General features: G+C 42.2%; 7 protein-coding genes and 4 non-coding genes across 24 annotated transcripts; 2 read left to right on the top strand and 9 right to left on the bottom strand.

Annotated features, from left to right (window-relative positions):
- Positions 1-17,417: 17,417 nt before the first annotated feature.
- On the bottom strand, positions 17,418-42,158 carry Map7d1 (MAP7 domain containing 1). 8 transcript variants are annotated; one of them, XM_071617682.1, is made up of 18 exons: positions 41,825-42,158; positions 35,017-35,099; positions 27,416-27,766; positions 27,163-27,231; positions 26,491-26,654; positions 25,772-25,886; positions 24,251-24,361; positions 22,704-23,089; positions 22,457-22,602; positions 20,191-20,513; positions 19,604-19,781; positions 19,381-19,519; positions 19,198-19,302; positions 18,896-18,949; positions 18,680-18,725; positions 18,489-18,579; positions 18,182-18,375; positions 17,418-18,012 (listed from the first exon to the last, which is right to left on the bottom strand). In XM_071617682.1, the coding sequence occupies exons 3-18, from the start codon at positions 27,762-27,764 to the stop codon at positions 18,002-18,004; spliced, it is 2,481 nt and encodes an 826-aa protein (XP_071473783.1). In that variant the 5' UTR covers positions 27,765-27,766; positions 35,017-35,099; positions 41,825-42,158; the 3' UTR covers positions 17,418-18,001. The 8 variants fall into 8 exon arrangements, with proteins under 8 accessions (XP_071473783.1, XP_071473784.1, XP_027792992.2 ...); XM_071617683.1 differs by lacking the exon at positions 35,017-35,099 and having other exon boundaries at positions 22,457-22,596; positions 22,704-22,870; positions 22,967-23,089; positions 41,825-42,155; XM_027937191.2 differs by lacking the exon at positions 35,017-35,099 and having other exon boundaries at positions 22,704-22,870; positions 22,967-23,089; positions 41,825-42,153.
- Positions 42,159-49,030: 6,872 nt separating this feature from the next.
- Trappc3 (trafficking protein particle complex subunit 3) lies at positions 49,031-61,470 on the top strand. The gene is made up of 5 exons (XM_027937489.2): positions 49,031-49,199; positions 58,045-58,142; positions 58,383-58,482; positions 60,077-60,259; positions 60,710-61,470. Exons 1-5 carry the CDS (start codon positions 49,158-49,160, stop codon positions 60,827-60,829), a joined length of 543 nt encoding a protein of 180 aa, XP_027793290.1. The 5' UTR covers positions 49,031-49,157; the 3' UTR covers positions 60,830-61,470.
- A 30,424-nt stretch (positions 61,471-91,894) lies between these two features.
- Positions 91,895-94,596, top strand: Col8a2 (collagen type VIII alpha 2 chain). The gene is made up of 2 exons (XM_027937711.2): positions 91,895-92,084; positions 92,678-94,596. The coding sequence occupies exons 1-2, from the start codon at positions 91,895-91,897 to the stop codon at positions 94,594-94,596; spliced, it is 2,109 nt and encodes a 702-aa protein (XP_027793512.1).
- A 3,325-nt stretch (positions 94,597-97,921) lies between these two features.
- Adprs (ADP-ribosylserine hydrolase) lies at positions 97,922-103,198 on the bottom strand. The gene is made up of 6 exons (XM_027937374.2): positions 102,953-103,198; positions 100,496-100,592; positions 100,034-100,241; positions 99,771-99,955; positions 99,373-99,473; positions 97,922-98,734 (listed from the first exon to the last, which is right to left on the bottom strand). The coding sequence occupies exons 1-6, from the start codon at positions 103,173-103,175 to the stop codon at positions 98,442-98,444; spliced, it is 1,107 nt and encodes a 368-aa protein (XP_027793175.2). The 5' UTR covers positions 103,176-103,198; the 3' UTR covers positions 97,922-98,441.
- A 1,109-nt stretch (positions 103,199-104,307) lies between these two features.
- Positions 104,308-107,771, bottom strand: Tekt2 (tektin 2). The gene is made up of 9 exons (XM_027937680.2): positions 107,616-107,771; positions 107,283-107,408; positions 106,879-107,084; positions 105,681-105,824; positions 105,484-105,598; positions 105,201-105,308; positions 104,930-105,073; positions 104,693-104,772; positions 104,308-104,529 (listed from the first exon to the last, which is right to left on the bottom strand). The coding sequence occupies exons 1-9, from the start codon at positions 107,769-107,771 to the stop codon at positions 104,316-104,318; spliced, it is 1,293 nt and encodes a 430-aa protein (XP_027793481.2). The 3' UTR covers positions 104,308-104,315.
- A 10,561-nt stretch (positions 107,772-118,332) lies between these two features.
- On the bottom strand, positions 118,333-232,838 carry LOC114094375 (protein argonaute-3). 5 transcript variants are annotated; one of them, XM_027937513.2, is made up of 20 exons: positions 232,541-232,838; positions 220,586-220,757; positions 200,414-200,534; positions 196,318-196,526; positions 195,185-195,321; positions 164,789-164,923; positions 160,015-160,102; positions 159,749-159,896; positions 159,231-159,350; positions 155,693-155,815; positions 155,226-155,359; positions 152,369-152,553; positions 146,539-146,698; positions 145,438-145,528; positions 141,914-142,108; positions 141,457-141,591; positions 137,608-137,709; positions 132,138-132,337; positions 131,369-131,523; positions 118,333-128,940 (listed from the first exon to the last, which is right to left on the bottom strand). In XM_027937513.2, exons 1-19 carry the CDS (start codon positions 232,557-232,559, stop codon positions 131,415-131,417), a joined length of 2,583 nt encoding a protein of 860 aa, XP_027793314.1. In that variant the 5' UTR covers positions 232,560-232,838; the 3' UTR covers positions 118,333-128,940; positions 131,369-131,414. The 5 variants fall into 5 exon arrangements, with proteins under 5 accessions (XP_027793314.1, XP_071473778.1, XP_071473779.1 ...); XM_071617677.1 differs by having other exon boundaries at positions 118,333-131,523; XM_071617678.1 differs by lacking the exon at positions 232,541-232,838 and adding an exon at positions 207,518-207,582 and having other exon boundaries at positions 118,333-131,523; positions 220,586-220,676.
- On the bottom strand, positions 161,118-161,244 carry LOC114094582 (small nucleolar RNA SNORA40). Its single transcript, XR_003583087.1, has one exon. It is a non-coding gene; the product is annotated as a small nucleolar RNA SNORA40 (small nucleolar RNA).
- Trnaa-agc (transfer RNA alanine (anticodon AGC)) lies at positions 174,888-174,962 on the bottom strand. Its single transcript has one exon. It is a non-coding gene; the product is annotated as a tRNA-Ala (tRNA).
- Positions 218,905-219,011, bottom strand: LOC114094540 (U6 spliceosomal RNA). The gene has a single exon (XR_003583052.1). It is a non-coding gene; the product is annotated as a U6 spliceosomal RNA (small nuclear RNA).
- A 1,156-nt stretch (positions 232,839-233,994) lies between the features above and the next one.
- On the bottom strand, positions 233,995-234,066 carry Trnaa-agc (transfer RNA alanine (anticodon AGC)). The gene has a single exon. It is a non-coding gene; the product is annotated as a tRNA-Ala (tRNA).
- An 8,647-nt stretch (positions 234,067-242,713) lies between these two features.
- LOC114094460 (protein argonaute-1) lies at positions 242,714-276,555 on the bottom strand. 3 transcript variants are annotated; one of them, XM_071617675.1, is made up of 19 exons: positions 276,334-276,555; positions 270,981-271,164; positions 268,602-268,722; positions 267,993-268,174; positions 267,469-267,605; positions 267,106-267,240; positions 266,881-266,968; positions 266,079-266,226; positions 260,036-260,155; positions 259,540-259,671; positions 259,282-259,415; positions 254,836-255,020; positions 249,754-249,913; positions 249,481-249,571; positions 248,317-248,511; positions 246,287-246,421; positions 245,571-245,672; positions 244,916-245,115; positions 242,714-244,669 (listed from the first exon to the last, which is right to left on the bottom strand). In XM_071617675.1, exons 1-19 carry the CDS (start codon positions 276,356-276,358, stop codon positions 244,561-244,563), a joined length of 2,583 nt encoding a protein of 860 aa, XP_071473776.1. In that variant the 5' UTR covers positions 276,359-276,555; the 3' UTR covers positions 242,714-244,560. The 3 variants fall into 3 exon arrangements, with proteins under 3 accessions (XP_071473776.1, XP_027793437.1, XP_071473777.1); XM_027937636.2 differs by having other exon boundaries at positions 259,549-259,671; positions 276,334-276,554; XM_071617676.1 differs by lacking the exons at positions 268,602-268,722; positions 270,981-271,164; positions 276,334-276,555 and having other exon boundaries at positions 259,549-259,671; positions 267,469-267,687; positions 267,993-268,051.
- Between the last annotated feature and the right edge of the window lie 11,803 nt (positions 276,556-288,358).

The following is a 288,358-nucleotide window of genomic DNA, read 5'->3' as shown; positions in this document are numbered from 1 at the left end:
AAAAAACCTATAGAGTGGGGGGCGGGGGTTGTGGCTCAGCAGTGGAGAACTCACCTAGCACGTGCGAAGCCCTGAGTTTGATCCTCAGTACCACATAAAAATGAATAAATAAATAAAACAAAGGTAAAAAAGTAACCTATAGAGTGAAATTGTATTGAGTGATTTGAGTGAATAAAGCATTGAAGACAGCAGAAATGTGTGAACATTCTTTATTTCGCTCCCTTGACTGCATAAGTCGCACCTTTTGCCCACTGCAACACATCCCCAGCCCTTTTGCCTCAAATTTGTGATCCTGCTACCTCAGCCTCCCAAGTAGTAGCTGGGATAACATGCATGTACCACAGCTCTCTGCTAGGAGAGTACTTCTTAAAAAAAAAAAAAAATGGGAGCTGGAGATGTGGCTCAAGTGGTAGCACGCTCACCTGGCATGCGTGCGGCCCAGGTTCGATCCTCAGCACTACATACAAAAAATAAAGATGTTGTGTTCGCCAATAAATAAATAAAAATAGGGCTGGGGATGTGGCTCAAGCGGTGGCGCGCTCGCCTGGCATGCGTGCGGCCCGGGTTCGATCCTCAGCACCACATACAAACAAAGATGTTGTGTCCACCGAAATCTAAAGAATAAATATTTTAAAAATTCTCTCTCTCTCCCTTTCTCTCTCTCTCTCTCTCTTTTAAAAAAATAAATAAATGAATAAAAATATTTTTAAAAAATTCTCTAAAAAAAATGATTTTTTTCTTTGTGCTTCTCAAATTATGCTAGGAGAACAGGCTGTTTTTTTTTTTTTTTTTTTTTTCCCCCCTCAAAAACTGGATTGAACCCAAGAGCATTCTACCACTGAATTATATCACCAATCCTTTTTACAGGGTCTTACTAAATTGCCCAGGCTGGTCTCAAATTAGCGATCCTCCTGCTTGGCCTCCCAAGTCCTTAGGAATACAGGCGTGTGCCACAGCTCCTAGCTTTGTGTTTGTTTTTAATTTCTAATTCATCACAGAGTCTTTAATAAAATGCAATAAAAAATGTTTTACTAGGGGGCTGAGGTTGTAGCACAGTGGTAGAGCACTTGCGTAGCACATGTGAGGCACTGGATTCTATCCTCAGACCACATAAAATTAAATAAAATAAAAGTATTGTATGTCCATCTACAACTAAAAATATTTTTTAAAATGGTTTACTAGGAAAGTGAAATTTAAAAAGACAGATGAAGCACAATTTTTGTTATTAGATTCAAAAGTCATGAAGTTACTACGCCTCATTGCCATCAATGACTTCTTTTTCTTTTCTTTTCTTTTTTTTATTTTTTTGATACCAGGGATTGAACCCAGAAGTGCCTTATCACTGAGCTACATCCCAGACTTTTTTTTTTTTTTTTTTAATCAGGGTCTCGTTAAGTTGCTAAGACTGGTCTTGAACTTGCGATCCTCCTGCCTCAGCCTCCAGAGTCACTGGCATTACACATGTATACCATCATGCCCAGCATCACTGATATTTTTAAACACTCTCAATTCATTAGGGATCATATTGACATTAACCTTATGGACCACACTCTTACACTACTATAGTATATACTTCCAGGCCCCATGCCTGCTCACTTCTGTCTTTACCCTCACCCCTACCTAAGGAAAGCAGGATGTGGTATTAACTACCTGTTAATACTATTTCCCACCCTGGATGTCCCCTGGCAGTGAGACATCCCCCTTCAAGGTGGCAGTGACACTTCTTGGACTCTAACTTGATAGTTCTGGGTCCCTGCAAAATTAATTATTCCCAAGTAACATAAATGTCAGTTTTCAGAGCCTCAAGGCCCGGCTTGAACTCTAGAAGCTGCCTTTCCCACCTACCAACCTTTCATCGGAAGCAGGAGCCTGGACCGCACTGATCCATCTCCCCCGAGCTAACAGGGGCTTCATTCCACACTGGAACATTTATTTTTAGTCTTGCTAAGGTTAGGATATAGTTTGAGTGTGTCCTCCAAAGGTTATGGACTGGAAGCTTGGGCCTCAGTTGTGGTGTTGAGGTGGTATAACCTTAAGGACGTTGGGCTAGAGGTGGGACCTGGGAATGTGACTCAGTGTTAGAGTGATGGCCTAGCATGCAGGAGGCCCGAGTTCAATCTTCTGCACACACACACAAAAGGTGGAGGAGCTAGTGGAAGTCGGTTATATCATTAGCAGTACCATTCTCAGAGGAATTCCTGAGGAACCCCAGTTAGCTCCTGTGAGAGTTGGTTGTTATAAAAAGAATAAACCTGGCCCTGAATCCCCTTTGTTTCCTGTTTTTTTCTTCTCCTACTCCCACCATGATGCCATGTCAGCCCTCACCTTCAGAGACCAAACTGATAAAGCTGCATAATCCTGGACTTTCAATCTCCAAAACTGTGAGCTAAAATAAACCTCTTTTCTTTGTACAATCTTAGTTCAGGTGATTTGTTACAGCACCAAAAAAATGGACTAATACAACTCCTATAACCTGCTTCATTGAAATGGATTTAAAAAAATTTTTGGTTTAATTCAGTATTTCTCAACTGGGAGAAATTTTATTCCCCAGAGGATATTTGGCTATGTCTGGAGATATTTCTGGTTGTCACAACCTACCCCCCATGGATGTACTACTGACGTCTAGAGGGTAGAGACCAGGGATGCTGCTAAACATCCTACAGTGCACACACAGCACAGCCACTTACAACAAAGGATAATCCTGCTCAAAATATCGATAGTACCAAGATTAAGAAACTCTTTATCTTGCTTAGAGAGAAGTTCAGTCTTCAGGCTGTGAGCTTTAAAATATTCTTATGTAAAATCAACGAACACAAGTGGGTATTTCATAGTTCTTCAATAAATTCCTACTTTCTCTCCTTCCCCCAACTCCTGTATGGGGAAGTGGTAGAGGCTGTGGTGGGGAAAGGTTGCAGAGATAGATTGGGGTCAGGTGAGCATCAGAGACGGGGTTACATAGCACAAAGAACACAGGCTTTGGTGTCAGCCAAAGGTGTGCATCAATCAGTCTGGCAGATTCTGGCCTTGACTAATTCCTTAGCTATGTGCTTGTCCTGAGTGAAGGAGGACCACAACATCTCCACTCCAGGTATTCAGCTACTCCTATTACTTCATCCTGAGGCCCTAGGGAGTCACGGGTGGAAGTTAGGTGGGCAGGGGAGACTGAGTGGTCACTTTCACAGCTTGATGGGGAGAATACTTACTCTACCAGTGCCTATGTTTAATTTCCCTCCAAGTAGGCCAGGAAGTCTTTCATGATGTCTAGCCAGAATCTCTCCTTATATAGCCTCGCTCTCCTTTTGAGTAGTTCAGATGCTCAGCTAGTCTTTGCCGCCACACTGGTCTGACTATGTAGCAGAGAAACAGATCAAAGTGGTAATTTGCATTTTGGCCCCCTTGCTGTGGGCATGTTTCCTCCTTCCTGCCTGGGGGTGGGGACTGAAGCTGTTAAAGGCTTCAGAAGTTTCCCAGCCAAAAGCAGAGTTGCCAGGCACCAAAAGACATCCCCCAGCCAGGGCTTTTGTTTACTAAGGCCTGGCTCCAGGAGAACTGGGTTACTCCAGATCTCAGGGTTCCCAGCTCAGGAGGGGCAGAAGTAAGCCCATCAGAGAAGGTCTGACAAATTCTCTGAAGCCTGGATAAACCAACACAGGTCTAGCTGTCTGCTGCTGTTTTTTCCTTTCCTTGAGTAATAGAGACTTTGCATGCCTCCATTTCAGATCTCCCAGGACCTCTGATAGGCCTGCAGCATTGCTGTTTGTGGGAGAGATGGGGCTGTGAGCACTAAGAGTGGTTACCTTGGAAGTCAGAGCAAAAGACTGGCCATGCCTAGCAGATCCAGGAGAACACAGTTGACTGAGGATCAGAGTCCTCCTCTAAGTGGTCAAGGCTGGGTAAACCCCCTGAAATTATATGCAGGGTTCAGAGGAGCAGGACATTATTTTAAAATTTACAAATTTATAATAAAAGGGGGCTGGGGATGTGACTCAAGCAGTAGTGCGCTTGCCTGGCATGCGTGCGGCTCGGGTTCGATCCTCAACACCACATACAAACAAACATGTTGTGTCCGCCGAGAACTAAAAAATAAATATTAAAAAAAAATTATAATAAAAGTACATCCAAAAGTAATAACACTCAGCCATGCACAGTGACACAACGTCTGTAATCCCAGTGATTTGGGAGGCTGAGGCAGGAGGATCTCAAGTTCAAAGTCAACCTCAGCAACTTTGTGTGGCCCTAAATTAAAAAATACAAAAAAAGGCTGGGGATGTGGCTCAGTGATTGAGTGCCCCTGGCTTTAATCCCTGATACCAAAAAAAAAAAAAAAAAAAAAAAAGTAATAACACTCAAAGTGCATCACCTGCTAGTTATTTTACTATTATCTGTGTTCTTGAGGTTGTTCACATCTGGATGGTGGAAATGCTGTTTGCAATTGGCCATAGTGGGAGTATTCACTCCATGGGAAATCTGCAAATGCTACAAATCACATTGCTCCCTAATGAACCCAGACAGACAAGTTGTTGGTAAACATCTACCAGAGGTTTCCAAAATATGGCTGTGATTGAATTTCCCATCAGCCAATCTGGCAGGGATTTTGAAGCAAATCATCCAATTCAAGAAATAACTACATGGAACACTCTTACATATTTATGGAATAAAATACACACATGCTACAGGGTTGTCCACACATACTTGAGGGCTTGTCTCTCTCTCCTCCCCCTCAAAGCTCCCCCTCATACATCCCCAAATATATCTGTGATGCTTTCTGGGTAGTATAGGAACAGAAGCCCATGAGGGCAGGGACCTCATTCTCTACTCAAGCCCTGACTTCAGCAGCCCCTCAGATCCCTTTTCAGTCTTGGCAGCTCTCCAAGTTTGGGTTTAGTTTCCCTGTTAGGGCAGTGGAAGCCATCCTAGGTGGAGGGCTGATGGGAGAACTGATCACACACCAGGGGTTCTCTCTTGTCAAGAATATGAATGTGGGCTGGGGCTGGGGCTCAGTTGCAGAGCACTTGCCTTGCACATGTGAGGCACTAGGTTCCATCCTCAGCATCACATAAAAAAAAATAAATAAACAAAATAAAGACATTGTGTCCATGTATAACTTAAAAAATTAGGAAAAAAAAGAAAAAGAAAGAATATGAATCTGCAGGACGTGGTGACTGATGCACACCTATAATCCCAGGGGCTTGGGAGGCTGACGCAGGAGGATCAAAACCAGTCTCAGCAAAAGCGAAGTGCTAAGCAACTCAGTGAGACCCTGTCTCTAAATATATATATATAATAGGGCTGGGGATGTGGCTCAGAGGTCGAGTGCCCCTGAATTCAATCCCTGGTACAAAAAAAAAAAAAAAAAAAAAAAGAATATGAATTTATCTGGAGGACAGGGGAGGTTTAAACCAGGGACAATTTCTCCCAGGGAATATCTGGGAATGTCTGGAGACAATTTTGGTGTCACAGTAGCAGGGGGTGGAAGGGCACACCATGTGCATCTGGTGGGTAGAAGCCAAGGATGCTGCTAAATATATATACAACGCACAGCACAGCTCCTCCACATCTGGGAATTATCCTGCCCAATATGTCACTAGTGTGGAGCTGAGAAACCCTGGGACAGGATCGCAGTGGGGAGAAACTCAGATATGGCAAAAGGTTGTTTCCTTTGTACTTAGTGACCTCTTCCTCCCCAGCGACCCCCAGATCTCCTCAGGGGCCTTCAATCCCTGCTCTGCTTCTTTGGTGCTTTCTGTTTACCTCTCTGTTTATCTTGTGGTCTCTGCTTCTCACTCTGAGTCCTGACGACATCTGCTCTGGCAGGATCCTCCTGTTCTGAGACAAGCCTTTGACCTGCATACTCCTCACCCACACTAATCGCTTCAGCTACCTCAGCCTGGGGGTAGGGCCAGAAGGCAGGCAGAGTGGGTAGCTGCAAATACAGGGTCCTACTAGGTCTCCACTTTCCCTGACCCACCTTGTCTTGGTTACCTAGTCCTCTTGTCTGCCTCGGAGAGGGCGGGAGCTCCAGCCATTCTCCTTCTCTTGTTCCAGGACCTGAAACCAAATTGGCTCGCTCAAGTGGCCTTGCCTTCCCCAGAGACCCCTCCCTCCCTGCCCATCCCCAGCTCCTTAAATTTCTCCTCTGTGCCAATCCAACAGCTGTTACCAAACAACTGGGGGCTGGGCAGTTGCTTACTTCCTCCACACTGTGGGCAGCAGATGACACCAGGCTTATGATGGCAGCTGAGCCTAGTATCCACTGCCTGGACACCAGGACCTCTGGCCTCTGTCCTGGTCCTGGTTGTCAGGATCCAGAGTACAGTGCCCAGAGCCTGGACCTGGTTTCAAGTGTTGAAACTTATCACTCGGTGTCCAGATTAATTATCAGTGCCTGTCACTAGGGCCCAGTCCTCAGAGCTGCCTACCCTGTCTTTCCCAACTACCTTACCTGGCAGCCCCAAGGGGCTCAGGCAGCTGTGTGCCAGGCCTGTGGGGTCTGTGGGCAAACACTATGCAAGGCCAGGGAGCAGTCTGCAAAAAAGATTGGTGGCTGGTCTGGGGTTGTGGCTTAACAGTAGAACACTCGCCTAGAGTGTCCAAGGCCCTGGGTTCGATCCTCAGCACCACATAACAATAAATTAATAAAGGTATTGTGTCCAACTACGACTAAAAAATAAATATTAAAAAAAAAGACTGGTGGCAATTTTTTTTTTGCAGGGGAGTGGGTACCCAGGATTGAACTCGGGGCACTCAACCACTGAGCCACATCCCCAGCCCTATTTTGTATTTTATTTTTAGAGACAGGGTCTCACTGAATTGCTTAGCATCTTGCTCTGTTGAGGCTGGCTTTGAACTTGTGATCCTCCTATCTCATCCTCCTGAGCTGCTGGGATTATAAGTATGGGCCATCGTGCCACAACTGGTGGCAATTTTTAAAAACAACCTGGAGGGTTGAGTGTGGTGGCAAGTGCCTATTATTCCAGCAGGTCCAGAGACTGGGACAGGAGGATTTCCAAGTTCAAAGCCAGTCTCAGAAATTTAGCAAGTCCCTAAGCAACTCAGAAAGACCCTGTCTCTAAGTAAAATATAAAAACAGGCTGGGTATGTGACTCAGTGGTTAAGCTCCCCTGGGTCCAACCTCTGTTACCAAGAAAATAAATAAATAAATAGATAGATAGATAGATAGATAAATAAAGAAATAAAACAATCTGGAGAGACTTTTTTTTTTTTTTCTGCCGGGGATCTATGCCAGGACACAAGCTCTGTTACTAAACTACACCCCCAGTCCCCTGAGGAATTTAAGGTTAAAAACTGGTGAAGAGGGCTGGTGCTATAGCTCAGCAGCAGAGCGCTTGCCTAGCACGTGTGAGGCACTGGGTTTGATCCTCATTTAATTATTAAAATAATTTAAAATTATTTTAAATAATTAAAATAAAAGTATTGTGTCCAACTACAACTAAAAAAAAAGTCAAAACAAGGAAAAAGAAACTTAAAAACAAAACCCAATGACAACTAAAAAAATATATAATTTTTTTTGTTTGTGGTGCTGGGGATTGAACCCAGGGCCTTGTGCATGTGAGGCAAGCATTCTACCAACTAAGCTATATCCCCAGCCTTAAAAAATATTTTTGAAAAATAAAAAGGAAAAGGAAAAGGAAAGGATGTAGCTCAGTGGTAAAGCAGCCCTGAGTTCAATTTCTAGTACCAAAAAAAAAAAAAAAAAAAGAAGCATGCAAATGAAATATCTCTTCCACCCTGTCTCTTGGCTGCCCAGTTCCCATCCTTAGTTCTCAGTGTTTTTTCCCACATACATTTTATTTTTTGCAGTGCCAAAAATTTAACCCAGAGTCATTTTCTTACTGTAGCTTCATAGCCACTTTCCTGCCTCCGGTCTTGACCACCTGCCTCCACATCATGGCTGCCTCACCTCTCATCTGTTACTTCTCCATCTGGAGAAGTTTTCTGTGGGCTGAAGAGGGAACCAGCTCTCTAGCTTATCAGGACACACGATACTTGGTGCAGCATTCCTGCCTCGCTTCTAGGACACATGGCAACATCCCTGCCTGCCTCACGATGCACTGCTGAAACACTCCTGGCCTATTGTCTCCCTGACTCTCCCAACTGTTCTGGCTTCCGTGGTCTTGCTCACATCGCTCTCTGTCCATCATTTGACACACACACAGCATTTACTACGAGCCAGGCCCTGGGCTAGGAAGGACACAGGGCTGAGCAAGACTGAAGCATTTCTGCTCTTAGGACTCACATTCTGGCAGAGGAGCATTTAATAGGCGAAGAATCATTTCCAAGTGTTTGTTGTTGGGGTACATTCAGAACACTAGGGGCAGAAGGGCCTCCTGGAAGAATACTTAACTGAATAGTCAGTCACTAGTCAACTGCAGGCGGGCAGGCAAGGGAGAGAGTCCCAGGCACAGGCACAACGTGGGCAGAGGCCCTGATACTTGGAGAGGAATCTCCAGTCCAGGGTGAAGAGAACACAGAGAAGGGCAGAGTGTGAGAGCCCCGAGGTGAGGAGGCCTCAGGAAGCTGCTCTCCAGACTGAGCCTTTTATTCTGAGAAAGGCTGCAAGGAATTTAAGCAGCACGTCTCCTGGGCACACTGTGGCTTTGCTACAGCAACTGAATTGGAAGATACCTTGCCACTCTTATGGGATGGCAGAAATGATGGTAGCCTGGATTAGGGTTCAGGCACTGGGGATAGAGTCCAAGACAAGGTGAGGCAGAAGGGAGGGTGACTTCCCCAGGGTCTGGCTTGCGGGGCTGGTGGCTTCCAGTGATGTTTTTTGAAAGGGAATCTGAATTCAGATTCAAACTTGCTGAGTTGGGGGTGCCTGCAAGACATCTGAGCTAAGACACCCAGCAGACCCCTGGTTACCAGCTATCAACCTCGGGAAAGTCATCTGGCCCGGACACTCTTATTGGGGAGCCATTGGCACAGAGATGACAATGGAAGGGCTGTGGAGCCCTTATTGAGCATTTACAAAGCATGGACACTTTCCTAGGTTCCTGCATACAGTAACTTACTGATGCCTCCCAATGACCCTGTGAGGTGTATGCCTTTGCTCTTGCGCCTTTACATATGAAGAAACAAAAAGTTCCATACTGCAACCAAGTATCACTCAGTGCCTGGGCCCAGGCTCTACCCCAGCAGTCCAGCTCCAAGATCCACACTTTATTAATTATTATTATTATTATGTTTAATGGTACTGGAGATTGAACCCAGGGCACTGCACATGCTAGGCAATCTCTCTACCACTGAGCTACAACCCCAGTCCAGGTTCCATGTGCTTTTCCACACCACACAGTGTCACCAAGGAAGTTAAGCCCAGGAACAGGTGAGAGCAACTCCAGAACCATGAGAAGATCAGATAGCCAACACCAGCATCTGCAGCCAAGGTCACCAGTTGGTGGTTCAGGGGCAGAATCCTGCTATTGGACAAGTTTTCTCTGAACTGCTTAGTTTTGGTTCTTTATTTATTTATTTGGTACTGGGGATTGAACCCAAGGGCATTTATCCACTGAGCCAAATCTCCAGCCCTTTTTTGTATTATTTTTTATAATAATACAAATTATAGGGTCTCATTAAATTGCTCAGGACCTCACTAAGTTGCTGAGTCTGGCTTTGAACCTGTGATCCTTCTGCTTCAGCCTCCTGAGCTGATTACAGGTATGCACCCCCATACCTGGCAGATGTGATTCTTTTCTTTTTTTTTTTTTTTTAAATAATGTGTTTTAGTTGTAGATGGACACAACACCTTTATTTATCCATTTTATATGGTGCTGAGACTTGAATCCAGTGCCCCACACATGCCAGGCAAGGACTCCACCACTGAGCCACAGCCACAGCCTAGCTGTGATTCTTTAAACAAATTGTCATGTAAAAATTAACTTGGAATGCATCAAAAATCAAAACATAGGAGCTACAACTATAAAACCCTTAGAAGAAAACATGGGGAAAATTTCAAAATTGATTTCTTGGATATTGAAAAAAAAAAAAAAAGCCAGACAATAAAAAGAAAAAAGAAAAAAATGAGGTACGGTGAATTTCATCAGAATTACACTTTTATTTACTTTTTATTTTTTTAAATATTCTCTCTGATGTGTGGAGGCTAACAACAAGGGAGGGTGAGGAGGGTGAGGAGGGATGAATAGTTTTTCTTTTCTTATTTATTTTTTAGTTTTCGGCGGACACACATCTTTGTTTGTATGTGGTGCTGAGGATGGAACCCGGGCAGCATGCATGCCAGGCGAGCGCGCTACCACTTGAGCCACATCCCCAGCCCCAGAATTAAACTTTTTATGCATCGAAGGACATCAACAAAGAGAAAAGGTGACCTACAGACTGTTAGAAAACGTTTTTGCTTTTGTTTTTATCTTTTGTGGCACTGAGGATTGAGGGTGCTCTACCACTGAGCTACGTCCCTAGCCCTTTTATTTTTCATTTTTTATTTTGGGACAGGGTCTCGATATGTTACCCAGGCTGGCCTCAAACTTTTGATCCACTTGCCTCAGCCTCCCAAGTTTCTGAGATTACAATCCTACACCAGCACACCTGGCAGGAAATATTTTTAAATCATGTATCCCCAAAAGACTAATATCCAGACTATTTAAAGAACTATTAAAATTCAACAACAAAAAATTCTGTAGCTGGGCATGGTGGCACATGCTCGTAAACCTAGCAATTTGGGAGGCTGAGGCAAGAGGAAAGCAAGTTCAAGGACAGCCTCAGCAACTTAGCAAGACCCTATCTCAAAATAAAAATAAAAGGGGCTAGGGATATAGCTTAGTGGTAGAACACTTGTCTACTATGTGCAAGGCTCTGGGTTCAATACCCAGTACTGCCAAATACAAACAAACAACAACCCCTCAACAACAAAAGAACAACCCAATTTTAAAAAGGTCAAAAGACTTGAATAGACTCTAAAGAAGATATACAAATGACTCACAAGCACAAAAGAATATGCTCAATGTCACTGAATGCAAATCATAACCACAATAAAAAATAATACTGGGCTGGGGTTGTGGCTCAAAAGAAAAGCACTAGCCTAGCATGTGTGAGGCACTAGGTTCAATCCTCAGCACCACATAAAAATAAAATAAAGGTATTGTGTCCACCTACAACTAAAAAATAAGTATTAAAAAAAACACAATAAGATATGTCTTACTGCCCATTAGAATGCCTATAGTTATTTTTAAAAAGTGGTTTCAAGGATATGGATAAATTGGAACCCTTATGCATTGCTGGTGGGAAGGTAAAATGGCAGAGCTGCTATGGAAAACAGTATGGCAGTTCCTCAATAAATTAAAAATAGAATTACCATATGATCCGGTAATTCCACTTTTGGATGAATGCCCAAAAGAATTGAAAATAAGGACTTGAACAGATATTTGCACACCCATGTTCACAGCGGCATTATTCACTGTCACTCAAAATGGAAACAGTCCAAATGTTCACCAATAGAGGGATGAATCAGCAAAATGTGGTTTATATACATATACCTTAAACAGGAAGGGAATCTTGACACATGCAACAACATGGATTAACCTGGAGAAAATACACTACGTGAAATAAGCCAGTCACAAAAGGACAAATACTATATGATTGCACTTATATGATATACCAAATTAGTAGTCAAATTTATAGACACACAAAAAAAATAGAATGATAGGTAATAGGGGCCAGAAGGAGGAAGAAAGGAAGAGTCATTTTTTAATGGGGACAGAATTTCAGTAAGAGAAGATGGAAAAATTCTGGAAAGTAGTAATGATGCACAACAGTGTGAACATACTTAATACCAAGGAACAGTAAACTTAAAATGATAACAATTGTAAAGTTTAGGTTATGTTTATGGTTTTACTTTTCTTTCTTTTTAATATATATGTGCTGGGGATCCAACCCAGAGCCCTAGAGAAGCATTTTACCATTGAAATACACTCCCAGCCATTTGTGTATATTTTATCACCAGAATAGCAATTGAAAAAAAAATAAAGCCGGCTGTGGTGGTTCACATCTGTAATCCCAGTGATTGAGTGGGCTGAGGCAGGAGGATTGCAGTTTAAAGCTAGGCTCAGCAATTTAGTGAGACCCTGTCTTAAAATAAAAAGGACTAAGGATAGAGCACCTCTGGGTTTAATCCCCAATATAAATAAACAGAAAAAAAAAAAACCTCAACAGTAACTAGAGTCATTAGAGTCATTATTTAGAACCTAAATGCATAAAATATTTCTTTCAGGAAGAATTGTTTTTAAACTGAGGCAAGCATAAAGCAATTAATCCAAGCAAACTGACCTTTTTTTTTTTTTCAAAATTTTTTTTTTAGTTGTTGATAGATTTTTATTTTACTTATTTATACACGGTTCTGTATAAATACCAGTACCTCACACATGACAGGCAAGTGCACTACTGCTGAGCCACAGTCTCAGCCCCACAAACTGACTTTTAGTTGTTTTTATTTGGGTTCTTAAATTCTACAGATGATGTACTTTTTTTGCATACCTGGGGTAGAGGTTGCCCATTCCCCTACCCATGGGAGGCCACTTCCAGCAATACTGGAGATCCAATTACACTTGGCAACTGTGGACCGGAACTCAGTGATGCAGACTCCTCCTTGGAAGCTATTCAAGTTCTCAACCCTTAATCCAAAGAACCTGCTCAGGTATTACCTCCTATAGAAAACCTCTCCTGACATATCCTCTCTCCCTTGACTCTGGATCAAATATTTCTCCTTTATATTGGTAGAACACCCTGTGCCTACTTCTGTCATTGACCTCCCACATTCTATTACAATTATATGTCTCCTTCCACTTCTGAAAGCCAGGACCTGGTCTAACTGATTAATTAGTACTCAATGTTCTGGCCATATCAGAAACACACACACACACACACACACACACACACACACACACACACACACGAGTTGTTCCAAAGTGAAGTGGTTTGGCGAATTAGATGGTGATACAAAGGAGGTGTTGTTGAGCTGCCCCTCAGGGTAGGAAGAGGCCTTGCAAACAACAACAAGACTTTTATTATTTTTTTCCCTGTTTCAGTTCAAGGAATGTCTCACCCCTATCACAAGCCCTAATTTCCGGGTGAGGAAACTGAAGCTCACAGAGGTCAGAGGAACTGTCTACAGCTCTAGGACAAGTCACTGGCCCAACCAGAGGGACAGGAGGCATTTCCTGACCTCTAGGTCAGGGCCCAGGCCGCTAGCCCTGTGTCTGGTCCACTGCGGTCTCCGCAGCTACCTCCTCTCCATCTTGACACTGCGCTCATTTAACCACTAGGTGGAGCCAGATGCCCGCTCAAGGGGCGGCTGGGCACACTTAGGGGTTGCAGCGAAAGTTCCTTTGAGAGGGGCCCACTGGGACTGGAGGGCCACAGGCCCCCGGAACTGGGGAGTCTGGTACAGAAAGGGTGCGTGTGTGTTGGGGGTGGTTAGAAAGCCGGAGTTCAGGAACACTGGCGGCAGGGATGGAGGGAGGAGCCGCTCCAGGGTGTTTTCTTCGCTGCTTCCAGCGCTGCCTTGTCTGGCCGTGTTGGGGGAAAGGGCAGTGCTGGGGGAAGGGAGGCTCTCCCGAGGGGCGGCCCGGGCCTCCACCTCCCTTCTCAGACTCAGTCAGGGCCCGGAGCAGACAGTACAGTCCTAGTCACAGGCAAGGAAACCAGGAAATCAGACCCGGAGACCAGCTTCCCTGCAGCCTGCCCCCGTTCCTCCAAAGCCAGCCGTGCCTCAGGACTTCCCGGAATCCCATTCTCCAAGTCCTAGCCCTTCAGATAGAAGTTCTAGCATTGCCTTTTTCAGAGACAGCCTGGTTCACCTCCTGACTAGGTCAGATCCTTTATTATTTGCTTTCCTAACACCGCATACTTTTTCAGTATTCTCAGATTGTCATAGTTGTAATTCTACATTTGTTTCTGTTTTGTTTTGATGCTAGGCAAATACCCTATACACTGCCTGTCCTGTTCTATTTACATTTTTGTATTGAAGATTGAACCCAGGAATGGTGTACCATAGAGTTACATCCCTAGTCGTCTTTTTCTGTTTTTGATATACGGTCTTACTAAGTTGCCGAGGCTGGCCTCCAACTTGTGATTCTCCTGCCTCAGCCTCCTGAGTTGCTGGGATTACAGGTACCTACCACCACTCCTGGATCTGTACCTTTTCTGGTGTGTGTGTGATGCTGGAGATTGAACCCAGGGCCTTATGCATGCTAGGCAAACACTCTACCAACTGAGCTATATACCTAGCCCAGATCTGGATCTTTTAAAAAACATTATTTATTACTAGAGTTCCATGAGGGTAAAGGCCATGTCAAGTTTTGCTCACTTAAAAAAGATGTACAGGGGCTGGGGTGGTGGCTCAGTGGTGGAGCACTTGTCTAGCATGCATGAGGCACTGGGTTGATTCTCAGCACCACATATAAATAAATAAATGATCCATCGACAAAAACAAACAAACAAACAAACAAACAAACAATTTCCAGAGCTGGGGATGTAGTTCAGTGGTAAAGCACTTGCCTAGCATGCACAAGGTCCTGGGTTCCATTCTCAGAAACACACACACACACACACACACACACACACACAAATGATAATAATAGAATAAAATTCCAGCAGTGCAAGGCCCTCCTGAGTTCAATTTCCAGTACCACACACACAAAAAAGTAATAATAAATAAATAAATTCAAAAAATCTCTAGTACCTTCATACCTGGCATAGAAGGTACTGAACAAATGTTTCTTGAATGACTAAGTAAATCTTATCTGGAACTCAGCAATCACTTCTTGCCTTCCAATTTTCATCAAGTCTCTACCCATGAGTTTCCCACTCAGATGGCACAGTGGTCTAGTGGAATTGCCAATCTGATCATGTTACTCTACCCCTTCAATAACCTCAGAGGCTTCCCAGGGCCCCGGGAATAAAACCCAAGCTTCTGACTATGGCCTTACAAGGCCTGGCAGGATCTGGCTCACCTCATGCCAAGCTCCACCTCAAGGGACCTTTTTATTTATTTATTTGTACTGCTGGGGATCACATGCTGGGTGAGCTCTGCCATTGAGCTACATCCCCAGCCCTTAGTGGATTTTCTTTTTTCTTTTTTTTTTTTTAGATGTTGATGAACCTTTATTTTATTCATTTATTTATTTATATGCAGTGCTGAGAATCGGACCCAGTGCCTCACACATGCTAGGTAAGCGTTCTGCCACTGAGCCACAACCCAGCCCCCTGAATGGACCTTTCTTAATTCAACAAATATTGAGTAACCTATTCTACAGGCACTCAGGACTCCGGTAAGCAAAAACAGACCCCTTCAGATTTGCTCACAGTTCTGTGGATATTCAAACACAGCCCTTTCCCACACAGCCTCCTTCCTTGCCTAGAAAGTGCTTATCCTTCTTCTTTCTCTACTTTCCTGACATTGTCCAGTCAGCATTTGCTCACTCCTAGGCTTCAGCCCAAACTCCATTTATTCGGAGATACCTTATGCTACCCTGAGCTTGGGTTCGACCCCTGCTCTATTCGCTTTTTGTTCCACGTTGATAGTCTTAGTTGCACTTAAAATGTAAGTAATGTGATGTAGCATGTTTTCTATTTTCACGTTTGTTTGTGTGATTCTTTGGTTAATATCCGTCTTCCCCACTGGGAAGCTCAGGAGCTCTGGACCTGGTTTGTGCTCACTGTCAGAGCCCTCTGGTGCTTAGTAGGTGCTCCACAGGCAATTTATTGATTGAATAAATGAGTAAATGATTCCCCAAGAGTGTTCAGAGGGTGTTGCTCTTCAGGGAAATCTTGGAGTCTCTGCCCTAGAGCAAACAGGAGCTGGGGGTGGGAGGGGTGTGCAAAGAGCTCCACCAAGGAGAGGGCCCAGAGCATCTGTTCCCTTCCTGCACTTGTCATCTCCCTGGTTCCTATGACTTGGCCCCTGACCACCTTCCCAGCCCCATCTAGCTACTCTCCCCACTGTTTCTGTTGCCCCTACAACCCTGCTTCTCCCCAGGGTGTGTGTGTGTGTGTGTGTGTGTGTGTGTGCGCGCGCGCGCGCGCCACATGCTCTCCTCCCCTGTGACTCTCCTTGCTTCTTTTCACATGGCTGGCTTCCCCTCAAGTTTAAGTATTTGTTTATTGTCCCTGTATAAGTTAGAAGCTTTGGGGCACAGGGAACAAAAAACCAATTTGCAGTGACTAAACAGTCAGGGAAGGAGTTGGCTAATTCAGTGATGCTCAAGGTCAGAGGTTCTCATCTGGCTGCTCTGCCATCCTTGATGTTGGCTTTGTCCTTAGGTTAATTAGCAGGAGGATGCAGAATTTCAAGCAGCCTATTGGGACTTCATATCATACAAGCAGGGTTTTCTCCTCATAATGTATATTAACTATTGCACTGTGACAAATTATCACAAAACTTAACAGTTTAAAACATTTATTATCTCACAGTTTCTGGGAAGTAGAACTGGTTGGTTCTAGCTCAGGGTCTCTCATGAGGTGACAGTCAAGCTGTTGGCCAGGACTGATGTCATCTGAAGGCTGGCCTAGGCTGGAAGATCTGCTTCCAAGCTTATTCACATGGTTGCTGGCAGAAGGCTTTGGTTTCTTGATATGTGGGCCTCTCTACAAGATTGCTCAGGACTGCAGCTGCCTTCCCCAGGGTGAGTGACCCAAGAGAGAGAGAGCAACCACAACAGGCTTCAGTATCTTTCACAGATTGGTCTCAGAGTGACACACCATTGCTTGTGCAGTATTCTACTGGTATTTTGGCCCCACCCTGGTACAATGTGGTACAACAAAAGGATGTGAATACCAGGAGACATTGGGAGATCATCTTAGAGGGTGGCTGCTACATTGTGGTTCCTTTCAAGTGAGAGAGCCTTTTCCAGAAGCCCCCAAGTGGATTCTCTTCACATTTGTTGGCTGGAATTGTTCATGCCTAATCAATAGCTCACAAGGGACTTGGGGCCATCACTTTTGGCTCACCACAATCATGACTGATCTCTGGGGCGTGGATCTGCTAAAGCACAGGGTGGGGTCTAGGAGGAAGATGGGTACCTCAACAAATCAGGATTGTGTGGAATGAGGAAGGGGTGACGGCAATGGATGTCGAGTAGGTGGCCCACAATGCCTATGGTGCTTACCGTTAGACTGTAACACACAGGACAGAGGTTACATCTTTTCCTACTACTGCATCTACATTGTGTAGCCTAGGCCTGATGCAGGGTAGATGTGAAAATATTTGTTGAAAGAATGGATAAATGAATGAATTCATGAGCCGACTGAAAGATCATAGAGCAGGGGGTCTAGGATTCGTACCGGCAGGTAGGGAGAGGTATCCCTAGGCCCTAGGCCCCTTCATTTCTTAGAACTCAGGAATCCACCTACTCCCACCCTCACCGCCAGCTCCAAAGATAGACAGGTTTGGCAGAATTATTCTCACTTTATTTCTGGAGAAGTTTGATCAGATGCAATAACACTGATTCCAGGCGAGGGTGGGGGAATGGGTTCCCCTGAAGCAACCAGTATCCTGTGGCCCAAGGTGTCCCCCCATTCCCAGGCCTGGGTTCTCCCTCAGTTACAGTTAAATAGAGAGAGGAAGATCTCCCCAGGGAGCATTGGAAGGAGGGTTTGCCTCCTGCACCTGCCCCCTCCACACAGAGGCATCTGAGCACAAGCTATTTACAGTATTCACATCCACTGTACCCCACCAAACCAAGGCAAATACTACAGATGGCCCTGCCCCAGGGGGGAGGCCAGAGAGGCTGTGAGTGTATGTGTGTGTATGGGGGGTGTCTGCGCGTGTGAGCACACGAATGCACTGAGGGGCAGGGTCTGGCTCCAGCCAAAGAGACATCAGTCTATAAGGTGCAGATTAACAACAGAGAGGACCCACCCCCAGGGGCCCAGGCCACTTCCATCTGTGTTCTGTCTCTTTCTCCTCCAGACATCCTGGTAGATGACGCAGAGGAGCCCTCACAGCCATGTCTGGATCCAAGGCAACCCCTTAAAGGACTTCTAGGGGAAAGGAGGAAGGGTAGAGTCAGGGAAAGCTTGCCTCTTGGGGTCTTCAGGGAGCAGCAGGGAGAGCCTCTTGCAAAGTTCTAAGAAGAGAAGGCAGGGCTGGGGGATCTGGAGAGGGATGCTGGGAGGGTTGGATCTGGGTCCAGGAGCCAGGGGTCCCTACCTGTGACCTGTGGAGGCTGCACCACAGCTTTCTTGAGGAAGGCTTCTGCTTCTGCAAAGGGCAGGATTGCCTCTGGTGTTCGACCCAGACTCTTGTCCCCAGAAGGTCCCTTGGGGGAGAAGCCATTCTCTTGGTGTGCTGGAAGAGGCTGCAGGCCATTTACCAGGGACCCAGGTAGCTCCTTGCTTGGCAGGCTGTGAATGAGGGGGCCCCAGTTAGCACCTTGCCTCCCAGTCCCCAGGCCACCCCCCAGGTCCAGCCTAAGGCTGCCTTCCTGCTCAGGGTCCCTAGGGCTGGGAGCTAGTACCTCCACTGTGGCTCCTGGGGAGCTGGCTCCTCTTTCTGCACAGCTTCCTTCTGCAACCCTGAGGGTCGAGCCTCTACAACTTTCACAGAATCTATGTCAGGGAAGGAATGGTCATTGGCCAGTGGCTGGCAAGTGACGCTGGAGGTTGGGGATAGCAAAAGGGATGGAGATAAGGGGGACAGGGGCTTTACCTGGGTCAGAATTGTTGGCTTTTGCCTCCTTTCTGTCCTGTTTCTGCTTTGAGGAGGAACAGCAGTCAGATCCAAGGGCTATCTGGACCCATCTGACTGTGGTCCTCAAGTCTTCCCATCTGGGCCTCCCCCACAGCCTCCCTCCTTCTGTGGATGCCTTTCACATCCTCCTCCCCTCCTCTCCCCAATCCCTGCTCCCAACCCAGGAATCCTGACCTTGGTTTCAGCAACTTCTGACTTCCGAGTCCTCTTCATTATCTCCTCCAGACGCTGTTTGGAGGCCCCAAACAGTTAGGCCCAAGCCCCGGCCTTATCCTAAACCTCGCACCAACCACCCCCAGCTCATAACAACCCTTTTCAAGCCAGGAATCAGAACTGGCCCCAAGTCCTCATCCCACCCTCTACAAACTCTGGGCTGGGCTCTCTGGTTGCATTCAATTAGCACCACCCAACCCAGATGCAGACCACGCCCAGTACATAGACCACGCCCACGTGAGCCCCAAGGGCTCCCCACACACCTTTCTGCGCTCTTGCCTCTCCTGTTCCTCTCGCTGGAAGTGCTTTTCCCGCTCCAGACGCTGCCTTTCTGCTTCTTCCCGGGACCGGGCTTCGGCCTCCTCTTTCTGCCAAAGACTCCAGTGAGCTTTGGGCACCTGGCTCCTGCCCTCCTCCCTCCCAGGCCTTCCTGCCAGCTGGGGCACCTGCTTCTGCAGCCGCTCTTGCTCCTCCTGCTCCGCCTGCGCCTTCTCTCGGGCCTCCTGCTCCTCCCGCCTCTGGGCCTCGGCCTCTCGCTGTGCCCGGGCCTCGGCCTCCCGCGCCAGCTGCTCCTCCCTCATTCTTCTGAAGGACAGGGAAAATGAGGCTCAGTCTGAGCCTCTTCTCCAGGCCACACAGGGCCCCCTCAGTCCCCGAGGGCACACTCACTTGTCCCTTTCTGCCTGCAGCTTCCGTTCTTGTTCCTCGCGCTCCCGCTGCTCCCGGGCCTGGCGCCTTTTCTCAGCCAGGAGTCGAGTGGCTTCTTCTCGGTCTGTGGTGCCAGCCATGGGTTTGCTAGGGGTCACTGGGGGAGCCGGCGCTGGGGGTGAGGTCAGGACAGCAGTACCTGGAGGGAAGCCAAGACCAGGGAGTCAGCACACATCTGTACAGGCTCCTCTGCCACCCCAGCTTACCCCTGCTTCCTGGACCTCAAAGTAACCCACCCACTGAACTGCTACCATCCACACTGAGTAGCCTGTGTTCTGAGGGCTGAACCTGCTGGGGGCAGTAAATATTTATTTTTTTAGTTTTTTAGGTGGCTACAGTATCTTTAGTTTTTATTTTTATGTGGTGCTGAGGATGGAACCCAGTTTCCCACTTGTGCCAGGCCAGCGCTGTATCACTTGAGTCACAACCCCAGCTCAGCCCCTCTTCTTGTACCAGTCCCCAGGCATCTCTGGTGGCCCACCCCCCTGACCACCTCCCATGCAGGCAAAGCTGGCTTCCCTGGCTTTCCACTTTCTCTTCATGCCCACCTGCAGGGATCTCTGCTGTGGGTTGCTCCTTCTGGGGCTGGGCAGGGGTGGGCGAGGGCACAGGTGAGGGTGCTGGTGAGGCTGGAGCTGCTGGCTCCTTCTCATCACTTGCCCTGCTCTTGCTCTGGTTCTTGTCCTCTGGCCCTGCTGTGCTGGGGCTCTCCTTTGCCTCCTCCTTCCTCCGAACCCTCCCCTTAGGTGATGCGGTGATGCCTCTGGGGGACGGTGGTTTCGGGGGCAGAGTGTGTCCTGGCCCTGGGCTGGGGCAGGGGGAGGCAGGCCTGTGCCAGGAGGGAGAGGATGGCCGGGCCTTGGACTTGGAGCTGAGAGAAAAGATGAGGGTTAGAACTGGAGGGCAGAGAGTGTTCAAGCATGCACACCACTCTGAGCGTCACTTCCTCATGGAAATGTCCCTCCCCGAGGCTAGGTCAGCACTCCCCACCTATTTGCTCTTACAATACTATATCATTTCCTCTTAGTGCATACTCTCCAGTTTGTAACTGCATATCATTTGTGAGATTTCTTTCTTTCTTTCGTTACTGCAGAGTGAACCCAGGGGTACAAAACCACTGAGCTACATCCAGCCCTTTTTATATTTTATTTAGGAACAGGGCCTCGCTAAATTGCTTAGGGCCTCACTAAATTGCTGAGGCTGGAGATCCTCCTGCGTCAGCCTCCCAAGCCACTGGGATTACAGGCCTGTGATACTGCCTTGACTTGTGAGATTTTTTTGATTTATGCCTGTACTCTTGTGTGTATACACACACACACACACACACATATATATATATAATCTGTAGATGGACACGATAACTTTATTTTGTTTATTTATTTTTATGTGGTGCTGAGGATGGAACCCAGTGCCTCATAGGTGCTAGGCAAGTGTTGTACCACAGAGCCACAACCCCAGCCCTAGCCTCTACTCTCTTTTTTTTAATATTTATTTTTACGTTTTAGGTGGACACAATATCTTTATTTTACATTTATGTGGTGCTGAGGAAAGAACTCAGTGCCTCATGCATGATAGGCAAGCACTCTACCACTGAGCCTCAACCCCAGCCCCCTTAGCCTGTACTCTTTAAAAAAAAAAAAAATTTGTAGTTGTAGATGGACAGCATGCCTTTATTTTATTTGCTTTTTTTCTTGTATGTGGTGCTAATAATTGAACCCAGTGCCTCATGCATGCTAGGTAAGCATTCTGACACTGAGCCCCAGCCCCACCCCAACCCCTCTAGCCTGTACTCTTTTTTTTTTTTTTTTGGTACTGGGGATTGAACTCAGGGCACTCCACCACTGAGCTACATCCCCAGCCTTATTTTGAGTTTTATTTAGAGACAGGGTCTCACTGAGTTGCTTAGTACCTCACCACTGCCGAGGCTTGCTTTGAACTCTGATCCTCCTGCTTCAGCCTCCCTAGCCTCTGGGATTACAGGGGTGCACCACCATGCCTGGCTAGCCTGTACTCTTTTTTTTTTTTTTTTAAGTTGTAGATCAAATAACCTTTGTTCTATTTTATTTATTTATTTTTTAATGTGGTTCCAGGTTTCGAACCCACCCAGTGCCTCACGCATACTAGGCAAGCACTCTACCACTGAGCCACAACCCCAGCCCCTAGCCTGTACTCTCAATGAGAGCAAAAACTAAACCTGACTTAGCTCATCAAAGTGCTTACCATAGTGTCAGGCAATGTTTTAAGTACTGAGGTGCTTCAGTAATCAAAACATGAAAGAGGTCAGGCACGTGTCCCACGACTCAATCCCAGGGGCTAGGGAGGCTGAGGCAGGAGGATTAGAGTTCAAAGCCAGCCTCAGCAAAAGTGAGGCACTAAGCAATTTACTGAGACCCTGTCTCTAAATAAAATACCAAATAGGGCTGGGGATGGGGCTCAGTGTTCGAGCTCAAACCCAGGTACCAAAAAAAAAAAAAAAAAAAAAAAAAAAAAAAAGAAAAGAAAAGAAAGAAATAAAGAGGGAGAGAAAGGAAGGAAAAGGAGAGAAAAGAGAAAAAGGGAAAGGAGAAAATACAAACTTGCCCTGAAGGGGCTGGGGTGTGGCTCAGCAGTAAAGCAAATAAACAAAATAAAGATACTGAGTCCATGTACAACTAAAAAATATTTTTTTAAAAAGGTATTGTGTTATGTACAACTAAAAAAAAAAAGCCCTCAAGAAACTTTCATTCTAGAGTGCCTGCCCAGCAAGTATTTGTGAATGAATGCGTGTATGCATGGCCTGGGGTGGTGCAGGGCCCGCCCACCACTTGCACCCACCTGAGCTCAGAGGTGGTGCCAGCAGAGAGACGTGGCCGCACAGTTGCAGGTAGCGACTGGCGCTTTTTGAGGCTGCGCTCCCGGGCCAGGGCACTCTTTTCCTTCTCGTTTTCCCTCTCCTTGTCCTTCTTCTCCTTTTTCTGCACCTGGCAGGAAGGGTAGGAGAGAGCGGAGAAGGGGTGCTGAGGTCAGTGCCACTCGTGCTCCTGGGTACAGGCAGCTTGTTCCCACCTGCGCTGCCACTCACCGGAGAGGCCTCCGGCCGACGGCGAACCAGAGCGGGGCTGCCCCCGGCGCTGGGCTTGCGCCGCTCTCCGCGCTCCCCGGCCGGGGTGCAGCGGTGCACGCTCCGGGGGGCGCTGCACGGCGGTGTCAGGGGGCTGGCGGAGGCCGAGCGCGGGCAAACGGGCACGGCTGCGGAGGTATGAGTGCGGTCGGGGTGCGGCCCAGGCGCGAGGCGGGCCCCTGCCCGGCCCCTCGTGGGGTGTCTCCCAGAGCCGCTGCCCCTACCCTGGTCACGGCCGTTGCGGGGCAAAGTGACCGCACTGCGACTCCGAGCCAGGAAAGAGAGGGTGGGCGTCATCAGACGATCCACTATGCTGCTCTCCCATGCACTCAGCTGCAGGCTGCGATCTGGGGGGAGAACACCGGAGAAGCAGGTCACTGCAGGCGGAGGTATAGGAGGGGACAGGTACTGTCCTCAAGATGAGCCCAAGGATTCTCATCCAGAATGAATCTCCTGTTGAGTCACACGGGGCCACACTTGTCCTTCCTGAGATCTGGACCTCCACTGCCTACCCAGACAAGAAAACACTTCCCCGGGTAACACCCTGCATGGCTTCAGGATTCTGCCTACCACTGTCCCCAGATGAAGTGGCTCGGAACTGTGAGCATAAGAAGCAGCCCTGCAGGATTGGTGGAAGACCCAATCCACCTCTTCCATGTCCCTCTGTAGGGTCCTGCCTCTTCTGCTCTCAGAGTACTGGTCTGGGGCAGGCATGAGCCTGTGCATTTGGGACAGCGAGGATCCTTGGTTCCTCTGATCCAGTCTCTAGAAGTCCTGTGCCAGGGTGAGGCTGCTAGGGGGCCTGGCTGCCCTAGGCCACCCTGCTCTGTCTCCTCAGCTGCTGGGTTATTTTTGAGCGTCAGTCAGGTGGGGTTGGTGCAGCAGCTGATTTGGTTGCTAGGCAACAAAGCAACCAAATAAAAGCTAAAGAAACTTATAAATAACTCCTACCATGGCTCCTTTCATATGTAAGCACCAGGGCATGGTGGGAATGCAGGGACTGTGCCACCCTGGTTAGCCACAGCTCTGGAACTAGCCAAGGTCTCGGCTGGGGCTCTGAAGGCAGAGTGGGGCAGGGTTGTATGGACCTCCAGGGTGGAGCCAGAATGACCCCCACACAGCACCCAGGCCAATCTGACACATGGGGGTAAGGCCATCTGTCTCGGGTTGGCCCAGGCCAGCTGGCTGTGGTTGGGGATAAGGCTGCCAGGCTATTCCCACTCTCAGCCACCACCCCAACTTGCTCTTGAGGCTCCTGCCAGGATTTCTGCCCTGTGGGCCATTGTCCTTTGTCTCCGTTCTCCTCTCCTGCAGGGCACAACTCTGTCCTCAGGGTCCAGACCCAAATGCCGGCTCCCCAGAAGGGCATAACACCCTGGTTGGGATCAAATGGGGATGGGGACCTGGAGTCTGTGAGGGCTCCAGGGACTGATGTTCTGGCTGGCTCTGGAGGACGCCTGGTAGGGCTACAAGGGGCTCTAGAGGGGGAAGGCTGGGCCTTCTCTTACTTCTACTGGGGGAGTTCCAGAGCGTGGCAGAGGACTTTGAGAGCCGCTTGTTGATTATAGAGTCCACGTGTTTGGGCAGGTTTACTGCCGACACGGAGCACCTGCTCCCACCTGGAGGGGAAAAGACACGGCATTAGGGCCGGGCCAGACAGGAGCCAGGGGGGGCACTGAGGCCTTCCATGCAGGATGCTCCGAGGGCAGGGTGGGAGAGGGAGGAGTGGGCAGGCTAGGATGGGGAGGAGGAGGCAGATTTGGCCCTGGGAGGCGGAGGATGAGGGGTACGTGATCAGAGACAACTTGGGTTGGGGGAGCCGACAGAGAATGAGCAGAGGGAGGAAATGGTGTGACTCTAGAAAAACTACAGCCTTCCTGGCCAGACCAAAGGAAGCCATTCCCTAGGCTGGGTGCTGCAACCCCTCCCCACAACCACCCAGCATTGGCACTTGCTGACACTGCCCAGCCAAGGCACTATGGATACAACACCCACATACTGGGACAATGCAGACGTTCCTGAACAGAAGAACCCACACACAATCACTAGCACAAATTCACATATTCATCCAGACACACAAAGACAAAGACATGCAGACACAGGCATATAGAGTGGTAGGTACTTATGCATATGCACATGTGTGTGCAGACATGCACAGACAGAAACACAAATAGCAGACAATGTGTCAGACCCAGATGCACACAAAGCATGAATACACTGAAGCAACCTGACCATGGCTGATATTTATAACAGCTAGCATTCATGGATGCTTACCATGTGCCAGGCACTGTGCTGGGCACCACACACCTGTTACCTCACTTGATTCTCCAAACATCTACCTACAATCTCGGAGGCAAGTAGTATTGTTATCCCCATTTCATGATGAAGAAAGTGAGATGTCGAGAAGTTAAAGGTCACAGCACAAGTGTCAGAGCTGGAGCCCCAGTCTGTCTGACTTAGGAGCCCTCACTGAGGTACACAAGGCCACAAATACACCATTGCAAACACGTCAAGCTACACAAAACAGATCCATGAGCACATACGCTAGAAGGTAAGAGCTAGAAATACTGAATTTTGCCATTGCATAAAGACATCCAAACACAGTGGTACATACATGCTGGCAAAGAATCAGACCAAAATCTATGATGAGTCTACATGAAGAGAACTCAAAGATAAAAATCTACCTTCCAAGAGAGGGGGTGACAGTTTTCTTTAAATATCCAGTGTCTGCAGGGCATTAAAATCCTCTTTTATGTATCATCAACTAATAGTAATTGACAGGAGGAAAGAAGACTACTCCTAAAATGACAGAGGTTTGAAGAGCAAACCAAATGGAGAGAATCCATCTCTGATTTGATACTGGAAGGGACGATTCAGTTTACAGACCACTCCAGAAGACACAAGTCACGAGAAGCCAGACACACCTGGTGCAGGGAGCCACCACCTCCTTATATGGAAGTTGGCCCCTTCCCCACTTTGCCAGGCCTCAGCCTCGCCCACCCACCCATCAGCCCTTCCAGGCCACTCACTGGTCTTATGTCCTGGGGAGCTGTGGTGCAGGGCCCCTGCCCAGGACCAGCGCTGCTGCCGGATTTCAGCCCACGTCTTCTTCACTGACCGCTGGATGGCTGCTTCATAGCGCTCCTGGAGAGAAGTCTGGGCTCAGAATCATCTACTACATCTAAGAGAAAGCCTTATTTCTCCTGTGACAGTGCCTCCCCCTACCCAAGCTTTTCCTGACTCATTGCAGGTAACCAGGGTTACTGAATCCTTGCTGTGATTAAGGATATGTGCAATAGATCCCTTTGGACTTCTTGGAGAGTTTTTCACTGTGCCTGAGTCATTTCCTGGGTGTTCTGAGCTGTTTCTCTGAGGATGGGGTGGGACTCTCCCTGCCTAGAACTCCTAGGCAGAGCTATGTCCCACTGGCAGGGAGGGTCCTGACCTTGGGGATGTTTCCTCTTTAGCCTGAGGCCACCTGGCAGGGTCAGGCATCTACCCATGTAGCAGTGCTAGGCACATACACACAACCTATGCAACACACACACACACACACACACACACACACACACACGGGCACAGTCACAGGGACCCCACAGTGGCATGTAGGGGAGCAAAGGTGGCCCAGGGTCACAGATGGGACCAGTGGAGACATGAATACCCATGTGCATACAACTTCCAGTACAAAGACATGCAGGCCCCAGCGTGCAGAGCTGTGCAGGCCCAGTACCAACCAGCACCTATGCACCTTGTTTTTCTCCAGCTTCTGCCGCTGTCGCTCCTCCAGGGCAGCTCGGCGTTGCTCAGCTTTAAGTCGCTGTTCCTCCAACCGCCGACGGCGCTCCTGGAGCTGCTTCTCCCGCAGGGCCTTGGCCTTCTCCTCCTTCTCCAGCCACACTGCCTTCTTGGCCGCTGCGTGGGGGGGGCGGGGGGAAGGAGCCAGGCGTGTGAGGGGTTCTGCAGCAGGTCTGGGCCAGACACCTCCCTGAGACCCTAGCCCAGGTAGTCTGTCTCCTGCCTGCCTAGGTGGAGCCTCCACTCCCAGACCCCCTCTCACATTGAAGGGCTTCCTGAAGACAGGCTTCACAGGAGGCCTATTTCTCCAGCATTGGCCTCCGGTTTCTCGGGACTGAAGGAGAAAGGGGCTCTTCAATGCAAGATCCCCATCTGACTTGACTGGACAGATATCCATGTATTGTGGTTAAGAGCGTGGATCTGGGTTGCGATGAGGCCTCTGGGTTTGAATCTCAGCTACTATACTAGCTGTGACTTCATCTCTCTGAGCCTCAAAATGGGCGGAGAGGGTTAAAGGAGACATGCAGAGTGCACATGAAGCGTTCCAGCAGCAGCAGCAGCATCATTCACAGGATGCTGAAGGTGATGATGACCGTGAAGGGGACCACGACGCCTCCACACTCACCCAGGTACTTGGCCCGCTCTTCTCGCCGCTCCTTTGCCAGCTTGTGTCTCTCTCCCGACTTCTTTACATCTTAGAAGGAACATGAGCTGGTCGAAATGTCTCCCCAAGGAGCAGTCAGCCTGGGGATCCCTCTGCCCTGCCCCTCTCCCCCTTCATCTTCTCTAGGGAAAAGGGGGTTCCCTCAGGCAGCACTGCCCAGTGCTAGAACATGAGCCAAGGGGTTTGGACCCAAGACCAGGGACTTCACACATACCTTGCTTGGTGGGGGGGCTGTCGGAGGCTGGCACTGCAGTTGGGGATGGCTGGCTGCTCCTTCGAGAAGGCCTGGCATCCTGTGGGCCTGTGGCTGGTGGGGTGGGTCCCCTGCTTTTTGCTTCTGAAGAAGGGAATTCTTCTTGCAGGGGGGCTGGCCTAGGCATCACCTGCCCTGGTGGACTCTCTGGTCCCACTGGGAGCTGTTTAGGGCTAGAGGCATTCTTCATGGCAGGAGGGGTGTCCGGGGGAGTGTCTGGGACCAGGGCTGACATTGGTGGTGGCGGTGGTGGGGGTGAAGGGTCTCCTTCTGGAGAAGGTCTTGGCTCTGGGGGGATTCTGGCTATCATAGCTGAAAGACCAACACAAGAGAGGAGTGAGGGTCAGATTGTATATCTGGACCATTGGTTCAATACAGAGCTATCTCCCTTGCCCAGTGGACTTATTCATTTGTTGGGTCCAGTGTGGACCAGACATTAATGACATAATGGTGGAGAAACAGCAGAATCTCCGACTTTGAGGAGCGTGCCCTTCGGCAGGGCAAATAAATAGCAAGGTGGTTCCAGGAGAGGGTAAGCACCACATCCTGAGCAGCACTGCAGAGATGGTGGACCTGCATTTGGAGGGCTTCCTGAAGAAGCAGCAGCCAAGCTGAGATCACTAGGATGAGTCGGAGTTGGCAAAGCAAGGAGAAGAGGGTTCTGGCAGAGAACAACATGTGCACGGGCGGAAAGGAGGAGGGTGTGTTGGAAAAACTGAGAAAAAGTTTGAAGCCCTTGTTCATGCACCAAATGGTAATGACTGTTTTTCATGTCTTCAACCTCACCCTTCCACTCTACCTCTGGACCTCAGTGCCCAGGCCAAGGTCTGGTTCATAGAGGGTATCTGTGCAGGACACACGGGATTGACTAGGAGGAAGAACAGAAGCATGGGCACAAGTAGGATGCCTGTGTTGCTGGAGTCCCCAGTGCAGCGGACAACCAGCTCCATCTACATCTATTTTGCAGTCTTTCTTTTTTTTCCCCAGCCGCCCTCAGTTTCTTCTTTTAAGACATGAATATTTCATGAACCTTATACAAGACACCAAAGTGCCCAGTAAGGAAGACAAACAATTTGGCAAATATGCATGTACATATGTGTACACGTGCATGCCAAGGGGCAGCGGAAAGACAAGCTGCAGTCAGGCAGCTGAGGGCCCAGTTCTGATTTCACCACCTCAGACAGGGAGGAAAGTCCTACCTCTCCACAGGCAACCTTGGACAAGCCACTCAACCTCTCTGAATCTGTTTTCATATCTAAACAGGTATAAAGAGCCCAAGCTAGTGGGGATGGCAGTAGAGTACTTAGCACAATGCCTGTGTCAGTAATAATACTACACTCCCTTTTCCTGTGGGTCTTGTGATGCCTCCAGGACTCTCAAAGAGTATTCTCTGGCCTGGTATTGTGGTGCATATCTTTAATTCCAGCCACTAGGGATGCTGAGGCAGGAGGATTGCAAGTTCAAGGCCAGCCTCAGAATCTTAGTGAGACCCTCATCAACTCAGTAAGACCCTACCTCAAAATTTAAAAACAAAAAAGGACAGGCCAGGCACAGTGGCGCACGCTGTAATCCCAGTGGCTTGGGAAACTGAAACAGGAGGATCGCGAGTTCAAAGCCATATTCAGCAAAAGCGAGGAGCTAAGCAATTCAGTGAGACCCTATCCCTAAGTAAAATACAAAATAGGGCTGAGGAGGGACTGGAGTTGTGGCTCAGGGGCAGAGCGCTTGCCTAGCATGAGTGAGGCACTGGGTTCGATCCCTGGCACCACATATAAAATAAAAACAAATAAAGATATTGTGTCCATCTACAACAACAACAACAAAAACAAAACAAAACAAAAATAGGGCCAAGGATGTGGCTCAGTGGCCAAGTGCCCCTGAGTCCAATCTCTGGTACCCCCCCCCCCAATAATTCAAAAAGGGCTGGGGATGTAACTTAGTGGTAAAGTGCCCCTGGGTTCAGTCCCTAGTACAAAAAAAGAAAGAAAAAAAAGAAATCCTCTGCACGCCTATAATCCCAGCAACTTGGGCAGAAGGATCACAAGTTCTGGGCCAGCCTCTGCAACTTCTCAAAATAAAAACACAGAAGGGCTGAGGGTGCAGCTCAGTGGCAGAGTGCTTGCCTAGCATGGGTAAAGCCCTGAGTTCCATCCCCTGTACTAAAAAACAAAAGTATCCTGTGCATATTGAGCCCCGATGCCATCTGCTGCTGTCCTGTGGGGACACAACCACCAACCCGAGAGAGCAGGACAGTGTCTGTGTGAAGGTGCATCTAGGGAAGCATGTTTTGCTTTTACTGAGGGCCTGGCCCACTACACTAGGGCCCTGTTCTGGGAATTCGGACCCTCTGTGTGTGAGATAAACTCCCATTCCTGGGAGTTCAATGGTGACTAAAGATGTCTTTGGAGTCAAGATGCCTTTCTCAGGGAGGTGGGAATCTAAGGGTTGTTTTGGTCTCTGAAGCTAGACTATTCGAATATGAATTCTGGTTCCCCACTGTGTGACCTTGGGCCAGTGACAGACCCTCTCTGTGCCACAACGCCTGTCCTATGAAATGCAGACATTACCTACCTCACAGTATTGTGATGAGTGTCACTCACTAACCATTAACAGTACTATATTCATCAAGAGCTTCCTATGTGTGTGCAGTGCTTTTTACACAAACTTGTTTTAATCCTCAGGAAACATCTCTTTCATACTGAAGAGGAAAGTAAAGCACAGAGAGGTTAGGTAGAGTAATTTGAGGTCACAAAGCTGGTAAATGAAGAGGCCTAGACTTGAACCCAGCATCCATCACCAGAACCCACACCCTTAGGCAGGGGACCTTCTTGAGTCTGTCTCAGGCTTATGCTCATTCCTTCCCTTCCAGCTTCCTGTGCTCCAAGTAAGAGCCCCAGCTGAGGCCCTGTCTCCCAGTGATCCCTCCAACTCTGCCAGACCCCTTAGGCCCTATGACAGGCCACCCGGCTGTCCCTATACCAGCTGGAGACAGAAGCCTGGTCACTGCCAACCTGTTTCCCAGCCAGTTGCAAACTCTTTAACGCCAAAGGGCAACAAAACTAGTGGCAACCACTCAGTGAGTAGTAAGCACCCTGCCACACAGCCACTTTGAGAGGCAGACTCTTACCCCATCATACAGTGAGGCAACCAAGGCACCCCACTAGCTGATTCGCCCAGGGTCATAAAACTGGTATGTGGCAGAATAAGGATTTGAACCCAGGACTGTCTGGGGCCAAAGTCTGGGTGTGTGAGTATCAAGCTTAAAGGCTGAGGGCGAGGCCTGTGTATTGCCCTTCTCCAAGCACCTGTGCGTGCTGCAGGTGTTGCAAGGAAAACTGGTAGGCGTTGTTGTCTACACCTAGGAAACTCACACCCACCACCCAGGCAAGAAGTGAATCCCCAAGTAGGTCCAGATGAGTCCTGTGCAGGGAGGCTGGGAGGAGCTCAGCCTATAGCAAAGGACGTGCCCTGGGCGTGGAAAGGTCTTAGGCTGCAGACTCAGACATGCCTGAGTAGATCCCGGCTCTATGTGGGACCCTGGGCAAACTCAGAACCTGTGCAAACCTCAGTTTCCTCACCGAGTTGTTGGTACAGATGTGAGAGGGTATGTCACCTCTGGTCCCTGGCAGGGACTCATTAAGCAGTACCAGGCCAGAAGAATCTGTCTATTTCTGAGCTCTACCAAAGAACCCACTCTGTCCAGCCTTCACTCCACACCACTAAGTCCACGAGCCCTTTTCCACCCTTGTCCTGTCAGCTGCATTGGACAGGTGGACCCTTCACTGCTCCTTCAAGCACCTGCCTCAGTTGGCTTTGGAGACCAGAGATCCCTGTTTCCTTCTGCCTTGCTGCCTGGGACTTCTGCTCTCTCTGCTGACCCCTCCCTAACTTCCTAACCTCTCCAGCTGCCTGCCCCAGGGCTCAGCTGCACATGGAACTCACCTCTTCTCTGTCCCCACGTTCTCCCCTGGTGATCTCATCCAGACTCAGGGCTTTAAATACCATCCCTCTGCTGACGACAACCAAATTTGTTTCTCCAGCCCAGACCTCTCCCTTCAGGACCAGTTTCGCTCATGCAACTCCTACTTGACACCCCTGGATGCCCCAAATTTAACACATCCAAACTCAGGCTCCTCTTCCCCCCAACCCTGCGCCTCCCCCAGTTTTCCCCTGCTCAGTTAATGGCAGCTTCATCCTTCAGCTCCTCAGGCCGCTGAGTCGTTTCAGACTCTTTTCTTACATCATACTCCATGTCTAATTTCTCAGCAAATTCTTTTGGCTTTCTCTTCAAAGTATATCCCAGATCCAATCAGTTCTATCTCCACTTCTATCACCTCGACTTGAGCTACTATCATTTCTTACAATACTCTTTGCTCCCATTCTTTTCACAACATGGCAGCCAGAGTGATTTTGTTTAAAAATAAGTCAGATCATGTCACTCCCAGACAAAATCCTCCCCAACCTCCCCATCTTGTGGGGAGGGAAACCCATAGTCATCACCATGGCCTCTGAGACTCAGGGGATCCTCCCTCCATCTGGAGCCTGCGGCCTCTTGGACCTCATCTCCTCCTCCCTCCTCCACCTGCTCAGTCTCTCCAGCTCTTACTGTGTCCTCTCTGCTGGGAAGTCACTGCCCCCATATCCTGCTGACCTCATTCCCTCACCTTCTTCAGATCTTCATTCCAATATCTTTTTCCACAAAGCCTTCTCTGACTCCTTATTTAAAACTAGGAAGCCAGGCTCATTGGTGCACACCTGTAATCCCAGTGGCTCAGGAAGCTGAGGCAGGAGGATCTCAAGTTCAAAGCCAACCTCAGCAAAAGCAAAGCACTAAGCAACTGTAAATAAAATACAAAATAGGGCTGGGGGTGTGGCTCAGTGCCCCTGAGTTCAATTCCCGGCACTCGCCCCCCAATAAATAAGTAAAACTATGAACTACAGCTGGGCATGGTGGCTCATACCTGTCATCCCTGTGACTGGGGAAGCTGAAGTAGGAGGATCAGAATGTTTGAGGCCAGCCTCAGCAACTTAGCGAGGACCGAGGCAACTTAACAAGACTGTCTCAAACGAAAAAAAAAAAAAAAAAATCATGTAGCTCAGTGGTAAGCACTCCAAGGTTCAATCCCCAGTACCAAAAGAAAGAAAAACAACAAAAAACTATGAACTGCAGTGAAAGTCTCCATCTCCTTCTCAACTGTCTATTTTTTTTTTACTCCATTTTTCTCTATAATCTCAACCACCATTACTACTTTTTTTTTCTTTCTTTTTTAGAAATGGGTTCTAGCTATGTTGCCCAGCCTGGTCTCTAACTCATGGGCTCAAGCAAGCCTCTCACATCAGCTTCCCGAGCAGCTGGACTAGGGGTGCACAGCCCCACGCCTGGCTGCTAACCCCATTTGAACACTCTCCAACTGCTGTACTATAATCTTCATGAGGGCACAAAGTTTCACCTATTTTGTTAAGTGCTCTAACTCTAAGGCCAACAGAGCCTAGCACATAGCTCTTCCACAAATAATCGGGGAATGAAGAAATTGAAAACCCCACCCTGGAGGGAGCATCGTCATCCTTCTTACTTGGAGGACTGCAAAGTCCTGTTCTACCGCACCTACTGCTGCTCTCTCCTAAGCAACCAGAGTGATCTTTTCTTTCCTTCTTATTTTATTTATTTTTGTTCTGCTTAATGAATCCAAGGCCGTGTTACCACTTTACATCACCATTCCTTTTTTTATTTTGAGACAGGATCTTGTTAATTCTGAGGCTGACCTTGAACTTGAGATCCTCCAGACTCAGCCTCCTGAGTTGCTGGTATCAGCATCAGGCCACAGTAAGTTTTTCTAAAGCAGATCTGAATAGGTTATTCTTCACCACTTGAGACCTCTCAGTCAGTGCCTTCCCATTGTTCTGGAGATAAAGGCAAAATGCTTCAATCGGATCTACAAGCCTGGCACAGTTCTGAAGTCCCTGTTCCCTGCCACCATACATCTTAAATCTCTTCTACCCTTCTCTTCTTTCTTGCTCTCTGAACTCCAGCCACACTGACCTTTTCTTTAACTCTGATAATCATCCAAGCTCCTTCCTTGTCACAGGGCCTTTGCACATGCTCTTTCCCCTTCTTCTTCTTCTTCTTTTTTTTTTTTTTGTTAACTCCTACTTAACCCTTCAGATCTTTGTTTAGTCATCATTTCCCTGGTGAGGCCACAAAAGGATAAATCTCTGACTAGGATAAATGCCTCCACTGTACACATCTGTGGCTTCATGTGCCTTTATCTGGAGCACTGTCTCTGTCAGCCCCCTCCAAGTCTGTGAGGAAGGGCTAGGCCACCTCTGCTTTGCTCACTGCTGCATGCCCGGCAGCTCCCATTGTACCAGGTCCACAGAAACAGTGGGAAATGCTGCTCTGCCGTGAGGCAGCCCTGGCCTAACGCAGGCGCATATGAAGGGAAAGTTTCACTTTAAAGAAGAGTAGGTCCATGCAGCAATTTACTGCAAAAAGAACAAACACTCGAAGGGAAGCAGAACAACCCCATCTCAACAGAGTCTGGGCCGCTTCCTGGACTAAAGTACTCAGGTAGAAGTTAACAAAAATAATACTGAGTGTTTCCTCCAGAACTGAACAAGAAAAACTTCTCAGGAGGCAAACAGGGCATTTGGAACTCCTCTTGTGACCTGGCAGACTGTTGACCCTGAATACAAATGTTTCCTCAGAATGATGCCAACTCTCATGAAATGTCATTGGGACAGTGTTATCGCAAACAAATTGTATTAAACCAAGTTAACTCCTTGGTTAATTATCTATAAGGTTTGTTGAGTCCTTTCTCATTATTCACATTTTCCTTCATCAGATGTGACCCTTCACTGAACATGTTGGTGCACATCTTTAATACCAGAGAATCCGGAGGCTGAGGCAGAAGGATTGCTAGTTCAAGGCCAGCCTCAGCAATTTAGCAATTTAGTGAGACTAAATTGTGGCTCAGTGGCAGAACACTTGCCTAGTGTGAGGCACTGGGTTCGATCCTCAGCACCACATAAAAATAAATAAAATAAAGGTATTGTATTCATCTACAACTAAAAAATATTAAAAAAAAAAAAAAAAAAAGAACTGGAGATGTACTTCAGTGGTAAAACACTCCTGGGTTCAATCCCCAGTACCAAAAAGAAAAGAAATGTGTCCTTTGGCTACTTAATTTTTATCTTATTTTTGGTCTATGCCAGATTTTGAGGTTTTAAGCACTGTCAGTTTTATTCTGCTACGTTGATATCCACCAGAAGTATTTGCTGAGAACTGGATAAGAGACAGATAGTTTGTATTTATTTCTTGGCACAAAGAGCATTAGCAGGGCAAAGGTGCAGGATCTGGTTGCAATTGTGGGGTCAAAAGGTCCTGGGTTGGGGCTGGGGCTGTAGCTCAGTGGTAGAGTACTCCCCTGGCACGAGTGAGGCACTGGGTTTGATCCTCAGCACCACATAAAAATAAATAGTTCATCTACAACTAAAAATTATTATTATCATTTTTTAAAAAGGTCCTGTCTTGCTGGGGCGCAATAGCACATGGCCGTACTCACAGCAACTCGGGAGGCTGAGGCAGGAGTTCAAAGCCAGCCTTAGCAATTTAGTGAGGCTTTAGCAACTCAGCGAGACCTTGTCTCTAAAAAAAAAAAAATATATATATATATATATATATATATATATATATATATATATATATATAGTAAATATATATTATAATAAATAATAAAAAATAAATAATATATATATAAAATGCCTCTCTCTAAATAAAATATTTATATGTGGCTCAGTGGTTAAGTGCCCCTGGATTGAATCCCTGGTACCAAAAAAAAGTCCTATCTTCCCCAAAGAGACTGCATTTGGGGTCTGCAGAAAGATTGGGGCCAAGTCCTGGGGAGTGCCGTGACATGTCTTGGGTACTAGCTCACCACACCACCCTCTGGAGCTGAAGTCCCTTCCTCCTGCCTTCCCTCACCCTACCCCATCAACTCCTGCTGGGCCAAACAGTTGCATTTATTTTTTCTTTTGGTCCTGGGGATTGAACCCTGGAGAACTTTACCACTGAGCCACATCCCCAGCCCTTTCTATTTTTCATTTTGACACAGGTTCTCACTAAATTGCTGAGGCTGGCATGATCCTCATGCCTCAGCCTCCCAAATCGTTGGGACTAAAGGGATGTGCTGCCCTGCCTTACCCAATCTTGTCACAGCACTGATAACTCAATCTCCCTTCCTCTTCCCCCATCAGTGTGAGATCCAGAGAAGAGATTGCGACTTGATCCTTTTCCAACCCCAGAGCCTCATACAGGAACTGCCTGGCACAGAGTAGGAGCTTGTGTCTGCTAATGAATACTTGGATGGATGAATAAATGGATGGATGGGTGGGTGGATGGATAGGTGGGTGGATGGATAGGTAGATGGGTGGGTGGGGGGTGGGTGGGAAGGTGGATGGGTGGAGGTGCTGTGAAAGGCCGTCTAGACAGTGCAATCAGGTCCCAAGTTGCTCCAGGCCTAAATGTCTCTCTAAACCCTAAATGTCAAGGTCATATCAGCATCTTGTGCATACCCTGACAGGTACTGCTCCTAAATCCAGGAAGAGAAATAAACTAATTTGGGGGAGGTGCTGGGGATTGAACTCAGGGGGCTTTACCACTGAGCTACATGCCATCCTGTTTTGAATTTTGAGGCAGGCTCTTGCTGAGTTGCTGAGAGTCTCATTAAGTGGCTGAGGCTGACTTTGAACTCCTTCTTCTGCCTCAGCTTCTAGTGGCTGGGATTACAAGCATTCGCCACTGTGCCCCACAAAACAAACTAATTTATTAAAGTCCCATCACAGGCACTTTCCCTGTCTCAGTCAAGTCTTATGACAAGCCCAAAGGGAAAGTACCACGAATGGCCCCTGTTTTACAGGTGAGAAAACTGTTACTCAGACAGGTTATAAGTGGATTGTTCATGTCGGAGTCAGAGGTAGGATTGGAACCCAGCTTTGTCTGATGACAAAACCCTTATGTCACGCTGTTTCTGGTATATGGTCACATCACCCCTCCCCGAGGCACTGCCTGTTCCCTAAAGAAGGAAGTGACTTGTCGACTCCCAGGGAGGTTCCCCCCACAAAAGCAAAGGGTGCAGGGTGCAGGTGGGGCAGAGAGGCACTGAGCTCAGAGCACAAGAATGCAGGGAAGGCAGGCTCTTGCCCAGGCTGGCCACCAGGAGACAAGGAGGGAGGTACCTGGACAGCGAGGAGCAGAGGGGGTCCAGACAACACACCAGGAGGAGAACACATAGGAGGTGGAGGCATGAGACAAGTGAGACCTCTAACAGAGCCCTCCTGGCTCCTGAAGTGACAACACCAGACCAGACAAATGAAGACAGAGAAGCAGGCAGAGGGCAAAGACACATGGCAAGATGGACAAGGACACACCAGAGACGGGAGAGGCACCAACAGCATACCTGGTTACACAGTGGACATATGTCCTGCTTTCTCTCACAACACACAGGGACACACACACATCCTGAGACAGACAGACAGACATACACAGAGCCAGGTACCCCCTCTGAGCACAAGGGAAACCTAGAGACACATATATGCACAGATACTCCATGTCCCCTATATATTTATCCAGCCTCATCCTGGTCACTTCTGCCCTCCCTTTCACCTGGGCCTGGGGAAAGTCTGACTGGCGACAGGGATGTTGGGCTTGTGTCAGGCCCAGCAAACTGCACTGAGCTCGTTAGTTCATTCCGTCTTCAGCCTAATAAGGCAGATATTATCAACACCCCACTTTACACATCAGGAAACAGATTCAGCAAGATTATAACACATGCTTAAGCCATGCAGCTTGGTGGGTAGCAAAGGGGTCTGGAAGCCATTGCGGTGACAGTCTCTACCCCTCAGTCTGCTATCCAATGGGGCAGCTTCCTGGGTTTCCCTGCCTTCTGGAGATGTCTGGGCTAGAAGAATGAGGGATGGGTAGGAAGGACAAAGCTGGGGAAGCCTAAATGTGGGACTGGGACAGGGAGACTCTAAGGGGCAGCATCACTCCTGGCCTGGAGTGACTGGGAGGGTACAGCCTGCCCCAGCAGTTGGGCTATAGGGCACCAGGGCCAGGCAGAGGCTTCTGTGGATGAGAAAGCCCAATAAAGCCAGGAGCCCTACAGACACCGCAGATCTGAAGGAGCTCTCTGGCCCAGCTGGCGGCCATTGTTCCAGCCTCCAATCAGGAGCACCCACTTCCTGTTATTTTAGGCGGCAGGAAATGACCCCATCCCGCAGCCTGGGCTCCACCAAGTCCCTCCCTGAGCCTGAGCAGGGAAACCCAGGCACAGGCCCAGAGGCAGAGGGCAGGGTCCAGCCCTAGGCCAAGATCTGGGGATGGCCCATGAGCTAGATTGTCACTGCCACTAGGGCTGTGACTGCCTTCTGGTCCAACTTACTCAGACTCCAACTAAGTAGGATTCACAGGGAACTCAGAGGCTGTGCTAGCTCTACCTCTGCCCGCCAGAGAAAAGATCAGGCAGTCCCCAAGACCAAGACGCCCTCAGAAGACCAGTTATGGAAGAGAAATGGGCTAGACCCTGTCACTGGCCAGCTTGGCAATGATAAATCAGTATAGAGGTTTGGTGCACAGACTGAGTTCAAATTCTGCCTCTGTCAGTTCCTGTGTGACTGGAAGCAAGTAACTTTACCTCTCTGGGTCTATAAAATGGGAATAATATCAGTTCTACTCATGGGATTGTCATGTGAAATAATGAGAAAAAAAATGAGACAATGCACATAATGTGATGAGCATTATGCCAGGCACAGTGAAGGCCCTTAACAAATAGGAGTGGGAGACAATAGAGGGGAGATAACTTGGATTATCAGGGAGACTATGTCACATCTTCTCCTACAATTGGTGAGGAGCACTGAGGGAGGGCAGCAAAACTGATCCCCACCCCCTTACCAGGCTCTCTGCTCCCCTCAGGGCAGAGCTGCAGCTGAGAGGTGATGGAGGAAACACTGGAGGCTGTGCCCTGGGGTGCCAGGCAGAGCAACCACCAGCCAACAAAGCTGCATTATCTGAGCCCGGCTCTTTGGCTCTCTCCCTGGCCCCAAGGCCCAGCAGGGACCCAAGGACATGGTTTCCAGCTGCTTTCCTCCAGGCTTGGTCAGACCTGAGACCTGCCTAATAGCCTTCAAATGCCACCACTATAGTGTGGTTTTTAGCCTCCAGCTCCTTCCCTCACCTCTGCCCCACCAAGAGCAGCTGCCCATCTTGGGGAGGAGAGCCAAGCTGACTTAGCACCCCTCCTCCTCATTTGCATACGCATGACTGCACATTAGGGGTTCATCAGAGGCCTCAGGACTCACTAGCCCAAGGAGGGACAGTGGGAGGTGCCAGTCAGGCTAGCTGATGTATGTATGATTGGCCCCTTGTGCCAATCCCAGCTTCTACTCGTCCTTTCAGGTCCACATCAAATACCTCCTCCTCCACGAAGCCTTCCACAAGCACAGCACACTGTCCACTGTATCACCACTACACATGACTTCCCTCCAGGTGAACATCCCCTGCTTTCCCCTCTACACCAGGCTAGGAACGTCCCCCCATTTCGGCTGAGCCCGGGGTAGGGACTCTGTTCTCTATGTCAGCCAAGCCAATACCAAGCTGCACAGTGGCACGTCAGCACAGTGCAGGATGTCTGCACCTCTTGGGGCTCTTCTCCTACTCCTATTGTCACATGTCTGTGTAGCACTCCCCTCCCCTGGCTCTCTGACCTCTTTGCCTCCTGAAGTTCTAATTCATCACATATTCTCCTCCTCGGGCCTCTAGATGAATTAGAAATAATACCAACAAAAATCAAAGTGCTGGCATTTATTGAGAACTAATTCCACGCAAGGGCCTAGACTAAGAATTTGAAGTATTCATTTCACTTAATGATCCTAATGTCTTTATGAGATCATTTCTAACATTGTTCTCATTTTATCAATGGGAAAACTTGAGACAGGCTAAGCAACTTACCGGAAGTCACCCAGTAGTGTTATGAGGTGGAATTTAAATTGTTTGATTCCAGAGTCTACACTCTGAAACCAACTACCTCCCAATTCCCACCCCCACCTCCCCCATATTTCATCCCTCCCTCCTGGCACCAGTTCCAATGAGCCTAACCACAATAATGGTAATAACACTGTATTGTGTGTGTCTGGTGTCTGCGTGCCAGGTTCCTTCAGGTTCATCATCTCTAACTCTCACACCCCACATGGTTGATAACACGACCCCATTTTCCAGGGGCAGAGACTGTGGCTCCAGGGGGTAATCACTTGCTCTAGTCCAGTAGTCAGTAACCATCTAACTGGGATTTCCACCCAGGTTTTCTAACCCAAAAGCAGGAGCCATACTTTCCCCTGTCCTGTGCTGCCTGCTGTTAGTGCTCCCTGTGCAAGTGCACATGGGGGCAAGGGGCCTGTCACGTGCACTCAGAGCTTCAGGCCCACGTCTCAGACTCTCCCAGGGCACATGCTATGGGCATGACATTTACTCCCAGGAAGCCCTGTCTCACTGGGACTCCTGTCACCTTCAGCTTCTCTCTGTGTAGGGACTAGCCACCATCCTGACTCAAGTTCTCATATAATTCCGTTTAGACCCTTGCGTAAACAAGAGTTTCCCAATCCAGGACCCTGTAGGCAGCTCCCTGCCCTCACTTATGACCCTGATTCAGCTCAGAATCCCATCATATCCTCACATTCAGTCTATACCCCCACCCAAGTGTCCTAGTTATAATCTAGCACCTCTCTAGCCCTTTAGGTCACCACTCCATCCACTCCATGTATACTGCAGTGCCAGGGGACTCTTAGGTACAGAGGGTCTGTAAGCAGATGAATGGACCAGGCAGGGCCTCCCTGGGTATCCCCTCCCAGGATCAGAAGAGTCAAAACAGATGTAGACACCCTTGTTTCCAGCAGTCTGTACATCTCCTAAAATCCACCAGTTTGACAGTAGCCTCCTCTCCTTAGCCTCCTAACTCCCACACCTACGGGGTCCATTCCACACATCAAAGCTGGCATGGGGAGGAGCCCACCCACAGCCAAGCAGCCCCACCTTGTCCCAGGCTCTCTCCGCACCCACAGACACTGTTTCATCCAGGTCCCATGCCCCAGGGGGCAGGGAGGTGACTGGGATTAGGCTTAGGACTCCATGGAGGTGTGGGGACAAGGCCACCTCCCCCCTGAGTCAGTGGGAACAAAACTTGGGTCCTCAGTAATCATGCTCTTCCCTCCCCTTCCAGGAAGAAAGAGAAAAAGCCCTCCCTCCACCACCAGGCCAACCAGAAACCAGTCCCCACCCCCTCATCAGCTGCTCCTAGATCGAATGGGATTTGCAGAAGTCCTGGGCAATGGTGGTTGGTGGGGTGTCCGGTGGGTAAGGGAGCTTTGGTTGTCTGGAGCCTGGAGAGTGTGAGTGTGCGTGTATGTGTGTGTTCTGTAAATAAGCGGGGAGGTATCCAAAAGCTCAGGCTGAAGAATGATGTGGCAGGTCCGGGGAATCCAGACCAGGAACCTTCACTTCATTCTGCAATGCGAGACTCAGGCCCACAGTCGCGGGGCACGAGGGCGGGCAGGACAAGCAGATTTACTTATGTCCCCCTCCTTCCCAAATCAGGCTGGGTGGGCTCCGGAGTAGGCCTGGCTGCTGGGGAGGCGGCCCACTCCCCAGCTCCCGCCCTCGCCCCAAACAATGCCGCCTCCCCCTCCCCCCTCGCCTTTATCCGGCGGGTTACTTGGCAGCCGCCACTAGAGACCTCCCCCTCTTCGGCCCTCCCCTCCAGGCCGGCTCGCAGCAGCAACAGGCCCTTTGCGCGGCAGCTGGACGGATGGGGTGGGGGAGAGGTCTGGCCAGGGCCTGGGAGTGGAGGGACTAGGACCTAGGCTTCGGTATGCAGGGCGCCAGGCCTGAGAATCTGGACCTCCAACACACATTCAGGCTAGGGACACACGTGTCCACACGGGATGGAGAGAGGGACAGATGCCCCAGCTCAGTTAGAAGACGATCTTCTGGGCCTGGGGTGGATGGAGAAGAGGGATGGGGGCAGGGAAGGCGAGATGGCACTGGGCTGCGGTGGAAGGGTCATTCCAAAACTCCCGAGCTGTTCCCTGTGGATCCCGCCTCCCAGTGTGTCCTGGCACCCGGGGTGGGGGAGGGGGCAGCTGTCAGAAGATGCGTCGGTGGCCCCGAGCCCCGGCCACCACCGCAGCCTTTATTTTTAAACTTCCAAGTGGTCAGAGGGCGCGGCGGGGGAGGGGTACCCGCCCAGCAGCCGGCCTCATCCTCGGCCTCCAGGCGGCCCTGGACCTCCCTCCCACCTCGCCTCTGTGTGGCTCCCGGCATACCTGGGGGTGCACCGGGACCCGGCTCCGCGTGCGGGCCGCTCTCCATGGCTGCGGCGTCACTGGGGGTCTTGGGGTCTCAGCGGCGGCGACGGCGGCGGCCCGAAGCCAGGACAGGGGTCCCGCGGAGCATCACGCCGGGCCCGCCAGGCGGGCAACGACTCGGAGGCGGCGACGCTCCAGGAAAGTCGAGGCTGGTGGCCTGCGAGGTTCGGGGTCGCCGGCCGCCCACTGTCTGTGGGTTCCGGCCGAGATCCTGCTCTGTGCCCGGCGCTGGCCCAGTCCCGGCCACGGCCCAACCCTATTGTACCGCCCGGGCTGGGCCTGGCCTCTTCTGCTGGAGCGTACCAAATGCAATGCAGGGAGAGACGTCCCTGAAGAGTCTGGGGACAGAGCCACCACAGGCCCACCCTGCCCGCCCCGCCCCGCCCTGGGTCGCGGCGCTCAAAACCTCGGGACCTCCATTCCGTGACCAACGCAGAGGGGGCGCCGCAGCTTTGGGAGGACGCCGGCCGAGCTGCCTCCCCCTGCGGTCCCGCGTTGGTACGCGCCACCGCGCGAGAAGTCTATGTAGGGAGCGCTCGGGTGACTCACCCGCCACTGGGACCCGAGGAGTGGGGAGTGGGGCTGGGAACTCGCAATCCTACGCTGGATTCTGGGGGCTATGGCTTGGGGTTGAGTGGGCAGCATCGAGTCTAAATTCTTTTCCAAACCCACCTCAATCTAAATTCATCCGGGAGACGTCGGGTGGCTTGAAGGCAGGTAGCAAAGAAAGCTCTCAAGGGTTACGCTTTCTCTTTTCTGGTGATGGCTGGGATGGGGAGAGACCTGGGCGCCTTGCTGCCGCCCTTCCTCCTACATCCTAGGGTTGGTGTCTTCCCGGTTCCTCTGGGGTAATTACAGCCCTGGACGGCTGCTTTATCCAGGTCTCTAATCTGCTGGGTCGTTTCTGCTCCTAACTGGGTGGTCCTGGCCCTGAACCTCCCCCACCCTAACCAGAAGATACCCCACCCCCACCCCAGTTCCCAGGATTTCTCCCCTTGGGCTTATTGATGAGGAAGTGGTGAATCCCTCCTGACACCCCTCCTCAAGGTAGGTCTGCTTCCCAGGCCTCTGGAGTGAGCTCCCCAATCCCCTTGTCCATGCCAGAGGTGAGGGCCTCAAGCCAAATTAGGCCCAGACTGGGACAGTGTGGGGAGCTTGCTGAGAAGGTGGATCGATGATGGTGCCGCTGCAGGGATTGACTGAAGGGAGGAAGGAGGAGGGGCAGCTGGACTCTGCCCACCCTGTCCCTGCCCTTTGTCCTAACCTCCAGAAGGTCACTTCTCTGGTTCTTCATTGTCCAGAGATTAGGCCCAGTGAGTTGTGGGCCCCCTTTCCGGCCAAATCCCCCACCTCTTTAAAAATCTTTTTTAATTGTAGATAGACACAATGCCTTGATTTTATTTATTTTTTTATGTGGTGCTGAGGATCCAACCCAGTACCTCACTTGTGCTACCGCAAGCGCTCTACTACTGAGCTACAACCTCTGCCCTCCAGGTCCCCTTCTTCTAAACAATTCCAGAGAGCAGCTATAAAGGGAGGGTGGGGAACAAAAGGACCAGAGTCTTAGGCAACCTGGGAGCTTCCTGTCCTGGAACATGGGAATAACTGGGGGCTTGGGGATGGAACGACATTAGAGAAAAATGATGATAGAAGGCCAGCAACAGAAGCTGGTAACCTTAAGCTAGTGATTTAACTTTTCTGAAATGCAACTTGCTCACCTATAAAATCAGGAAAATAATAGTGCCATGAAGTAGCATGGGATGGTTATAAAGATTAAATAAAGCAGCTGGGCGCGGTGGTGCATGCCTGAAATCCCAGCTACTCAGGAGGTAGAGGCAGGAGGATTCAGAGTTCCAAGCCAGCCTCAGCAAATTAGCGAAGCTCAGTGAAGCCCTAAGCAATTTAGTGAGAACTGTCTTTAAATAAAATACAAAATAGGGCTGGAGGATGTGGCTCAGTGGTTAAGTGCTCCTGGGTTCAATCCTCAGTACCAAAAAATAAAAATAAAAATTAAATAAGACAATTTATGAACTGCTTAGCATAGAGCCTGGCATATAGGAAGTGCTCAATAAACCCAGCAAGGTAGTACATGACTGTAATCTCAATGATGGGAGGTTGAGGCAGGAGTATCACAAGTTTGAGGCCAGCCTCAGCAATTTAGCAAGACCTTCAGCAACTTAGCGAGACCTTGTTTCAAAATAAAAAATAAAAATGACTGGGGATGTAGCTTAGTGGTAAGGTGCCCCTAGGTTCAATTCCCAATACCAAAATAAAAAGAAAGAAAAGGAAGTATTAATAAATATGATTATGATGACTTTGATGATGCAGGGGGCTTTGAAGGCAAAAATGGGAAACAGATCCCCTATCTTTTTGCTAGTTGTACCATCTGCAGGGTGAGGGGACTATTTGGATAATGGAATCCATGACTGTCCTTTGTGAGGTCAAAATCCTCAGGACCTGCATCTTTCAGGGCTGAACAAGCCACTCTGAGCCAGGCCATGGATAGACTCCAGAAAATTCAGGACAGAACCCAACAGGGGGAGTATCCTCTGGGGTGGTTCTTTCCCCACCTTTCACCCCTGGTCTTGAGGTTATTGCAGGACTACAGATAGATAGGTGGGCATGGGGAGACACCCACATTGGCTAAAGCTCAAGATAACAGGGAGCTCGGCTGGGGCTGTAGCTAAGTGGTAGAGTGCTTGTCTAGCATATGTGAGGCACTGGGTCCAATTCTCATCACTGCATATAAATAAAATAAAATAAAGGTCCACCAACAACTAAAAAAATTTAAAAAAAAAAAGGAATAGCAGGGGAAATGGTACTGAAGATGAAACACAAGCCAGGGATAGCCTATATAGGAGGGCTTAAATGCCACTAACTTGGAAACACAGATCCTGGGAGCTAATCAAGATCAAGCGATTCTTCAACAGAAGAAGGGCAAGCAGGCCTTAGAACTGGGGGAGCTCTGGGCTAGGTGTGGTGGCCCAAGCCTGTAATCCCAGCCCTAAGACAGGAGGATCGTGAGTTCAAAGCCAGCCTCAGCAACTCAGCAAGAACCTGTCTCTAAATAAAATATAAAAAAGGTCTGGGAATGTGGCTCAGTGATTAAGCAACCCTAAATTCAATCCCCAGTAATACAAAAGAAAAAAGAACTGGGGGAGCTCACTGAAAAGAGGTAGTATGTGGTATTATTAGCCTGTGTCAGTGGTTCTCAATCAAGGGTAACCACCCCCATGCAGGGGGACATTTGGCAATGTTTAAAGACTTTGTTTACATTCCCAAATCTTTTAAAGTTTTTTATTTTTGAGAGAGGGTCTTGCTAAATTGCTAAGGCTGGCTTTGAACTTGCAATCAGTCTCCCAAGTCATTGGGATTACAGGCATGCACCACCACACCCAGTTAAAGCCTTAAAGATGTTTGGATTGTCACACTGGGAGTGCTACTGTCATCTATGAGTGACAGCCAGGGGTGCTGCTTAGCATCCTACAACCCCAAAGGCCCATCCCCAACAATGAAGATTACCAAGGGCAAAATGCCAATGGTGCCGTTTTCATCAGCTTTTTTTTTTTTGAGAGAGAGAGAGAATTTTTTTAATATTTATTTTTCAGTTTTCGGTGGACACAACATCTTTATTTTATTTTTATGTGGTGCTGAGGATTGAACCCAGCCCCCAGCGCATACCAGGCGAGCGCATTACTGCTTGAGCCACATCCCCAGCCCCATCAGCTTTTTTTTTTTTTTTTGCTACTGTGGCTAAAAGAACAACTGACCAGAACAATTTTAAGAGAGGAAAAAGTTTATTTTGGGGCTCACAGTTTCAGAGGTCTCAGTCCATCGACCGCCAGCTCCATTTCTCAGGGCTTGAGGTGAGGCAGAACATCTCGGTGGAAGAGAGTGGTGAAGGGAAGCAGCTCACATGATGGTCAGAAAGCAGAGAGACTCCACTTGCCCAGATACAAAATATATACCCCAAGGCACGCCCCCAGGGACCCACCTCCTCCATCCACACCCTACCTGCTTTCAATTTTCACTCAGTTAATCCCATCAGGGGGATTAATTCACTGATTGGGTTAAGGCTGTCATGACCCAGTCATTTCTCCTCTAAGCCTTCTTGCATTTTCTCACACATGAGCTTTCAGGGGAACAACTTACATCCAAACCATAATAGGTGCCAAGGTTGACAAACCCTTCCCTCCCAGATTGAGATTCCTGCAGCCCCTCACAAGACACTGATGCAGGATATCTGCAGGGCATCTGGGAGTTAGGCAACTTGAGGGCCAGTCCTCTAGGCTAGCTCCGGAAGGCTTCCTGCACAACTGATGTACCCGCAGGCAGCCTGGGAGGATGGCTTAGGGGAAGCCAGGAGAGCAAGAATGCCCCTGATTTGATGTAATCACAGTAGACAGATGGTGTAGATGCCTTTCCTTTGTCTCCAGCAGATCCCCAGCAGGTCTCAGGCCCCAGCAACTGAGAGTTGAAGATGGATGTCATATGGTTGTCATCTCTGGGTTTGGGACTAGGTGACAGTAGTTGAGGGTTCCACTTGGTCCCACAAATGTTAGACATCCCAGAGAATGGGAAATGTGGTATCATGCAATATCAGGTGTTGAAACACCAACACTCACCCTGTCCTCTTCAGTGAGGAGCAGGGAACTCTGTTGCCTCTGCAGCCCAGGGCAGTCCCCTCTTCCTCCACAGAAACAGGCAGAGTTAATCTTATTACCAGGCTGGGCTGGGGCTGGGGGCAGATCCCTAAGTGAGGATCAGAAATAGGTCTCCTTCCTGATCCCCCTAGGGGGAGGGCAGCAGCAAGAATCTCTTATGTTTGGCAAGACAAAATCCAGGATGAACCTGATGGAGAGGTGAAGGAAATCACTGGGAGATTTTACTCACAGATATGAATCTCAGGCTGAGGCTCTGGATGCCACCTCCACACCCACAAAGTAGGAAGTGGGTGGGGCCATCTGGGGGACATCGGAAAGAACAGACATGAGATTTTCACTCCCACCCCACCCCACCCCCAAGGTGCTGCTGCAAGAAAGGGGTCTCTAATCCAAACTGGCTTTCTTGGAGAGCTTTAGCCTCTAGGGCTCACTGCTTGGGACTGGGGCTAGGGCAGTGGTGACACAAGCTGCATCCCTCCTTTTAGCTCTATGGGAGGGAAAATAACAGAGAAGGATTGAAGTGAGGAGGAACTCAGATTCAGAACTAAGTAGATTCAACTCTTTGTGAGGTGAGTCTTTGTCTAGAGCCCCTGATAGGGAAGGATAGCCGACCCTGCAGTGTTCTTTCCAGGTAGAAAGAGATGGGGGGGGGGAGCAGCTACCTGATGTTGCTAAATGTCCTGATCCCTAGAAGTGATGGGGAGGGATTGGAATTTGAAAATGAGAGCCCTCAGATCATCTGTATAAGGAATATTTTTCTTTTTTTCTTTTTGTGTTGGGAATTAAACCCAAGGTCTAGTGCTACACTCCCAAGGAGTTTTTAAGTTCCAATGTGAGCAAGGAGGAGACTCCATAGATCAATAGATGGTCCCCACCCCCACCCTTAATTCAGGACTGATGACACTTTGAGGATAGTCCCAAAGAGAAAGCAACCTCAAGAGGAATCACAGGCAGAGAAGGAGAATCTCAGAGTCTGGAGACAGGCTGGATGAGGCTCCACCTCCAGTCTCTCCACAACCGCCCTGCCTGACAGCAGGCTGGGTGGGGTCGGGTGGCTGGCCGTGACTGTGACTCAGGTTTCTGTGGGCAGCCAAGGCAGCCAGAAGGGAGGAGCCCAGACCGACAGACAGGCTGGCCAACTGCAGCTTTCACCTCAGCTGTCCTCTCTCTTGGGAATGTAGGAGGTTCTTCTCCAGCTATGCTGGCCTCTGTGGGGTAGCTGGCCCCTGCTTCCTCCACCCTCCTCAACCAACCTTCAGGTTGCTTCCCAAAGTCTTCAGCCTTTAGCCCTCTCCCCTAGAGGAATGACACGGAAGGAAGAGTCAGGGGTCACTGTCCCTAGGGAGGTCCCAGAATGTCTGTGCCACAGGGAGAAGGGTATAAAAATGATTGGTCTTGCACTCAGATGAAGGGACTGGGGAAATTCTGGGTCCCCCAGCCTGGCTGGCTGGTGTCTAAACAGACTGGTTGTCATGTGAAAGCTAGGGGTTAGAATACAGATGCTGCAGAGTCAGGTCATCAGGCTGAAGTGAGGAGAGGGTATTCAAGAGCCCCAGCCCAGTCAGAGTTAATGGCTAAGGAGGGATGGCTGGAGCTGAAACCAAAGACCTGTGGTCGGCAGCTGTAGGACTTCCCCTTGGTGGTGGATGAGGGTTCATCCAGCACATTTCCCAACAGTTGTCAGGCTGTGATTATAACTGGTGACTGGAAGGTAATATGTATTTACGTTGTATCTTTTGTATGCCCAGCGTTCTGCATATTCGCCTTGTTAAACTTCATAACTGACAGAGATCCAGGAACTGGCTTCAGATGGCGAACCTGGGATTAGAACTCAGGACTTACTGCCATCACAGCTGGTGATCTTTCTTTTATGGGAATCAGAGAGTGAAGCTCTTCTAGGGCAGGAAAGGGGAGAAGTTGACTTGAACTTTATCTAAAAGATTGGATATTCCATCGCGAGGCCAAAGGTGATAGGATGCGAGTCATGGCTGCGTATGGGAACAGATGGCAAGTGAAGAGAAAGCTACTAGTGAAATGCTTGACATGGAGTAGGTTGTCATTAAAAATCTGTATAATGAGGAAGTCAGATCTGTTTGTGAACCACAGCTAGTTTTCGGGGACATCCTAGGAGCTTCTGGAGCTGAGATGCAGCAACAGCGGAAGAAGCTAGTTCGAAAGAGGGACTTTCCAAGACCTAGCGCGGAGAGGAATTTGCAAAGCATCTCTGAGACCGGCGTGGGGGAGGGAAAGGGGAGGAAAGGGGACAGTGCACAGATGATACGCGATTACCGCAAGCGGCGGACGCCACCCAGCGGCCAGAATGCAGCCCTGGGGGCCATACTCAGCGAACCGGGAGCGCGGCATTCTGGGAGTTGTAGTTCGTGTGCGCAAGAGGCGTGGCTGCTGGCAGGACTGTCGGGTGCTGTAGTCCGACGTTTGTCGGGTGGAGTTACCCTCGTCGGTCGGACCACGACTCCCGTGGTGCCTTTTGGCAGGCCGCGCAGGCGCGGTGAGACGGATCCGTCAGTCCCAGAGTCCGAGAGGCCGCGACAGGGTCTATCAGCTTCTGGGGTCGCCGAGCGGGCTTGTGGCGCGGCTAGGCGACGCGGGGCGGGGCGGCCGGCACAATGTCGAGGCAGGCGAACCGTGGTACCGAAAGCAAGAAAATGGTAACTTTCTACCATTACCGCGCGTGACTCCGGCGGGCAGGGGAATGGAGGCGCACTGGGAAGGGGCCTGGCGCGAGTGCGGGTGCGGTGGGGAAAGACCTTCTGAGACCTGTGGGACTGGGAGACCGCCCGGTGGGTCAGTCCAGGGGCGTCCCGGGCTTGAGGCAGGTTGGAGAACCGCTGGAGTAGCTCGCGCGAGGAGACCGCTCCCCCGGGGCCTGAATGCCGCTGTGCGCTGAACCAACAACAGCGACGGCAGTAAATAGCAGTAACTACCACTGATTGGCCTCCTACGCGTGTTAGGCACAGGACCACCTGCTTGACGTACACCACCTCACTTGATCCGCAGAGTAACACTACTAGGGGGATAATGTTATGCCATTTTACAGCTCGGGGGTTATGTAACTTGCCCACATTTACACCCAAGAAGAGTTAGGATTTGAGCCCATGCCTATCTAATTCCAAAGCTAATGCTTCGGACTGCTAGGCCGTGTTCTCTCTCACACTGCTGTGGACATTGCGAGAAGTGCTTAGATGTTGGTCTTGTTAAAAAGGCACTTTCTATCCAGTAGAGTAAGAAGTGGGCCAGGGTAAGTAGTGAGTGGAGGGGCTGTATGACTGTGGGAAGGGCCTTGGTGGCTTCTTCCTTCTGGTCCTGGGAATAGCGAGACACCACATGGTCTCATAAAGTTGAGCTGGGTCTGGAGAGTAAGGTAGATCGCATTTTTCTCCAAGCTAAGGGGCCTTCCTGGTAAGTGTTCCTTTTCTGTGGCATATTCTTCTTTCAGAATTGCTTATGCCACAGTTTTGGGAATTTAAAACAGCATCTGGGCTGTGGGTGTAGCTCAGTGAGAGAATGTGTGTGCAGGAGGCCCTGGGTTCGCTCCCTAGTACCAAAACCAAAAAATAATTCAGTACTTGAGGATGCATGCTGGATAGGTGAGAGATTGTAGGTTGACACTCTACTCTGGATGGGATGATTAAAATCTTCCCACACCTTTCATCTTATACCAGCAACAGCCATCAAACATGGGCAGCAGGAGTCAGGAATGGTGACACACACCTGTAATCTCAGTATCTCAGGAAGCAGACACAGGAGAATCACAATTTGAAGTTAGCCTCAGCAACTTATTGAGCCCCTCTCTCAAAATAAAATAAATAAATAAATACATAAATAAGGGCAGGATATGTAGGTCAATGGTAGTGCATCTCTGGGTTCAATCTCAATCCCTCTCTTTTGAGATGCTGATGATAGCAATGTCTCTTCTCCCCAGATATATTTAATGTACAAATATACACAGGGGCTGGTGATGTAGCTCACTGGTAGAGTGCTTGCCTAGCAAGTTGGGTTTGATCCTCAGCCCCGAAAAAATAAAAACAAAAATCTGAAACATTTATTTATATTTTCTGGGGATTTTTTTTAACCCCTGAAAGTACTCCATGAATCACTGGTTAAGAATTTCTGTTTGCCAGGGTATGGTGGCACATTCTTGTAATCCCAGGGAGGGGCTTGGGAGGCTGAAACATTAGGATTGCAGGTTTGAAGCTAGCCTCAGCAACTTAGTGAGGCTATAAGCAATAGTGAGACCTTGTCTCAAAAAATAAAAAGGGCTGGGGATGTGGCTCAGTGGTTAAGCACCCCCTGGGTTCAATCCCTGGTACCAAAGAATTAAAAAAAAAAAAATAGAATCTGGGAGCTGGATATGTAGCTCAGCTGGATATGTAGCCTAGCAAGGCCCCAGGTTCAATCCCCAGCACTTAAAAAAAAGAGAGGGGCTGGGGTTGTGGCTCAGCGGTAGAGCACTTGCCTAGCATATACGAGGCCCTGGGTTCAATCCTCAGCACCACATAAAAATAAATAAATAAAATAAAGGTATTGTATCCAACTATAACCAAACAAAATATTTTTTAAAAAAAAGAGATAAAATGTCTGTTTTGGGGGAAACACCAAGAGTTTATTATAAGAATAGAATATTTTACTAGGAAATAGTATCAAGTAGAGGAAAAAGCATGGATATTGGTTGGAATTCTGGCTTACTGGATTGATTTCTCAGTTTCCTTACCTATGAAAATCCCAGGGGCTTGGGAGGCTACCTAAGATTAAATGAAATAGTGTAAAATTCAAGAAGTAATCCTAAATATTTGTTTCCTCCTTTTCCTATGATATGAGCAGAGAGACATTCCTTAATTTTCATATCTTGCTTTCATTTTTGTACACTTTTTCTCACCAGAAATAATTATTGAATATATCTTTAATATCATTTTAGCATAAATTTGTAGTTTCCACCTCCCCCAACTTAGTATTCTTCATTTCATGAAGTGAGGTAGTTGGAGAGGGGCAGCAGCATACTCCTCCCCTCAAGGCCCTTTCTACTCCTGTTTTTCTACCCAGACAAGTGCACCTTTCCCCACAGTAATTCAGCCCACTCCTCATTCCATTCACAGTTACCCCGATGTTATATCCTCAGAGAGGCCTTCCTGGGACACCTGGCTGGTTCTCTATCCTCTTTCTCTATGCTGGTTTTCTGCAAAGCACTATTTCATTTTAAATGATTTTTCACTGTAAGTTATGTATTTGCTTATTTATTGTCAGTCTCCTTCAGGAAATGTAAACTCCAGGAGGGCAGAGATTTGTTTTGTTCTGTGCTCCATTCCCAGCACCTAGAATGATGCCTTGTAGTAGGCAATCAATATTTATTTGCTGAATGAATGAATGAAATGAAGGCTTGAGTGTGTCCTCTCATTCAGTTCCTACTGGTGCCTACTCAGGACTTGTCACATGATTTTCTTTGTGGCCACCTGGTTTTGACATGCTCCTGTCTTCTCTGCCCTTTTAGTGGCTTTCTTCCCAATCAGCCCAGCCTTATGCTAATTACTGTTTTAACTTAAGTCTTCTGAGACCTAAATGGTTGGCATGCCCAAATAACTAGATCTCTACTTTTTTGTCTGTATTATCAGAAACAGTTCATTGTCCAGCAGACTTTACCTGATCCCCAACTATTTGTAAAGCCCTGTGCTGGGTGCTGTGGGAGATGTGGAGATAATGTCCTAGTCCATACCTTGAGAATCATGTACTCTACGAGGGAGACAGACGTGTACACAACACAGGGATATAGCACTGCCTGAAACTGATTCCTGGTTTCATCACTTATTTGCTTTGTGACTTTGGGCAAGTTTCTTTGTTGTTCTGAACATCAGCTTCACTATCTTTTTGTTTTGTTTTGTTTTTGTTTAAATAAAGAAGTTAATAATAGTACTTATTAATGTTATAGTGTTCTAAGGATTAATTGAGAGAATGTGTGTAAAGCTAGCACTGTAACAGTGACCTAGAACAAAGGTAACAATGTCATCTAGCATCCTTGTTAGTGAAGTTATTAGCCTTCATACTTTTATATAAGTGGTTGGCTCCAGTGTCTCTATTCTCCAGAGCTCAGGTGAGTGAGTGCAAAATTAACAGTACTTAGAGTCTCCAGGACTGGAGGCCAGAGAATAAGAGAGGGTTGGACCTAATCTTTTTTTTTTTTTTTTTTTTTGTAGCAGGGATTGAATTCAGGGGCACTCAACCACTGAACCACATCCCCAACCCTATTTTGTATTTTATTTAGAGACAGGCTCTCACTGAGTTGCTCAGCGCCTCACCATTGCTGAGGTTGGCTTTGAACTTGAGATCCTCCTGTCTCAGCCTCCTGAGCCTCTGGGATTACATGTATGCGCCACCGTGCCCAGCTGGACCTAATCTTTTTTACGGACCTCTGACCCCAGCTGCTCAAAGGGATTCACATTGGATTACCTGTTTTGACAAAAAATAGTTTGATTCTTGAGCCTTAACTCTAAATATCAGCCACCTTAAGGATATTGGATGTCTTTTGGGGGGCACTAACTACAAGGCCTTCTGAGAACTATCACATAGTGGCTCACCTTAGGGTAGGGCTTAGTTTTACTTACTCTCCTCAGGTTGTGACTGAAGACTTGGAGATCCTGTTGACTGCCGTAATTCCTGTTTTTTTTTTTTTTGGTCTGTGAAACATAACTTTAAGTCCATTATGTCATTAGATCCTCCAAACAACCCTATAACTGGCATGACAAGGTTTTTAGTGTTACTGTTTTTGTGAGAGGAGATTGAGGCTTACAAAGCAAAGTGATTGTGAGGTAGTAAGTCCAGACTTAGATCTTCCTAGTTTTCTTTGTGTTTTTTTTAATTGTTAGAAAGTTTCTTATATTGATTCACAATCTCTCTTCTTATTATTTGCTGTCCTGGAACATACTTCAGGGTGCTCTCTGGCACTGTACCACATAGAAAATAATAGTGTTGAGGAATATAACTCATAGAGCAATTACCTTGCATGCATAAGGCCCTGGGTTCAGTCCCCAGCACCACAAATAAATAAATAAATAAATAAAAATATAGCAGTGTGTTTTCTTGAGTACTTACTATGCAGCAGATACTCTGTGTACATTATCTCATTGAAATTGCACAGTTACCCTGAAGGACAGATAATTTTGGCATCATTTTACAGATGGGAAAAACTGACATTTGAAAAAAGCATTGGTTAGAAAAACAAACTTTTTACTATAAGAAGACATTTGAATGTCTGTTATTTAAGTGATCCTCTATAAAATTAGTACAACTAATATTGGTTCTGCTAGTTTGGGTCTCATAGTTATGAGGGTCAAGGAGATAAGAACTTCTGAAGACATTCTAAAAATTTAAGTGTTAATGATCATTGCTATTATTAAATATAATTCAAAGCCATCAAATTATAAGTGTTGCAGCAGAAGAGATTCATGTTTCTTTTTTCATATATATATATATATATATATATATAAAATATTTTTTAAGAATTCAACCTTTATTTTGTTTATTTGTTTTTATGTGGTGCTGAGGATGGAACCCAGAGCCTCACCCATGTTAGGCAAGCACTTTACCACTGAGCTACAACCCCAGCCCAGAGATTCATGTTTCTGTTGATGGAGGGGAATGTGGTACTTAAGTTCAGTGAAGAAATTGGACTAGTTGAATTAGCTGACCTTTATGGCCCTATGGGAACATTTGTTTTAAGGGTCATAAGGTCCCCAAACCTAGATCTTTAGACTCCATAGCTCCCCGTTTGTTCTCTGATTTCCTCTTTTTTCTCTTACTCATTTCTCTCTACTGACACTGTTACTCAAACACTCAGAACTGCCAGGCGTACTCCTATCTTGGGACATTTACACTTAACCACCTAATTTTTAAAAAAATATTTTTTTTAGTTGTAGATGGACACAATACCTTTATTTTATTTTTTATGTGGTGCCGAGAATCAAATCCAGTGCCTCACACTCTACCACTGAGCCACAACTCTGGCCCAACTACCTAATTTTTTTGGGGGGCGGGCCCTGGGGATTTAATTCAGGGGTGCTTTGCCACTGAGCTACATCCTCTGTCCTTTTTATTTTTATTTGCTTGAGACAGGGTCTCTCTTAAGTTGTTGAGGTCCTCATTAAGTTGCTGACGCTTGTCTCAAACTTTCAATCTTACTGCCTCAGCCTCCCAAGGCGTTGGGATTCCAGTTGTGCACTTCCGCTCCTGGCTCTGCCTAGAATTTTTTTCACCCAACTATCTTCATGAATTACCCATACCTCCTTTAGGTCTTTACATAAATGTCACCTTGGCAAAGCCTTCCCTGATTACTTATTAAAAACTAATACCTGCCGGGCACAGTGGTGCACGCCTTTAGTCCTAGAACCTCCAGAGGCTGAGGCAGGAGTATCACAAGTTCAAAGCCAGCTTTAGCAATTTAGCAAGGCCTTAAGCAACTTAGCAAAACTCTCTCTCAAAAAAAAAAAAAAAAAATTAACAGAACTGGGATGTGGCTCAGTGATTAAACGTCTCTGGGTTAAGTCTCTTGTACATAAAATAATTAAACAAGAGGGGGATAAGGAGGGCAGCAGAATACAACTGACACTAGGATTGCTGTATGTATACACATGGATGTATAACCAATGTGATCCTGCAATCTGTACACATGGAAAAATGAGAATTCATACCCTATTTGAATCAAATGTATGATATGTCAAGATCATTGTTTTGTCTTGAGCAACTAATAAAAAAATAATTAAACAAATAAAAACTAACATTCCCCAAGATAAATGAACATAAACACTCCCTAATCTACTTTAGTGCTTTATTTTTCTTCATAGCATTTATCACCATCTGTAAAATTATTTTTTTTAAATTTATTGTTGATGGATCTTTATTTTTTTAATTTATTTATATGCAGTTCTGAGAATCAAACCTAGTACCTCACACATGCTAGGCAAGCATTCTACCATAACCCCAGGCCAAAACCATATTATTTTATTATTTTATTTATTTGGCTATATTGTCTGGTATATAGTAAATGTTGAATGAATGATTTTCTTTCTATATCGTAACCCCCTCAGTATTTTAAAAATATGAAGACCTTTAAGTTATATATTTATGTTACTATTCCAAAAAGGCTTGATTCACAGTTGGAAGATGAGGCAGATTTGCAGACTGAGAGAGGGTGTGGAGAACCTGAGTCAGGGATCACAGATCCCAGGCATATTGATTTTGTCGCCATGGACAGATGTGTTCAGGACCCTGATTTTTCTTATCAGTAAATTGAGAGCAGCTGTATGTGTAAGGTGCTTGATATTATCATGATATGCATGTTACTTGGCATCATGGTGGGCTGAGGCTCTTGGAGTCGCCGTCCAAGGGCTTATTAATAATGAAAGGAAAGCTCTCCTGATTTAATGCAGTGGTGCCAATTCTCTAGACTGGTAACTGCTGGATGGTCTCCATCCATTCATGTCCAGGCCATTCTAGTGCCAAACTTAACTTTACTGAAAATTCATTCCCCTCCTTAATAGCTTCCCTTTAATTGCCATATTTGGTAAATAGTCTCTTGGAGACACCCTGATCTGACTGTTTTAGTTCAGTTCAAAGAGCTTCCAGATTGTGAAATTGATTTTCTTTGACTCTAGTGCTGTTAAGGCTTTTTTATTTTCTGTTTATTTTTGTTTCTGTTGAGGGAGGGACTTGTTAATATGGCAGCTTTAGGGGCTGGAGGTGTAGTTCAATGGTTAAGCTTTTACTTAGTATGCAGGAAGCCCTGAGTTCAATTCCTAGCACCCCTACGTGCGCACACACACACAGTGCAGTTGTGGGGAGCAGTGGATATAATGAAATTGGCTAGGAATTTTTGCCCCCCCCCCCCAATTATTTTTCTTAATAACTAGCTGTGTTTGACTTTGGGAAAATTAAATCATTCTGATCTCAGTGTCCTTTCTGAAGCAGGATTAAGTCCTACCCTTTCTGCTTTACTGAGTTGTCATTGGTTAGAAAATGAGATGAAGAAAAGGAGTGTGCAGGATGTAAGGAGAAGCATTCAAATCATTATCACTGGCAGACCCCGCCACCAGGCCATGGCGATGCAGTGAGGGGCATTGTGCTGCGAGAGCTGGGCCTAAGCATTTCTTGGACTTTCTTCCCCAGAAGACTTGAGGATAGAAAGGTTTTTGCCTCATCTCTGACCCAAGCCTCCCTGCCTGTTCCTTTCATTCTGTGGTCTTGGTATTTGCCATTCCTTTTACCTTTCACATCTCTCTGTTTCTTCTTAGGTAGGTGGCAGGATTCTTTTATTTATTTATTTGGTTTTAGGTGGACACAGTATCTTTATTTTTTATATTTTTTATTTTTACTTGGTACTGAGAATCAAACCATGCTAGGTGAGCACACTACCACTTGAGCCACATTCCCAGCCCCCTTTTATTTATTTTCTTTTGTAGTACTGGAGACTGAACCTAGGGACACTTTACCACTGAGCTACATCTTCAGTCCTATTTATTTTTTAATTTTTTAAAGTATTTTTTAGGTGGACACAGTATCTATATTTTATATTTATGTAGTGCTGAGGATCGAACCCAGTACCTCAAGCATGCTAGGTGAGCACTCTTCCACTGAGCCACAACCCCAGCCCTTATTTTTTAATTTTGAGACAGGGTCTCACTACATTGCTGAGAGTCTTGCTAATTTGACGAGGCTGGCCTCCCAAATATTTGAGGTTGCAAGCATGCCCATCATGCCTGACTAGAATTCTTCATTCGAGAAAGAGTTTCTATTACTTTAACTGAGGTTGTAATGGAAACCAGTTCAGGTGAGTATTGTGTTCAAGTGTACAGAAGATTGTATTTCTTTTAGACTTATCCCTTTTTTGGAAACATTCCAGCTGTGTATTAGGAGGAACATTATTTTTTCCTGTGCCGGTGACTTTGGAGAGGTGTTGTCTTAAGGGCAACGGGTTTCTTTAGGACTTCCTTCCTTCCCTGTGGACTGGCCGCTGGGTCCTTGTCTGCTCCTGGATGCAGCCTTGGGAGTGCAGCTTAACTCTAGCTTGGGGCATTCATTCTAAGGTTTGGGAAGGCATTCTTCAGAGCTGAGGCTAGTTTGTGAATGTCTTCTTCAGGTCTCTTTCACAGAATCTTAAGTGAGTGTGTCAGTTTCCACATTGGATTCTGGTGACCTGCGCTTAGGCTTAGCGGCTGTGGTAGAGACTTGGGTTGGCAGAAGCATCCCTTGGTGTGTTGAAAGAATGACTGCCCAGTATATGAGGTACCTTTTACATCTGTTTTGCAGTGGGTCTATCTTCAGCCTTGGTATATTGACCTTGGGTCCCAAATTCCCTGACCAGTCCACCACAGGGGATGAGGTTTTTTTCCCCACAGGCAACCATGTGATCTTCAATTGAATCCTGACAGTTGCATCGAGGCCGATCCAGATTCTCATCACACTGTCTCTTTTGTGCTGCTTGGTCCTGATTGCCTTTTGAATCTCTTTTAGAGTTCTGAGCTCTTCACCCTGACCTATGGGGCTCTTGTCACCCAGCTGTGCAAGGACTATGAAAATGATGAAGATGTGAATAAACAGTTGGACAAAATGTGAGTGAGCACCTTTGCAGGAGAGACAGAAATGGGGCTCCCCAGCACACTGAGTTTACATTATACTTAGAGCCATGAGCAGGGTCTTCTCTCTTGTAGCCAGCATCTGGGTTACAGTTTACACTGAGCTCATTTATTGGAATGTTTTGAGATTGTCCCCATTTCCCCTTTACCAATAATAGCCTATGTTCAGACATAAGACGTTTAGACCCATAATAGTCTCTTTAATTTCCTTCCCAGGGGCTATAACATTGGAGTTCGACTGATTGAAGATTTTTTGGCACGGTCAAATGTTGGGAGATGCCATGATTTTCGGGAAACTGCGGATGTCATTGCCAAGGTCGTTATCCTAGGCCACCTGTCCATGCTGAAAGATTGCGATTGGGAGGCACTGCTTACCATTTTCTCTGCCCCAGGCCCTTAATTTCCTAAAAGAAACCTTACTCATGGTTTGGGAAGAGCAGATTATTAAAAAACAGGAAGAGTAATTGGGATCGTTCCTGTGGATTAAAGCCCCACTGAAATTAAAGCCAGATGATCTCTGTGAAGTACAGCGGAGTAGCATGGAGGTTAAGAATATGGACTTTGGGCTGGGCGCTGTGGCGCATGCCTGTAATCCCAGCAAGTCGGAAAGTTGAGGCAGGATGCTTGCAAGTTCAAATGCACCCTCAGTAACTTAGCAAGACCCTCAGCAAGACTCTTATCTCTAAAGAAAATATTTAAAAGGGCTGGGGATGTGGCTCAGTAGTGGTTAAGCACCCCTGGGTTCAATCCCTAGTACAAAAAAAAAAAGAATATGGACTTTGGGCTTAGTACAGTAGTGTACAACTATAATCCCAGCAATTTATGAGACTGAGGCAAGAGGACTGCAACGTTGAGGCTAGTCTCAGCAACCTAGCAATACCATGTCTCAAAATAAAAAGGACTGGGGGGACAGGGCTGTGGTTTAGTGGTAGAGCGCTTGTCTAGCATGCGTGAAGTACTGGGTTCCACATAAAAATAAACAAATAAAGGTATTGTATCCAACTACAGCTTAAAAAAAAAGGATTGGGGATGTAGCTAAGAGATAGAGCACCCCAAGGTTCAATCCCCTGGTACCATCAAAACAAATAAATAAGTAAATAGGCAAAAACTATAAAAAGGGCTGGGGATGTTCCCGTGTTTATTATTTGTGGGTTCTTGTGTAAGTTGCTTTTAACATCTTTAATTACCAGTTATCTTTAAAATGAAAAGAGCTACCTCACATGATTGTTGTAAGAATTATGGACACAAGCATTCAGGTAAAATGAATGCACTTAGCATAGTGTTATGCTTACAGTAAATGTTTACTGTTATTAACATTAGTGCTATTATTAATATTATACTCTATATTATGGTATAATAAATGCTAGAGCTTCCACAGCTCTGTGATGTCAGGTACCTCAGAGAGGGTTCTTTGAATTGTAAGTTCTTTCAGTTGTAATTGGCCATACCCGAAATCTTCAAGAGAATTGACAGTAGAGAGAGCATTGCAATTAGGAAATGGGTAGAGAAGGAGATCTTGAAAGTAATTCTGTCCCGGTGACCTGTATTCACCTTCAAGGAAGTGGGTTCAGGTAGCACAGACAGAGGACAGGGAGTGGGATCAGCACCTCTCGGCACTCAGATGCTGGTTCAGGGTAGCTGCCCCTGTCAGAAGATTGTTTCTCCCTTCCACTGAGAAGCACAAATAGATGCTGAGTTGTTGCTTAATTGTATGATTGAAGGGATAGGGGTGTGGAATTTTGTGCGGATGTTTCTCCTTTTATTGCCCTGAATTCCTAAGGTGTCATCATCTTTCAGAGACCAGTTTTATTTCTGAGCTACTGTTTCTCTCCTTTGCAGGCCTGATGCCTTCACTGTTGTACAGTTTCTGCTGTCCTTCCCCATAGTGCTATTGTGTGTTCCCTGAACAGGTGGCGTTCAAGATGTACTTGGGCATCACTCCAAGCATCACTAATTGGAGTCCAGCTGGTGATGAATTCTCCCTCATTTTGGAAAATAACCCCTTGGTGGACTTTGTGGAACTTCCTGATAACCACTCGTCCCTTATTTATTCCAATCTCTTATGTGGGGTGCTGCGAGGAGCCTTGGAAATGGTGAGTTTCCAAGTTTACCTTCTGCAACACCTGCGATGCAATAGGATCTTGAATGAGAGAGAGAAAGAGAGAGAGAGAGAAGGGGCTTTGGCTCAACCCAGCCCTCTCTGCTTACAGTAGCCATGTTGCTGATACAGGATTCAAGATGGACATCTCTAGATGATGATGATCCTCCCTATGAGGCTGGGAACTGGTGCTGTCAGCCGCCTAGTCTAGGCATATCCTTTCCCAAATTGACTTACTTGGCCAGCCTCATTCCTGAGTTTCTCCTTATGGGTTAGGGCCACTGTCTTCTGCAGTGGAACACTAGACCTGGCCACCCTGACCTTGTAGAAAACCAGCCCTCCTTTTTGGACTGCTGTGGGTGTTGTCAGTTATAGCCCCATCCCCAGTGGTTCCCCAGAGTCTTTGGCTAGGTATCTGCTCCTTCATTTTCCCACTGTCCCCTAGGTCCAGATGGCTGTGGAGGCCAAGTTTGTCCAGGACACCCTGAAAGGAGACGGTGTGACAGAAATCCGGATGAGGTTCATCAGGCGGATCGAAGACAATCTCCCAGCTGGAGAAGAATGATCACTTTCAGGACTTGAGGGTAGCCAGCAGGAGCGTTTGTTGGAATAAAAAAGGATCCAGTGCTCCCTCTGCCCTCTGGAACTCAGTGACTCTAACACGGATGTTATATATTCTTAAAATCTTGTTTCCATTCTCCATGCTAATAAAGAACAGACTGATACAGTCCAGTTACCCCACAAGTGTGCACATTCAGAAGGGAGAAATTCTTTGCTCCCTTTCCCTTCAGAGGGGGCTGGATGTAATTGTCTTTGGTTGGACTAGAAGGAGCTCAGACCATTTTACATTCCTGTGTGAATTTTCCAAAGCAAAACCCACTTTGACCCCATTTAGAGAAGCCTGGCACATCTATCCCTGGGCCTTCATAAAGCCATTGGCAAATGTCTGCAGGGAATCCAGGCTCGTGGGGTAGAGGGTGGAGGGTTGGGAGAAGGGTGGGTAGGAATTGCTAGCTGTAGTGTGACATGCTGTAGTGCTTGCCAGGACACAGGAGCCAGTAATGCCAGAAACACCGACTTCTGGGAAGCCACCCAGGTCTCATTCCTCCCTGCTGTTTGGAGGCAACATCTCCTCTTTTTACAGAGGATCCATCCTTTTTTCTTACAAATTCTTCAATAAAGACACATTCTTGAGTGAAATCCCAATCATGTCCTGTTTTTTTTCTGCTCAGCCATGCAAGGTTTGACTAGAAAGACCATGTAAACCATGGTGCCGGGGTAACACTGAGCACTTTTCGCATGTTGGACACTGTACTGAACACTATATGTTATCTAGTTGACAGTAATTCTATTTTCAAAGGGGAGACCACAAGTTAGTTGTCCAAGGTCATGAGTTATTAAGTGGAGATGCCAGGGTTTAAAGCTGGACCAAACTCAAAGCCCATGCTCTTGATTTTTTTTTTTTTTTTTTTTTTTTTTTTGAGGCCATGTTAACACTTGCGGGGAGAGGGGAGCAGGCCTTCAGCTCCCTCTCCCATTTTTTTTTTTTTAATATATAATTTTTTTTAAAGTTATAAGTGGACACAATACCTTCATTTTATTTATTTATTTTTATGTGATGCTGAGGATTGAACACAATGCTTCACACATGCCAGGTAAGCCCTCTACCACTGAGCCACAACCCCAGCCCCCTTCTCCCAGTCTTACTGAGTTTTTAAAGGTAGGAAGCAGAGGGTGCGTTAGGCTGTATTTGGTAGCACTGTTCTTGGAGTCAGCCTAAGGCCTTGAGTTCAGATAGGTTGTTGGGTGGAAATGGGCCTCTGAGCCTTCCAAAGTTTAGTGCACAGGTCTGAGTCGAGGGGGAACCAGTTGTAGGTGCACTGTGCTCAAAGTGTGGTTTGGTTGTGCAAGGGTAGTACCGGGTTCTGAGACCCCAGGAAAAGGGGGAAGGTTGCACAGGACTTGCCTCCAACTAGGTTAGGCTCTGAAAAGTTATGGTCACTTCTATGTGAACAAGTATAGGGAGGCTTATCCTCTAGGATCCTTTTCTTCTCTGAGTCTCTTAATCTTTTTCCCTTCAGATAAAATCTGGGGTCCCATGTTCTCTCTGATGAGGATGCTCAGCCACCTGTGTGTGATAGGGAGAGAAGAGAAGTTCAGTGGATTAGACAAAGGGGAATGAAGGGAAGGGAGGGGGGATGGGAAGGAAGGAAAGGGAGAGAAGAGGAAAGTAGAATGAATTAGATAGAACTTTCCTGTGTTCATATATGAATACACAACCAGTGAAACTCCACATCATGTACAGCCATGAGAGGGGGGAATCCTAATTAGGATAAGTTCTAATCCATGTATGTATAATATGTCAAAATATATTCTATTGGGCTGGGGATGTGGCTCATGCGGTAGCGCGCTCGCCTGGCATGCGTGCGGCCCGGGTTCGCTCCTCAGCACCATATACAAACAAAGATGTTGTGTCCGCCGAAAACTAAAAAATAAATATTAAAATTCTCTCTCTCTCTCTCTCTCCCTCTCTTCTCTCACTCTCTCTTTAAAAAAATATATATTCTATTGTCATATAAAAAACAAATGATGAATTAAAAAATAAAATCAAAGGCATTTTCTTACATAAATAAATACCTTTAGAAAAATCTGAGGCCTCCTCTTTTGGTCAACTGTATCCTTAGTGCCCAGGATAAAGCCGGGTCTAGTCACACCCGAGCTGAATGGATGAATGAATGAGGTTGAGGAAATGAACGTTGGGGCCCAGATGTGGAAAGCTTTGTGTAATGTCTGGACTCTGCCAAAAAACGGCTGCACCACCCTTTCCCTTCCCTCCTCCCTGTGTCACATTCTGCTTTCTAGCAGCCATTTATATAGCATGAGGTTTTGAGCATTTCCCTTCCCAGAGTTAGACGTGGGCACTATTACAGATTGGCTAGCTGTGGAAATTAGGCCCCCTTAGTGACTTTGCCACCCACAGCCCCATGATTGTGTGGTATGCTCCCAAGGGCCCAGGGAAGGAAAAGGCCTGGGGACTGCAGAGCTATTTGGAACATGACATCATCATCTTTCCAAATGCACCAAACACACAAACCCTAGAAACCTACTTTCTGTTCCCCAGTCCTGTACTTGATAGGTTGTAGGTATGTGTCTCTTGGCCCGTGACTATGGCTGAAGTACCTACTCCTATTTTCCCTGATGTACCATACACTCCTTCCCAGCAAGATGGGGCTGGATCGTGGGGCCAGTGTGGTAGACACTGACCGGTGAGGATGGTTTCCAGGTAGCTTAGTTTGTGGCAGAGTTCTAGGGATAGAGGAATCCATGGTGGTAGCCCATGAGCTTGGAGCCAGCTGGGCAAAGCTCTGGAAAGGTCACCTTTCACAATCTTTGACCACCAGGGGTCTCCACGTCACCATCCTACTGTCCCAGGAAGTGACCACTAGACTCTGGTTTTCAGAATTTGCTAGAAGAGGCACCTAATGAAGCAAGTATCCCCCTCCTTTAGTCACCCTGACAAGATTTGAAAGCAAAGCTCACATGGCTGGCAAGGTAGGTCCTGCCTACTGAACTCAGGGCATTGGAAAAACATGTTGGCCGAGGATGTCTGGCCAGCATACACTCCCAGGTTCTCATACTAGCTTCCTGAGTTGTACAGGATAGCTCCAAGTCCTCCCCAAGCCAGTCCCCTTACTTCCTGACTCTGGTGGCATCCAGAGCACCAGACCCATCTCCCTGATGTACCAGTCCTCTTCCCGCCCCAGACCCCCAACATGGGTAGAATTTCCATATTCAGGTTATACCTTCTCCTGGGAGGTTGGCCTCCCCTACATTTGTACTGGGCATCCAGGTCCAAGAAGAGGGTGGCAATAGAGACCCCAGGAGCCGAAATCACATTAAGTAAAATTAAAATAGTCTCCTAACAAGTAGTTCATTGTGGCTGGTGGGAGGTGGGGGTGTCAGAAAAGCATCCTCCATCCTCCAGAGCTTAAGTGCTACCATGTGCCGTTTCCTGGAAGCCAGTGGGGAGGTGGAGGGGAGGGCTGACGAGGGGAAGGGAGCCGCAGGAGAGGAGACACTGTTACTGATCCTGAGCCTTTGATGTAGGGCCAGGCCTGAGCCCAGGACATCTGATGGCCACTGCCAGGAGAGCCATGGGACATAGCACATTCCTGGGGGCAATTTACACTTTGGCAGGAGGAGAGGAAAGTTTCTACTGTGGGGACTGGAGTGGAGAGAGCTGAGGCAGAGGTGGGCGGGGGGGAGGTGTTGTGAGGAACACTAGAGGGAGCTAAGGCACAGGGCAGCACCCTTTTGCTTCTACCTGACTCCCTTACCCAGCTTGGTTGGATGTCTCCTCCAGGAAGTCTTCTCTGATGGAACCCAGGGCTAGTGAGGAGCAGTACTCTCAGCCCTACCACTCCTGTGGGCTGGCCCAGGTTAGCCCAGGTGGATGCAGAGAAGCAACTGCCTTTTCCTGATGGCTCAGGGGCCTAGCCTGTCAGCCACAAGGCCATCTTCAACTAAGCTAGACTGGAAGGGGTTGGGAAGACAGTGCCCACGAACATGAGAGGTTGTGTGAGTATGTACAAACATTATCCATAGCAATATGTTGATATTTGTGAGGCCTGGCGGTACATGTCTATGATCCCTGTAACTCAGGAGGCCAAGGCAGGAGGACTAAAAGTTCAAGACCAACCTCAGCAACTTAGTGGGGCCCTAAGCAACTTAGCAAGACCCTATCTTTTTAAAAAAAAAAAAAATTATTTATTTATGTATCTTTAGTTCTTAGGTGGATACAATAGTTTGTTTTTATGTGGTGCCGAGGATCGAACCCAGTGCTTCATGCATGCTAGGCGAGCACTCTACCGCTGAGCCACCACCCCAGCCCGCAAGACCCTATCTTAAAAATAAAAGGGGAGCTGGGGCTGAGGCTCAGTGGCAGAGCACTTGCCTAGCATGTGTGGGGCACTGGGTTCTATCCTCAGTACCACATAGAAATGAACAAATAAAATAAAGGCATTGTGTCTATCTACAACTACAAGAGAAAAAAAAAGGGACTGGGGGTGTAGCTTAGTGGTGAAGTATCCCTGGGTTCAATCCCCAGTACCAAAAAAAAAAAAAAAAGCTAATATTTATCAGAGTGGCTATGTGCCAGTGCCGGTCTTTGAACTTCACATGTGTTTCATCACTGAACATAAACAAGAACTCTATCACAATTTCCACTTTGCCAATGTAGAAACCGAAGTACATTAGCCAGTACCTGGAAGATCAGGGTTTGAACCCAAATAGGAAATGAACACCTAGCTCTGTACTGTATCCACTACATGTTACACATGTATGCATTTAAGTATGGTTTGTGTTTCAGTGTGTATTTGCTTCCTTTGCTTCCTTGTGTCCCATGGGCAGGGAGGCTGTGTATGAATTTTTATTTATTTTTTGATACTGGAGATCAAATGCAGGACTTCCTGCATGCTAGGCAACTGCTCCACCACCAAACTATTTCCCCTGTGGGTGAATTCTTTGACTGAACAAAAATGTAGACCTGTGCTGGGGACTGGGGCTGGGAGATGATCTAGACCCCAACCCTACCTGCAGAGAGCTTCTGCTCCTGGGGAAGCAACCAAATACAATACAACCAAATACAATACAAGGGGAGAAGAGGAGAGGCTGAAAATGAGGGACAAGGACAAGCCCTGGCTCTGCTATTAGTGATGTGATACTGCACAAATTATATAAATGCTGTTTCAGGGGTTTTTTAAAATATATTTTTTTAGTTGTTGATGAACACAATACCTTGATTGATTGATTGATTTTATGTGGTGCTAAGGATTGCACCCAGTGCCTCACACATGCCAGGCAAACGTTCTGCCACTGAGCCACAATCCCAGCCCCAAGTTTCAGTTTTTTTCACCTGGAAAATGGAAATAGTAGTGCCTACCTTTCTGGTTGTTTTGAGGATAAAAACAAGACAATGTGTGTAAATGTCCTGGCATATATTAATTATTCCCTAATTGACAGTTATTAATTGGCAGTTACTGGGGGACCTATATTGCAAAACTATATGGATATATGGTGTCTAAGTGTGTGGAGGGGATAATTTTACAAAGTTGGGGTATTTTTATGTTGTTCTCATGGTAACCCCAGCATATAACACAACTTTTTAACCTGGGCATAGTGGCAGTGCCTGTAATCCCAGCTACTCAGAAGTCTGAGGCAGCAGTAATCCCAAATTTGAGATAGGTGGGCAATTCAGTGAGACCTTGTCTCCAAAAAACAAAACAAAACAGGACGAGCTCAGTGGTAGAGTGTTGCTCTTACCTCCTCCTGGTACCCACCCCCAAAACAAAGCACAAAGTAGGAGATGAATATTTATTGACTGGTTGTTAACTGTTAGTATGGGGTGGGGAGGGCCCATAGAAAGAGGTGTGTGCAGGGGACCCTCCAACAGGACAAGCTACATAATTTATGGGGCTAAGTGCAAAAATTAAAATGCAGAGCCTCTACTACAGAAATTGTCATGTATTTCAGGACAACCCAGCAGAGTACTGAAGGAAGCTCTTGTGAGTGAGGAGCCCTGTGTGACTCCCATAGAGGCTGCAACCTCACTAACCTCCGCCCCTTGCCCCCAGGCAACTCCCCAGTTGTTGGGGAGAGTATGGGGCCTGCCTGGAGAAGGGGAAGAGAGGAAGGCCGCTCAGTGTGGGTGGGCCAGGAGAAAGCAGAGGGAGGGACCCAGTGACCAGCAGACCTCTCCCCCAGGAAGCCCTTCCAGAGCCAGCCCATGACTGAGAGCGGCCCTCAGCCTTCCAGCTCCCCAAGAGCTCACCTCCCACCACCAGCCAGGCCACTGGGTGGTCTGGGCACATGTGGTCACATTTAGATGTTGATTGAAGCAAAATTGTTATAAGATTAGAATAGTTAAGGTAACTTTAATTTCCACTGCATTACTGGGATTTTTGAAGATGAAGCTGAAAGATCCCCTGGGGGTAGAAGTGGGGAGAATGGTGGGGGCTGCTGAAGAGGACTGCATTTCCCTAGCTCTGGAGGAGAGGCCCCTGGCAACCACAAAGGAGAGAGAGGAAGAGAGCTAGACAGAGGAAAGGACTTCCCAGGAATCTCATAACCAAGAGTTCAGTCCTCTAGCAGATGTGGGGAGTCAGGGCGAACCCTGGTGGAGCAGGAATTTACTAGCACCACACCCCCTCCTCAGACTATTTGTATGCCCCCAGTCACACATCTGTGCAAACATCTCTCTCCTTAGCTTGCCAGACAGACAGAAGGATGGCAAGAGGAGAGTCCCATTCTAGGTCCTGCACAGGCTCCAACTGGTATTGGCTCCACCCAGAGCCTTGTGCATGCTAGGCAGGTGCTCTACCACCGTGTGACATCCCAGTTCATTTTATTTTGGTACTGGGGATTGAACCCAGGGGTGCTTAACCACTGAGCCACATCCATAGCCCTTTTTATTTTTTATTTTGATAAGTTGCTGAAGCCGGCTTTGAACTTGAGTTGCTCCTGTCTCAGCCTCTGAGCTGCTGGGATTATAGGCTTGTGCCACCATGACCAACTTTATTTTATTTTAAGACAGGGTTTTGTTAAGTGGCCTAGGCTGCCCTAAAATTTGTGATCCTCGGCTGGGGATGTGGCTCAAGCGGTAGCACGCTTGCCTGGCATGCGTGGGGCACTGAGTTCGATCCTCAGCACCACATATAAATGAAATAAAGATGATGTGTCCACCGAAAACTAAAAAATAAATATTAAAAAATTCTCTCTCTCTCTCTCTTAAAAAAAAAAAATGTGATCCTCCTTCTGCCTTAGCCTCCTGAGAGTTTTCTTATTGGTAGAGAAAGAGACATTTAGAAGGAATTGGGGGAGAGCCAGGCGTGATGGCACATCCCTGTAATCCAAGTTACGCAGAAGACTGAGGCAGGAGGATTGCAAGTTTGAGGCCTGGATAACTTGATGAGACTCTTTCTCAAAAAAAAAAAAGAAAAAAATTTTTTTTTTTTTTTAAAGGGACTGGAGAGGGCCTGGGGTTGTGGCTCAGTGGCAGAGCACTCGCCTAGCGCATGCAAAGCCTTGGGTTCAATCCTCAGCACCACATTAAAATAAATAAATAAATAAAAGGTATTGTGTCCAATTATAACTAAAAATATATATATATATATATTTTAAAAAAGGACTAAAGGGGCTGGGATTGTGGCTCAGTGGTAGAGCGCTCATCTACCATGCATGGGGTACTGGGTTCGATCCTCAGCACCACATAAATGTAAAATAAAGATATTATGTGCACTTAAAACTAAAAAAGTAAATATTAATAAAAAGGACTGGAGAGATATGTAGTTCAGTAGTAGAGCACCCCAGGTTAAATCCCCCATGCAAAAAGAAAAAAAAAAAAAGAATGGAAGAACAGTGGAATAATAGCAATATTGCTAATATCTATTATTGTTAGATGTTAGCAATTATGGCTACCAACATTATTATTAAATGCTTGATTATTATGGAGTTATTACTATGTGCCAAGCTTATATTAAATTTGTTCCTTTTTTTTTTTAGATTTGTATTTTTACTTTTTAATTTATTTACAGTGCTGGGAATTGAACTCAGGGGCTTGTACGTGCTGGGTGAGTGTCTACCACTGAGCTACATCTCTAGCCCCTTAACTTCTTTATTTTTAACTTTATTGTTGTTGTTGTTATGCTAGGGATAGAACCTAGGGCCTTGAACATTTTTTTAAATATTTATTTATTTACTTTTTAGGTGTAGATGGACACAACACAATGCCTTTATTTTTATGTGGTGCTGAGGATCGAACCGGGTTCCCGCCCGCCTGTGCCAGGCGAGCACTCTACCGCTGAGCCACAATCCCAGCCCCTGAACATTTTTTTTTCTTAAACAACATTTACCTCTCATAATACTGGAGGCTGGAAGTCTAAGATCAGGGTGCCAGCATGGTCAAGTTCTTGGTGAAGGCCTTCTGCCTGGTTTGCCCCTGTCTCCCCGTGTGCTGGAGAGAGCTCACTGTCTGTTCTAAGGAGCCCAGGGGGACAGTGCTAAAGCAGAAGACGTGGGGAGCTTCCTGAAATCAAACCCCAGCTCACTCCCTTCCCAGCTGAGTGACCACAGGTGAGTCGGTTAAAGTCTGAGCTTCAGTTTTACAAAGTGGGGACAATAATACCAGCTTTTGTTTTTCTTTTGGTACGAGGGATTGAACTCAGGAGTGTTTAACCACTGAACCACATTCCCAACCCTTTTTAGGTTGTTTTGTTTTTTTTCGAGACAGGTTCTGGCTAAGTTGCTAAGGCTGGCTTTGAACTCACTATCCTTCTGCCTCAGCTTCCCGAGTCACTGGGATCACTAGGATTATAGGGGTGAGCCACGGCACCAGGCCTTCTTTTTTTTTTTTTTTCCATTACTAGAGATTGAACCCAGGGGCACTTAACCACTGAGTCACATCCCCAGCACTATTTGTTTAATTAATTAATTAATTAATCAATTTGTTGGTATCAGGGATTGAACTCAGGGGCACTCAGCTACTGAACCACATCCCCAGCCCTATTTTGTATTTTATTTAGAGACAGGGTCTCACTGAGTTGCTTAGAGCCTCTCCTTTGCTGAGGCTGGCTTTGAACGTGTGATCCTCTTGCCTCAGCCTCCTGAGCTGCTGGGATTACAGGTGTACACCACCGTGTCCAGCCCTAGCACTTTTTATTAGGGCCTCACTTAGTTGCAGAGGCTAACCTCAAACTTGTAAGCCTCTTGCCTCAGTCTCCTCAGCTCTGCAATTATAGGTGTGTGCCACCATACCCAGCTGATAATACCAACCTAAAAGATTAAATGGGGGCTGGGGTTGTGGCTCAGTGACAGAGCGCTTGCTTCACACATGTGGGGCACTGGGTTCGGTCCTCAGTATCACATGAAAATAAGTAAACAAAATAAAGATATTGTGACCCTCCATAATTAAAAAATAATAATAAAAAAGATTAAATGGATCAATCCACATAAACTACTCAAAATAGGGGCTGGGATTTTGGCTCAGTGGCAGAGCACTTCCCTAGCATGTGTGAGGCTCTGGTTTCAATTTTCAGCACCACATATTGATAAATAAAACCAAGGTTCAGCAACAGCTAAAAAATATATTTTTAAAAAAATGCTCAAGGCCAGGGGCATTGGAACATACCTGTAATCCCAGGGGCTTGGGAGGCTGAGACAGGAGAATCATAAGTTCAAAGCCAGCCTCAGCAATTTAGTGAGGTGCTAAGCAATTCAGTGAGACCCTGTCTCTAATAAAATACAAAAAAAAAGGGCTAGGGGTATGGCTCAGTGGTTAAGTGCCCCTGAATTCAAAAAATAAAAAATAAAAACAAAAATAAATTTAAAAAGTGGGCTGGGGATATGGCTCAAGCGGTAGCGCGCTTGCCTGGCATGCGTGCAGCCCGGGTTCGATCCTCAGCACCACATACAAACAAAGATGTTGTGTCCACTGAAAACTAAAAAATAAATATTAAAAAAAAATTCTCTAAAAAAAAAAATTTAAAAAGTGCTCAAAATAGTGCCCATCGTGGGTAAGAGCCCTGGAGCATTAGTTGCTGTCATTAGGGACTGTCACTGTTGTCATCCCCCTTTTATAAAGAGAAGTTGAGGTTTGGAGAAATGATGTCTTTTGCCAGCAGTCACAGAGAAGCAGCGCTGGGTTCCAAACCCAAGTCTGCTTGACTCCGCAGCCCACCCCCTGAACCACCAGGCTGGTGCCAATACTGGTGCTGCCAGGGGCTGCATGAGCAGATTACAAGGCTCTTCATCTGGTTCAGTTTAACCACCCACCCCATTTTTTTTGCTGTTTTTTCCTGGTTCTGGAGATGGAACCCAGGGGTGCACTACCACTGTATTACATCCCCAGTCCTTTCTATTTTCAGTTGCTGAGGCTGGCTTCAAACCTGCAATCCTCCTGCCTCAGCCCCATGAGTAGCTGAAATTACAAGTGGAAGCCACTGTGTCAGGCCCGCTCACCCCACTTGATACCCCTGCACAGACCTAGAACAGTCCTTGAATCCTTCCTAGCCAATCTCAAATTCAAGTTCAGAGAGGAACAGCAACTTGCCTAGGGTACATAGCAAGTGACCACAGGTAGAAGTGACCCACTGATATCCAGACACCACTGGAGAAGCCCCTGGCAGTGGAGTGGGAGTCCTGTTGGGAGTTTGGGCTGGTCGAGCCCAGAGGTGAGCCTTGGTGTATCGGTCTATGACTTCTCCCTCCAGGACACTCACTTCCTACCTTGAGCGTTACTGAGCAAAAGTCTGGTGAACGAGGAGACAACAGCCACAGAGTCATGGCAAGGCTATGTCAGCCTCTATTGGGACCTGACAGCCAGTGAACACCGGGGGCCACATACTTGGCAGTGGGACAGGACCCAGGCTTGGCATCCCAGAACTGGTTGAAAGGAGGAGCTGGAGCCTCACCTCCTCGCAGGGCACTGGGAAGGGAAGGAAGACCGGGCGAGCTGGGAACATGTATGCCACTTAGCCTTTCTCCTGAGGCCTGCCCAGTGCCTCAGGAGAAGAGGAGGGAGCAAGTCAGGAGACTCAAGGGTGGGATCTGAGTGGGGAACACACCGAGTGTGCGTGAAGCCTGTGGAAGCCCTTCCCAGCCGTGTGTGTGCCTCTCCTTGCCCGCCTGCTTCACCAGGCCCTCTCCATTGAGCTTGCCTCTGCTCTCCAGGGGCAGCTCACCCAGAGCTGAGTGCTCTACACTAAGATTAACCACTGTGATCTTCACAGCAGCTGACAGAGCTTTTCAGATGAGAAAGCTGAGGCATTAGAGGTTCAGCAACTTGCTGAAGGGCACACAGCTAGCTGGTGACTGGTGGCCCTCGGATGTGAACCCGGGCAGTCTGACTCCAGAATCCATACCATCATTAGTCCTGGCTGCTGAGCCCCCACACCCTCAGTCCTCATCGGATCCCCAGCCAGGGACTGGTTTTCACACCAGCTTTGGAGGAGGGTCCCAGCTATCCACCTCCTGCCAGTGTCCTCTTAGCTACTCTGCTAGCCAGGCCCCCTCCTCTTCCTCAGACAGTCCTCCAGCCTGGCTTCCCTATAGTTCCCCTGGGCTGGTCCTGGCCAGGAGGCTAGACCCAAAGACCTCTGGCAACTTCCCCAATCTGAGGGGTGGAATAGAGTAGGCCCAGGCTCTGGGGGTGGGTGAGGGCAAGAGGCCCCACTGAGGAGTGGCGGGGCTGGTGTGTACCTTGGCAGGGGGTCAGCAAAGTGGGAGGCCTTTGGAGGGCATACAGCAGGAGGGGTGGGGGGAGTTGACCCAGAGACAGACAGCCTGGGCCCTTCCTGCTATTTTTCTGGACCTGTTGAGGGCTCTGCTCTTACCCACTCAGAACACACACACACACACACACACACAGTCCGCTTCTCTCACCCCAGCCTCAGTTCACTGCAACTTCCCCTCTGCATTCCCTGCCTCTACCTCCTCCCTGCAGTTGCTCCTTTAGCTTCTGCATGCTGGCTACTGCCCCTGGCCCCCACCCCAACCACCATTCTTAACTGCTGGTCCCAAAGGACACTCTGGTGTGACACCTGGCCCTGTGGGCCTCCCTGACCTTCCAGAAACACACTGTCTTAGCTGAGATTGGCACACTCATAATCCCAGATCCTTGGAGACCAAGGAGGATTGCAAATTGGAGGCCAGCCTGGGCAAACTAGGGAGACCCTGTCTCAAAATAAAAAAAAATATAAAGGGCTGGGGATGTAGCTCAGGTAGCATGCTTGCCTTGGGTGAGGCCCTGGGTTCTCAGTCTGCTCTGTAGAGCCCTCCTCTTCTGCATGACCTTTGCTGACATGTTGACCTGTGCAGGAACCCTGTCCAGCACTGCTTCCCTGGGCCGGCTCCTCACCTCCAGGACATCAGATGCCAGCTGTACAAAGAGGACTCCTACTCTCTAGCCTGGAACTCTCCCTTCCCTTCAGGATACATGTAAGTCCCACTCAGTGCATCCCACCACTCTCCTCCACCCCACCTCCCTATGCTTAACCAGAACCTGCCTGCTGTCTTCTATGCCTCCCTCTTTCTAGGCCTCTCACACCAACATTCAGACCTCGCCTATTAGCCTCCTCAGCTCCTCTCACTCTTGACCCTCCCTCCTCCCACCTCCACCTCACTGGGCCATGCCCCACTGTTCCAGCAGCCTCCCCAGCGGTAGCCCTGCCTCTGTCTTCCTCCACTCGCCACACAGCAGCCTGGGGGCTCTGAAAGCATCATTTTGATCACTCCAGAGTGTTCCATGGCTGGCTCCCCATTTCCAGGGAAGTGAAGTCTAACCAGCTCTTGAGTGGCCACTGCCTGCCTCCGTGACCACACTGTCCTGCTCCCTAATGGGAACTTGCCCATCACGACTGACCCTTCCTGTGAGTCCTGGCTCAGCCTGGGTCATGGTTTGCCGGGGTCTTCTGTGTACCCCTCACAGAGCCATTGCCCCTGTGCTGCCCCGTCCCCGCACCGACCACACCCTGAGCCCTTCTCAGCAGCGGCCTCTATCTTCCCTCGACAGGTAGCCCTCGAGGGCAGGGGTCCGCGGGGCCACCTAGGGCCCCGACGCAGGCTTGGGCGGCGCAGGGCGCGTGGAGGCGCGTCCCGGGGTGCGCTGGGGTCTCCGAGCGCATGCGATGGGGAGGGGGCGCGGGCCGGGGCGCGGGCCGGGCGGGGCGCCGGCCTTGGCCGTGGCTGTGGAAAGAGGAGGACGAGGCCCCGCCCCGCCGCGCCCCTCCCGCGCCCGCCCACTCCGCAGCGACCAGGGGCGGCCGGCACAGCTACGCGCAGCCCCGCCGGCGCGGACCCCGACGCCGCCGCCCGCCGAGCCGCCGGCCGCCCTCGAGGGCCGGAGCAGCGCCCGCGGCGCCCTGCAGGTAAAGGTGGGCACCGGGCTGGGGCTGGGGGCTCCGGGCAGGACCCGGCCAGGCTTCCCAAGACGACACCGGACGGCAGGGCCGGTGCCTCGGACCCCGGGGTCGGGACGGGATGGCGGGCTTGGGCCAGGGAGCTAGGATGGGGGACTCCACCCACCACCCACTCCTTGCGCCCTGTTTCCCACCCTCCCCCGGGCCAGAATCCTAGAGAAAGCCCCCTCTTCCCTTCCTTTTCCAGAGCGAGGGCTCCAGCTTGAGATGGTGCCGGGTGGAATCCCGGACGATGTGGCTCAGGGCGTGTCGCTTCACCCCTCAGAGTCTCGAGTCACACCTGTAAAACTTCCTTGGCAGCGTGGTGGAGCAGGGGGAGGTGAGGGGTCTTAGAGCCCCTCCGCTCCCAGCCTCCGCGTTCTTCCTGTCTTTCTGCCATTTCTGAATTGCTCGAGACCTCTCAGTAACTCCGTTTTTCTGCCTCTGTCCCCCGAGTCCCTCCTGGTAGCCCCACCCCAAACTGGAGACTGAGGTTCTAAGGGATGCCCCAGACAGAGGCTGAGACTTGTAGGGGTCGAGGGAGTTGATGCCTGACAAAGAGCAGCAGCTGTCCCCGGGCCCCCAAACAGCCTTCCTGGTGTCTCTGCCCTGGGATTGGGGACACAGTGGCCCAGGAGGCCCCAGGTAGAGAAGGGCTTAGTTAGTGAGAAGGGCCCAGGAATCTCCAGTGGGTAAGGCAGACTCCTCTGAGTTTACTTGTGTGGGGGTGTGTGTACCTGAGTTGTGATACCTGAATGGGAGAGAACAGGCTAGATTTCTGATAGAAATGCCACTGGTCTCCTGCAGAGTGACCTGGCAACCCAGAAGCCTTCCTTCTACCTGTCTGCCCTTACAAAGGCAGCCTCTAGAAGCTGCAGTGGATATTTGGAAGCTATGAGGGCTGTGGGGCAGAGATGCTGGAGGGTCATGCAACTGAGTGTCCCTCTTGAGGACTGAGCTAACAAAGACTGATCCTCACTCCCCTGAGCAGAGAGTGCCCTTAGGGAAGGGGTTAGGAATCTGGGAGAGACACCAAGGAGAACTGGCAATCTGTCAGGGCATAGATGCCCCTGCTGGCCTCCCACCAGGCTGGTAAACACTGAGAGACACAATCACTCCAAAAGGACAGCTACACTCCCTCCCACAGAGAGTCACACACAATAATCACACACTGAATCAAACATTCATTAGACACGCGCGAGCACACTCTATTGAAATACACACCACCACAAATGCTAAAACAGTGGCCTGTGCGCGTGTACACACACACACACACACGCACACGCACACACACACACACACACACACCCAGACTCCTGCAGACACATCAGGCCCCACATGGCCCAGCCAGACGTTCTCAGACAGTGCAGCTCGCACATACATGCTCACACCCACTCGCTCACCAGGGTCTCTCTCCGATTTCACTTTGTCTACTGCAGTGAACATGAGTGTTTTCACTCTGGCTCAGAGGAAGGGGAAGGGAAGAGTAGAGGTGCATGTGTCCAGTAGCAACAGGGAGGGCAAAGATTCCAAACAGGGCCGGCAGCCTGAGCCCCTGAGCCCCACTACTTCCCTTGCCCTGGACCTGAGCCAAGCCAAAGGATGGCTGAGCCTAGATTCCCTATCCTTCAGGCCCCCCAGCTCAGTCCAGAACCTCAGTGGCAGGCTTGGACCCCTTTGTAGGGAAGTGGGGCCTCAGATGAGGTGGTCCCATCCATGCTGCAAGGATATAGAATGGGGTAGAAGAACAGAGAGGCCAATGGCCTCTCATGTGGGGTGCCACTGTGGTCTCAAGGCACCAGAGGAAGGCACCATGCATCCCAAACTGCAGGGGTGTGGGGAGTTGAATCCAAGAGGACTCTCTGGAAGGCTTTCAAGGACAATGAGAATTTTCATAGGTGCCTGGGGTTGAGGGGTGCGTGGGAGGTCTTCCCCGCTGAGCGGACTCAGGGACAGTGAGTGATGGGGACTGCCGGATCACACAGTGGGGAGTGCGAGGGAATCCATCTACTTGAGGGCAGACTTCCAAGGGCCTTGTCCAGGAACAGGGTGTGTGCTGTGGAGTGATACAGTCTGGAGGTCACTGTGGCTGCTCTGGGGGAATCTCAGAGTCAGGGAGACAGGGTTTGAGGAGGAAGGTAAAAGGGATTTAAGTAGGTGGTTGCCATGGGGATGAGAAGAAAAAGATGGAGAGGATTGAGGGGAGCAGTTGACTGGGACGAGGAGTAGGTCAGTCAAGAACCTTGCTCAGGGTGGTTGTGATCTATCCCCAGGGGAAGGAGGTACAGGAGAGATGAGGGTTTAGCCTCTGGGATCTGAAACTGGAATGACTGGGGGCTGGGTGATCTTGAGTTCAGGCGTGGGTCCTGGGAGTTCTTGAGTGTGTGGAGAAGCCTGGGTGGTATATAAGATCAGAGTGGGCACCTATGTGCCCAGACCAGCCATGGAAATCACACTCCCAGGAAGAGAATTCCAGATCCACTCTGCTCCGTGCACATATCCAGGGTGTGTGGGGTGTAGACAGAAGCTCTCAAGTGAAAGTGGTGTGCGTAGTGTGGAGAAGTGCTCGTCCTGGGAGTCGGACAGACCTGTCACTTTCCATCTCTGTGCCTCAGTTTCCCATCTACACAATGGGAATACCAGGATCATTTTGCATGTGGAAAGGTGAGGGGTAGTCCCAGGTCACACTGGTGATGGAGGGCAGCATCTAGAACTTTCACCCACATTTCTGAGCAGTGTACCTTCCACCTTTCTGGGCCCTGGAAACAGACTAGGGAGGATTTGGCCCTCCCTCCATTCAAATTCTTGGAAAGTTTTGAACGGAAGGGTAGCTGTCCCATGCAACCAGGATGGGTGGGTTTCCTGCTCTTGGAGGACAGAGGGGCCCACACGGGAGGGCTAGTACCCCATGAGAAGGGTCAGGCCAACATTACTGGCCCATCACAAAGAAGAGATTAGGAAACTCCAGGGAAAGATCACCTGAGGTCACTGAGCGGCCAGTGACAGAACTGAGACCAGAGACTAGGACCCTGGATGCAGGGTCCTCACAAAGGCTGCCCTTCCTCACAGGGCACATCAAAGGACCTGAGGTGCTGAAAACCTTGTCACTTGTCACTCTAATACCTCTTTCTGTCCCCTTGAGGAGTGGGAACAATAGGAGTTTATTGGGTACTTACCGTATACCAGGCTCTATGCTCAGATGTCTCACTTAATCCTTGTGCTGCAAGGTGGGGATTGGTGGCCCATTTAACAGAGGGGTAAGTGGAGCTCAGCGTGGTGGGTGAGCGGCCTGTTTGCTGAGTGCTGGTCCAGGATTCCCTCCCAGACCTCTGGAGAACATGGCTCTTGTTCTCCCCACTGACCTCCTGGGCTGCTTCGCTCTCCCGGTGCTTGTCGGTGGGGAAAGGACAGTGTGCCAGGCATTTTTGTAGCACAAGGTGTTTCTTCGGGTGGGTGGACAGCGTGGGAGTACCCGCAAAGGAAAGTCGGGCCCAAGGAGAACCTAGAACAGGAGGGCTAAGATGGTACTTTCTAGAGTCTAAGAACCTCAGACGTACCCAGCAGGCAGCCTCTGTGAGGAAGGTGGCCTGAGCCCAGGGCCCTGCCTCTGTCTCAGTCCTGCCACTGGCTGCTGTGTGACCTCAAATGATCTTTTCCCTGTCCTGCTCCCATCCATGAGATGGGCCAGTAAAGCCGGCCTGGCGCTGGCTGCAGCCGCTGTGAGGAACACCGGGGTTGAGGGCACAGGGGTCCTTTTTCCTCTCCTGGAAGATCCCAGAGGCCGACCCTTTGGCCTCCACCCCCATCCAATGTCTGCAGCCCTCACAACCCGGAAGTTCTCCCTCCAGTTTAGCCTCCTCCTCTCCCACTGTGCTGGCTGCCACAGAGCTCTGCGTGGGCCCTCGGGCCACGCTCCCTGACAGGCGACCACGGCTCATCTCGTGGCGAACATTCTTTTCATAGTTCCCGGAGCACAGCAAATCCGGCCGCTTAGCCAGGAATGCGGAGCCCCTCCTGCAGAGGCTGCAGGGGCTGGGGGCGGGGGAGCCCCTGAAGTCAGTCAGGAGGTGGGTGGGGGATGCAGGGCCCCCAGGAACACCGTGTCTCTTCTGAGGAGCTAGGGGGCTGTCCTCAGCATCTCTGGGGACGCACTCAGTTGGGACCAAGCTCCCGATGTCCTCTCTGGCTAACTGGTGAACTTGGGCAAATGACTTCTTTAAGCCTCAGTTTCTTATCTATAAAATGAGGCTTTTAATAAAATACCTCACAGGGCTGCTGGGAGGTGTCATGGTGATGATATGTATAATAGTAAGGTGAGCATTTATTGAATAATCCTATACGCCAAGCTCTGCTCCAGGTCCAATGTGCACAACTTGTTTAAGCCTCACAAGTGCTCTGCGAGGGTTGGGGATACAGCTCAGTTGGTAGAGTGCTTGCCTTGCATGCACAAGGCCCTGGGTTTGATACCCAGCAACAAAAAATAAAAAAACAAAAACAAAAAAGAAATGCTCTGTGAAGTAGGAAATGTTCCTTTTTTTTTTTTTTTTTTTTTTGGTATCAGGGATTGAACCCAGGGGCACTTAACCACTGAGCCACACCCCCAGCCCATTTTATTTTTTTATTTTGATACAGGGTCTCACTAAGTTGCTTAGGGCCTTGCTAAGTTGCTGAGGCTGGCTTTGAACTTGTGATCTTCTTGCCTCAGCCTCCTGAGCTGCCAGGATTACAGACATGTGCCACCGTGTCTAGTTTGTTCCCATTTCATTGATGAAGAAGCTGAGGCACAGGTAGATGACTGGGATAAGAACACACACAGCTGGGCTCCAGAGTGGTTCTCTTAACTCCTGATTTAAAAAAGAAGACTCTTAGGGCGTGGTGGTGCACACCTGTAATCCCAGCAGCTTGGTAGGCAGAGGCAGGAGGATTGTAAATTCAAAGCCACCCTCAGCAGAAACAAGGCACTAAGCAACTCAGTGAGACCCTGTCTCCAAATAAAATACAAAATAGGGCTGGGGATGGGGCTCAGGGGTTGAGTGCCCCTGAGTTCAATCCCTGGTACGCACCCCCTCAAAAAATAAGACTCTTGGCCCAGAATCTGCCATTGTGGGGGCTCAGAAATGGACTCTTTGCCCCCACCCCACCCCCCTGTCTGGGAGGAGCCAGCTGTTCACTCATAGCCCCCAGCAGCTTGGTTTGGAGAGTTGAAGTGGGAAGTGGGCGGAGACCCTGGCCAGCCTCCTTGGGAGTCCTGCAGCTCTCTGAGGCCGCTGGGAGTGGGAGTGCAGGCTGTCTCACCTACCTCTGGCCTGGGATTTAGAAGGCAGCGGCAGGCCCTGTGCAAAGGGGAGATGTCGCCAGGGAGGGACTCAAGAAGGGGATTAGAGAAGGTTGGGGCTGGAGGTGAAGAACAGAGTCCCATTGAAGAAGGCCCAGGCAGCCCCTTTGTAGAACTCTGTGCCCAGCCTTGCTTGCCCCTGGTGCCATCTGGATTGAGGCAGCAGGCGGGGGAGGTGTGTGGCAAGAGCGGAAGTGGGGAACAGGCCCAGGTCTTCAGGAAGCCCAACTGCAGGGCTTGGCTGCCTTGGGTCTGGGCAGATCCTCCCGACTTCATTTCCTTGTCCTGTCACCTCTCTGGGCCTCAGTGCTCCTCCTCAGTATAATAGGACAGCAGTTCAGCCTTTCAGGGCTATAGGGGGTTGGATAGAGCAATGCCTGGTGTGTGTCTGGTGCTACAGTGTGGTTTAGAGACCATTACCATTAAGACCATTAGAGGCCGTCATTATTATTAAAAATGGATAGAGAAGGGGAGCCGGCTTTAGGATGGGCCCAGGTCGCTGCCCCTGATATTCAGGGCATTTCTGCCTGACCCAGGCAGCCCTCCTCACGCTCATCATCTGTACAGTCAGCTGGTGGTTAAGATCGCAGGATTTGTAGCCAAGAGCCAGGGTTAAATTTAGGTTCTTCCCCTCATGATCTGTGTGACCCTGGGCCAGTTTCATAACCTCTCTGACCCTTAGTTTTCCTATCTGTAAAAAGGGAAGACAAAATATCGGTGTCACTGGGTAATTGTGAGGATTAAATGAAAGGATCCAGGAGAATACCCAGAAGGGTGTTAGCGCACGGTGTGGGGAGCGAGTGCTGGTGTTGGGGAGCTGGTTCCCTTGCTGACCAAATTGTTTTCATCTCTCCACCACCTCAAAATGTGCAGGGACTTCTCACTCTGCATCCCATGCCATTCCGTTCCCTCAGCCTGGGCAGTGGGTGCCATTACCTCTCCCCACCTCCAGCCGGTTGAGTTCACCTTGGTCACTTTCCCGGGCTGCAGGTTTGGGGAGGGGCTGGGGGGAGACCGAGTGTAAGGACCCCCTGCCTAGCCTCATCCCTAGACCAGGCTCAGAAAATGGCCTCCTGAGCACCTCAGGTATGGCATTAGAGCAGGGATGGTGGCAGGGTCCGCCGAGGTGGAGAGAGGGCTGAGGAGCTGCTGGTTTGGCGTCTGGCTGCCTGTGCAGCTAGCGGAGGACGGGCGGGTGTCAGAGTTTCCATGGGAGCGGGCAGAGGCAAGCAGGCAGCTGGGGGAGAAAGTGACGCATCCGTAGGCCTCCCTGCCAGGTGGGCTGGCTGGGCATCCCCTCCCCAGCCACCCAGGAGTCATGTCTGGGTCTGGATTCCAGCCCCAGCTTCTCTGTACACAGTGTGACCTGGACTGGGGCTGTTGACCGAGCCCAGCACCATGCTTGCTGGAGGCAGGAATGCGGACCTGGCCATCCAGGGTTCTAACCCCATCACCTCCCTGCTCAGCAACCTTCCATGGCTCCCCAGTGATTTCTGGAGACGAGCAAGCGTGCACTCAGGGTCCTTCCTGTCCTGTCCCAACGTCAGTTCCTGTTTGTCCTCCCTGACCCCACAGCACTCTGGCTTTCCTCTATCTGCCAGGTAGCTTCCTTCGGGATCCCCCTCCTCTGTGCAGTCTTCAGGGGAGCTCCTGGAGGAGGGAGTGCTCCTTGCTTTGAGTTTCTGAGTCCTCAGCTCCTCCACGGTAGGTCAGGGCATAGGGCAGAGACATGCAGCCCTGGTCCCCATCTAGAAGGAGCTGTCCTAGCAAGGATTGTCCCCCAGAGTAGAGACTGTCCAAAACCAGGTTCGACACAGAGGAGGGCCTTCAGCAGTGTGGGCCCTGGCACACAGAAGAGGTGTCCTCAGCCTGGGCCTCCGGACAGAACGTGTTCATCCCCCCAGGGCAGGCATACGCTGCCGAGTGCGCTTGGAGGGAATGGAAAACTGGCGGGGGAGGTGCTTCTGGGGGCGCGTTGAGGAGGCAGGTGAGGTTGGGGCTGTTTCCAGCGGACTTCAGGAAAGCAGGCAGCAGGCTGGGGTGGCTGTGGTCGGGGCCAGAGGCTTCCTGGGCTTCCATTTGTTCGTTGGTTTGTTTTTTGATCCTGGGGATGCAGCCAGGGGTTCTCTACCACTGAGCTATAACCCCAGCACTTTTTAGTTTTTGTTTTCAGACAAGGTCTCACTAAATTGCCAAGGCTGGCCTTAAACTTGTGATCCTCCTGCCTCAGCCTCCCGAGTTGCTGAAATCACAGGTGTGAACCACTTTGCCTGGCTTCTTGGTGTCTTCTCACTGCTGCTTTCCTTCATCCTCAGGCCTTGCCTCTGCTGGGACCTTACCAGGCCCCTCCAACCTGAAAGGTAAGTTAGATTTGGGGGGGTGGGATTTTCTGATATCCCAGGCTGGATGAGGCCTGTGCTTCTTGCTGTCTAACCTCTCTCTCTCCTGCTGCAGCAGAAGCTCCTCCCAGGCCCAGGGTATCCTTGTGGTGGGCCCTCTTGCAGGTGACCTCAGCTCCCTGCAGCCTGTTCTTTAAAACTCCGGCCCAACTCGGAAGCAGCTTTTTCTCATTTGTGAACTATTTCTCCCTGCTCCCTGGCGCAGCCCTGTTTGTTTGGCCCGGTCTGGGTGCAGTGGCCTGGCCACACTCCCGCCGGACCCCCTCCCTGCCCAGCCTGGCCCCTCCTGCTGCCGCCTGCCGCCACCATGCGGGGAAGCCGTGGAGGCCCAGGAATCTTGGCAGGCTGGGGCGCAGCAGGCGCGGGTGGTGCTCCGGAAAAGGCTGCAAATGCGAACCAGAAGGCGAGGGCGAGGGGCAGTGAGGGGCCCGCCTGCAGGCCTGGGGCTGGGCCGGGCTGCAGCCTGTCGGTCCTGGTCAGAGGCTCACAGCTGGCCTTTGCTGGAAGGCTAGCGATGGCACCACGGAGGCCAGGCCCCTTGGTGGGGAAGAGCCAGCTGTCCTGGCTGCTGGCCTGAGGATCCCTGTTTGTCCTGGACCTGCCCACTCCTGGCCTCTTCTCGCTCCTCTGCCCCGTCTGGCTGTCCTCACCTCCTGGAATGCTTTGTCTCCCTGGTGGGGCGTCTAGACTCAGAGATGAGCAGAAGTGAAGGTGGCCACCTGCAGGGAGGGAAGTTCCTTCCCAGCCCTTGCTGGCTCAAAGCTGAGAAGGATGCAGGACTTGGGAAGAGCCACAAAGAGACAGGGGCTCCCCTAAGTCGCCCCGGGGGCTGGGCTGAAGTGGGCTGGGCTGGTCAGCACCGGAGCGCCAGCTGCAGACCTGAGCACCGGTGGAGTGCCAGCCTTGGCCCGGCAAGGCAGGGTGGCTGCAGGGAGGAGGGGACGGTGCTCCGGGGACAGAGGCTGGGAAGGCTGCTTGGAGGAGGAGGCATTTGCACTGGGTCTCAAATGTGGCAGTGTCGCCTTGGAGGAGAAGAGCAGGAAGGAAGGGCAGAGAGGATCACGCAGGTGATCCTCCAATTTCGCTTCCAAAATTGAGGTCCCCTGGTGTCTGGGCGCCTCACTTGCCAGGGTGAGGGATGTTGGGCCCTTGAGTGGTACTGAAACCTGGTAGGGCAGACAAGATGGGAGAGGGCACATCTTCTGTCCTGCCATCAACCTGGGTGATGAGGGGGTCCCCAGGCAGCCCCGTCCCAGCCTGGCCACCTCCCTCCACCCTCCAGCTCCCAGATTCCAGGCAGCCCTTTGCCTTGGGAGCAAGTTCTTGGCCACAAGCTCAATTTGGGGGGGGTGTTGAGAGCCTCACTGTGATCCAGCAGACGGGCTTTGCTCCTGGGTGCCAGACCCCCAAGACCCTGCCAGACCATGTGCAGCTACTCAGGCGCTGTCCCAGGAGGGCAGGTGGACCCGAGGGGAGCATGAGTGGCGGGGCCCACCAGTGCTGGCCATCCAGAGGGGTTGGCAAGCAGCCAACAGCTCAGGAGTTACAGAGACTGAGACTCAGAGATCTAGACAAAGGATGTGGGAGAGGACAGAGATAGGCGGTCCTTAGTGGAGATGGTTGGGCAGATATGGGGACACGAGATGCCAGAGTCACACAGGTAACAATCTGAATTCATCAGCACAACATGGAGGAAGGGACACAGCACACATCCGTGTGGCCTTTGAATCCTGCCAATCCCCTGCCCTTCCCTCACTCAGCTCTTAGAGCTCCTCTACCACGACCTCAGGGCCCTGCCACACTGTGCCCGCCACCCGTCTCCCCTCACCGCCTGCTCCTTCCTCTGGTCCACAGCCTGGTACGTCTAAAACAGGCCTCCTTCTTGAGAAAGCCACATGAATTGCAGAACAACATGGTGACAGTCAACCCTGTCCCCACTAGGGAGTCACTGGAGAACCCAGAGCAGGGGACAACCATGGGCAGAGCTGTGTCAAAGGATGGTCACAGACAGGCAGCAGCAGCTTCACCTGGGAGATTGTTAGAGATGGAGATCCCCCCTCCCCCCCCCCCATCCACCGCCACTGACTCAGGATGGGGCCCAGGAATCTGGGTTCTAACAGATCGGCTTGATTCTGACACAGGCTGGAGTTTGAGAAGCATTGTTGAGGTCAATGCAGGACATGTTGAAAAGAGAAGCTGGGGGTGGGGCTGGGTAAGAGACATTTATAATCATCTAAGTGAGAATGTAGCAACTTAAATTTTTTTTGTGTGTGAGTGCTGGATGTTGAACCCATGGGTGCTCTACCACTGAGCCATGTCCCCAGTCTCTTTTATTTTTACTTTTTGTTTTGAGACAGAGTCTCACTAAGTTGCAAAGGCTGGCTTCTAACTTGCAATCCTTCCACCCCAGCCTCCTGAGTCACTGGGATTGCAGGTGTGCATCCCCACATCCAACAAGCCTGGCAACTTAAGAAGCCTTTACTGACTGGTCTGTATTAGGGCAGAGGGTGTGGGGAAGGAGCAGAAATGAGAGAAATAAAGAGGAGGTAAAGCCCACAGGATTAGACTGGGTACTTTGGTGAGAAAGGAATAGGGATGTCATGTACAGTTGTGTGGGTTGGTTATTGTGTGAGAATATTCAAGAAGGACAATAAGTAGGGGCTGGGGGCTGGGGTTGTGGCTCAGCGGTAGAGCGCTTGCCTAGCGCGTGCAGGGCCCTGGGTTCAATCCTCAGCACCACATAAAAAGAAAATAAAGGCATCGTGTCCAACTACATCTTAAAAAATAAATATTAAAAAAAATAAGTAGGGGCTGAGTTGGCTAAGAGGAAAGGTAGCCTTTTCTTTTTTGGGGGGTTGGTTCTGGGATTGAGGATTGAACTCAGGGGTGCTGAACCTCTGAGCAGCCACGTACCCAACCCATTTTTGTATTTTATTTAGAGACAGGGTCTCACTGAGTGGCTTAGGGCCTCCATAAATTGCTGAGGCTGGCTTTGAACTCTCCATCCTGCTGCCTCAGCCTCCTAAACTGCTGGGATTATAGGCGTGGGCCACCACACCCAGCAAGGGTGCCCTTTTCTAATTGGACCAAGGCATTGAAAGATTCCTTATTTCCCTGGAAGAAAGGAAGGGTCAGAAGCAATGTTCAGATTTTTGGCGTGGGCACCTGGGGTGGAGAAGTAAGTAATGAGTGAGGAGGAAATGACAGCAGCGTGGGTGGAGGGCAGGCAGCCATGCTGGGCTGACAGGTGAACAGCGGAGTCTAAGGCTCAGGGGAGGCTGGTGATGGGACTGCAGCCAGGGGACTGGGGAACTGGCAAGAGGGAATGCTGCAGGAGACACATCCAGGGGAGGGACGGCAGGGCTCAGCCAGCTCCTGGAGGTGGGCCCCGGTCTGCACATGGGCAGAGGAAGGGAGCTGAGAAGAATGGGAGGCAAAGCCCTTAAGGCAGGAGGAGAGCAGGGTCCGGGACAGGGTGGCCCTGGTGAGGGGCCCTGAGGAGCACGTGGGGTGAGGGGCGGTGATGTTCCTTGCAGAAGCTTGGCTGGGGAAGGCTGGAGGGCGCAGTGGGTGAGGAGGGCGCTCCCTCTACTCTGCCCCCAGACCCACAGTGCCGCCCTAGTCCTAAGCAGACTTTGGGGCTCATCAGGAATGACAAGGCCAGAAAATGGCGTTTGTTGCACAAGTTCCTATCCTTTGGTGGCAAGTCATCTGAGTCTTTGAAGGGATGAAAGAGATGTTGCTTACAAATGCTGCCATCTCATGAGATGGCAGAGACTGGGCCAGGTGTTGGGGGCGGTAGTGGTGCAGGTGAGTCAGAGCGAGAAAGCGGGGAGAGAAGCCCGACCTGGTGGTGCGCGCCTGTCATCGCAGAGACTTAGGAGGATCGCAAGTTCAAAGCCAGCCTCAGTAACTAAGCAACTGCGCGAGACCCTGCCTCTAAATAAAATATAAAAAGGGCTGGGGATGTGGCTCAGTGGCTAGGTGTTCCTGCGTTCAATCCCCAGTCCCCAAAATGGAAAAAAACTTAAAAAAAAAAGAGCGTAGAGAGGAAGAGTAGCGAGGAGGCCGGGCGGAGACGGGAGGCACCGGCGGGCGGGCGGGCGGCCGCGGGCAGCCGGATCCCGCAGACAGTCTCCGCCACAGGAAGCGTCTCGAGCATACCTGTGGTTTGGCTCCCGCCGCCCCTGCTGCAGCCGCCCGGCTGCGGTGGGCTGGGGGCTCCGGCCGGGCGGGGCCGCCCCGGGGTCTGCGCGCTGCTCGCTCCGCCTGCGCTGCGGGGCCACGTCGCGCCACCCTGCGGTGTCCCCGGGGAACCTGCGCGCGCACCTCCAGACGCCTCCGAGGAGCGGCTGGGGGTGGGCAGGCCTCCCGGTCTGGTGGCATCGCCGGGCCTCCCTGCTGACCCACCCCCGATCAGAGCCGGCGGGAGAGGGACTCGGGGGAAGGTCACCGTTCGCCATTTCCAGGGGAGGGATCTGCTTTAGGCACTTCTTTCTGCGGAGGCCCTTTTGCCACCCCCTTGGTCTCCAAGTCCCAGGAGCATCCCCTGCTTCCAGCCAGTCTCCTTGGCCTCCCTGGGAGGAGGCCAGGCTGCCACAAAACGCTGACTTGGACGAAATGCTGTTTTACGGGGATTTGTTGAAAAGGGGGGAAATCCCCGTTAAGGACTTGCAGCTGTCCAAACACCAAGTCTACCCCGCCGCCGCCACTGCTCAATCCCCTGAATCAGCGTCTCCTGAATGTGTCCCACCTCCGACAGGCTCCAGCCTCTGCCAGCCCTGCCCCCTTCCTGTCTTCACTTCCGGAGGTCACCAGAGAGGGTGATCACTTGCCCAAGGTCACACAGCCAGTTATGGACAGAGCTTGTTCGAGCCTCACGATCTGTCCCCTGCCCACTGCCCCTCTGCTTGAATTGCTCATTCAAGAACAAAGTACAAATGAATCCAGTTGTTCTACCTTTTGCTTCTGTATTACAGAGCAGGTTGTTCTTAGTGAAGTTGGTTGATTGAGGGAATATAATGTCCTCACCTTTTCCCATTCTAGCCCAGATGACTCCTCTGGCTTGGAGGCATATGTGACATGTGTCTGTGAGTCCCAGGAAGGGATAGAGTGAGTTATTAGTGTGCTCTTTAAACTTCATGGTGAATTGAGTTTGTCAAACACTTTGGAGCATTGCCATGTGCCATCCAGGCCCAGAGCCAGGCATGGAGTTGGGGGAGCATGGGGACAGGGAGAGTAGGAGAGCTCCAGGGGACAAAGTTATGATAGGCTTTCCCAGGCAGCAGGGCAGAGGGAGGCATGGGATGTGCTTCCGCAGTGCGCAAGAGTAAGTGCAGGTCCCCGAGGGGGAGAGTGGTCGGGGCACAGAATGGTCGGGGCACAGAACCCGCAGAGGCCAGAGTATGGTGGGGAGGGAGTGACTGGACAGGAGGCTGGTGGGCATGGGCCTCATGGTGACTGGCAGGGTGACCTGTCCCACTGTGACTACCCTGTTGTTGTGCAATTCCAAGAGCATCATTTCTTTCTGCAGCTGCCAGGATGGGCTCGGCACACCCTTCTCACTGCTGTGGGCTCATTTCCACCCCCCAAACCTGTGCATACGCCCCGTCCCCTCTGAGGGTTGCAGTGTCCCCCTCCCCACCCACGGCACCTCTGGGGCTGGGAGAGCCTCTCCTTTCCGCTGGCCAGTACCCCTGCAGCTTCAGCTCTCTGGTACTCTCTCTCTTCGCCCCCCCTCCCCAGGGCAGCGGGTCCTAATGACCAAGAGCCCTGGTCCCCCACAGACCTCTGCCCCATTTCCAGCTCCCTGCCCTAACTGCACGCTAACATCACTGATCTTCTCGGAGCCTCAGTCTCCCGGTCTGTAGGATGGAGTCACATGGGAGCACCTCTTCCCCTGATGCTGGGGGAACTGAATCATCTGTTTGCTAAACATCTGGGCTGTGCCTGGTACCTCTGTCTCAGTTGTCACCCTCACTTCTCTCCTCACTTGCTGAAATACCTGCTCTGGAGGCAGGCTTCAGACCCAGTCCCTGATCTCAGTGAGGTGGGTGTGTGCACGTGATCCCTTTCTCTCTCATACGCACACAGATACACATAGTTTGTGGAAGGTGCTGTGAGGGATGGGTGGCTCAGGGACGCTTCCTGGAGGGTCCCCATTACCAAAGAGGAATGAAAGGTAGATAAGGTGCTGGGGGGCCTGCTCCCAGCTAGCCTTGGGCTCTTCCTTTGGCACCCTGCCTGCCTGGACACCCTCTGGTGGCACCTTCCATCACGTCACCTCCCCAGAGCCAGGGCAGTCCTGGGTCCTCTGGTGGTGTGCCATGACTTTGGCCCTGGCCTATCCAGGCCAGAAGCTATTCCCTCTTCTCTCTCTGCTTCCTGCTCCTTGCTGTGCCCCCCACCTCTACTTTTCTGTCCTCCATGTACCTGCCAGACAGAATCTGGCTCTGTGCATGTGTGAGCAGCTCCCACCCCCGCCACTCCCTCAGCTCAGGTGACCCAGGCAGGAGGGCCTTGCCCTGCTGTACTCTGGAGAGGTGCCGTGGCATGGTGATGAGGGGCTGGGCTCCAGTCAGGCTGCCTGGGTTTAGGTTCTGCCTGTGGTGCTGTTAATGGGGGACCCACTCACCCCATTTCCTCATATCTAAAACAAGGATAGCATCCATCACAGGCTTACACAGGGTGAAATGTCCAACATTAGCACAGTGTCCAGCAGGACCCTCCATCAGCATTCCCAGGCCTGTGCAGTGTGGCCTCAGTTAGTCCTGGCATTAGTTATAGCAAGATAAGGCAGGTGAGCTGGGCACAGTGGTGCACACCTGTAATCCGAGAGGCTCAGGAGGCTGAGACAGGAGGATCACTGTTCAAAGCCAGCCTCAGCAACAGTGAGGTTCTAAGCACCTCAGTGATTCCCTGTCTCTAAATAAAATACAAATAGGGCTGGGGATGTGGCTCAGTGGTTGAGTGCCCCTGAAGTCAATACCTGGTACTCCCCCCACCCCCCCCCAAAAAAAAAAGATAAGGCAGATGACCTGTGTTGAGGGCAACTGGAGGAGGCTTCTGCTCTGGCACATCCAAGTCATGTGTCCTGGGCAAGATTTTTATGATCTAAGCTTCCATTTCTTTCTTTCCTTCTCTATTTCTCTCCTTCCTTCTCTTCTTATGCTGGGGATACGAGCCAGGGCCTTGTGTGTGCTGGGCGGCTGCTACTCCACTGAGCTGCTCCCCAGCCCCAAGCTTCCTCTCTACACCCAGGAACTATGGCACAGGAGTGGCCATTGCACGAGTCTCACGGGCCCCTTGAGAGAATGAGCTTTAATCTGCCAGTCCGAGCACAGGGACTGAGGTCCCTGGTGGGATGAGGGGAACCCAAAGCAGGAGGGAAGGGGGACTTTCCTTGGGTATGAAAAATGCCACATAATCTTTATTGGGAAGATGGCACCATCTCTAACCAGGCATCAGGTTATCACAGTGGCCCTGAGAAGCAGGTGGTTAACTTGTTTTGAGCCAGTATGGTGGCATATATCTGTAGTCCCATCTCAGCTACTCAAGAGGACTGCTTGAGCCCAGGGTTCAGGGCCAGTTTGAGCAACACTGTGAGACTGTGTCTCTAAGTCAGTCAGTCTGTCCATCATATGGACCTAGCACATTTTCCTGTCCATTCTTCACTTGATGGATGCTTGGGTAGTCTCTACTTCGGATTATTGTGCAGAACACTGGCATGCTTCACATATAAATTTTGTGTGTGATAAGGGAGCCACTTGCTCAGACTCCCCTACTTCTGGGTAAGTAGAAGACTCAGGCTGGCTGCTGACCCCAGAGCCTGTCCCTCTCCCCACACAGCCCTTGTTCTCTTAGCTCGGCTAACTGCTGTAATAGGGATAGGTGGGACACAAAGGGGTGGGGGTGAACTGTTGGGAAGTGTTACAGAGGGAGGTGACAGCCTCCCTGGGCTTTGAACGATGAGTAGGAGATGAACTTAACATTGCACGCAGAGGAAGGGCAGGTGCAAAGGCCCAGGAGTGTGAGGCTCCCTGGGATCTGGGAACTGTAAATTCTGGGTTACTGGGGTGGAGGTGGGGAGAAAAGTAGGTCATGGGGTTGGAAATACAGGCACAGGGGGCTGGGGCTGGGACTCAGTGGTAGCGCACTTGCCTGGCATGTGTGAGGCATTGGGTTCGATCCTCAGCACCACTTAAAAAATAAATAAAAATAAAGGTCTATCAACAACTAAAAAATATTTTAAAAAAAGAAAGAAATACAGGCACAGAACAGATTAAAAAGGCATTTTTCTGAGTCCTCACAGTGGTACTCGTGAATGTTCTGGCTGAAACTCTCTAGAACTTCAACAATGTTGAGAAGAGGCAAAAGCTAGGTTCTTACTAGACTGTGTTCCAGAGTCATTTGTCCGTTTCTACCTTTGATGATGAGGCATGATTACATTGGTGAGTCTGAAGTCATTGAGGATTACAGAGCTGGGAAAATTTTGAACTTCACAGGCAGTAGTTAAGCAAGTGTGGAGTGAGCCCCTGATTTGATGTGCAGCTCAAAGACCTAGAAAAATGGCAGAATAATCAGTTCTTGTCCCTCCAGTTTAGTTTCATTGTATTGAACCTCAGCTGCAAGACTAATACACACAGGAGGCAAAATCCTGGGACTCTTTTCCTAGGGATGTAAAATTCACAATTCATACAAATAAAATGTTTTGATGGACCAAAACAAACAAACAAAAAATGCTAAGGCCTGTGTGCTAAGCACTAATAAGCACTTCAGACTTACCCTGAAGCCAGGGGGATCTCAGGGAGCTCAGAAGGTCATCAACAGAACGTGGAGTTGGGTGGACCTGCCAAATCGCAGCTCTGCTTTCTGGAGACCTTTACTTTTTTTTTTTTTTTAATTGTAGTTGGATACAACACATTTATTTGTTTATCTATCTGTCTATCTATTTATTTATTTATTTATATGGGGTGCAGAGGATTGAACCCAGTGTCTTGCACGTGCTAGGTGAGCGCCTACCGCTGAGCCACAACCCCAGACCCCTTTAGTTTAGTTTTATCCTCTAGAAAATGGGGGTGAGGGTTTTTATAAGTTTTGTGGGATTTAAATGTGTTCAGATCTTGGAAGGTCTCAATCCAGTGCCTGGCCCAGCAAATAGTAGTGGGGGTTATCATCAAAGGTTTTTCAGCAGAGGACTTGCCAAAGTCAGATTGGAGTTCTAGAAGGCACATCTGGGTGCCGAGAGTGAGTGGTCTGGGGGAGGCCGTGTTCTTATGGAGGCTGGGTGAGTCTGGGTAGTTGGGATGGAGAACTACAGCAGGCTTGGAAGATATTATTCATAAGTGATTCCCAAATTGACAGGGGTCCTTCAGACAGGGGTCCCTGTCAATTTGGGAGTCACTTATGAATAATATCTAAATTTGGGTCTTTTGCTGGGTGCAGGGTTGCATACCTATAATCCCAGCATCTCAGGAGATTAAGGCAGGAGGATTCCAAGTTTAAGGCCAATCTGGGCAACTTAGGGAGACACTATCTCAAAATAAATAAAAAGAGCTGGGGATGTAGCTCAGTAGTAAAGTGCTCCTGGGTTCAACTCCTGTTACCCACCAAAAAGAAAAAAAGTAATGAGAAATTTTATTGAGCTGGGCAAGGTGGGGCACGCCTATAATCACAGCAGCTCAGGAGAATAAGGCAGGAGGATCGAGAGTTCAAAGCCAGCCTCAGCAATTTAGCGAGGCCCTAAACAACTCAGTGAAACCCTGTCTCTAAAATATACAGAAATGGACTGGCGATGTGGCTCAGTGGTCAAGTGCCCCTGGATTCAATCCCTGGTACCATAAATAAATAAATTCAGATCTTTCTGTGAGCCCCTGGGGCTGGTGCCCAACCACCCAGGGGCTGGCTTGATGGCGCCCGTTTCTCCCTGCAGCACGCCCACGGACGCCATGCGGGGGGCTCTGACACCTCTACCTTCCTTGCTGCTGCTGTTGCTGCTGCTGTTGGGGTGTGGGCCACGGGCTACCTCTGGCGGCGGGGCTGGTGGGGCAGCAGGCTACGCTCCTGTGAAGTACGTGCAGCCCATGCAGAAAGGACCTGTGGGACCACCCTTCCGAGAGGGCAAAGGCCAGTTCCTGGGTGAGACCTCCTGCCCCTCAGTGTCTCAAAGAGCTCCTGACTCTCCTTGCGAGCTCCTTGACCTCCCCAGACCCTTGAAGCCCTTCAGTCCCTGCCACAGATTTCCCCATCTCTGCTTTCCTTTCTGAGGCTGGCCCAAGGCCTGTCAGCCTGGGAGGGCCTGGAAGCGGGCTGTAGCTGGCCCAGTGCCGGTGGTCTTCAGATGGGATGGGTCAGAAGGTATATATGAGAGTGCCGGGTTTGTGGGTTCGGTTCTAACTGGTTCTAAGTTGAGCTGCTGGTGCCACCTAGTGGCCATTCTGCTACCAGGTCATGCAGGAATGAGAGTCTTCTAAGCTCATGGGGAAGGCGCGGTATTGGGACCCCTGGGGGAAAACAACCTGAAGCCACCAAGATGGCCACTGGACAACACCTGAGTTCTGTCTTCCATGAGAGCAGAGAAGGATAGTCCAGGGAGGGGTCCTCATGAGCAGATAGAGAGCTTCGTTCCTGCCCAGGGTACTTCATAGTGCCATGGAAGAATGGGTAGATGGGGTCCTCCATCTCTGCTGTCCAGGTCCTCATTGTCCCTTATCTCTTTTTGTCTCCTTCAGAAATGCCTCTACCGCTGCTGCCAATGGACCTGAAAGGAGAGCCAGGCCCTCCTGGAAAGCCTGGGCCTCGGGGCCCCCCTGGTCCTCCTGGCTTCCCAGGAAAACCAGGCACTGGAAAGCCAGGGCTCCATGGGCAGCCTGGCCCTGCTGGCCCCCCTGGCTTCTCTCGGATGGGCAAGGCTGGTCCCCCAGGGCTCCCAGGCAAGATTGGACCACCCGGACAGCCAGGACTTCGGGGGGAGCCAGGGATACGAGGGGACCAGGGCCTCCGGGGGCCACCAGGGCCCCCTGGCCTCCCTGGTCCCTCAGGCATTACTGTCCCTGGAAAACCAGGTGCTCAGGGAGTACCAGGCCCCCCAGGATTCCAGGGGGAGCCAGGGCCCCAGGGAGAGCCTGGACCCCCAGGAGAGCGAGGCCTCAAGGGGGATAATGGAGTGGGCCAGCCAGGGCTGCCTGGAGCCCCTGGGCAGGGAGGTGCCCCTGGACCCCCTGGCCTCCCTGGTCCAGCTGGCTTAGGCAAACCTGGTTTGGATGGGCTGCCTGGGGCCCCTGGAGACAAGGGTGAGTCTGGGCCTCCTGGGATTCCAGGCCCTAGGGGGGAGCCAGGAGCTATAGGTCCAAAAGGACCCCCTGGGATAGATGGTGTGGGGGTGCCAGGGGTAGCAGGGGTGCCAGGGCCACAAGGCCCAGCAGGGGCCAAAGGGGAACCAGGGACCCGGGGTCCCCCCGGCCTGATAGGCCCCACTGGCTATGGGATGCCAGGACTGCCAGGCCCCAAGGGGGATAGGGGCCCAGCTGGGGTCCCAGGACTCTTGGGGGACAGGGGTGAGCCAGGGGAAGATGGGGAGCCAGGAGAGCAGGGACCACAGGGCCTTGGGGGCCCCCCTGGACTTCCTGGGTCTGCAGGGCTCCCTGGTAGACGTGGGCCCCCTGGACCTAAGGGGGAGACAGGACCCATAGGACCCCCAGGGGTGCCTGGCATTCGGGGTGATCAAGGACCTAGTGGTCTGGCTGGGAAACCTGGGCTCCCAGGTGAGAGGGGACTTCCTGGGACTCACGGCCCCCCTGGACCAACTGGGCCCAAGGGTGAGCCAGGTTTCACGGGTCGCCCTGGAGGACCAGGGGTGGCAGGAGCCCTAGGGCAGAAGGGTGACTTGGGCCTCCCTGGGCAGCCTGGTCTGAGGGGCCCCTCAGGAATCCCAGGTCTCCAGGGCCCAGCTGGCCCTATTGGGCCCCAGGGTCTGCCAGGCCTAAAGGGTGAACCAGGCCTGCCAGGGCCCCCTGGAGAGGGGAAAGTAGGGGAACCTGGCTCTGCTGGGCCCACAGGACCCCCTGGAGTTCCTGGCTCCCCAGGACTCACAGGCCCTCCTGGGCCACCAGGGCCTCCAGGGCCCCCTGGTGCCCCTGGGACCTTCGATGAGACTGGCATCGCAGGCTTGCACCTGCCCAATGGTGGTGTGGAGGGTGCTGTGCTGGGCAAAGGCGGCAAGCCGCGGTTTGGGCTGGGGGAGCTGTCGGCCCAGGCCACGCCAGCCTTCACTGCCGTGCTCACCTCGCCCTTTCCTGCCTCGGGCATGCCTGTGAAATTTGACCGGACTCTCTACAATGGCCACAGCGGCTACAACCCAGCCACGGGCATCTTCACCTGTCCTGTGGGCGGCGTCTACTACTTTGCTTACCATGTGCATGTCAAGGGCACCAATGTGTGGGTGGCCCTGTACAAGAACAATGTGCCAGCCACCTACACTTATGATGAATACAAGAAGGGCTACTTGGACCAGGCATCTGGCGGGGCCGTGCTCCAGCTGCGGCCCAATGACCAGGTCTGGGTGCAGATGCCCTCGGACCAGGCCAATGGCCTCTACTCCACCGAGTACATCCACTCGTCCTTTTCAGGATTCTTGCTCTGCCCCACATAACCCACAGTGGGGCCCTGCTGCCCTGGCCGCCTCCTCTTTAGTGGTAGAGTGACCTTTTCAATTACAAAGACCTCCATTTAAAGAACGAACCAAAGGCTGAACAGAGGCAGAGGTAACCGTGGCCCAGGAGACTTGATTTGCTTTCCCCTACAGTATGCTGGCTGATATTGTTTCTGGAAGCGGTTGGCCTGAGTCTTTACCCCAGCCATCTGTGCAGGGTTGGGGTCACCCTGTTCCTGTCCTGCCTGGTCTGCAGGTGGACCCAGGACACTCAGCCCAGCCCCCATGAGTTCTGCATGCTGCTGGGCCCCTAAGGAGCAGAGAAGGGGCTGACTCCCTGGCCATCTACCAGAGGAGACAGCCAGCCCTTCCTGCTGGCCACTGATGACACCTGCTCAAGGAATGGAGCATGGGCTCCCTTCCAGTCCTTGGTTGGGGGCTCTTCCAGCTCCCCAAGGACCTCCAGCATATGACAGTGGATTTTCTGAAGTTTTTGTTTCCCTTTAGGAGAAAGGGAGAAGACAGGGACCATCAAGGAGGTCAGTGTGGATACTCGGCCAAGAATACAACCCCAGAGTGATGCTGTGGCATCAGGCCTGCCCATGGCAGGGACATTCCCTGCTCCAACTGCATATGGGGAAAGATGGTCTGTGTGGGGTGGGGGCATGGGCCTGGGGCAGGATGCCTGCTCTTTACACTCATCTCCATCTACCCAGCTGCCCTCACTGGCTCTGCCCTGGTTAGCATGAGGGCAGTGAACAGGCTCCTAGGGTCTGCCGCAGCAGACCAAACTCTGGCAGGACTGATGGCAAACATGAACACTCCTACTCTCCTTTTACCTGAGCTGGTTTTCTGTAACAAATTGTGAGGGGATCCTTGCCACCCTCAAACCAAGTGTCCCCAAGGCAAAGACCTTTCGTTTGGCCTTCTGAGCTAGAGGCACACAAACTTGGAGATGAAGAAGGCTCCCACTTGCTTTTCCTTAATGAGAACCACATGGTGGGTTTGTGTGCCTATCAGAGGGGTTAATATGTGGGGCTTCCTCCCTTCTACCCTCCGGTTTCAATTTCCTGCTCTAAGCAGGATTAGGGCCCAGGAGGCCAAGGTTCTGAAAGAAAGGGTGCCAACAGGTCCCTGTGGAATGAGCTGGCTCTGGGTGTTTGTGCCATTCTCCCCAGCACCTCTGCAGGAAATAGGCTCCCCCTCCCAACTCCTGAGCCCCAGTTCAAGCTGAGTAGTTTAGTACTGGGGCAGGGATGGTGGACATTCTTGCTTATGTAAGGATTGTCACTTTTACCATGGTCCAAGGCCTCTCAGCCCTCACCAAGCCAATTCTTTTCCCTGTACCAAGTGTAAACCTAGGTCATTCGACAAACCATCTTGCTGTATTCTGATATGACCACTCCAGGATGTGTGTGTCAAAGGTGGAGGATGACTGCTGACTGCTAAGCTGTGGCTCCCTAGGCTTCTGGCCAAATCTCCACCCTGCTCACAACTTTCCCACTGCAGGCTACTTGACTGCTCACTTTAGCTTTCAAAGGGAGAAATGCAAACCCAAATTTGCCCAAGTGACTTTAAGAACAAAGTTTTTGACTGGGTTCATGGTGGATTTCTTTCTCCCTAACACCCAAGAGAAGAGTCTCAAAGGAAACCTGGGAGGGTCCTTTGAGCAACCTCCTTTCCTGGGTCAAAGCCACTATAATTTGATGTTGGGATCTGATTGGCAGAAATTGATCAGCTTCAATTGGCAGCCCAGGGAACCAAGTTCCATGGGAACCAAAACAAAAACCCAAACAGCAGTTTCAAGAGTTGTACTTCTGCCAAATCTCATTCCTGAAGCCTTTAGGGAAGGGTGGCTGACATTTCTGAAATATTTATGGGATTTGAGATACAGGTGTCCACTTAACTGACTGGCTTTGATAAACAAGTCAGGTTTTAACTGAAAACTACATTACCTTGTGCATTTTTATATTCTGATTCTTAATTTTTTTTTTAAGATTAGGTTTAAATGTTTTCAACTAGTAATTTCATTTCTAACCTGGTATAGGAAGTTTAGTTCTCTACTTATCACGTGCTCTGTGTCACAGATTTGGGAAAAATGCACTGGGGAATCAAAGAAAATGGGACTTCTTTTTGAAAAGAAAAACAACAGTATTGACTGTATTGACACAACCTCAATAAAACCCATTGTACAAAACAGCACTCTGCTGAACTTGGCATTGGTGCAGAGGTGTCTGGGAAGGCATCAGGGATTTCTCTGGGCCCTCAAGGAGTATGCATTCCTCACCAGCTCCCCAACCTGAGATTCTGTCACATCAGAAATGCTGGATGATCGATCCTATGCTGCTGAGGCTCTGCACCAGGAAAATGCCCAAGGAGAGCAGTGGCTAAACCTCAGGGAAACAGATTGAACTTCACTGGAACATTCCTGCAAACGCTCAGGGGCAGTGGAGCATGACAACTGGCTCAGGATCCCAAGGGCCAAGTTTCAACATCTGATACAAATTATGAATGAAAGATTATGAGTCTTTGCTCCTGAAGGTGGGGCTTGTGCCAGGTCAATGCCAAAGACAGGGCTGGGGTTCTGTCCTGGGGAGAAAGCACCTGTTCACAACCTGCCAGGCTCAGCAGCAGCATGTTCATCTCTTTCTGGCTCTGGGAACTGAAAAAATCCATGCCCTGAGAAGTCCTGTGGTATGCTCCAGCCTGACAGAACCCCATTTTGGCTGAAAACAGACCAGCACGACAGTCCCAAGAGCTCAGCCAGCTATGGAGAGGCACACCACCAAGCCTGGAAGGATGCTCAAAGAACATCCCCACAGTTTTAGGAGTAGTATCTTTTCATTGTCCTTTCTTTAAAATGGATGCTGTGCAAAACTTCCTGGTGGGACAAGGCCACTGGCCAGGCACTAAGGAGATATATAGCACTCAGTCCACATAGGTCACATGGGATGATGCACCCTCCACTCAAAAAAGCTTGGCAGTCTGGTGACAGGTGCCCTCTGCTCCCATTCCTGGCCCAACTGAGTCTGGGTCTGGTTTGGGGACAAGACAGCAGGAAAATCTGGCTTGTTCCTGCCCACTGTCTCTGGCAAAACACTCGGCCCATCTGCCAGGGCTACTCTGAGCAAATCCTAACAGGAAAAGCCACCAAACTATGACTGCTCTGCCTTTCCTAACAATGAGGCTAGCTGCAAGAAGTGGCATCATGCCTATCAACATAGCAAGCATCTCGTTGCCTTGGGGTTGCATTCCTTAGAAGAGTAAAGCCAACAGAGAAGCACAAGGCTTGAGGTCAGGTCACCAAGAGAGTCACAGGAAACTGTTGGGATTTGCTAAAAACTGTTTATTGCATGACTTCCACTGGAAGCTGCTAACAAGCCCCGTGACAGCCAAACACCAGGACACAGACCAACTGGAAGCAGGTGTCTCCCTTGATCCAAATGACCTACTTGGGGGCTCTGCCCAGTCAAGGGCAGGATGTCTGAAATTGGCTAAAACCCAACAGATAGAAATGATGCTATTGCAGATCATTTCCACCTCCCCAAGTCCCATGTTCTAGATAAAAATGGAAAGTGCCAAAAACACCCTCCAAAATAAAACCTGTCCTGGTCCCTCATATCTGAGGACCCCAGGGGTGCCCTATGGCTTGCAGCAAGCCAGAACCCTGACTTCCAAGAAAGCATCTGTCCCTTGCTTCTTGTTCCTGTGACCTCTCCCAAAGGTGCACTCAGTCCATACTGCAGGGAGACTGAAGCAGGAGAGCCAGCTGAAGGGCCTCTGGTTTCCAATCTGAGCTAGAGTTGGTCCTGCTGGACACGGCAGAGCCCCAGCAGCTGTGGCCTTTACAGACTCTTCTGGAAGACTCGGTGCAGACTCTGGGCCAGGACGTCGGTCTCCTCATAACCCTCACAACTTTGCTGCCAGCTCTCTGGCACCTGATCCATCCCATAGTAAGCACCAGCAATGGCGCCAGCCATGGTGGCAATGGTGTCTGTGTCCCCGCCAAGTGAGATGGAATAGATGAGAGTCCTTTGGAGGTTATTGAAAGCAGAGGGGATCTCGGGGTCAGGCTCCATGCAGCGAAGGAAGCAGTAGATAGCAGTGGGCACAGATTCAAAGGCAGCAATGCCATTCCCTGCAGGAAGCCAGATCACAGAACTTGACTTGCCCCTGCCACCAGACTTCTAGTCATCTGTCACAAGTCAACACCCTCAGCTCCAAGGAGGGCTGTGATCAAGATCACAGACTCTAGGGTCAGATAACCTGGATTAAAACCCTGCCTTCCAAGAACTGCCTGGTGACTGGGAAAGTTACCTGACCACCAAGATTCCTGCTCTTGGATTTGACCCCTCAGTGTAGTGACTACAGGTGTCACCCTCTCATACGGCTACTGGGAGAGTGAAGTGAGGTCCTGTCTATCAAGCACTCTGCATTGTGCCTACTACACAGTGACGGTGCTAGATAAACAACATCCATTATCACATTAGCTGTAAAAACTGGCAACTAGCTGCCACTTCTGGGGACACAGATCTACTTCAGGACACTGGAGGTGCTGTAGGTCTAGAGCAAGGCAGTGCTGTGCTCACAACCTTGCTAGGGACACTACCGAGAGTAGCTCTGGCTGTCACAGCAGCCTAGGGTTATAATATAACAGGAAGCCCCCTCCAAGCACACACAGCCCAACTCCACGTCCCCTCCCTCCGGGCCCTGAGCCCCACTGGCCATAAAGAATGACAGGTGTGGGGGAACCAATTGACACCAGGGTCCACGCACCTAGCTCGGACACCACTTCCTCTCGGGTCACAGAATCCTGGTCTAGAAGCTCTCCAACCTTCTTCAGTCGGCTGGAGTATGGATGCTCCTCCATACCCAACCTGTGGGTTCAGGGAAAGGTTTCAGGGGATTCAGAACCAGCAGGGGTGTATCAGGCTCCCACTCAGCACAGGTCCCTGACAAGGAGTGGGAGGGGCCCCAGTGTGAGTGGGTCATTTTGTTCTCTGGGATCCCGAGAGCCCTGAAAACAGCCAAGACAAAGGGGCTTCTTCTCACCCTTCCCTAAAGTCTGAAATGAAAGAAGGCAGGTTTGGCTTTGCAGCCATCCCAAAGGCTCCCCAATCCCTGCCATGTGCATGCTCAGACACACCTCAGCCCTGCCTCCAACCCATACTCACTCCCTGGCATCCAGGACGGCTTGGGCATCCCCTTCCAGCTCCTCCATGTGGCCCAGGAGCTGCTCGAGGAAGTGCTCACTGGAGGACTCACCCTGCAGAGCCAGGTGCACAGCCAGAGCCTGCAGGACTGCGCCATTGTAACCCAGGGAGGAGGCGTGGGTCAGCTGCGCTGAGAGCCGGGCAAACTAGGGAGAGGGGGGCTGTTGTCACACACATGCTGCGGATGAGGAAGGGGAGCCCAGGTGCCAGCCTGCCCCCAATACCTTCTGCACATCCTGGACACTGCTATAAGCCAGAGGGATGCCGGCTACCCGCATAGCACCTCCATTGCCGTAGGAGCCTTTCCCATTGAACTGGGCCCGGGCAGGCTCATAGACATCGCAGCACTTGGGGCTCAGAAGCTTCTTGAAGACGGTGATCACTCCGGCCCCATAACCTCTGTCAGGGTCTTTCTTGTACTCCTGGGCAAACCTAGTGGGGGTGAAGGGAAGCAGAACTGGGGTTTCTAGGATGCCTCAGGGCTATGAAAAGTCCAGGCTGGTTTGGAAACAGAGGCACAAGGCTGTACTAGCAGTGGGGGCATTTTCAGCTTGGGAAGTTGTGTCGGCCTGAGAAACAGGTCCTGTTGAAGGTGCATGTCCTAAGCACACACAGACCTCACTGCTCTCTCGGGGCGCAGTGACTCTGCCCATGTGGTTTGTTCACCCCAGGACCATCCCCCTCACCTGTGAGCCATGTCCACCTCATCAAAGGCCTCCTTGGCCAGCAGAGACTGCACAAGGGCCCTGGCCATGGCTGTGTCATCAGTGTAGTACAAGGTTTCTGTGGGGAGAGTGAAGGGTGAGAACAAGCTGCACACTCTGGGGTGAAAGTCTCCTGCTTATTCCTCATAAGGTAGCACATCAACCCTGACCTTACATCAGCCTCTCCCCTTCAGTTTCCTGGGCTCTAGGGAGGCTCAGGATTTCAACTTTGGGACTTTCAGCATTTCTTTATTCCAAGTCAGTCACATCCTGCTGATTTCTGAAGGAAATCTTCTGCTCCCTTCTGTCTGCCATCACTGCAGTTCTTTTTGATATGATCTGCTCGGGCTGCACACAGAGACCCTAAATTCTCCCCTATGTCTCCCACTTTTCAATGCAACCTAAATTGCAGCCAGAGTTCAGCCCAAAAGTAGACCACCACCTTCCTCCTACTCTCCTGCTCATAATGGCTCTGTTGCCATCACGATGGAGTCCCAATTTATTGTTTGTGCCAAAGCCCTTCCCAGCCTGACGCCTTCCTTCTGGCATACCTTCTATCCCATGGCTCCCTTGCCTGGCGCTTGGGTCAAGTCCTTCCCAGCTGGGGCCGCTCCCCTCCCTCCATCCTGCCCCATCTGCTTTCCTGTGGGCTGCCTGTGAGGGTTGCTTGGCACTTCTAACATGGCACACTTAGCTTGGGAGGCACAGGGCTTTGGCCTTACCTGAGAAGAGACAATTACAGAGAATGAAGTGGACTCCCCAGTAAGCCCCCCTCCCACTCCATGTATTCCTAGTCTACCCCCTCAGCATATCCCAAGCCCAAACCCTCTCCCCCTTAGGTAACCCTTACCTCCTACTTCACCAGAAGAGCGGCTAGCAGTTACCTGACCCACAGCTGCACTTTCTAGACTCCCCGCTGAGGAAGTCTGTCTCCCAGTCCAAGGTGAAGTCCACCCCAGTCCATTTTCTCAGGGGCCTTGCTCTTCTTTTGTGCCTTTCTTTCATGTCTTCAACCTCTCCTCTGAGGTGGAACCACATTTATTCTCTCATTGGTCACTACACTCTGCTCTTCCCTAGGAAACCACTTTTCTCCACTCTCAGCCATGGGACTCAGGCGAGGAGCTGACCCCACCTCCAGCCTAATCAAAAAGCACATGCCATCCCTTGTTTAGGGATGGGTGCAGGTTGGCAGCTAGGCCAGTGAGACTCAATTTGGGACTTTCAGAGGGCTGTAGCAAAGAGAAATTCCTTGCTGGAGCTGCTGGGGGCCATCCCAGTGGGAAGACTGCAGAGAGTGGACTCACCCAAAGAAAGCTCATCTGGATGCTGGAGAAGAACTGAGCCTGGAGGTGCCAGTTTGAATTCCTGGATCCAGCTCTGCTTGAGGGCAGACCTACCTCTCTGGACTTCTCAGTTATGTCAGCCAATATACTCCCTTTTTGCTTAGATCATTTTAATTGGATTTTCTGTCACTTGTATTCAAAGGGTCCTAAAACACCTCTAACCCAAAAACATGCTTGTTCTTCATCTTAACTTTAAACAGAAGACGAAATAAAAGCCCCTTTCTCCATCTTGTCTTCACCTTAATTACAGCTCATCTCCTCTCCTTCACACCTACCCATACTACTTTCTGCCCCCTTTTCCTCTTTAACCCACAGGAAATGCACTTTTAAGTCCAGGCTTCCCCCTACTTCACTTCTCTGGACACCATGATGAGTGTCTTCATCTTTTAATTCTGTTCTCAGGTTTTCTGACACACTCCTGCTGCTTCTCCAATCTCCTGCTGTTTCCTTCCCTAACTCCCCCCAGCCCTCTCCTCTACCTGCCTGTCACACATGGGTATTCCCCAGGGTTCTGAGGGCCGCTCTTTTCCCTTCTAATCCCACCTGCTCTTCAAGAAGAACCGCATCCTGCGCTCGACCTCAGACCTGACACCTGGGCTGGGAACCAGGGTCGACAACACAGGTGAGGGAGAAAGGAAGGAGAGAGAGCTTTTTAGGGAGGGGCAGAGCACACCCAACAAATGCCTGCGCGGGGGAAGCACGGGTGAGCGGACCCAAGGAAGCCAGGCCAAGACTCTAGACAGACAGGCGAGGGCGGGCCAGTGGGCCACACAGAGGAATGTGGCTCTCTTCTAAGATTTTAGGTGGCGGAGGCTTGAGAGGCGCGGGGCTGAGGCGTACTGCTGGAAAGCGCTGACTGGAAGCACCGGACGAAGCGCGGTGCAGGAGCGCGACGCCAGGCAAGGCTCGCACCACGGAACTGGGGTCAGAAAGGCGGAGCGGGGACAGGGCACCGGAGCTCCAGGTGTCTGCGAGCCATAGAGTCTGGCCCACCGCCTGAGCAGTCTGGTCTTAGCGCATTTCAGGACGTCGCAGTCCGCCCACTCCCGAGTGTCCCCGCCGGCCGGCACAGACCCCAAGAGCCCGCCCCGCCCACCTGTCCGCGCGCTCCCAGGCGAGCCGGGCTCCGGCTCCAGGCTCTGCACGTGACGCAGCACGGACGGCAGGCTGACTGTATCCTGTGCCTCGTAGATGGCGCCCACGCAGTCCCCGAGCAGCGCGCCAGCCAGGCAGCCTCGGAAGCGCGAGAGGGATCGGGCAGCACCGGCGCCGCCGCTGCCCGCCGCCGCCATTGCTGCCGCCGCCGCCGCCGCCGCCATCCGCGCGCAGGCCAGTCGCTACTTCCGGTGCCGCCGCCGCCGCCGCCGCGTCCTTCTATCTCCGCGGCCCACAGCGCCCCCCGGTGGACTGGAGCCTCCGTGTCGCCCTCATCCACAGCGCCACCTAGCGGTCAGAGTTTCAGCACCGCTCAGTCTCCGTCTCCGCCAGCTTCGCTTTGGCGCCCGATATTCTCGGTACATGTTAATGGCGTCACAGCGGGGCGGGACGGCCACCACAGGGTCTCCGAGGGGCAGGTACTGAGCCAGACCATCAAGTCGCTCCAGGCCTCTTCCTCGCATGGGCGGGCACCCCTGCTTCCGGCCCTCTCCGGGCAGCCCTAGCTCTTGGCCCACCCCGTCCTCCATGCCCTCCTGGTGTGATCCTAGCACGGCGCTCCCCTGGGCATCAAAAGGCTAATATGCAAGGGGCGGGGCTGGGGCTGGCGCTCAGCGGCATTTGCCTGGCGTGTGTGAGGCACTGAGTTTGAGTGTCAGCACAGCATATAAATAAATAAAATAGGGGCCGGGGTTGTGGCTCAGTGGTAGAGCGCTTGCCTAGCATGTGTGAACCACTAGGTTCAATCCCTGGCACCACATAAAAATAAATAAAATAAAGGTATTGTGTCCATCTACACCTAAATAAATAAATAAAATAAAGATCTATCAACAACTTAAAAAAAAAAAAAAAGGTATGCAAGGTTCCAGCTAGGGCAGAACTGGGTTGGGGCCAGCTGCTAGAGCCCATGGGGGTGTTGAGAGATTCTCCCTGAAAAGGAAGGAGTTGGATTTAGAATGTGGAATTTGAGGAGCTGATGTTTGCATCTTTGCTCCTCCACACAGAGGAGGGTCAAGAAACCTTTGTGGGTGGGAGCGCTGGGGTTGTGGCTCAGCAGTAGAGAGCTTGCCTAGCACATGTGGGGCCCTGGGTTCCACCCTCAGCACCACATAAAAATAAACAAAATAAAGGTATTTGTCCATCTACAACTAAAAAAAATATTTTAAAAAAAGAACGCTTTCACTTTCTGTCTGCATGCAGGAGTAGCAGAAAATGAACTGACTTGAGAGCCTACATATTTATTAGGTCTCATTCTCTTCCCCAACCCATTTCCCATCAAATTCCTACCACCCACTCCGTCTATACTATGCCAGCTCCAAATGGCAGGTTTTGAGTGGACTCAGGGTGCGGTTTGTGGTGCGGTTAAAGGTGTCCACCTCAGGCACAAACTTCTCAGCAGGCACAGTAAGCTTGCGTCTCGTGTCCAGGCACTTGGTGTCCAGCAGCATGGAGTTAGCCTTGCAAGCAATGTCAGCCTGTAGCCGGGCCAGGTGCTTGTTCAGGGCATCCAGAGCATCCCTGGGGAGGAAGTATCAACAACCCACCACTCCTGCATGAGGCTGGGAGGCCAGGACCGCACCCACCAGCTTACAGTCCAGGGAAACCAGCAGGTATCAAGAGGCCCCCACCCATGGGCACTCTCAGTCTCTCCCCATACCTCTTGCCCACTTCCCAAACTTACTGTGTTTGTGCCAGCTTCTGCTTCAAGGCATGGATGGTTGCCTCTAACTGGTGAATCTCATCAGTGAGGCCATACTGTGCCTGGAGGCAGAGGGGTATCATGTGAGTTCCAGGTTAGCCATGCTGTCCTTCAGCCTATGACCTAAGGGCTGCCCTAGGCCAGCACCCTTGCTCCACAGGAATATATGCTGGGGGTGATCCTGAGCAAACCTCAGCAAGGGGGCCTATGCCCTCGAACCTGGTCCCTACAGAGTTCCACATTGGGCCTGTAGGTTCTGGACTCCAGCCGGGTGTGGACCAACTTCAGGTTTAGAATCTTTCTGTGCAGATCCTCCTCCAGGCGCCGGATGTCCTCTTGCAGCTCAGCAATCTCCTCCAAAGTCTGTGGGGGACAGAGTGACTGGTCTTCACCAGTGGAACTCATGCTGGAGCACCCAGTCCAGGGTTTCCTGGCAGGGAGTCTGGCTCCTTGCCCCATAGTAGGAGGCCAGGCCCCAGTGAAGACTCACGTTCTTTTCTTGCCACTTAAGTTCGCTGTACACTTTCTCTATTTCCTGCAGCCGTTTCCGAAAGGCAAATTCTGTTGCAACCCTTTGGGCTTCAAGTTCATTGTTGGTCTGCAGGACAAGAAGTATACCATGCAAGGGTAGGGCACAGAAGCTCAAGTTCTTGCTGCTTAAGTGAGGGGAAGGGGTGCCATGGTCAACAGGCAACAGAAAGTACAGGCTGAAGGCACACTGATTCCATCTGTTGGCTCTGGAGCAGCAGCGTGGGGGTGGGGGGCTCACTTACCTCCGCAATAGTTAGGGCGATGGCCTCCCTCAGCTCCGTGGCTGATTTCATCTCAGCCTCTGCTCGGTTCTTGTTGAACTGACTGAAGTCATCCCATTGCTGGAGGGTGGTGGAGCTGCAGGTGACAGGAAATAATAATGTTGCAGTGTGCAGCCTATGAAGGGGGGGCCGAGCACTGATGGAAACACACTTCTTACCCCTTGGGGACACGTGCAGGATTAATCTTCAGAGAGATGTTTGGGGCCTTTATGTTGAGAGAGAGACAGCCTCTGTCGATCTCCAGCGTCTCCATTTTGCCCCGATGGTCAAGGTTGAGCTGCTGTTGGACTTCCTGCAGGAGGCTGGACACAGAGCAGACTCCATCAGGAGCCTCCCCTGAGGCCCCACATGCAGCTCTCATTGTACCTCGACACTGAAGGATGGGGAGGCTGAGATGACTGTGCATGGCAGAAGACAGTGGGGCTGGTGCTGCAGCTGAGATTAAAGACCGGCACAGCTGGATGAGCCTCCCACAGACAGAACAGTGACACTCAAGTGTGTACACACACCCATGGGGTGCATTGTATGTGGCTGCACTCACGAAGCCTCACGCATACACATGATAAGGTGTGGGAGGCCGTCACGCTGAATGACTAGCATTTTCCTTCCCTGGTCACTTTTTAGTGGCATGGACACTGCCCTGATCCTTGAAGTAGCAGAATGTATCTTCATGCATAGGCATGCCTTCCTGCAGCCCTATAGATCGAGCTATGCTCACCTGTTCCTTTGTGATACTACCTCCTTGCCCTGTTTGGGATAGAATGTTCTTTGGCAACGCCCTTTGTGTGTCCCCCTCTCTTGCTCTGCCTTTGGGTGTGGCCTTCCTAGATGTCAGTCAATCTGCTGACAGCAGACATCATGAAGCTAGACTCAGTCCCCTGAAACTTGACCCCTTGCCTCATTTGAATGGCTTCTCTTCAATAAAAGGGTCAGCCCGTTCTGGCTCTCTCTCTTTCTGTGGACCCTTAAGGTCAAAGGAGCCATCACAGGACCCCCAAAGAAAAAGGTATCTCTGACTCTTGTGTGGTTATTTCGTGCAGCCCAGTTCCCCTGGAGTGACCCTGAGTGTTTCTGTCGCCAGGAACATGACAATAAGGTACTTAGGGTGCTGGGAAATGGGCTTCAGCTCCCCTGCTTCTGCATGAATTAGAATGACTGTCTAGAGCAGGTTCTTGACAAGTATTCTGAGACTGTATCCAGGCAGCGGGGAAAGTGCCACAACCAACTAGTTGACAAGCACAGGAGGGGCAAGGGAATGAATGGGAGCCAGTTACTTATGAACCCCCAAACCTGTGCTCCACATTCATGGAAGCCTTCAAGTGCATGTGAACACACAGATGACAGTCTCTGCCTCACCAGAGTTGCTCGAAGGCCTGGTTGATCTTCTGTTGCAATGCCTTCTTGGTGGCCTCAATGACCTCCACCTCTTTACGCAGCTCAGCCTCCACAGGATCCCTCACAAAGTCAATGTCTCGCCGACTCTCCCGAAGGGTCAGGCATTCAATGGCCACATCCATTGGTAGGTTCTTGGCCTGCAGATTTTGCTCTGCTAATTCCTTCATCTAGAAAAGAGGGGGTTCAGGAGGTTGGAGGAGCCATGCATTGGGAGGCAGCTCTTATCCCCACTTTTAACAGAGAACTCTGAGTGACTCAGATGACCATGCCATCCATGCACCCATCAAGGGTTTCCAGACCCAGAAGTGGGAAGGAGGGGAGATCTTTGCAGCAGAGTGTCCTGATATTCAGCCCTGATCCCCTGCCTGTGTCAGGGTGTCAATCTCAGCATCTAAGTCAGTCAGACACTTGTCCAGCATCTCTTTCCACCGGTTGACGGTATCAATCCTCTCTGCCAGTCGAGTTCTGTTGTCATGTTCATCCCAAATAGTCTGGAAGAGAGAGAGCAAGATAAAGAAGATATCAGTGCATGCCTGTAACCCCAGAGACTTGGGGAGGCTGAGGCAGGAGGATCACAAGTTTAAAGTCAGCCTGGGCAATTTAACGAGAACTTGTTTCAAAATAAAAAATGAAAAGGTCTGCAAATGTAGCTCAATGGCATAGTGGTTGGGGGCGGGGTACCCAGCTGGGGCTTCCACCTGGTTGTTCGTCTCATTGCGGAGGATCCGGGCCTCCTGACGGATCTGATGGGAAGTATCTCGCTGCCGCTCCGCATTGGTGGACAGCAAGTAGCTATTAGTTTGCCAGTCGGGCAGCCGGAAGCGCTGACTCGGCTTGACACTGAATGTGGCCATGGTGCGGGGTGGTGAGTCCCAAACCCCGGACCTGTTCCAAGACACACCACCTGTGTTGGGAAAGCAAGGAGCAGGAGACGTCAGTGGAATGGCTCAGTTGCCTGCTCCAAGGGCCATGCTCCTATTTTCTTCTGAGCCCCTTTCTACAGGAAGCCTACTGGGGGACAGCCCCGGCTGAGCTCAACTTCTATTAGATAGGTTCCTTCCACCCCTCCACCCCCAGACCCTAGGCCCTGGACCTGCAATTCCTGAGCAGGTAAAAGGAGATAAAGGAGTCCCTGGTGTGTGTGTGTCGGGGGGGGGGGGCGGGGGGGGCAAGTGCCTAAGGGGAAGAGGGCTGGCAGGAAAACAGCCCCTAATCCAGTTTCCACCCCTACTTCCAGCAACCCTCCCTCTGAGCTTTCTTTTATTTCTTCCGCGGCTGCGGGCCAGGCCCGGGGTGGGGTTGGGGGCGGACTAGGAGAAGGAGCCCAGTTTTCCAGGGAGCACCGAGGTTGGCACCCGTCAAGGGGTGGGGGGCGCTCCAGCCCTCTCGGCGGGGTGCCTCGCTCGCTGCCGCTGCCCTGGGTCGGAGGAGGAGGGGCGGGTGGGAGGAGCTGGGGTCGGAGTTTGGTGCCCAGCCAAACCCTGCCCTGCACAGGATCCTCATTTGGGGTTTCAGTGAATACCCTGGCTCTTTGGGGAAGAAGGGAGTGGCTGGGTCTCCGTGTGTGCCCCGCTGCCCGCTCTCGCCTAGTCTCTCACCTCCTTTCCCTGCTCGCCCAGAAACCCCCCTCTCCGAGCTTCTCCGTTGTTTGGCCTCCGGTTGCTAGGCAACCACCGCGCGGAGCTCCTGGCGGCCCCCGGCTGGGAGTCGAACTGCTGGGAGTCGAACAGCTGGGAGTCGGGGCGCGGATGCAGGAGACTCGGGGCGCTGGACGGCGCAGCGGCGTGATTTAGGAACGGAACGTTTTAATTTTGATCAATCTTACGTATCGACAAGATGAAAAATGCAGTGCGTAGAAAAAAATAAACGTTGGGGGTGTGATGGCACACGCCTGTAATCCCAGCCACTCTGGAAGTTGAGGCAGGAGGATGCAAGATGCAAGCTAACGGTCGGCCTGAGCAATTTAGCAAGACTGTCTCGAAACAGATGAAATAAATAAAATGAAGTGGGCTGGAGATATTGCTTAGTGGCAGGGCACTTGACTAGCCCAGGCAGAGCCCATGGTTCAAGCCCCAGTACAGCACAACCATAACCAAAAAGGCACTGTGTTCCAGCATTTCGTGTTAGAAATACGGAGAAATTGCTTTGTCCTTGTGATATTTAGTACTTTCAGTAAGTTTAAACCATGCTGCAGCGTGTAAATGTGCTGCTGAAGAATTTCTGACGATTTTTGCGAATTCTTGGCAATGGCCCTAGTGCGTTTACCGGGAAGGTCTTTTTTTGCTACGGAGCGGGTGATGAAAGCTCCAAGTGATGTCAGACTCAAAACTCTTCTCTTTCTACTGCTGACAGGAAATTTACACCAGATGACATTTATCATTTGAAAGAAAGAAATATCAGCTGAGCAGAAGCCTGGCTGGGGAGCCCAGAGGTCGTCAAATTAATACACCCTTTCTTCATGTGGGAATGCTTTTAGCTCTCACTGGTGGACTTATGTATTTATTGAACCAGAGTAGGGGGTTTATTTTTTGCAAAAACTTGTGGGCAGTTTCAAGACTGTTTTGTGATTGTGTGGACTCCTATAGTATAGAAGGAGCACCATATGCCCTAGGGAAACCTTGCACAGGACATACACATTATATGAACAAACAGCATTACCCCCTCTTCATGTGCAGCAGAAATATATATTATTCTTCTGTTCAATATGTGCCTTGTCCTGGGAATGGTGCTTTTAGATAAAGCTGCCAGGTCTGTTAATGAACATCTCAGAAGAAAAGGGTATGCATGACTGGCTTATGTCTTCTTGTAGCTTCCTCAGTGGGCTACTCTCACTCTTTAGATTTGCAGAACCTGAGCATCCAAACAGCATTCTTTTTTCTTTCTTTCTTTCTTTTTTTTTTTTTGTGGTACTGGGAATTGAACCCATTGCTTTGTGCATGCGAGGCAAGCACTCGACCAACTGAGCTATATTATCCCTAGCTTTATATCCCTAGCTTTTATATCCCCAGATAGCTTTCTTAAGTGTTACAGAGGATCCTAGAAACATTGACTATGAAGCAAGAAATTTGAGAAGTGAAAAAGAAAAATGATGTAAACCGTTTCTTTTTTGCAGTACCGAGGGACTCAAGGATGCTCCACCTTTGAGTTACATCCCCACAAGTCCCCTACCCTTCTTTTTTTTATTTCTTTAAAAGAAATTCTATTTGTTCTTTTTTGTTATCCCTATCCTTTTGTTCTTTATCATTTGAGACAGGGTCTTGCTAAGTTGCTGAGGCTGGCTTCAAACTTGTGATCCTCCTGCCTCAGCTTCCCAAGTTGCTGGAATTACAAGTATTAGCTGCAGCCACTGCATCCTGCCTCACTATGCATTTTGATAGTTGTAGATAATACAAATGAAAAGAAGATTACTTTTCTGCTGGCCTTGTACTTTCTGGTCTGTGGCCAAATAAATTCATGTTGGGACCTTGTGGAGGGTTGAGATTTGGGAGTTGAACTAGTTTTGAGTGGCATATAATCAGAGAGAAATAACTGCTGCCTCAACTACACAGCCCAGATCATTTGTTTTGGAACTTGAAATGATGATTTTTTTCTTCCCACAATTTGCCCTTGTAATCTTCAAAGCCCACCCTTCTTCCATAAGAAAGGACAGTCCCTTGGTTAAAATGAATGGAAAGTAAGTAGCTTTGCTGCACTTAAAAGTGTTATATTTTTGTGCAGATTTTCAAATTAATGTATAAAGGGCCTTAATGAGGGGCTGGGGTTGTGGCTCAGTGGTAGGGTGCTCGCCTAGCACACGTGAGGCACTGGTTTTGATCCTCAGCACCACAAAAAATAAAATAAAGGAATTGTCCACCTACAACTAAAAAATATATTTAAAAAAAGGAGCCCTAATGAGACAATAGTAATAATAATTTTTTTTTTTTGTGGTGGTGGGGATTGAACCCAGGGCCTTATATATGTGAAGTAAGCACTCTACCAACTGAGCTATATCCCCAGCCCCAGTAATAATTTTTATTAATGATTTAGCTAACATCTATTAATATGTATGTTTTTTTTGAGAGAATTTTAATATTTATTTTTTAGTTTTCGGCGGATACAACATCTTTGTTTGTATGTGGTGCTGAGGATCAAACCCAGGCCGCACACATGCCAGGTGAGCGCACTACCGCTTGAGCCACATCCCCAGCCCTATATATGTTTTTTTTTTTTAAACTATTCAAAGGGATACCACAGATGGCAAATTTTTATAATCTAATTTTTTATAAAAGCACAAATAAATTAGAAAAAAATATAAAGATGGTTATATAATCTTAATTCTACATTTGTATAAAATACAGATAAAACTGGGCACATGATACATGCATGTACTCCCAGCTCCTCAGGAAGCTGAGGCAAGAGGATTGCAAGTTCAAGGCCAGTTTTGGGCAACTTAGTGAAACTCTGTTTTAAAATAAAAATTAAAAAGGTCTAGGGATGTAGGTCCCTTGTATAGTACCCCTGGGTTCCATCCTCAATACCCCACCCCATACACATACAAACAGCAAGTGAAAACAATGTGAAAGATGGTGCTTACTGAAATTCTGTCTGGTACAGCATCTGTCACCAGATAGGGGTCTGAAGAGATTCCTTTCTCAGAAGGAAAAAAGGGGATCTCAATTTGACCCTGGCAGATTGTTTTTTTCTTCTGAAATACACTGAGTTACATCCCCAGTTCTTAATTTTTGAGACTGGGTCTCACTAAATTACATAGACTGACCCCAAACTTGCAATCTTTCTGCCTCAGCCTTCTGAGCCACTGGGATTACAGACGTGCACCACCATGCCTGGCATCCTGGCAGGTTCTTGACTTATACCACTAAAAGGAATTTCAGGACACATCAAAAGAGGCTCACAGCTGGGTGTGGTGACACATGCCTATAATCCCAGCCGTTAGGGAGACTGAGGCAGGAGAATAGTGAGTTCAAAGTCAGCCTCAGCAAAAGTGAGGCAATAAGCAACTAAGTGAGACCCTGTTTCTAAATAAAATATAAAATAGGATTGAGGATGTGGCTTAGTGGTCCAGTGCCCCTGAGTTCAATTCCCATACCACCCTCCCACACACAAGAAAAGAGGTACCCAGATTTATTTAGGAAATCGAGGAGATTTATTCAGGAAGGCCAGCAATAGAGCAGGATACATACTCAAAGGGAGGAGTGCAGCATGTGATATATGATTTTGGGGTCTGGGCTTTTTTTTAAGGAACTTTGTAAACTCTCAATCATGGAACAAAGGATGGATCTCGGTGTCTGGATTTTTCAGGATCTCTAGCTAAATGTTTGAAATAGATCCATATCATATGTAAGTCTCCAACACAATTTCCCTTTGCTTTATTTAGTCTAAAGAAAATACGTTTTGTAAGCAATGTATGCAGGCATTAATCATCTAGACTCAATACTTTCAAGGTTTTTTTTTTTTTTTTTCCCCTTAAGACTTCAGGGTTGGAGGAAAACAGGCTTGGGGATTAAAGGTGAGTGTGTTCAATAGAAGTTCTAGATTTAAAATTAGAGTTTTCTGGGCTGAGGCTATAACCTGGTGGTTATAGCAAGTACAAGCCCTGGGTTAATCCCTAGTACTGTAAAATGAACTATAAATTTACAGTTTCTTTTTCCCTTCCCTTTTAGGCTCCTTCCTACCTGTTCTTATTTATTCTATCCTCCCTCAAAACTATTCCTATATTCTGTTTTTATTTTTGTTTTTTGCAGCAAATGTCCAAATCCTGTTTAGCAAGATATATGGTAGTAGAGTAATATTATACATTTAGCCATTTCAAGTACTTTTGAATTAGGCTATTTCTAAAATTGTTTAATAAAAAGTATCTTAATGGGACTGAGTCTGTATCTCACTGGTGGAGCGCTTGCAGCCTAGCATGTATGGGGCACTGGGTTTGATCCTCAGCACTGCATAGAAATAAATAAATAAAATGAAGGTATTGTATCCATCTACAACTGAAAAAATAAAAAACAAAAGTAAAATGTGCTGCAGATGAAAATCAGACATCACATTAGGGTTCATAATCCTAAACCACAGATGTCTGTTTTGTTCATAATTATAAAGAAATGTTCAACCTAAACATCATTCCTAAAGGGAAATATTTTAATAGAGAAAAGCACAAGAAAAGTGCTATTCTGTAAAGTCATTGCAAAGTCCTTTACAGACCACAGAACTGTAGAAGCAACTTTTATGATGGGATTTTTCATTTGTTTATTTTGGGTTTTGCAGGGCTGGGGACTGAACCCAGGGTCTTGCACAGGATAGGCAAGCACTCTACCACTGAGCTACACCGCTGGCCCTAGGATGTTTTACCCAACATTGTAAAATTGATCACACCCTTTCCTGGCATTGCCAGATTAATTAATTTCCTAAAAGAATCGGCAACATATGCAAGTATCAGCAGCCAAGAGGAATTTGTCAAATAATCTGACAGCTGAAACAAGGAAACCATGCAAAGTACTTCAACATATATGCCTCTTGCCATCCTGTCTCCGAGCAAGTAACCAGAACACCCTTGAGTTTTACCTTTTCATTTCTTGTTTTTTTTTTCCTAGTTGTAGATTGACTCACTGCCTTTTGTTTTTATGTGGTGCTAGGATTGAACTCAGTGCCTCATACTTGCAAGACAAGTGCTCTACCACTGAGCTACAACTCCAGCCCATTACCTCTTCATTTCTGATGCTTAAGTGTAGCGCTCTGGGCATCTTTTCCTCTTACAAGCTGTTGAGTTCTGAGGAGTGTTTAGAGTGAAATGTCTGTTTCAGTTGAGAACCCGACATTGTATCAGGCTGAGCACAGCAATATGTTCTGTCCTTACCAGCACTTTGTTTTTGTTAGTTTTGCGGGAAGATCTCACTAGGTTGTTCAGGCTGGTCTTGAACTCCTGGGCTCAAGGGATCTTTCTGTCTCAGCCTCCAGTGTAGCTGGGCCTGCAGGTGGTGCACCATGCCTGGCTTGGAAGGCACAAGTTTCTCATATCTGGCCTGGACTGCTTTGAAGGTAGCAACCCCCAGCAGGGAGCATGTCCACACCTTGCCACTACCAAGTCAAACAGAGATTCCTGGATGGCAGCTGTGAAGGAATACTGATGGATCACTGTGGAGTTGTCAGAGTTCATTTTTCAACAGAAGACACAATCTGGATTTTTATATAAGAACTTCTGGTTTTTTAAATGTTGGCAACTAATAATATTTTGAACACGACAAGGATTATTTGCAGACTGGAATTAGGCTGCAACTTGAGACTTCTGATTTTAATCCAATAACTCCAATTATAACACAAAGAGAAGGAAGCGAGGAGGGGTGGCACACGCCTATAATTCCAGTGATTTGGGAGGCTGAAGCAGGAAGATCACAAACTTGAGGCCAGCCTTGACAACTCTGCAAGACACTGTCTCAAAGTAAAAAAAGGGGAATGTAGCTCAGTGGTAGAGCATAAAAAAATGCAGAGAACTGATCTTATTGGAATTCTACAGTCATGCAGATTGAGAGCTGGCTTCCCAAATCTTGGTGTTCTCTTGCATATAACATGGTGCTGTGTATCCACTTCTGAATCTGTGAGGCTTCTCCCAGTTCCTTGATTCCTCTTTTTCCATTTTCTTTTTCCTCGTCAAAAATTTAACCTGGGCTGGGGTTGTAGCTCAGTGGCAGAGTGCTTGCCTAGCATGTGTGAGGTACTGGGTTCGATTCTCAGCACGCATAAAAATAAACAAATAAAAGCATTCTGTCCAAACACAACTACAAAAAAATTATTATTATTATTATTTAACCTTTAGTATTATTATTTTTTAATGTGGTGCTGAGGATCAAACCCAGTGCCTCACCTATGCTAGGCAAGTGTTCTACCACTGAGCTACAACCCCAGTCCACCTATCTATTTTTTTTTGCCATGCTGGGGACTGAATCCTGGGCCTCAAGCATGTGCTGAGCTACATCTCCAGTCCAATGTTCTTAAATTATTTTACCTCCTGACAGTTTCTTTTGTTCTCTCTGTGTGTGTGTATTAAAGACTGAACCCAGGGGCACTCTACTACTGAGCTATATACCCATCACTTTTCATTTTTACTTTGAGACAGGGTGAGGCTGAGTTGGCGAGGCTGGCCTCGAAGTTGTGATCCTCCTGCTTCAGCCTCCCCACTTGTTGCTGGGATTATAGGTGTGTGCCATGCACTTGGCTTTTCTCGTTTCTTTTTTTGTGATGCTGGGGATCAAATGGCCTCATGCTAGGCAAGTGCTGTATCACTGAGGTACACCCTGAGTCCACTTTGTTTTTAAAGTATTCTGCTTTATGTGAAATAAAAAGAAAAAGCTTTTCTTTTTATTGCAGTTGTTAGTGGAAGTTACACTTTAAACTCAATGTAGTACTCAGAGTACTACATTGGTGTATTTATAAAGTGTAATAATTGACTTAAAACATTTTTTTAAACATTTATAAATTTTAATGGAAATCAGCATTTTGTAAACTGCAAAAAATATAAGTAAAATCTGAACATTGATAAGTTAAGTTTGAGTTGGTGAGTTTAGATTTTTTTCTTTTCATATTTTTTTATTGGTGCATTATTTTTGTACATAATGGTGGGATTTGTTGTTACATATTTGTGCATGCAAACAATAATAATAATTGATTTAAAAGTGTTGTTTGTGGCCTTAAATCTGGACTTTTAATCCATGGGAAAGTAGACTTTCTTGGCCCCTCTTTGGTCTTGTATGTCTCTTTTCTACCTATCTTATGTCTTCTGCCCTACCTCATAGCAGGAGGCCAGACAAGGTCTGGTTTGATGTATTCTTCCTGGGGTGCCAGATGTGCGGTATGTTGTCCGATTGAGATCACTTCTAGGTCCCCATGGTCAGTCTATAGATGGCAGACCAGGGTCCAAACCTTTCACCTTCTCTTGGATGTCAGTCACACCCTTCCCAGAGGCTTTTGTGGCTCCGACTGCCTGTAGTCCTTGCTGCAATGCCTGTCCCCTTGGCATTCTGCAGCCCCTAGGTGCCGCAGGAAGCATGGGCAAGGTGGTTAGTTCCACTACCTGGAACTGTGTGTTGTAGGACACTTGTGTAATTGGGATCTCCTCAGAGTTCTTTCCTGCCCATTGCAGAGTACTGTCCTGAACTGGAGGTCATCACAGAAGCTGCTGTGGCTGGAAGTTGCCTCCTTCTCAGCTTCTTGCTAGGTTCCCATTTCCTGTAGCTCCTGGATGTCCCTCGGGATGGTCTGGCTGGGGCCCAGTCCATGACCACAGGATCCAAGATCCCATGTTTCCTACCACCTGCATGACTTGAATTGATCCTAGTTTGGTGGGGAATCTCTTCACAACTTGAGCTCTACCCATATATCCAGCACTGTTAAATACTTTCCACGTAGTATCTCATTTAATGCCCAACAGCTCTATTATATTATTTCATACTGGAAGAAATGGAGATTTAGAAGCATCAAGAAACTTGCCCAGAATGTCATATAGTCAAGGTTTGAATGCAGGACTTCAGGACTCTTTTAAAGCCTAATTCTTTCCATTGTCTCACACAGGTTCCCCTTACCCAGGTCTGAACAGCTGTAATGATGACCACACAATACCAAGTTTGGAGCAAAGCTTTTCTTTTTATTGCAGTTGTTAGTGGAAGTTACACTTTAAACTCAAGCTAAGCAACACTAAAATCATTATTTTTTTTATGAGTCAAGGATTAAAAACAAATACAACACAGAATTCTTCCATTATGCAGAATGTCAGAAAAAGGAGGAGTTGTTCTGTCACGGGACATTTTAGTGACAGTTTGGCTCAGAAGGAATCACGACTATTTATTTAACAAATTATTACAAGTGACTGAACTTTTTAAAAATTAGCTTCCTCAACCCTCCAAGTCTCACCCATAAGATTTTTTTTGTAGTAATTTTTTTTGGAAGATAGTTTAACTGAAAGTAGAAAATTTACTACCAAATCTTAAATACTGAAAACAAACACTTTTTGTTTAAAAACTTTATTTGTCTTCTTATCATAATTACATATAATCTTCAAGGGTAAAAATGACAGCCAAATCCATAGCCTGGCCCCCAAGTACACAGTGATAGGATTCAGCATTTGGTTTTCCTAATCATACAGTGATTACGTATATATTGTAGACTTGCTTTCCCATCCACTTCTAAAAAGTTCCAATTCCTCTTAAAATGTAGACAAGTTTAGTATCATTCCATACCTCATCTGGCCCCACAGCACGTTACAGATGCAGACTCACTTCCTGGTCTTAACTGATGGTGCTGTATAACCATACAACTAAAAAGGCAGCTTACAAACATTTTGAAATTATGCAGTCTTTAAATATTATAATTAATTGTTCTTACTTATGAAAAGCCAACGAAAATTATAAGGCTAGGCCAGGCATAAGACAGAGCTGCAACAGGTAGGGAAGATGAGGAAGGAGGCTTGAGAGTCCCATCATTTTGCCTTCATATCAGTAGAAATATTTGGCAAGAATATTTAGTGTGAAAAAGGTGGATGGAGAAAGAGGTTATTCTGAGTTTATGTAGTAATTCAGTTTCAAAACATACTATTATAGACCCCCCGAAATAGTAGTTCACATCTGCAATACAAATAGGCACACACGGTCAAGATGATTAAAAAGGAAAATTTAAAAGGCTACTTGTCCATCTGCAAGTGGCTCCACCCTCCCCACATGTCCTATATTTACATTTTACTCTTCAGAAAAGCCTCTTTAAAAAGAATGCTATCATCCTCCATTATTTAAGGTTTTTTAAAAAAGCAGCAGTTATCTAAAGTGAGAGCAGTTGGTAATGCTTTTGGGTGTGCGTTTGTGTGTGCATGGTGTATAATAAAAATGCTCTCTAGAGTGAGCAGATTACAATGAATGGTCCTATTGCATTTTTAGTTTCCCAAGCACTAAAGAGACAACATGTTATTATTTCCATATAAATTTAAGTAATAGTGTTCTAAACAAAATATTTACATATACATACATACACACACCACTGCTTTTTCACAACCTACAAATGCATCCATACACTGTCCATACAAATGATCTTTATTCAGAACATACAGTAATATTTTTATGCATCCATACTGAAGAGAGACATTGAAGCTACTCAATACAGCAAAAGCTGTTGAATAGTATTCCTGATCTATCAACATTAGCTATCTCACTGCAGAAGATGTACTTTTGTTCATTTTTCAAGCATAAAACTCCCCAACTCTTCATCTCCAGTACTTGAAACTCCCATTGTCCTATAAAACTAATCACAGATATCACCTTGTTAGCAATGAGTTACAAAAGTCCAACTGCCTGCAGCAAGGGAAGGCTGTATCTACAGAGATAAGCCTAAATGCTAAATGTGTCCTTACCCTGTATACCAAAAATGCATCCTTTTTTCTTAAAAAAAAAAAAAAAAAAAAATCTTGTCCCTTGCAAGAAGGAATTACTTACATCTGCAGTGATGTGCCCTTTGTAATTTCCTAGAAACAGGATCCCACTCCCCACAAAGAAAAGCATAACCTGTTGAAATGTAAGGCCCTGCCCATGATCCATGGATAACTGGATCAGAAACCTGATATCACCAATAGGTGATAAGAATTAAATTAACAGAAAGAAAAAATGGTTCACTACATATATATTTTTAACTTTCACAGATATGTGATGATTGGAATTTTTAGAGTAAAGCAAAGTTCAATTCTGCAAAGCAAAAAATAATGTTAGCACACTTTCTTTCTTAAAACAGACCCTCTATTCCAAAGAAAGGTACTGAAAATCTGCCAAGAAACAAAAGGATAACCATCTGGTCCTACAACAGCCTGTGAGGTTACCGTGTAGCAAAAGTGCCTGAAGACAACAGGCCAAATCAATATTTGAGTCTCTGATGGTCTCACCACATCTCTAACTCAAAATGCAATTGCAGCTGCCATAGCACCACTATAAGGAGTTTGGTTTTTGAAAAGCTATGCTTTTGCCAAGGATGATTACAAAGAAAAATTCAGTCTGTGTTCTGGGTATCTGGCAGAGAAGAAACAGAACAGGACACATTTATAAGGGAACACCACACTATGATAAGGCCTATGTTTCTCTTATATGTTTCATAAAATGATCCATGTTAAAGACACTTTCGCAGAGGCAAACTGGAAAGGAACCCTTTGTAACCTTTGTACACTATTCTATCATTATGAATTTCGGAGAAGCGATTCTTCTGGAGATCCCAAACATTTTCACGAACATTATCTTATACTCACAACAATTTAGTGAGGTAGGTGAGGGCAGGTATTATCACTATCATTTACCAGGGGAAATAGGCACATGAGATTAAGGAAATTGCTTGCCAAAGGACACAGCACGTCAGTGGTAGAACTATGATAAAATTCTAAGCAAAGGCATAAGATCCCCATAGCTTTTTTTCCTAACTGTGATATTCTATTTTTATTTACTTTTTAATTTTTGTGGTGCCGGAGATTAAACCCCTGGCTTCACATGTGCTACGCAAGCAATTCTACCACTGAGCTATACCCCCAGCACAAAACTATCACCTTTTAAATGTTTCTGCTTTTGAAAATACTTCAGGCATTCTCCTTTACAGCTCAGGCATGACTAAGAAATGGGTTGAGTACCTCTACAACTGAAGTCAGAATATGCAAATTAAGAGGAATGAATAGGCTAAATAGTGATTCATTCAATATAATTCATGTACATTTAAGAAGTAATATATCAGAATAAAAGTCATGAACTTTTAAAAGTTTGAATTGGGGAAAGATTTATTAAAAGCATAAACTAGCCTGCCACAGTGGCATAGACCTGACATCCCAGCTACTTGGGAGGCTGAGACAGGAAGGTTCAAGGCCAGTTTTGACAATTTGGTAAGACCCTGTGTCAAAATAAAAATAAAAAGGGCTAGGGATGTAGCTCAGTGATAAGAGTACCCCTAGGTTCAACCTCAAGTTCTGAAAAAGAATTGAGAATAATTTTATCACTTTGCTATAAAATATTATGGATAAATTCTCTCATATTATCACTATAACTAGCAAAAAAACATATGGCTAGAGACAATACCTGCAGCATTAATACTTTCAATCTTTTTTTTAAAATTTTAACTGAGTTAGAATTTCTTTTTATCTACATTAACTATGGTTACATGTTAATGATTTTTATTATGTCTTTGTTTTACATTTTGCCCCTTTTATGTTTAACTGTGTATGTCTATGTGAGTGTATATGAGGGGAGAGACAAAGAACTTTATGATTCATAAATGACATTAAAAACACTGATAGTATCACAACTAAGAATGGTGGTACTTAAATAAACCAACACACCTGCAATCCCAGTGACTCAGGAGGCTGAGGCTAAGGATCCCAAGTTCAAGGCCAGCCTGGGCAACCTTGTGAGACCCTGTCTCAAAATAAAAAAATCAAAGCACTAGGAATTAGCTCAGAGGTAGAGCACTCCTGGGTTCAATCCCCAGTGCCGGGAAACAAACAAAAATGCTAAAACATTCTATGAAATTATAACTCCTGGCGTGTGATCCCCCTTCCCAGAGTATTTTAAAGACCTATAGAAGAATTCCACATAAACTACCTCTAAATCCTTTTTCTTCTCTTCTTTTTTTTTTTTCCCCTAAAGAGAAAGAAGGTGTTGCAGCCTGGGCTAAAACATGAGAAAGCTCCTGGAAAACTTTAGAGAATCTTGGCAGGATAAACTAGTGGAATACAGTTAGTGCCTGCTGTTCCTGGTTTTGTATTTTTGTGTTTTTTAGTTTTTGGATCCTGGGATAGAACCCAGGTCCTCTGACATGCTAATAAGCACATGCTTTACCATTAAGCTGTACTTCCAGTCCCCTATATTTCTGGTTTTTAAATTTGAAAAAGAACACATGCACATTTGCAGGGTCATCATCGATAACATGAGATCATTCCCAGTCTGTGAAACAGGGAGATATTTGCAATTAATTACCACTGGAAATCAAGTTTGTTGCTACTAAAACCAAAGTTTACTCTTGTTAACTCCCTGGGACCAAACTGTATCCATTAGCCTGATGGGACTGTTGACCCCAAAATTCCTTCTTTTTTTGGAGTACCAAGAATTGAACTCAGGGATGCTCAACCACTGAGCCACATCCCCAGCCCTATTTTGTATTTTATTTAGAAACAGGGTCTCACTGAGATGCTTAGTGCCTCGCTTTTGCAGAGGCTGCCTTTGAACTCGTGATCCTCCTACCTCAGTCTCCCAAGCTACTGAGATTACAGGCGTGCACCACTGTGTGTGGCCCCAAATTCCTTCTTCATTACATCCTACCACTATTTCCCCAGACCCTTTGCCAGAAACACTTTTTATCTAGGTGAGACTTCCTTGTCTGGAAAGGCCCAGACTGCTGTTTTCTAAAGAAAGAAGGAGAGTGGGAACTACATTGAGAGTGATGCCATTGTTCTACTTGAGGATAAGTATTTCATTTAATCCTTCACAATAATTCAGAAGCACCTTCTAAGACTTATCTAACTTGCCCATACCAGATGCAGCTCTGGGTCTAGGACACCACTTAACACAGGTAGAGTTCAGAAGCGCTCTTCTTAGGTCTCTTTTATTGGTCCACATAGCAAGAGTCGCTCTATTAATATGTGGGTGTGAGGCAAATATTAAACAACTGTAAGGTTTCTGTCCAAGAATTCCAGCAAAGAAACCTCCTTATTCCTCCTCATTACATACTCACACAACCCCACTAGTCTGTTTCTTTACAAAGGCCCCTGTCTTCACAGATTTTTTGGTCACAGATTCTTATAATAGAGAAAGGTAGAATCACATATGCAACATTTTTACAGAAAGAGTCTTTCCTTCTTTGGTTTGAAAAGACTATTAAAGAGCTAAATTCAGGGATTGTTTGTTCTTCCAATCGAAAGTCATGAAGTGAAGATGAAAGTTTTATACACTAAACATCAAACTAATTTCCCTCTCTAGTTTTTGCTGCAGCCTCTTAAATGTCAAACATAAAGTTACAGATGTCCACACAGTCAATTTCTGGAAAGAATACAACAAATGCAAAGTTCTAATGACCAACTTTCCCATCTGTTTTCTACTCATGAGACTTTTCATGGCAGTTCTTTTTTTTGGATCGCCTCTTACTTACTGCACAAATACTTCTTTCTGAAGAGGCGAGATTCAAATATAAACAAGCCTTACAATACTTCCCTCTGTTTATACAGTACTGATGCCAGGTATGTGGATTTATGAAGCCAACCAGTTAAAATAAGCTCTGTGTGCCAGGTTCCCATGAACTTGAGGAAGGAAAAGGGAAAATACAGGAATAGAGGTAATTCGTCCACCAAAATTATGCGCCTGTCAACCTAAGACAATGTGAAATGTAATAAATAAAACTATTGAAATTATAAGTGCAATCAATATCCTTAAAAGAACGACTTATGCTTGCAGAAAAATATATGTCTGCTTGAAACATATTTAGTTTTTACTTACTAGTAACAAATTCCTATAATGAGTCCTAATCTTCAATGAGTACTTGATGTGGGGGTGAAGGAAATAACTCAGAGTAGTATATTATAAATTATGTAACTGGGAAAAAGACAAAAGAAATGATATGCTGACTCATCTTAAGCTGTAACATTTTATATAATATAAAAATAAAATTTTCCCCTTTATAATTCCAGGAAACTTTCCCATTTCCCTCCCTCTCTCAGTGGAAGAATAGAATACAGTACAGCACAGTGTCATACATTGAGTCCCAATAGTTTGGAATTTAAAACTTAAGAGGTTGAGATACAAGTTATCTTTTAAACAATTTTTTTGGTGGTGCTAGGGATGGAACCAGGGCCTCATGCATGTTTTTTCTTACAGGAAAAAAAATTCCTTACCAAGCAAACTCATAGTGCAAAAATACAATGAAAATATTTTACCTTCTTAAGGGAATATACTCTTCTCATGCACTTTATTAAAAAAATTTATATGCCAATAGAAATAATGTTGATTTATTCACTAGGAATCTGGAGTAACTATATATGCTTGAAATTAATATTCTATAATCATTTTTTCATTGCTTTCTGATTAATTCACATTCATACATTACTAGTAAAAACTTTAATTAGCTGAAATACTCTACAGAATCAGGTCATATCCGTGACACTCTCTGGCTATGTAAACTGGTACTCAGGAGTTGAATCAACTTTTTTTGAGGGGGACTGGAGACTGAACCCAGGGGTGCTTTACCACTGACTGATGACTGACATATCCAGCCTTTTTAAAAATTTTGAGACAGAATCTCCCTAAATTGCCTCCAACTTGTGTCCTCTTACCTCAGCCTCCCCAGTTGCTGGGATTATAGGCATGTGGCACCACAACTGTTTGAATCAACTTTAAAAGTATGCTAGGAAGCAGGGCACAGTGGTGCACGCCTGTAATCCCAGTGGCTCTGGAGTGGAGGCAGGAGGATCGCAAGTTCAAAGCCAGCCCCAGCAATTTAGCGAGGCGCTACTCAACTCAATGAGACTCTGTCTCTAATAAAAAATACAAAATAGGGCTAGGGATGTGGCTCAGTGGTCTAGTGCCCCGAAGTTCAATCCCCGGAATCCCCTCCTGCAACAACAAAAAAACAAGTATGCTAGGAGCCAGGCTCCTACCAATAATCCTAGTGACTGGGGAGGCCCAGACAAGGGGATTCCAAATTCTAGGCCATCCTCAGCAATATAGCAAGGCCCTTAATAACTTATCAAGGCTATCTCAAAATAAAAAAAAAAAGAAGCTGGGGATGTAGTTCAGTGGTAAAGCACTCCTGGGTTAAATTCTCGGTACCAAGCAGGAAAAGAAAGTATGCTAGGAAAAGAAAGGAGTAATAAATCTTCCATATAATTATGGAGGGAAAAATCCCATTTCAAAGTCAATTATTAATGACTTCAGGATCATCTGCTATTTATTTTCCTGACCTATAAAAATGATATCATAATCTTAATGCTGAACAATGTACCTAAAGTTAAAAAAAGAAATTAAACAATGAATTATTCAACAACTTTTCCAAAAACTGCAAACAGGTAAATAAATCCAACATGTTAGTGTTAGTTTACTACTAAGAAAAAAGAAATAAGATCTAAAAGCCCCACTTACCCTCCACACATAGAAATCTACCTAAAGACTGTCTTTAATGCCCACTATATAAATAACGTTAAATAGTCTAAGTTATAAAATAAAGTTAATGGTTTTATTGGTAAAAATCCAAACTCTAAATTAGTAGTTTGTTTGATATATTAACACACCATCTTAATTTTTGCTAATATTACAAAGAAAGAGGAAAGCTAGAAATATCTATAAAAATAAAATACCTTAAACCAACATTGAAGCAAAATGTAAAGGTTGCACAAATTGCCAATAAATATAATCATCACAATAGAAAAATTAATCTTAAAAAAATAAACTCATAATTGCTATTAAGACATTATAAAAATGAAAAAGTTTAATGTGCATGTATATTTGCAAAGACACAATACACTCCAAATGGTCAGTGTTATTTTACTGTCATTACATAATGCAGCATATAAAGTTACTGAGGTGTGTATTTATATTTATTTTTAGTCTGCTTATTTTATGGAGGAATGCTCACCAAATTCACCAGAACTTGTTAAGTAATCATTTACTGCTGTTTACTGCTTCTTAATACAGGGAAAAATTGGTTTGTTAGATTACCAGATTTCTAGTAAGTATAAATGGTCCTTCTATCTTCCTTTCTTTTGCTTATCTCCTCCAAAGCCCCAATTTGCACATGTGTGAATACACATACAGAGTGTGTGTGTGTGTGTGTGTGTGTGTGTGTGTGTGTGTATTTTTTTCCTTTTTTCTTTTTACAGTGCCCGGGGGAATGTACCCAGGGACTCAAGCATACTCAATATGCATTCTACAAATGAGTTCTACCACTGATCTATATCCCCAGTCCCATGTTCTATTTTTAAATAACTTATCATCATGTCCTTTTAAATGTACTGTAGTCATTTTTCATGGTTCCCCCACCTTAGGTGCAGTGGGGTGGAGAGAAAGAATTTTTAGTGCAGAGCTGGGATGTAGCTCAGTGGCAAAGCACTTGCCTAGCATGTTCAAGGTCCTGAGTTCAATCCCCAGTACCACAAACAAACCAACAACAACAACAACAACAAACCCCCAAAACCCCACATACACAAAAAAAACCCTACAAAAAACAAAAACAACAAAAACAAAACAAAAAACCCAAACCAAAACAAAGCCAAAAAACAAAACAAACACCTACTTCAGTGTCAAAAAAAAAAAAAAAAAAGAAAAAAGAAAATTTCCCTAGAGACATAATCATTTTGCTTGCTTTCTTAAACTGATCTCAATGATGACTTAGCTCTCCCTGTATAAGCATTCTTCCTTAATAATGATAATTAGAAAAGGTTACAGCCAGCAATCTATGCTGAAAAAAATGGAAAGGTAGCCTATGACATATAATTCCTGGCAGGGTTCTTTTCCTTAGGATACTTGCTACAATACTCATCGTCTTGGTAAGAAGTTAAGTAGATTTGCTGTTTTATATGCATTATAGGTTACCTTAAACACAGGTGAGAATTAAAAGGGTTAATCTGTTAAAATTTTTATTTTCAAATTTACATGATAAATTTGGTGAGCATTTACCTAGATATTTTACTGCATAATAGTATTCCTTGTTCCCCTGACCAGATTTAGGACAATGAATAACATTATTTATATGAAACTGTCATACTCTTGAAGTTCTAAAATAATTTGTCTTCCAAATTTTTAGTGTCATGAGAACTGAAAAATAAAATTCTACAGCACCATCTTCTGAAAAGGCACTTTCTAAGAACCGCCTTGTTTTAAAAAATGATTTAAAAATTCAATTCAAAGTCTACTGAAGAATATCTTTGCTTTACTGAGAATATAACACAGCTACATTAGATTTTGGTTACCTCAGACATTGGTTTCAAAAAGGAAGGGAGCCCAATGATTGGACAGATGATTTGAGAAGACCCTAAATTTGTCATATTTGTTACCTAATACTTCAGTAGGGTTTGTCATGGGTAAATTTCAACCCTCCATATTAAATTTATTATTTTTCTATCTTTAATTCAAATAAAAATTGTTAACAAAAAGATCTTGGAGATTTAATCAACAGTGTAAAAATTTAGAGCACTGTTTTTGATGGGTAAAGGAAAAATTTTTAAGCTAGCAGCAGATAATAGTAGAATAAGCCTTGACTATTAAAAATGAAACACTGTAAATTATAAATTTAAATGTACCATTTTTAAAAGTAGGAAAAAAGTAAAAAATATTTTTCCCTTTGTGAGATCTATCTCTTTCACTCTCCCCAGCCCTATCCCCCTTCTGGGACTTAACTTGTCATTCATTAATCACAGTACCATTTCTAATATTGTCACTGAACAAGAATGTTCCCAGTATAAACAGAAATTTAAAAAATCCCCTTTAATTTTTTTTTTGGAAAATTATGTGAATTCTGTAATGATTTTTACAATCTATGCTTGGCCTATTTTTTGATTTCTATAGCCCACAAAGGCGCTTTATAAGATCAAATGAGAGGGAAATAGCAAAACAAAGACACACCCTAAATCAGGGTGATACAACCTCACTTGATATAAAGTCCCCCAACTATTACTATTGAAGCTTTAATATATCCACAAATTCTCAAAAAGAACTAACAATCTGTATGGATAAAAAAGCTGAAATAGCATGGTGGTGCACCCCTGTAATCCCAGCAGCTCGGGAGGCTGAGACAGGAGGATCAAAAGTTCAAAGCCAACCTCAGCAATGGTGAGGCGCTAAGTAAGCAACTCAGTGAGACCCTGTCTCTAAATAAAAGACAAAATAGGGCTGGGGATGTGGCTCAGTGGTCAAGTGCCCCTGAGTTTAATCCCCAGTACTCCCTCCCCCGTGAAAAAAAAAAAAAAGCTGAAATAAAGATGCTGGACTAATGATTTCTTTTTGCAGCTTGATGAGCTCATATAATTTAAGTGGCAAGGTACTGTTAAGGGCAGTCTTTTTTTCTTCAATAGGAGAAAATCTAAGAGGATGATTTAGGTAAACATTTAACTCAGATTTAATGACACAATGAAAATTATGCAGAGTTGTCAGTTATATTATCAAGTTTCCGATAGGAAGACTATAAAATGTTCTAGCCATGTCCAAACGGCTATTGAATTTCATAAAAATCACTGCTCTCCACAAAGTCATGAGCCTCTGAAAAGATCCACCCATTTCTTGATGTCTATTCTGGAATTCAGATTTACTATTGGCACAGAGTGCTTGCTCACTTTCTCTGATGCTGGGATCCTCTGCCAGCCCTTTCTACAAAGTAGCAGCTCAGCTTTTATTTCCCTAAGCATATGATAAGTCTTGTCATGATTCCCAATCAGTCATGTCTGTCATCCTGAAATCCATCAGAGAAGATACAAGTCAACATTAGGTCACAGTGGATCACAAAGGATCTAGTTTGGAAAACTTCCATTGGTCTAGAAGACTGGATAGAGATGAATCTTTGTTGAGGGGCCTTCCCAAACACCCAGTCCATGCCCACTAGAATCCATTCTACACTCTCTTCTAAGCAGAGAAATAAATTAATAGGTTATAAATAAGAATATTTTCATGGAACTTGTAATATAGTTTTTCTAAGAAACTTATTAAAAGGTAACTATTAAAAAGGGCATCTGTATTTCTGTGAAAATGTGCCAAAAACCAGTACTGAGGAGGCGGAGGTACCCTTTTTCAAAGTATAAAAGTAAAAATCTATGTGTCTAAAACAGGGATATTCTAATAATAAATTGAAACTAAAATGGCAGCACCCTGTGTTACCTTGATATCTCATGTCCTCAAATCGTAGAAAAACAACAAAAAGGGTCTAATAGTAGCCTTGAATCCTGCTCATCTCCTTATTGTTTAGTGCAGTAAATGTTGACTGGAATAAATATAGCAGCTACAGTATTATAAATGTGTGGTCCTCAATGCCAGTAATGTGATACTGTAATATAATAACATACATAGGGCACTTTACATAGACAACTTTACCATCAAGAATATATATTAAATTTCTAATTATTCTGTTTTTTGTTTGTGGTGCTGGGATTGAGCCTAGGGCCTTGCACATGCTTAGCAAGTACTGTACCACTGAGCTATACACTCAGTCCAAACTCATAATTCTTCACATAAAATCATTATATCAGTTTCCGTGACTGACATTTTAAAGTCACTCTCATGAGATACAACACAGAAAACAGCAGATCAAAATTTAGCATTCATCATATAGTTAAAGAATAAGTGCAAGGGTAGAAACGTCATTGTGAGTTTCATGTTTTTTTTTTTGTTGTTTTTTTTAAACAGAAAAGATTAGGAATTCTATCCAGAGTGCAAAAATAACTAGAACAATTTTCAAGAGGTGACTGCCACTTAGTCTTATATCTTAAAATTCAAAGCACAGGTTTCTTATAATTAAGTTTGGTATACCAACTTATTAGTAAGCAAAATAGAAATTTACTAGACATATTCTTCCAAGTTAAGAATCTTAAACCAGCAATGCTGAATAATTTAAGAGCACTCTAAAATAGAAATCACTCAAAAGGTAAAACTTTATATTTTAGAAAAAATATTTCTCCTCTTAAAAAAGTCCTTCCAAATAGATTTAAATTAAGGGCTTCACTTTAGCCAATGTGAGCCTAAGTGACTGAAAATTAGGTAAAGTAGTAAACAGGGACATGGTATCCACAGTTGCTCCCTAAAGTCTCTCACATGAATATGTACAGATGCCACAGACAAAGGAAGATGGTTTTATTTATATTAAGCAAGCATAAACCAAGTTTTTACATTTAGGATATACTATTTTCTTTTCTTTCCTATGTTCTTGACTATATTCATGAAACTTCAATATAAAAAAACAGCCAGGTGTGGTGCATACCTGTAGTCCCAGCTACTGGGAAGGCTCAGGTGGGAGGATTACGTGAGCCTCTGAGTTTGAAACCAGTCTGGGCCACACAGTGAGACCCTGTCTCAAGAAACAAACCAAGACAAAACAAAAATTAAACAAACAAAAAACCCAAACACGTTTTAAAAGAATTTTTGGGGAGAAGATGAGAGAAGGCTTGAAGAAACAAAATATATATACTATACAAATATTATCTCATGTAAAGTGCTTTGAAACAGTGTTGTAAATTGCATTTCAGATACTTCAAAATAATAATCATACAAAATACAGTACTTTTTTAGTTTTCTGGCAAAGGGACAAAAGACTTCATACCTGTTGGAGGACATGGGCTCAGATTTTAGGCTCAAAATACAGTAAATAGGCAATAATAGTGGATTACAGGTGTGAGAAAAACTAAAGGTCTAAATCCATTAGTTTTCATGTGCAGATGGAATTCTGAAAGGCTAACACCAATGCCCACTGGAAACGATCTGTAATACCTATACTTTGAACCAGTGTTAAAAAACAAAACAAAACAAAAAACCCTCAAATGCAATTTTTATGAGTTACAAAGTGCAAAGCTCCCCTGACTCCAATGGTACTGATAAACTTGGTTTTGAAAGATTAATAGTACTTTTTAAGTATTTTAAAGTGAAATCAATAAAACAAAAGTTCCGTAAAAAGTTTTCCTCACATTTCAGTATTTTAACTCATTTAAAATGATCAATGTCTTAAATTCCTTTGTCACCATCACCTTAATTTTGAAAAGAAAGTTACATTAGTGATAAATCAGCAGAAAAATCTTTTAAAAATACCATTCTGTATTCTGTATATTCCTGATTAATTTTAGTAAATAAAATGGGTACTTTGCCCATATGATTCTTCAACAAACATGATCTATTTTCAAATAATTTAAAAATCTTTTAAATCTTAAGCTCTTCACTAAATCAAAGTTCAACTTTATTTCTGATATTCAAGGTCAGACTCATTTAAATAATTTTACTTCCTTCGTTTTCATTATAAATTTTAAAAGACATGCATTAAAATTGAAAATTACGAAACTTTCCTTCTGCAATTAAGGCTGGATTACTTTGCCCTTTTAAAATAATGGAGGTGCCTGTTTTTCCTACTATCCATTGTAAAGATGTCAAACAGACACAACTGTCCTTTAAAACTGCTTATTGCACTAAAAATAGCAAAAACATGTTGTCGGTTCTTAAAATAAGCATGATTATATTTCTATAAAAGATGTTGCCAATACAGTTCTATAATTATTAAAGCACTATTCTAATAAATATAAAAGAAAAGGAAGCTGTACTTCAAAACACATACATATATGTTTATATATACACACATACATATATATAAAAATATATATATATGAAAATCACATTAAGGTATGAGAGGCAGCAAGTAAACTAGCAAAAAACAAAATGCACCCCTCCACAACAATCCCTTCTCTCTCTCTTTCTCTCTCTGTCCCCCCACACACACAATTTCAGAGGCCTCAACCCTACAGAGTTCCAATCTTTCAAAATATTTACCATTTATAAAAGATTTAAGGGATTTTCATGTGTAACTCATAGAAACAGAAGGTTTTAGAATTACATAACGCTTATCAGAGAGAAAAAGTGACAACTTCTGACAAGGTTTTATATTTATAGCAGCTTCAACAAACTCACTAAAGAAAAGGAATCATTTGGGTTGCTACTGCTTATGTACACATTGCACAAATGGCAAATATAAGTTCAGAGCAGGAGGGAGAGACACACGCTCATACAAAACGCAGTATCAAGAGTTGAGGACTCAGAACTGTGTATGAGATAGAAGACAGGTATAAGGTGTGCAAAATAAAATAGAAATCTATAGTTTGCCATGCTTCACATTCAAATGAATCATACATGTGAACATCTGAATGTCACTGATAGCATTAATGAAAAAAATGTAGACGAAGGCAAGGAAGGTAGAGAGGAAAATAAAGGTGGTAGTGAGGGGAGAATAAAAGGGAAAGAAAGCTCCCCACTGGAATGAACTACAAAATATATACACAGACACATATATATCTATTATCTAGATTCAGATATATATGCATATGAAGTATACATGTATATATTTTAAAAATACACAGACTCCTTTTACAAGAATATATGAACACACATTAATTTTTTTGCACACATAGTTGTGAACAATCACTTTGATTATTCGTATAGGTATGTGTTTTTAAACCATCATTTACTTTTTCTTTACTTTTTTTTTGCAAAGATAGTTGTGCTGCCAAGCAACTTGAGGTAAAGGCATTAAAAGGGTTAGACTATAAGAAGTGAAAACAAAACAACTGCGATACTTCCTACAGGAGACCGCACAAAAAGCAGCTGGCTGGTTTTATATTGCATAATGGTGCTGCGTTCCTCGATGAAGTAAACAATTTCCTTCTATCAACATAAGAAGCAGACATCCACACAGCACTGGCTTCTGTATGGTTGGAGGTGTCCCTACTCAATCAACTCACTCAAAACATACGTTGTGTCGACGCATCTTTCAGTTCTTCCTTGGACTTAAGCAAAGTACATTGTGCGTAAGGTATCTTGGTGAATCTGTACAGCCTTGGCAAGAGCTTGTGGATCTCGCCCATTGCTCTGTCCTGAAACGTGGCTTCCTTCAGCACTATAAGAGAAGTGGCAATGAACATAAAAACAAACCTATTCTGATATAATAATTTTGAAAAATATTACTTTTTAGAAAAATTTCAGAAATACTAAAAACTAAAGACTATCTGTAAAAAATAATAAATGCTGTGTCCATCACCTAGTTTCAGTAATTAAGCTCAAGCATAATTTTGCTTTACTTCTCTTATTTCCCCAGAATTAGTTAGAAGCAAATCCTAGACATCATTTCATTTTCTCTCTCTCTCTCTCTCTCTCTCTGTGTATGTGTATCACTTTCTTTCCCTTTTATTCTCCCCTCACTACCACGTTTATATATACATATCACTTTTATTATTACCAATAATAATGGATTAACACGGTAAATCAACTAAATCACTGTGTAGATAGCATATTTCAATATAAAATCTTATCTTCGGCAATCAATTGGATTATCACTTTTCATATGGCTCACTGACTCTTCTCTGATGGCTTATGGAACTTCAATTCTAAATGGCAGTACCTTATTATAAACAGAGATACTTATACATGGAAGCACTTAAAGACATTTCCTAAGTAAATCAGACCACATTTGGATTTGGGTTAGAATGTATATTTACTATGGTTTTATGTTACCTGTCGTGTTCTTTGTCCACAAGATGATATCTGGCTCTGAATGCTACCAGGTGAGCATAATACGCTGGTGCAGGTATAGAAACAGATCGTGTACAGCGTACGTAAGTGTGGCAGAGCTGGTAAGTTAGCAGCTGAAGTTCATCTGCAGTAAAGCAGTTATCATCCCATAAAACATGGTAGTGTGAAGGACGGCTGGTACCCTTTGAAGAAGACAAGGGCATATTTTGTTGATTTCTAACCTTTTAAATAAATCTTCAGCAGAGACTATGTTATATAATAATGATTGGCACATTAATTAGTAAAATGTATTATAATTTAATAATCAACTAAAAATTTTAGTTGATTTTGGATATATACTGAAAAGGAGTGAAAGCAAGGACTCAAATGGATGTTTGTATATCTATGTTCATAGTACATTATGCACAATAACCAAAAAGGGGAAGCTACTCAAGTGTCCATCAGTGGAGGAATGGGTAAATAAAATGTATTACATAGATACAACATAACATTATTTAACTTGAAAAAGGAAGAAAATTCAACACATAATACAACATGGATAGACTTGAAGACATGTTCAATGAAATAAACCAGTCATAAAAACAGAAATATTGTATGATTCATTTATATGTGGTACCTAAATTAGTAAAATTAACAGAGAGAGTAGAATGTATTTGCTGAAAGCTAGGGGGAGGAAAAAATGAGGGATTTAGTGAGTGTAATGTGACAGAGAAAGTGAAAACTTTCTGCAGATAAATGATGATGATGATGGTTATCCAACAATGCGAATATACATAATGCCAGAGAACTGTAGGCTTACAAATGGCCAAAATGGTAAATCTAAGTTTAGGTCCTTTTTTTTTTTTTTTTGTTACTGAGGATTGAACTCATGGGCACTCAACCATTGAGGCACATCCCCAGCACTTTTTCCTATTTTATTTAGAGACAGGGTCTTACTGAGTTGCTTAGTGCCTTGCTAATAAGTTGCTGAGGCTGGCTTTGAACTCATGATCCTCTGGCCTCAGCCTCCCTTGCAGCTGGGATTACAGGTATGTGCCACTGGTGCCTGGCTAAGTTTAGGTACATTTTAACATTCACACACACACAAACCATTTAGTTGAGCTCCTGTGTTCCAGTTACTATGTATTCAAAGAAAAACAAGTCAACAAAGTAAACAATTTCTTTTCTTTTAGAAAACATTACTTATTAGAGTAGGAGATAGAGTATAAACAATTATAAAACAACTAATAAATGGTTATAGTACTACTGGTCATATGTAGTCCTTTATAGGAATACCAAAGAAAGTAAATATAGGGGTAAACATGGGGATGCTTCACTAGGTGGGAATGTGTGAGATTTGACACTCCCCGCCCCCCACCCCCAGCTTTTTTTAAGCAGTTAGGGAGAGGAGACATCGAAGAATAAACAGCCTTAAAAAAAGCTGGGTATGGTGGTACATGTCTATAATCATAGCTACTCAGGAGGCTGAGGCAGTAGGATTTCGAATTCAAGGCCGTCTCAGCAATTTAGTGAGACTCTGTCTCGAAATAAAAAAAAAAAAAAGTGTTGGAGCACCACTGGCTTCAATCTCCAATACTGGAGGGGAAAAAAAGTACAAGGGGCATAACATTTCATGGCATATTTATAGAATAGCTAATAGACTGGTATGAGCAGAGCACAGGGGATAAGGGAAAAAAGATGAAGTTTCAAATTTAGAATCCAGCTGAATGACAAGCTAAGAAATTTGGAATTTCACCAATGAGTGGCAGGGAAAGTACTGCAGTTAGGAGAGTTTTTAGGTATAATGAGATGGGCTTGTTTTTCTTTTTAAAATAACAATAGCAATAATATGGAGGAAAGATTAGAAATAAGAAGAGGCTGAAAGCACAGTGAGCAGACAGAATGCTGTTGTATTAGTTCTGGTGTGAGACGATGAAGGTATAAAATATGGAAATGGTGTTGGCCATGGGGCAAAAGAGAAAAGCTAGACCACATTTCAACAAAAATATGTGAGTACCATTTGTTACACAATATGCAAGATTTTTTGGGGGGATAAAATTTAAAAAATTAACAAATCCTACTTCCTTCAAATGATATGCTTATAATATATATCATATATTCATATATTCAATATTTACTGAACACTGCCACATCCTATAGCAGGTAGTGAGCACACAGTAATGAATGAGACACACATTAAAGTGATGAGAGACATATAATCATAAATTAAACCATCAGAAATTGGTCTATAAAGAGAATAAAATGTAGGCTGGTATGAAAGACTATCTGAAGGAACTTTAGACTAGGTGATCAGGGAATACTGTCTCTGAGGAAACATAAAAGTGAGCTTTGAATGATTAAGGAGGGCTTGTGAGATCGGGAGAAGAGCATTTTAGGTATATGGAAAAGGAAGGGCAAAGCTCTAGCTACAGTACATGGAAGTCATTCAGTTCTCTCCCATCCCCATTCTAGTCCCAAACACCATCATCTTTTGCATGGATTATGGTCACTGACTTCTAACTAATGTTCCCAATACTACTAGTACTTCAGTAAGAGTAATTAAAAAATAACAACAATAATTTTAAAAACCTAACTATGCTAATTTTCTGTTTTTAATGCAATTGGAGAATAGAATCCAAATCCTTATGTTGTAGTTGCTTTTTTGTCACTGTGACCAAAAGACCTGACAAGAACAACGTAGAGGAGGAAGTTTATTTGGGGCTCACAGTTTCAGAGGTCTCAGATGACCGACTCCATTGCTCTGGGTCCAAAGTGAGGCAGAACACCATGCCAGAAGGGCAGGGTGGAGGAAAGCAGCTCAGAACATGGCCACCAGTAAGCAGAGAGAGCTCTGCTCACCAGGGACAACAGTTATTGCCCAGTTAATTCATCAGTGGATCAATGCACAGATTAGATTAAGGCTCCCATAACTCAGTCATATTGCCTCTAAACTTTCTTGAATTGTCACACATGAGCTTTTGGGGGATACCTCATGTCTAAATCATAACACCTTATTTTTGTCCAACAGAGCCTATACAGTCCAGCCCAGCCTACCTCTGACCTACTCACACGCAACAATAGTATTAGTGTCCTTTTGCTTCCTTCAACAGATAACTGTGTTCCACCAAAAGGGCCTGTATATGTGCCTCTGATGGGAATTCTTCCTCCTGTTCTTGGCTTGGGTAACTCTTATTCATTCCTCATGATTTTACCTTAAATGTCATTCCTAGGGAAACCTTATGTCATTTCTCAAACTAAATCACGTCCCCACTAAAATCTTTCTTCCTATTCTTCACTTTTTCTGTTTTGCATTTATTCCAATTTGTAAATTCATATTTGTGAGATTCACCAATTAATACATCCCCCTAAACTAAAAGAGGAAGGAATTGGGTTTATTTGTTCACTCATTATACCCAGTATCAACACCTATCTCAGGATATATGCAATAAATATCTATTGCTTGAAAAGCCTCTGCCTTTGGGACTTTATAGACTGCAGGGGTGTAGGTGACAAAAACATGGTTACAATGTTATTTAATAAGTCTGACAAAGAGGAAGGCTAGGGTACTGAAACAGTGCAGAGGAGGCACTGTCTGGGAGAAGCAGTCACGAAGGCTTCTGAGAGGAGTTGATGAAATATTTAGATAAGTCTTACAGCACAAGTAGGAATAAGTTAGGGAAGAGCATTGGCAAGACATGGTTATGAGAACTAGCTAGAAGCATTTCAGAATGGCTGCAATTATGTTATGTATGTGTATATGTGTATAAAAGAGAGAAGAAACCAGTTAGTTAGAGGAGAAGAAAAAAGAGAAAGAAGGAAGATAAGAGGAAACAGTGATAGTGACTGAGGGTATAGAAGTGAACAGAGAAGAATACATCAGGAATCGAGTCTTCATGTTGCCCTGAGATGAGATTTCACCTTCAATGCATACAGATCACTGGTATAAGAAGCCTGTTATCTACGATGTAATTAATCTGATGGAGAAGATGAGGGCATTTAGGATCACTTTGAAACTGTACATGAAAGTAATAATAGGAAATGAAACTAAGCAGGGGAGCTAAGGATAAGGGCCTAAATAAAATACAAAAATAGGCCTGGACATGTGGCTCAGTGGTTGAGTGCTCCTGAGTTTAATCTCCAGTATCAAAAAAGAAAAAAAAAAAAAAAAGAAAGAAAGTAGTTAATATAAAGTCAAACATTAGGCTAAAATACGTATTCTAGAGACAAAAGTTTTATCCCTAGAAGGTATTAATTTTTTGCTTATTGACTGTTACCACTCAGCCTGAAAGTATACAAGATTACATAAAGAGGAGGAGATATAAGAACATGGATAAACTGAGCTTAGTGGCACACATCTGTAATCCCAGTTACTTCGGAAGTTGAGCAGGAGGCTCACTAGTGTAAAGTCTTCCAGGGCTAAGTACATAGCAAGACCCTGTGTCCAAATAAAATTTTAAAAAGGGCTGGGGCTATTCCTCAGTGGTAGAGTGCTTGCCTGGTATGCATGAGGCCCAGGATTTAATTCAAGTACCATAAAAAAAAAAAAAAAAAGAAAAAAAAGAACACAGGTAAATGAGTAGGACAATAATTTAAAGCCTGGAGTCTGAAATAGGTTAATATATAGGACATATAAGGCTGTGAGACGCAGCTGCACAGTAAGGTACATCTTAAAATTTCTTTCTCCTTTTCTTTTTTTAAAAATCATTCTTACTATCTGAAAGCAAAGCCCCACCTCCCCAACAAACTCTCATTTTAAAACAAATACCTTTATTTATTTATTTATTCATTCATTCTTCTGTGGTGCTGAGGATTGAATCCAGTGCCTCACACATGCTACGCAAAGTGCTCTACCGCTGAGCTACAACTGTAGCCCCACGTCTTGAAATTTCCATTTAATAAATGGGAAGAAACTGAAATAGTTTTGGGCTATGTTTGCTCAAATATCCTGGTAATGTGGGTTTACTCTCTGCTGTTAAGTTTGAGAAGCAGTTAATTAAAGATTATGTTCTACTAAAAAAAGTGAACAAATTAATGAAAAGATTTTCTGAAGAGAAAAAAAGATTTAAAATGATCTACATGAAACTTAAAGTATCTACCATTAAACTTTCTTACATGCTCAATATCTACCAGAGAATTTTTTCTATGAAATATGATCATCAAAAAGAGGCATATGTCATTGGAACAATCAGGTACTTTAAAATTTGTTTTAAGTTTTTAGGTTAAATTAAGAGCCTACTTTAGGGAAGTTCACTCTATCAAAATAATTATCTTCTGGTATTTTCACAAAAGTAAGTCTCAAAGTAAGGGAAAGGAAGAAATTTATTTACTGAAAGTTCCATCTAATTTCATGTGGAAACAAATTCAAATACAGAGTATTTCTTTCTCTTTTTGCTAAGATATAAGAAATAAGAAATACATATAAGAATTGAAGTTTTGAATTAGATCATTTTACCCAAGGTATATGTAGGCTTACCTGTATTCCAGCATGGCTACAGAGGTAAAAATCAAACTCATACGGGTGTGTAATGTCTGTATCAACTGTTGTTCCAGCTGGGATATTGCCACTTCTTCCGACCTAGATTTTTTTGTCAAAGTTCAAACAAACAAGACAAAGGTAAAAAATGTATTTAAAAGCACCTTTAAAAATGGGTATATGTGTACATATGCTGATTTCATGTTTCACTACTTTCAGCTTGAAATATTATTTAAGCAGTCATAGGGCAGACCTTATATGTGGTTCCTAGTTGTTTTTTTCTCCAGGACTGGGGATGGAACCCAGTGCCTTGTGCATGCTAGGTGCACATTCTACCACTAAGCTATATTCCCCTCAGTTTCTATTCTTAAATGTTATTAAAAGTAAGTGCTGATAAACAACAGAGAGTTACATAGTCTATTACTACTTACCTGGGAGTTGATTCCAACAGGGATGGAAGACATTTTAAAAAAAATTTAAGTTAACTTTTAGTGCTCCAATTTATGGTACCTGTACACAGTGGGTACTCTTTTTTAAAAAAAAGTATTTATTTTTTAGTTTTAGTGGACACAATATCGTTATTTTGTTTTTATGTGGTGCTGAAAATCGAACCCAGCGACTCACGCATGCTAGGCGAGCACGCTACCACTTGAGCCACATCTCCAGCCCCCTACAATGGGTACTCTTAAGCACGTAATTTAAGTAAGCATTTTCCTTGGAGAACACTAAATATTTAGAGGAAAACATACTAACAATAACATCAACAATAGTCACCAATTGTTAACCATGTATTTATCAGGTACTTTATTTATTTTATTTATTTAAATTTATTTTTCAGTTTTCGGTGAACACAACATCTTTTATTTTTTTAATTTTTATGTGGTGCTGAGGATCGAACCCAGCGCCCCGCGCATGCCAGGTGAGCACGTTACCGCTTGAGCCACATCTCCAGCCCATTTTTAGGTACTTTAAATACATTATTTCTAAAACCTGATGCAAGTTAAGTGTTTTACCATTTGGAGAAACTAAGGTTCAGGGATATAAAATAATGCCCAAGAGCATATAATAAAGAGCCGAATTGGGATTAAAACATGTAAAAACTGCAAAGGCCCAATTTTCAAAATTTCATACTATCAGTTTTCTTACATACTAAATTTTCTTACAGAAGGGATACCATCATTTTCTCTAAGTGGTTTTGATGTGACTAAAATTTTTCAAAATTCCCGATAATGAAAAGCTCTTAATAAAACACTTTAAATGCATATTATATCCACTTAAATCTCCTTATCTTCAACACATTTAAAATCATGAACTATAAATCTAGGATTACATGGCTAGGAAATCAGAAACTACTCTACTGACTCAGATATTATTTCTGCAATGTGAAGGACTGTTATCAGGTGTTGGTTTGAATTACTGCTGTATGATCAACCAGTTAGTCTTTATCAAGCATAAAAGAAAGAAAACAGTTTTAATCTACTCAGTTATGCCTAATACTGAAAAAAAATTAACTCTAGCTGGCTGGGATAGGACATTTCTATAATCCCAGCTACTTGGGAGGCTGAGGCAGGAGGATGGTTGTTCAAGGCCAGCCTCAGCAACTTAGTGAGACTCTATCTCAACATTTATAAAAAAGGGCTGGTAATGTAGCTCAATGGTAGAACACCCTTGGGTTCAATCCCCAGTACTGGGAAGAAAACAACCATAACAACCCAAACCTAAAAAACAACAAAACCCAAAATTAAATCTAATAAATTAGCTACACATAATATATAAAAAGTGGTATTCTATTTAGAGAGAAAGCAGAATGTCTGGTTTATATCATTGTTCTATCAGTTTCTAGATGATCTAGGGCATGGTATTTTACTTTTCTGTACCTATTTCCTAAACTGTAATTAACTCTCAGCTGTTACTAGTAGTATTATTTAGAGCAAAGAAAAGCAAATAAATGAATGGCATGACGAAACATCAGATATTCATAAACATTCAATTTAATTTAAATTTCTAGGTATAGAAATATACTTAACAAAGGTCTTTAACAATTTGGAGGCCCTAATAAAACTATTACTACTGCTATTAGAGACGTGGTATATAGTACAGTGGTTAAGAGTATTCTGGAGCCAGAACAGTGGTGCATACCTGTAATACCAGCAGCTAAGGCAGGAGGATTATAAGTTCAAAGCCAGCCTCAGCAAAAGTGAGGCGCTAAGCAACTCAGTGAGACCCTGTCTCTAAATAAATACAAAATAGGGTTGGGGATGTGGTTCAGTGGTTGAGTGCCCCTGAGTTCAATCCCTGGTACCCGCCCCCCCACCAAAAAAAAAAAAAGAGTACTCTATAACCAGATTGCCTTGATTTAAGTGCGACCTCTACCAATTACTGGCTTTATAACTATGGGAAATTATTTAACTTCTTTCTATGTGTTATAGTTTTCTCTTATACAAGATGAGGGATGATAGTTATTATCTTCTAGTGTTTGTTAGGATTAAATCAGTTAAATTTATAAAAAATATTTAGGCTAGGGATATAGCTCAGTGGCAGGATAGTTGCCTAACATATGCAAGGCCCTGGGTTTGATCCCCAGCACTATAATCAATCAATCAACCAATCAGAATGAATGAAAAAGCTTAAAACAATGACTGTTATAGCTATTATTATTTCTTCTTCTCTCTTACTACCACCATCACTACCACTGTACAGCTAGCTAACACTTCACTGAGTACTCAGTATATGCCAAATGCTGTTCTAAGTGCATTTTATTTAATCTTCTCAACAACCAATAAAAGATAAAAATTAATATTATTCAACCTTTTGGGAAAGAAAATAGGCATAAAAGTGTTGAGCACTTTTCCAAAATACACAATTGTTATACATACACAAGACAAGATACTTCTCTTAGTTTTTTCTATTGAGTTCCTTTTCCAAAGGTACATGATATTTGCCCCCTCAGATTTCTCTTGCTCCAATGTTTGAGGATGGGAGAAGATGGGATGAGGGCAGCAAGACTGCTATTTGCCTACATTGCATATAGATAAGAAGACACATTTCCCTGGGTGTGTACACTTTCCTTTCCTTCTAATTATAAAAATACATATCACACTTTATAAAATACACAAGATTATCCTGTGAACTTTAAAGGAAACATTGTTCAAAAGTTAGTTAATATTAATTTTTACTTCTTAAAAAAGCTAATTTTTACAAGTTATTTTAAAAAGAGGGGGCTTGGGATGTATAGCTCAATGACAGAGCACTTGCAAGTGGCCCTGGTTTGATCCCCAGCACCAAAAGAAAAAGAAAAGAAGATGGTACATGCCTATAATCCCAGATATTCAGGAGGTTGAAGCATGAGAATTTCAAGTTCAATACCAGCATGTGCAATTTAAGCATACCCTGTCTCAAAAATAAAAAGGCTGGGGATGAGTGCTGTGGATGTGGGCAGAATGCTCTACCTAGCATATGCAAGGTCCTAGGTTCAATCCCTAGTACTCCAAAATTAACAGATAAATAAATATACCTATTTTTTCTAAAAGTTTCTTCATAACAACAAAGTAAAATGATATTTCAAACATTTGGAGTTACTAGAAATTCTAGAAAGTTAAGTAATAATTAACCTATTTTGATATTTCTTTATTCAAAATTTAATGGCTGAACCCCACTACTAGCAGAAGGCCCTAAATAAGCGCTTTGTGAACTCTGTTAGATAAGTTTGGCTTATAACAACATTATGACAGATTACCCTTTGTGGGGCTGAGGTTGTAGCTCAGTGCTAGAGCGTTTGCCTAGCATGTGTGAGGTACTGGGTTAGATCCTCAGTACCACATTAAAAAATATAAAATTAAATAAGATTACCCTTTCTGTCCTATCAGCACAAAACAGTCGAGTGTGATGTCTCTTCTGTACTACGATATAGGTTATTCCAGGTTGATAGTCTTTCTCCAAACTGATGCAGGCTTCTCGAATTGCTAGTAGCTCATAATATAACACCTAGAGAAATGTGATGGAAAGAGTCAACTGTTCTTTTTTACATTCTTCAAAGTAAAATAAAGATTTAGATTGAGGATTTCTTAATTTTATCACCTTATAGCTAAGATACTTCCTATTCCATTTTAATTATCCATTTTAATTATTAGCAGAATAATCAAAGATTACACATCCGTAGTGAACATATTAAAAAGGAAAGTCTACTGAAGAATCAAATTTTGAATTTAGGAACTTTCAGTTGAAAGATTTCAACTTCAGAACCAGATACTATGGTAAGTATAGCATTTGATTACACCATAGTTTGAGAAGATCCCAGACAACCAACCTGTCTAAACTGTCCCTCTGAAACACCATCCCGATAAAAGATGATACGAGTAGGTTTGAACCGAGTTGACTTATAAAATTGAATGAGAAGTTCTCGGACCATGGATGCCAAGTCCTGGATGATCTCCTGCCTGGGTCTCTGAACTCTTACTGTGGCACAGTATCTGCTTGGGTGGGCATCCATACTACCTACAACCTAGGTTGGAAAAAGTAAAGAAAAATAGAAATTAAAATAATGAAAACTATGTGGATTTCATTTACATTTTACTATAACCTTACTATGCATCACTATTTTCTTTAAGAATAATACAAATAGATAATTCTTGGTGAATAAAAGACCTACTACAATGTCAAAACCTGTTTTCCTATAAGTAGGCTGCACTTTGTATTTAACAATTAGATTGTTTATTTATTTATTTTGTAGTACTGGGGATTAAATAAACACAGAGGGTCTGTGCCATTGAGCCACACCACTAGACTTTTATTTTGTAACTGGTTCTTCCTAAATTGCTGAGGTTGGCCTTGAACTTGCAATTCTCCTACCCCAGCCTCCCAAGTTACTAGGAAGACAGGTGTGCACAACTATGCCTGGTCTAACAATTAGATTCTAACTGTTTTTGGTAAAGATTAGCCAAGAAAGAAAAGGACAAAAAGACATGCATAAGAGAGTAAGAAAAAGAAAATAAGTAAAAAGGGGGACCAATTCAAACCACTGACTTCTTTTCGTATCTCTTCTACTTTAACAACCCATTCTAGAAGTCAGACTTTTTAAAAAAAAATATTTTTAGTTGTAGATAGACACAATACCTTTATTTTATTTATTTTTATGTGGTGCTGAGGATCAAACCCAGCACCTTATACAAGCGCCCCACCATTAAGCTACAACCCCAGCCCTAGAAGTCAGACTTAATATTTTAGCATTATCTTAAAACTGTTAGGATCCATAAATTTTAAAATCATGAGTTTCTAAAAAAACTTAACACTAAAAAAACCCCAAATAACTCAATCAATAAATGGGCAAAGGAACTGAATAGGCGCTTCACAGAAGAAGAAATATCAGCCAAGAGATATATGAAAAAATGTTCAACACCTCTAGCAATTAGAGAAATGCAAATTAAAACTACACTGAAATTCCATCTCACTCCAGTCAGAATGGCAATCATCAAGAATACAAGTAACAGCTGAGTGTGTATGTCACTGTGCTCAGGAAGCTGAGACAGAAGGATTGCGAGTTCAAAGCCAGCAACTTAGCGAGACAACTTAGCCCTCAGCAACTTAGCGAGACCCTGTTTCTAAATAAAACACAAAAAGGGCCGGTCAGTGGCTCAGTGGTTAAGTTCCCCTGGGTTCTATCTCTGCTACCAAAAAAAAAAAAAAAAAAAAACAAGTAACAATAAATGTTGGTGAGGATGTGGAGAAAAAGGTATGCTCATACATTGCTGATGGGACTGCAACTGGTGTAACCACTCTGGAAAGCAGTAGGAGAGTCCTCAAAAAACTTGGAATGGAACCACCATTTGACCCAGTTATTCCACTCCTTGGTGTATACCCAAAGGACTTAAAATTAGCATATTATAGTGATGTGGTCACATCAATGTTCACAGCAGCTCAATCACAATAGCTAAGCTATGAAACTAATCTAGATGCCCGTCAATAGATAAATGAATAAAGAAGATGTGGCATATATACACAGTGAAATATTAATCAGTCATAAATAAGAATGAAGTTATGGCATTTGCCAGTATATAAGAATATATCATGCTAAGTGAAATAAGCCAATCCCAAAAAACCAAAGGCTGGATATTCTCTCTGATATGCAGATACTAACACACAATAAGGGGTGGGTAGGAGGGAAGAATAGAAGTTAACTGGATAAGACAAAAGGGAATGAAGGGAAAGGAGAGGGTATGGGAAAGCAAAGACAGTAGAAATCAATCAAACATAAATTTCCTACGTTCATATATGAATACAAGACCAGTGTAACTCCACATCATGTACAATCGTGAGATTGGGAAGTTACACTCCATGTATGTATAATATGTCAAAATACACTCTACTATCATGTATATCTAAAAAGAACAAATTAGAAAAAATGAGGAGTTCTTTTACTGCAAACTCCTAGATCTGACATCCTGAATCTGTAGTCAGTCTTCTTGGGCTGCAATTGTGTTGTGTATTAGGTCTTCAGAGATGTTAATCTTGGTTTTCAAACTGGCTATCTCAATTGTCCCCTTCTATGTCCTGTTTCATATTGTTACGTGTTTGAAGCAAAGGAGACATCAAAGTATGAACTTAAAACGTTATTCAGATCATAGCCTCAAGCTAGTTACTGGGCCTCCCTATTCTTTCTTCCAGGATAGTCTATATCAAATTCATGCTTCAAAAATAAAACTTAAACCATTTCATTCCCTTCATCCTTATCCCTGTAATACATCTTTCATCTAACAAAGACAATACTGAAATATATAAACAAACTCTTTGAACCATAGAAGTAACTGAAAATGCACAATCACAGAGAGATCACACAGACAAATTAAAACAGGATAATTTTTCTTGAGTGGGTACCAGGGATTGAATCCAAGGGCACTTAACCACTGAGCCACATCCTTAGCCCTTTTTATTTTTTGAGATAGTGTCTTGTTGAGTTACTTAGGGCCTCTCTAAGGTAATGAGGTTGGTTTGGAACTAATAATCCTCCTGCCTCAGGCTCCCAAACCACTGAGATTATAGGTGTGTGCCACCATACTGGGCTGAGTAACATAATTAACAAACTTGACTTAATATATATATAGAACTTGTAGTTTTCAAACCAGAATAATCATTCTTTTCAAAAACTCAAGGAAGTGGGCTGGGGATATAGCTCAGCTGGTAGAGAACTTGCCTCCCATGCAAAAGGCCCTGGGTTCAATCCTCAGTACCACCAACAAAACAAAACAAAACAAAAACAAAACAAACAAACAAAAACTCCATGCCCAAAAAGTCAAGGAGGGGCTGGGGTTGTGGCTCAGTGGTAGAGCACTTGCCTAGCATGTATTAGGCACTGGGTTCAATTCTCAGAATTGCATATAAATAAAAGAATAAAGTAAAGGTCCATCAACATCTAAAAAAATTAAAAAAAAAACCTGAAGGAACATTTATGAAAGTTAGCTACAAAGAAAATATCATTAAAACTCAAAAAGCTGAAACTAAAATGTTGATATTGGTCTAAACTTTAGATAAAAGAAACCTGCCTAAGTAGTATCATAGGTTTAAAGCCATCCTCAGCAAATTAATGAGGCTGTAAGCAACCTAGTGAGACCTTGACTCAAAATAAAAAATAAAAATGGTTGGGGATGTTGCTCAGTGGTTAAGCATCCTTAGATTCAATCCTGGACCAAAGAGGGGGGGGGGGTGAGGGAGGGGGGGGTGAGGGGGGGTGAGGGGGGGGTGAGGGAGGGAGGGGGGGTGAGGGAGGGAGGGAGGGGGGGTGAGGGAGGGAGGGAGGGAGGGAGGGAGGGAGGGAAAGACCTGCCTAATGATACTCACAGCAGCAATAGAAGGTTTTTTCCCATCACCAGCAGGTGGATGAGTGACATCTGCTCCCAAAAAGATCACTGGTTGCTGGAACACAGAAGGTCTTAAACACATTTTTTAAAGGGGTTAGATAATTCATCATCCATTTATCTGTTTCACATGATTGCAACATAACTGCAAGCCACTGTCAGCACAGAGGAAGTCCTGAATAGACAGCTTCATAGGCCTCAACTACCAAGTGCTTTATCCTCTTAATTCAAGAATCCCTAGTCAATAAAGTAGAAACTGTCACAACAGAGCTGCCTAGCATTTTTGTGAGAACAATTTTTGTCTTAAGCAGTAAGTGCTGGTGGTTGCAAAGGGCAATTGATGCTAATGTTCTCTGTAATCAGAGTAATTATAAATATTAATCCACCAATTTTTCTCAAATTTAAAAAATCTGCTTATACATCAAGGAGAAAAAGAATCATTAGACTTTATATGGGAAAGATTATGGGAGTTGACTACTCCCCATCCTCTGGCCAAATGTATAAATTTGAGTAACATATAATAGTCACAAAGTAGTGAGCCTTTCCTTTTATTTTAAAATTATATCCTTTAAAATTCAAAAGACTGTTTTTTAGTTATTAAACTTGTTGAAAAAACTCAACACATCCCTCTTATTTATGAATCTCGTTTCATGTTTAATAGGGATAAGGTGGTAGAGGGTGGCAGGGAAAAAAGGAGCTTTTTTTATTTTCCAAATACACATGGACCAAACTTGTTCTAATGCTTACGTATGTATATAAGTCAAGACAGTTAACCTCATGAAATCAGGATGAAGATGATTATTAAATGAAGGAAAAGCTCTTTTTAAGCTAGGCTCTCCAGTGAGAAATAAAGTTCTCAATATTTTCTGACAAGGCAAGAGGTAGTTTGCATACTAAATGAAAATAGGGGCCAGAGTGGGCCAATTCAAACTATTTTAATTTTTTTGCCAAAATGTCTACATATCCCATGGCAGAAATCATCAAGGTTATCTCTAAGTCAGAGCTTACAGTAATTATATATGGCCATATACAGAAAAATGAAGACAGGAAAAATAATGAGAATTTTTATAAGTGATTAGCTTACCTTTGATGAGGTACAAGAATATTATTTATCCCGCCGAGTTTAACATTAATCTTTAGGCACAAATTTGAGAGAGTTTGAGGAGATGTTTTTATTACATTCTTCACTTGAACACACTGTGTAGCCATACCCAAAAGTGTATCTCCTACACGTTTCACCTCCGCTATGGAATAAATAAAATACCTCAAGTTAGAACAAGGACTTAAATCCACTTACTGAAAAATAAAGTTATTATGCATTCCCCCTGCAATACATCCTTGTACTACAGGATACTCCAAATTACACCAAAACTAAAACAATGCTAATAAAACATGAAGTACACTATCTTGAAGATTAGGTTAAGTATTTAGTGGTAATTTTTCTGATTGTTTTCTTCTTTGTGTAAAAAAAAGTATGTTTTTAGATTGGAAAAAAAAACCCATATCTCTTCCAAATACAAAAGATTGTTGAGGTGGATACAATTAAGATGCAGAGGAGCTCCCTGCCTTCCCTCTCTGATAGCAAGTCAGAGATTTACAAATACCATTGGTTTATCCTCCCTCACTTTTCTTGCCTAAAGACAGGATGTAAATTTTTATTTACAACCCTTGGAATCTCAAAAGATAGTGCCTGAGGAATATGTGAGGGGAGTTTACTCCACTTGTGTTTTCCATATACGTCTTTCCCCACAGTTTCCCACTTCTGGAAGCCTGGGACTGCTTTCCTTTTTAATTTATTTATTTTTGTCAGTTCTCTAAAATTAATGTTCTTTGTTAGATATTCTATTTAAGCCAAACTCCATAAACACTACCGTGAACTAATTTTATCCCATGTGATACGCACTATATATTTTTATAAACTTGCATGGTTTTCTCCGTTAATCTTCCTTTTGTTAGAGTAGTCTGTTTCAACTATGAACTTCTTAAGAGGTTGAGGAAAATAATTTTCCTCCCTTCATCATAAAAATAGTATTACTACAATAACTAAAAAAAAACTATAAAACAAAAAACACATAATCCTTTATCTTTTATTGTACTCTTTTCCAGTAATTTTCTCATTTATACTAATGTACTTATAGTCAAAGTATGTTTATGTCTATCAATTTTAATCTCCAGCCTTTAGTTTGAAAGTGCTGAGGCATTACAGTGTAAATAATAAAAGATTCCTGTTCTTTGCCTCTTCCATAAAGGAAATCTAAGTCTAAATCTTTACCCTAAGGATTTCAGTTTACATAACTTTTTTTTTTCCTCCTCAATATTAGGGAATTGAACCCAGAGCCTCAAACATGCTAGGTAAGTGCTTTACCACTGAGTTACATCCCCAGCCTTTTAAAATTTTTGAGTTAGAATCTTGCTAAACTGCCCAGGATGTCCTTGAATTTGGGATCCTCCTGACTCAGCCTTCTGAGTAACCATGTGCAGGTGGAGCACACAGAGAGATCTGAGTTGTGGGAACATGAGGTCAAATGAATAAGTCTATAACATAGGCCTACTGTGCTGACCCCCACAACTTTCACTTTTAAAAAGCAATTTACCTGTAGCCCTTCCTGGCGTAAGTCCACAGAATATGTTACATTCCTCAGCAAAATACCTATTATCTGCAGGAGAAAAGCATGCTGGAAATGTGGATAAGAAGAACACAAGTTACTCTGAAGGGGGGTTATTTCTGTGACCCTTACACGGACCAGATCCTAAACATCAGGGAGCTAAAGATAATTTTCCCTAACCATAAAATCTATAAGAACAGGTTCCAATTAGAGGTGGTCAGCAAGAGCCAAAGTGACTTAGAGTTTCATGGCAGTGGGGATCTGAAAGTGTGATGTCATCCTGCTGTCAAAATCAAGAGGTAGGGCTGGGGTTGTGGCTCAGTGGTAGAGCACTTGCCTAGCATGTGTGAGACACTGGGTTCGATTCTGAGCACCACATATCAATAAATAAAATAAAATCCATCAACAACTTAAAAAAAAAAAAAAAGTCAAGAGGTGGACCTGGGAGGGACTCTCTGAAACTGCCCTGAAACCTCCAATAAAACTGAAGGCAGGGAGATGTGTTGTCGCTCTCTTCTCTGAGAGGACCCACTTTCTCCGTTAAGAAGTTCCCCATTTCTCCTTTCCTATCCTTTCTAATAAACTCATGTTGTCACTCTCAGTGATGTGTCTAAAATCTTCCTGACTTGATCACAAGAATCAGGGTTTGAACAGGGGTCCACTGCATTACCTATTTCCTGGAAGGCTCTAGCCCTGTAATAGTATCACCACACCCAGTACCGTAATGTGGAAAACATTTTAAAAACTGAGAACATACTACACATTGTCTTACAATCTGTCATTTTCACTTAAGAATATGGTTTTCAATCTCCATATATAGATTGCTCTTATTATTAATATAGTAGCAGTTATTCTGTTTTCCAATGCCACAATGGATCTAATCAGACTTATACTAATATATTAGGTTGTTCCAGATTTTCACTATTTCAAACAAAATATGTAACTTCTTCATCTTTACTTTATTATAAATTTCTTGAGGAGCTAGGTGCGGTGCAGTGGCTCAGGCCTGTAACCCCAGCAGCTCTGGAGACTAAGGCAGGAGGATCGCAATTCAAAGCTAGCCTCAGAAACTTAGCAAGGCCCTTAGCAACTCAGCAAGACCCTGTCTCTAAATACAATATAAAAAAAGGCTGAGGATGTGGCTCAGTGGTTAAGCACCCCTGGGTTCAGTCCTCAGTACAAATAAATAAACAAACAAATAAATAATTTTCTTCAGGATAAATTTCTATTATCTTTCTACACACATATATGTGTAAGTGTTTGTTATTTTTATAAAACATTTTTATAATAGGAGCAAATTACCTTCCAAACAGTATTATTCATCCAACAAATTTTTAATGAGCACCTAATACTGGTACTGTACAAAGATCTGTATATGAATCAATGCAGACATTGTTCCTGCCCCCAAAGAATTCATAGTCTAGTTATATAAACACGCTTTTAATTAAATAACTGCTCAAATTTAACAATACATTGTGAAAATAATATTAAGGAGAGGTACAAGGTGCTGACGATAAAAGAGAAAGAATTTGATTTGTGAAGGTCAGGCAAATTCTCCCCTCAGAAGAAACTTCTAAACTGAAATTTGAAGGAAGAATGTGGGGTTGGGGTGTTGTTTAGTGGTAGAGTGCTTGACTAGCATGCATGAGGCACTGGCTTCAATCCCCAGCACCACATAGAAAAAAAAAAACTAAACAAAATAAAGGTATTGTGTTCATTTACAACAACAAAACAGGAAGAATGTACATTCATTTTCTTGGTAAAGGTTGGAAAGTGAGGTATGAAAAATAACACAGTAGAAAGAAGACGATATACAGAGTCCCTGTGAGGGTCTGAAAATAAAAGGAAAATTACAATGAAAGCAACATTAAAAAAGCATCTCAAAATGGATTGGGAGACCACATAGAAAATAGGACTTACAAACAATTCCAGCTGCTGCTTAGAGTATGAATTTTGGTCACCTCCACTTTTTTTTTTTTTTAATTTTTTTTTAGTTGTACATGGGTTCAATGCCTTTATTTGTTTTTATGTGGGCTAGGATTGAACCCAGTGCCTCACACTTGACAGGCAAGTGCTCTATCACTGAGTTACAACTCCAGCCCTCATCTCTACCTTTTGATTGAATGACAGAAATACCTAAACAATCAGACTAATTACACTGTACTCAGAGGCATGAGATGCATACCAAGTGGTTGTTATCCAACTTTTGTTTTATGGACATTTCCATTCTGTTTATACTTTCTTTTCTTTATCTTTTATTGATCAGGAATCAATCAAGATGTCTTTCAATAGGTGAGTGGATAAACAGTGGTACATCCATATAAAGACTTTTTTTAAAAAATATTTTTTTAGATGTTTAGACCTTTATTTTATTCATTTACTTATATGTGGTGCTGAGAATCGAACCCAGTGCCTCACACATGCTAGGCAAGCACTCTACCACTGAGCCACAGCCTCAGCCCTAAAGACTTTTTTTTTTAAAATTATTTTTTTAGTTGTTGGTGGACTTTTTATTTTATTCATTTCTTTATTTGCAGTGCTAAGAATCAAACCCACTGCCTCACACATACGAGGCAAGCATTCTACCACTAAGCCACAACCCCAGCCCCCATAAAGAAGTATTAATTCAACAAAAGAATGAGCTATCAAGTCCTAAGAGATGGAGGAAACCTAAATGCATACTGCTAAGTGAAAGAAACAAATCTGAAAAGGCTCCATACTTCAACTGCATCATATTATAGAAAAAATAAAATTGTAGAGATACAAAAAGATCAGCAGCTTCAGGAATTCAGGGCAGAGGCAGGATGAACAGGATTTTTAGCACAGTGACTCTATTCTGTATGATACTGTGATTATAATGCATTTGTCAGAACCCAAAGAATTATACAATACAAAAAGTGAATCATAATGTAAAACTGTTGGTTTATTTAATGTTCCCTTTAAGGGAAGAAGTTAATAATATCTGTGTAGGAAAAACTGCAGGGAACAGGGTGGTATATAGGAATTCTCTATATTATCTGCTCAGGAAGAGACTACATGGAATGTAAGCAAGTGTTGGAAGCTGTGTATAAATTATGGATATTATTTGAGCCATTAAGGCAGGGAAGCTGCTTTTCTAGGAAAGAAAGCCCAGATCACGCTGGTACCCTGCTTTAGCTCACAACCCTAGGATCAAACATAGCCACTGAGAGATGGGTGTAACCTTTCAAGCACCAAACAACCTGTTTACTTCAAGATCCCTGCCACCTTTGATCTATTTCCCCTTAAATAAAGGATTGGGGTCTTTTTCAGTTGTTCAGTTCCAGTTCCTATCAGGGCTGGAAGACCCATCAGATATTGCCCTTTTAAATCTAATTTCTGACTTTGTGTTTTGTTCCTTACTGAATATTTCAGACTTTTTATCTTCTCAGGAGGCTCACACCACCAAGCAGGAATCTATTCTACCAAGCAGGAATCTGTTCTCTTCCTCTAAGACAGGTTCTTGGTATGTTGATCAGTCTGGTCTTGAATTCATGAGTTCAAGTGATCCTCTTGCCTCAACCTCCCAAGCAGCTGGGCCTACAGGTGTTGTCACTATGTCCTGCTTAGCTTGTAAACCACCCCCACAGGCAAGAAGACAAATTAGGAGCTATGGAAATACTTTGCTTCCCAGTCATAGTGTATGAGAAACCCTGTATGGTGACACACACCTGTAATCCCAGTGACTTGGGAGGCGGAGGCAGAAGGACTGCAAGTTTGAGGTCAGTCTGGGCAATTTATCAAGACCAGTCTCAAAATTAAAAATAAAAAGGACTGGGAATGTAGCTTAGTGGCAAAGTGCCCCTGGGTTCAATCCTCAGTACTGAGAGAAAAAAACTGTATGAGAACATATACTATTCTTCCTTTTTTCCTTCCTTGCTTCCTTATTCCCTCCCTCCCTTTCTATCTTCCTCTAAGACAGGTTCTTGGTATGTTGATCAGTCTGGTCTTGAATTCATGAGTTCAAGTGATCCTCTTGCCTCAACCTCCCAAGCAGCTGGGCCTATAGGTGTGTGTCACCATGTCCTGCTTAGCTACAAAATTATTTTCTCAGGTCTCTTCTTGAACAATTTAGTTTACTGATTTAAAAGTAACATGCACGACTTACTGTACCATAAAATATGTTTTAGTATTTGAAAGCTACAGGACACATAAGCCTAAAATGAATATCAATTACCTGAAGAAAAATGCAGATTTTTTTCTTTTATGGTACTTTGGGTCAAATCCAGGATCTTATGCATGCCAGGCAACACTCTACCACCTGAAAATGCAGTTTTAATATATCCTTACCATACACTGGTGTCTTTCCTGGCAGGATGACAATAATGAGCTGTAACCCAGAGTATGTATTCTTGAGGTGCCGGAACATGGGCTCTACGCTGTCTGCGCCCTGTGCGTATTTGCAGAAGCATGGCTGGCCCTGGATGGGCATCCCTGCATCCTTGGAAATCTTACGCAGTTGGTCTGTGAAACCCCTGGAAGAAGAAACCATTAAATATAAAACTTGTCTAGTCATTAATACCTACGAAATAGTAATGAAAAGTATAGAAAATGAATGGAGGATGAAGTGAAGATTTGTGTGTTCCATATACACATAATCATCGGATTACTGATGTTAAGGGCAACATCAGGTCAATAATGTATAGAAATCTTCCTCTATTCTCAGGGAATATGTTCCAAGGCCTCCAGTGAATATATGAATCTATGGATAGTACAGACCTTATAATTTAATGCCTTTTTATCTTAACTAAGCACTTATGCACTGAGGCTGTAATTTCTGCAGTTTTTTTCTTTCTTAACATTTACGAAAAAAAAATTTTACTGCATATGATTTTTTTCTCTCCTTATTGATAAATTTCACTTTTTCACTTAAAGGGATCACTTAGTTTTTTTTTTTTTTTGTACTGGGGATAGAACCCAGGGGCACTTTACTTCTGAGCTACATCAATACCACATTTTATTTTTTACTTTGAGATAGGGTCTTGCTAAATTGCTGAGGCTGGCCTCAAACTTTTGATCCTCCTGCCTTAGCCTCCTGAGTTGCTGAAATTATAGGCATGTGCCACTACACCTGGCTATAGCTTTTCTTTGGCATATCCAAATTGCTGGCATCAGTATTCTTACACTTTGGGGGCATTATTATGAAAAACAAGGTTATTTGGTGGGCACAGTGGCACATGCCTCTAATCACAGCCACTCAGGAGGCTAAGGCAGGGGGAATCACAAGTTGGAGGCCAGTTTTGGTAACTTAGTGAGATCCTGTCGCAAAATAAAAATAAACAGAGCTGGGGACGTAGCTCATTGGTAGAGTCCTTGAATCCAATCCCTAATGAGTTCAAGATAATACATGATTTTAAATACTATAGCATAAAATATGGTTACCTAAACACAAGAACTACAGTACCAGAGCAGTCAATCTGATAACCTAGATGGCTACTAAGTAACTAACCATGTACAGCAGGGTTCATTGGACAAAGGGATGTTTCATATCCCAGGTGAGGTATGACAGAAAGGTGCAGAACAGTGCAAGATTTTATTATACTACTCAGAAAAAAAGTATATCTTTAAAACTTATGTGCTGAACTACTAATTTCTGAAATTTTCTATCTAATATATTTGGACTACATTTGATGGTAGGAAACTGAAACCATAGAAAGTGAAACAATGCGTAAATGGGGACTCTTGTATTTTATAAACTAAAAGCATACTATACCATTATATGGTATTTAGTAGTTTACAAGGGGCATTAGGAACAGAGTGTACTGGTTAAGAGCTCAGCTCTAGAGTCAGCATGGAGAATTTCAATTGTAGTTCTGCTACTTACTAGTTATGAAATTTCAGACACATTTACCCCTTTATTTGTAAAACAATTACTTACATTATAGGATTGGCAAGAAGACTAATTGAGATAATACATGTAAAATACTTAGCACATTACCCAAGACCATTGGTAAAAGTTTGAAAATTTCAGCTAATACATGTTTTCTAATGTGCTCTTGACAAGATCCATTGAGAGAGGCAGGTCAGGTATTATTTTTATTTCATAGATTAGAAAACAGTTTCAGGGAAATAAGTGTTTGGCAAAGGTTAAATGTTAGCTAAATAGTAGAACCATAATTACAATATAGTCCAGAACTTCCACAGTATGACCTATCAGACCAAGAGAGCAGGAAAGATTTTTGCCCTGAGAGGAGATGAAAAACATGAGAAGGAAATTTAAAAACAAACAAAGAAGGCATTTTAATGTATTTTCACCTACATAAAAAAGGACAATATCTTATTTATTTATTTATTTTAAAGGAAAATCCTGATTCCTTGAGAAGATACCTTGGTCTTTCTTTCTTTTTTTTTTTTTAAAGAGAGAGAGAGAGAACTTTTAATATTTTTTTTTTTAAAGAGAGAGAGAGAGAGAATTTTAATATTTTATTTTTTAGTTATCGGCGGACACAACATCTTTGTTTGTATGTGGTGCTGAGGATCGAACCCGGACTGCACGCATGCCAGGCAAGCGTGCTACCGCTTGAGCCACATCCCCAGCCCCGACAATATCATATTTAAAGAAAATTCTGTATTTAACATAAATGAGTAATGATGGGAGGAGCAATGAACCTCATTTGTTTTGTTAGTTAGTTTTTGGTAACAGGGAATGAACCCAGGGGCACTTAACAAATGAACCACATCCCCAGCACATTTTATTATTATTTTCCAAATTTTGAGACAGGGTGTCACTGAGTTGCTCAGGGCCTCACTAAGTTGCTGAGGCTGGATTTGAACTTGCAATCCTCCAGAGACAGATTAAATAAATTATTCATGGTAATAAAGTGGCAAAGCTGGGAACTGAACCTATTCTATCTGCCATTAAAAGACAATGATGCTGCTACTATACCATATAATCTAGTCTTTTAGGATGTCCACAAGCATGAATCAAAGACTTTACTAACACATTTAGGAATCTTCATCAAAGTATCAAGAAGAAACATTTAAAAAAGTTCAGTGATATGTGTGAAGCCTTGGGTTCAATCTCCACTACCACCAAAGAAGAATGAAAAAAAGTCCATGTTGAAGGAACATTTGTTAGAACAAGACACGAGTAATTTAAAATCTAAATACAAATAGGCCCTGAAACCAAAGTAATGACATTCCTTACTTTAAAATTTCTTCTCTGCACTGCCTCTGTGTGGCAAAACAAGCTATAGCCCACATTTTGATTTCAACTCCTGTGTGGAACTGTTTTCCTCGCATATCCCATACTCCGTGGCTTGGTGTTGCCACTGTCCGATTCTATAGGAGAAAGAGAAATAACTTGGCAAAAAAGAACAAAAACTTTATGGTGTATTCTGATGAGTCAAAAATAAGTATTTCAAATTGCTGAATTAATATAAATCTGATATTTTATAAGAAACTGGCTATTTTAAATCAATATTGTTTATAATTTTAATATTAAAAAACCCCCCAAATTCCACTAAATTCAAGCAAGGACATTTACTTTGAAATTTAAAAAAATATATTGTTGGAATAACGAAAAACTTTCTAAAATTCCAGACTTAGCTATGATACCCTTCTCTCCATTCTTACAAAGTACCTATATTTCATTAAAAAACCAAGAGGCTTTACCCGTCCTCCATACTGGAGCATAGGTGCTGGAAGTACACGTCCGGTTACATGGGCCATTTCATCTCGAACTTTAAATTGAAACTCCTGAACAAATGGATCTGTTTCATAATTTGCACTTCTTACCTAACAACAGGAAAAGTTTGTAGTTACTCTCAAAATTCCCCTAGATCCTGTATTTTACTCATTAAAGCCCTTTTTTTTTCTTCTTTTTCTTTCTCTTTGTCATCTATGTTTTGCAATAGGTCTCGTCAATGGTGCCCTAACTGGAGAATGGAGAATCTTAGCTTGGGGATTATGGTCATGAATGGATTGTAGGAAGTCTGTGAAGTCCTTGGTAATTCATACAAAATTTAAATGTATATATTAGATTGAATAATAAGATTTTAACTATTATTGATCCATGAAATTAAAAAAAATATTTATTCTTAAGTTTTAGGTAGACACAATATCTTTATTTTACATTTATGTGGTGCTGAGGATCGAACCCAGTGCCTCGTGCATGCTAGGTGAGCACTCCACCACTGAGCCACAACCCTAGCCCCTGATCCATAAAAATTTTTAATGATTGAACCTAATATGTTTTGAGAGGGAGAAATACTTCACCTTTAGTTAAGATCCTCTGATTACAGAGAACCCAGACACATATTACTAAAATTTATTCCCTATAAAGTTTGATAGAAATATTTAAAATTTTAAGACTTTTAAAAACTACTTTATGATTTATATAAGTTTACTTCAGAATTTTCAGATAAACAGTACTATATCATAAAGTTTATTTAATGGAGTACATTGGAGACAGGTAAGAAAGCCAGAATGAGTTATAGGTTATAAATTTTTCACAATATATCTTTATATACAAAGAGAGAATTCAGTATTAGATTTCACCATAATTCATGCTTACAGCATACTATATTAGGTGTTTTTCAAAACATATCCACTTGTTCTCAGAGTGAAGGTCAAAGTTACAAAAAAAAGATGGTGTTCAACTTCAAGTAGAAATCTATTAAAGAACTATATAATCTAAACATGTGAACAGAATTTCCATATAATAAGAAGGAAAAGCAGGCTGGGGTTGTGGCTCAGCAGTAGAGCGCTCACCTAGCACATGCAAGGCGCTGGGTTCAATCCTCCGCACCACATAAAAATAAAATAACTAGGGCTGGGGATGTGGCTGGGGATGTAGTAGAGTGCACACCTAGCATGCATGAGGCACTGGGTTCAATCCACAGCACCACATAAAAATAAAAAATAAAGATATTGTGTCCACCTAAAAACTAAAAAAAATAATAATAAAATAACTAAAATAAAGGTATAAAAATATTTTAAAAAAGAAGGAAAAGTAATTTTCTAAAATAGTCAATAATGTATCTTTTTCTTCAAACCTAACTGCCATTTATCTCTGTTGTGTGTTGGTTTATCTCCACAGTGAGGTCATAAAAAATAACAACTACTATTTACCAAGACTTACTATAACTTGTTTATAGCTAAGTTCTTTTTTTTTTTTTTAGAGGGAGAGAATTTTTTAATATTTATTTTTTAGTTTTCGGTGGACACAACATCTTTGTTTGTATGTGGTGCTGAGGATCGAACCCGGGTCATATGCGTGCCAGGCGAGCGCACTACCGCTTGAGCCACATCCCCAGCCCGATAGCTAAGTTCTTAATAATTAATTTTCACAATTATCTTATGGCTTTAAAGTAGGTCTTTTATAATCTGTATTTTACAGAGGATTAAAACTATAGCTTAGTAAAGTTAAATAAGTGAGTAAAGTTAAATGACTAGATGATAAAATCATAATATAATAGTAAGTAAAATAAAAATTTAAGTAAGTGGAAAAAGCAAAACTTCAAACACATGGCTGTTAGGCTCCAAAGTTTTCTCTCTCTCTCTCTCTTTTTTTCTTTTTGGATACTGGGGATTAATCTCAGAGGTATTCGGCACTGAGCCACATCCCCAGCTCTATTTGTATTTTATTTAGAGACAGAGTCTCACTGAGTTGCTTAGCGCCTCACTTTTGCTGAGGCTGGCTTTGGACTTGTGATCCTCCTGCCTCAGCCTCCCAAGGTGCTGGGATTACAGGCATGTGCCACCGTGCCTAGCCAAAGTCTGTTCTGTTAAGCACTACACAATATTGTCTTTCTGAACAGTTAAGCTATAATAAATAATTTAGAATTGCTAGTTATTGAGACTTTATAGAAATGTCTCTTAGTTTTAAGAAAGCTTTTAAAATCTTATTATAGAATTAGAGAAAATTCTAGGATGAGAACCAGCATGCATTTTCCTAATTAAATGTCACATAATAACTTTTATGCACTCTTTACAAAATTATAAGGAAAAAAATGGTCTTTTTTTAAATTGGCTTCCAAAATAAAACAGCCAGTTCTGAATCACTTTTCTAATAATCTTTAACATTGTTTTTGAAAATGTTACTGAGTTGTTCTGAGGAATATTCGTATTTCCAGATTTTTTTCTTTGCCTAAACAGTTTAAATGGTACTTAAGGGTAGAGTGAGTTAAGGTCCAGCTGGCCTTTTATTTTAAATTTTGCCTATTCTATTAGCTTTATTTATTTTTTTAAAAAATAGACAGGGCCAGGGATGTAGCTTAGTGGTAAAGTACTTGCCTAGCATGTGTGAGGCCCTGTGTTCAATCCCAAGGCCTAACAACTGGACACACACACACAGATAAACTGGGCATTGTCATGCATACCTATAATTTCAGCTACTTAGGAGACTTGAGCAGGAGGACTTTTAAGTTTGAAGCAAGCCTGGGCAACTTAGTGAATAAAATAAAAAAGCCTGGAAGAGGGCTGAGGATGTAGTTCAGTGGCAGAGCTTGTGCCTAGCATGTGGAAGATCCTGGGTTCAACCCCAGCTATCCCCTCCTGCAAATAAGGACAGATAATAGGGCATTTTTTAATATACCTTTATTTTATTTATTTATTTTTATGTGGTGCTGAGTGAGTGTTGAACACAGTGACTCACATGTGCTAAGGCGAGCACTCTACCTTCAGACCTGTTCCCAACAAGAACAACCCCAGCCCCTAACAGGTCATGTTTTTATTGTGTATAAAATGATAGCTTGATACACACAAACACATACACACATACATTGTGGTACCATCAGTTTTATCAAATGGTAGTGGTAACTCCTCTCTCCTCCTCCACAATGAGACATGTGGAGATACCACATGCTTGAAGCTTTTATTAGACTGTATAGTTGCCAGTCTGATACTGGAAGTGAAACAATCCTAGAATGAGTGTTAAGTATTTCTTTCCCCCACTCTTTTAGGTGGTTTCCAGTTCATTAAATTAAAATATTAGTTTTGGCAGAACTTGTTTCCTGCATCTAGTTAAAGAGTCTAGGGTTAAATAAGAAGGACCTACTAAAGTTTACCACCACCCAAAACATACTCCTAGGTTATTTCATGATACCTTTTAATTCTGATGGCAATAAGATATGGGCTGGTAAGAGTATGCTTTTTTAGAAGCTAATCCTAACATGTTTTAAATTCCCATTTTCTAGGGTTAAGAACTAACCAATCTGCTAATTTCCTCTTGTCTATCTGGTGCAGATCTTGCTGTTGCCTTGATCATAGTTGAAGTCTGATTGTCTGTTAGTTTCTTAATACATCGTTGTCCTGCCACAATATTACAGACCTACAAATAGAAAAAAGTATTATATTAGATAGATGTATAAATATCTTTTTGTTAGTTCTCAGTGCCAATTACATGTAAAATAAAAATTTTAAATCTTCATAATTAAATTGCTTATTTTTAATATCATGTTAAATAAAAAAGTAGCAAACAAAACTACTTTACAATATTATTATAATTTGGTAAAATGTACACAGGATAAAAAGATTGAAAGAAGTATTGGTTAGACTAGAGTGGTAGAATTATAGTTCCCTTTTCCATTTAATAAAAACCTAAAATAAAATTTAAGAAGAGTTTAAGTTCCAAAATAGATAGCAGAGTATGAGGTAAGTTACAGGACATAAAAGACCCCAAAAGAATGATGAAGAGGAAGATATTCATGAGCAGCAAAGAGACATTACTTCCAGCGGCAGGTAGGTATGTTTCTGCTCCTGCCCCACTTGCAGACAGGGAAGGTGTGGGTACTTCAACTGAAGAGTGTACTTTTCTCTGAAATACTGAGCTACTGTTCTCTCCACAGTTTGGCCATTTTCTAGCTGTAAGGGAAAGCTGGTGGGGAGGGGAGGGAAAAAAAGGAGATATGAGACTCTTATCCCACTACAAGCCAGCAAAACTTCCAACCTACTACCTAGAGTGAGCTGCCTCGTATCACCACTGCTTTTCTTACGTTTGATGACTGGCAGGCCTTCTTGTTACATTACAAACACGGTATTTCCGTCTCATTGTTCCACAATGAGTCACTTCAACCTTCAGACCTGTTCCCAACAAGAAAAATGCAGGTTACAGAATTGTCACTGTAAAATATTTACATTTATAAAGCCTGTTCACTACTATAAAAACTTAATTCTGAGCAAACAAAATCTGTGATATATATACAATGTGATATTAACATAATTTTATATATAACATTGCTAATAATGGATACTACCATGGTAGACCTAATTTCAAACCTTTTCTCTACCCTATCAAGCTCCACTCATAATAAATAGAATCATAAAAATTTCAAAGCCCAAAGATCAAGGGACAAAGTTCTCCATTAATAAAAGCCCCATTTATAATAAATTCGGATAATTATGCTAGGAAAGAGAAGGAGGAATGAAAGAGGAGGTGCAGTAATTCTCAAGATAGTTTATAACCTTCAAAGTATGTGATATTTAAATTGCCCAATCTTAATTTTACTGATTGAAGATCAGATTTCCTAAAGCTCAAGAAAGAAGCCCTTTAAAGATGTATAAAGCAAGAAAGAAAAAATGCCAGGCCCTTTAAAAAGAAATGTAATGATCATTTTATTGAAGTATAATGTAGTGACACAGTACTTTTACCATATTTGACTAGTAGCAATCAAATGCAACAAAAATAATTCTGAAACCAGGTGATTCCTACCTTCTTATAGAATCAATGACCCCTTAGAGTATCTGACGAAAGCAATAAACTTTCAGAAAAATGTACATACACAAAATTTAGCAATGATTTTAGGCATTCCTGGATCCCTGCAGTCTACCTACAACTGGGTGGGGGTTGGGGGGTATTCAAGGATCCAAGGCCAACTCTAGAAAGTAAAGAAATGGGCTTTAAACTCATCAACTGAAAGTCTTTGCGGTGAATTTAAAAAAAAAATTTTTTTTAGTTGTAGATGAACACAATATCTTTATTTTATTTATTTATTTTTATGTAGTGCTGAGGATTGAATCCAGTGCCTCACGCATGCTAGGCAAGAGCTCTACCACTGAGCTACAACCGCAGCCCCAAATTTTATTTTTTACGTATCTTAATATTTCTTCCTGCATCTATCAAAACTCATACTGAACAACGAGTTCTGAGTCTCAAAAGAAGATTTATTTTTTGCATCTGTCTATAAGTCTTTGTTTCTTTGAGATGAATGTTCTTAACTAGTGCTGTCAATTAGAATTTTCTGAGATGATGCAATATTTTACATCTGTGCTTAATATGGTAATCATTAGTAACGTGTTACTAACCACATAAAATGTGGCTTGTGTTGCCTGAAAAACTGCAATTTTAATTTTATTTAATTATAATTAATTTAAATTTAAATAGATATACCTCACTAGTGGCTACCATATTGGCCAGTCAAGTTCTGGAGCCATCAAGAGGAAAGTTAACAAACAAGACATGTAGTGGCCATTGGTTACAGATAAGCAACTCCATTTCTAAAGTTTGGCTTAGATTCCAGGGACAAAATCTAAAAAGGGGTAGATGGAGGACAATTTTTAGATTCCAGACAGAATTCTTGGTTATTCCTTTTTGTATTATTTCTCTTTTATATTTGTAGTTCCTATAGTGCAGTGGTTCTTAACTGAAGGCAATTTTGCCCCCCATCCCCAAAGAACATTTGGCAATGTCTGGAGACTTTTTTGGGGGGGCAGGGTGCGATGGGGACCAAAAGATGCAACTTGGCAAGCATTCTACTACTGAGTCACATCCATTCCCTAAGGAGACGTAAAAAAAATTTAGGGGGGATATTTTGGGATTTAACCCAGGGGTACTTACCACTGAGCTACATCCCAGCCCTTCTTATCTTTTATTTTGAGCCAGGGTCTCACTAACGTTTTTAGGTCCTTTGCCAAGTTGCTGAGTCTGGCTTTGATCCTCCTGCCTCAGCCTCCTGATTACAGGTATATGCTACCATGCCCAGCTAAAGGAGACATTTTTGACTAGTATAAACTGGAAGTGCTATTGGCAACTAGTGAGTAGTTTGATATTTGGGATACTCCTAAATATCTTACAATGTACAGAACACCACCTCCCATCCCAAAAAAGAATTATCCAGCCCACAATGTCAATAGTGACAAGTTTGAGAAACCCTGCTACAATATAATTTATTTTCTTACTAACTATAGCACCAAATATAAAGTTCACTCATATTAAGTAATATTTTCTTCTGACAGGAACACAAATTAATATGTTAAATGGACACAGTGTTCCTGTACCAGATTGGTATGGATTTTTCTTGAAAAGCACTCCTAAATGTATCTGTGAGAAGTACTTTTTCATTATAGCTACCTTTACAAAACTAAAAGTTCTGATCAGTTACAGAATTTCCTAGGCATTATGTTATAAAGGAGACTACAAAATACAAGGGAAAGCCTTATGAGAAGGAAATATCAATACAACAAACTAAGCAAGATATAACAATATATTTAGGGGAAAAACACCAGAAAAGTTTAAAACAAATTTCAGTTATTTTCACTGCATAGCAATTTGTTTTTGTCTTTCCCCTGAATTAAAAAAAATATTAATAATATTCTACATACCTACCATAAAAGCTTTTACCAAAAGTAAAATGGTACTTTCAAATACATATGGCAGTTTTACCATACATTTTTCTCAATATTTCTACTGTTTACTATGAATTATTGGGCAAAAACCAAACAAACAAACAAACAAACAAAAAAAACCCCTAAGTTATTATCAAACATTTGGGGAGAAATTCAACAGGAATAAAATGAATATGCTAAAAATATTCATTATAGTACAGTTTGTATCAATATTTAACAGCTACCATCAAATCCTCATGCCAACTAAAAATTAAATCCAAATAGCAGAGAACATAAAACTCTTGACTCTTGACTTAGTAGGGTAACAATACGTCATATACTTAAAAGAGCCTTATTAAAAAAAAAAGCCTTCTTCATTTTGGAGAAAAAAAAATCATTGGTTTGTCAATCAGATTCAGCCCAGACTGTTTTTACCCCAGATCTAGGATCATAGGTACCTAAGAATTAGAACAAAATCCAGAGGGCTAGCAAAAAAGGTGCAATTTAAAAAAATGGACTAGATAATTCTCTGCCCAGGCCCCCCCCAAACCCTCCATCCAACAAAAAAAATTCTTTTGGCTTTAATAAATATTTAACCTATAAACTTGGCTTTACCTTCACTATAACATCAACTTTATAATGCTTTCTAGTCATTTTTTCAGTCATTTCTTTGGGCCCCTGAGCAGTTGAAGTTAAGATCGAGTCCATGCTCTCCGGGCAGCAGTTGAATCCTTGTTCTGTACAGATCTTGTATTTTCTGTGATAGAGTGGTGATATGAGTTGATTGCATAGTTACCGCAAAATAATGTAAGTGACTTCATGATATCAGAGGTGGTAACTAAGCAGCAACTCCACTGGAAACCATGGCATTTAGATGATCACATATATAATGGCAGGTAATGCACTAACCTCCTGACAAGGCTAACTGCAGTTAATACAGATTATGAAAGGACAATGGTATGGTTACAAAACAGTTATATTTAACAGTTTCTTATTTCAGCACTTAAATAATTTGAGAAAAATGGATGCTTATTTTCAAAGCAGGAAGAATTTTCCTTTTAATGTTTTATTGCAATGACTATCTTCTTCCTGGTTACTGAATGGCAAAGAATGAATGATTACTGGAGCAAGCAGGATGTATTCAGCTACTCTAATTGATTTGGGGAACTGAAAGATGTTCAGTGAATAAACTTGAATGCTTCATTCAAACCACAAGCTGAAAATTATCTGCAACAAATAGGTACAATCTTAAAAACAATATCATTATTTCTGGCTATTTAAGATGCACATTTAATATAAATAGAATTTATGCTACTCATTCTGATTATAAAATAATTTTTCTTCATGTCTAAATAATAAACTAAATACAGTGGAGTCATATCTTACATAAGGATTTGGTTCTAAAGTTATGAGCAAGGCAAGAATTGTACATAATCAAAATTATTCTTAAAAACCCCTTAAATTTCTGATAAAGTACAGCATATATGGGTTTGAACACAAAATGTATACACATATCTAAACGTATTTAGAACGGTACACATATGAAGAGCAAATATATAACTTTAATGATAATCTAAGATTTATATATAAATCTTAGATTATCATTAAAGTTATATATTTTTTTTCTTCTTGTGAGATCAAATAGAGATAAATTTATGTAAGTTAAATGTATATACAATATAACGCCACTGTATAAATTTTAGCTACTCAGTAAAATAGGCAAGCAACAGTTAGCTCTGTAATGTACATTAAATAGCTAAGTTACAACTGTAGAACAACACATGAAATAGGCTAGCCCCTTATTCATAAATTTTCAAAGGAATGAAATTAAAATTATTAAAAAAATAAGGAAGTCAATATATTAGAATATGTTCAAATAATGATTTTAGCAATATTATAGAAGCACTTTCTCATGAGACAGTATTATCCCTTTCAGATAGTAAGGCTAAGTATTAACAAATTAGCTGGTATCTATACTAGTTGCATTACTTGGAATATTTTTCATTCAAACACTACCTAAGATAAACTTAATTCAACATTGTATAATTTATGTATATTTTTACTGCTGTTACGTAAATAGATTTTAATTATAAAAAAACATTTCAATAAAGGCTGGCATAACCATACATTTTATAGTCAAGTTGTTCTAAATGCTAGTGAATTCACCTTTTATCTCTTTGGTGAATTTTACCCGGTGAGAATCAGTCAGAGGTCTTGGTTGTTCATCAATATTGTGAATATCAAGAACTTCACACATGAACTGAATTACAGGTTGTGCTTTGTAGAAGGCAGTGGCAGAAACTAAGGGGAAAAAAAAACACAAATAGTACAAATTAATGTTTCCCTAAAAAATTCAGAAACTTTACCTTAAGCTCTAGGCTAATTAACTATCTGCAGAGTTAAAAATGATCACTTTTGCACATATATTTGTGTGTATATGAATGTGTATATAAATATGTAGATATACGGTTATTACATGCTATAAAGGCACTAGAGATATGATGAAACATATGAGCTACATATTATCACGTTATTTCCTATTCAAAAAACATGATGTTAGCTGGGCATAGTGGTTCACGTCTGTAATCCCACTGTCTCAGGAGGCTAAGGCAGGAGGAGGATCCATAGTGAGTTCAAAGCCAGTCTCAGCAAAAGTGAGGTGCTAAGCAACTCAGTGAGAACCTGTCTCTAAATAAAATACAAAACAGGGCTGTGGATGTGGCTCAGTGGCCAAGTGCCCCTGAGTTCAATACCTAGTACAAAACAAACAAACAAACAAACATGCTGTTGGTTGAACTAAGTGTAAACTTTATATATACATACACATAATAGTTTATAACTGATCATTATTTTTACTGATGTTACATAAATTTTAATTATAAAAACATTTCAATAAAAGGTTGATATATCCATGTATTTTATAGTTAAGTTGTTCTAAATGCTAATAAATTCACCTTTTATCTCTTTGGTGAATTTTACCAGATATAAAGCTTCCTGAATCTGAACAAAGTCATTTATGTAAATTCAATTTCACTTAATAGGAAGTCCTGGCTAGCATAGTAAAGCAAGTTAATAGAAATAAAAGGTAAACTATTTTACATATAAAAATTTCTGCAAATAAGAAGCTTCAGTTTGACCTCTATGGCACGAGAACAAAAAGGCCATATACTATAGCTTTTATAAACTATTATTTCATCATAGATCACTGAATCATTCCATTCTTTAATTCATGTACAGAGAAGTGTGTAAGGCATGAGACAAAGTCTATATTGAGGCAAAATCTGTATTGAACAAAGGTCTTTATGTTCTTTGGCATAAACAAGGTAGTTTATTCTTTCTTTTTTTCTGGTAGTACTGAGTGAATCCAGGGGTGCTCTGCCACTGAGTTATTACCTTTAGTCCTTTTAATTTTGAAACAGTCTCGCTAAGTTGCCCAGGCTGGTCTTAAATTTGTGATATTATTACTGCCTCAACCTCCTGAGTTACAATTGATTACAAGTGTGTGCTACCATACCATGCTTTCTTTCTTTCTTTTCTTTGTTATGTGGTGCTGAGAATCAAACCCAGTGCTTTCCATATGCTAGGCAAGCACTCTATCATTCAGTCACCACCTCAGCTCTATCATGGTATTTCTTAGACAAAAAATTTCTATGCCATCCTACACTGTTTATTCTAGTGAATTTCCCATTTTATAATGATTAAAGAAGACAGTGGCCTTAAATTCAAGCTATAGACACAAAGGGGTATCTGCCTGATATTATTACAACATTCAACCAACATGATTTCTTAACCTTGGGTTTTGAAACTAGAACAGCTTCACCAATGGTTAGACCACCATCACTCATTTCTTAAATACTGATGATTTTTATGATGCTATAAAGGCACTAGGAATACAATGAAAAGTAAAACTGAAAGAGACAATAAGCTACATGCTACCATGATATATATTACTCAAAAAACATGCTCATAGGGCTGGGGTTGTGGCTCAGCAGTAGAGTGCTTGCCTAGCACATGTGAGACAGTGGTCTGATTCTCGGCACCACATAAAAATAAATAAATAAAGATATTATGTCCATCTACAACTAAAAAAACAGTCATTTATATAAATTATACTTAAAAGGATGGACTTAAAAGGATGGACTGAAATCAGTGAATACACTTTAAAATATATGTATGTATTTTTTAAAAATAAAGGTTTTATGTCCAACTATAACACACACACACACACACACATTAAAAAAAACATGCCCATGCTGGGTGTGGCAGTGCATGTCTGTAATCCCAGCTATTCATGAGACCGAGGCAGGAGGATTGCAATTTTGAGGCCAGTTTTAGCACCTTAGTGGGATCCTGTCTCCAAAAACAAAAACAAAATAAAACAAAACAAATACAAACATGCTCAAAAGAGCTGGGGATGTAGCTCCATGGCAGAGCGCTTGCCTAGCATGCACAAGGCCCTGGATTCAATCCCCAGTACTGTAAAAAACAAACAAACAAACAAACAAATATGCCCAGGGCTGCAGTGTGGCCCAGTGGTATAGCGTTTACCTAGCATGTGTGAGGCATTGGGTTCAATCCACATAAAAATAAATAAAATAAAGGTATTGTATTCATCTATAACCAAAAAATAAAAAATAAAATAACATGCCCATGGTTTGTTGAGATAAGTGAGTACTTTTTATGTAGTGCTCTTTTCTTCCTCTCCCTAGTTTAAGATTAAATGTCTTCTATAAAATGTCCCTTACCTTTGGAAGCATATTTATAAAACAGTAATTTTCTCAGGCTATTTGTAGGTTGGTGAGGTTGTGGTTATTTTTTTATTTTATCAAGAAATTTTTATCTTTAAATATTATTTTTTTATAGTATGCACATATTATTTTTCCTTTTCTTTTTCTTCTTTTTTTGGTACTGGGTATTGAACTCAGGAATACTTGACCACTGAGCCACATTTCTCAGTCCTATTTTGTACTCTATTTAGAGACAGGGTCACACTGAGTTGCTTAATAACTTGCTTTTGTTGAGGGTGGCTTTGAACTTGCAATCCTCCTGCCTCAGCCTCCAGAGCCACTGGGATTACAGGTGTGTGCCACCACACCTGGCTATTTTTCCTTTCCTTACCACAGAAATATATGGTTTCATCATAAAAACTTTAATCAATATAGAGATGTACATAGTTAAGACTCTCCCCAGACTGAACCTTCTTCCTGTAAGAATCTAATTTATTAGATATGTATACATTTTCTCCTTTTGATATACACTTATAAAGATAAAAATGTAAATACAATTTTTAGGTGATATCAGATGATAAATTCTCTAAGCTCATTATTTCATTAAAAAGTTAACAATAATATGTCTTAGAGACCTTTTTATGTCAGTATTTTGTTGTTGTTTTTTTGGTACTGAGGATTGAACTTAGGGACACTCTACCACCGAGCTACATCCTCAGCCTTTTTGGGTATCATTAAGTTGCAGAAGCTGGCCTCAAACTTATGATCCTACTGCCTCAGCCTGCAGAGTATCTGAGCCAGGCACGGTGGCTCACACCTGTAATCCCAGCAATTTGGGAGACAGAGGCAGGAGGATTATAAATTTCAGGTAAGACTCAGCAATTGCTCTTTATAAAAGGATGGACTGAAATTAGTGAATACACTTTTGAATTAGGAGTGAATTTCAATAAACAAAGGTCTGTTTCTGTTCTGCTTGGTTGAATTTTAACATTTAATAAAGCTACATATATATGCATTATATTCCTTCTTTTGCTTCCCCACATTAGTTAATTTTTACTGAAAATTAAAAATCTGTTTAGATTTTTAAAAATATATTCATTATACCATATTAACATATTAAAGAAAATGTTGATGATAATGTTCCTAAGAAAGCATTTGATAAAATCCAGCACTGGAGCAAATATTCTTACTATACTAAGACCAGAAGGGAACTTCCCTTAATCTGATCAAACTTATCTACCAAAACTTTATGGTAAACTCAACTTCATTTAATAGAAAATCTTGGATAGCACAGTAAAGCAAATTAAGAGAAATAAAAGGTACAAAGGTTTTGGAAAGGGAAAAACAAAACCATTATACTTCATAATATGACTGCCTATATAGAAAAACACAAGTCTACAGATAAATTACAGAATTACCGATAGTTCAGAAATGTTGCTCTATTTATGATTAACATACAAAGTTAAATTATATTTATATACCTTAGCAACTAATTTAACATGCAGTTTTAAAAAGATACTACTTATAATCATAACAAAAAATTTTAAAAGGTGTTTTTGGAATAAAGTCTAAAGCAAAAGATGTGTAAGACCTGTAGAAGGTATCTTATTTTTGGAAGATTTTATAGATGATCTAAATAAATAGAGTAATATAGCTTATTCATGTAAATTATCTCCAAATTGATGGGCAAATTCATAGGAATTTAATTCTAATAGGACTGAACATATGCAATAGGATGCAACCCCTTCTGCCCACCATTCATCAAGATTTGTTATAATTCTTCCAATCAAGAAATTGTGAGGATACACACAGAGACTAGCAGAAGAGACTTAAAAGCCTACCACATACTATATGCAAAACCAAACATACATTGAAAGAACTAAATATGAAGAGGAAAACAAATATTTGTTGAAAATGTAGCTTTATGATCTTGCCAGGTGCAGTGGCGCATGCCTATAATCCAGCTCGGGAGGCTGAGACAGGAGGATCAGGAGTTCAAAGCCAACCTCAGCAATGGCAAGGTGCTAAGCAACTCAGTGAGACCCTGTCTCTAAATAAAATACAAAATAGGGCTGGGGATGTGGCTCAGTGGTTAAGTGCCCCTGGGTTCAATCCCTGGTACAAAAAAACAAAAACAACAACAACAAAAATAAACAAAACAAAACAAAAAAACCCAAAAAACAACAACAAAAAAACTTTATGATCTTGGAAGTAAAGAATAATTTCTTAAACAAGATTAAGAAACAAGCTAGGCATGTTGACGTGTCTATTTAATCCCAGCAATTTAGAAGGCTGAAGCAGAAGGATTTTTAAGTTCAAGGCCCGTCTGGTCAATTTAGTGAGATACTGACCTAAAATAAATAAAAGGGCTGGGGATGTAGCTCAGTGGTATATAGGATCCCTTGGTTCATTCCCCAGTACCAAAACAATACAAGACAAACAAACAAATAAAACCCCAAAATGACAAACCATGAAAACTGTAAGAAAAAAGACACCAATAAACAAAACTTAGAAAAACAAAGAGATTAGTAGAGAATATGTATAACAAATTATTACAATCTAGACTACATAAAGAGTTCCTATAAATCAAAACACAAGAATAAAAATGGCAAAGGATATTACTAGACATTTCATAGAAGGGAAAAATCTAACTGGCAAAACCCATAAAGTATCACTAATTATCTGATTTGCAATTAAGGAAATGCAGATAAGAACAACAACAAGCTACCAACCAAGGTGAGTAAAAAGTGTCAAGCAAATTAGCAAGACTGATTTCATACCAATAAAGATTTATAAAAAATTTCAAGGCTGGTAATATAAGCTGAAAAGTCAATTGAAGAATGAAAACTCTTAGACTGTAGAATATAAACTGCTACAAACACTTAGGAGAGCTAATGATAATATATAAAAATTGGAAAATGTGAATAAATTTTCACTCTAGAAATTCCATTCTATTGGTATATATATACGCTCGAGAAATTTCAATCTACAAAAGAGGCATAAAGCTGGGCACAGTAGGGCATGCCTGTAGTCCAAGCAACTCAGGAAACTGAGGCAGGAAGATCAAAAGTTTGAGGCCAGACTCAGTAACATGGGGAGAACCTATTTCAAAATAAAACATAAAAAGGGCTGGGGTATAGTTCAGTGGTAAAGCATTTCTGGGTTCAATTCCCAGTGCCAAAAAAAAAAAAAGTTATTATATAGCATGGTGAGAGTAAAAAGAATAAATTCAAATATCCATCAACACCATAAATAAATTGTATTATAAATTTATATGTATGTAGTATAAGTTAGTGAGAAGGCATTAGATAAATAAAAGTTGAGAAAGTACAAATATTGAGAGGAGTTGGGGGAAAATGAGAAATTATTAGATTGCCAGTCTTGAGATAAATAAAATAAAAAACCTGGGAAAGAAAATTCACCAAAATAGACTAGATATCCAGAATGCTACTTTCATAGTTGTTTAATTCATGAATGTAGAGTTTCTCCAAATTTAAGGACATTTTCATTTTATTAAGGTTTTATAATCTAAAAGTCATGTGTCTTTTCTTGAATTTACTCATCAATAATCACGAAAACTTTGTTCTGTTGGAAACCTATTTATTTTTCATTTATCAACTATTGCATGTTTGTTCTTTCTTTATATTTATTTATTCATTTTGGTGCTGGGGATTAAACCCAGGGCCTCATACATATTAAGCACATGCTCTACACCACTGAGGTATATCTCCAGCCTTTGTTTATTTTTTAACTAAGTTTCTATTTTGATGGGTATCAGTGTTAGAATAATGAAAATGGATAGATTTGGAAATCAAAAAGACTTATCAATACTTATTAGACTTTATTCATCTGTTGTGGAGGGTACAAAAAGGAAAAAAAAAAACCCTATTTCTCAGAGCATTGGGATGAATCAATGCAAGGTACCTACTTGTGCCAGAAATGATAGCAAGTTTATAGAGCTGCTTTCTAAAAAAAAAAAAAAAAAAAAAGTTTTCCCAGGGTGGCCTTGAACTTGTGATCCTCCTCCCTCAGCCTCCCAAATAGCTGGGATTATTAGTGTGCACTACTGTGCTGGCTCTTTTCTCATTTTTTTAAAATGTTTTTTTAGTTGTATATAAATATAATATTTTTATTTATTTATTTTTATATGGTGTTGAGGATCAAACCCAGTGTCTTACATGTGCTAGGTAAGTGCTCTTTCACTGAGCCACAACCCCAGCTCCTTTTCTCATTTTTGAAGAACTCTTTACTCATGTCATAGGTTCACCAGTCCACTGACATCTTAATTCCAGGCAGAACCATACTGGCAATATAAGCTAACTCCTTGAAGAGGCTGTATAAAAAAATGTTCCATCAAAATGAGATTAGGATTACTTTTCACAATGTCAAAACTAAAATTTTCTCTCTTAAGATACAACAGGAGATAACATGTGAAAAAAGAAATAATAAATATTTGCCACGTTTAAAATGAATAGTAGTAGGGGGCTAGGGTTGTGGCTCAGTAGTAGAATGCTTGCCTAGTATGTGTGAGGCACTGGGTTCAATTCTCAGCAGCGCATATGTTAAACATCTCTATATTTCCTATATCATCTAGCAAAATATATGGATGCTCAGGAATATTTATTCATTGATAGGTTAAAGATTGCTTTATCTATCTACCTACCTACCTATCTATTTTGGTACTAGGGATTGAACCCACGCCTTGTGCATGCTAGGCAAGTACTCTACCAATTAAGCTTTATTCCCAGCCCTGCTCTATTTTTTTTAATGTAAAATACCACCTATTTACCTAAGGGCCTAAAACATAAATGTGTCTCTTAGCAAATTTTATAAAGTAAATATCCATGTAACCACCATTTAGATTAAGAACTATTACCAGTATCCCAGAAATCTCTTCTTAATCCCTTCCCTAACCTTTCTCTCCGCTAAAGGTAATCGAAATTCTGTCTTCTACAGTAGTGATTTCCAATCTTTATGGATTTATAAAATAAATACATATCCCTAAATACTATTTTAGTTTTCCTTGTTTTTGAATTTTATGGAAACATAATGCATGTGACCTTTTTGAGACTTTCACTTAAGATTGTTTCTAAGTTTGCCATATTAATTCAATGTAATTAGTTTCTTCATTTTCACTGGTGCATAACTCTATTGAAGAAATATACAATTTATCCACTCTGCTGGTAGACATTTGTGTTGGTAACTTTCTTTGGCTACTATGAACGATGATAGAACATCTTTGTATGTTATACACAAATTCCTCTACAATAGGCTATACCCAGGAGTAAACTGCTGGGGTAAGAGGGATGTGTGTCTAAATTTCTTAGACAATGACTAATTTTCACAGTGGTGTTAACAATTGACCCTGTCACAGTTTGTAATAGTCACTGCTGTGCCAAATTCTCTTCAACTGTTAGCACTGTCAGACTTGAATTTTAACTATTTTGATAAGTTAGTGATATCTCATTTTTGAAAAAAAAATTTTGAAATATACCTTATATACAATAAACTTATATACAATAAAGTGCAAACTTCAATGATCTCAATAAATATATACATCTATGCTGTTACCTCCTCTCCAATTAAGAAAGAATGTTTCCATCACCCCCAGAGAACACTCCCCTTTGTAAAAAGGTCTTTCCTATCTGTCTCATGCAACAACTCATCTGATTTCTTTCATAAACAATTGGTTCAGAATTCCATATAAATGGTGGCTGTGGTTGGAGCTCAGTGGTAGAATGCTGGTCGGGCATGTGTGAGGCACTGGGTTCAATTCTCAGCACCACATATAAATGAATAAATTAAAATAAAGAATTCCATATTCTCTACAGGCTATTTTGCATTTGGCTTCTGTTGTACATCTTAATTGAGATTTGTTCATACTGTTTTATGAATTAGATTTGCTTTAATCACTGGGTAGTACTTTATTAGAACAAATAGATCACAATTTCTTTCCTCCATTCACTACTTTTTTTGGGGGGGTGGGTACTGGAGATCGAACTCAGGGGCACTCAACCACTGAGCCACATCCACAGTCCTATTTTTTTGTATTTTATTTAGAGACAGGATCTCACTGAGTTGCTTAGTGCCTTGATTTTGCTGAGGCTGGCTTTGAACTGGTAATCCTCCTGTCTCAGCCTCCTGAGCTATTAGGATTACCAGTGTGCACCACATGCCCAGCTTCCATTTACTTCTCATTGGCCATTTGGGTTGTTTCCAGTTTCAAGTTATTATGAATGAACAAACATAGATGAACAAACTAACAAATCTTTGCACAGGCATATAATTTTGTTTTTCTTGGGCAAAGATATAGAAGCATAATTGGCAGGCCATATGGCAAGAGAATGTTTACTTTTTTTTTTTTTTTTTAAGATGCTGAGGACACAGCTTAGGACCTCAGGCATTTAACTTTATTTTGGTACTAGGGATGTAATCCAGTGGCACTGAACCTCATCCCCAGCCCATTTTGTTTTGATACAGGGTCTTTCTAAGTTGCTTAGGGCCTCCCTAAATTGCTGAGGTTGACTTCAAACTTGAAACCCTCCTGTCTCAGCCTCCCAAGTCACTGGGTTTATAGGCACATGTCCAGCTTTAACTTTATTTTTTTAATTTTAATTTTTTTTGCAGTGCTGGGGATTGAAACCAGGAGTGTTCTACCACTGAGTTATATCCCTAACTCTTACACCCCGAGACAGGGTCCAAGTTGCCCAGGCTGGCTTTGAATCTGAGATCCTCCTGCCTCAGCATCCTGATTTGCTGGGTTACAGGTATGCACCACTGCATCCATCCCGAGAACATTTAACTTTAAAAAACTGCCAAACTATGTTTTAAAGTAGTTGTACTATTTTATATCCCCATTAGTATATGTTCCACATCTGTGTTAAAACTTGGTATTGTCAGTCTTTTAAATTTAGCCAATTTACAGATTATGAAGTATATTGTTGTGGTACTTATTTGTATATCCTGGATAACCAATGATGTTTAGAATCTTTTCAAGGATTTATTCACATCTTTTTAAAAAACCTTTTTTTGTAGTTGTAGATGAACAGCATACCTTTATTGTATTTGTTTATTTTTATGTAGTGCTAAGGATCAAACCCAATGCCTCATTTGTGCTAGGCAAACGCTCTGCCACTGAGCTACAACCCCAGCCATACATCTTTTGTGAAGTTGTTTTCTTTTTTTTTTTTTTGGTGCTGGTGATCAAACCCAGGCCTTGTGCATGCTATGCACACACTATAATACTGCCAGGTATAGTCCAGCCCCAAGTATATGCTTTTGACTACATTTTGATCTGTTGTCTTATGAGTTAAGCTTTTCATACATCTCAGACACAAGGCTTTTCCTCAGGTATGTTTTGCAAGTGTTCTTCCAGCTATAGCTTGCCTTTTCATTTTCTTAAGAGTGTTCTTAAAAGAGTTTAACTTAGATGGTTTCCCATTTGTTAAGAAATCTTTGCTTATTCCATGGTTGTGAATATTTTTCCTTTTTCTTTTTAAAAATATTTTTAGTTGTACATGGACACAATACTTTTAATTTTTTTATGTAGTGCTGGGGATCGAACCCAGGGCCTCGTGCATGCTAGGCAAGAGCTCTACCACTGAGCTCACAAACCCAGCCCCTGTTTTTTTCTTAAATATTTCCCAGTATTAGTTTTTTGTTTTGGCCTATAATAAATACACTTTGAATTAAATTTTTAGTTATAAAGTCAGTGTTAATTTTTTAAATATACAAATAATTCAGTTATTCCTATATTATTTATTGAAAAGACTACCCTTTTACCTGTTGAATTATATTGGCTGTTTGGCAAAAATCAATCAATCCTGAGTAGGTCCACTCCTGTACCTATTTTTATAATTTTTTTTTTCTGGTACCAGGGAATTGAACTAAGGGGGCACTCAACCACAGAGTCACATCCACAGCTCTGTTTTGTATTTTATTTAGAGACAGGATCTTATTGAGTTGCTTTGCGCCTCATGATTGCTGAAGCTGCTTTGAACTCACGATCGTACTGTATCAGCCTCCTGAGCCGCTGGGATTACAGGTGTGCGCCACCACACCAGGCCACTTTGTTAACTTTCTTAATAATCTGTTGCAGCTTTCGATTTATTCCAAAATATTGCATGTTCTTTTGATGTTACGTATGGTAAAATGTTTTCATTTTTCCAATTGTTGAATGCTGTTATATTGCTAGTATTCACTGTTGTTTTATAACTGCAACTAGTATCCTGTAATCTTGATAAATTCATCTATTAATTAGAGTAGGGATTTTTTTTTGATTACTTAAAATTTTTAGTGTAGACTATTGTTTCCTGAAACAGTTTTATTTCTTTTCTTCTTCTATTTTTTTTTTTTTTTTTGATTTACCATTGGCTGGGACCTAAGCATCCTTGCTTTGTTCTTGATCTTAGGGCAAAAGTGTTCGATCTTTTCATCATAAATGTATGATGATGCCTACATGTTTTTCTAAATGCTTTTATAAGTTTTCTTTTATTGTAGTTTGTTGTGTTGAGAGTATATGTTACCTTTGTCAGGTGTATTAGGTATAGTAGCCTCAAAAATTGAGTTACAAAGCCTTTTTTCTTCTTCTGTTTTTCTGAAAGAATATATGAAAGACTAGAATTATTTTTTCCTTAATATTAGGTAAAATTCACCAGTGAAATTATTTAAGACTGGTGTTTTTCTTGTGAGAAGTGATTATAAATTCAACTTATTTGATACAGGGTTATTCCAATTTTGGTAAAGCTGTGTCTGTCAAGGAATTTGTTTTAACTAAGTTACCGAATTGGCATAAAGTTGTTCATGACATTCCCTTTTAACACAACATTAAATTCTAAAAACTCTTTAGTAGTACTCCTTTTCATTTCTGATACTGGTAATATTTTTCCTATTTTTCTTGATTAGTCCTATGATTAGTTTATTAATTTTATCAAAATTTCCCCTTGGTACATGGGATCGAATCCTGGGTATTCTACCACTGAGTTACATCCCTAACACCTCCCATTCCCCTCTGCAGGCCTTATAAAATTTCGAGACAGGGTCTTTCTAAGTTGCCCAAGCTGGCCTGAAACTTGTCTGGGATCACAGGTGTATAGCACTGTGCCCCGCTAATTTTATTAAAATTTTTAAAGAACCAAAAGTTGGCTTCCTTAATTCTCTATTTAATTTTTTCTCTTATCTTTATTATATTTTACCTTCTACTTACTTTGGGTTTAATTTGCTCTTCTTTTTCTAGTTCATGTAAACTGTTATAGCCTGTGTGCGAGGTGGTCCCCAGTGAGTCCTGATTTATGGGATTGAAAGCTTTGTGTAATCTTTCCTACATTGAATATAAATGATCTGTGTAACCAATAGGATGTTATGGAAATGATAGAATGTAACTTTCCATGCTAGGTATTAATGTTTTAGAGCTTCTGTCTTGCTTTCTCATGGATTACTCACTCTAGAGTAAGCCAGTTATAGTGCTGTGAGGACACTTACCCAGACTTAAGGAGAGGTCCACATGGCAAGGAACTCATGAGGTCTTCAGAAATAAGTCATCATCAATTGAGTGAGTCATCTTGAACTGGATTCCCCAGTTCCAGTAAAGTCTTAACACTGATTGCAGCTTCATGAGAGTCCCTGAACCTGAACCAACCAGTTAAGCCATCCCTTAATTCCAGATAGAATGTATATGATAATTTTTATTGTTGTCTGAGTCATTTAGTTTTGTATCAGTTTGATAAGCAGTGATAGATAATATAGATGTAAAATAGGACTTAATAATCCACTCAAACATTTATTAAGTATCTCCTTTATGGTTTGGAAATCAAAGAGATGAATCAAAGTCCCTGTCCTTAAACACGGAGCCTGGGTTAAGGCAGCAGGAGTATCTCATTTCATTCTCTTTTCAAACTCCACTATAAATATGGTAAGAAAAAAAAAAGACACAAACCTAGAAGGAGAGAATAGAAGAGAAACTACATCAACATTTTGGAAGATGAAAAGTGAGTAGGCAAGTTGTAACTGATATAGTAGACCCAAGAAAATGAAATCACAGCCAGCTGTTTTGGTAAAGGTTAAGAACCAACTGCATTTACACTACCAAGTCCTCAAAATGCAGAAGAGGCTGTACAAGGTAACTCTGAAACTGGTGATAAAAGGATGTGGATGATGCAGAAAAATAAAGAGGAAATCAGTTTGAGAAGGTGAAGTCCTAGATCCTCTATCTAGATCCTGAACAGCTGCCCCTTCTTCCTTTTTGCATCAGTTTACAGATGCAAAACAAAGACTCTTAGGAAGAAAGATGCCAGGCATAGTTGAAGGACAAGACTGTACTATAAACAAAGGATTAAATGACTATAAACATTAAATGCTGAATGAAGGATTTCCTCAGCCAGAATCCCCATCTTGACTTCCAGAATGTAGGTAACCAGACTGGAGTTTGGAAGACTCATCTTTGGGTAACTTGACCTGCCAAGAGAAGAAATTTAAAGATTCTCCAATCTCAATCCACTGAAATCACCTCATGATGAAGCTCAGAGTCAACAAATCTCTCCTGAATGAAACTGAATCTCTCTCACCCTGCAAAAAGTCAACTCAAAAGTGGATCAAAGACTTAGACACTAGAACAGAGATCCTGCACCTAACGGAAGAAAAAGTAGGCCCAAATCTTCATCACTTTGGCTTTTGATTTGACTTCCTGAACAAGACTCCTAAAGCACAAGAATAAAATCAAGAATCAATAAATGGGATGGATTCAAACTAAAAAGCTTCTTCTCAGCAAAGGATATAATCAATAAGGTGATGAGAGAGCCTACAGGATGGGAAAAAAAAATCTTTACTACACACACCTCAGACGGAGCACTAATCTTTAGGATATATAAAGAACTCAAAAAACTGAACAGAAAAACAAATAACCCAATCAATAAATGGGCTAAGGAACTGAACACTTTATTTATTTTTAAAAATATTTATTTTTTAGTTACAGTTGGACACAATACCTGTATTTTATTTATTTATATGTGGTGCTGAGGATCAAACCCAGGCCTCGCACGTGCTAGGTAAGCACTTTACAACTGAGCCACAGTCCCCAGCCTGAACAGACACTTTATAGAAGAAGAAATACAATCAATCAACAAACATGAAAAAATGTTCATTACCTCTAGAAATTAGAGAAACGCAAATCAAAACTACTCTAAGATTTCATCTCATTCCAGTCAGAATGGTAATTTTCAAGAATACAAGCAATAATAAGCGTTGGTGAGGATGTGGGGAAAAAGGAACACTCATACATTGTTGGTGAGACTGCAAATTGGTGCAAGCAGTATGGAAATACCTTAGAAAACTTGGAATGGAACCACCATTTGATCCAGCTACCCTATTCCTTGGTTTATACCCAAAGGACTTAAAATCAACATACTACAGTGATGTAGCCACATCAATGTTTATAGCACCTCAATTCACAATAGCTAAAGTATGGAACCAACCTAGATGCCCTTCAACAGATGAATGGATAAAGAAAATATAGTACATATACACACTGAAATATTACCAGCCTTAAAGAAGAATAAAATTATGGTATTTGCAGGAAAATGGATGGAATTAGAGGATATCATGCTAAGTGAAATAAGCCAATCTCAAAAAACCAAAAGCTGAATATTTTCTCTGATAAGAGGATGCTGATCTATAATGGGGTGGGGGGATAGGGAAGAATGAAGGAACTTTGGTTTGTATAGAGGGGAGTGAGGGGTGGAGTGGGGCTCTGGGGATGGGAAGGACAGTAGAAAGAGACAGCCATTATTAGCCTGTATACATGTATGATTACACTACTGGAGTGATTCTGAACCATGTAAGGCCAGAGGAATGAGAAGTTGTGCTCCATTTGTGTACTATATGTCAAAATGCATTTGACTGTAAAATAAGTTAATTAAAAAAAAAAAAAGTCTGCTCCCTGTATTCTGTGTTTCCAGCCAGGGTTTTAGACTCCCACTGAATCATGAGTAGATAATCAAGGATACTAGACATCTGGGAACATCTTCCAGAATGAAAGACTGAGAACAAAACAAACAAAGAGGAATTTGGGGAAAGCATAAGTACATACCAGGAATAAATCCAAAATTAGCTAGTATGTTCAGAAAGCTAAGAAAGGATATGGCATCTGTAAAACAGAAACAGCATGATATTCAAAAATAATATTCATGAAATAAAAAATGAACAGTTAGAAATAAAAAAATATAATAAAATTAATGAAAAAGAAGAATTGGAAGATGAAATTGAGGAAATTTTTAGAAAGTAAAGGAAAATTGGAGAATAAAGACATATAAAGATATACACTTAAAATGGGTGAATTCTATACTATATAAATTAAACCTCAATATAGTTATTTTTAAAAGTGAAGCAGGGGGCTGGGGTTGTGGTTCAGCGGTAGAGAACTCACCTAGCACGTGCAAGGAGTGGGGTTCGATCCTCAGCACCACATAAAAATAAATAAAGGTATTATGTTCATCTACGACTAAAAAAACATTAAAAAAGAAAAAAAAAATGAAGCAGGGCCGGGTGTGGTAGCACACGCCTGTAATCCCAGCAGCTCAGGAGGCTGAGGCAGGAGAATCACAAGTTCAAAGCCAGCCTCAGCAACAGCAAGGCACTAAGCAACTCAGTGAGACCCTGGCTCTAAATAAAATACAAAATAGGGCTGGGAAGTGGCTCAGTGATCGAGTGTCTGTCCCTGGGTTCAATCCCCAGTAACACACACACAAACACACACACACACACAAACACAAACACACAAACAAAAAAAGGAGTAGGGCTGGGGATATAATGTGAAAGACCCTGGGTTCAAGCAATCCCCAGTACTGCAAAAAGAATACAAACTAACTGTTATTTTTTTTTTTTTTAATGGAGCAATGCTTTCAAACTTCTAAAGAAAAACTATTTCCAAGAAAGAAACTACCATTTATTTCTGAGGTAGGGTTGCTGTGTTCTCCTGGCTCACGCCATCCTCCTGTCTCAGTCTCCTGAGGTTTGTTGATAAAGTACAGTTTCTAACATGTAAGATGTCAAAAAAAAATGTACTTTTTTTATGAAACTCCTGGGAAGAGGAAGGAAAGGATGTGAGATGGGGGCTGGGGATATAACTCAGTTGGTAGAGTGCTTGCCTTGCATACACAAGACCCTGGGTTCAGTTCCCAGCATCACGCACACACACACACACACACACACACACACACACACACACAAAAGGATATGAGATCAACATAGGAGCAACACAAAAATAATTCACCAAAGAATTTCCAAGATAATGAAAAGTGTGATCTAAAGAGGGCAGTGCACCAAATATGAAGGGCACATCCAACCAGATTCAAACAGTATAAATCAAGAAACAGATTTGAATCAAGGTTGTATTAAGAATCAAGAAAAAAAATCTGACAAAGGGCACCACTAAGATTCCTGCTACATGAGGACAGACTGCCTGGTTAAATCTGACCTAGATATCTTTAGTTGGCCTTACTTGACCTCACCTTGATAAAAATTCCTGTTCTGCTACCTGAATCAGCTGAAAAACTTGCATTATACCCCAAAGAAATGTTCTGTTTTGATTTACTTCTGAAAGTACTAATTTGAGTATTATAAAATTATTTCTTAATCTTAGCTCTTGTTCTTCTTTTTTTTTTTTAATGGGTATAGGATACTAGAAATTGAAACCAGGTATGCTCTACATCCCAGTCCTTTAAAAATTTTTTTTTTCTTTTTACTTGTTGTTGGATACATCATCTTCATTTTTATGTAGTACTGAGGATCAAACCTAGCACCTCACATGTACTAGGTGAGCACTCTACCACTGAGCCACAACCTTATTTATTTATTTATTTTTAGTTGTAGATGCCCAGCCCTTTTTATGTATTTATTTTTAAAAACTGAGACAGTGTGGCCTCAAACTTGGAATCTTTATAGCTCAGACTCCCATTAGCTGGGGTTATAGGTATGTGCCACTATGCCCAGCAATCTTAAACCTGAACTCAAGACAAATAAATGAAGGAAGCAACACTACTATTGTGATTACGATAAATCTGTCTGCCATGCTAAGAAAGCATATGCAATGTAAACTTCTGACGTGTAAGCAAAATCAAATTACAAGGATTAAATTCTACATTTATAAATGCTGACCTCTTTAAAAAAATTTTTTAGTTATAGTTAAACACAATACCTTTATTTTATTTATTTATTTTTATGTGGTGCTAAGGATTGAACCTAGGGCTTCACATGAGCTAGGCAAGTGCTCTACTGCTAAGCCACAACCCCAGCCCCATGCTGACTACTTTTTACCTTGAATGCTTTAGCGCAAGCTACTTTTTACTAAAAAGAATAAGAAGGCAGGACTGAGACTATGGCTCAGTGGTAGAGCACTCACCTAGCATGTGTGAGGTACTGGGTTTGATCCTAAGCATAAAATAAAATAAAGGTATTGTGTCCATCTACAACTAGCAATATTTTTTAAAAAATAAAAAGGCAAAACAAAAACTGTGTGGTGCTGTGGATCAAATACAGGGTTTTATGTGTGCTAGAAAGTACTCTTATCACAGATCTACCCTCCAGCTCTAAAAGAAAAAAAAATTTAACTGAAATTTAAAAAGAGAGTTTTGCCTGCCAATAACCTTGTTTCTTAAGGGACTACAAAACTTGTGAATGTTAAAGGTATAAACTTTGGAGTCAGAAGAGTTGATCTCTACCATTTAAATGAAAAGTATATGTTCTTGGGCAAATAAAATGACTGTTTCGAAACTTCAGCTGGGGAATCAACTAACTCATATAACTGTGGTGGAGTTTTTGTTTTGTTTTGTTCTGTTCTTTTGAGATGAAGTCTTGCTATGTTGCCCAGGCTGGTCTTAAACTTGTGGATTCCAATGATCCTCTCATCTCAGCTTCACAAGTGGCTGGGACTACAGGAGTGTTTCACCTCACCTGGCTCTGTGGTGGAGTTTATATGAGATAATTTAAAAATGCTTAGCATTCTATCTGGCACACAAAAAGTGGTAAAGAAAAAATATTTTAAGAGAGAGGGTTGGGGGGGCGTGTAATTTAGTAGTAGAGTATGTTCTTAGCATGTGCAAAGCCCCAGGTTCAAAATGAATCAAAAAATAAAAATTTCAAAAATGAAAAAAAAAAAAAATTTTAAGGGATATACAACTAACAACATCAGATTTAGATTTACTATGATGCTCTTCAAATTTATGAATTTTAATAATAAAATCCAAATTGCAAATGATTTTGGGCTCAAGGAAGGCTAAATAAATAAAAATTCTGCATTTCATTAAAATCTAAGATGCCATTAATGCTATTATGTATCTTTAAAAAGAAACCCGATAGTCAGATATGGTGGTGCACATAGTAATTTCAATGCCTTGAGAGGCCAAGGTAGGAAGACTGCAATTCAAGACCAGCCTCAGCAACTTAGCAAGGTCCTAGGAAACATAGCCAGATCCTATCACAAAAACTAAAAAGGGCTGGGTGTGGCTCAATGGATAAGCACTCTTGGCTTCAGTCCCAGGTACCAAAAATTTTCTTTAAACATTAAAAATAAAAAGAAAACATTAAAAATAAAATTAAACTGTGATTAAATCATCAATTATAAGATATCTCCCAATTTGATACTGAAAAGCGAGAAAAAGAAATTTTTAAATTTTAGATTAGTAAAATAGTTTAATTACATAGATGAGAAGTCATTAAATATCATTGACAATTATTTTCAAGACAAGTTTATCATACAATTAGAAAGAACTAAAATGCTTTCTTTTTAAAAAATTATTTTTAGTATTCAGTTTTTAGTTGTAGTTGAACACAATACCTTTATCTATCTATCTATTTATTTTTATGTGGTGCTGAGGATCAAACCCAGTGCCTCACAAGTGCTAGGTGAGCATTCTACCACTGAGCCACAATCCCAGCCCCAATACTTTCTTTCTTAAAGAGTAATTGTCTATGTTTATCTCTGTCAATTTCATGTGGTTCCTATCTGTCATTGCCTTGGGAATATTCCTTAAACAATGAGACCAGAATGGATCTTCTGTTATGTTTCCACTGCACAAGGTATTCTCCTTTGTAGTATTCAATCCCAGTTTTCTTCAGGTAATTTCAAGTAGAATAAGCGCTATTTTATATAGTGTAGCACACCAGCCGCAAGGATTACAAATCAAAATTACATAGAAAAAATAAAAGAGTGTACTCATGTGAGAGAAACAAAATTTAAGCTGAGCATGTAGCCTGTAATCCCGGTAACTCTGAAGGCTGAGACAGGAGAATTTAAGTTCAATAACAGCCTAGGCAACTTAGAGAGACCTTGCCTCAAAATGAAAAATGGAAAAAAAAAAAAGAAGAGTGGATATATAGCTCAATGGTAGAGTGCTCCAGTTCCCAATATTACCAAAAAAAAAAAAAGGAGGAAATTTGGCAAGTAAGGGGGTGACTGCAATACTTTTCATGTTCCATAGCAGCATTACATTTTATTGGCAGTTAATAAATAAACCTTTGGTATAGCCATTATGGAGAACAGTGGAAATTACTCAAAAAATTAAATATAATAGAACTACCATATGATCCAGCAATCTTACTACTGGGTTTGTATCCAAAGGAAATAAAATCGCCATACTGAAGAGAGATTTGTACTCTCATGTTCGCTGCAGCATTATTCACAAAGGCCAAGATAAGAAATAACCTAAGTGCCCATGAAAGATCAATGAATAAAGAAAATGTGTGTGTGTGTGTGTGTGTGTGTGTGTGTATGTGTAAGCAAATATTATTCAGCTTTGAAAAAGAATGAAGTCCTATCACTTGTGACAACATGGATGAACCTGAAGGACTTGTTAAGTAAAATAAGCCAGACACAGAAAGACATATACTGCATGATCTCACTTATACATGGAATCTGAAAATGCCAAACTCATAGAAACAGAGATTAGAATGGTAGTTATCATTCTAATGGTAACTACTATTGGAATGGTTACCATTCTAATGGGATGGGAGGAGAAAGAAATGGGGAAATGTTGGTCAAAAGATTCACACTTTTAATATAAAAGTATGTTCTAGAAACAGTATGGTGAATAAAGGTAATAATGTGTTGTACACCTGAAATTTACAGAGAAGGTTTCAAATCTTCTGTCTCACACACACAAATGGGCACGCACACACACACACACACACACACATAACTTGTGAGGTGATGGATATGTTAATGAACTGGACTGTGGTTCACATGCATATGTATTATCAAAAATCATGTGTGCCTTAAAAATAAAATTTTTGTCAATCCCACTTCAATAAAGCTGGTGGGGGGGACAAAACCATTAACATGTTTAAGTGTTATTTTCATTTCATTATGATATTATAATCTTTTTTTTAAAAAAAGGTTAAGATTTTCTTTGCTTCACAAAAGCACAAGTTACATTTCATTCACATAAATAAACATACTCATATTTTTCTTAAAACATGCAGCCTTGGGTGAATTCTTCCTACAGGCAGACTATTCCATTTTTCTTCTTTCTTTCTTTCTAAAGGGAACCACAATCCTAAAGTTGGTATGTATTTGTCTCATCTGTTTTTATAATTTTTCTGAATTTGTATATAACCACTATATACTTTTGTTTGGTTTTAAATTTATATAAATAACACATCCTTTTGCTATTTACCTGCCCTTCCAATGTTGTTTTGAAGATCTATACTAATACATCCAGATCTGTTCATTCCCTTGGCTGTTATGTAATACATCAGAGTAACAATTTATATATACTATTTATTCATCCTATTGTTGGCAGGAATTTAGGCTGTTTCAAATTTCTGCTATTACATGTAATGTGTCAGTCACATGTGCAAGATATCTCTTGGTTTAAAGTAAGTTCAATTTCATTTTTACTTTGTATTTTCTTTTTTTGGGGGGCGGGGGAGGCCGTACTGGGGATTGAACTCAGGGACACTCAACCACTAAGCCACATCCCCAGCTCTATTTTGTATTTTATTTAGAGACAGGGTCTCCCTGAGTTGTTTAGCGCCTTGCTTTTTGCTGAGGCTGGCTTTGAACTTGCCATCCTCCTGCCTCAGCCTCCCAAGCCTCTGGGATTACCAGCTTACTTTGTATTTTCTAGATAATGAAAACTGTTCTCCCAAGTAGTTGTACCAAATCACACTTCTACCAACAGTGTGTGAATATTCCTTTTACATTACCACCACTAACATTTGGTATTTTATAAGACTTTTTAATTTTATAAATCTGATGGGTGTGAAATGATACTTTGTTGATTTCATTTGTAATTTCCTATTTATCAATGAATTTTTTTTCTATGTGTTTATTGGCCATTTGGGTTGCCTCTTTTTTTGTTTCAAGACAGGCTCTCAATAAATTGCCCAGGCTGTCCTTGAACTTGCAATCATCCTGAGTTGCTGGAATTACAACTATGCATTACCTTGTCCAACTAGGTTTCCTCTTTTGATAACTATCCATTTTTCTATTTCATCTGTCCTTATATTTTATAAAGCTCTTAATTAAATGAGCTACAAATATTTTGGTATTTTAAAGTTGTTCATGTTATCATTTGTATTACAGAAGTTTACATTTTGACATAGTCAAGTTTATGTTTTACACTTTGTAACTTGCTCAGTGTTAGAACTATTCTCTTATTTTTATTCCAAATAATTCCAAAGTTTTGCTTTTCATATTTAGGATCCCTAGAAATAAATTTTATATAAAGTGTGAGATAGATCCAACTATTTTTTAAAATGGTTAACAATTATATAAACACAATTTAATGAATATTTTGCTCTTTCCCATTTATGTAAAAGACCACTTACAAAAATTTCACAAACACACACATCTGCATTGCTTCTAGGTACTTTTTTGCTTTATTAACCTGTCTGTCCCTACACTTAAATCACTGTGACATACTGTTAGAATTTTCTAACAAGTAGGGCAATCCTTTGTTTTTCTTTAAAATAGTACTGGCTATTCTTGGTCATTTATTCTTTTAAAAAATATTTATACTTGTTTATATATATGTGTGTGTGCGCGTGTGTGTGTAATTATTTATTTATTTAATTTATTTATTTTTATTTTTAGTTGTTGATAGGACTTTATTTTTATTTATTTGTATATGTTGCTGAGAATCGAACCCAGTGCCTCACAATGCTAGGCAAGTGCTCTACCACTGAGCTATAATCCCAGCCCCAAATTACTCTTTCTTATTAATTTTAATATCAATTCAATCAAACCTCATATCCTATTGGGATTTTAATTAAAATTGCATTTAATTTTGGGAGAACTAACATTTTAGGATTTCTCAAAAGGCTCAATCGATTTCATTTATTTAGATTTTTCTCTTGTCTTTTAACATTTATTCCTGGACATCTGCTTTTCATTCCAAATTCTTGATCTCATAACACTGTTAAATCTCAGCTAAGACATCACTTACTTCTACAAATACTTCTGACTTTTCAGACTCATTGGAATGCTCCTCCTTCATGCTCATGGATTTATTTATTCTTTTTTTTTCTGAATGTGACCAAGAGTTACACTAGGCATGGAAGGTACACTGGGGAATAAGATGGACAGTGCCTAGTTAAAGGGGCTCTCATTCTAACTGGAGACACAGAAAAATAAACACTTTCAATTCAGGGTGACACATGCCAGTACAGGGGAAGTATACTGTGCTATGGGAATACATAAGAGAAATACCTAACTCAGACTTGGGGGATGGCTGGATGGGGGGAGAAGGGTGTCTGTCAAACAACGCTTCTCAAGGAAGTAACATGTAGATTGAAACCTGTAAGAAGAACAGAAATTAGAAAACATGACAGTAACTAAATCATAGTAATGATATCCTTGTCTTGCTCTTGACTTTACTGAAAAAGCTCTCATTGTTTAACTTTAAATCATCTATTTTTGAACATATTCTATTTCTTGGCTTCTTAGCACTATTTTTGGCTCTCATACACTCTATAATAATCATTACTTGTTTAGTGGTTCTAATTCACTCCTTAAATATTGCTATCCCCCATGGTCTCACCCTTCTCTTTCCTGTTTAGATTTAATCAAATCACTATCCCTAGAGACTTTTCCCACTTCTGTTTTAAATATAAATTTAGATTCAGAGGACTCAAGATATTTCCTTAATTTTAGCTCCTACCACTACAGATTTTCTGACCTAAGTTTATAACTACATACTACATGTCTCTATCCATATATTCCATAGAATTATTATGCTATGAACATGTTAACATGCAATCTATCTACATATGGTGTATACTGCCAACTAACCAGCACCAGCAGATCTATCTTCCATATTCAGTGGACAGCACTGGCATTCATGCCTTCAGAGTCATTAATCTGAATGTGTGTTAGAGGGTATCCCCTTCTTGGAAATCAGTTTATGATAGAGCACAGTCACTGCATTCAAAGGTTGTTTCAAGGATTAAATAATCACAGAAATTTTTAGGCCAAGTATTGTTGCTTTTTTTTTTTAATGTGTCACATTTGGCTAGGCTACTATTTGCCATTTATTCAATAAAATACTAATGTGTTGTATGAAGCCTACTTTGTAGATGTAATTAAAGTCCATCATCAATTGACTTAAGTAAGGGAGATTATTCTGGATAATGTGGATGGGCCTGATTCAATTAGTTGAAATGAATTAAAAGCAGGGTTGGGGCTTCCCCAAAACAGAGAACAAAAATCACCTATAGAAAATAGCTTCAGACTGTGTCCAAGATTTCTAGCCTGCCTTTCCTGACAGCCTGCCCTAAGACTTCAGACTGGTTTTACTGGCCCCTACAACTACAGAAACCAAATCTCTACAAATCTACTACTGGTTCTGCTTCTCCAGTCGAATCTTGATTAATATACCAAGTTTGTAGTCTACTTGCAAAGGGAATTCCTTCAAAAACCTAGTAAAATTTCTAATCCTTGTTTCTCATTATTTCCATGTACCAGTAATTATACCCAAAGATTTTTTTCTGGACATGGTTCTTAAATCTATTTTTTGTTTTGCTTTTAGCTTAATCCTTGGAATTTTCTCCTTCCTCTCCATCCCACATCAGACCATCACCATCTCTTACCTGAACTAGTGATTGAAAAGCCTCCTAACTGGCTTCTCAGATTAGTTTTTTTCTCCTCTATCTATTCTCCACACTGCTGCCAGAGGTCTCTTTCTGGAAAACAAATATGATCATGTCACTATCCTTCTTAAGAATCTTTGAAGTCTCCCTACTTAAAGGAAATAAGTTTTACCCCCCTCATTGGTTTCTATTTTTAGCTTTTATTTTCTTCTATTCTCTTTGAGTTTAATTTTCTGTTATTTTTCTAACTGTTGAGATGAATACTCAGGTCACTGATGCTTTTCTTTTTTTTTGTAATAGGCATTTAAAGTTCTAAATTCTCTCTAAGCATTGTTTTAGTCAATTATGCCAGTTCTGATGTGTACTGTTAATCACTCAATTTGAAATTCAAATTTCTTTTGTGATTTCTTTGATAGATTATTTAGAAATTATTCTTAAAAATTTCCAAAGCTAGACTTCATGTTCCAGTAGGAACATAATAGCAATTTCCAAATTTCCCCATCTTTCTCCTAGGACCTGTGTAGAGCAACAAAGAGAAAGTTAAGAAAAAGAACAAAACAAAACAAACCCATATATCTTCAGTAAAACTAGAAGATAATAAAAAGCAGAAAATACCAAATCATAAGTAAACATGGCCCAAAGTACCCGGGACTACTAGAACCTATGCAAGAAGCCACATCTGAGCATGGGAGAATGACAAAAAGTATAAAATAGTGGGGGAATAGCAAATTTTCACTCCCCCCAAAAAAGGTTCCTCTCTTAAGTCAGAATTGCAACATTTATAATTGAGACTGGATCAGGGAAATCTCAGAAGCAACTAGAGAAGGAGATATAGAAAGTGTCATGAGAGTAAGTGGAGGGAAAAGTTTCAGTCTCAGAAAAAAACTACTCTTCTAAAAGTGAGGCATGCATTTTTCTTTCAAACTTACAGGAAAGTTGTATAAAAACTTGTATATAATTTCCCAAATTCTCGAATTGTTAACATACAAAGCAAGAAATTTAGAAGGCAGAAGTCATATCTTTTGGTAGTAGAAGCTATAAGAACCTGTGGGAACTCAAGGCTGATAGTTCACACTACTTAAATCACTTAAGTTAGAGAGGCCCAGAAGATGTGGCTATACTTTGAAGAATGAATCCACTGGCACAAAGAGGACAGAAGTTTTGAGCAGAGAAACCAGGAAAACTATCTTGCACCTAAGATGCAACTAATGTTCTTGGCATACCTGTAATTTCCCTCTTAATAGGTAGTTTGAAAGAATGCATCTTGATCAAATATGAACAACAAAAACCCAGTATGTATCTACACAAAGATACCAGGTAAAAATTGTGTGTGGGGGGGAAAGGGCAGTGTAACATCTTTAACAACAACAACAAAAAACAGACGATATCACAAAATAGATGAAAATACAACCCTACTTTTTAACATGTGTTCAAAAATGCATAATGCAGTTAAAATGCACAGCAAAACTCAGCAAAGAAATGGAAGAAAAAGATTTTTTTAATTCAAAAATAAAAATTAAACTGCCACAAACACTTGGTAAAGTATACACATTGGATGGAAATTTTTAAGGTGAAAATAAGCTGATATTTATTTTTTTAAAAAAGATATGACTTGTACCTACCTATATTTTCAAAGGGAATCTCATATTCTAAATAAAATTGACTCCACATGGCCAACTAAGTAAAAAATATCTAATAAAAGAGTCGGAAAAAATACTTTTAGCAACCAGACAAAAAACAAATCCCTAAAGTCAAGCTCCGCGGCATGTGCCTGAAATCCACTATTTAGGAGACTAAGGCAGGAAGATCATGAGTTCAAGACCATCCCTGGGTGCAACTCAGCAAGATACTGTCTTAAAAAGGGAAAATAAAACAAAACAAAACAAACAAACAGATCCCTTTTCTTTGGTACTAGGAACTGAACACAGGGGAGCTTAACCACTGGGTTATATCCCTAGCCCTTTTTATTTTTTATTTTGAGACAGGGTCTCATGAAATTGCTTAGGGCCTTGCAAAGTTGCCGAGACTGGCTTTGAACTTGAGATCCTCCTGCCTCAGCCTCCTGAGTTACTGGGATTACTTAAAGCTGAACTCTTCTAAGAAAAAAAAAGTACACCAGCATCATTCTTCTCTAACTGGGCATTCAATGTCAGAAGACAGTGGATAATTTTCCAAAAGACACTCAAGGAAAGAAAGTGTGAGTCAGTAATTTTGTATTTAGCCAAACAGTCTTTCATAAATAAGGCTACTGACCCTGCAAAATCTCAGCATTTATCCATATGAAACCTTCTTAAAGAAACAACTTGAGGACAAACTGAAACCACTGAACAACAGGAAAAATTTCAGCAAAAGGACTGATAGTGAGCACCAATACATTAATTGTAGATTTAAGATGAAAACAAATATATGTACTGATGACAGAATGGAATGCAACTGTTATGTACTCTAAGAATGAGATAATATATACAAAATAAATGACTGATAGAAGTAGAAAATAAAGTAGAATAAATTCAACAACTGTACCTTATGTGTAACAGGATTCAAAGTTGAAAACCAAATACTATAAATTTAAGCAAAATTAAAGAATTAAATCCCAAGGGGTAAATAAACAAGCTAATAACTAGCCTAAAACTAGTTAATAAAGAGAAATAATGTTATTCGTTAAGGGAAACAAAAGACTATTTTAAAAAAAGAAAAGAAGGTAAGTATCCCATAAGGGCACAAAGGTAACCGTAAGGTGGGGGGAAACTTCTAGTATTAGAACTATCATCTAAAAAGCACAGAAAATATACCATATAGAGATTAAAAAACATATACAATTAGAAAAAAATGACATAAAACAATTTGACAAAATCAAGACCTTTTTATTTATCTGGCTTCCTTTGTCCATTAAATAGAAAAAAAAAAAAAAAAAGCAGCAGCAGCTTTAAAGCTTTAAGATACCATAAACCAAAACTATTCTGTTGTCATCAATATAAATCTATGGATTGGGACACAGCTTAGTGGTAGAGCATTTGCCCAGCCACTGCTGGTTTTGATTCCCACCACTGCAAAGTAAGGTTAAAAAATAAACACACACACACACACACACACACACAACTGCCTAAAAAGATATGTCTTGCTTAAATTCCTCAATATAATCTGATAAGAAAAATATCAGAGGTATAAATTCCTGAAAGAAGAGATAAACCTATCACTAGTTGCAGATAATAACTATAATCTAGAAATTCAAAGAAAATCACTTGGAAAAAAATACTATATAATGGAATTCAATAAGATGAAGATTAAAAAGTACACAGAAATTAATAAGACTTCATGTATATAAATCATAAGTTACAATCTATAAACCTATTTAATAGCAATAAAGACAAAAAATATCGAGAGATAATAAGAAATGTACAAAATTTAACTGAGGAAATCTTTAAAACTCTCCTGAAGGAAATAGAAAGATATATGTTCTTGAACACAAGGACTCAACATCTTAAAGATGCCAATTTAGACTAACTTAATTAATAAAATAATGAAATCTCAATAAAAATAACAACTGTGCTTTCCTCATCTATACAAGGCATTGATTGATTGATTGATTGATTGGTACTGGGGATTAAACTCAGGGGGCACTCAACCACTGAGCCACATCCCCAGCCCTATTTTTGTATTTTATTTGGTCTCACTGAGTTGCTTAGCGCCTTGCCATTGCTGAGGCTCACTTTGAACTCACAATTCTCTTGTCTCAGCCTCCCAAGCCACTTGGATTACAGGAATGCACCACTGTGCCCAGCTTATACAACATATTTATAAAGGCTGTGTGGTAAAATAGGTAAAAATGGTCTTGAAAACCCTGAAAAGAGAAAATGAGACCGGCTCTATCAGATACTCAAAGTCATAAAAATGGACTATGGATATAGCTCAATGGTAGAGTACTGGCCCAGCATGTTTGAGGCCGTGAATTCACTCTCCAGGACTAGGGGAAGAACTATTTTAAGAGACATGATTGATCAGTAAGTATTGGTGTGCACATGTGTACCAAAAGGGAAAAAACAACAACAAAAAACTCCACCATGGGGCTGGGGTTGTGGCTCAGCGGTAGAGCACTCACCTCTCACATGTGAGACCCTGGGTTCGATCCTCGGCACCACATAAAAATAAATAAACAAAAAATAAAGATATTGTGCCCATGTATAACTAAAATAATTTTAAAAAAACCCACCACCACACCAAAGACAAGCTAGCTACAATATATGCAACTTGTATTACAAAGAGTTAATCTGCTTGATTTATAAAGCACTCTCAGTAAATGAGAAGAAAAAGTCCAACAGAAAAGAAGGGTAAAAGACCAATAATCAGTTCATTAAAAAAGAAATATAAGGGCTGGGGCTGTGGCTCAGTGGTAGAGCGCTAGCCTAGCACATGAGAGACCCTGGGTTTGATCCTCAGCACCACATAAAACTAGATAAATAAAAAGAAACATAAGATCAGTGTTACAGCATTTACCTAGCATGAACAAAGCCCTGGGTTCAATTACCAGCACTAAAAAAAAAAAAAAGAAAAGCGAAGAAAAGAAACACAAGTGGCCTTATATAAGTGAAAAGGTGATCAAATACAAATGAAAAGTACAGAAGGAAATTATTTCTTACAAATCTGACAAAATTTATCTAGTGGCAAAGTATAAGAAAGCAGGTACTCTCACTCACTGATGCAAAATATTTACAACCTCTGGAGGGCAATCTGGCAATAACGATTGAAATTACAAATACATTTACCCTTGACCCTTCAATCTTACCACTAGAAATTTATCTTAAGATACATCTAAATATATATGAAAAGATGTTCTGAAATGGCAAATGATTAAAAACAGTCCTATTATACATCTAAAGGAGACTGGTTAAACATTTCCTTTCTCATTATTTTTATAATGGCAGACAATACTGAAATAAATTAGGAAACTCTACCCATCTGGAAAGATCAAGAATCCTTGGAGGAATGGCTAAGTCCAGGGACTGGGCAGGAAACACAAGATGAGCCTGGAAGATTCTGCTGTGCCACAAAGCTAATAAACACAAATCAATTATCAATAGGACACCATACTTTTCCACATAAGAATAACAAAATTAGAAAAATTAACAGTTGGTAATATCTAGTGAAATAAATGATTTGGGGAACTACCATCAATGAATAAAAAGTAACTGAAAGGCTCTTTGGGAAATTTACAGTGGCTAGATCTCTGAACCTACTGATTAATGTGATTAATCTATAGATTAATCTTAGCATCACTAAATTAGGATCACTAGTACTGTAGGTCTTCAAGCATGACATATTATGAAGCATTTTTGAAATATTATGAACCAAAATTGAATTAAACTTTCATGTCTTTTATTTTCAGGAAATATGGGGGATAGAGGAACAAGGTAATTAATTACTCAAGAAAACAAAAAGACAAACTCAGATTTGGGGATAGTCTACAGGACAAGTGATCAAGTTTCTGCAACAAGTCCATGACATTAAAAAAGAAAAAGAAAAAAACCCAAACACAAAAGAGAAGGAAATGGGACTATAAAAAATGCATAATAAGCAAAAGTGATGTGTGGATCTTGTTTGAATTCTGATTAGAATCAACTAACTAAGCCGGGCACCATGCCACACACCTGTAATCACAGCAGCTTGGGAGGATGAGGCAGGAGGATTGAAAGTTCAAAGCCAGTTTCAGCAACTTAGCAAGGCCCTGTCTATAAATAAATTATAAAAAGGGCTGGAGATGTGGCTCAGTGGTTAAATGATGCTGGGTTCAATCCCCAGTATCAAATTAGAAAAAGAAAAAGAAAAAAGATCAACTAACTAGAAAAAGATGTATTTGAGACAATTAGGGAAATTTGATCTAAGACATGATATTAGAGAGTACAAAACAATGATTATTTTTTATATATGAAAATAACATTTTTTGCTATATAATATTCAAATTTGCAGAGGTATTTAGTGTAGGCAAAATAATATGCTGTTCAGAATCTGATTTAAAACTTCACAGTATAGGAAGAAATGGAGATAGATTAAGCAAAAATAGAAAAATCCTGACAATCTGAATAATAGTTACATATATATAGCAGTTTATCATGATGTTCACTTGACTTTTATATAAACTTGAAAATGTTTCTAAGAGTTGGGCATAGAAGTACACATCTGTAATCCCAGTAAACTCAGGAGGATGAGTTCAAGGCCAGCCTGGGCAACTTAGTAAGATCCTATCTCAAAATAAAAAGTTAAAAAAGGACTGGGGATGTAGCTCAGTGGAACACTGTCTGTGGGTTCCATCCCCAGGACCCCCTCAAATGAAAAGAAAAGATTTGTAAGAGAACACCTTAAAAATGAGAATGCAATTAGAAACACATTATGTACCACACCTAGGGTCACCAAAACCAACAGATTTTCTTTAATATATGTATTTTATAATAAAATGTTATCAAAGAGTTAAGAGGACAAAGGTGAATTAGTTGTAAGAGAAGACTTCTCAGATGATCGTATCAGGGCTTTTATGCTTGTTTTCATGCATTTGCTTAATGTTAAGTAGCATTCCAGGTCAAGTTCTGCATAAAAACATTTGAAATAAAATGCAACAAAATAAAAAGTTTTCCCAGTTTGTCATAATACATGCCTGAATATTACTTCAAGACACCAGTACATGTAATTATATACATAAAATTTATACACACATGCCATATAGAAATCAACTATCCAATTCAGAATATGGTTTTAGTTCCCTTACCATCGATATTAAGCATCATTTTCCACATGGCAGGTCGAACAGATTGATGGAATCCAAACCATACTTCCCTGCCCCCTCCCAGAGGGTGGTCATATCCTTCTGGAGCTGAGAAAAAGGAACGCCCCACAGGCGTATATCTAAAAAATTAAAATGGTGTGTTCAATACTTTCCTTTCCATGCAAGTATTTAAATCTGCAGAACAGGGGAAACTAAAGCATACACAATTTATCATAATGATGCTTAAAATTATGACTATATTAAACTAAACATTTTTCAAGTTTATGAAAGCAAACATTTTCCAAGTTTGTGAAAGCAAAAAGTAGCCAAATCCATCTGCATCCCTCACTGAAATTCTCCATTCTCATAATCACTAGTTTATGTAACACATTTTATTTAAAATACTTTCTTAAAAACAGGTTAAAAAAGTAAACAGTTCCACTGAGGCAGGAGGATGTCGAGTTCAAAGCCAGCCTCAGCAAATGTGAAGCACTAAGCAACTCAGTGAGACCCTGTCTCTAAATAAAATACAAAATAGGGCTGGGGATGTGGCTCAGTGGTTGAGTGCCCTGGAGTTCAATCCCCGGGACCCCCTTTTCCCCCACAGAAAAAGAAAAAAAAAAAAAAAAAAAAACTCAACAGTTCCAAACGTAAAATGTAGAGTAAAAATAATAATTGATCAAAAAGCTATGCCTATGTGTTTCAAGACACACTATTTCTATAAAAAGACATATATGACCAATATATGCATATGTCCACATACGTGATTAAAATAGTAGGAATCTCAATACAATCTGATTCTATTCTTTAAATGGTGGAATTACTTTTAAAACAAAGTGACTTAACAATAGGAATATGTCTGAAAATATATCATTTATCCAAGACTTATAGAGGGAGGGTTGGACATTTTTCTATAAAACAATTTACGATCTAAGTGAATGATTGTATATTTATTTGCAAAAGTCAGAGAATTTTCTGTAACACTTTTGTCAAATTTTTATGCATGGTATTCTTATTCAAATGAAATACTAAAAATGTACAACATATGAGAGTTATCTAAGGAAGGTCTGTACAACTCTTAGGAGGAAAAACTTCACATTTAAAATCTAAAGAGGAAAAAAGCCAGAAGCACCCACTTCATGGAGGGCAGATGTCGTAGCACCACATCAACGGCATGAACAGGGTTAGTGCTGATTGGCTTGTCTAATTCCAGTGGCTCAGGCAAGGTCCGTCCTGTCAGTACTTCATGGAGTAGGTGCCAACTCACCCGAGAGACAAATTTGATTGACACCTTGAAAGGTCGATCTTTTCCACCTTCCCCAGGTAAAGTAACATCTAAATCCACCTGTTCATGGGATAAAAGTCAAGTGGTAAATATTTAAAAAGATAATTATAATTATTTAACTTATAAAAATATCTTTTTTTTTATTGGTTGTTCAAAACATTATAAAGCTATTGACATATCATATTTCATACATTAGATTCAAGTTGGTTATGAACTCCCAATTTTACCCCAAATACAGATTGCAGAATCACATCGGTTACACATCCACATTTTTACATAATGCCCTATTAGTAACTGTTGTATTCTGCTACCTTTCCTATCCTCTACTATCCCCCCTCCCTCCCCTCCCATCTTCTCTCTCTACCCCATCCACTGTAATTCATTTCTCTCCTTGTTTATTTTCCCATTCCCCTCACAACCTCTTATATGTAATTTTGTATAACAATGAGGGACTCCCTCCATTACCATGCAATTTCCCTTTTCTCTCCCTTTCCATCCCACCTCATGTATCTGTTTAATGTTAATCTTTTCTTCCTGCTCTTCCTCCCTGCTCTGTTCTTAGTTGCTCTCATTATATCAAAGAAGACATTTGGTATTTGTTTTTTAGGGATTGGCTAGCTTCACTAAGCATAATCTGCTCTAGTGCCATCCATTTCCCTGCAAATTCTATGATTTTGTCATTTTTTAGTGCTGCATAATACTCCATGGTGTATAAATGCCACATTTTTTTTATCCATTCATCTATTGAAGGGCATCTGGGTTGGTTCCACCGTCTAGCAATTGTGAATTGTGCTGCTATGAACATCGATGTAGCAGTATCCCTGTAGTACGCTCTTTTAAGGTAAAAAAAAAAAACAGGGTTGGTGTTGGGGCTCAGTGGTAGAGCACTTGACTGACATGTGTGAGGCCCTGGGTTCAATCCTCAGCACCACATATAAATAAATAAATAAAATAAATAAAAGATCCACTGGCAACTTAAAAAAAAAAAACAGGCTAAAATAAAAAAATCAACCTCAAATCAAATCAATATACTAAAACTTAAATAACAGAGATTCATGCCAGCATTAATTCAATATTGCAAAATACTGAAAACTACTTAAATGTACTCACATTTATAAAGGCAGCTATAAAAGAATGAATGAAGCTAGGTACAGTGGCACAGCCTGGAATCCCAGCCATTAAGGAAGCTGAGGCAGAAAGATTACAAGTTCAAGGTCAGCCTCAGAAACTAAAAATGAAAGAATGAAGATCTCTTGGGGTGGGTTGTGGCTCAGCGACAGAGCGCTTGCCTAGCACGTGTGAGGCCATGGGTTCAATCCTCAGCACCACATAACCACATAAAAATAAATAAATAAAATAAAGCTGTTTTAAAAAAAAATCTCTTGTAACTGCCACGGAATAATTTCTAAGCTATAACATTAACCAAAGTACAAAAAAAAAATCACAAAAATATGATATATTTGGTATGAGAAGGGAGAAATGAGAAAATATTCACATATCTGCTTACTTTTTCAAAAGGAAACATAGGAAACATGAGCTAGAAACAAATAAATTGGATGAAGGGGGTTTTCTACTGGCCAGATTTGGGACAAAGGATAGATCAATCAATAGAGTAGAAGAAAATGTTCTTTCTTACACTAATAAATGTTTATGAAATGACAGGTTAGAAAACCACTGTTATTATTAAGCAATATCCTTTCAAGCAAGAATCATCAACTGCTAAAAAGTGTAAAAGAAATAGTATCCTTAACAGTAACTCCTATATCAAAATTTAAAACTTCTGAGCATCAAAGGATACAATCAATAGGGTAAAAAGGCAGCCCATAGAATGTGAGAAAATATTTGTAAATCAAACATCTGATAAGGAATTAATATCCAGAACATATAAAGAATTCCTCAAGCTGGCTGCAGTGGCACACGCCTGTAATCCCAGCGGCTTGGGAGGCTGAGACAGGAGGATCATGAGTTGAAAGCCAGCCTCAGCAAAAGTGAGGCACTAACCAATGCATCTCTAAATAAAATATCTATAAATAAAATACAAAATAGGGGTGGGTATGTGGCTCAGTGTCCGAATGCCCCTAAATTCAATTCCCAGTACCCACCCCCCCAACACGAATTTCTGTATTAGGGTATGTAGAACATACCTGTGATCCCAGCAACTCAGGAAGCTGAGGCAGAAGAATTGCCAGTTTGAGGCCAGCTCAGCAACTTAGTGAGACACTGCCTCAAAATTAGGGGAAAAAAAAAAAGGACTGGGGATATGGCTCAATGGTACAATACTTGCCTAACAAGTACAAGGCCCTGTGTTCAATCCCCAGAATTGCCAAAAGCAAAAAAAAAAAAAAAAAGCAACGAAAAATAAAAAATAGAAGGACTGGGAATGTAGCTCAGTGGTAGAGTGGCCCTGGGTTCAATACCCAGTACTCCTATAATTCCTATAAACTCCTATAATTTTAGTAAAAAACAACCCAAGTTAAAAAAATGGGCAAAGGACACAAATCAAAACCACAGTGAGGTTGATACCTCACAATATGACATGCATATTGTGCCCATTAGATAGCTACTATCAAAACAGCAGAAAATAAATATGTAAATATGTATATGAAGAATTTGGAACCCTTGTAGATACTTTGGTAAATAAGGTAGGGTTATTTTTTTTTTTTTGTGGGGGGTTGGGGGTGGTATGAGGCCAGGGGCACTCTACCAATAAGCTACAACTCTAGTTCTTCTTATTTTTTTATTTTAAGAAAGAGTCTCACTAAGTTTCCCAGGGCAGCCTCAAACTTGCAATCTTCCTGCTTCAGCTTCCAGAGTCAATGGAATTACAGCCATGTGCCATTACGCCTGTTAGTATGGTATTAAAAACTTTTTTTCAGGCTGGGGTTGTGGCTCAGAGGTAGAGCGCTTGCCTAGCATGCATGAGGCACTCGGTTCAATCCTCAGCACCACATAAAGTAAAAATAAAGATATTGTGTCCACCTATAACTAAATATATATATATATATATATATATATATATATATATATATATATATATATTTAAATTTTTTTTTCAAATAATAATTACCATATGATCTAGCAATTTTACTTGTGGTTATATGCCCAAAAAAATTAAAAGCAGAATTTCAAAGTGACATATATATACCCATGTTCAGGGGAGGATTATTTTCAATAGCCAAAAAGTATTTATAACAGATAAAAAGCATGAGTAAAATGTGTTATATATGTATAATAGGATATTATTCAGCCTTGAAAAGGAAGGAAATTCCAACATATACTATAACATGAATAAACCTTGAGAACAACATGCTAATTGAAATAAGCAAGTTTCAAAAAGGCAAATACTGCATGTTTCCACTTACATGAAGTAAGAGTAGTCAAATTTATAGAGATAGGAGAATGGTGATTTCCAGGGGCAATGAAAAGTTATGGTTTAATAGACAAACTTTCAGTTTAGCAAGATAAAGAGGGTTTTGCAGATGGATGGTGGTGATGATTATATAACAATGTGAATCCACTTAATCCCAGTGGCTTGGGAGGCTGAGGCAAGAGGATCAAGAGTTTAAAGCCAGCATCAGCAATTTAGCAGGCCTTAAGCAAAACTTTTTTGTAAATCTGATATTACTTCAACATGAAAAGTTAAAAAAGATATACAAATTTACATTTATGTGAATTCTAATTTTAAGGTAGTAATAAAAGCAAAAGGAGACAGAACTGGGGTTGTAGCTCAACAGTTTAAAAAAAAAAAAAAAGGACTGGGGATATGGCTCAGTGGTACAATACTTGCCTAACTAGCACATGTGACGCACTGGGTTCGATCATCAGTGCTACACAAAAAATAAATAAAATAAAGGTATTCTTCTGTCCATGGGGTGGGGGGAAGAGAGGGAGAGACAGACAGACAGACAGCTAAGTATAGCATTACAATAAAGTAATGTATGTCTTACCCCAGTAGTTGCCACAGGAAGTGGATTGGCTGTGTAAAGGCTTCTTTTTCCATCATAAACTGGTCTACGGTCTCCAAATATAGTTACTTTAAAATGCTGAACCATTGAGTCAACTACTTCCCTAAAGAAAGGAAAAATACATTCACATAAATCCTCTGCATGATGGAATACAAAAATATTAACTGAAATAATTGCTGGCACTGTTTAAAGCTTTCGCAATTCTAAAAGTCATTCATATATGATAAAAATTTTACCTTCAGAACCATGGCTTAGGATAGCAAAAAGATTGATTGCTGGCAAAGGATGACATGCATTTCTCAAAGACAGAAAAGAATGAATCCAGTAAACTACTTAATCATTCCAGGAAACAGCTGAACTGCAAAATATTCTCCTTAGAAACTAACTCAAATTCTCTTTCATCATCTGTAAGTACACCCTGACATGTTTACCTCTCTTTCTTAAGAGTAAAATGCTCTTTCTACTGGATTAAAATAGCACCTTGTACATACTTTTATTAGAACACTCAAGAATTTTGAAGGTAAAAACAAAACAACAACAAAAAAAAACACACAACCACATTTGTATTCCTCCCCCATGCTTACAATAATATCCGATCAGTAAGGATACTATGAAACCTCTATTTTTACACAGCAATTTTGAATCAATATACTGACATAGAAAGATATTCAAGGCTTACATTTTTTTAAAAAATTACAGACCACTGAGAATGATACCAAATATCCATAAATCAATATTTATTTTTGTATATACATATTCATAAGAGCAGTGAAAATATATCTAGGAAGATAAGTACCAAAGATATTCATTCAGTGGTTACCTCTGGCAAGGGAAATGACAGGGTCACAGGGTGACTTATTTTATGTACATAATCTACATATATTACAGTGAAAGTACACTTGCAGAATATGATTTAAAATAAAATTAAAGGGGGCTGGGGATGTGGCTCAAGCGGTAGCGCGCTCGCCTGGCATGCGTGCGGCCCGGGTTCGATCCTCAGCACCACATACAAACAAAGATGTTGTGTCCGCCGATAACTAAAAAATAAATATTAAAATTCTCTCTCTCTCTCTCCCTCTCTCTTTAAAAAAAAATAAATAAAATAAATAAAATTAAAGAGCTGGGGGTGTGACTTGGTAGTAGAGTACTTGCCTCACCATGCACAAGGCACAGGGTTCTACCACTAGCATGGCAAAACACAAACGAAGATTCAAATCTAACCCAAGCAAGGGAGAAGAGACAGAAATTAGCATTTTCCAGGAAAAGAAAAATCAATCCGACTTAATATCAAGAACAATTTTCTCCCCACACAAAATTTCTATTCCCTTCCTTTTCAATTTTGTTTACTGAAATTTCTATTTCCCTCCTTTTCTAATTTTGTTTTACTGAAACTATTTAAATCAAGATCAAGTCTTTCTAGGGTAAGTCTGACAACAGACTTGACTGGTTTTAGATTCAAAACAAATTTCAATGATTTTCTTCCATTTTGTTTTCTTCTGTGGCCATTATAACTAAGTCCAGTTTTTTCAGGTGAAATTATACAGATGTAATTTGCCAGGATGTCTTCACTATTTTGACTTTTTTTTTTTTTACTCAACATTAAAAGTTGTAAGCTTATCAACTCCTGGCAACTCAGTCAAACCATCTAAGGATCAAAATGGTAGAGGAAACTGAAACGGTAGGGCTAAAACATTTCAGGGGTTAAAAAATACCTTGCTTTGATGCCGAGCACATAGTATGTCCTAAATAAATGTCCTAACGGTGGATAATAGACTTGAATGAACTGCCAGAACTTTCAGTGGAATATATCTAAAGCTAAATCTAACATATCTCCCACAAGTTAAATTTGGTTATGTTTTGTTATACTGTTTACTTAATGATGCCTCCATCTTCCTAGTTACCCACATTCAAAACCTGGCTCATCTGTTTACCCAATTAGTTGATGATTTCACCTCTTGCAATATTTCTTATACCAGTCCTTTCTCTTCCATTCCCAATTAAGAACTTGGGTCCTAGTACTTGGATTATTTTAAGTTTCTTGGTTTTTATGTGTTTAGCTTTTTCTTCTCCAACCCAATTTACACATCACTGACTAAAAAGTCCTACATTCTATGTACAAGAGGCCGATTAATCATATTTCTCAGTTTGTGGCACATTAAAATCATTTATATAAGAACCCCCCTTTTTTGTTTAAGGAACGGGAATTGAAACCAGGGGTACTCACTCCCCCACTGAACTATATCCCCAACCCTTTTAAGTTTTTAAATTTTGAGACAGGGTGAAGCAAAGTTACGCAGGCTGGCTCTGAATTTGCAATCCTCCTGCCTCAGCCTCCAGAGAAGCTGGGATTACAAGTATGCACCACCATGTCTAACAAGATCCCTTTTACAATTAATTGATTTCTTTCCTTCAATCTCCATTTCCTATTCCCATTCTTCTTCCTAACAAGTTACTCCTTCTAATGTGCTTGATGAACACTTCCCTGTTTGTATGTATTCTAATCTTTACCTTCAGCAATAGATTTTAAAAATCCATTAATGTTGCTGCAGCATGTTTTGTTCATTCTTTTTTAAAAAATTATTTATTATTTGGACTGATGATGTAGCTCTGTGGAAAGGAGGTTGCCTAGCATACCCAATACCCTGGTTTGATCCCCAGCAACACCACTCCCCTCAAAATCAAAAGCTTTATCAGTGAAAAACAGTTGTAAACAATTTAAATGTCACTTAATTCACTGTTTTTGATTGATGTGAAGTAATACACATATGATCTATCCACTCCTCTAGCAAGTAGAGTCAGAGTACCTTTAACTGCAGGCACCCAAACAATGCTGCAATGCATTACTTTCTTACATATACCTCATGAACCTGTGTGAGAACAGAGAACTAATCTCTATTTGCATATTCAGAAAACAGACTGTGGGTCAAAATGAAGTTTATCAAATAAATGATGAAGTGTTAAACTGCTCTCCAGATCGCTACACTAATATACACACCTTTGATGTTACCATTTCCTGTGTCCCAGCCAAGATTTGGCATTATCCAGCTTTGATTTCTAACATGTGTTCTAGCCTAATGGACATAAATTAAAACATTGTTTTAATTTAGATTTTTCTTATTACTGATGAATTGCAGCATCCTTCATGTGTCTTGTACAAATTCTCTGTTTCCTTTGCCTATGTTTCTGTCTTGTTGGACTGAAGGAGTTCTATTTATATTTTAAATATTAATTCATAGACAGGTTTAGTTATTTGTAAATATATCTTCACCCATAATTTAAACTATCCATTAACAATATCCATGTATCTGTGAGCTGGAACCTGTAATTCTGTATCATCATATTAATCATTTTTTTCATCTTATGGTTTCATGATATTGAGGTACTACTGATTAAAGAACTGCTTTCCTAAAGGCTGAACACCACTTATCTGAAATGCCTAGAACCATAAGTATTTCAGATTTCAGATTTTGGAATCTTTACAAATACATAACAAGATATATTGGAGGTGGGATCCAAAGCTAAACATAAAATTCATTTACATTTCATGTATACCTTATACACATAAACTGAAGGTAATTCACATATTACTATTAATAATTTTGTGCATACAACTAAGTTCCTTGGTTTGGCATTTTCTATTTGTGGCATCATGTTGGTACTTAAAAAGCTCCAAATTTGGACACATTCTGGATTTTTAGACTAGGGATGCTAAACCTGTATTAAGTTACAAGATAACTTATGTTTTATTAACTTTATAGTTTTATCTATACTATTTTGCCATTAATCCATGTGAGGTTCTTCTTTATAAAGAGTAATTAGCCAATTTTACTTTTCTCCATAGAGTGAGCCAGTTTTCCCATACCATCTACTAAACAGTTAAATCTTCACCAATATTTTTTTGGTACTAAGGACTGAACCCAGGAGTGCTCATCCACTGAGCCACATCACATCCCCAGCCCATTTTATATTTTGTTTAGAGATAGGGTCTCACTGAGTTGGCTAAGCGCCTCACTAAGTTGTTGAGGCTGGTTTTGAACTTGCGATCCTCCTGCCTCAGCCTCCCCAGCCACCACAGTGCCAGGATGTGATGGCATTTTTATCTTACTAAATTTTCATGTGAGTGGCTGTATTGTTCCAGTGGTCTATTTGTCTGTTCTTGTGCCAATACCATAAGTTTTCCCTTTTACTAGGGTGCTTTATCATGTTGTCTGGTTGGGCAGAGCAAGTTCCTTTATTTGTTCTAAGTTAACTTAAACTTTCATGAATATATTTATTTTGCAATAATTTTCTACCCTTGAAAACTGTCAATACTGAAAGAAAACATATCTAGTCCCCTACATAAAGCAAATAATCAAATATCTGTTGGCTAAGATACCCCCAAATGACTTCCTTGAGAGACATGAATAACATGCTAAAAACATAAATTAGTGTGTTATAAGGTTCTGACAAGCTACATCAATGAACTAAATGAAGAAACACAGTAAGAGCAACTATACTATCGAAACACTTTTATGTTTGAAAACTTCGATTGCAATAAGAACAAATTAGATCTAATTTACCTAATGCTCTTGAGAAAAGAGGATTTACATGACTACAAGTCCAAAATGAGCTAATAGTGTAATGTGGCCTCCTCAAACTTAAAGAAACCAGGTTGCATATATTTAAAGTACCCAGATAATAAGACAAATATTACATAATCATTTTATATTTTGGAGTACTCAGTTCAATCTGGGAAATTTTTTAAACCCTAAACATTGAAACATAGCTAGAAGGTGGCAATTCTGATAGAAGATCATATGATATGATTAAAAATAAATCAAATTAGGAACTTTTAGTCTGGAATAGGAAAGACAAAATTATGAAGTTTGGCTATTTCAATGAAATATGAGATGCAAAACTAGGCAGAAATCTATCTTGTATGAGAGGACAGGGTTAGGAAGTTGTTGAAAAAATTTACGAAGCTAAATTTTGGAACAAAAATTTCCAGTTTTCTAACCATCATAGTTATTCAAAAGTAGATTATATTACCTTATGAAATACCTTAGTTCGTCCTTGCTAGAACCATTCAAAAACCATCTATATAATCAATTGTTGGGGAAGATATATAAAGATCACAATAATTTTCATAATCTTCTCTGATAGCAAAATTTAATTATAAGAATACCAAATAATGAAACATGATAGGTTTCATTACAAGATCAGATATAGAAACTCTTCTATGAATAATTACATTGACATTTGATAATTTACTACAGAGCCTAAATTCTATAGTATACTTGGCAATTTTTAAAAAATATTTTTTAGTTGTAGTTGGACACAATACCTTTATTTATTTATTTTTATGTGGTGCCAAGGATTGAACCCAGGGCTCCACACTTGCTAGGTGGGCGCTCTAGCACTGAGCCATAACCCCAGCACATACTTGGCAATTTTAACACTAAACAACTTTTAAGTTCCCACAGAAATTAGGGTATAGTTCAGTGATAGAACATGTGCATCCCTAGATTTACTCTCCAGTATCAAAAAAAAAAAAACTAAATAGGTAAAAGTTAGTAACTGGCAAAACCTATGCTACAAAGGGAATCAATCAGTTTTCATGAGAACCAACCATTACTATGTATCTCCACTTTTAACTCCCTATTAGTGTGATATAATTAACTGACATATTTAGAATTTTAGTGAAATTTTAGTAGGCAAGTCAATAAAATGACAAAACCAGGAATTTAAAATTCTTAATCCTAAACTTAAAAGATACTGTTATTGAAATGTTCATCAGGCAGGCATAGGGAATAAGAAGAAAACCCTCTCTACAATAGTCATGTATCCAGCTGCCCAGTAAACTACAACAGCAGAATTACTATTGATTGTGAAGAAAGTTTGAATTGGGAAACTGCCCACTTGAGAAAACTTTAAAATATGTGGTAATGTAAGTACCAGAGAAGCAATAAACAGACATCAGTTTTTAGTCCCACTTTGCCACTCAATTGATATGAGTTACTCAATTGGACTTGAATTTCTTTATATATAAAAATGCTCCGGGCAGTGGTGCATGTCTATAATCCCAGGAACACAGGAAGCAGGAAGATCACAATGTTAAGGCCAGCCTCAGCAATTTAGCAAGGCTCTAAGCAACTTAGTGAGACCTGTATCAAAATAAAAATTCAAAAGGGGCTGGGAATATGACTGCATGGTAGAGCCTCCCTGAGTTAAAATTCCTAATACCAATAAATAAATAAAATAAAAATGGGACACTAGTCTCAGGAAACAAAGGGGATATTAGTGAACTAATTTCCGAGACGGGATGTGGTAAGAAGCGAATATCTATGATACTGCTTTTTCATAAAAATTTAAGCATGATTATCTCACAAATATACTTCAAGAATTATATCAAAGTTTTCCCAGTAACAAGGGGCTGGGGATTTATCTCAGTAGCAGAGAGCTTGCCTAGAATGTGCAAAGCCCTAAACTTGGTCCTCAGACCTGGAAAAAAAAAAAGTTTTCCCAGTAACAAATGGGTACACCACATGTATTAGCATCAATTGTAATAAATTAACACTAAGAATTAATTCTAATAATTAACAGAAACTGTTAAATGAGTTTTCTGTACACTGTAGTTATGAAAGACTAGTCCTTTAATAATAATAATAATTTTTATTATTAACATAGGCAAGGTAGAACAAAAAAAGTGTGCGTAACTGTACCTGGCTAAAATATTTTAACTTCTGTTTTATTTCATTTCCAGTACTGGGGTTTAACCCAGGGCTTAATTAATATTAGGCAGGCACTCTAACATTGAGCTATACCCCCAAGTCCTAAAATAGTTTTGTTTCTAAAACAGTAATTTAGGAAAGCAATTTGGAAAAGAAAATTTAAGTAAACGGGGATGAGAACTTTTAATCACTCTTTAGTCTCTTTTTTTTAACAGCTTTAATCTATGGAAGGAAGAATTCTTGCAGAATATAATATAATGCATTCTCTTAGACATTAAGGATCCTTAAGGATTCATCTGCTAATTACTCCAAAAATGGAACTTATCTGAGTATGTTAGGTCTTATAAAGAGCTACAGCCAACCTTCCCACTCTTACCTCAACCACCACTTCCTACATTCTGGTACCAAGTCTTTTGACTCCATCATGCTCTCGTGCATAGACTGTAAAGTAAAATTTAATAGTGATTTCAGTAAGTTCCAATTTACCACCTGACTCATACAGCAGCAAAATGGTAGGAAAGGGAAATTTCAATGTAAAAAGGAAAAGAAGAAATTATTTTTCTGTTTTTACTATAAGCTCAGAGATCCACCTTCATCTCATTTCTAGATATCTTTTAATTCTCTGCTCCCCAAAGTTAAAATGGAAAATATTATTCTGGTCTATTGAAGAGGACATGAAAGAGTATTTCCCCTATAGGTCTATTCATATTAATTTAGCATCCCAGCAATAAGTTAATCTGTCACTATAGCACGGACTTTTGCTAAGCTATAACAAATGCTAAAATCATCCGGAGGTTTATAAAACTGCTGGCAGTCTCTCCTTGTATCATTCCAATCTATAATTTATGTTCAAAACTGTGGTAAGTAGCATAGAAGGTAACTAATGAACAATTTTGTTATCAAGATAATGTTTAAGGGATCGGAGTTGTAGCTCAATGGTGGAGCACTTGCCTAGCAAATTTGAATCACTGGGTTCAATCCTCTGCACCACATAAAAATAAAATAAAGGTCCTGTGTCCAGAAACTAGAAAAAAAATACATATTTTTTAAAAAGATGAAGTTTAAGAGATGCAGTACAGAGAAGAAAGGGGCTATACTTTAGATCACTTCTGTTTTGTGGGAAGTGTCGGGGGGTGTTGCTGGGGAGTGAACCCAGAGTCTTGCACATGTTAAGCATGAGCCTTACCACTGAGCTATACCTTCAGCCCCAGATCAAATGTTTAACTTTGCAATAAAATCTATGGCAAACTGGAGCATTTTTTTAATATTTATTTTTTTTAGTTATAGGTGGACACAATATCTTTATTTTTTAAATTTTTATGTGGTGCTGAGGATTGAACCCAGCATTTCACGAATGTGAGGCGAACGCTCTTCTCAGAGCCAGAATCCCAGCCCCCAAACTGGAGCATTTTAAGACAAATATTTGTAGTCATTGCTCATTTGAATTTTTTAATAATAACCCACTAGTGTGGTAAACATTTTAGTACTGTACTCACACGTACTAACAGATTACTTCAGATTGAGAAAAAAATTTTAATTTATTTTGGTTTACACCAACAACTCTCCTCTAGAATACTTCTCCTTCAGGCCATGGATGTCTTAATAGCCAACACTAATGGCCTCTTTTCAGCCTTAATATTCTTGGCTTCTTTGGCATTTGCCATTGTGATCAAATATTATTCCCTGAAAATGACCATCTGTGTTTTGCCTTCTTTGAAATAGCTTCTATCCTGTCCCTAGTCTCCTACCTTTCCACTTTATGTCTTCCAAAGAGAAAGGTATCACCAGAAATCTATTCTCAGTCTTCTTATCTCGACTTTACACATTTCCCTAGCTTTTAACTATCACCTCATGCTGACAAGCCTCAAATCTCAATCTCCACTTTGACTTGTCTTCTGAGCTCTTGGCACTTAGTTCCAAGTGAACTGCTCCATTTTAATGTTCACTGTGCAATTCAACCTCTAAATATCCAAAGCAAAATATTAAAAAACCTGTTCCTTTCACAATCTGTATTTCTGTTAAAGCTATCACCACTGCACAAGCTAGGAATTACGAAGCCATTCGTATTTCTTCCCTTTCTCCATGGACTGAAATCATTCTTTCTTTCTCTAAATATTGCAGCTAGGGCTAGGAATATGGTCAGTAGTAGAGCATTTGCCTAATGTGTGTACAATCCTGGATTGCATCCCCAGCACCGCCCTAAAAAAGCATCTATGCCATCCTTTTACCCCACTGTTGCCACTATCTTAGAACTCATTACTGCCAATCCAGAAAAATTTAAAGTATGTACCAGAGGTACCCCATGAAATATTTGTTTAATTTTCATCTAACAATTAGAAATAAAGATTTGTAGCCCAGCATGGTGGGAATCCCTGCTCCCTGGGAAGTTAAGGCAGAAAGATCATAAGTTCCAGGCCATTCTGAGCAACTTAGCAAGACCCTGTCTCACCCACATAAATACAGTTATCTCATAAAAGACAAAAAAGCACTATAAACATACACTGAAGAAAAGACAGCCTCTTCAACAAATGATGCTGGGAAAACTGGAAATCCATATGTAGCAGAATGAAATTTAACCCCTCTCACCCTGAAAAAACTCAAAGTAGATCAAGGACCTAGGCATTAGACCAGAGATCCTGTCCCTACAAGAAGAAAATGTAGGCCCAATTTTCCATCATGTCATCTTAGGAAATGATTTCCTCAGCAAGACTCTTAACGCATAAGAAGTAAAAATGCAGAATCAATAAATGGGATGGTATCAAACTAAAAAGCATCTTCATAGCAAAGGAAACAATCAAGAGCTTCAGGAGAAAATCTTTACCACCTGCACCTCAGATAGAGCATTAATCTCTAGTATATACAAAGAACTCAAAAAACTTAACATCAAAACCACAAATAACCCAGTCAATAAATTGGCAAAGGAACCAAATAGGTGCTTGATAGAAGATATATGATCAGTCAACAAATAGCAATTAGAGAAATGCAAATTAAAACTACACTGAGATTCCATCTCACTCCAATCAGAATGGCAATTATCAAGAATACAAGCAATACGGACTGGGGTTGTGGTTCAGTGATAGCATGTTCTCCTCACACAAATGAGGCACTGGGTTCGATGCTCAGCACCACATAAAAATGAAATAAAGATTTTGTATCCATCTACAATTAAAAAATATTTTTTTTTAAAAAAAGAATACAAGCAATAGTAAATGTTGGAGAGGATGTGGGGAAAAGGGTGCACTTATATGTTGCTGGTGGGACTGAAAATTGATGTAACCACGCTGGAAAGCAGTATGGAGATTCCTCAGAAACTTGCAATGGAAGTACCATTTGATCCAGTTATTCCACTCCTTGGTATATACACAAAGGACTTAAAATCAGCACACTACAATGATGCAGCTACATCAATGTTTATAGCAGCTCAATTCACAATAGCTAAGTTATGGAACCAATCTAGATGCCCTTTGCCAGATGAATGGATAAAGAAAATGTGGTATATATACACATTTGAATCTTACTCATAAAAAGAGTGACTTTATGACTCTTGCTGGTAAATGGATGGATCTGGAGACTATCATGCTAAGTGAAATAAGCCAATCCCAAAAAAAACAAAGTTAGCGGAGTGCAGTGGCGCACGCCTGTAATCCCAATAGCTCGGAAGGCTGAGGCAGGAGGATCGCAAGTTCAAAGCCAGCCTCAGCAACTTCGAGATGCTAAGCAACTCAGTGAGACCCTGTCTCTAAATAAAATACAAAATAGGGCTGGGGATGTGGTTCAGTGGTTGAGTGCTCCTAAATTCAATCCCCAGTATACCACCCCCCCCCCAAAAAAAAAACTCCAAAAGGTCAAATGTTCTCTCTGATGTGTGGATGCTAACCCAGAAGGTGGGGGGATGGTGGATTAGACAAAGGGGAATGAAGGGAAGGGTAGGGAGGATGGGGATAGAAAAGGCAGTAGAATGAATTAGATCTAACCTTCCTATGTTAATACATGAATACACTACCAGTGAAACTCCAATCATGTACAACCACAAGAATGGGATCTTAATTAGAATAAGTTATACTTCATGTATGTATAAGATGTCAAAATACACTCTATTGTCATGTATATCTAAAAAAGAAGAAAATTTTAAAAACAGACTGTCTCAAAGATATAGCTTATAGGACATGACTTGCTGCCCGCTTTCCAGTCTTGGAGCCGCATGTGTGGTTGGGATGGCGCCTGGTGATCAGCCAGGAGGCAGTGCTGTCGGTGGTGAAGGAAAAAACAGACCACCTCCAGGATAAATCTAGGACTCTTCCTCTGGGGGAGCGGGCCGCCAGTCGACCTTTACCTTTCTTGGCTCATCCTGGTCAGGGCGTGCTTTCCCCACTTCTCCTGATAGTCAGGAGGAGATGGGGGGCTAAAAACCCCGACAATAGCTCAGTGGTAGAATGCCTTTGGGTTTAATAGATTTAATTTAGTTAGAAAGGAAGCGAGGGAGGAAAGAAAGAAAAAGGGAAATTAAGATTTGCAAATATTCATGAATATGGATTGTCATGAGTGTTCTCACTTAGTCCATGTCAGATGGTCATATGTCACACATAATACACCAGGAATCTTGAGAAAATAAGACTTTTGCAACATACAAGAGTTAACAGCCAGGGTAGGATATCATTCAGTGGTAGAGCACTTGCTAGTAATATGCAAGGACTTGGGTTCTATTTCCAATATCATTTAAAAAAGAGAGAGAGAGTTACAGTGGTGCCACCAATTAGCACATGCATGCTACCATTAACCTGAAAATTTCAATTATTTAAATATAGTTTTAATAATTTATTTCAAAATTTCTCACTTTTAATTTTTCTATAGTTATATATTAAAATAGTAGTACATGTCTACATAATTTTAAAAATGTGTACATGTATATTTATCTATTTACAGATGAGTACAAGGTCAAATAAATTTCACTTATTAAAAATATGTGATCAATGGTTTGAAGACCATTGCTGTAGACTACAATAGCTTTCCAAATGTTCTCTAGCTTCCAGTCTTTCTCTTCATTCTCCACATTGCCACCACTTATGCTTAGAAGCCTCCAAGAGCTCTCCCGTTTCTGGATTTATAAGCTTTAGCATAGACTAAATATCCCTCTTAACCTACTCTCTGGCTAACTTTTCAGACTCATCTCTAACTATTCTATTTATGTTGGCCTATTTCTGTTGCACAAACATTTCAAGCCTTTGCTCAAGCTCTTGCTATATGGATTCTTCTTTCTTCTTGTCCACTACTGTTTAACTATTCTCCTCAAACACCATGGCATATGTCCCATCCTCCTTGTTAGGTAAAGGGAGCACATCACAGTGCATAATGTGCATCTCATAGAATTAACTAGTCACTCCATACAGATTACAAAATCTTTAGGAGTCATGTTGTATCTATCTTGTTAGCTCCAGAACCTACCACAGTGTCAATACATAAAACAGGGCACAATAAATTAACAGTTAATTAAATCATACAGAAGGTCCAAAAATGATTCATTACTCCAGGGTTTAGAATTATAATTCTAATAGGTCTATATATCCTTTAAATTTAGTACCAATAGCATTTTACTTTGGTATGGATATTCATATGGAAAATTAAGAGAACTGGCTTAAATTGATTTACTTTAACCTAAGGGAAAAAAAAACTGGAACAGTCTAAAAGTAAAAAATCAAGTACATTCAATGCAATATAGCTGTTATTATAATTTAAATCTATAAAAATGAGTATTATTAATAATACCTATTAGCCAGTCCCTGCTGTTTAGACATGTTTATTTATAAAAGTACCTTCAAATTCCAAATATACCATAGGAATATAAGCCAAAATTTCTAGGGTATTTAGATACTACTTTAAAAGAATTTTGAAATGTGAAATAATTACCATCTGTTAGCTTTCCTACCTTCCAAGCGACTAATAAAAAAATAAAACTGTTTTAGTAGCTGATATATTTTGCATAGTATAGTTTCCCCAAGATATTTAACACTAAAAACTAAACAACCTGATTTTCAGTGCGGTATTTTCAGAGATATGTCCTCTAAATCACTTTAATCAGAAGTACATCCATCTATAGATATGACCACAAAGGCACAAGTGACACAAAATAACAAAATTGAAAATCAAGAAAGCAAAAAGACAACATGTAGAAAGGGAGAACAATTTGTGAATCATATATCTGATAAGAAAGTTTTCATCTAGCATGTATAATGAAATCCTACAACCTACACTCTAAAGTCAAATGACCCAATTTAAAAAATGGGCAAGAGACCTAAAAAGATATTTCTCCAAAGAAAATATGCAAATAGTCAGTAAATATATGAAAAGATGTGCAATATCATTAGCCACTAGGAAAATTCTGTTATCAAAATGACAAGGAGATACTACTTCATACTCATTAGGATGACGAAAATAAAAAAAAGAGGGCTGGAGTTGCAGCTTAGTGGTAGAGTGCTTGCCTGGCATGTGTGAGGCACTGGGTTCGATCCTCAGCATCATATGTAAATAAATAAAATATAGGGCAATGAACAACTAAAAAATATTAATAAAATAAAAAGAGATAATAACAAATATTGGTGAGAATGTAGAGAAAATGGAATCCTTGTTCACTATTAGTAGTAATATTAAATGGTATAGTGACCAGGCACAATGGTGCATGCCTATAATCACAGCAACTCAAGAGGCTGAGACAGGAGAATTGCCAAGTGCAAGTTCAGTCTCAGCAACTTAGCAAGACCCTATCTCAAAGTAAAAATTTAAGAAGGATTGAGGATGTAGCTAGATAGTAAAGCTTTCCTGGGTTCAATCCCCAGTGCAAAATACATAAATTGAAAAATAAAATAAAATGGTACAGCCACTTTAGAAAAGAGTCTGAACGTATCTCCAAGAGTAAACACAGAATCATCACAATTTCACTCTTAAGTACATAACCAAGAGAATTGAAAATATATGTCCCACACAGAATCCTGCACATTAATGTTTATAACAACTTTATTCATAGCAGTCAAAAAATGGAAACAACCTAAAACATTGACTGATGAGTGAATAAGCATAATGTATCAATTAGTGGAATATCACTCAGCAGTAAAAATAAATGAAGTATAATACTGGCACATGCTATAACATGAGTAAAACCCGAAAACATTATACAAAGACAAAGAAGCTCATCACAAAAAAAACACATATTGTATGACTCCATGTACATTAGATGTCTACAAGAGACAAATCTACTGAGACAGAGAGTAGAATAGTGGTTGGCAGGGACGTGAGGATGGAGGCAAGGGTGAGTGACTACAAATCAGGAAAGATTTTCTTTTGGGGAGGATGGTATGTTCTACAATTAGATGGCAGTGTACATCATCTCTGTGAATACACTAAAAACCACTGAGTTGTATACTTGGGTGAACTTTAAAGTATGTGAATTATACATCAAGAAAGTTATTAAAAACATTGTCTTTCTATTAGCATACTATCCAACTCTAACACTATGCTAACAATATTCTTAATAACATTAGAGTTCCTTCTGCTGATCTGAAATTTCTATTTAAACGTCAAAATGGTATCAGTAGATTTATTTTTTCCTTCTAAAATTCAATGGGTGGTATTATATTACCTCCATGTGCAATATGCACAAATATTTGCCATTGTTTTTAATCATATCAGAAGAGTAATATCAATAATAGTACAATGACCATAAATATTCAATTTGTAAAACTGAACCAAGAAATTCAATGACAACCTACTACCATTTCAAGAGTCCTTCAAAATTTTATTAATGTTTAAAATACATCTTACAGTTATAATCATGTTGCCTATACAACTTTTGAAAATGTTTGTAATTCCACCATCTAGTGATTTTAAATACGTACCTAATCAGAGCTTATCCCCATGCATATTTAGTAGTTGGAAAAACTAGCATAAAATCTCAAGTTAGAGAATGTATACCATAGTATTTCTAAAAATAGCTGGCTTTTAGTTATTGTGACTATCACCTGTTAAAATAACAACATACCCCCCCAAACTAGCAGCATTTGAAATCTGCTTAACAAACCTATTCTTTGTTTTCAAACAAACGAAAAACTCTATTCTTTCATTGAAAAAAACTTGTTATTTTACCAAATAATTATTTTCAATCAAAAGCACTTAATAGGGAAAAGAAAGAAGGAGAAAATCCAATTTCTTGCAGAAAGGGGGGGGGGTGGAAACAACAGAAAGAAAAGCTAAGAATAAATTTGTAGAAAGGTTGACTCACAAAATGATTCACAAGCACTTCCTGGATATTTTGTCCAAGAAAACTCCTCTGACTAAGGTGGAAATTTGTTTGGCCACAATACCTCATTCTATTATTATGATTAATGCCTCAGTGCCAAATATTTGTTCATGTGGCATATGGACAAGATAAATCTCATATGCATTAGTTTAAGTATTTAAAAACTTAAGTCACTTAGAAAAGAATCAATATGACATTATGGAAGGCAACAATAAAAACATCTTACACTACACCACAATAGCTAAACTGTGGAACCAACCTAGATCCCCTTCAGTAGATAAATAAAGAAAATTTGATATATATAAACAATGAAATATTGCTCCACAATAAAAGAGAATAGAATCATGGCATTTGCAGGTAAATGAATGGAATTGGAGAATATAATGCTAAATGAAGTTAGCCAATCCCCCCCAAAAAATGCCAAATGTTTTCTCTGTTACAAGGAGGCTGATTCATAGCAGGGTTGGGACGGGGAGCATGGGAGGATTAGATGATCTCTAGATAGGGCAAAGGGTTGGGAAGGTAAGGGAGCGGGGATGGGGGTAGGAAAGACAATGGAACGAGATGGACATCATTACCCTAAGTACACGTATGAAGACATGAATGGTGTGAATATACTTTGTATACAACCAGAGATATACAACAAATTAGAATTAAAAAATTTTACACTAAAAATAAAACAATTTGTTGTAGTTTTAACCATTTTGGTAAAGTTAAATTAGATGTAATAAACTGCTGCATTTTGACCCTTAACTGTTTTGCTAATGAAAAGGAACTGCAAAGTTGTATACCGTTCCTTCTAATTTCTAGAATTTCAGTTGTTGAACTGTTGCAATTGAATTAACAGTTTCAGAAAGCTACCAACAATTTTTGTTTGGTTGTTTTTTTTCGGGGGGGTTACATATTGACCCAAAGTGCTCTACCTGCTAAGGGACATCCCCAGTCCTTTCTAGTTTAGTATTTTGAGGCAGGGTCTAGCTAAATTGCCTTGAACATGTGATCCTTCCTGGCTCATCCTCTGGAGTTGCAGGGATTATAAGTGTGAACCAACACCAGTGTTAACTGACTAGTCATGTAATAATACCAGGATAACTTAAGACAAAAGCAGGTCTTTTGAAGAAAATAAATGGACATGTTGACACTGAATCAAGAAATATCAACAAAGCACATTTGGCCCTCCCATATCTATCAGTTCCGCTTCTGCAAACTCAACCAGCCTCAGATTGAAAATATTTGAAAAAAAAGCACTTGTGTTTGAAAAAGTACAGACTTTTTTCCTTGTCATTTCCCTTAAACAATGTAGTCTAACAAGTATTTTATACAGTTATGTCCACTATAGTCATTTAAGTAATCTAGTGATTTAAAGTACATGGGAGGATATGTGAAGGTTATTTGACACTGACACTACATTATCTTATATAAGGGACATGAACATCTGAAGATTTGGGTATCAGTGGGGGGGGTCCTGAAACAAAACACCAAGTATATCAAGTAAGGGACCACTGATTAAAGCCTACTTATGCTATTTTTAGAGTCCCAAAGAAGTCTATAGTTTCTATCAAAACTCAAATAATTAGGGGCTGGGGTTGTGGCTCAGTGGTAGCTGCTCAGTGGTAGCGCACTTGTCTGGCATGTGTGGGGCACTGGGTTTGATCCCCAGCACAACATAAAAATAAATAGATAAATAAAATGAAAGTATTGTGTCCATCTACAATTAAAAAAAAACTCAAATAATTAGCAACAAAAACTCTCAGATAAAAGATACATGATAAAAATTTTGAAACATCAAAATTACAGATCAAATCACGCATATTGGCAAGTAATACAGCAAAGCAAACCAAACTAGAAACAAAAATATAATTAACAATGTCAACAGGATCATATGTTAAGTCAGAATGTACCATGCCAATTTATTATATATTTCTCCCAAACTTAACCAATACATTGAGCATTTATATGTGAAACTCTATGCTATGCAACTTCATACACACATATATAATAAAAAGATTCTCTAATACTCACAAAACAAAAACATGACGTAGAAGGAACAAAAATAATAAACAGTTCTGTTGTTTATCCTAATATTGTTGCCTTTGCACCAGGAATACTAAGAACACCTTAACTGATGAGCCCTAAGCCTCAATCCCCCACCATTCCCTCATTTCTAATACATTTTGTCTTCGAGTAAATGTTTTCCTAACATTTTCATCATGTAATTCTTCTATTCAACAACCTATAATAATTCTCTTCTATATAATTATTTCTCTCTCTCTCTCTCTCTCTCTCTCTCTCTCTATATATATATATATATATATATATATATATATATATATATTAATATAAATATATATATTTAATGTCAGAGGTGATTCTTTCGGTCCAGACAAGTTGAAGAGGCACTAGGAAGTTCTGCCCTAGACATTCTATCAGTTAAGAGATTTACTTGGATTAATAAATGCTTTTTTAAAATGCAAACATCTACCACAAGGGTCAGGATTACTCTTCACTCAAATTTACACATTAAGTCAGGTGTGGTAGCACATACCTATAATCCCAGCAACTCAAGGGGTTGAGGCAGGAGGACTGCAAGATCAAGGACAGCCTAGGCAATTTAGAGAGACTGTCTCAAAATTAAAAGGGCTGGGGAGGTAGCTTAATAGTGAAGCACCCCTGGGTTTTACCCTCAGTACTGCCAAAAAAAGGTCGGGGGGCTGAGAGAGCATCCCTAAATCCAATCCCCATTACTACCAAAGAAAATGCAATGCAGTTTTAAGAAACAAGAAAAAAGGGATTTTTTTTTTTTTTTTTTAATTTGGTAGTACAAGGTATTGAACTCAGGGGCACTCCATCACTTAGTTACATCCTGAACCCTTTTTAATTTATTATTATTTTTTCCTTACTGAAAATTTTTATTCATATTTGACAAATATTTCTCTTTCCACTTTTTCTTGATACATTATGTTGCATATAATGATGGGATTTATTGTTACATATTCATATCTGCACAAAATATAATAATATTATTTGGCCAATATCATTCCCTAGCACTTTCCCCCTCCCTCCCCACCTCCCACCTTGTGGTCCCTTTCATGAGATAAGCCCTCCCTCACTCCTTTCTTCCCCTTTTTTCCTCTCTAGCTTTCATATGAGAGAAAACATACGACCATTAACGTTCTGAATTTGGCATATTTCACTTAATATAATGGTGTCTTTTTCCTGCAAATGACATAGTTTCATTTTTCTTTTTGACTGAATAAAACTCCACTGTGTGTGTGTGTATGTATATGTATGTGTGTGTGTGTGTGTGTGTGTGTGTGTGTGTGTATATACATATATATATATCACATTTTCTTTATCCACTCATCCATTAATGGATACCTAGGCTGGTTCCATAGTTTGACTTCTGTACTGCTATGAACATGGGTCTGCATGTATCACTACAGTGATGATGACTTTAATTCTTTAGGATAAATGCCAAAAATAAGGAACCCTTCATGAATTTGCATGTCATCCTTGTGCAGGGGCCATGTTAATCTTCTCTGTATCCTTCCAATTTTTGTATATGTGCTGCCAAAGTGAGCACCTTTTTATTTTATTTTAAGACAAGTTTCCCTAAATCATGAACTTGCAATCCTCTTCCACCGGTTCCTGAGTGGCTGGGATTACAGGTATACACTATACCCAGCTAGACTTTCATAGTTCCCCCCCTTTTTTTTTCCCATCCTAGTACTAGAGATTGAAACCAGGGGCATGTTTTAACCACTAAGCTTCATCTCCAGCCCTGCTCCTTTTGAAATATTCTTAGTTGTAGATGGACATAATATCTCTATTTCATTCATTCACTTCTTATGTGGTACTGAGGATTAAACCCAGTACCTAATTCTGGGTTTAATTAAGTGGTGGAGGGAGCGTTCTACCACTGAGCCACAATCCCAGCACCCCAGCCTTTTTTTATATTTTATTTAGAGACAGGGACTCACTAGTTGCTTAATGCTTTGATAAATTGCTGAGGCTGGCTGTGAACTCATGATCTTCCTGCCTCAGCCTCCCAAGCCGCTGGGATACAGGCATGTGCTACCATGCCTGGCTTAGACTTTTGTATTTCTTATGTGTTTATTACCTCTACTAAAACTACAAATTTATTTTAATTTTAATTTTTTATTTTATTTTATTAATTTTTTTTTTTTAGCTGTCAATGGACCTTTATTTTATATGTGGTGCTGAGAATCAAACCCAGGGCCTCACATTGCTAGGCAAGAGTTCTACCACTGAGCTACAATCCAGCCCTAATTTTTTATTCTATTAATTTATTTTTAAAATTTCAGATTTCTTTACATCTATACCTTAGTAAATGAACGCTCTTAATAATACTTATTAAAAGGCATGACAAATCAAAGGCCAGATTAAATGTCACTGTTTCATAAATGTGTTGTCATTTTTTAAAATTAGAATACACTTGGTAACCACCGCCCACATCATAAATTCCTTTTACATTTCCTGTATTACCTAAACCACAACCAGGAAAAAAAAAAAAAAAAAAAAAAAAAATATATATATATATATATATATATAAATAAAACATTTGGGGGAGGGCTGAGGAAGCTTACTGAAAGCAGACTGATACAATCTTTACATGCCCTCTGCATTTCTATGTAAGAATAAGGAATAGTCAAGGGTTGAGGACATAAGAACAGAAAGCAAAAAATCATTACAATCACCATTTCTACCCATCACTGATACCATCACCATCACCATCACCATCCTCATTTTCATCATCATCTTACAGGGAACTCATGAAAGCAGTGAAGTAGGGTGGGGAAGACAAAGAAAACACACAATGTTATCTAACAGCAACAAATTGACATGCTCAGGAAACTCAGCCTGATTTCAAAAGCATGTAAAAATAACTTAGAACTTTTCTACTATCACATGGAAAATATGTGAGATCATTTATAATAGAATAATCTCAGGAGTGTTGAGATTTTTCTCAACTTCACACCTCTGAAGTACAAACAATTTCAAAACAAATTACCGTGTGTTCTTGGTCAAACTGTTGTTACATATTACCATTGTTATTCAGTTATTCAAGATAAACATAAATAATTACTAAAGCAAAACAGAAATAGCAAAAAATCTCTACAACTTAATGACTCTTACCTGTTCACTCTCCTAGGACATTTGTCTGGTTTAATATCTACCTCATAGAGGTAGACATCAATCTTTGGAATCTCAACTTGAAAACAGTTAGCCAGCAGTTTAATGGGTTTGCCCATGGTGCCATAGCCAGGTCTTCTGGGCACCATGAGTAGGGGCTGGGCCCCAACAGGTCCTGTCAGGAGGGGGAAAAAAAAGAGTTATACTATTACAATCTGCATTTGATAACCCTGTCAACTGGAGGATGTTACAAAATGTGTGTGAGAACAAAAGCAAAGTAAATAAGAAGAAAAAAGGCAAATATTAACAAACTAGAAACAAAGTATAATAAAATGTTAGAAAAGCACAAAATACATTTGAAAAAATAAAATTGGTAAGTTCTAGGCAATACTGATATTTTTTAAGAGGAAGAAAAGGACTTATGTAACCAATGTTAGAAATGAAAAAATTGATACTCACTACAAATTCTGAGGACATTATAAATACTATGCCAATAAATTTTACAGTTTGATGAAACAAATTCCTAGAGAAATCCAATAACACATAAAAGTATATAAAAATCCAAAAAGTCCTGTTTAGGAATGTAAAATGGAGTATGTGGTTCCTCAAAAACTAAAAGTAAGCCAGGTGTGGTAGTGCATGCCTGTAATCCCAGCAACATGGAAGGCTGAGGCAGGAAGATGACAAATTCAAGACCAGCCTCAGTATTTTAGTACAAGACCCTGTCTCAAAATGAAAAAAAAAAAAAAAAAGGACTAGAGGTGCAGCTCAGTAGTAAAGCATCCTTGGGTTCAATACCAGTCCCCAAACAAAAAAACCCTAAAAGTAGAATTACCATATTATCAAGTAATTCTATTTTGGGGTATACATATACTCAAATTAATTAAAAGCAGAAAGAATTGAAAAAGATATTGGTATACACATTCACAGGAGTATGACTGACAACACTCAAAAGGTAGAAGTAACTGAAGTGCCCACAGATGCATGAATCATAAACTAAATGTGGTATATATACACAATAGAAAATTATTCAACCTTAAAAAGGAAGAAATTCTGACAAATGCTACAACACAGGTTAACACTGAGGACATAATGCTAAGTGAAATAGTTAAAAAAAAAAAAAAAAAGACAAAAACTGTCATTCCCCTTATATGAAGTACTTAGAATACAATTTCATAGAAGAAAGAAAGCACAAGTGTGGTTGATAGAGCCAGACACAGTAGTGCACACCTATAATCCCTGCTATTCAGGAGGCTGAGGCAGCAAGTCCATGTCTTGAAATAAAAAACACAACTGGGGAGAGCTGGAGTTGCAGCTCAGTGGTAGAGCACTTGCCTTGCTTACGTGAGGCACTGGGTTTGATTCTCAGCATTGCATATAAATTAACGATTAAAATAAAGTTCTATAAACAACTAAAAAAATATTTAAAAAAAAAAAAAGCAAATGGGGGTGCTGGAGTTGTGGCTCAGTGGAAGAGCGCTTGCCTTGTATGGGTAAGGCACTGAGTTTGATTCTCAGCACCACATATAAATAAATAAAATAAAAGGTCCAACAACTGAAAAAAAAAAAAAGTGAATGGGGATATATCTCAATAGTAAAGTGCTTCTGGGTTCAATAATCTCAGTACAAAAAAAAAAAAAGTGGTCTCTAGGGTTATGGCAGGAGCTAATGGGGAGTTGTATAATGGGTACAGTTTCAGTTTTGAAAGATAAAAGAGTTCCAAAGATTGTTGGCCAATGATATGAAATATATTTAAGCATATCCAATTGTACATTCGAAAATGTTAAGATAGTAAATTTTGTGTATTTTGCCCCAATTTTTAAAAATGTCTATTATTAATTTTTGCTGAGGGCCATTGCTAAGTAAGAATGACACATGGCACGACCCAGGTCATTTGCAGTGTCATTGCATGTAAGGTGACCTTGCTCAAGGACCAGGGCGGATCAGAGATTCAGAGAGTGTTTGGGATTTTGCCCAGAACGTGATTGGGGCCCAGAACATGAATTCCCCCAGAACGTGTTTGTAGAGTGCTGGTGTGAGTTCGGGAATAAAGAATTGCTGTTTGAATCTACAAGGCTGTGAGTGGCTCGTGATTTTGTGCCCAGTCAGACTGCAGCAAATTTTTAAAATTTTCTAAAAAAAACTTTAACAATGCATTTTGCATGATATTAAATTTTTAGAGCTCAAAATATTGTAGCTTTGTTAATCAAAATTCAAACAAATTCAATTAATAAATAACTGTTAAGAATAAATTAAAAATTAAAAAGTCCTATAACTATCTGAAAAAGTTAAATTTACAATTATAACTATTTTTTAATATTTATTTTTTTGTTGTAGTTGGACACAATACCTTCATTTCACTTATTTATTTTTATGTGGTGCTGAGGATCGAACCCAGGGTCTCACATATGTGAGGCAAGGGCTCTACCACTAAGCCACAACCCTACCCAATTATAACTATTTTTATACATACAAAAAGACTGAAGATCCAGATGGTTTCTTTGGATAATTACATTAAACATTTAAGGAAAAGAATAACACCTATCTTATATAAACTCTTCCCAAGAATAGGAAAAAAGTAAATATACCGCAATTCAATTTATGATGCTAAAATTTTGATACTAAAACCTGACAAAAACATAAAAAAGTAAAACTATGGGCAAATCTTATTCATGAACACATATGCAAAAATCTGAACAAAATGGTAACAAATTAAAAGGAGCAATGTATAAAACAAAAAGGATGAATTTATATTAGGAATAAAAAGTTAATAATAAATGTTTATTCAATGTGAATAAAAACACATAAAGGGCTGCCCAAATCATTTGTTTTAAAATTTACTTTCATGTATTTTTAAAAATCTCCAAGAACATAATCTTTCCTGCTGTGTTACAGAAGATTCTACCTATGCTACAGACAAGGCTGGGGATGTAGCTCAGGGATAGAGGGCCCCAGTGTTCAATTCCCAGTACCAAAAATGGGGGGGGGAGCAGAAAGAGTGGGAATACGGAATAACTGACCTTCCTTTATCTTATGAGTCTTGACAGGACCAAATTGGATAATGTATAACAGCTAAAATTTAGCTCTCAGTTATGTGCTAAGTGCTTTATATATATTATCTTATTATCTCATTTAATTACATACATTATCTCATCTCATTCAATTGAACCCAGGGGTACTCTATCACTGAGCAACATACCCTACCCTTTTTATTTTTGAGACAGGTTCTCAATAAACTGTTGAGGCTGGCCTCAAACTTGCCATCCCTTCCTGTCTCAGCCTCCTGCATTGCTGGGAGACTTCATTTAATCTTTAAACCAACCCTACAAAGGAAGAATCATTTACAGATTAAGGTAAACAAATGATATGCCTAAAGCAATATAGCTAGTTATTAGCAAAACATGGAAAATGTTTTTTGTGTTCCACTCCTTTGTGTTCCACTAATCTATCTATTCTTCACCAACACCAAAATCTCTCGCTTATTCTACCACTGTAGTAAGTCTTGAAGTCACATCATTTCAGTCTTCTGAGTTCTTTAGTTCTATGCCAAGAAGTGTTACGATCTGATTTAAAATTTTAGCTGTTCTATGAAAAAATTATATGTAGGAGTACAAGCAAGGACACCAGTTAGCAAGCTATTTAATAGTCTGGGCAAAGGCTAATGTTTACTAGGACTAAAGCAGCAGCAACTAGGAGTGATGTGGTGGTAGAAAAATATTTAGAAGGTAGGCCTGACAAGAATTGCTAGTAGATTAGATGTGGGATAAGAGAAAAAAGCATTCTTTAGGTTTTTTGATCTTAGTAACTGAAAGAAAAGTGTCATTTACTGAGAGAAGACTCAAGAGATAGCAGTAATTTTGGATAATAAATCAAGAAGAGTTTCAGGACATGTTAAGTTCAAGGTATCTATACAAGCAGGTGTCCAGCAGATATAAATGTGGACTTCAGGACAGAGATCCAGGCTGGCCATGTAAATGGCGGGTATCTTTGGCACATAAGTAATATTTAAAACCACTGGATTACTATATTACACTTTTTTGCTAATTTTTTCTCTATTATTTGCATCTTGCTTGGTATTTTTTGTACAAACTGACAAAAACCAATATTCTGTTTCACAAATAAGCAATGAACAGAACTCTTCAGTTACTAATAGAGGAAACACTGTCAATATAAGCATTATACTTTCAATGAAGCACACTTCATTCAGTTATTTAACAAATACCTATTTTACCCACTAGAGTTGAAAATGTAATTACAGAGAAATACAAAGCAGTATCTGGAATTTTTCTCTACCTCAAACTTTCCTTTCAGTAACTATAGTAAGCAATGTCAATTAACCAAACTAAATTTCAAGTACAAAACCATTTAATTTCAAACCATATGCATGGTCTATGTTGTTCACAGACCTAACAAATTAGTTGTAAGTCTGAAGTCAATAACAGCTTAGAGCAAATATGAATAATGAAAAATAAGCAGTGAATAAATCATTTTCAACTATAGCCTATTAACAAATTGGATTTTCACTGGGAACTTTTGTTTTTAGTATTCATAGAATACCTGTTTCAACAATTCTACTTCTAGGAATTTATCCAAAAGTATGTACTGGACCAGTATACAAAGACCTATGTGCTAGGATAATTACAAAAGTTTTATTCATAATAATTAAAATCTGGAAAAGGATATAAATACCACCAATGAGACTGATTAAATAATAAATAAAATTAAATAATATTAGTAAATGTATTATATTGCTACATAGATATAAATAAGGATATGGGAAATTTTTCATGATAATGACTGAGTAGAAAAAACATTTTAAAAATAAAGCCTAGGGGCTGGGGTAGAGTTCAGTGGTAGAGAATTCACCTGAGGCACTGGGTTCAATCCTCTCAGCATTACATAAAAATAAAATAAAAAGGACTGGGGTTATGGCTCCGTAGTAGAGCACTTGCCTAGCAAGTGAGAGGCCCTGGATTCAATCCTCAGCACCATGTAAAAATAAATAAAGGTATTGTGTCCAACTACAACTAAAAAATAAATATTTTTAAAAAGTAAAAAATAAAATAAAAGTATTGTGACCATCTACAACTAAATATATATAAAATATATGTGTGTGTGTGTGTGTGTGTGTGTGTGTGTGTGTGTAAGAAAGCTGGGCTCCATGGCGCACGCCTGCTAGGGAGGCTGAGGCAGGAGGATCATGAGTTCAAAGCTAGCCTCAACAAAAGAAGGTGCTAAGCAACTCAGTGAGACCCTGTCTCTAAATAAAAACACAAAACAGGGGTGGGGATGTGGCTCAGTGGTCGAGTGCCCCTGAGTTCAATCCCTGGTACCTTCCCACAACCAAAAAAAAAAAATAATGAGAATAATAATAATATGATAGATAGATGTCTGGGAAGATACACAAGAAAAAAATTAATAATGGTTTTACCTGGAGGACAGGACCGTACTATCTTCACTAAATATTTTAGGCTTCCCTGTGAATTGTTTGCTTTTTAAAATAATAAACATTATTTTATAATCAGAAAAATTATTTTTGTTTTAGAAAAATATATTGTTAGTCTTTAAACCTGATATAATAAAATGCCTCTGATTTTATACATTTTAAGCCCACAAGGCCAACTAGTAAATATTAGCAACTTTATTATGCTCCTACCTGCTAATTTCAAATTCCATTTATTCATTCAGTAAATCAGTCCAAACATATTACACTTATTATCATACTTATATTTACTAGTCACTACAGTTAAATAATCACTTGGAGAACTTTCAGCCTGTTGAGAGTTAAATTCCTCAAAAGGCAGGATGGGGCCCAGTACTATGGCGTAGGCATAGTCTGTAATTCCAGTGATTCAGGAGGCTAAGGCAGGAGGAGCACAAGTTTGAGGCTAATCTGGACACATTAGCAAGGCTCTAAGCAACTTAGGGAGATCCTGTCTCAAAATAAAAAATAAAAAGGGCTGGGGATGTGGTTCAGTGGTTAAGCACTCCTGGGTTTAATCCCTGGTACCCTCTCCCCCTCCCCCTCAAAAAAGGAAGTATGGGAACAATTTATTTTTATTTTTATTTCTTTTTTGAGAGGAATACCAGGGATTGAAACCAGGGTGTTTAACTACTGAGCCACATTATTAGTTCTTTATATTTTGAGACAGGGTCTCAAATTGTTTAAGGCCTTGCTAAATTGCTGAGACTGGCTTTGAATTTATAATCCTCCTGCCTCAGCCCTCCAAGCTGCTAGGTTTGTGGGTGTGCACTAGCTAGGTAAGAATTTTTTTTTAATTAATTAATTTATTATTCCACAGCAGAATGCATTTTGATTCACTGTACACAACTGCAGTACAACTTTCCATTTCTCTGGTCCATCTCATTCCACCATAGGTAAGAATTTTTTAAAAAGGCATTTCTCCCCTTGAAAATAATAGAGGACATTATCTAAGTGACCCATTTTGCAATCCATTCTTTAACCATTTTTAAAATTCAGAGAAATATTAGAATATTTAGAAATCAATTAGAGTAACAGTATTAATAATGACTCAAAAATACTATTATGTACATCTACAATTATGAACATTTTCTGCATATGAAATACCTAAAAATATTTCCTGTCTATATTACATAGATACTGTCTGATTTCCCAAGAACTTGACAATTTGGAAATAATGTATAAAATAAATGGCTGATAGAATACAAAAAAATTTTCCAGATTATTTTATTAAACTGATATTCTAGACAAATGCACACAATTTTTAAAATAAAACATTTTATAACACTTATAAGAGAAAGCATTAGTTGTGTGACAAAGTTTTTCTGAATCTCAATAGTCTTTTTTTCTTTTTTAAAGCAGTGGATAGCCAAACAAAGTCATTAATATTAACATAGATAGTGGCAGAAAACCACAAATTCCAAATACAGAAAGGCTGTTTATATATCCTAACAGAATAACCATTATGGTTGAAAAATCACACAATATTCTTTCTCACATCTGTTTTGTTAATGAGCCAAGAATGAAGGTCTATTGAGTATCCTAGACAACTGAATTTAAAAAGTAGAAATGTCTGGTAAATGATGTTTATCCAAACATTATGAGACTAAACAGGTCTGGAAAAGATACTGTTCTTAAATAAATTATCTTTTTAGTTTTATCTTCCTGAAAACAAGTATCATTTTAGCTTTTTTTCTCCCAGTCATTATTTGTTATACATGTGGTAGTGGGGATGAACTCAGGGGCACTCTGCCACCAAGCTACGTCCCTAGCCCTTTTTATTTTAAGATAGGGTCTCTATATTATTTAAGGTAGGGCTGGGGTTGTGGCCCAATGCTAGAGCGCTCGCCTAGCACGCAGGAGGCACCAGATTCGATCCTCAGTACCACATAAAACTAAAATAAAGGCATTGTGTTCACCTACAACTAAAATATATATATATATATATATTTTAAAAAGATATGGTCTCACTAAGTTGGCTAGATTGGCCTCAAATTTATGATCCTCATGCCTCAGTCTCCAGAGTTGCTGGGATTACAAGTGTGCACTATCTTTCCCAGCACAACTTATTTTTTAAGGTTCCAGTATTAAGTACCTTTCAGGTAGACCCTCAATAATTTTAAGAATATAGAAATCAGTATTCAACCAGAATCCAACAGCTTAAGACAACTTGGCAAGAATTCTTCTCTAACCTAGATTTTTTTCCACATACAATAGAGAGCTCTTCCAGGAAATATCCCCTTTGTAGGGCCCCGGGCCTCTTCACATACTGTCAGGCTAGGCTTATAGAACCAAACAAATGCATTATTCCCAATGAAAAATACAAATAAATACATATTAATTCTAAATTACCAACTTATTACATAAAATTATCCAAAAGAGTGGAAGGAAGTGAATGATCTTTTCATTCATTCTAACTGCTTTCCAAAATAACTTTATTCCTTAATTAAAAGAAAATATTAGATTAATTTGGAATTTGGTTTAAAAATGGTTCTAGCAGGGTGACGGGCTCACTGGACATTTTTAAAATGTCTTCATGTTAACCAAATTTTATATATTATTTTTTCCTTTTCTTTAAGGTCTTTGTTTGAAAGAAAAAAAATGTTTCTTATCTCCTTTTCAGCTTTCCCTCAGAGCATACCATTGCTGACAGAAATTAAATTCTAAAATAAAAATCAAAATAATTTTGCACATTTCTATAAGTCCCACTTCTAAACATATACCAAAGGAAAAAAATTACAATGGCTACTTTAGGGCACCATAAGCCAAAACTTAAGGGAAAACCCAGTAGAAAAACCTTTACTGCTTTCAAAATTCATGCCCACCAAACAGAACAGCAATTTGACATTTTTTCCTTCAAGCAAAAAGACTTCCAAAGTGATAGATTGTTTGTTTTAAGCACTAAGCTAAGGGGTTAGGGATGTGGCTTAGTGGTAGAGAGCTTGCCCAGCATGCATAGGTCCCAGGTTCAATCCTGCAAAACAAGCAAAAATACTAAATACTATACTGAGAGCCTGATAATGTTATTTGTTTTGGTATTCTGATTCCACAACTTTTATCATTCTCATGTAATCCTCATTCTTGGTATACTTTTAGCTTCTATTCATGTAACTTTGGCTCCTTTGAAACTTAACCCCAAATGACTTTTTAAAAATTCCAAGACAACTATATTCAGAAATAAATTTAAAAGTTTACGAAAGAAACAGTCTATTCACTTTTACAATATTGTATAAAACTATTAAGCATGTTAAACTGATTTGTAAATCACTAATTTATGGTAAAAGTAATGTTTTCCTTCCATTATTGAGTATAAATTCTTCCTGAGCAATAGTTTGAGTACCTAAAAAATACAGACTAGAGTAGTACAGTTCTAAAAAATAGGTCCTCAGGAGAAGTAGCACCTAAAAGAACATTTCTGGGCTGGGGACATAGCTCCTTGAGTGAGGCCCTGGTTTTGATCTCCAGTACTGCAAAATAAACAAATATTTCTGCTGTTCCTATTCCCATTTTATATGAATATAAAACATAACCTACAGTCTTAGTTTAGCTGTAATCATACAACCAAAAACAGGGTTTCATCAAAAGTTTCCCTAAGTAAGCGGTCATAGCACAGATGCTAAATTATTATTATTTAAAAACTATGCCATTTTTTAACCTTAAATCAAAGTTCAGATGGTATTAAATCAGTAGATTGTACAGGGCAAACTTAAAAACAATTTAAAATATTTCACATAAAAGAGAAGATGGGGTTGTGGCTCATTGGTAGAGTGCTCACGTGGCATGTGTGAGGCACTGGGTTGGATCCTCAGCACCACATAAAAATAAATAAAATAAAGGTATTGTGTCCATCTACCACTGGGAAAAAAAAACAGAGAAGAACATACCAATATTTAGTGAGAAATGATTCACCAAAAAATAATTACAAAGCATTTGAAGTCTTCTAATATACCAAATAAATTTAACAGTTTTCTATTTATTCATGTAACAACCATCATGATTTCTGAGACTCTAACCAAATGAAAAACCTAACAGAATTAGAGAGCCAAGATTCAATACTAACCCAAGACTATTCGAGAACATCAAAAAATTTTAAGAGTATGTATATATGAGAGAGAGAGAGAGAGAAGGGGGGAAGAAAATTCTGGATTTAGATTTTAGTTGCACATTTTACTTCACTTTCAAACCTTCATTCAGCATTATATATAAATAGCATTTTATATATATATATATATATATATATGTATATATATATGTATATGTGTACGTATATATACAGTTTCAAGAAGAAAGAAAATTTTGTTTGCAATGGCGACAATCCTGAGTGAAACGATAGCTTATCTTTGTTATTAGACTAAAGTCAATCACACTAACTGCACTGAAGAAAGAACTTTACAATTTAAAACAGCCAAGTGTGTGGTCAATAAATCTAACTATAGTTCCCCCAATGTGAAGACAAGTAAATAGATATATATTTCAGCAACAGAACATCTAAAAAGAAATGTAAAACTCATTTTCTGGCCATATTTAGCTAGTTGTACTAGTTGACAAGGTGGTTTCATGTCATAAATTTTCATTTGTTTTGTTTGCAGTACTGGGGATTGAACCCAGGCCCTCAGGCAAGTGAGGCAAGAGCTCTATTACTAAGCTGCACTCCCAGCCCCTCAATAAAAGTTTTCTTTTGAGACAGGGTCATGCTATATTGCTGAAGCTGGAGCTTGCAATCCTCCTGCCTCGGCTGACAGAGTAGCTGAGATTACAGGCATGTGCTACTGCAACCAGCTCAGAAGTATTTTCTAAGTTATTGTCCACATGTTTGGGCATATGTTACTATGAAAATCCAAAGGATAAAAAGAGAAAAACCTTTGAAATATCCTCAATTAGTAAAATGTTAGTTTCTCAGGCTTGACAACAGGACAGTTAAGTAAAAATTGCCAGTAGCTCCAAATCATCACATTTCCAGTACACAAAAAACAAAGAGTATGGAAGGATTTAAAAAAAAAAAAAAAAAAGAGGCAACTAGGCATGGTGGCTTATGCCTGTAATCCCAGTGAATTGGGAGGCTGAGGCAGGAGAATCACAAACTTAAGGGCACCTTGGGGAGTCCCTTTCTCAAAATAAAAACTAAAAAGGACGGAGATGTAGCTCAGTGGTAGAGTGTCCCTGGGTATAATCCTCATTCCTACCCTGCCTCATCTAGTACTGAAAAATAAAGGAAAAGACAGGGCAGTTTTGTAAATACACAAATCAATAAAAAAGGAGAGTTTAATACTCTTCATAGTCTAGACTAACTTGTTTCTAAGAAGACATACAGAAGGCAAAAACTGGAGCAAGAAAAAGAGAAATGGTTGAAATTGGGTATAGAAAATTCCATGTAATAAAACTTGTAAAAAAAAATCCACATTCATAATTTCTGAGTGCCCTTTTGTATCCACTTGACAATTATATTTCCTAACTTGTTCAACAAAGCTTTTTTATGTCACTGGTTTTTCTTTTATTTAAAGTTTTTCTTGTATTGAGATATATCTCAAATTGGCAAAAAAGAAATGTGAAATTCTTGGACTTGTAATACCAGTGACAAATCACCCCTCCTCTCATATTTTGAAAAGTGTAAATTAATGATCGTTTGGATGAAGTGTACTTTCAAAGTTGACATACAAGCATGATCATTTGGTAAGAAACTGTTATGTAATGCCTGTTTTATGTGCCTTAATTTCTTTAGGACCATAAACAGTATTTTTTCCCTTTTCCAAAGGCCACTATTGCCCATGTTGCCATTTTTCCTCAAGGATGTCATTACCCCTCTCCTCAAAGAGCAGTTTTCCTAAATTCCAAATTTCCAGAACTATGACAACTGGTTCTCCAGGATAGAGAATGGAAAGAAGAAGAAAAACTACTGTCAGTAATTTTAAGATCCACCTTCCTGTTACCAGCGGAGATCTAGGCTGATATGACATTTCCAAGCTCCTCGGAAACTACACATACCATGCTACCACAGAGATCAGAAGAGATCTCGGAGATGAACGCAATGCCATTTTGCATCTGAAGTCGCACTGACACCTATTTCAAACTTAATCTCATCCGCTATCGCAGTGTCTTCACCAGCAGCTTACGAGGTAGGTAAGAGAGAAGACCGGTCGGCCAGCTTCCACAGGGCACACAATTCGGTTAAAGGACACGCACACCGTTACACCTTCAACTGGAATAACGAAAGCTACGGCAAACCGCACCAGGTTCTCAGGAAAAAACCACTCTCGGGAAGGAGGAAAAAAATAAAATAAAAGTAACGTCGCTCAGATAATCCCAAACTTAAGCCCTCCTGGCAACGTCGCCAACTCAGTGGTCCCTGGGGAGCTGCGGTGGGGCCGCAAGACCAGCGACGCCCGCACGACGCGCACCTGGGGCGAAAGGAGCGACGACGCTTGGGGACAACAGCGGGGTGACACCCGCACTTACCCGGCCCCACAGCTCTGACTCACCTGCGGAGCCGATTTCCATTCATGGAGCTGGGGGGAGTGCTTGGGGCGAAAACGGCGCCCGCCACAGGGGCGAGGAGGCGGCGAGGGGGCGACGCGGCGCGACAGGCACCTCACTCGGCCCCGAGGCTGGGGACGACGACGGCTTCCCCTCCGCTACCGCACTCAGAAGGCGCTCGGCCGGAAGGGCCGCGGTCGGGAGACAGCCCGGGATCAGGCGAGAGGAAGGAGAGGCGTGAGGCGAGGAGAAGGGAGCCCCGTCCGGAACTTGCGTCGCCGGCGGCCCCAGACGCTCCCGCTGCTCCCCACCACCGCCGCCGCGCTCCCCGGAGCCGCCCCCGGAAGCCCGCCGGCGTCAGTTCCGCTGTCCCGCTCGCCCGGCGTCGGCGCCTCGCCTCCGGGACCCGAACCGTACGGGAGCGACGTCGGTGCGGGCGCGGCCGGCGCGGAGGACGCCGGGGAGGTGTCAGGGAGCCCGCGCCGAGCCGGGTGGGGCCGCGGGCGCGCGCAGCGGTGCCGGCCGGAGACAGCCCCGAGAGGCCGGCCTTCCAGCGCCATCTGGGCGGGGATGCCGCTCACCCACTGCGACATCGCGGCCGTCGGAGCCTACCTGAGAGGCAGCCTACCTGGTGCTGGCTGCCGGGGAGGGGGGGCGCGGGCTGCAGCCGAGGCCGCGAGCCAAGCCTGCCCCGGGTGGGCCGCTTCTCGGGCTGGCGAGTGACCGCAGCGAGCGGTCTCTCCAGTTCCATAGTGTTGCTTTAGCAACACGGGGAAGTAGTGCACAGTATCGGGTGAAAACAGACGATTAGGAAACATGACTTTATACAAACATCAGATGGAATGATTTCCACTTTTCAAACTCTTTAATAGCGGCTCCTTACACTGAAAAAACCAAACTCCTTTCCAGGGTGAAAATGCCTGGCATAAAGGGGTCCCTTGCCTTTCTCCTCCTCGTGACTGGTCGGCTTCCAATTCCTCCAGCGGGCCAAGGGCTTCACTTTGCAGACTCAGAACCTCTGCTTTTGGCTCCCAAGACCAGAAAGCCCCTTCTCCCCACCCTCCCCTTACTCAACACCGAAGTCCAGCCTCTTGTAAGCCATCTCAGAAGAGCCTTTTCTGGACCACTATCCTACGGGGGTGCATCCCTGCTATTATATTTCCTCGGTAACCCTTTCCCCCAAGTCTGTAGCTTGTTCAGTTGACTGACTACTCCATTGTATATCCCCCTACCTAGTACAATGTAAGCTTTGTAAATAAACTAGGTCCAGCACATTGTCAGGCAAATAACAGACCCTTAAAAAATATCTGTTGCCCTAGTGATACCTGATCCTTTGCAGGCTAAGCAAAATGCTTAATGTTTTTTCCTGTGCCCCTAAGTATCAGTACCGTTTAAGCTTTTTAAAAATATATAGATTTATTTTTTTTTAGTAGTAGTTGGACACAATACCTTTATTTTTATGTGGTGCTGAGGATTGAACTCAGGGCCTCGCGCATGCTAGGCGAGCGCTCTACCGCTGAGCCACAACCCAGCCCTGTTTAAGCTTATTTTAAAAAATCAAAATTATTTCTCAAAAAGGAAAAAGAGAAAAAAATCATCCTAATTATGTGCACGCACGCGCGCACACACACACACAGTGAGATTTGGGATTAGTCACTTGATTCTTTGGGCTTCAGTTTTCTCACTTGAAAAACTGAAAGAACAGCATGTCCCTTTCAAAGTCATAAGGTTAGGGAATGTACATAAAGCAGAGAAACCCCTCCTTCAAGGTTAATGAATAACAAAAGAATTCACTATATAGTTACAATCCTAAAGCTCTTAATAGGTTCACCTATCTATAATAAATGCTTAATAATTGGAGGGGACTCTAAACCACATCTGACTTGGATTGTTTCACTTTCTTCTTCCTTCACATCCCTATCCCTGAGACTGAAAATACGCTCCCCAATTATAAAATATCAAATTAAATGTCACCACATGAAACACCACATTTTGAAAGTCATGTTCGGTCCTTGGCTGTACAAAATCCAAATCTTGGTAGCAGAATCTAACAGGGTAAACACCAACTCTTGTGCAAGGGCCTATCACACCCTTAACTCCTGATTCATATAGATCTCTAAATGAATACTGCCTTATTTACCTTCTCCCAGAAAAGACATGGTGGTGAACTCTCAAAGTGGGGTACTTGTCCTTTTTTTGGACATTGATGGGGCAGAATTTTGATTCTGATTCAATTCAATAAATGTCTCTGATGCCTAGGCTACTTCTGCTTTCCAGAATCCCACCTCTTCAGAGTAAGTCCATGTGAAAGGCTCATGAATTATAACATCATGAAGTGGGAAGACAAAAAGGTTTGGATCAGCCTGCCAAAGGCAAAGTTCAACAGTTTCTCCCCCAGCACTATGCCCTGATTTTGGATAAGTCATTCTCAACTGAGTCTGCTCATAAGGGAACAGAGAAAGATCTTTGAGTTTCTTCTTAACTGCCATTGCCTCAGTGCCTAAAACAGTGCCAGTGCCTGGCACACAACAGCATTTAGTAAATATTTGTAGTTGGGTGGATGAGTAAATGAATGGGCTTCAAGGATAGAGCTCAGGAAGCAAGCTAAAATTCTGGTCTTATTCTGATGGTTCTGATATGTTCTCAGAAGGAAAAACTATAAAATGATACAAAAATCTCAGGTGCAGAGAAGTCAATGCCCTCTGAATGTTGAGTGCCTCTGCAGTCACCCAATGCAAAAATTTCTTACAATATGATACAAAAAGCACAAACCAGAAAACTTTAAAAAGGCAATAAACTGAGCTTTAAATTAATAAACTAGACATGAAAAGTGAAAACTTCAGCTCTTCAAAATGAAAAGGCAAGCCACAGATTGGGAGAAAATATTTGCAAAACATATATCCAACAACAAAAAGTTATCTAGAATACAGCTAAATAAGACAACCCAATTTTTTAAAGGGTAAAAGATGAGAATAATTTTAACGAAGAGATCAGGATAGCAAATAAGCACATGAGAAAATGTGGTCATCAGGGAAAGGCATGAGATATCAGCTACCCAGTGCACTGAGGAGAGAGTGTGCCCAGCTGCCTACTTTAACAAGCGTCAAGGTCCCAAGTCCAGCAAGCCCATCTCCTTCCTTGCTACCACTATTATTTTACTCCACTCAGCATTTTCATACTCCTAGGCTTCCTGTGTTTGATAAGAAATATCACTGTATAAAGATAGCATCCACCAGCATTTTCTGCAAGGCAGAAAGAAAGCAACTTTGTACTTCAGCAAACACACAATAAAACACAGCTTTAAGATAGACAGCTAAGGTTGAAGGCCCTCTTCTACTCAATGTGAATGAACTTTGAGAAAGTCACTCAAGAGATTCAAGCTCCTCATCTATAAAAGGCAGAGTAACATAAAAAGCAGATGCTCCTTGATGCCTAATAACCTTATCCCTTCTTTCTTGCTAGTAGACACGATTAGTCTTCCTAGCCTTCCACATGATTCAAAGGGTAACTCCTGATTACTTTAAGCTACTCATGAAGGATGATCTTATTTGCTTTGCCAATGACAGAATAGGAGTAAGATGATGAGCGATTTCTAGTAAATAAAGACAGGAGACTGATCTGCTAGACATTACTGTGAAAGATTTTTCTTGCTTTGGAAATGCGACACTGGTGACAGTTTGTCCCTCTTCTGGTAGACACTGTTTGGCTAGTAGTTCCTTCTTGGAATTATAGTAGCCATCTTGGGACCACAAGTATGAGGATAAATCGACACAAAAGGTTGCAGAGCAAAAAGACTGCAATCTGGTTATATGGTGTTAATTACTCACTTTGTTAACCAACCTTTGAGGACTTAAATAAGGACTTCCTGTCATGTGAAATGGTTTCCTGATCTGTACCAATTTAATCAGAACTTTGTAATGTGATTAAAGGTAATTGATAAACTATTTGATTGCTAAGAAGATGCAGTTCCATAACAGATACTGTTTAAACAAATACTTCTAAGAAATCAAGACTTTTTTTTTTTTGCAGCTCACTCCCATTAGCAGCTCATAGACATTTTCCAAAAACCTGGTCAGAGACAGACACAGGAGAGCACGCCTGTAATCCCAGCTACTGGGAAGGATGACACAGGAGGTTCACAAGTTCAAGGTCAGTTTGAAATCTCAAAATAAAAAAAAATGAAAAGTGCTGGGAAACATACCTCAGGGTTAAAGCACCCAAATTTGATCCCCATTGCTGGGGAGGGGGGAACTGGTTGGGAACTTCCACCCCACCCCCACCCCCGCCTTCTCCCCCTCCTTCTGGTAAGAATCTAACTTTTATTTATTTTTATGTGGTGCTGAGGATGAAACCCAGTGCCTCACACCAGCTAGGCAAACTCCCTACCCCCGTTTTAAGAGGAAATCTCCCTGCCTCTGGAAGATGGGGATGAGAGCCTAAGGGCTTACATCCTAGAAAGGGCTCTCAACATTACTTTGCCCAAAAAGACATTGATAAGAAGATGGTGGTGACACTGTTGTCGAAGACTTGTCTATGAACACTATGTTCCTGCAGGGAAACCACAAAGGCCTAAAAATCCTTGCTATGGTGTCCTGGAAAAAGCAGGTGTGATGCATAAGTGGGGGATTTCTAAATGCGCCTTATTCCCCAGCAACTCCATCTTCCCAGCTCCTTCCTCCACAACCTTGCTGCTTTGAAAGACTTCTTCTGTCATGCTGAGTATACCTTTGAAGACAGCAAGCTTTCCTCAGCATATAGACATGAGCAATAAATGGAAAGCTAGAAGCAAAAAGGTAGAGCTAACTTTCCAATTCAACAATACTTTCTATTTAAAGCAGTAAACACCTTAGCCTGGGGATGGATCAGATTCAGAACTTTAAACATCTCCTTGCACTATAATCCTTTCCTTTAGCCCCCAAGCCCTAACTGCCATGAGATTCTGGGGCCTAAGCCAAGCCAAGAAACATCCAGTAATATCCAGGTTCACTCTGCCCCAAAGCATCTGCTAGACAAGAATGGAGCTGCATAATATCTTGTCAACTAATAGGGCAGAAGTAAGGCTATTCAATCAATGCTGAAAAAGGATGTCCAGGGGTGCAGGGACAAGACTTCACTCAAAACCTTAGGCCCTAGGACCAGACAGTACAGGCCCTGGGCTCCCAGTTTCTTTGAGAAGTAACTAATAGACAAACACGGAAGCCCTTTCAAAATCACTCATTTCTAAAACTGATGTTTACAGCAAACTTTTGTCATAATGTTCATCCTACCCACCCCACCTGGGCTGGGGATCCCACTAGAGGCCTCATGTATTCTAGGCAAGTACTCTTCCACTAAGCTATACTACCAGTTAAGATCATAAATTTATTTTATTTATTTTTTAAATATTTTTTAGTTGTTGATGGACCTTTATTTTTATATATGTGGTGCTGAGAATCGAACCCAGTGCCTCACACGTACTAGGCAAGCACTATTCCACTGAGCTACAACTCCAGCCCCTTTTGTTTTATTTCAACTGGGAAAAATCTACTTCATGTTCCAATTTGCTCTTCTAAAACAGCATGGGTCTCACTGGCTCTTTCCCAAGGGAATCTGGCAGGTGGCAGCCACAGGTTAGCGTTGCAATTTGAAAAGTCACAGCACTGGGCCTCCAGAGGAATGCTAGGCCCATTAAACACATACCGGCTGCCAGTGATGATTTCTTACAGGGCTTTGTGCCAGAATCCTTCCCTGAACCAACTTCCTTCCCCCAGTGTACAAATATAACAATGCTCCAGCAGTACCAGGGAGAAATGCCAGAACTAACATGCTTGGTAACTGTACTCCAGCTTAAGGTACAAAGCCACAGAACCTCCAAAGTTGGGGCAAAAGTGGGAAAAGATGATAATCTGGTGAAGTTTCTGCTTACCTGAAGATTCAGGAATGCTGCCTCAGAAATGCTGCTCCATCCTGCAATACTCAGTATCACTTCTTGACCCCAGTCCCATATTCATGAACCACAGATTACTAATTCATTTTACTTCCATTCTCAAATGTTGGTATATGCTATGACACTCATGACAAAAATTAACAGAATGTAGTTTCTACTCCTAGAAATTCATAGGTTCTGGATAAGAAAAGTCATGAAAATAAACACAGCAAGTTAAGTGCTATCTAGTGCACCAATACATCATCTAAGATGCTGCTTGAAAACAAACAAAAACAAAAATTTATTCTTTTACAAGTATCTCCTAAGGCCTTAATAGGAGAAAGTTGGAGGTGGTAGTGGTGTTGGTTGTGGTGAATAACACAGAAGACCTAGTCTTACTTTTTTCCCCCAATGTTCATTTTTGAGAATTACTGGAGAATGATAAGTAAGTAATATTGTTGTTAAAATCTCAAACAAGATAAAGAGTAGGCAGTAAAATAAGGAGAAAAAAAATACTCCCTTTCTGTAGTTCATGTTGTTAATCATTTCTTGGACCATCTTCTCTCTTTTCTCCAACCTTGTTAAACCAGTCCCCGCCACCCCCAGAGACATCTACTAGTGATTTGATTTGACTGTTACCTTAGGTTCTGTTTCTCCTATCCCTTAAAAGGAATTTCCTAGGGTGGTTCACTGTTTTTCTCAACTTTTTCTCAGCTATCATCATGCCTTTGGTTTTAACTACCATTTATACACGTATGACTCCAATATCTATAACTGTGTTTTGTAGTTCTACCTGGCATCAAAACTATATTTACTGGAAGCTTGAACTTCATTGCTTCACAAGTGCCTCAAAACTCAGTTTATTCAAAGCTACTTATCTTTCATCACAACATCCCATTTTTATTAGAATATCACAACATACTCATATGTTCCTACTAGAAACCTGTGCACTGGCCTCTACTCCTCTACCCCTTTTATCAGCCAGGGAGTCTGACTAATTCTATTTCTTATCTTCAATCTGCCTTTTCTTCTCTATCTCTGTTGATACACAGCCTTGTTCTAGTCCCTTAATATTCTTTCTCCTGTACCAGGGGACTTTGTAGCTAATCACATCTACTGAACTTGATGCTCCTTAAGGAAGTCCTCTGTTACTCATTTTTGTGTTTTTAATTTTTGTGCAGTGCTGGGAATCGATCTCAGGGCCTTGTGCTTGCTAGGCAGGTGCTCTGCCACTCAGCTACATTTCTAGCCCATTTTCCTTGTTCTTGAATTGTGCCCACCTTTTCTCCCACAATACTGCTGTCACAGTGCTTTGCATGTTTACTGAATGAATACTTGGAGGCCCTGTGAAGTATGATTGCATAACAATCTATTAGTTCATCCTAAAAACTATCAGAGATGTAATTAATCCCAAAGTTGTTTTTTTTTTTGGGGGGGGGGGGGGGTTGAGGAAAAAAAAAGAGAGAGAGACTGCACTTTAGAAATAGAAGCCACTGTTGTCTTTATAAAACACAGAATTGTGCTGCTGCTGTTGCTTGCTTCTGAAGGAACTGTACAATACAGCTGCTGGGATAATTTCACAATGGACTGGACAAGGTACAGCTCAAAGCAGGACACAAACACAAATCTCAAAGGGAAACAAACGCAAACAAGTACACAGCTGTGGGGCTCCAGGGACACTTCCCCATCCATGCTGGACTTGAGAGGGATAAAAAGTTTAGAAACTAAAGTGAAACCCAGAGTAGTCACACATGCCCACCACATGGCTGCTAAGTGCAACATCACACACCAATCAGGTTGGACTGTGTGTACAGGAAAGTCATTTCATTTTTCCTTATTGCTACTACACCAGGGGACTCAGTGCATTTGGACACATTGTCTTTACTTGCACAATTCTTGGAGAGTTTCCTATTTTCCTTTTTAAAGTAGGAAATCTGCCTTCCCCACATCATTGTTTTGTTTTGAGCCCATTCCTTCCACTCCCTTTCTTGGGCTCCCAAACAGCAGCCAGAGGTTCTAAGTCAGGAGTAGAGTAAGGGGAGAGCACCAACCCAGCCTCTCTCCCGGCCAAGGGAGGAGGCAAGTCCTAGTAAGTGGAGGGAAAGAGAAAACCAGAGAATTCCCTCCTCCCCAGTCTGCTTAGAAGGCCTAGAGGGAAGAGTGCCCTGCATATCCCTGCCATGATCAGACTTGAAGAAGAAAGGCTTCCCAGCTACCATCCTGGATCTGCCCAAACCCAGTAAATAAATAAAAATTACTTTCCCCAACATTGTTTCCAAAACTGCCTTTTGGCTAGTTTGAGATGACTTCTCTACCCTGAAAAGGAAGGAGCTTCCATCCTTTTTTGTCACACAGAATGCCAGGTCTAGCCTTGCAGATACCACATCAGCAAGGTAAGAAAACAGTGTCTTCTTGGCTGTTTATCATGTGTGCAGTCTTATTCACATCATTCTGGACAAAAAAAAAAAAAAGAAAAGAAAAGAAACTATCCAAAAACACTGCTTCTCAGCCAAAGAGGACACCACAGAGGAGCTATCTCACAGGTGGGGACTGGGAGGTTTCAAACTTCTAGGTACCCTCTTTAGCCTTATTCTAAGTGTTCCCAGCAACAATAGCCCCAGGTTTAACCCCAGAAGGCAACAGTAGCACCTCGACACCAAAGGGTCGTGTTGGACTGGACAAAGAGCACTGCTTTCCTTTCTCATCTTTAATCCAAACTCTCTCCATTCTCTTCCAAACACTCCCTTCTTCCTCTGTATCTATCTTCTAACCCTCCAACCCTGAATACCCAAATAGCTCAACCCTGGAATATCCTCAGCAAAGGGAAGTCTCAGGTAAAGAGAAAAGGAAGCAGAACCAGAAAATATGAGAGAAACCAGATCCAAGGAATGGATAAATATGGAACTGACAGAAACCCTCCTGATTTCATGCCAGTTGGGCAGACCTACTGCTCTGCCCTAGTGTAAGCTTGAGGATAGTCCAACCCAGGGTTAATACCACTGGGTGTGGGGAGCAGGTTCTTGGTCTTCTGCAGACAAGGGGTTAAGCCTAACTTTGTCAACTAACAGTGGGATCACTGCAGCCATGCAGAGAATTCATCATCACATAGGCAGGCAGGCAGGCAGGCTGGCCAGCAAGCAAGCTGAGTGAACAGAAAAAAGGAAGAGGAAGCCAAGGAAAGTGAGAATAGGAAAAGGCAGGCAAAACAGTGGAACAAAGGGAGTTAGAGGCCTGTCTAAGAGGATGAGTCTAACCAGGGCCCTCTCAGTGCTTCCTTGGAGCCTGGTAAGAAGCACTACTTAAACCAAGCTTTGGCTTGCTTGCAACACCACTTCTTACTGTGCGTGTAACACCCTTCGAACAAGAATAATCAACATTGTCAAGGGTATTTTTCAAGTCTCAAACATATTTTTCCATTACATTAGGCAAGAAGTAATTTTCTTATCATTGCCCAAACTGCTTCTCTTGCTTTTATTTCTTCAAAGGCATGTGCAATGCCAAAGGACCAAATATGCCTTTCAAGCCCCAGCTTAAAACACAACTGGAGAGAGTGAGGCAGAGATAGAGAAGGAGAGAGCACAAACTTGCTGCTGCAAGTAGGGCCTGCCACCTGTTCCCTATGGACATTTGCAAATGCTGGTGAATGACTAGACCCTCCAGGAATAGTGCCCTTATCACAGCCCCAAAATGTACCCAAATAGAGAACATGCAGAGCCCACTGTCCTAGGAGAGCTCCCTCCCTAAAGGGTGACAGAACATGAAGTAGACTGTATGTGAAGGCGATGGACAGGGCAGATGGAGTGTTGGCATCACTCTCTTTAGGCACTTGTGTAAGGAATGTAGGCTCTCTAGTAAGCTGCCTCCTCCCAGAGCCCTCCATTCTGTTTTTCAGCTGGGCTTGTGCCCATGGGGCACCCCATACTGTAGCCAGCAGGAAAAAAATACAGGAGGAGTTATTCAACAGTCCTGTTGCTTTCTCCATAATGAATGTTTGTGCTATGTTTTATGAAGTTGTTGAACAATGTAGCCAACCAGAACAGAACCTGGGATAAATTGTTTTGCATAGCAAATCTGGGTCTGCACAAGGGCTGCCTTGGAAAGAAAAGGGTAGCTCTAACTCCACAGACCAGGATTCAGACCCTCCTTCTCCCAGCTGGTCTCCAAGCCTGGGCTAGATCTAAGGTACCATGGCTTCATAACCAGAGGGGGATACCCAAGCCCAAGCTCTTCAAAAAGAGGAATTTCCCCACTGAAGTTGAGGACACGGGGGGGGGGGGGGGGGGGGGGGGGGGGGGGGGAGGACACACACAGCCAAGGAAAGAGGGGACCTTGCTTCAAGGTCAGCATAAGAACCCCCTTCGTTTCCAGTCCTGCAAGAGAGCCAAACCCCACCCCATATCTCAAGACAAAAAAAAAAAAAGAAAGAAAAAGAAAAAAAAAAAAAAAGGAAAAACCATGCCACCCACTCACATGCCCTAGTGGGAAACCAGGAAAAATTCCTTTGTGTAAACAGAAGCATTAGGGAGCAGCAAAATTCCCAGCCTGTCCACAGGACATGCTAGAATCTGGGATGAGTCAAAGGACAGTCCAGTCCAAAGGAAGGGAAGATGCATTTGCAGGAAAGAGTGCAGGACAGTGCAGAGAAGGGAGCCTGCAGCAAGAAAAAGGTATTTTCTGCACAGAGGAAGGATAGAGCCCGAGCTCCACCTTGGGGAGACCACCACCCCTTACCTAGCCAGGCCAGAAGACAAGTCAGGTACACAGTTCCTTCTGATGGCTCAATGTTTCCGGGATGTAAACTCATCAGGCATGGGAGCGATTTCCAGATTTTGGCAATAGACTCAAGTTGTGGTATAAAAATAACATTTAGTTTTCTTTTTCTTATTTTAAACCTAAGGATCTTCTGTTATAAGACACCCCATTTAAGAAATATTGAAACACAAGAAACTTGACCATCAGGGGGAAAAAAAAGAAGCCAAGAGTGAGAAATGCTATGAAAGTAACTCTAGACCAGGGCAGGGTGGCAGGTATGGGGAAAAAAGAGGCAAAAGTGGAAAGGCCAAGGGCCAGTCATCTCAGCAGCTCCGAGACTTGTCACGTCTGAAAGTGCAAATGTCAATGGATTTTAACCATCTTGAGGTTGTAATCTTTTCCAAAGCTCAATGAATGTGGAAGTCAATTCCTTTAAATGCAAAATAGCTGGCATTCTGGCTGGAGGCTTGTTGTGTTCAGGATATTTCTTCCCCACCTACCTCCTCTCCCACCCCCACCCCATCCCCCAAAGAAAGGTACAAAAGGTTGCAGTTCTGCAGCATTACCATTACAGGGAAGGCACTGGTTACCCACCAGCAGGCGGAAGGAAGACAGGGTCGTGTCACTTCAGAGCTAAGTGCCATAGTGCCTTAAGTGTTGCTAGGAGGGCTGGATGACTGTCAGGAAGGAGGCATAGGGTGGGGTAGAAAATGTGGAGAGGAATAAGGGTGGTGGGTGGGGGTGGCAGCTGGGGAGGAGCAACCAAAAAAACTATTAGCATTAAAAATCTTCCTACAAACTGGATTCTGAACCCATGAAAACATCTAGTATCCTAAAATATTGATCTGGGTCTGGTTTCATTTTTCTTTTTAGACAAATCTAGACCTTTTTTGATTAAGGCTCCTAAAAAAAAAAATCCTTCCCTCCTCCCACCCACTTTCTCAAGCCCTTTACTTTTCCAACTAAAGTAGCAAACCCAAACCTACCAGCTTTTGTCCGCAGGGCTGCAGAGCCGACCTTACCAAGCTGTCAAGCATGAGTCTTTAGTTAGCACTGTGAGTCACATGAGACACCTGTGTGTATGGTGGGCACCAGTGCTGCCCCTCTTGGTCCAGTGGGGTCAGGGCCAGATGTGACGAGATGAGGTGAGGGGTGGGGAGCATGAGGTTAATATCAGAGATTCTGGCTGGTGGTCTGTCTTGCTGGCCCTATTCCCCACCGTTACACCCCCTCTGTAGAAAGAAACAAGGCCTCCTACACTCCTCCCTATCCCACCTCCCTCCTCCTTGCTTCCTCTGGATTTGGGCGGCACAGCTCCTGGGGCTTGGAAAGCTTTCTTCTATCCAGTGAGGTAACAGCGTTCTGCCTTCAAGCGAAGTACATGGTGCGCAGAGTATCCTGGTGAACCTGCACGGCTTTGGCCAGGGCCTGGGGGTCCCGCCCATTGCTCTGCCCCGATATGTGGCTCCCCTCTCCACTGAAAAGGAAAAAAATGAAAGAAGTTCTTTCTGGTAAACTGAGCTACTGCTAATTCCCTCACCCATTCCTCGTGATGGTATGCCAATATCCATGCCAACATTAAGAGAAAACCCCAATCCGGCACTGGGCAGATGGGCTCAAGGACACCAAATTGAGTAGCATCCACTTCCTTCTACCCAAGGAAAGTTAGGAGAGTCTGAACAGGCTGAAGCAAAAAGGAAGCCAGGCTGATCCCAGGCCTCACCTGTCATGCTCCTTGTCCACCAGGTGGTATCGTGCCCGGAAAGCCACTAGGCGGGCATAGTAGGCTGGTGCTGGGATAGAGACGGAACGTGTGCATCGTACATAAGTGTGGCACAGCTGGTATGTCAATATCTGAAGCTCATCCGCTGTGAAACGGTTGTCATCCCAAAGGACATAGTAATGGGATGGTCGGCTGGTACCCTAGGAAGATAAGAAGGTGAGGGGTCCTAGGTTGGGCAGAGAGGTTGGCTGATAATAAAGACAGAATCACTACTAAGAATATGGCTAGGCTGGATGACCCACCCATGAACAGAGACAGAAAACCACCAGTGTCATAAAGCAAACTTTTATGGGCAATTTGCAAGTATACTCAGGGTTTATTAAGAAGGCAATCCTGGAGCTGCGGTTGTTGCTCAATGGGAGAACGCTTGACTAGCATGTGTGAGGCACTGGGTTCAATCCTCAGCACCACATAAAAATAAATAAAAAATTTTTTAAAAAATTACTGTATCCATCTACAAAAAGAAAAAAAAAAAAAAAAAGAAAGAAATCCTGATTTGAATACCACTCAGTTGATAACTCACATATTCTAGAGGCAGTAGGAATCACCAACTAATCTTTGACCCAGTGGAAACCCCAGGGCATAACCCAGCTACCTGGATGCCTGCATGGCTGCACAGATAGAAGTCAAACTCAAATGGGTGGGTGATGTTGGTGTCCACAGTGGTCCCAGCTGGGATGTTACCACTCTTCCCAATCTGTGTAGAGAGAAACACAACCAAGATCCCAAGACCTGCTTGGCTCTAACAAAGGCCTTGGCTGAATTCTACTCTGACTCCACCAGAACCCCAAAAGCAAGACAGAAATTACTGTTCCCAGAGGGTACTAGGTCTTGAAATAATAGGCTTCTAAAATCAAACAGAATTGTGTTCAAGTCCTGATTTTGCCATTTATTACCTGTGTAATCTTAGCTTTTTAAGATTTTTAACCTTTCTGAGGTTAAACTGGAGATAATAATAGTACCTACCTCACAGGGTTGCTGTGAGGAAGACGCCTTGTACAGTATCTGGCACATAGGAGAAGTTCAATAAATGGTTGTTCCCTTTCCTTTCTCTGGGAGTTGTTCTATATATGGGGTCTAGGCCAGGGAGCTAGGAGGAGGGAGAGGAAGTATAAGGGAAGGAGGGGAGAAGGAGGACACTAAAGGAAAAAGGTGGTACAGATGGACCACAAGAGTCAGGGGGAAGGAATGAGCCAGGGAGATGCACAGGACAAGGACTAAATTCCCAGATTTCATCTCAAGGGCTTCTTCCTTATCAAGACAAGGGAGACAGGATAAGGGTATGAGTGGTCTCCTCAATTCCTCACTCACTCGCTCATTCTTGTCAGCACAAAAAAGGCGGGTGTGATGGCGTTTCTGCACCACAATGTAAGTGATCCCAGGCTGGTAGTCCTTTTCCAGTTTGATGCAGGCATCGCGAATGGCCAGTAGCTCATAGTGGAGGATCTAGGCACAGGGTGAGGAGGGAGACAAAGATATACAACTCCTCTTGAGTTCATATGCTTTCCTGAATTAAAAGACTGTCATCTATAATAGGGCTTTTTGCTCAGCCTCCCTTTATAAACAGATGCTTATCAATTAAGAGATAATAGGCTTTTCCTGCCAAAAATCAGCCTTATACTCAGTTCACCTGATATGTTTCAATAACACCTTGACTAGGAAGAGAGTACCCTCCTGGTTCCCAAGCATAAAGAGACCCAACATCAAGACACAAAATCAAAGTTCACAGAGCAATCACTAAAATCCCAATGTTCAAAGTTAGGTCGACTTCAGGATCAAGAAGATACTGGGAATTCCCCTGTGAGCTCCAAGAGTAGATAGGGTTTGGACCACCAGAGAAAAGCAGACATACAAGTTCCTGAATAGGTGCAGGGGGTGTAGATGAATCCAATCCCATAAAGATGTAAGATTATAAGAAAATGAATGAGCTAATGAAGTCATCACAGTGTAAAAATCATAGACAATAGTTACCTGTGATCATAGACGTCAGAAATAGGAAGTGAAAACTATATGGAAGGGGTTGGGAGTATAACTCAGTGGTAGAGCACAAGCTTAGTATGCCCAAGGTCTTTGATCCAATCCCCAACAGCAACCCCCCAACACACATACATGTACACATACACACACATGACTGTACAGTAGAAAAGGAAAGACCTTGGAAACAACTAGAACTAGGCTTAAACCCAAGCTTCATATAGTTGTATCACCTTCAGCAAGTTATATAACCCTTCTAAATCTCACTTTCACTATATCCATTAATGTTACTAATAAGAATTACAAAGCCATTGTGAAGACTAAGAAGTTAAATAAAAGCCTAAAAAGCAGTATGGATTAATAACTGCTGATAATTTTGCTAATCAGTTGAATCTTAACTCATAGCTTTGTGAAGCTACTAGAGATTTCTGAATACAGAAGTGATATGATAAGTTTGTCTGGCATTTAGGAAATAATGGATGACTTGGAGAAATTGAATGCAATGTTTAAGAGAATGGACTTCAGAATAAGAACAATGTGTCCGAATCCCAATACTACTTATCAGCTTGAGTGACAATGAAGACTCATTTAACATTTCCAAACCTGTTTCCTCATCTGTCAAATGGCAATGATAAAATTATTATTTCTCCTTGGCAACTGTAAGCATTAAATAGAACATACTTAAAGTGCTACAGCACAGTTCACAGCATAAGATGTGCCCAATAAACTATAGTCATAATACTATCAAATGGTAGTTAAGGGCTGGGGATATAATTCAGTGGTAGAGCACTTGCATACCATGTACAAAGCCCTGGGTTTGATCCTCAATAACACATATGCACACACAAAGGTAATTAAGAAAACAGTATACTAGTCTAAGCAATAGAATATGAGGGTTGGCAGTGAGAATAAATAGGAGTAACATTATGAAAAAAGGTCAACAATATGGTTCTCAAGTGTGGTCTCTAGTCCAGTACCAAAATCCAGGAACCTGTCAGTTTGACAGATTCTAGGATTGCATCCTAGACTCATTGAAACAGAAATTGCAAGGGTAGAGCCACAAACTGTTTAAACAGTTCCTCCAGGTTACGTTGATATATTTGAGAATCATTGGTCTGAGGGAGGGAGGGAGAGGAATGAGAAAGACTGATCTAAAGCAGTCTCCAATATGAACCAACCAGTAAACAGGCATCAAGGGCTTTCTGTTGTAAGAAGAAAAGTCTATAGATGCTTAATACTCACCTTTCAGTTGTGATCCTTGCCTATAAGCCTACCCCATTTAGAGAAGCTCCTGAAGAACTGGCACATCTCCCAGAGCCAACAGCTTAGAAAAGCACCTAGCCCTCTGGCCTCAACATGGGCCCTACCTGGGGAAGCTGGCCTTCTGGGACCCCATCTCGATAGAAGATGATGCGCGTCGGCTTGAAGCGGGTAGACTTGTAGAATTGGATGAGCAGCTCACGCACCATGTAGGACAAGTCTTCAATGATCTCCTGCCGTGGTCGCTGTACCCGCACAGTAGCACAGTATCGGCTGGGGTGGGCATCCATACTGCCTACTACCTGACAATCAAAAAGAAAGGATCAGCCACCAATATATCACCTTCCCTGTCAGAATGTGGGTTTGAGGAAAGGCTTTTTAGCGAAAAAACTGTGCAACCAAATGAGCAGGGTCTTGGATTCAAAAAGTCTGTTCTACTGTACTTTCAGAATTTACTTAATCCTTCTGATAAGAATACTTGCTTTCAATGGTGGTGTGGTACCTATAAAGCATTGTGCACAAGGCCTGGCACTATCCCTTGCGGAAGAACATGTGAAGATTTGGCACTACTAACTCAATGACTCATCCAGGGCAAGTTTATCCTTTTCTCCATTTAATTAGTAATCCACCCAGGAACCATGACCATCTTGTAGTTGATGGAAGTATGTCAATTTCAAAAGGGAGAATGACCATAGCCTAAGAGGGATGGCCACAAGCAAATCAGAATAAGCATATTATAGGTTTTGTCTGCCTTACCAAATTAAGACAAATCTACCTAGAGAAATAAGAAAGCTGAAGAAATAGAAGTATGAAGTAATTGCTGATCCCTAGCAATTTGGAAGGCCCTAAGAGACAGGGAGCCAAAAAATCAGAAGAGGCATTAGAGAGACATCTAATCAACTAGACAGATTAAGGGTGGGGATGGAGCAGAGGAAAGGACAATCCCAGGAACTAAGTAACTCCCTTAAGAGGGATTTCAGAGAAGATATATACTTCCCCATATCCTAAAAGCAAGTGTGGAAAGAGAAAAGTTCAAATGCAGAGTAAGTGTGATGGGAGACTGGCTACAGTTTCTGTCCTTAGGCTGTATTCTCACTAATCTTTCCCCAAAAAAAGATTACGCAGAGCTTTAAGGGTAAAGGGGATGGTGAGCTGCAGGGTCTTACCCAGGGTTAAGAAGAGCCTGGGCTGAGGGAAGGAAATCATGCACAGTCTTGAGGGCTCAGAGTTAAGAGGAGAACCTTATGAGGAAGCTGAAGCATATTACTCACTGCTGTGATAGAAGGTTTTTTCCCATCCCCTGCTGGGGGGTGTGTAACATCTGCTCCTAGGAATATCACTGGCTGTTGAAAGACAGCAGAGCTGAGAAAAGAAGAGAAAACAAAATGGTGAGGAATTGGATCTTCTCTGCCTAGCACCATCTAGCACTCACTCTGTTCTTCTCCCTCTTAAGTCTGATTCACTCTGCCTGGCCAAGGGCCTGTCTGTTCATTAATCCCCAGCAAGGTACCTCTACAAGATCAAATGGTCAACAGAGTTCATACCGCTGGTGTGGGACTAGGATGTTGTTAATGCCACCAAGTTTGACATTGATCTTGAGGCAGAGGTTGGATAGAGTCTGAGGCGAGGTCTTGACCACGTTCTTCACCTGCACACACTGTGTTGCCATTCCCAAAAGAGTATCTCCAACTCGTTTCACCTCAGCTACAGGAAGGGAGAGAAATGATTAACATATTTAATAAGTATTTACTGAATGCCTACTGAATGCTAGGTAGTGTTATGAAGTGTTAAGGAACATAATAGTGACCAGAAAACATATCATAAACACTGCTCTTACAATGCTTACTTTGTGACTAATTTTAAAAACCATGAAAATTCTAACACTGGTAAATGCTACAACAGAAAACCACGTGGAGCTATGCGAGAACATAATAGGGGGTAATACACTAGTCAGAAAAATATTCTTGAGTAAGAAATGATGAAAATGAAATCTGAAGGCAGCAAAGGGCTTAAAGGAGGGATTTGAAAGGAAACATTTCAGGCAAAGGAAACATGTACTCTGCTAGGAGATAGATAGTATGATATATTTAAGAAATTGAAAGGCCATATTGGCTAAAAAGGAGAGGCACGGGACCATGCTGTAACAGAAAAAAATGTGGTAATTAGGCTAATCTATGGAAAAGATGAGGGTGGCTTAGATTAACCCATTATGTCCCATCATCCCATTTATGAAACGAAAAACTTAAATTGAAAGCTGGAGTTGTGGCTCAGAGGTAGAGCACTTGCCTAGCATGCGTGAGGCACTGGGTTAGATACTCAGCACCACATAAAAATAAACAAAGGTATTGTGTCCACCTACAACTGAAGTAAATAAATAAATGTTTAAAAAAAAACCCTCATATTGAGCAAACAATGTGTCATGGTAACTTTGAAATAAATATTTCTAGAGTTCTATTCTTTTGAGAAAAGTAGTAAATGAATGATTAGTGATAATATTCATTAATGTTATTGTAATTAATACTAAATAATAAATTATATGAGAACTAGATTATGTTTTCCAACCTATTTTAATGTACATGTGATAATTTCATTGAAATATTCTCAGAATTGAAAATTTGGGACTGAGTGGGTTAAGAATAAAGTCAAGGAGCTGAAGACATAGTTCAGTAGTAAAGCTTGTGCTTAGCATGCACTGGGCCCTGGGTTCAATCTCCAACACTGCCCATCCCTCAACAAAAAACAACTTTTAAAATAAAAAAAAAAAAAATCAAAGTTGAGTTGTTGAGATGGAAACAAATAGATTCAGAAGATATTTGATTTTAGGAACTCAGTTATAGACAAGAAGCATGAGAAAAAGAAGAGATTTTTATGGATAAATTTTAAGTTTCTAGCTTTTCTAACAAATTCTTTAAGAAACATGTTTAGTTTGAAGTGCTTTTTGTCATCCCACTAAGGTTATCAACTAGGCAAATGGACATACGGGTTGGAAGCTCAAAAGAAATTTCTGCAATATTTAAGTACAGGCAGTAATTGAAGGCATGATCTTGATGAGATCACTAAGGAAGATAGAGTGAAAAGAGGGCTTAGATCTGAATCTTGAGAAACTCCAAGTATTTGCAGAACAGGAAGATGGGTCTGCAAGGAGCAAAACTCCAAAGAGCTATAAGGAAGAAAAAGACAGTGTTGCATGGTGAACACCAAGGGAAGACAGTATTTCAAGAAGGAGCAAGTGAACAAGAAAGTCAAATGCAAACCAGGTGTAGCAGCCCACGTCTGTAATCCCAGGAACTCTTGAGGCTGAGGCAGGAGGATCTCAAGTTCAGGATCAGCTTCAGCAACATAGTGAGACCCTAAGCAACTTAGTGAGACCCTGTCTAAAACTTAAAAAAATAAAACAAAACAGGGCTGGGGAAGTGGCTAAGCTCCCCTCAGTTCAATCCCCAATACCAAAAAGAACAAAAATAAAAGTCAAATGTATCTAAGAAAGTGGTAAAATGATGATCAGAAATGTCCTTTGGAGTTAATGATATCAAAGGAAAAAAACTAGTATTTTAAAGACTTGATCAGGTACTTAACAAAAGAGGCTAGTGACTAGTCAAGACATAAAGATATTCAATTTTATGTTACAAGAAAATCAAATTAAAAGCATAATGCAATAATATCATTAAAAACCCCAAAGAATGGCTAAAATGAAAAAGAGAATACCAAGTTTAATAAGGATTTGAAACTCCTAGAACTATCACACACTGCTATTGGTGTGTTAGTTGGTAATACACACTCAATAGAAATATGCACAGGTGTTCAAAGGACATGTACAAGCATTATTTATAGTAGTCAAAACTGAAGACTAGGGCTGGGGTTGCAGCTCAGTGGTAGAGCACTTGCCTAGTATGTGTGAAGCACTGGGTTCAATTCTCAGCACCACATAAATAAGTAAATAAAGATTTTATGTCCATCTACAACTAAAAATATTTTTTAAAAAAACTGAAGACAATACAAACGTGTATTAACAGTAAAATGGACAGATACATGTAAAATGTGTTATATTCACATGATGGAAAACCTGTAACAAACTACAACTAAACACAACACAAATAAATCTCACAAATTTAATATTGCCTGAAAGAAGCCAGACACAAAAAATACATACACTGTAATTACATTTACATGAAATTTTAAAAATATGCAAAACTAATCTATGGTGTTAGAAACCAGAATAGTCGTTCCCTCAGTGAATGATAGCTGAGTGGTGATAATATTCTGCTAAGTACTGATTACACTGACGACAGTGAAAATTCATTGAGCTAAACACTTCAGATTTCTATGTATCTATTATAATTTAATAAGAAGTTGCATTTTTTAAAAAGTAAATGGTATCAATTTAATGGAGAGAAAATATAAAATATAATGAAAACTGGATATATATAGTACCACATCAGAACTGAGCAAATTTGACACTGTCTACACTCTCAGGGAAACCACAAAGCCAACAAGACCTTGATCTGACCATCACAGGGAGAGTGTCATTTCACCCAGCCTCCTGAAGGGTCTTTAGTAGAATCTGACTGCTTCTCTTATCTGCTGGCTTAATTTTCAGGCAGATAGTCTCATGTCCAGATAGTATAACCAAGGAACTCCATGTAAATGGAAGAAACCCAAGGACCTAATAAAGGCACAAGGCTGGGGAGAGGTGTAATATTACTGAGCCCAGCAAGGGGAAAATTCTAATCAAGTACTGCCTCCCCAGAAAGCTGTACTAGATAGATTCCAGCAGTAAGCCAAATCACTGGATTTTCCTACAACAGAGGGAACCACACACAGGGATACTTATTCAAAGCAGTTCTCCTAAAAAGCATCCTTATCTTTCTTTCAGGACTATGAATTTAAGGCCCTTTAAGAGAGAAATAGCCTGAAGGTCAACCAACTTCCCTTCATAAGAAATTATTGAGTATCATAACAACATAAGATAGTATCTTCCATATGTGCAGAGGCAAGAAGGTTTCAGAGCAGAATCAGATATATTCCACACTCAAAATTAAACAAGGTAGTAACTGATCAGCGGCCTGATAAATCAGAGGAATCCAGAAAGACAAGTTCATCCTCCAGGTGGAATGACAGGAATAAGGAATAAGCAGCATTTAAACTGGGTCTCAAAGGATGGAGAGAATTTTAAGGGCAAGAGAGAAGAACAAGAAGAGTAGTCAGATAGCCAGGCAAAGACAAAATGATGAGAGCCAAACCAGAGAGTGGAAAGCACAGACAAGGAACGTGCATTTAAAATTTATCTACTATGTGCCAGGCACTCTGCTAGATGCTTTTTATATCATTAATTGATGAGGCTCAGAAAAGTTAGGTACATCCAGGACTTAAATTCAGTTCCAATTCCAGATCTTTCTAGTATGAATAGCAAGTAAGCAGTGCAAGATAAAACTGAAGAGGTTAAACTAAGTTCAGGACCCACAAAGCCCTTAACATAGTAGTGAATGGGGACCAAAGAAGGTGTTTTTTCATTTTTGTTATATACTTTTAGTTGTAGGTGGACACAATACCTTTATCTTATTTTTATGTGGTGCTAAAGATTGAACCCAGTGCCTTACTCCTGCTAGGTGAGTGCTCTACCACTGAGCAACAACCCCAGCCCCTGAAGGTGTTTTTTGTAGGACAGTCACAAAATCTTATCTGGTAACCTACTCAAGAAAGACTTGTGAATAAAGGTTAGAATAGATGACCAACAACTTGCAGAAGAAAGAGGCCAAATGGAAATATAGGAACTGCAGAGAGTTCAAGGGCTGGATCAAGATTTTAGTACTATAACTTATAAACAAGAGGTGATAACCTAAGCAATTGGAATGAATGGGAGTATCAACAGAATGTAAAGGCAGAGGACAGAATGCCAGAGAATACCAGACATTCCTGATAAGACAAAGAAATGAGAGATAGGAGAAAACATCCAGAAGTCAAGGGAAGAAGAAAACTAGAATGTAGCTCAGTGGTAAAGCACTCGCCTAGCATGCGTAAGGCCCTGAATTCAATCCTCAGGAACACACACACACACACACACACACACACATACATACACACAATTGTAGTAACGTATTCCAGGAGGGGGAAATCTAAAAATGTTTGAAGCTTGAAAGGTATATGAATTACCAAAGATAACAGAACCGGATGGTTCTAACAGAGACATACATAGTCATTTCTTTTCTAAAAGAGAAAAAAAAGGGAAGACAGAAACCTCTTAAAAAGTCCACATCATTATCAGGTAACAGAACATTAGCAGAACCACCATATCTTTGCTTGGGCTGCACAATGTCCTAATAAACTACACACTCCTAAGGACAGGAATCTCAACTGACCCATCTGTGTATCTGGCCATCTGAGCCTGGCAGAAAGATCAGCACACAAGGTCCCCAGTAAGTATTACTGGGAGGGACTGTGAGCAGGTAAATAAAATCTAGGATGACCCAATAGCTCATATAGGCTGATATTTCTCTCATAAGAGGAATACTAACATGGGACACCTTTGGCAGAAATCAAAACTCTCCATCAACTCCACCAAAAATCCCCCAGGGAGCTATCCCAAGAAGTGTCCTATCATAATTATCACTGTCCCAAGAGAACTGTACCATACACTGGCGTCTTCCCTGGCAGGATGACGATAATGAGCTGCAGCCCTGAGTAGGTGTTCTTGAGATGCCGGAACATGGGCTCCACGCTGTCAGCCCCTTGTGCGTATTTGCAGAAACAAGGCTGACCCTGGATGGGCATCCCTGCATCCTTGGAAATCTTCCGCAGCTGGTCTGTGAAGTTCCTGTAGCACAAGCACGATTGTGATAGGAGCCAGTAAGTCCCACTTTAAAACTCAAATGAATGTCTCCATCTTAGGTGCTAAGCACTTATTAAGGCACATGAATGAGACATGAGCAGATAGTGGAAAAAAAATACATTAATGGTTGAATAGGACAAGACAGAGCTTGCCAAGTGTGCAACAGAGAGAACACCAAGGAAGTGGAGAAAGCCCCAGAGAAAGGACCTGTAGGTATTCCCAGGGCTCCTACCTTGTCCCTGATTCAAGCAGCTGAAAGCTGTGCTTCATTACATATGCAAAGAAATAGGCAGATGTCTAACTGTAAGGCCTTTTGCTCAAAATAAATGAGGTTCCAAAATGATGGGAGCTCAAGAGATGCTCAGTAAAAACAAGCTTCCTCCTCCCCTACTGGTTCTTTGATACCTTGAGCTAATTAAACAAGCTTCTTTCCTTTAGTTTAGGGCTTTACCTTGGGAAAGGAAAACAAAGTTGGTTGACAGGGTACACATGCAATATAGTTAAAAAAAAAAAAAAAATCAACCTACAAAAATAAACTGATAGACTGAAACAGGCAGCAGGGAATTTAATTTTTTTAAAATCTTTAAACATGGGCTGGCATTGTGGCTCAGGGGGAGCACGCTCGCCTAGCAAGCGCGAGGCCCTAGGTTGATCCTCAGCACCACATACAAACAAATAAAGGAGTTGTGTCCAACTACAACTAAAAAAATAAATAAATAAATGTATTTTAAAAAATTCTTGGGGGCTGGGGATGTGGCTCAAGCGGTAGTGCGATTGCCTGGCATGCGTGCGGCCCAGGTTCGATCCTCAGCACCATATATAAACAAAGATGTTGTGTCCGTCAATAACTAAAAAATAAATATTAAAAAATTCTCTCTCTCTCTCTCCCCCCCCCACCTCCCTCTCTCTTTAAAAAAAATAAAAATAAAAATTCTTAAAAAAAAAAAAAAAATCTTTAAACACACTCAGGCTGGGGTTGTGGCTCAGTGGTAGAGCAGTTGCCTGGCATGTGTGAGGCACTGGGTTCAATTCTCAGAACCACATAAAAATAAATAAACCTTTATTGTGTCCATTTACAAATAAAAAATAAAAACCAAAAAAAAAAAAACTAACAAATTTTTAAAAATTAATCAAACACACTCAGTGTTAGAGTGCTTGCCTAGCATGTGAAAGGCCTTGGGTTTAATCCACAGCATCACAAAAATGCAATAATGTACAAATAAAGAACAAAAATAGTTGTTTAGATGCCACATCAGAAGGGAGGAATGGGACTAGAATGAAGGATATAAAGAAATGCCAAATTTATTTATATTTACTTTTGAAAAAAGGATAAGGTAACTGACAAAACTCTGGATAATGGATATATGAAAGGTATATTATCCTCTACATTTATTATTTAATTTTTTTTTCAAAAGAAATGTTAGAATAAAAAAAAAATAACCTAAGCATTGTCTCCTGAAAACAAGAGGTAGGGCTCTCATAGGTCCACTAACATCATTTCTTCCATTTCTCTGCCTTGCACACAACTTGCTGTAACTAACAAAAATGCCAATGAGTTACCAAACTTCATTAATAGTGAGTCCCTACTTCAAGGGAAGGGGTATTCCCAATCTTCTCTAAATAGCAGACCACATTTGGGATACTGTACCCAGTGCTAGGGACCAAAAAGTACTAAGAAACATCTAGGAGGGGGAAGGTTTTGAAACTGACTCAACAGTAATAGAGTCTCCTTAGCCAGAAGAAAAATCCTGAGGGTTCAAAGAACTTCCTTATCGGGCTGAGGATGCGGCTCAAGTGGTAGCGCGCTTGCCTAGCATGCATGAGGCATTGGGTTCGATTCTCAGCACCACATAAAAATATAATAAAGATGTTGTGTCCACCTAAAACTAAAAAATAAATATTAAAAAAAAAAGAACTTCCTTATCCACTCCAATTACCAATTTCTCCTACTTCACTTCATTTCTTCCCCCATTCTCAAATGAAAAGGGGGCTCTTTCTCTGTGCTTCTGAATCCCACTGCCTCCTCCACATTTGGAGACATTGTTCTGTTTACTTTCTATTTTCTCTATTTTCAGCCTCTGCTTAGTACGCACATTTTCCCTGGACAATCTCACCCAGCGCCATTGCTGAAGACTCAGAAGTCTTTACCTTTAATTCAGAATCACACATATAATGGGGTGTCACTGATCCAGATGCACATATCACATTCTCACCCCCTATACCTAGGGGGTCACTGAGAGAGGAAAATGCCCAATGAAATTGACCCCTTCCAACTCTGAGATTGTAGTTTTACCAATTCCTGATGTCTCAAAATGATCCAAACAATAGACTGTCCCCCCCCACACACACACACAAACACACACAAACAAAAAAAATTAGACAATGAAAGAACATGGAAGTAAGAGAGAAGTATACAGAGAATAGAGCTACCAATGAAATGATCAGGCTCAAAGGAAAAAAATTGGGAGCCCTTCTAATACTGCTAAGGGCCAACCCTCCAATGCTAGGCCAAGTGCAAGAGCAGCTTATCCCAAATGGAGCTAAATCAAAAGAACCCAAGAAAGGGGACCCTCCCCCCAAAAAAAATCTATTTAAGAGAAACCATAATTATGACAGCGGTGGTTGTTTATCTGGAAATGGTAAGGAGAGTGCAGAAGAGCAAGGGCAGGGTCTAGAGTCAGTGGATTTATTGGGAACTGCTAGAACTAATTCTTATGAAGACACCAAGACCATCTGAACCCACAAGGGCACATGTCTCCATTAACTTCATCACAACCCCAAATGACCAGCTCCACTGACTCTAATTCATACCCAGAGTACACTGACCCCATTCCACATCCAGAGAGCCACCACATCAAGATAGCAAAAGGTGGGGATGGTGACACAAAATCCCAGCAACTCAGGAGGCTGAGGCATGAGCAGCACAAGTTTGAGGCCAGTCTCAGCAACTTAGTGAGACTTGGTCTTAAAATAAAAATAAAATTAAGAAGGACTCAAAAATAAAAATAATGGTGGTAGCACATGCCTGTAATCCCAGCAATTCAGGAGGCTAAAGCAGGAGGATAGCAAGTTCAAGGCCAGCCTTGGCAACTTAGTGAGATCCTGTCTCAAAATAAAAAAAATACAAGGGACTGGGGTTGTAGTTCAGTGGTAGAGCCCCCCTGGGTTCAATTCCCAGTATCACAAAAATAAGTAAATAAAATTTAAAACAAAAAAGTGTTGAGGATGTAGCTCAGCTGTAGAACACCCTGGGTTCAATCCCCCAGTACCATAAATACATTTCCCCTTCTCTTCTCAATCTCTCTCTCTCTCACTCTGTGTCACTCACTGATACATACACACACACACATATACACACACACACACACACACACACTCACACCATAGCATAAATCTCTGAACAGTACACTTAAGTATGAGTTTTGTGGGATTTTTTAAAAACATACCTCAATAAAAGTTTTTTTGTTTAAAAACAAAGGATTGTAGAGAAAGGGTCAGTGACTTCACTTATTCATTCATTCACTGAAGTCATTATTCCCCTAGCTTGTTTCCTTAAGCCATTCAGCTATTTCACTTTCCCCATAGCTGCCATCTACTCCAAGTCACTCAGCCATCCTTACTAGTCACATTCACCTAATTCAGGTCACTTGGACCTGACAGAACAAATTCTGTGGATAGGAGAGGAGAGCTCACCTCTGAGCTAACGAAGCTGCTTGTTATGTTTGTTTGTTTGTTTCCAACTAGCAACGTAAGTTTTGAAGCTCAGATCTGATTTGATCCCAACTCTGACACTTTCTTGATGTGCAAACTTTGGACAAGTTACTTATTAACCTCTCTGAGCTACAGTCTCCTGAAACTGGAAATAGCACTACCTATTCACTATGAAGATGAAATGGGAGAACATAAATTAGGTATTTAAATAAAATGTGTCATAAACATTATAGTTATCACTACCACTACTTATTACCAATGATAATAATTGCGACAACAAAATAATTAAACTCTCCCTTAGGAGACTCATATCCTAAAATCATCATCTCTGGTACAGACACGGCTCCTTATTAAAGTCTCCTAACCACAGATGGACAAAAAAGGAAAAGGAAGAAGTCTCAGCCAGAAAGGACAAGGCAGGCAGAGACAAGACAGAAAGAACAGACTATAGATCCATCTTGATCCCTGGGCAGCAGGGAGCAGTAGCTCTGGGTTTCTTCCCACCCTTTCAACCCCACATACCAACCCTCCTTACTTGAGCACCTCTTCTCGACACTGTTTTTGGGGTGCGAAGCAGGCGATGGCCCAGACTTTGATCTCAATCCCATTGTAGAACTGTTTCCCCCGCATGTCCCAAACACCTTGATTGGGTGTGGCAATGGCCCGGTTCTGCGAATAGGCAGAGGGGGCGCCCAGGTGAGCCTCAGTAGAACCAAGTGGGTAGGGACCAAAAGCCCCTGGTTAAACAACCCAGCCACCCACATATGCCCCAGAGATGTTGTGTGGCCCTGACCCTGCTCACCCGGCCGCCGTACTGCAAGATGGGCGCCGGCAGCACTCGCCCCGTCACCTCCGTCATGTCATCTTTCACTTTGATTCCAAATTCCTGGATGTAGGGATCTAGGTTGTAGCTGGCATTCTTCATCTGCAGGCAAAGAAGGACATCTTAGGAGAATAGCAGCTTGGTAATACCGTAACTCACCCTCTGGGTCCCAAGGAGAGAGCCCTGAAGAGAAGCTGAAGTTGGCAAGAAATAGCCCTAAAAGGTAAGGTGGGAGGAGGAATAAAAAATGAAGGAAGCAGCAGTGGACAACAGTAAAGTTATCTGGAGGGGAAAATCAAAATAGCTAAAGTGTCAAGAAGCAAGAACAGCCCTGTGGAGTCCCCGGCACCAAATCCAAACTTGGGTTCTCTTGAAGGAGGGTTTTTTGGGGCATTAAAACATCTATGCTACCAAGGGTCCCAATAACTGAGTAAATGAGCATGCATTTCTCTGCAGCCCCACTGACCAGGCGACTTATCTCCTCCTGTCTGTCTGGGGCTGACCTAGCTGTAGCCTTTATCATGGTTGAAGTCTGGTTGTCAGTCAGCTTCTTTATGCAGCGCTGCCCAGCCACAATGTTACAGACCTGAGGAAATGAAAAGGACAGGCAGCTCTGGCTTGAGTTCAATCCACCCCATAAGAGACCTTCACTGTCAACCAGGGGAAGAATCTCTTGTACATACATGTATTCTCCTCTTGAGTTTTACTTGATATATGTTACAAAATATTCACATTCAAAACAAAAAATAATACTATTATGTGATTAGAATCTTGGGATCCAGACTCAGAGCTCAGGTCTGTTAAATGAGAACAATATCAATCTGATAGGGCTGTATGGAGAGGAAATAAAGGATTTAAAGGACTGAGCACATTTCTAGGGCACATTAAACCCTCAATAAACTATAACATAGAGCTCTTCTGAATACTGAAACTCAAACAAATTAATTCTTACAGCAGTCTCCACTAGTGGCAGGAAGTGAGTTGTTCCATCCTACAACAATTGAGGAGGACTACATATGGGTTTTAAACTCTTGAGCCCCCAGACTACAGAAATCACTGTCAGCCAACGGTGTCCACCATTGTTTGAGGAACATCCTGCTACGTGATTCATCTGTTCTGGCTCCAAGAGAAAATGATAAAGACAAAAAAAAAAAAAAACGTCTAGTGATGTATAAGACTGCCACTTCCCAATATATTCAGGATGCTGTGAGCGGGAAGGTTTATAGCAGAATAAAGGGTAAGTAGGTTTTGAGAGACTTGGGTTTAAAGTCCAGTTTTGCATTTCTAAGTGATGTTACCTTTGGCAGGTCCCTTAACCTGAGACTCAGCTTCTACAATCTTAGACATGGGGAAAAACACTGTTTCATAATTTTGTTGTAAATATTTAGATGAGATGAAATGTATAACACGCTCCCTAAGACCAACATGATATACATGCTGGTTCTCATTCTAATTCCCAGAGTTCATGCTAAAAATGGGAGGGAAAACCAAACCAAGGTCACCTGCTTTTAAGTTCCATATTTTAACAAACACACAATCTCAGCAATTTAATGGACATCCAGCATTGTTAAAATTTATGCGGTTGCTCTCTTAAAGATGTTTTAAAGTTGTAGCACTCTCCATTGTTTCCAGTGCTATAGAATTAACACTAGCAAAAAACTAACGCAGGAAAGAAACCAGAACCATTGCTAATGAGAACGCAAAATGATACAATCATTATGGAAAATGGTATGGTGATTCAAGAAATTTAACACAGGGCTGGGGATATAGCTCAGTCAGTATACTGCTTGCTTCGCACACACAAGGCCCTGGGTTCAATCACTAGCAGAAAGAAAGAAAAGAAGAACAAAGAAAGAAAAGGAAGGAAGGAAGGAATTAAACACAGAATTACCATGTGAACCAGCAATTCTACTTCTGGGTGCGTACTCATAAGAAGTGAAAGCAGAGACATGATTAAGTATTTGTGCACCTTTTTCACAGCAGCTTTACTCACAGTGGCCAAAATGTAGAGGTAACTCAAGTGTCCATCAATGGATGAACAGATAAAATGTGGCATACACAAAGGAATATTATTCAACCATAAAGCAGAGGAAATTCTAACATGCTACAACATAAACCTTAAAGACATTGTGTTACGTGAAATAAGCCAATAAGAGAACAAATATTATGATTCAACTTATATAAGGTTTCTTGAGTAGTCAAATTCATAGATGCAGAAAGCACAATGGTGGTTTCCAGAGCTAAAGGGACAGGGCAATGGAGAGTTATTAAACAGGTACAGTTTCAGTTTAGGATGATGAAAAATTTCTGGAGATAGAGAATAATGACAGTTTTACAATAATGTATATATATTTAATGCTATGAAACTCTAAACTCAATAGTTAAAATAGCAAATTTTATATTATATATATTTTACCACAATTTGAAATAGAAAAATGAAAGCAGAAATGAATTTTGATTTGAACATTTAAATTGGAGGCACTGGGCTATTACTAGTTTCTAGCTGTGGAATTCAAATAATACATGTTGTTTTTCTTTTACTTAAAATCTTCCAGAGCTGGGGCTGAGACTGTGGCTCAGTGGCACAGCATGTAATGAGGCACTGGGTTCAATCCTCAGCATCACATAAAAATAAATAAATAAAATAAAGGTATTGTGTCCATATACAACTAAAAAATACATTAAGAAAAAAAAAAAATCTTCCAGGGCTAAAGATGTAGCTCAGTGGCTGAGCATTTGTCTAGTATGCACAAGGCCCTGAGTTTGATACCCATCCTGCAAAAACAAACAAACAACTTTCCAATTGATTCCTATTCTAATTAGAATAAAATTCCACTAACCAGAAATTAGAACCCTTACTCACAGGATTCTAAAACGACACAGCCATATTGGAAACACTTGGCAGCTCAAGATGTTAAACACAGTTATAAATGATTTCACTCTTTAAATACATACCCAAGAGAAACAAAAACATGTGTTCACACACAAAAACATATATAAGAATGTTCACAGCACTCTTATGTATAATAGTCAAAAAGTGGAAACAACCCAATGTCCATCAACTGAAGGAGAAACAAAATGTGACATGTGACACATATCCACGCAATGGAACAACACAGATGAACCTTGAAAATCACAAGCTGAATATTGAAACAATTATGCTAAATAAAAGAAATCATTCACAAAAGGCCACATATTGTATGATTCTATTTAAGCGATATGTTCAGAGGAGGCATATCCAGGGACAGAAAATACAGTAGTGGTTACCAGCGGCTGTTGGGGAAAAAAAAAGAATAGTGCATGACTGCTAATGAGTGTGCACTTTCTTCTGGGGGTAAAGAAAATGGCTGGAATTAGTAAAAAGTTGCATAACTCTGTGAATACACTGAAACCACCCAATTGTACATTTTAAGAAGATGCATTTTATGGTATGTTAATCATATCTTGATGAAGCTATTCTTAAAAAAAAAAAATCCCCCTTGGCCACAATATCTTATATGATTTGACTTTGCACCTCTCTCCAGCATCATCTCCTATTACATCATATAACACATTCCTACCACTATCGCCTTCTATCTGGCCCTCAAAAGAGAACCAAACTCCACCTTCCTTTAGAGCCTTTGCACTTGCTAGTCCTCTTGCCTTGAAAGCCCCACCCTCAGGCTGTTACAAGGTTGGTAAGCATAATTTTGGACTTAGTTCAATAGTTCCTAAAAAAGGCTTTCCCTGACAACAACAACTAAAGTAGTTTCCTAACCCCTCACACCCTTACTTCTCTGCCCTTAACTTGCTTTATTATCCTTTTTCCGCTCCTTGGTGCTGGGGATTGAATCCAAGGGTGCTTTACCAACAGTCCTTTACGTTTTATTTTACTTTGAAACAGGTTCTAAGATGCTGAGGCTGGCTTCAAACACATTTTTGGTTTTGTTTTTGTTTTTTTTCTGGATGATGCCAGATGTAAGATTTTTTTTAATTCTTTTTTAGTTGCTGATGGACCTTCATTTAATTTATTATTTATTTATATGCGGTACTGAGAATTGAATCCAGTGCCTCACACATGCTAGGCAAGCATTCTACCACTGAGCTACAACCCTAGTCCACCAGATGTAAGATTTTTTTTTTCTTTTTTCTTTTTTTAATATTTATTTTTCAGTTTTTGGCAGACACAACATCCTTGTTTGTATGTGGTGCTGAGGATCGAACCCTGGCCACACGCATGCCAGGCGAGCGCGCTACCGCTTGAGCCACATCCCCAGCCCTTTTTCTTTTTTTTTAATTGTGGGTGCTGAGGATCAAACCCAGGACCTCATGCATGCTATGTAAACACTCTACCACTGAACCACATCCCCATCCCTGGTCTCAAACTTGTGATCCTCCTGCCTTGGCCTCCCTAGTCTCTGGGAGTACAGGCATTCATCACTGAGCCCACCTAACTTGTTTTATTATTTTTATACCACTTACTACCATCTGAAACTATCTTATTTGTTTATCAACTTATTATTCTTCCCCTTTCAGAATGTAAGTTCCATGACAGCAGGGACATTGTCTATCTTGTTAATCTCTATATTCATAGGATATAAATGAGTACACAACACATAGTAAGAACTCAATAAATTACTTGTTATACAACAACAAGAAAAAAACCAAGATATAAATCATTAAAATTATTCACCTTGAAAACTATAGTTTAAACAGAAATAATGTTAATTTGCTAGTAAATTTCAGCTTACAGTACATTATCACCCACTATCAATTTAGCTGAAACTATCCCTAAAGATCTCTATTTATTCTTCAAAGAACATAATGCTTTCAACCTACTTTCTGTGCATCACCAGCTATTAACCAAGTCAGAATTATGGGCTTTGGCTTCTCTTTCCCCTTCAGTCTCATTTCCAGGGGTTAGTTCCAGAATCTTAGAAACTCACAAAAGCTTGAGCTTTGGTCTGAGCTATCTGACTCCAGCTACTAGGATGAAAAATAGTCTAGGGGAGTTGGGTTTGTGGCTCAATGATAGAGTGCTTGCCTAGCACAGATGAGGCACTGGGTTCAATCCTCAGCACCACATAAAAATGAAATAAAGGGCCACGCATGGTGGTGCATGCCTATAATCCCAGCGGCTTGGGAGGCTGAGGTATGAGGATCCAGAGTTCAAACCCAGCCTCAGCAAAAGCAAGGCACTAAGCAACTCAGTGAGACCCTGTCTCTAAATAAAATTCAAAATAGGGCTGGGATGTGGCGCAGTGGTCAAGTGCCCCTGAGTTCAATCCCCAGTACCAAAAAAAAAAAAAAAAAAAAAAAAGAAAAGAAATAAAGATACTATGTCCACCTACAACTAAAAAATAAATGAAAACCAAAAATAGTCTAGGGTACTGCTTCCCAACTTTAATATAATTATAAATCCTCTCTGGATGTTAAAAGGCAGATTCTGACTCAGTACTATGGAAAGAGATTCTGTATTTTAAATAAACTTTCAAGTGATGCCTATCCTGTTGGTGTACGGACCTTACTTTCTGAGTAATATTGGACTAAACAATGAAGCCACCTGCAGAAGTTTTCCAGTAGACATTCTGTCTAGCACATACTAAACCAAATACAGCCCAGGGATTCTGCACTGTATTCTATGACTTAAATAGCATTACTATTTTTTCTTTAATTGCAGGATTTCAATCGTCTACCAAAGTATAAAAGTATGACAAATCTTGGGGCTCACTGTTTTTCAAAAGGAACACATTAACCACCAGGGAAACAGAATTTAGTACTATTCATTTCCATTTTATTTAGAATAATGCACATTTGTAGAATAAGGTACACTAGGTCAAGAAGGATCTCTCCAGAGAACAGGAAAAAAGAAATTAAGATAACAGGAGCTGGGGTTATACCTCAGTGACAGAGTGCTTACTTAGCACTTGTGAGGCACTGGGTTCAATCCTCAGCACCATATAAAAATAATATAATAAAATAAAGGTATTGTGTTCATCTACAACTTAAAAAAATGAAAGATAACATGAGTATCTGAAAATCTGTTTGAATGCTGATTACTCTCTCTTTTTTTTTTTTTTGAATGCACTTTACCACTAAGCTACATCTCCATCTCAGGCCTTTTTTAACTTTTAAGATAGGGTCTCACTAAATTACTTATGAACTCACTAAGTTGCTCAAGCTGACCTTGAACTTGTGATACTCCTGCCTTAGCCTCCTGAGCCACTGGGATTACAGGCATGTCCCACTGTGCCCAACTGAACTAATTACTTATTAAACAGTAAATATAGGTTGCCCTTCTGCCTAGCCTCTTAAAAGAACACAAGGGTAGAACCAGGGATAAGAAAAGAATTCAGCAGGTAAGACAAAGGCCTCTATTTCACAGTCCTATCTCATGCCTTCTTCACCTTGTCAATTTTCTAAACTTGAAAATGAGGATGAGAGATTATGAATGAATCAACAGACCTCTGATAATCAGTGTTCTGGTACAATGTCTGTTCCCTAGCCCAGCCATTATTTGGCAGCCTTACCTCTAGGGGCAAATAGGTATGCTTTTGTTCTTGGCCAACTTGCAGGCAAGGTAGGTGGGGATACTTGAGCTGAAGGTTGTATTTCTGCTTGAAATATTGTGCCACTGTGCACTCTACAGTCTGTCCACTTTCCAGCTGCAAGGGAAACCTGTTTGAAGGAAGGAAAGGAGGTATCATAATCCAGCATTCAATCCCACCTCTGTAGACCCACAACCATGAAAAGTTTCAGAAACTGCTTCATCCTACCCAACCTCTTTGAGCACTGCCACTCTTGGGAAAACAGACAATGCTGGGCTCCATGGCAAAAGCCAAAGATTTGAAGGTTATGATCCACCCCAGTCAGGAGCATATCTGATCGTTACATATTTCTAACATTGAATATAAAGCCTGACACAAAGTAGATAGAGTCCACCATAGCTTTCAGTCAAGAAAGGAACTGGAATACAGTATAGTTTTCCCAAGGATAAGCCCAGGAGCCTGGACTGCTTTCTTCAGGAAGAAGAATAAATTGAGAGAGATTCTAATATTTATGGAACAATAACTAGAATTAATGGAATATGCCTGCTCTATAGTAAAGGCCCAAGAAAGAAAGAAGATCAAGAAGGTAAAAATTACTATACAGACAATCAATGGATCTGGGAAGGCTGGAGGAGGGATGCCAAATTCCCACAGCTTATCTTCAAAAACAGGGCAGTCTAAGGCTCATTCTCAGGGTCAGTGGGAGAAGGGGACTCAGGGGAGTGTTTGAAATTTCAACCCTCTTCCACCAGTTGAGTATGACTAAGCAACCCTGCCAACTTACGTCTGATGGCTAGCAGGGCGGCGGGTAACATTACACACACGGTATTTCCTCTTCATCTGTCCACAATGGGTCACTTCCACCTTCAGGCCTGAGATACACACACTACTTGTCAGAGTTGGAATAGGTTGCTCATGTGCCCAGGCTTGGCCTCTCCCAAGGGAATTTCCTCTTAAGACTAAAGAAAAAGGGGCACTGTTTTCCTTCCCCACCTGGCTGAGTCCTCACCCTTAATTTCCTTGGTAAAGCGAACACGCTGAGAGTCCGTGAGGGGCTTGGGCTGCTCGTCTATGTTCCTGATGTCCAACACCTCACACATGAACTCAATCACTGGCTGTGCCTTGTAGAAGGCAGTGGCTGAGACTGTGGGGACAGGGTAGAGATAGCTCAGCTCAGGTTCTGTCTTCTAGACTAAGTGCAAGCATTGTAATGAATACCCTCTTCCTTATAGGGTACTGGGATGGGGGACAAAGGGGTGCCAGGGCTATAGGAATTAGACTAGGAGTGTGGTTGCAGAGCTGGGAGGGATGAGGCTGGGAGTATGATGACTGGACTGGGGGTGCCCCTGGCTCCATAGCTCTCCCCACTCACCATCAATGTTGAGCATCATCTTCCACATGGCAGGGCGCACAGACTGGTGAAAGCCGAACCAGACCTCGCGCCCACCCCCCAGCGGGTGGTAGTAGCCCTCAGGCGGTGAGAAGAAGGAGCGGCCCACAGGGGTGTACCTGGCAGGGACAGGCAGAGAACTGGTCCCTCGGGCACAGGCCCCCACCCTGTGAGGCATCCTGGGCACGGAGGAGCCCTGGCCTGGAAGGCAGGACACCAGGGCTTTAATGCCAGCTCTGATCCTTTACTAGTTGTATGACTGACCTTGTGCAAGTCTCTACCTTTTCTCTGCCCTGCAGGGACAGATGGGGTGAGACCCAAAGATATCTAAGGACAGGGTTGGGATTTAAACCACCTAAATGTATATGCACACTTGCCTGGCACATGGTAGGATTTCAACTTTTTTTCATTGAACACTCTGGGACCTTAATATGTGCTCACTCCCCTCCTCCCTCCAAAGCAGTTCTGCCAACACTAGTAGCCCAGATATCAACTACACCCAGTACCTCATGGATGCCAGGTGCCTCATGGCCACATCCAAGGCTTGCACCGACTCCAGGGGAACAGGGATCTGGCCACTGACCAGGGCCTCATGCAGCATGCGCCAGCTCACAATGGCTAGCCACTTGATGGAGACCTTAAAAATTCGATCCTTCCCTTCCCCAGGGATTGTCACCTCAAAGTCGACCTTTAGGAGGGTGAGAGAAAGGAGTGAAGGACTGCCATCACTTTCCCACAGACCAGCATTCCTTACCTTGTCCCAATGCCCCCAAGATCTGCCAAGAATCTGCTCTTTAAGTCAACAGGGGCTCACAATAAAGACCCCAGAGTAAATCCAGCTCCTCAGTTTCCAGCTACCTTGGTTCGGTGCTTCTGTCCCTCTCAACCCAGTAGGAAGTCCTTCAGGTCTGTTTTAATTCTAATTTCAGTCTGTTTAGGGGGCAGATATATAATAGGCCAATAAACATGAGCACCTACCCATCCCTCAACCTAAAACACATTTTCTCAGCACAAAAGACTAAAAGGATCTCTGGACTTCCAGATTCCAAATGGGCTTACATGAGCTGTTCCACTCCAGACCCCTGACATAGGCCTAGCCTGACTCCCAACCTTACCCGTTCGTTGCCAATGGGCAGTGCTGTGACAGTGTAAATGTTCTTCTTTCCATCATACACGGGCTTGCGATCACCAAAGATCTGAGGCTTGAAATGCTGGACCATGTATTCCACCACTTCCCTGTGGGGGATAGGAGTAGCCTGTGGAAGCTGAGAGACTACCACTTCAAGCTTTTGGAAGTTATTCAAAGTCAGGCAATGTCCCATCAATTGTATTTACTCCTAACATCTTGCTATGGAAATGCTTCTTCAACTTCAATATTCCTATCCATCACCTGGAGGTTTACTAAAATGCATTCTGATTTAATAGGTCTAGAGTGCAGCCTGAAATTCTGCATTTCTAACATGTTCCAAGGTGATCCTGTTTCTCAAGGGCCTGAAAAAGTGGGTGTGAATGCCTTCTGAGAAGAGGAAATTTGAGGGGAAAGGACTTGATCTCAGGGTCTATCCAGAATCCAAGTGTTCCAATCTCCAATCCCAGTCTGATAAGGGAAAAAGGTAGGAAGGGAAAAAGAGATCTGAACTAGAATAGGAATAAACTGTAGAACCTCACCTCTCTCTCTCTGATGCACTTAGTCCCATTATGCTGTTTTCTCTCCACTATCATCTCTTCCTTGATTTCCCTTCTTGACCTCTGCTACTTAAATCTCATAGTGTCTATCATTCTTTCAAAATCCCAGCCCATCCAACCACCTGATCTCTCTACTTTCTAAATCAAAGCTTGCTTACTATTGTATAAAACACACCCAGAATGGTACCTTAGGAATAACTATAAACACATGGTTTCAATCCCAATTAGGCTCAGGGCTGCACAGGAATCTTCTTCATGTCCCTGATTACTTCCATCCCTCATAGACTGTCAACCCTTCTCCATTATCATCTCACTACAGAACCCACTCCTGCCTCCCATCAGAAAGCAGCTCTAGTATCTCTGAAAAGAGCAGTCAAGGCTACTCTTGAGTTCCCAGACATACACACAAACATATTTCTACATGCAAGCATCTTTTTCCCTCTCTTCCTCTCACATTTGAAATGCTTCTTCCATTTAAACATATGAAAACCTGTTCAACCTCATTCATTAATGAGATACAATTTTAAATTAGACCAAGATGTAATTATCTACTTATCAGAATGCCAAAAACAAAAACAAGCGGATATACGGATATACAAGACTGGTGCGGGTGTGGGGAACAGGCACTTTGATACAACTTACAACTTATCTTTAAAAGCTGATGCTATCTCAATAATTTAAAATGTGTTATGCCAGCAAATCCACTCCTAGGAAACTATTCTACAGATACACTCACATTTAAGTGCAAATATGTATCTACATATAATAATATTCAACAGTTTCACTTTTGTAGCAGAAGTTTAGACAACCTAAAAGTTCCTCAATAGATTAAATAAGTTAAATACAGTTGTTCAAGGAAATACCTATAGAACAATGAAAAGAATGAGGCAGATTTGCATGTATTAATTCATACTATTTTCTAAAATAGATGATTTAGTGGAAAAATAAAAGATGAAGAACAAGGTATGTAAGATACTGTATTTTCTGCATTTTTAAAAAATATTATATATGCATATATGCTTGCATATGCATAGAAAAATATCTGGAAACATACTCAAGAAAGGTAAAAATCAAGGCCTACGGGAACCAGGGTAGTAAGGAGGCATTTTTTTATTATTACTTGTTTTGTAATTCTTGAATTTTTTTATATTGTTCACATCATTTTCAAATAGTAATAAATTAATTTTAGAAAAAAAATATTACTTTTTCTATCTAAGGCTAATGCCCCAAATATATATCCTGCAATATCCTCCTACCTCAGCAAGGACATCCCACCCACATTCCTCCTGCCTGAGTTGTACCTTTTAACCTCTCCTTCTTTACCAACTCCTTCACCTCAATCTATAAACATACCCCATGCCTCATTCTTAAAAGCTCCTCATTCATTCATTTCAACAAATAATGAAATGTCCTAGGCAATCACTTGGCCCCTATGGTTTTCTCTAGCCAATACATTCCCTCCTCATTTCACTGCCAAGCTATTTGGAAAAAGCCATTTGTTCTCACTATTCCTACCATATTACCTTCCACTTATTCCTTTACTCACTGTAGCTACTGGGTTAACTAGCCCAACTACTTCACTGAAACTGCATTGGCGAATGTTACCAATTATCTCCTGATAAACAAATCCAACAGTATTTTTCAGCATTTACCTTACCTGGCATCCCTCCCTCAAAATGTCTTCTTGGATTTGGTGGTGCCATCCTCAATTAAATTTTTCTTTTACCTTTTTGGTCCCTCTTTCAAGGTTCTGAGACTCAAGAAAGCAAAGACTCATGGACTTGGTGGCAAAGATGTACATCGCTTACCGATTAACTCTGCGAGGACACTTATCCGGCTTGATGTCCACCTCGTAGTGGTAGACGTCGATCTTAGGAATGTCCACCTCAAAGTAATTGGCCAAGAGCTTGATTGGTTTCCCCACAGTGCCAATGCCAGGCCGTCGAGGTGCCTGGAATACCTGCTGCAGGGGGGGCAGGTAGGCGCCCGCAGCTATAAGACAAAAAGGCCAGTGAGGACTGAGTTTGGCAATTTCCTAATGATTCTGATCAGAGAAGACACAAGGCCTCCCGGAACAGGAACAGAAGAATATACGGGAAGCCTCTTTCCTGCTTCTTAACCTAGTGGAAGCTAGGTTAGGAAGTTCAATCATTCCCAGGCTCACTGTCTTTTTTTTTTTTTTTTTTTTGTCCCCCACCCTTTTCACTTTTTAGTTTTTAAACCTCTTTCAGATAGAGAAATAAATACCTTAAATACATCAAGACGATGCTTACTAAGTTCCCACTGCATGTTAAGTGAAGGGGCTAACTCTGGCTCTCAGTAACAAAACCCTTCCTTCCTTCTACTATTAAGACACTCATCTCTACCAGATATCTAGTAGACCAAGAATGTCCTATTCTCTGCCACCTGGATTCACTCCATCACACCATCCTGAACACAGATGACACTTTTTTTTCCTCCCACTCAGGCTCTAGCTAAGTTTCCCAGACTGGCCTCAAACTTGTGATCCTCCTGCCTCAGCCTCCCAAGAAGCTAAGATTACAGCTGTGTGTCACTAGGCTTGGCTACATTATCTTGATGTTCTTCTGCAATGTAGGCAGGAGAAACACCCAAAGAAGGCCAGACTGAGGGGGAAAGGACAGTATTTGAGACAAAAGTACGGCAACAAAGTGGCCAGAGTTGGGAAAAAAAGAGAAAAAGCTAAATAAATTTTGTTTGATGATTAAGCAGAGGAGAGAAGATAAAATAAGGGCTGAAGAAAAGGCCAGAACTGGAGGATGCAATAGAAAAAGGCTTGAATTTGCCAGGGAAAGGAGGGAAAGATGGAGTTGGGGGATAGAGCGGGATAGGTTAGAGTTGGCAGCTAGGGAAGGAGGAAACAAGGTTACAGTTTAGGAAACAATGAAGAAAAAACCTAAATAAAAAAGAACTAAGGGGTTGGGGTTGTGGCTCAGCGACAGACTACTCGCCTAGTACATGCAGGGAACTGGGTTCGATCCTCAGCACCACATAAAATAAGTAAAATAAAGGTATGTGTCCAGCTTCAGCTAAAAAACTTAAAAAAAAAAAAAAAAAAAAAAAACAACTAAGGTGCTGGGAAGGAAAGACAGCTATTACAATGCCATGGAGGAGACACTGGCTCTTGGGAAAGAGAATATAAGATTCCCCGTGCCCCACAAATCCTTCCAAACAGAGGGTCCAGTCAGCAGAAGGAATCAATTTCAAGACAGAGGGGGCCCTTGGGAAAGGGCTAGCGCAGGGCCAGCCTGATTGCTACCCTCGGTCTTATTTTCTAGCATAGGGGGAAAGGGAGAAAAAAGGGAAACTGCCTAAGATAAGCCTTTGTCCCCAGTTACTATTGTTCTTGCCAGTAGAAGACCAGCCCAGGTGGGAGGAGAGAGGGATAAACCAGCCCAGAACTTCCCATTATCAGAGCTCTGCTTTCACAGTCAGACAGACTGGGGGGATGGGGTATATCTTCAGCTAGGAGGTCAGGAAAAGGTCAGAATCATTTGTGGGAGGGGTATACTTCCCAGAGCTAAGCTGTTGGACTCCCTCTAACCACCTGTCAAGCCCACCCCACTCTGCAGACAGGGAATTGGAGGCCCAGCCTGGAGGGAAAAGGCCTTCAGAACTCAGCTACATAGGGAACTATACACACCTGGCCACCTACCCCGGAAAGAGCTGGACAGAAATTTTACACAGGCCTACAAAGACACATAATCCTGTCACGCACATCCAAACACAACCTAGACCTTGACAGTTTACCTTTATACACATATCCCTCACCACTCTCAACAGAGTTCTTCAAAGGCAGGGTCTGTAGCTGCCTTGGTCACAGCCGAATCTCTAGTGCTGGTGTGTGCACATGTACACACAGAGATGTTCAGTATTCAGATATGAAATGAATGAATAAACATATGCACAGACACATCACAAAATCACACAAGCACACAAATACATAAATACCTGCAAATGCTCAAAAACAATCATAAATGCTGAACAGGACAAATGTGCACCCTTGTGGGTGAAAATTATAAGAGACATCTTTCCCCTTCCCCAAGTTCTTAGATTCTATTTACCTCTTTAGACTCCCAGGCCTAATGTTAGGGGCTTTGGGAGAAAGACATTGCCCTAGAGCTAGGTGCTGGGTAGAAATGACAGTGAATGGGGCAGACACTTGTCTCAAAGTCTTCTCTTTCCTAGAAATAGGACAGACAACACACCAGACTTTGCCTTTTAGAGCACCCTTCTCTCAAAGGAAGGTTTGGGAAAAATAGGGGAGCCCACACGTCCACTTCAAACCCAAACTAGGTAAGGTAGAAAGAAACAAGAACCTCTCTCCCATTCTATCCCCCTTAAAGCCTCACAACTGTACAAAGTCCCCCTCTACCCAACCCTGCCCCCAGCTTTTAGTCTAAGAAAGGGAGACACTTCCCTTCAGACTCAGACAGGGACAGACGGCCACTTTGTGATGCAGATGAGGGCCCCAGCACAGAGGACAAAGCTCAGCCAAGAGAGAAAGGGGCGGGCCCCCTCCACACACCCCCGGGGTGAGGCCCACCCCTCCACACCCCCCCCACCCCTCCACACCCCCCCCACCCCTCCACACACCCCAGACAAAAGCAAGAAGGGAGGGGTCCTGCAAGGACACTCCCCCTCCCCCTATCCTTAACCAGCCCAGAGAAGGAAAAGTAACAGAGCTGAAAGCTCTGGCTCAGGATTCCTTCCTTGCAGTTCAGAGGCCTACGTACCTCCCAAGAAGCCAGATTGCCTATTTAAAAGACATGAACTCAAAGCTACGTTAGGTGGTAGATAAGTAAAGACTAAGAGGCAAATCTCTCCAGAAAGGATTTCCCCACAAATTAAATACCCACATGAGTATACACAAGTAATTAAATATGCACATATGAGCTTAACCATATGTTCACACTTGAACATGATTCAATTCGATTAATAAACATGTATTCTGTGTCAGGGACTATACACTAAGCAACTGCTGATTCTAAAAGTAAATCTGATACTACCTCTACCCTCAGGGAGTTCCCAGTCTAGAGCTTGTGCTTGGGACACACCTGTGCATAGAAGGCACACCTAGACATAAGTAACAATGCCTTAGTTTTGTGTATTTTTGTCCTCAGACTTTCTGGAGACACCACTCCAAATGCTGTTCTTTCAAGAGAATAAAAGTCTAGGCCTAAAAGGGAGGCAGTTATGGGGTTCCCCCATCAACAGCTTTCAGCCTGAATTTCCCAAGGCTGACTCCAGACACCAGGTTCCAGCCCCTCCCCCAGGTTTTTTCCTTTAACAGATAAAAAAGTAAAAATTTTCATCACTCTAGAGTCCATTAGAAATTCATCAGGACAAAATCATTAGCAGTCTGGAATAGGTGCCAGCTCTCAGCAATCCATCTGGACCTCAGGGACCTACTCACCTTATTCTAGTCCACAGGTTGTTGGAAATACTCTCCAGCCTAGTAAACTGAGAGGGTTTAGGGGATGGAGAGAGGGAGGAAGCAGTTTGCACTGAGGTCAGCTGCTCTCTGCAATCCACCTTAGGACCTACAGGGCTTTTTGTTTGGAGGAAACTAGTCATGAAGTACTTATAGATCACTCAATGAATGACTTAAGAGAGTTCAAGAAAGGGATGGGGTGAGGGCATTGTTAGGTCTAGTCTGAAAAAGATTTTTCCAACAGCAATTAAGTTTGCATTCCAAACAGAAATCCTACATCCATTCTCAAATCAAAAGGAAAGGTAGTGGTGAGAGATGTCCTAAAGGATTCCTGGATTCAGACTGCTTCTTGAATCACAAGGTAAAAGAGACCTAGGACATGAGAGATACAAGCAGTCCACAGCCCACCCCAAAGGACTTCTCTTCTGGGGGGAAAAAACCTTGACTCAGTTTCTCCTCTGTACTTAGCTGGAAAGAGAAAATTAAAGCTATTACCTGGGAATCACCAGGGCAATGCTATAAGCTCTCCCCTTCCCAATGATTCATTTGTATCACCCTAGCTTGGCAACCTTGGTTCTAATAACATGCCCCTGACAACTTCTGGGGAGTAGAGATGAAAAAGGAAAGATATCTATCCAAAGACAGGAGCCATGAAAATGTTATGGCATAAAAAGTGATTAACTAACTTCAGGAAACAATTCAATGGAAAAGGTCATCATCCTTGGTTTAAAAACTCCCATCTCTGTAGAATTGGACCAGAAACCTGCAAACCAGGTAGACCTGGTCCCTCAGTAACCAACACCTTTTCTGAAGCCTATCTTCAGAGAGATCCTGCCCCCAAAACATGGCTTCAGTCCCAGTCTTTCCTTATGTGGCAGAAAAAGGCATTTTGGCATTTCCTTCAAACAAGTCTTGGCAAATTGTGACCGGAGGGGCTTCAGAGCCAAATATAAGAACCCCCATGATAGAGGAGGGGACAATTTCCACTTGCACTCTGCTTGTACAACCTGAGAGAATGCACCCCATCAGCGAGCTGGGTTTTCTAAGCCAAAGAGGGCGGGGGAGGGGTTGGGGTATTCAGGCAGCCACGCCCCCACCACATCGGGCAGCCCCTTCCAGCTGCCACCTCCGCGCATGCTCCGGCGCCACCTCTCAGTCTCCCCAGCCTCCTGGGGGGGAAATCCCAGGGCTGGATCCCCACCCACAGCCCCCTGACCCTCGCCCCCGCGTCAGGCCGGGCTGAGGCGGAGCTCACAGCCCAGCTCTGGCGCCTTCTCCCAAGAGACATTAGCTTAGCCCAGCCCAACCAGGCAGAGCCCCCGCCCCCGGCATGCGGGAGCTCCTGGCCCATCTGTGTGGCCCCCCTCCTCTCCTGGACACCTGGAGCCCGCCCCCTGCCACCTGCCGGGCCTCTCTATAGGCCTCCCGGGTTCTCCAGGAGTCCTTCCATACGTTCAGGCCCTTCTCCCAGATTACTTCCCACGCCCAGGGCTGCATACAGCTTCCTTGGACAAACAGCCCCATCTCAAGGCTCTTCACATGGTTCTCCCCCGGAACTGTACATAGCCCCCTTCAAACTGGGCCCTCCATCCCATGAGAGACCCTCTTTTCACTCAGGAGCCCTCCCCTCCGTCAGGAACCATGCTCTTCACGCAGGAACCCCCTGGTCTTTGGGGCACGCACCGTTCCCCCCTCCCGGGGGCCCTTACCTGCTCCCGAGGGTCCCGCTTCCATCCCATATACCCGTGCGGAGGTCAGGCGGCCCGGAGACTGTGGACTCCAACGTGAGGGGCCTAGGTATCCCGCGCTCTCGCTGCTCGGGCTCCCGGGCCGGGCTCGGCACCCCCCCCAAGCCCGGCCGCTCGCGCCGCCGCCCCCGCAGCCTCCGTTGCCGCCGCCGCCGCGGAGCCTGCAGCAGCTCCCCCTGCGAGCGCCCGGCCAGCTGCCAGTGCGCAGGCGCGACCGCCAGGCCCAGGGGGCGGACGGGAACGAGTCAAGCGGGGCGCTCCGACGGCAACAAAGGCCAACGGAGAGGGGCGGGGGCACCGGGACCGGAGGCAGCGGCCCCTGGCGGTCACCCGTCGCCGTGCAGCCCGGCGGGAGGGCTTGGGTAGAGGCGCCCGGGAACCGCGCAACAGCGTAAGTGGGGCGGGGCGTGGCGACACCCCCTACAGCAGCCTCAGGCCCTGTCTTTTCCCCACGCAAGTCCCTCCGAACCTGCACACAGCCCCCCACCCTTCGCGCAGAGCCGCGCGCGCACTACTGGAACCCAACCTCATTCCCAGACCTTCTCACACTCCAGCACCCCATCACCCAGGGGCCCTGCCTCCCACCTCTCCTCCCAATCACCCTCATCCTTCAAGCCTTGGCTGCAAAGAGACTGCCTCCGCGAAGTCTTTCTCCGTCCCTAGTCACTGAACTCACTGACGCCGCCCTCTCTTCCAGGCCGTGTGCAGGGCGCTTAGACCACAGATATGTGAAAGACCCTGCCTACCCTGGAAGATGTCACAGTCTCAACCTAAGTGCGGCTACAGAGCTCTATCTGCCGGACCCGGGAAGCACCTGCCTCCACTTTCTCATCTACAGCTCATTCCCTGTCAGTTTGCTTTTGCTCTCACAATGTCACTTAAATGATTTTTTTGTGTGTCAAAATCCAAAGAATAATTTTCAGTTATTTATCCGAAACCTGTAATACTATGCCTCTTTTTTTTTTTTTTAAGACTTCTACTGGCTTCAGCATTTCCTGAAGTCCTTTTCAGTTTTTTTCAAAGGCCCCTCTTGCTTTGCTCCATTAAGCATGTGTTCACTGTGGTTCCAAACCTAGGTGTCTTGTTATTCCATTCTCCGTTCTCCCCTTGACGGTCTCATTCATTCTTATGGCCAACTATCCTTACAAATCTATTTCCAGCCACTTCTTAGATTCATAATTCCAAGTGTCTGCTGGACAGCTCCACCTGGATATTCTACTAAAATCAGATTTAAGGAGTCCAAACCAAACCCTTTAAAATCTTTCCCCACAAACATGTACTTGTCCTTTGCTTCCTGTCTCAATGAATGGAATCTTCGCACCAGAAATGACAATTTCTCTCTGTCTTGCTCCTTTCCCCTATTAAGCTGTTCACGATATCTTGACATCTTTAACCTCATGAACTACTTTCACGTGATTCCCCTGCTGTTCTGTGGGTCCTTGTGCTGGCGCAGACCCTTATCACATCTTGCTAGAAATATCACACCTACTTCCTTGCTAATCTCACAGTGTTTGGGAGCATCCACCACCACCACCACCACCCCAACCATTTGGTTGCACTGATAGGATAGTGACAGTAAGAGATTCAACTTAAACATCACGTTCTCCTATACAAATTTGTATGTATTCTTTCATATGTATTTTTCGTGGGCACACTGATGCATGCCTATAACCTCAGCTACTTAGGAGGTTGAGGCAGAAGGATCACAGGTTTGAGACCAGTCTGAGAAATTTAGCAAAACCCTGTTTCAAAATAAAAATTTAAAAAGGAACTAGGGATGTAGCTCAGTGGCAGATTGCTTTTTGAGCAAGTACAAAGCCCTGGGTTCAATTCCCAGTATAAATAAATAAATATTGTTGGATGCTTTCTTCACACCAGATACTGGATATGGGAGCTTAAGAGATGGATCACACCCAGTCCTTACCCGTGTGGAGATTAATTTCTGACATTTATTTAGCATGCCTAACTTCTCTTCAGCAGAGGTTCTCAAATAGCAACATTCAGAGTCACCCAGAGGGCATGTTAAAACACTCATTGCGAGAACTGCCTCCATAGTTTGTAATTAGTAGACCTTGCATTAGACTCAAGAATGTGCATTTCTAACAGTTTTCCAAATGAGGATAATATTGGTGATCTAAGGACTATACTTTAGAACTACTGATTCACAGTGTAAAGTAATGTTTGAGAACAAAGATTCTAGAGCAAGATTGTCTTGGTTTCAACCTGACCCTGCCATTTACTACCTGTAACACTGGGCAGATTATTTAACCTATGTCTGTTTCCTCTTCTGTAAAATGGTGGTGATAATAGTACTTACCTCACTGGACTTTCATAAAGATCAAGAGTTAATACATAAAAGACTGTAGAACAGTGCTTGAAAGAATGAAAACAAAGTATTAACTGCTGTCATAATCATTATTTGCTTCAATTTCTAAGTTCCTTAAAGATGGGGACCATATCAGATTATTTCTGTTCCTTTTTAGTGTCTGGAACAAGCTGCGCTTGGAATGATCTGTAAATTTGGGTTTACCTGAATCAAATAGAGGGCATCAAAAAACTCACAGAATAGCAAGAACTTTGCCTTTGTATAGGAGAACTGGAAGCTCAGCATTCCATAAGAGTTTGAATTCCCCGTTCTAAATACTTAGCCTCATTACTTAAATTTGAGGAAAGAAACTAGTCACTATTCTGACCCATCTTGAAAATGACTATAAGAGTCAAGCCTGGCCCTGTTTTTAAGGGTCTTTCTGCAAAGTATCCCCATCATCAGGAATTTGATTAAGCAGTGGTAGAGTATAAGTGAAATCAATATGGGATCAAAATGGGGTTTTGTTTTTTAGGCTGACAGACTTCTTTCAGTAACACACACACTCTCTCTCTCTCTCTCTCTCTCTCTCTCTATATATATATATATATATATATATATATATATATATATGCAGCATGCCCTTATTTTATTTATTTTTTTTAATGTGGTGCTGAGGATCAAACTCAGTGCCTCACAAATGCTAGGCAAGTGCTCTGCCACTGAGCTACAGCCCCCCCTCTTTTTAAAATATTTTTTTAGTTGTCAATGGACCTTTATTTTATTTATTTATATGTGGTGTCAAGAATCAAACCAAGTGCCTCACACATGATAGGTGAGTGCTCTACTACTAAGCCATAACCCCAGCCCCTCTTTCAGTAACTCTTGATGTATGTTCCCAGAAACTAATTGGCTCAGGCCAAGTGTGATGGCACATGCCTGTAATCCCAGCTACTTGGAAAGCTGAGGCAGGAGGATCACAGTTTCAAAGCCAGTCTGGGAGATTAAGCAAGAATTTAAAATTTAAAAAAGGCTAGGGATGTAGCTCAATGGTAAAGAACCCCTGAGTTCAATCCCTACTACCAAAAAGTAGAAAAAAGAAAGAAAGAGGAAGAGAAGGAGGAGGTAAAAGAAGAAGATAATGGCTGCATCTCAGACCATAGCTAATCCACATTACCAAAAAGCCTCTGTTTCTTCTGTGAAGATCAGAGCCCTCTCTATATACACCCAGAATTTTCTGGAGCCAAATAATAAGAATGTCCTTAAAAATATTTGTATCCCCATCTATACTTTCCTCTTTTAATATTAAAAATAGCAAAGAAACCAATATAATAGAATTAACAAAGTAAGTGGAAAGACTTGAGAAAATAAGCAAAAATCTATAGCATCATTAATACATCTCAATTCATATGCTGGTATGAGTATAACTAATTAGAAATGATAATGATAAACTATCTAACTTAGGGTTGGGGATGTGGCTCAGTGGTAGAGTACTTGCAACACATGCACAAAGCCCTGGATTTGATCACCAGCAAAACACACACACACACGCACACACACACACACAATCTGATTTAAAATACTTAAAATAACTTCATTACATGTTTGTGGTCTATATGAGAAAATCTCCAAGAACCAATAAAAAGACTTACAAAAAACCTGAGTAACAGAGAGGCCAAGTTCCTTGATGGAAAAGTGAAATAATGTAATGTCTATTGGACTCTTGCTACTCCACCAAATTCTGAGAATGAGCATCAGGTATTTTCATTTGTTACCACGTACTGCACCTCAGAAAAACAAAGATACAAGGATCCTTAATTTTAAGGAAAGGAACTGGTCCTTTCCTCAAAGGCTTTGAGCTAGTTCTACCCCTAAGAAAAGACAATTACATAGATTAGGGTTATTCAACAAAAGTATCATGTGAGCTACATATGTAACTTTAGAATTTCTATTCGCCATATTATGAAAAGTTAAAAATTATAGCTGGCATCGTGGCACACACCTGTAATCCCAGTGACTCAGGAGGTTGGAGCAGGAGGATTGCAAGTACAAGGTCCATCTCACCAACTTTAGTGAGATCCTGCCTTGAAATAAAAAATAAAAAGGCCTAGGAATATAGCTCAGTGGTAAAACACCACCTGGGTTCAATTCCTAGTGCCAAAAAGAAAAACAAAATAAAAAAGAAACAGGTGAAATTAATTTTAAATTTTTATTTAACCTCAAAATATTATCACTTTGATGTCATCAGTATAAAAATTATTAATATTATTAATCATTGAAGTTTGGTGTGTTTTACAATACATCTCAATTCAGACTAGTCACATTTCAAGGGTTTAATACATATGATTATTGACCACTGTGCACAGATAATTTCAATGAAGCTTTGAGTGTAAAGACATAAGCACATAGGTGATGAGAACCGAGGAGGGATGTCTAATCTAGTTTGGGCAATCAGCATAGGTTTCCTGGAGTCCTGTGAGGATAAGCAAGAATCAGCCAGCAAAGGAAGGATGGAAGAAAGAGGTATACAAAGCAGCATTAGCATCGGATATAAGGTGAGAAACAGCACATGACAGGAACTGTCAGTATTAGCAATATTCTAGCATAAAGATGGAAGCAAGAAGCAGTGAGAAAAAAGGCTACAGAAGACTGTGACCAAATACACCCATTCTCTCCCTAGCCTAAGTCAGGGGAGGGGCAGCAAAGGCAACAGGGGGAGCTGTCCCTGGTTCTGACACCCAAAGCAGATTCACAATATAGTTCCACCCAGATTCACAGTTCACTTCCACCGAGGCTGGGACTGAACTAACCCAGAGCAAGTCTAGTTTCTAGCATCTTCTGCAGCATACATGGAAGACCCCAAACCCTAAATTTGATGTGGCAGAACAGAATAACCTAGAAGCTTCAGACAGGCTGTCTCTGAATGGGTTGGAGAATTTTAGGAACACTGAAATCCTGGAACATAATTCTAGGATTTTAAAATTTAAAGCCAGGTATGGTCAGGAAGGGATCCTCTGTAAAACGGAGGTAGATGTAGATCTACTATACTAAATGAACTCCAAAAATGGTAGTCAACCTTGAAGTCTTAGAGAATGTGAACTAACAACTCTCAACCCAGAATCTACTGAGATGCTGACTAGTGTAGAATTAACTCCTATTATCTTCCTTGGTGTCTACTAATCTCTGAGGGGGGTTCATTGTGGGGTATGGTGGCGCACACCACTAATTCTAGCAGTTTGAGAAGCTGAGGCAGGAGGATCACAAGTTTGAGGCCAGCCTCTGCAATTTGGTGAGAACTTGTATCAAAATTTCTAAAAATTTTTTTTAAAGGTTGGGGGTTGGAACTCCATGGTAGAGCATCCCTGGGTTCAATCCCCAGTATTATCTCCCAAAAAATATCTATGAGGGGGCTCAATGGAAAAATATTTATGATAGATATGGCCTCAGTATATCAATGAGCCAAGGACAAGGGAAGTCTGCACAAGTACAACTATATCATTATCATTTTATTGCATACTAGTGATCAAGATACGGAGATAAAACTGGTACATTGGCATTTTATTCCAGTATGTTCTTTTAGAAAGCAATTTGGTAATATTTATGAAGAGTCATAACAATGTTTCTGCTCTTAGACTTACAGTTTAACTCTGTTACATACTGAAACACTTGGAATCACACTAGCCTGGGTAAAATCTCAGCTCTATCACATGCAGACCTTAAGCAAGCCACAGTCCTAACACAAACTGTAATTTCCTCATATGTAAGAATCTGAAAGGATTGTGGGAAGATTAAATTGGTGAATGAATGGAAAAGGTAAAGCCGAGAGTTGAGCACTTACAGGTGCTACAGACATGATAATTCCCACAGCCCTCTACTCTCTTCCTAGGGCAGGACCTTTTATTTTTTATTTATCATCTCATCCAATATCATGGTTTTACTTTCCTTTAATCTTTTAAAAATTGTAAATAAAAACAGAAAATGAAGAGAAAACAAACTAGCCATTTCCCTCCCCCCACTTTCTGTGTGTGTGTTGGGGGGGGAGGGTCCTAGGGATTAAACCCAGGAACGCTACCACTACATCCCCAGTTATACACACTGCAACCTCCATCCCCAATGCCCCGCAACTTTTTTATTTTTTGAGACAAGTTCAAACTAAATTGCTGAGGCTGGCCTCAAACTTATAATCCTCCTGCCTTCTGAGTACCTGGGATTTCAGGTGTGTGCCTCCACACCCACCTAATCACTTTTTTTTTTTTTTTTTTTTTGGTACCAGGGATTGAACTCAGGGGTATTTAACCACTGAGCCTACATCCCCAGCCCTTTGTATTTTTTATTTTGAGACAGAGTTTCACTAAATTGCTTAGGGCCACACCAAGATGCTGAGGCTGGCTTTGAACTCATGATCCTCCTGCCTCAGCCTGCTGAGTTTCTGGGATTACAGGCATAATCCACCATGCCTGGCCAAATGAATCACTCTTTAAAGGGCTGGTACTTATGTCTCTACTCCCTCCTAGGCTGGGCTTTATGAACCACCCTCAATAGATTCTGGCTTAAGCAGATAGATGGTTGATGGTACCATTTTCTGAGATTAAAATCACTAGAGGAGGAAGTCAACAAGAAAGGTAATAAATGTCATTTGGACATACTGAGCTTGGGGTATTTGCAAGATATCCTAGTATTGTAGATGTCTACATGGTTGGCTATGTGGTACAGAACCCAGAACAAAAAAGGTTTCACATAGTGATCCATATTTAAGAGTTTCAAACATACATGTAGTAATTGAAATCAAGAGCATCAAAGAGAAATCTCAAAGAGGATGCATTGCATCAACAGAGAATGTGGTCAAGACATCACAAAGGCATCAACTGAAGCCTTAAAAAAGCATTATTTAACTAATGTCTCCATATTCAAATGGTAATAAAATTTTGTGGATTCTGCCTCTTAATATCTTTCAATATCCTCTCTCCTTTTCTACAACCCTACGCTATTATTCAAGTCCAGATCACTAACTCTTGCTAGTATAAATACAATAGTCTCTTAACTCCCTATCTCTCTCTAGTTTTGCACCTTCAGATCCATTCCAAAATTGCATTTGGGGAGAACTTTCTAAATACAAATAGTCATCCACTCATTCAATAAATATTCACTAAATTCCTACAAGTTAGTGAACAAAGCAGATACTTCCCTTGTTCTCAGGAAGACTACAGTACTGCCAGCAGGGGACACAGACAATAACAAGTAAAAAAATAAAATATATCTTAAGATTAAAAAATAGCTTGCTGTGAGACAGAAACAGACAATAATTGGAGATAGTAACTATTTGATATGAGTGGTCAAGAAGGGTAGAGGCTCTTTTTTATTTTTATTATTTACTTTTTTTTTTTTATTGGCACTGGGGATTGAACCCAGGGGCACTGAGCCACAGCCCGAGCCCTTTTTTATGTTTTATTTTGAGAGAGGATCTCACTAAGTTGCTCAGGGCCTCGCTAAATTGCTGAGACTGGCCTCAATCTTGTGATCCTCCTTACTCAGCCTCCAAAGTTTCTGAAATTACAGGCATGCACCACCATGCCCAGCTTAGGTTTTTTGTTTTGTTTTGTTTTGTTTAATAGGACAGAACTAAAATACTGGTAAACAGAACATTTAATTGGGAGGAGGGGAATCAGAGTTAAAGTGTTCTAAAGATCCTTATACTTTTCAGACAAGAAAAGTTATTTAAAATGTAATATCTGCAGTTTCCAGCATCCTATGGAGAACTTAGAATCTATCTCCTGATAGATTAAAGAGTAAAGGTATTAATTCACTTTACATTTTGGTAAGCATACATGGTATGTCAAAAAAATATACAACTAAGAGAATAAAAATAGAATAGAAAAAATAGGAATACAACTTTCAAACCATTAGCTAAAATAGCTCTAGGATGATTAAAGATAGTTCCATACATACATACAAAACATTCAAATATACAGGTGAGTTCTGTCAAATGTTGAAGGAACAATAAATCACTTCAATCTTATACAAATTTCTTCCAGGGGACAGAAGATGAACTATTTTTCAAGTCAGTATAATCATCATACCAAAACCAATAAAGAAAGATATATTACAGGCCAGACTCAGGAATAAGGATGCAAAAATCCTGAATTAATTATTATAGGAAACCAAATTTAGTATTGTATCAAAAATAAAATTTAATCAAATTTAATTTTCCCCAAGAATACAAGAGTAGTTTAATATTTAAAAGTTTGTAAATGAGCTGGGCATGGTGGCACATATCTGTAATCCCAGCCACACAGGAGGCTGAAGCAGAAGGATCATGAATTCAAAGTCAGCCTCAGCAATTTAGCAGGGATTACAGGCATGTGCCACTGTGTCTAGCCTACAAACTTTATTCTTTTTTAAAATATTTTTTTATTTGCAGATGACACAGTATCTTTATTTATTTATTTTTATGTAGTGCTGAGGATCAAAGCCAGGTCCTCACACCTGCAAGGCAAGCGCTCTACCACTGAGCTACAGCCCCAGTCCCAAACTTTATTGGTTTTTTATATTTATTTTTTTAGTTATAGTCGACACAGTATTTTTATTTTATTTCTATGTGGTGCCAAGGATCGAACCCAGAGCCTCACACATGCTAGGCGAGTGCTCTACCTCTGAGCCACAACCCCAGCCCCCAAACTTTATTTTTAATAGTAAAAATTAGGAGTTTTCTCTTCAAAATTGGGAGAAAAACAAATTCAGACCTTATTTCTCCATCACAGTGGAGGGAAAAAAAGTTTTTTGGAAAGGGAAGAAACACAACTGTTATTTACAGATGATTAGATGGTCTACAAACAAAACTCAAAGTAATCTATAGACAAATCATTACATATGAAATAAGAAAGTACAGCAAGACTTATAAATATGAGATTAATATTTTTTAAAATCCAATGCATTATAAAATCTACAGTAGCCTCAGAAATAAGGCACAAGGAATAAATTTGACAAAGGTATGCAATCCCTGTATACAAAAAAATATAAAAATTTTATTGAAAAACATTAAAGACCTAAATAAATGGAGAAAAAGTTCTGCTCCTAAGAAAGAAGTCTCATTGCTATATTCTCAAATTCATTTACAAATTTGGGACGATCATCATAAAAGTTCCACCAGGTTTGTGCGTATAACTTTACTTAACTTGAGAAAGTTATTTAAAATGTAAATAGATAAACCAAAGCCCAAAGAATAGCAGATACTTATGAAGAAAGAGGATAAGATGAAAGAATTTGTTAACTCCATATCAAATCTTATTATACACCTATAATAATTAAGACAGTGGGGTAGTGGCATAGTGTTAAATTGGCTAGTGTAACAGAATACAGTAGTCCTGTCTTATCCTCAGGAGAGATTCTAAGGTCTCCAGAGGATGCTGGAAACTGCAGATATTACCAAACTCTTTATGTACTGTTTTTTTTTTTTTTTTTTTTACTATCCCTACATATCTATGGTGAAGTTTTTAAATTATGCATAGTAAGAGACTAACAATAATAATAAAATAGAACAATTTTAACAATGTATGTAATAAAGTTATATGAATGTGGTCTATCTCTCTCATAAAGGAAGCATTATGACTTCTCTGGCATATCTGAATTGTGAATGTCACAACTCTGCACATCCTGGACATTACTAAGTAAAATAAGCCTTACTTGAACATAAGCCCTGTGATACCACCATAGTCAGTCTGATAACTGGGAAAGCTACTAAGTGACTACCTTGCAGGTAATGTACCCAGCATACAAGTATGGATACTGAGGGTTGGACAAAGAGATGATTCACATCCTGGCCTGTGCAGCACAGCATGTGATTTCATCACACAACCCAGAATGGCATGCAATTTAAAACCTATGAATTGTTTATTTCTGAAATTTTCCATTTATTATTTTGGACCATGGTTGATGACAGGTTAACTGACATTATGGAAAGTGAGATCAGGGACAGGGGAAGTACTACTGTACAGGGTGTAAAAACAGACCTTTATATGTGTGGAAACAATACTGGCATGGCAGAGGTGGCAATGCAGGCCACTAGGCAAATATCAATAATGGAACTGGGACAACTGATTATCTTTTGGGGGAGGCAGTACTGGGGATTGAAAGCAGAGGTACTCTACCACTAAGCTATATTGTCATCTCCAGCCCTTTTTATTCTTTATTTTGAATTAGGGTCTCATTAAATTGCTGACGCTGTCCTCAAATTTGCAATCCTCCTCCTGCATTATTGGGATTACTATGCATAAGGCAAGGCACTGCGCACAACTTAGTACTGATATGAAAAAAAATTCAACTGGAGTCCTACCTCATCCCATACATGAAAACCAACTCCTGTAGTAGGCGGTCTTAAAAACATATAGAAAAAAAAACATAAGATTTGAGATAGGAAAGAATTTCTTCAGCACTAAAACATACTAAACTTTAAAAAACTTAAACAGTAGTAGTGGTGCATGCCAGTGACCCATGAGGCTGAGGCAGAAGGATTCCAAGTTTGAGGGCAGCCTCTGCAATTTAGCAAGACCCTGTCTCGGAATAAAATAAATAAATAAAAGGGCTGGGGGATGTAGCTTAGTGGCAAAACACCCTGAGTTTGATCCCAGTACCAGAGAGAGAGAGAGAGAGAGAGAGAAAGAGAGAGATATGAACAGACAATTAATGACTATTAATACAAGTAGATTAAAATTAAAGACTTAAATTCATCAAAAAATACTATAACCAGTCACGGTAGGTAGCACACACCTGTAATCCCAGCAACTTGGGAGGCTGAGGATTGAAGTGAGTTCAAAGCCAGTCTCAGCAATTTAGCGAGGCCCTAAGCAATTTAGTGAGATGCTGTCACAAAATAAAAAAGGACTGAGGATGTAGCTCAATGGTTAAGTGCCCCTGGGCTCAATTCCAGGTACCCAAAAAAAAAAAAATATATATATATATACACACACACACACACACATATACACATACACACGTGTGTGTGTGTATGTGTGTGTGTGTGTGTATGAAGACAAGGCAAAAACAAATATTTGCAATATATATACAACACCAAAGGGCATGTAACCAATATATTACAAGTTACAAATCACAGTTCAAAGAAGATGAAACACAAAGGGTAAAACACATTAAAAAACAAAAAGTTCTGCTGGGCATGGTGGTGCACCCCTGTAATCCCAACAGCTTGAGAGGCCGAGGCGGGAGGATCACAAATTGAAAGCCAGCCTCAACAATTTAGCGAGACCCTGACTCAAAATAAAAAATAAGAAAGGGGGCTGCAGTTGTAGCTCAGTTGTAGAACACTTGCCTAGCATGTGTGAGGCACTAGCTTCAGTACTCAGCACCATGTTAAATGAATAAATAAAATAAAGGTATAAAAAAGATAATAACATTATTAAAAAGGGCTGGGGATGTGGCTCAGTGGTTAAGTGCCCCTGGTTTTAAAAAAAAAAATTCAATCTGATTACTAAGAAGATCACAATTAGACATCAATACAATAATTAAAATGAACAAAAATTAAGGATATGGAATAATAAGAACTCTTAAATACTGTTGATAAGCGAGTAAATTGGCACAACCAACATAATCTTCTGTAAAGTTGAAGATACACATACTCTATGACCCAGTAATTCCACTATAGAAAAACTGCTATTGCCAGGAGGAGATATG

The sequence above is a fragment of the Marmota flaviventris genome, chromosome 10 (assembly GCF_047511675.1).
Source record: "Marmota flaviventris isolate mMarFla1 chromosome 10, mMarFla1.hap1, whole genome shotgun sequence".
NCBI classification, from domain to species: Eukaryota; Metazoa; Chordata; class Mammalia; order Rodentia; family Sciuridae; genus Marmota; species Marmota flaviventris.
This window is presented reverse-complemented; position numbering and strand designations above follow the sequence as displayed.

Bases quoted from the DNA above. Each gene is read 5' to 3' on its own strand.
- Map7d1 (XM_027937187.3), bottom strand. From the start codon at position 41,870: ATGGAGAGCGGCCCGCACGCGGAGCCGGGTCCCGGTGCACCCCCAG. The intron at 25,887-26,490 runs GTGCATAGGTGC...ACTTCTCTCCAG, and splicing joins AGAAGCTGGAGAAAAACAAG to GAGCGCTATGAAGCAGCCAT. The intron at 24,362-25,771 runs GTGAGTGGCCTG...TTTCCCCTCCAG, and splicing joins CTCCCCAGGACATAAGACCA to GTGGGAGCAGGTGCTCCGTG.
- Trappc3 (XM_027937489.2), top strand. From the start codon at position 49,158: ATGTCGAGGCAGGCGAACCGTGGTACCGAAAGCAAGAAAATG. The intron at 49,200-58,044 runs GTAACTTTCTAC...AATCTCTTTTAG, and splicing joins GTACCGAAAGCAAGAAAATG to AGTTCTGAGCTCTTCACCCT. The intron at 60,260-60,709 runs GTGAGTTTCCAA...ACTGTCCCCTAG, and splicing joins TGCGAGGAGCCTTGGAAATG to GTCCAGATGGCTGTGGAGGC.
- Col8a2 (XM_027937711.2), top strand. From the start codon at position 91,895: ATGCGGGGGGCTCTGACACCTCTACCTTCCTTGCTGCTGCTGTTGCTG. The intron at 92,085-92,677 runs GTGAGACCTCCT...TGTCTCCTTCAG, and splicing joins GGGCAAAGGCCAGTTCCTGG to AAATGCCTCTACCGCTGCTG.
- Adprs (XM_027937374.2), bottom strand. From the start codon at position 103,175: ATGGCGGCGGCGGCGGCGGCGGCAGCAATGGCGGCGGCGGGCAGCGGC. The intron at 99,956-100,033 runs GTATTGGGGGCA...CCCTCTCCCTAG, and splicing joins GTGTCCAGGATGTGCAGAAG to TTTGCCCGGCTCTCAGCGCA. The intron at 99,474-99,770 runs GTGAGTATGGGT...CTGAACCCACAG, and splicing joins GCCGTCCTGGATGCCAGGGA to GTTGGGTATGGAGGAGCATC.
- Tekt2 (XM_027937680.2), bottom strand. From the start codon at position 107,771: ATGGCCACATTCAGTGTCAAGCCGAGTCAGCGCTTCCGGCTGCCCGAC. The intron at 107,085-107,282 runs GCAGGGGATCAG...CCTCTTTTCTAG, and splicing joins AGATTGACACCCTGACACAG to ATGAAGGAATTAGCAGAGCA. The intron at 105,074-105,200 runs GTGAGTCTTCAC...TGTCCCCCACAG, and splicing joins TTAAGTGGCAAGAAAAGAAC to ACTTTGGAGGAGATTGCTGA.
- LOC114094375 (XM_071617677.1), bottom strand. The intron at 196,527-200,413 runs GTAAGACATACA...TCCCATGAACAG, and splicing joins TTCCTGTGGCAACTACTGGG to GTGGATTTAGATGTTACTTT. The intron at 142,109-145,437 runs GTGAGTATCATT...TTTCCAACCTAG, and splicing joins AAAAACCTTCTATTGCTGCT to GTTGTAGGTAGTATGGATGC.
- LOC114094460 (XM_071617675.1), bottom strand. From the start codon at position 276,358: ATGGAAGCGGGACCCTCGGGAGCAG. The intron at 255,021-259,281 runs GTAAGGAGGGTT...CTTGTGCTACAG, and splicing joins TGTCGAGAAGAGGTGCTCAA to GAACTTCACAGACCAGCTGC. The intron at 249,572-249,753 runs GTATGAACTCTG...TTCTTTTCTCAG, and splicing joins ATCCTAGTCCCACACCAGCG to CTCTGCTGTCTTTCAACAGC.